Source organism: Mesocricetus auratus, unplaced genomic scaffold (genome assembly GCF_017639785.1).
Source record: "Mesocricetus auratus isolate SY011 unplaced genomic scaffold, BCM_Maur_2.0 Super-Scaffold_100676, whole genome shotgun sequence".
NCBI lineage: Eukaryota > Metazoa > Chordata > Mammalia > Rodentia > Cricetidae > Mesocricetus > Mesocricetus auratus.
Genome location: NW_024429266.1, coordinates 103,554,579 through 103,813,128, shown reverse-complemented (window position 1 = coordinate 103,813,128; position 258,550 = coordinate 103,554,579). Strand labels below are relative to the sequence as shown.

Genomic DNA, 258,550 nt, shown 5'->3' with positions numbered 1-258,550 from the left:
GTGTCCCCACCCCAGCTCTGCAGCCCCGTCCACACCCACCTGGGTCCCGTCTTGGGTGGGCTGCCCTGGGAGGGGAAGTTGGGTATTTTAGGGGCACTGGCCCCACAAAGGCCCCTCCTCCCCAACCACCCATCTTTGTCCCATCATGCCTACGTCCCTGCCCACCAAGGCACCAAGCCATCACGTAGCAGAGCCCTTGGAGCCAGGCCCCTCCACCCACTGTCCCCCTGGGGACCAGGGGGAGGCCACTTGAACATACCAAGCCCCCCAAGATGCTTACCCAGCCTTTGAGGCCTCGAACCCCACTCATCTGTCCATCTGTCCTCAGGGACCCTCCAACAGAGGGGACCATTGGGGACATCTCGGAGGTCACTGTCCAGGTGTAGGGCTGAGGCCGGTGGGTATGGGACAGGGTGGACCTGGCCAGACCCTCTTGACCCCTCCCAAGCCAGCCAGCTGGTCCCCCAGGGGTCAGGATAGAACCAACTATTTACCTAACTGCATGGTGCTTAAGGCCCCGCGACACCCGAGAGATCCCCCCCCGGGCTGCTGCGTGCATGACAGCTCTACCCGGTCTGCCCTGCCCGCGCCTCACCTCCTCTACTAAAAAAGGAAAAAAAAGGATACACAAAAAATATATATATCCTTACCAAAAAAAATTCATTATTTCCGAATTTGCACGAACTTTCTACCACGACATGTGCCTTGCTCTCCCGAGGACAAGTATTAACTTCAATAATATCTGCGCACACAGACGCATGCCCTGCACGCATAGTTACAAACAGACAAGCAACTACATGAAATAAAAAATAAAATCCAAAAGGGTGGTATTTCTATTTGTAAAAGAAAATCAAAAGAAGAAAAAAAAATTTTTTATAAAAGAAAAAAAAGACTGAGCATGGTAGCACATGCTTGTAATCCCAACCCTTTGGAAGCTGAGGCAGAAGGATTGCTGTGAGTTCCAGGTCCAGCCTGGGCTACAGAGTGAGCCACTGCCTCAAGTAAAAGAAAGGAAGGAAGAAACCAAAAACTACAAAGAAAAACTACTATTAAGGAAGTTACAATGTTGTTCATGGCTTGCAGATCCCAACTCAGCCCCGCCACCCTCACCCCTCGAAGTGGGGACAGGACTCTCCCTGGTGCTGATCCACCACCCCAGCTCTGAGGGGTCCCCGAGTCCCCTCCCCAGGGATATAGGGCTCTCAGGCCCTTCCTCACCACCCCTCCCATCCCAGGGAAAGCCTGGGAGGCCGTCCCTTCCTCCCTCCCTGTCTTCCAGCCAACCCACAAAGCTGAATATATGCAATATCTGTCTGTCTGTCAGTGGGTTGAGTTTAGCTGTGGGGCGTCCCAGCCAGGGCACTGGGGGCAGCAGGGACACGGTGGTCTCTGTCCTGCTGCTGGGAAGGCCATTGTCATGTCCATGATTTCAATTTTCTTTTCCTTTTTGGTTTTGTTGTTTGTGGTTGCCTTTGGATTTTTGTTTTTCTGTCTTGTGTTAACTCTGCTCTTAAAACTTCACCAAAGCTAAGACAATAGTCAGGGGCTAGCCGGGCAGACAGGAGTCCCGGCTCTAAGCCATTCCCCTGCCTCCTCTGACCCCCACTGGCAGCTGGTCCCCCACGCACCCATCTGAGTGTTGGGCAGTATCAGACGATCACAGGCCCACCTCACACCCACCCTGGCCTGGGCAGGGCCATCACCTGTCCCTGTGGCTGACCTCTGGCTTTTCTTTTATTCCTTCTCCACCCCCAGAAAGTGGGTCGTCCACGGGGCGGGGCGGTAGGAGGAACTAGCGGCACCACCCCTCAGGAGCTACCCACAGCAGCAGGGTAGGCTGGTGCACAGAAAGTGCCTGGAGGCAGGTTGGGAAGGATTGCTCAGATCCCATTTCTCAGAAAATCTCCAATTCCCACCCAGGTACCTGCGGACCCCACACTGGCCAGGACTCTCAGGTGGGACAGGTTGTTGGGATTTGGGCTTTATTTTCTGTGTGTCAAACTAGCATTTTTCAAACCAGCCCTCCTCAGACCACCATCCCTTGGCCATCCCCTAACCTGGCATCACGAGTTGGTGGAGCCCCCACAGCTTACTGCTTGGGGTCTAGCCTGTGACCCTGTTTTCCACTTGGGGACCAAAAGACATCTGGGTTCCTGAGCCCTGACGTCTTGAGCTTGATAATCAGGAATGCTCGGGGTGACAGGAATAACATCAGCTCCCCTCAAAGACAGAGTCACCTGACTGCCTCCCTCTGGTGCCTAACGTGTGTCCCCAGGGAAGACACGCCAGGCCTCCAGCAAATGTCCCGGGCTCCGGATGGCTGTGCTGTGTGTGTACACACACTTAGTAGGGATTAATCCCGCAGTGCCGGACACAGTGGCTTTGTCTCTTTGTTCCAGTTGTCCCCAGGACGCCCAGTGAGTTGTCCCTTCTTCCGGTGCTGGGTCCCAGGTTCAGCCACTTAATTCTCCCACTGATTATTTTGTTATCTTGAGACAGGAAAGCCTTGCCAGGTAGCCCAGGCTGGCCTCCAACTCATGGCAATCCTCCTGCCTCTGTGTTCCATTTGCTCTGACAACAGGCATGCACCGCCACTCCTGATGTCCTACCCTTGTCCTTTACAAACTGCCCAGGCCTCAGGCCCCGCTTGTCAGTGGTTGACCTCGCCCCTCGGTCCCCTTGTCCCCAGGCACAGGCAGGGGCGGGCGAGGTGGGAGGGGGGCTCACACGGAGTCGCCAGTGTTGTAGCCCGATAGCAGGCAGCCGTTTCCCAGTCAGTGCCTCACACGTCTGATGGAGCAGTTTCGGGGTCCTCCCCTGCTCCCCTCAGACAGCGGGTGTGCTGACAGAGGAAGGCACACGCCCCCAAGCCACCACCCCTCCCCCAGCACCCAGCCTCACTACCCCAGCTTGGGCGACCCAGCTGGACACCCCCAAAACCTCACACCCCATCCAGCATCAGACCCAGCCAGGCAGCAGCACCCCCAAACAAGTCCCACTAGTCTGAGGTTCGCAGTGTGAGCAGCGCCTGGATGAGCACTGGGTTTGAGAGCCTGGGCGGGGGAACGTGGGGCTGTTCCCTAAGTCACTCCCCGCACCCCCGTTTTCTTGGTGGTAAGGCTGGCCTTTTCATTTTCCTGCCGAAATCATTTGCGGTGATCTGAGATTTTCGTTCCAGTCAACCATTCTGTATTTTGCTCCTTGGTTGTTGCATCTCTGGCCTTGAGCTTTTCACAAACACACCTTTGAGGTCTGTGGTGACCTCTCCCCATCCCCCAGCAGTGGGGGTCTGATGGGGAGCAGAGGCAGCCCTGGTCCTTCACCCTCCGCCCACAGCATGCTCCATCACAGCTGCACATATTACAAACTCATCTTGGTTTCTGGTGTTTTGTTTTGTTTTGTGGACGCGCCTAAGCACCATTGACTGCCTGCTGTTGTGTTTCTCCCTATGCAAAAAAAAAAAACAAGAAAAAAAGAGACGGGGGTTCCATAAAAGATTCAACAAAAGGCAAAAAAAAATAAATAAAAGAAAGAAAAATGTATAAAAATTAAACAAGCTTAAGCTTCAACTCCCCGCGGTGTCTTGGGTCTTCCTTTCTGTGTGTCCATAAAGAGCTCGGGCTGACTCGGGAAGGGGAGGCTGCCCCAGGCCCCACATGTGGCCTCTCCCCAGCTCCCCAAGCTGCCTGCTGCTGGGGCCTGCTCACCAGGCTCAGGGGGAAGTGAGTCTTGGCTAGAAGACAAACGGCCAGCTCTGCTATAGACAGCCCCATAGGAACTGCAGGGTGGCTCAGGCTTGTCTGAAGGCGGGAGGATCAGGAGTTCAGGGTCATCCTTGGCTCATGGAAAATTTGAGGATAGCCTGGGCTACATGAGACCTTGTCTCAAAATAAGAAAGAACCTAATCCCTTTACCTAAAGCAAAGAGCTGAGGGTCCCCTGTGACCCTTAGGCTCCACTAGTTCTGCCAGAGGGGCTGGAAGGAAAATGTCCCAGGACCCTGCCTCCTGATCACTGCTGAGCAATGATTTCAGAGAGGTTGGACCACATTTCCAGGGCCACACAGCATCCCAGAATAGCCCAGGTGACTCTAAAACCTTCATGAGAACCTACTAGATGTCTCTGCCTACAGCTCACCCGCGCCCAGCTCCTTGGTGGCCTGGGACTCCTGCTCTGGGCTTTGGCGTCCTAAACCTACACAAAGGAACCAACAAGAGCATTCAGGGTATTTATTAAGTGAGAGTGCTGGAAGGTTCCTCCTGGTGGCCTTTGCTGGAAGTGTCCCCTGAAAACAGCCTCCCCTGGTCACACAATGAGCCAGGTGACCATGGGGGCCAGAGTCCAGAGAAGAGAGACCCTGGCTGAAAAGCACAGGGCGTCTCTCCTCCTAGAAACAATTCCACTAGAGGGTTAGAGGCCTTCCAGGAGCTGCACAGGGGCTCCGGCTCGGGCTCAGGGCCACTGGGGAAAAGCAAACGCTCAGACGGGTGACGCCAGGACCCTGCCTGGAGGGAGCTGGGTGGAGGTACCACAGGCTGGGGCTAGCAGAGGGCTGGGAGAGGACACCGGCTGACGGTGACTGCACGGATGGGGGAGGGGTGGATGGTAGACGCACACATGGCGTGCAGAGCTGGCCTCATTTGGAGACAGTTTTGAGATCCAGGTGTCACCAGTCTCGATTTCCATGACAGCTGCTCCTTGGTGTCAAAGGAGCCGCCACCCGACCCCACCCCCACGCAGGAGTTTCACAGGGCTGTTTTCTTGTCTCTCTCGTCATCTGAGGAACCCTTCTCCTCCAGTTCCAAGCCCTCGTTGCTGCGACCACTCTTCCTGTCCACCTGCTTTTTCTGATTCTTCTTCTTCTTCTCTGTTTTACTGTGGAGTTCAGGGACCACAGTGAGAATGTGTCACTGCTCACGGGGTGAAAGGGTCAGGCCCTGAAAGCACAGTCTCCAGGGCTGCAGTGACCTCAGGGTGGCCCAGCAGGAGAGGAACCAAGTACTTTGCAGAGACGGGATGGGTGGATGGGTGGATGGATGGATGGGTGGGTGGGTGGGTGGATGGATGGATGGGTGGATGGATGGATGGGTGGATGGGTGGGTGGATGGATGGATGGGTGGGTGGGTGGATGGATGGATGGATGGATGGATGTGTGGATGGATGGATGTGTGGATGGATGGATGGATGGGTGGATGGATGGATGGATGGGTGGATGGGTGGATGGATGTCGATGGATGGATGGGTGGATGGATGGATGGGTGGATGGGTGGATGGGTGGATGGATGGATGTGTGGATGGATGGATGTGTGGATGGATGGATGGATGGGTGGATGGATGGATGGGTGGATGGGTGGATGGATGTCGATGGATGGATGGATGGATGGATGGATGGGTGGATGGATGGATGGATGGATGTGTGGATGGATGGATGTGTGGATGGATGGATGGATGGGTGGATGGATGGATGGGTGGATGGGTGGATGGATGTCGATGGATGGATGGGTGGATGGATGGGTGGATGGATGGATGGATGGATGGGTGGATGGGTGGATGGATGGGAGGGTGGGTGGATGGGTGGATGGATGGGAGGGTGGGTGGATGGGTGGATGGATGGATTAGTGGATGGGTGGATGGATGGGAGGGTAGGTGGGTCAATGGTTAAATAGGTGGATACGTGGATTAATGGATGTGTGGATGGATGGATGGATGGGTGGATGGATGGATGGGTGGATGGGTGGATGGATGTCGATGGATGGATGGGTGGATGGATGGATGGGTGGATGGATGGATGGGTGGATGGATGGATGGGTGGATGGGTGGATGGATGGATGTGTGGATGGATGGATGTGTGGATGGATGGATGGATGGGTGGATGGATGGATGGGTGGATGGGTGGATGGATGTCGATGGATGGATGGGTGGATGGATGGATGGATGGGTGGATGGGTGGATGGATGGATGGGTGGATGGATGGATGGATGGGTGGGTGGCTGGATGGATGGGTGGATGGATGGATGGGTGGATGGATGGGTGGATGGATGGATGGGTGGATGGATGGATTAGTGGATGGGTGGATGGGTGGATGGATGGGTGGATGGATGGATGGGTGGATGGGTGGATGGATGGGTGGATGGATGGATGGATGGGTGGGTGGCTGGATGGATGGGTGGATGGGTGGATGGATGGGTGGATGGATGGATGGGTGGATGGATGGATGGGTGGATGGGTGGATGGATGGATGTGTGGATGGATGGATGTGTGGATGGATGGATGGATGGGTGGATGGATGGATGGGTGGATGGGTGGATGGATGTCGATGGATGGATGGGTGGATGGATGGATGGATGGGTGGATGGGTGGATGGATGGATGGGTGGATGGATGGATGGATGGGTGGGTGGCTGGATGGATGGGTGGATGGATGGATGGGTGGATGGATGGGTGGATGGATGGATGGGTGGATGGATGGATTAGTGGATGGGTGGATGGGTGGATGGATGGGTGGATGGATGGATGGGTGGATGGGTGGATGGATGGGTGGATGGATGGATGGATGGGTGGGTGGCTGGATGGATGGGTGGATGGGTGGATGGATGGGTGGATGGATGGATGGGTGGATGGGTGGATGGATGGGTGGATGGATGGATGGGTGGATGGGTGGATGGATGGGAGGGTGGGTGGATGGGTGGATGGATGGATTAGTGGATGGATGGATTAGTGGATGGGTGGATGGATGGGAGGGTAGGTGGGTCAATGGTTAAATAGGTGGATACGTGGATTAATGGATGTGTGGATGGATGGATGGATGGGTGGATGGATGGATGGGTGGATGGGTGGATGGATGTCGATGGATGGATGGGTGGATGGATGGATGGATGGGTGGATGGATGGATGGGTGGATGGGTGGATGGATGGGTGGATGGATGGATGGGTGGATGGATGGATGGGTGGCTGGATGGATAGGTGGATGGATGGATGGGTGGATGGGTGGATGGATGGATGGGTGGATGGATGGGTGGATGGGTGGATGGGTGGATGGATGGATGGGTGGATGGGTGGATGGGTGGATGGGTGGATGGATGGATGGATGGATGGGTGGATGGATGGGAGGGTGGGTGGATGGGTGGATGGATGGATTAGTGGATGGGTGGATGGATGGGAGGGTAGGTGGGTCAATGGTTAAATAGGTGGATACGTGGATTAATGGATGGGTGGATGGATGGATAAATTCATGGATGGGTGGACAGTTGGATGCCTGACTGGCTGGCAGTTTTGGTGGGTGGAGGGCTGGATGGAATTGGGGTGGATGGATGGGTGCAGAGATGGGTGGAATGATGGATGGCTGATTTTGTGGATGGGTGGATAGGTGCTTTGTTGGTGAGGTATATGGTGGATGGTTGAATGGAGTGATGGAAACTGTGTTGTAGCGTGGGCTCACAGCTGTGTTCTTGGCACTGTCTGGGTTTTCTCCCCTCCCTTCCTCGGGAATCACTCAGGGTCACGGGGCTCATCTGCCTGTTCCCGCTGTTTCCCCCACTGCTTTCCCTCTCCTGGATCCAGAACTTGCATTATGGATTCCTGGACCAGAGCAGACTTGCTTGGCACTCTCCCCGCCACAGCTGGGCCTCCCCATGCTACTGGCTGGACGTGGCCCCCACAGGGTACCTTGGCTCCGTGTGCTCCTTCACACTGGCCTCCATTCTGACTGTGACCTCTTCATCGTTTGGTCTGCAGCGGTGAAAAGACAGGGTTATGTGAGCTGGAGGCTGCCTGTGCTCAGCTTAAGTCATGACCTCCATGAACCACGAGGGACCGGCAAGGGGCGGGAAGCAAGGCAACCTGCAGGGTGACCCTGGGACGGTACTGGTGCAGAGGCTACGAGCGAGCGGCCCGGGTGGGCAGGGTCGGGTCCTCACCTGGGTTTGGAACACCAGACACGGTTGGCCAGCATGAGGACGAAGACTATGAACAGGAAGCCCACTACAGCGGCCAGGCCCACCAGCCAGGGCTTCAGGCGGCGCTCTGAGGCTGTGGAGGGCGGGAGGGGTCAGCGAGAGAAAGGAGGGGCCCCGGGAAGAGAGGAACCTGCAGGGAGAGGCGGGGCCTGCGGAGAAGGGAGGGGCCTGGAGGTAGAGGCGGGGCCTGCGGGTATAGGCGGGGCTTGCGGGAATAGGCGGGGCTTGCGGGTATAGGCGGGGCCTGCGGAGAAGGGAGGGGCCTGCAGAGAGGGGAGGGTCCCGCAGGAAGAGGTGGGGCTGCGGAGAGGGGAGGGGCCTGCGGAGAAGGGAGGGGCCTGCGGAGAAGGGAGGGGCCTTAATGAAAGGGTTAGCTCCCAGAGGGTAGGGGTCTTGAGGAAGGCGGGGCACGCAGGGAGCCCAGGGGGCTTGGAGGGCGGGGCCCTCAGACGGGAGAGAAGGACGGAGATCGCAGGCCCAGGGGAGTGCTAGTCCCACGGGGGCCGCCCCTTCACACTTTCTCTTCTTCCTGTACCCTCTCCGCGCCTGTTTTTCCTCACGGGAAATGAGGCAGCGGAGAGCCCCAGCCCCAGCCCTCCGCCGACCCGCACCCCAGGGCTTGCCACCCCAGTCCTACCCTGTTGGGCCTCGGCGGGTGCCAGCAGCAGTGCAGCCAGGAGGAGCAGCCTGCCCAGGGTGTCCATGGCCAGCGCGCTGCAGACAGGTCGGCGTCCGGTGGCTGGTGTGAGCGGCCTGAGCCCCGGGTGGGGTTAAGACAGGGCGGGCACGGGGTGGTGTGGGGGGCGGGGGTGGTGGCCTGGCCTCCTGTGCTTACCTGGCTGGGCATCAGGCCCCTTCGGTCCTGGAGGGCAGAGTCTGCAGCTGGGTTAATATTAACCCGGACTGTCCCTTGTATCCTGCCCTGGAGACGAGCAGCCCTGGGCCAGCCACTGGTGACAGGTCCCCCGAATCTCCTGAGAGAGGTCAGGCTGCACAGACGAGACATCCCATGCCCTTACAAGTACACACAGCCGGGTGTCGCAGTCAGACTTGGTGGCTGGGACCAGCTTTGCAGCGCCAGGCCTGGGAAGTCAGCCCAGCAGGGCTGGTAGCTTGGCCAGCACCAGACTCTTAGGTCTGGGACCCTCAAGGTCATGGCAGAGCTGAGCACACAGGGATCGGAGTCTGGATAACGACACACTCATGCCCCTGCCCTCAACCTTGGGCCTCAGCCTGATTAGATAGTGAGCCCCACCTGGGCAAAGGGGGACCCCACCCAGGGGCCTCACGGGAGCAGCCACAGCCTGGGCACGTGAAAGAGACTGTTAAGACAGGGCTTTGTCATCATATGCCTGTCATCCCCACACGGGAAGCCTGAAGCAAAGGATGGCTAGATGCAGACCTGACCTGGGCTCCAGGTCAGAAAGCTGTGCTGCAGCCAGGTGGGCTGCCATAGGTCTGTCACCCCGCACTCAGGTGAAGGCAGGGGACACAGGACTTCAAGGGACAGCCCCAGAACACACCAAGTTCAAGGCCAGACTCCCACTGTCTGGACATTTTTGTTTGTTTTGTTTTGTTTGTGACAGGGTTTCTCTGTATTGTTTTGGAGGCTGTCCTGGAACTCGCTCTATAGACCAGGCTGGTCTTGAACTCAAGAGATCCTCCTGCCTCTGCCTCCCGAGTGCTGGGATTAAAGACACTACCATGCCTGGCTTGAAACATATGTAGAATAATTCTAAACTAAAAGATTTAAAACTGTTTTGAGAACGCTTATAGATGTCCCTCTGTATATCCAGTGACAGAAACTAGGATCCTTCAGATGAACACTGGGCATAGCCAGCCAGGCAGGCAGATATTAAACCCCTACTGTATACCCATCGTGTGCTGAGAACTCTCTGTCCAAGCAGTCCATTAGGAGCCCAGACAGGCAGGCCTGGAAGGTGCTGGGTGAAGCTTGAGGCCAGCCAGGTCTACAGAGCAAGTTCTAGGACAACCATGGCTACACAGAGAGATCCTGTCTCAAAACAAAACCAAAAGCAAACAAAAATGTATGTATTTTTTAATGTCATGTTCTGTCTACACATATGCCTGCAGGCCAGAAGAGGGCGCCAGATCTCATTACAGATGGCTGTGAGCCACCATGTGGTTGCTGGGAATTGAACTCAGGACCTCTGGAAGAGCAGTCAGTGCTCTCAACCTCTGAGCCATCTCTCCAGCCCAGGACTCACTTTAAATTTGTATCTAAATTTGGCCTCATTTTCTCCTCTCAGCAGATACTCCTAATGCAGAAGGAGTCTCTGGCATGAGTTATTCATGATGGAGAAAAAATATCAGGACCTGGGGCTGGCCCAGTGAGCACAGCCGGTGGTGACTGTCATCCCAGCACTGGGAGTGGAGACAGGAGGACCAGGGGTTATTCGAGGCTAGCTGGGCTCTGTGAGACGCTATCGGAGTGTCTTAACAAGGTAGGGTGGCGTCTGCGTTCTCAGCGACAGCTGAGGCAACGGTACTGTGAGTTTCAAGTCAGCAGACCCTGTCACACTGGACATGTTACACACAGGTGGCCCAACTTCGGCGGTGGGCTCAGTCCTCCGGGTCAGTCTGGCCTCCGACAGGCGGTTTGCACGGGCGGGTCCCGGAACGCGATGGAGGGTCGGCGAGGAGCCCGGGCAGGGTCTTCCTCCCCGCGCCAGGCCAGGGCCAGCTGAAGGTCCAGCTCCTCCAGGTCCTCTGCGGCCAGGCTCGCCCGCAGCTCCCGGGGGCCGTCCTCCTGGTCCGGCTTAGGACCAAAGGCCCAGTCTGCGGAGGAGCAGAGCGGTGAGGGCGTGGCCGGCCCCGCCCACCCTCGGGCCCCTGTGCCCACCCCGTGGCCCTGCTCGCCCCGGCCCCGCCCACCCTCGGGCCCCTGTGCCCACCCTCGGGCCCCTGTGCCCACCCTCGGGCCCCTGTGCCCACCCCGTGGCCCTGCTCGCCCCGGCCCCGCCCACCCTCGGGCCCCTGTGCCCACCCCGTGGCCCTGCTCGCCCCGGCCCCGCCCACCCTCGGGCCTGCCACCCTGACCCACCGCTGGCCCGGGGCCAGCGTCCGTCGCATGCCGGCGGCAGAGGGGAGCGTGGCTCACCCGCCAGGTCGTGAGCGAGGTCTTTGATGAGGTGGCCGACGATGGCGTAGGCCACGGCCACCACCAGGACGGCGGCCATCAGCAGGTACAGAGCATAGCGAGGCAGGCGGATGGCGTCCAGGGGGGGCGGCCGGTACTCCTCGTACATGGCCGGGGCCGGGCTCCAGCCCTCCGCCTCCCTCACGGCGGACCCCGCCATGGCCAGTGACACCCACCCCGCGAGCCCCAGGCAGATTAGGGGATCAGCTGAAAGGATTAGGACTGCTGCTCCCATCTGTCCGGCCCCTCCCTTGATGGCTTCACGTGTGACGAAGAACCGGGGACTTCACAGCTCAGCCCTGTGCCTCGCGCCCGCGCAAATGCCCTGGGGCAGCCGGAGCCTGCAGGAGGCCGCGGCTGAGGGAGAGGGACAAGGTGGCACCCCAAGGTAGACAGGGCCTGGGGAGCCTGGGGACAGCAAGCAGCCAGGGCTCTCACGCGCGCCCTCTGGTGGCTGCCGTGGGGAGGACGGGTGTAGGGTGGGTCCCCCAGTGGGCACAGCGGCTGTGGCTGGCTGTGGGGTGGAGCCCTGGGGGTCTAGAGGCGACAGGATGCCACCTGGGCGCTCCCGAGAGGCCTGGCTCAAATCCAGTTCTGAGAGCCGCTGCGCGCTGACTGCCCTAGGCTCCGGTAGGGTCCTGACCCTGGGACAAGGGGTTGGTGTCACCCCATGTGCCACCCTCTGGCTTCAAGGCTGCAGCTGAGGTGGATACAAGATGATGGGCTTTGTGGTCTGTAGATGAGCTTCGCCCCTCCCCCGACCAGGCAGGAGGGTGGCCGGGAGGAGGTCACCCATCCGCGGGCGAGGAGGCTGCTGTGAGGGCAGCCAGGAAGAGCACTGGAGCAAGCCAGGGCCACCATCTGCGACCCTGACACCCGGAGGCTGAGGCAGGAGGATTGCCATGAATTCCGCTCCAGCCTGGGCTATGCAGTGCACCCAGATTCAAGCAAGGCTGCCCACGGCGGTGCGTAGCTGCCATCACAGCCCTGGTGGAGGCAGGGAGACCAGGGTCAGCCATCCTGTGCTACCTACGGGTTGGAGTTCAGGGACAGCCTGGGCTACAAGATACCCAGCCTGGAAAAGAGCAGGCGAGGCCGAGGGATGGCGCGGGGCTCCCGCTCAGGTACCACATGCTAAGGGCTAAAGCCCGCTTCACGGGGCATGGCTGCCACCCGGCTGAGACCGACGATGAGTGCGCGGGCCCAGCTGACCCACAGGAGTGCGGCAGACGTTCCGGGTGTCACCGGCGACACGGCGTCCTGGACATCTGTCCACACCTGCCCAGCAGCGGCAGTTTCACAGCGACCTCCTTGTGCACAACACAACGCCAAGCCCTGCATGGCACACGCGCCGACCAACTTATTTATTTATGCAGTGCCTGGATGTGAGCGCCCCATGTGCTGCCCCGTGAAGTCAGAAGTGGTCGCCAACCCCGGGTCCCCACATCTCAAGCCTCATTCCCTGACATCCGGAAGCTTCCACACTGGGTGCCAGGCTGCAGCGCGCGCGGGTGACAAGGTCACGGGTGGACAGCACCAGGAGGACGCACTGTGCCAGCGCCCAGCGAGGCAGGAAACAAAGCCGCTAAGTCCGGGCCGTGGGCGCCGCTGGAGCCACAGAAGGAAGGCACGTGACCGTGACAGTGGCATCCTGGGCGCCGTCCCTGGTGCGGCTGTCACTGCGGGGGCCGCAGGCGCTCCAGTCCGTCTGCATACTGGAAGTCCAGGCGGCGCTCATGCTCGTACACGTCCAACGCCACCTCGCAGCTCTCCCGCACCACGCGCTCCGTGTCGGTGACGTGAGCCCGCAGCGCTGTCAGGCAAGCGGGCCTGGCGATGGCACCCAGGGCCTCCGCGCACTCGTGCCGCACCATGGCGCTCTCGGAGGTCCGCGCCAGGGTGGCCGCCAGCTCGCCCACGGCTGCCTCGTGCTGCAGCTGGCCCAGCACGTAGCCCACCTCGTGGCGGAAGAGCGCGCTGCCACAGCGCAGGCCTGCAGGGAGCGCGGACCGTGGGTCAGGACAGCTGGGTGGGAACCTGCGCGACCACCCGGGGCTTCCCTCCCCAGGTCCCCGCCTCACCTTCAGCCAGGGCCAAGGCCGCCTCCGCGCCACCAACGTTGCGCAGGGCGAACATGGCACGGTACCGCTCAAAGAGCGGCTGCGACTCGTCCAGCAGCGTCTCCCGCAGCCGCCCCACGTCCCGCTCTGTCGCAGGGGGTGCCGGGTCCACGGAGAGGTAGGGTCCTGAACTTGCGGCCTCGCCGGGGTGCTGCTGCAGCCACTCCAGACGCCCAACGGCCAACTGGCATGTTTCAGCCACCTACGAGGGAGGACACCGGGAGCATGGGCACGGCTGGCCCGTCCCCTCTCCCGGACCTGCGGCGGCGCAAGGCTGGTGGCTTCGGGCTGGACGTGAGTAGGCGCTCGGCTGCGTCCAGAGGCCCCCGGAATGGAGGCGGCCGGGGACAGACACATGCTCGGGTGCCCACGAGGACCCACAGCCGCGGCCAGTAGACAGACACATGGCGCGCAGCGCGGCCTCCACAACTGGACGCGGCAGGGGCCATAGGGCTGCAGGCTCGCTCGTACGAGCCTGGGCGCCCGCAGAGGACAGAACGGGCCGGGGACGGAGCTGTGGGGTCGGCTTAGGGGTGGCGCTGCCCCCCTTACACGCCCCCATTCCTACACCTTTCCAGGTTGTCCTGGCAACCAGGCCGGGGCCACTCAGGGTCCTCACCTCTACCACCGGGTCGGAAGAATACTGCTTCAGGAGGTCTAGGACTTCCGGGTTACCGATGGCCCCTAGGGCTTCCCCTGGGGACACAAGGCAGTAGGCGCGGGTTTTCCTCCCTGCCGGAGCTAGAGCCCCCACCCCGCTCTCACCGGGGGCGCCACAAGCGTGGGGCGCGGGGCAGAGTGCGCCAAGGACCGGGTCAGCGCTGGCACGGGGTGGCCGCCACTCACCGGCCTCATGGCGCACCATGGGCTCCTGGCTGGTGTCGCACAGAACCTCCACCAGCACCGGGATGGCGCGAGAGTCCTGCATCTGGCCCAGGCAGTAGGCCAGCTCGTGCTTCAGCAGGGCAGAGCTGTCCTGGAAGCCTCGGCTGATCCAGTCGATGGCGTGCGGGCCCCCGAGCCCCCGCAGAGTGAACAGCGCCCGGAAGCGGGCCTGCAGGGGCTCCTGGGGGTCCACCAGGGTCTTCCCTATGGCCTCCACTTCCTGCTCCGTCACCATGGCGACCGTCTCCCCGCTAGCGCCAGCCACGGCGGGCTCCCGTAACCTGCAGCAGAAACCCGAGAGGTGACGGGGTGCCGCGGGTCGGGGCGCCCCCCAAGCCTGAATATCCACCACGCGATCCCCGAGGAAGAAAAGGGCGCCCAGCGTGGACTCATGGCCGCCTCGGCCCCACGGACGTCACACCGAGACTGCTCCCCGGGCTGACCCACGCAGCCGGCGCCGCCCCGCCCCCTCCCCGACGCCCCGCCCCCGACGCCCCGCCCCGACGCCACAGGCCCCGCCCCCAACGCCCCCTGCCCAGCCCCGGCCCCGACGCCCCCGCCCCGGCCCCGGCGCCCCCGCCCCGGCCCCGGCGCCCCCGCCCCGGCCCCGGCGCCCCCGCCCCGGCCCCGGCGCCCCCGCCCCGCCGCGCAGGCGGCGGCGGGCGTCCGGAGCGTTCTCGGCGAGGCGGGGGCGCCCTCACCGTGCCCTCGCTGCGCTCCTCACGCACGAAGCGGATCGCGGGGGCAGTGCCACGGACGCCGAGGACGCTCAGCAGCCGCGGCTCGCACAGCGCATCCTGGGCGCCGCCATTTTAGTGGCCACGTGACCAGGCCGAAGCGACTTCCGGTCTTCCTCCGAAAGAAGTCTCTCCGACTACCTCCCTGGTAGAGAAAAAGACAATGGTTCCTCCTGAATCAAAGGTGAACAGCGACCGATACCGACGGAGCATGCGCAAGACTTCAGGGCGTGGCCATACCGCAGGAGGCGGGACTCACGGTCCCTGGGACCACGAGAATTGGGAAGTGGAAAGGAGGCCGCTCACCGTTTGAGGGCGCTCGCAGCCAAAACTGTCGATCTCGGAGCCCACACGCTAGATGGCGAGCACTGTCATGTTTGCAGTGACACACGCATGAAATCAATACTTAACGAATTTAAATACGGGGCTGGGAAGCCGGGCGTTGGTGGCGCACGCCTTTAATCCCAGCACTCGGGAGGCAGAGGCAGGTGGATCTCTGTGAGTTCGAGGCCAGCCTGGACTACCAAGCGAGTTCCAGGACAGCCTCCAAAGCCACAGAGAAACCCTGTCTCGAAAAACCAAATAAATAAATAAATAAATAAATAAATAAATAAATAAATACGGGGCTGGGGACGTGTCTCAGCACACACATGATGGCTCGCGACTGTCTGGAACTCCAGTTCCAGGGGATCTGACACCCTCACACCAACACACATAAAAGTAAAAAAAAAAAAAAGAAAGAAAGAAATGAAATTTATCTGGACAGTGGTGGAGCACAGATTTCTGTGGTTCGTGGCCAGGCAGAGTGAGTTCTAGGACAGCCAGGGTCACACAGAGAAACCTTGTCTCGAAAACAAAACAAACCTAAATAATAAAATGAAAACAGGTGAAAGCGACTTCTGCTGTCTATGGAGACCTGTACTCATCCGTCAGTCCTCTGTGGGTACAAGCGGCCTGTGCGGGAAACGGGGGGGGGGGGGGAGCTGGCACCGTTTGGTTTCATTTCCTCTCAAGATGATGGTTTTTGAGACCAGCATCTTACCCCGCAGCCTGGGGCTGATCTCCTGAGCGCTGGCATCACAGATCAGAGCTATCACACCTACTTCCTGAGGACTCTGAAAGTTCCTCGGGTGACATGCTGTGTGAGGAGGCAGAGACGGGGATGCCAGAACTCACGCGCTGCCAGCCTGGTCTAATGGGTGAGCCCCAGACGGAGTGAAAGACCCTACCTCCAAATACAAGATGGAGGGCAGTTGGGGGACACACCTGATGTTGACCTCACTTGACACACACGGGAAATAAATTACAAACATAAGGACGGACAGCGCTGTCACCCTGGCTCGCTAGCCGGGGACACCGCTGCAGCTCTTGTTTACATGAGACTTCCGGAAGCCGGTCACAGGGTGGGGCAATGCCAGGTGTGATCTGGCCCTCAGATCAGCAGAGGGGAAGCGAGGCCCAGGGGTGCAGGAAGCAGATACGGCTTCAGAGGGAGGTTGGTGCTCCGGCTACGGCTTGGCATGCTGCCCGGGCCACCCTGGGAGGAACTGATACCAGGAGAAGCCGCACAGGGCCCAGCAGCCATGACTTCCTTCAGAGTTTCTGCACCCGAGTCCATGATGGCCAGAGTCCAGTGTCCATGAGGTGACAGGGCCCACCTGCCTCTACAGGCATTTTCCTGCTTCACCAAATGTGTGGGCTAGGCCGCAGACATTGGCTTGTGGCCCCATTACTCCAGTCTCTGAGGAGTGGGTTTTAGCTGGGCAGAGGTAGCTCACGCCTTTAATCCGGGCATTCGGGAGGCAGAGGCAGGCGGATCTCTGTGAGTTCCAGGCCAGCCTGGTCTACAGAGCGAGTTCCGGGACAGCCAAGGCTACACAGAGAAACCCTGTCTCAAAAAACAAAAGTGGGTTTTGTTGTTGTTGATAAATTGAGCTGCTCCTGCTTCAGCTCCCTAGCTGTTGGATAACAAACCTGTGTCACTGTCCCTGACTAGTTTGGTGGTGGTATTTCATTGCGTTTGTTTGGTTATTTTTTGGGTGGACACATGTGCCCATGTGGTAAGAGGACAGCCTAGAGGAGTCAGCTTCTCCTACCATGTGCCTCTGACAGTCAAACTCAGGTCCCTTTCCCTGCTGAGTCGCCTCACCGGCCCAGGACTAGGACTCTGACTCCTGGTATGTGGCTGTGGGTTTATCACCAAGAAATAACGACAGCAGCAGCAAAGGTATAAATTACCAATTTTTGACACATCATCAAAATATTTTTCAACCACCTTGAAAAACCAAATATATGCCAGGCATTGGTGGCGCATGCCTTTAATCCCAGCACTCAGGAGGCAGAGGCAGGTGGATCTCTGTGAGTTCAAGACCAGCCTGGACTACCAAGCGAGTTCCAGGACAGCCTCCAAAGCCATAGGGAAACCCTGTCTCGAAAAACCAAAAAAAGAAAAAGAAAAAACCAAATATATATTTATGTATTTGTATGTATCTTTTTCGAGGCAGAATTTCTCTCTGTAGCTTTGGAGCCTGTATTGTAACTCGATATGTACACCAGGCTGATCTCGAACTCACAGAGATGCACCTGCCTCTGCCTCCCAAGTACTGGGATTAAAGGCGTGAGACACCACTGCCCAGCCAAAAATATATTTTTAAACATGTATGTATATGCCGGGCGGTGGTGGCACACGCCTTTAAACCCAGCACTTGGGAGGCAGAGGCAGGCAGATCTCTGTGAGTTCGAGGCCAGGCTGGACCGATAGCCTCCAAAACAATACAGAGAAACCCTGTCTCGTAAAAACAAACAAACAAAAAATATATATATATATAACATATATTAGGGTTTCTTCCTTTTTGCTTTATTTTTTGTTTTTTGTTTTTTTGTTTTTGTTTTTTCGAGACAGGGTTTCTCTGCATTGTTTTGGAGGCTGTCCTGGAACTGGCTCTGTAGACCAGGCTGGCCTCGAACTCACAGAGATCCGCCTGCCTCCTCTGCCTCCCGAGTGCTGGGATTAAAGGCGTGCGCCACCAACGCCCAGCTTTTTTGCTTTATTTTTAATTTTAAAGAATTGTTTATGAGCCGGGCGGTGGTGGCGCATGCCTTTAATCCCAGCACTCGGGAGGCAGAGGAGGCAGGCAGATCTCTGTGAGTTTGAGGCCAGGCTGGACCTGACAGCCTCCAAAACAATACAGAGAAACCCTGTCTCGTAAAACCAAAAAAAAAAAGAATTGTTTATGGGGCTGGAGAGACGGCTCAAAGGCTAAGAACACCAGGTGGTCTTCCAGAGGTCCTGAGTTCAATTCCCAGCAACCACATGGTGACTCACAACCATCTATAGTGAGATCTGGTGCCCTCCTCTGGCCTGCAGGAATACATGGAGGCAGAACACTGTGTACATAATCAATAAATTAAAAAAAAAAAGAGTTGTTTATCTTGTATGTATGTGTCCCCGTGAGATTCTGTGACTCAAGCATGCAGTAACTGAAGGTTCCCGGGATTGTACCTGGTGGGTGCAGTACCCGCGGGGGCTGGAAGGGGGCGTCGGATCCCCAGAACTGGAGTCACAGGCGGTTGTGGCCTTCCCAGCCCTCCCCCCCGTGGGTGATGGGAACCGAACCCGGATCCTCTGCAGGAGCAGCCGGCACTCTAACCGCTGAGCGCCTCTCCAGCCCCTGCCTTGAAGTCCTGGTCCTCCTGCCTCTACTCTCCCAGTGCTGCTGGGGTGACGGATGCGCTTTGCCATGTCTGGTTTGTGTAGAGCTGGTGTGTGTGTTGGCCAGGCAAGGTCTCTTCCAAAAATGTCCAAAAGTGCGTTTTAGTTCTTTTTTTTTTTTTTGGTGGGTTCTATGCATAGGACCTTGTTCATGTTGGCAAAACATGCCCACCAAGCTGTGTTTCTGGTTTTATTTATTTATTTATTTTTTTAAGATTTATTTATTTATTACATATACATTGTTCTGCCTACATGCCAGAAGAGGACACCAGATTGAATTGTAGATGGCTGTGAGCCACCATGTGGTTGCTGGGAATTGAACTCAGGACCTCTAGAAGAGGAGTCAGTGCTCTTAACCTCTGAGCCATCTCTCCAGCCCTGTATTTATTTATTCTACATTTGAAATCTCTAAATATTCATGCTGGTGTGTGTGTGTGTGTGTGTGTGTGTGTGTGTGTGTGTGTGTGTGTGTGTGTGCTTGCCACAGCGCTCCTGTGGAGGTCAGCGGATGAAAAGCCAATTATCTTGGGCATGGCCACAGGCACGTTACTGGCTCCTTCACCATTTATTTTGAGCCTGGCTCTCCCTGACACCAGGAACCCATTTCCCATCTCTGGACATTCACTGTCATGGAGTCCACACTGTTGCCCTTTGCCACTGGGTCTGTCGCTGAAACTGTGTCCTTTGGGTCCCTCTGTTTGACAACCTGTCCGAGCCCCAGTCTTTTTCACGACTGCGTGATGCTCTGCTGCGTGAATGGGCTTGCTTCCTTCTCCATGGGGTGGACCCTGGGCTGTTGGCCGTAGGAGGCCGAGGGTGGGTGGCTGAGCTGTCCCGTGGCGTGGCTGTTCCCTTTCCGTTTCTGAACAGCTGCCAGCCCCTCTCCTGCGGGGTTTCACAGCCTCCCCAAAGCCTGGCAGGGCGACTTTGCCCACTGAGCTCAGCCCCTGGCTCACCTGTGCCCCACGTCCTTTCTTTTTTTTTCTTTTCTTTTTTTGGTTTTACCAGACAGGGTTTCTCTGTATTGTTTTGGAGGCTGTCGGTCCAGCCTGGCCTTGAACTCACAGAGATCCGCCTGCCTCTGCCTCGTCCCACGTCCCTTCTAACTTGTTGACTGTGTGTCGTTTCGCCAGGAGGCAGCGGTACAGGTGTGTGTGTGTGAGTTCGTGTGTGTACGTGTGTATGTGCGTGCAGTGTGTATGTATGTGTGTGTAAGTGTGTGCGCGCGTGTGTGGTGTGTGTGCGTGTGTGGTGTGCATGTGTATGGTGTGTAGGGTGTGTGTGTGTGTGCATGCAGTGTGTATATGCATGTGTGCGTGTGGCGTGTGTGTGTGGTGTGTGTGTGCGTATGGTGTGTATGTGTGTGTGCGCGCGTGTGTGTATGGTGTGTGGTGTGTGTGCGTGTGTAGGAGCCGTGTGTCTGGGCTGCAGAATCGCTAGTCTTTCTGAAGCAGGACCTTCTTGAGGTCTGCTCTGAGCTGTCAATCATTAGGGCTTCTGGGGTGCTGTCACCGCACGTCATGCTTTCAGTTCTGAAGCCGAGGCTGGAGGATTGCCATCAGTTCGAGGCCAGCCTGGCTAGAAATGAGCTCCCTCAAAAACTCAAAGCAAAGCGCGAACGTTCAGCGAGTGCACTGTTCCGGGGTGACGCGTCCCCGGCCTTCCCCAAACAGGAGCCACGCCTTCCTCAGCGCCGAGTCATCCGCATTATTTTCCCCACTCCAGTCTTCCTGGACCTCATTTCCGACAGCGGTTGCCCCCGGCAACGCGTGCCGCCGCGCTTCCTGTATTGATTTGAATCCTGAAGGAACGCCCATACTCCCGAGCTGCCTCGCGCAGCGGCGCGCAGGCGCGATTGGACGCGGTGGGCGGGAGCCCTGCGAAGAGAGGGCGTGCCTGAAGGGCGTGACTTCCAGACGCAGCGTGGTGTCGGTTAGGGGCGTGACCCGAGGGGGCGTGGTTTCGGCTGAGAGCGCAGGGGATTGGCGGGTGCTCCGCGCGAGGCGCGGGATGGGCGTGACTGAGGGCGTGGCTTCTTCAGGAAGACCCCGACGGCGTTAGTGGGCGGGTCGAAGGGGCGTAGCCTGTCGAGACTCAGCGCGCCTGCGCGTGGGGCGTGGCCTGGGCGCGGGGATGCGCTCGGCGGCGGGGCCGGTCGCGGGTGCGCGCGCGCCCTGCGGGACGGACGGAGGGAGGGAGCCGGGTTGCTGCCGAGTGCCGCCATATTAGCGGCCGCGGAGGCCGGGGCATTCCCGTGAGCTGCGGCGGCGGGGCCTGGTGCGGCGGCGGGGCCTCGAGTGGGCGCGGCGTGTTCCTGGGACCGGCGGGAACCGGCTGGCGACGGGAGCGAGGCAGGTGAGGACTCGGGTGACCGGGGACCCGCCCCCCAGGCCGACCCCTTCCGCTTGACTCTGAGCCCCACGTCGCAGCGACCCCCGCCCCGGCCCCCCTCGCCGCGTCCGTCAGAGCCCGCCATCCCCAGAGCCCGCTCCCCGCCGTGCTGCCCCGCAGACCCCGGGTGCGAGCGCACCCTGACCCCAGGCCCTGCGCCACCCCAGCCCCGGGTCGCCTGCAGCCCGCGGCCTCGCCCCGTCCAGCACAGCCCTGCTTCCCCAGAGCCCCGGTCAGGGCACCCCGCGTGTTGCTGCTCTAGGTCAGGTCTGTGTTACCCCGCTCCTAGCTCCGTGCACCCCCAAACCCGGGTCTCCCGCTTACTGCTCTCACCAAAGCCACGCAGCTAGGATGAGGCCCTTCACCCGGAGCCGTCTGTCTGCCAGGCTCTCATGCTTTTGCGCTGTATTACCCCGAATTTAGGGCACTCTCCGCTTGCTCGCTCAGAACTCTGCAGCTACAGCCATTCATCCCTCTACACCCCGTTGACTTCCAAGTCCAAATCCCCCTGCCTCGGACACTCCCTACATCCAAACTGAACTCCCAGATTTGAGTCAAAGCCCAGAAGTCGCAGATAGGGCCTTGTGCTGGGGGTGGGGTGTCGCCGAGTGGATGGGATTGTGGTACAGTTAAAGTTGTCACACAGCACTCAGTGGGTCACCCCACATCCAGGTGTCTCACCTCAGGGGAGACTCGGCCAGAACCCCCAGACAGCCTGTGTCCCCCAAACCACCGCATGCCTCTCAGGTCTGGACCTCCTGTCTGTGTTTCCAAATGCAAGCCCAGGCCCCTCTGTCCCTAACAAAAAGCCATTGTCCCCTACAAGCCCCCACGTCACCCCGCCCACCTGTCTCCTCATAAGCCGGACACCAACCCCAAGCCCTTCCTCCCATGCTCCCCACCTTCACGCCCAGTCTGGGGCATCTGGCGGGGAGCAGGCCCCATACCTGTCCTGTGCAGTGATGACCTCGATCCTTCGACTGCTGAACCCCACTCCCAGCCCCTGCCTGCAGCGGAGTGAGTGTGATTCCCAGGTGAAGACACCGCAGCCGGGCCTGAGACAGGCTTGGAGACAAAGCGCGTCTGGTGGCTCAGGCTGGCACAGGCTGGGATGGCAGGTGTTACAAATATTAGTTTGCGTGGTTGGTTGTTTGAGACAGGGTTTCTCCATGTAGCCCTCGCTGCCTTGGAGCTCACTGTGTGGACCAGGCCGGCCTTGAACTCAGAGCTGCTGCCCCTGCCTCCTGAGTGTTGGGATTAAAGGGGTGCCCACCACCCCCACCAGGTGCTGTGAATGTTAGTGACTATCTCCAGGGTGTGTTTGGTGCTTGAGGAATTAACCCATGTGGGTCATGGTCTTGGGGCTTGTGTCAAGGGAGTATTCTCTTTGCCAATACTCGCCCTCTGCTTCCTTGTACTGGAGGGTCAGGAGCTAACTGCAGGGATCCTGGTACTGAGCCAATAACTCATCAGTCAGCCCCGCCCCAGCTGCTCTTTCAGACTGTGGTGCCCACAGCCTGGTTTTTTTTCAAAGATGTTTTTGTTTGTTATTTTAATTTTTCTTGTGTGGGCTTTTTCCTATATGTATATCTGGGCCGCACGTTTGTGCCCTGGAACTGAAGTTGTAGACTATTGTAAGTCACCTTGTGGGTGCTGAGAACTGAACCCAGGTCCTCTGGAAGAGCAGCCAGGTTTTTTTACCGCCAAGCCATCTCGTCGATCCTAAGCTATGTTTATTTTTATTTTGAGTGTGTGTGTGTGTGTGTGCATGTGCGTGTCTATAGGAACCATGTGTGCATTCAGTACCCATAGAGGCCTCCTGTCCTAAAACTGGAGTTGTTACAGGTGCCTCACCTGGGCTCTGGGAACCAGACCTGGGTTCTTGCTGGTGGTCCTCGCCTTGTAGGATCTCTCCTCCCCTGTTATTTCCTTAACCGTGAGAGAGAGAGAGTGTGTGTGTGTGTGTGTGTGTGTGTGTACATGCATGTTTGTGCAGGTACACACACGAGACCAGAGAGGATGTCATTTGCCCCGCCCTACCACTGTCCACCTCATTCCCCTGAGACAAGTCCTATTACCTGGCGTCAGGCTGACAGCCAGGCCACCGCAGCCATCCTGCCTTGCCGGCAGCACTGGAGTCTCCTTGACAGCTCTGGGATCTGAGCTCTGGTCCTCATGGCGTCACCCCACAGCCCTCGACTTTATTTTGAGACAGGACCTCAGTAAGTTGTCCAGACTGGCTTGGAACTGGCAATCCTCTTGTCTCAGCTGTCACAGCAGCTGGATTACAGTCCTGTGTTTTCAGGGGCTTGCAAGGACCCAGGCTGCCCCTCTGCTCTGCTCTTTCCTTCTTAGAAGTCCAGAGGCGCCCTGCTGGGACAGGGATGGGCAGGAGGCCACAAGCCTTAGGAACCTGAGGCTGCAGTGTTCAAGGTCAGTCTGGGCTGTAGCAACAGGAGCCGTGGGGGGGGACTGGTCTGTCATCAGGGGCCATGTCCATGTCCAGGCTTGCCATGTACTTCCTGGATCCTCACGCGTAGGGTCTAATTCCCAGGCTTCTGGATTGCCAAGACTTTGTGTCATGTCGGGGAGCAGGATTCAAAGTCTTCTGAGGACCCCTGAGTAGAGTGTCAAGTCCCAGGAGCACCCCATGACTCCTGCACTTCCTGCAGTGAGCCCTGAACCCACCACCCTGCCCAGTGGCCCTGAGAACTCGGGTGGGGGACCCCTGTCCAGCAGGCTGTGCAGGCTGTCCAAGCCTCTTCTGCCCCCTAGTGGTGGGTTCCTGCCCCAAGACTAATCCAGGACAGGATTCCCCTGCCTCAGCCTCCTCCTTGGCATTTGACCAAGGTAGAGGCACAACACCACCAAAGCTGTAGTTTCGTTCTTTTTAAGATTTATTTATACAGTGCTCTGCCTACACATATGCCTGCATGCCGGAAGAGGGCACCAGATCTCATCACAGATGGCTGTGAGCCACCATGTGGTTGCTGGAAAGTGGTTGCTGGAAATTGAACTCAGGACCTCTGGAAGAGCAGCCAGTGCTCTTAACCTCTGAGCCATCTCTCCAGCCCCCGTTGTTTTTTCTTAAAGAATTCCTTTTTTTTTTTTTTTTTTTTTTTTTTGGTTTTTTTCAAGACAGGGTTTCTCTGTGGCTTTGGAGGCTGTCCTGGAACTCGCTTGGTAGTCCAGGCTGGTCTCAAACTCACAGAGACCCACCTGCCTCTGCCTCCCGAGTGCTGGGATTAAAGGCGTGCGCCACCAGCGCCCGGCAAAGAATTCCTTTTTTTTCCAAGACAGGGTTTCTATATATTTTGGAGGCTATCCTGGAACTCGCTCTGTAGACCAGGCTGGTCTCAAACTCACAGAGATCCACCTGCCTCTGCCTTCCCGAGTGCTGGGATTAAAGGCTGTGCCACCAGCACCCGGCTAAAGATTTGCTCTTTATTTCTGATGTGTCTGCTGGGGTTGTGCACGTGTGTGAGAGAGAGCCCAAGGCCTGGGAGGGTGTCGGACGCTCTGTAACTGAACTTAGAGTTGGTCAGGATCCAACGCGGGTCTTCCTACACCTCAGTAAGCACTGACTCAGGAGCCGTGTGTGTGCGTGTGTCTCTGTGCTCATGTATCTGAAGGTCAGAGGTGAATTTGTGCAGGGGTGAGTTGTCTCTGCCTACCATGTGGGTCCAGGGGTACAAGCTCTACAGCAGCCCCCTGTCCGTCTGTCCCAGCCCTCTTGCCAGCCCACTTTTCTGAGGCTTGTTTTTTACCAGTCTCACTCTAGCTCAGGAGGCCTCAAACATGCAGCAATCCTCCTGCCTTGGCCTCCCAAGTGCCAGGATGGCAGGTGTGCACCACCACGTCTGGCCCCAAAGAGGCTTTTGGGGGATGAGCTTAATCCCTTGCCATGTTAACCAGCCTTTGCTTTAGAAAAGTTGGTTTTTTTCTTTGTGTTTTGTTTGTTTGTTTTGGTTTTGTTTTTCAAGACAGAGTTTCTGTGTCTAACAGTCCTGACTGTCCTGGAACTCGCTCTTGTAGACCAGGCTGGTCTCAAACTCACAGAGCTCCTCCTGCCTCTGCCTCCTGAGTGTTGGGATTAAAGACGTGCGCCACCACCACACAGTTTGAAAAGTTTGTTTTCATTAATTTTTTTCAGATTTTTATGTACTTTATGCAAGTAATATTCTTACATCTCACGTCTTATTAAATGGTTGTGGTATGGCCATCATGTGTATATATTCTAGAATGTTCCATCATCCCAAAGGCCACCCCATTCTCATAAGGTGTCATTCCAGCCTCCAGCCAATGCTCTGCTCTGAAAGCTTCCTGCTGTGGCGTGTGTGAACAAGTGCTTCCCTCATCTCTGCTGGGGATGGGGTACACGTGCCTGCTTGGACCATCTGTCCTGAGCCACCGCTGGGTGTGTCCTCAACTGCCATGCTGTGAGCCCTGACAGTTGTTCCTCTCCTGTGCCTAGAGTCATTGTGAAGGACATGCATGGTAACTGCAGGCCACGGACTAGGAGAGAGCTTGGTGGGGTCCTTGCCCTGGGGAAAGAACCCAGGGCCCCACAGGAGGCACACCTGGCTACAGTGGCAGGTGCTTCTCTCCTCAGACCAGGGCACCAGAGCCCTATTGAGGCAGCTCTGAAGGCTGTGGCGGCCTCCCAGGTTGCCTGCTGGTCAGGGTGGCTGAGAGCAGCAGGCCACCAGACAAGCAGATGCAAATGACTGGGGTGTTCTCGCAGGCTGTGAGGCGGCTCACTCAGACCCCAGGCGTTCAGGGCAGCTGCAGTACCCCGGGGTCTTTGGCTGACAAGAGTTGTCAAGACCTCCTGCTCTGCTTCCCCCTGTGGCGGGAAGGCCAGCCTGTGTCTGCCTCTGTCACACCAGCCACCGCTTACTGACTGGTGCTCTGTCCGTTCGGGCTGGTGGTGCCCAGACCTTCTGTGCTGGGCCAGCTCTACAGGAGTCCCCTCCCACACGCCCGAGAGCCCAGGGTCCTGGTGGGGAAGCTACCTGGGTCTCCCAGGCACCTACTAAAGGGCTGCTGGGCATAGGTACTCTTGGAGACCCTAACCAGAGCTGCATGTCTGCACAGAGGCAAGCAAGACAGGCGTGTGTGTGTGTGTGTGTGTGTGTCTGTGTCTGTCTCACAGGGCCTCTGACAGGCGTGTGTGTGTGTGTGTGTGTGTCTCACAGGGCCTCTGACAGGCGTGTGTGTGCGTGTGTCTCACAAGGCCTCTGACAGGCGTGTGTGTGTGTGTGTGTGTGTCTCACAGGGCCTCTGACAGGCGTGTGTGTGTGTGTGTGTGTCTCACAGGGCCTCTGACAGGCGTGTGTGTGTGTGTGTGTGCGCATGTGTCTCACAAGGCCTCTGACAGGCGTGTGTGTGTGTGTGTCTGTCTGTCTGTCTCACAGGGCCTCTGACAGGCGTGTGTGTGTGTGTGTGTGTGCGCGTGTGTCTCACAGGGCCTCTGACAGGCGCGCGCGCGCGTGTGTGTGTGTGTGTGTCTCACAGGGCCTCTGACAGGTGTGTGTGTGTGTGTCTGTGTCTGTCTCACAGGGCCTCTGACAGGCGTGTGTGTGTGTGTGTGTGTGTGTGTGTCTCACAGGGCCTCTGACAGGCGTGTGTGTGTGTGTGCGCGTGTGTCTCACAAGGCCTCTGACAGGCGTGTGTGTGTGTGTGTGTGTGTGTGTGTCTCACAGGGCCTCTGACAGGCGTGTGTGTGTGTGTGTGTGTGTGTGTGTCTCACAGGGCCTCTGACAGGCGTGTGTGTGCATGTGTCTCACAGGGCCTCTGACAGGTGTGTGTGTGTGTGTGTGTGTGTGTGTCTCACAGGGCCTCTGACAGGCGTGTGTGTGTGTGTGTCTGTCTCACAGGGCCTCTGACAGGTGTGTGTGTGTGTGTGTGTGTGTGTGTCTCACAGGGCCTCTGACAGGCGTGTGTGTGCGTGTGTCTCACAGGGCCTCTGACAGGTGTGTGTGTGTGTGCGTGTGTCTCACAGGGCCTCTGACAGGTGTGTGTGTGTGTGTGTGTCTCACAGGGCCTCTGACAGGCGTGTGTGTGTGTGTGTGTTTGTGTCTCACAGGGCCTCTGACAGGCGTGTGTGTGTGTCTCACAGGGCCTCTGACAGGCGTGTGTGTGTGTGTGCGCGCGCGTGTGTGTGTGTCTCACAGTGAGAACCAAGCGGGCGAGCAGGGAACTGGATGAGGCCTGTTTGTAGCCTGTGTCCTCGGGAACTCCCTACCCTTGCTCCTAAGGGAGTGTGGGGAGCACAGGCCCTGGTCAGACCTGCGCTCTGCGACCGTCTGATTAAGGCCACCACACACGAGGAGCCCTGTGACCAGGCGCCCCCCAAATGGGCACTGCTACAGGCCGACCGCAGGAGCCACTGCCATGCCCAGCTCTCCAGGCACCCTGTCCCCATGTGTGTCTAGGGCAGGCGACACTCCTGCCCTGACTTGAGTTGTGGCAGAGGGGAGAGTGGGGTGAAGAGGTCTGGTGGGCAGGGTGGAGCCCGGGCCTTGGGTGCAGCTGGTCGCCAGCCTCCATCTCTTGCCTGCTCCACACTGGGTTGCCTTGAGCCGTCTCTGTTACCCCAACTGGGAGCATGGGGGTCCCTGATTCTGGGGACATATGTATCTGTAGAGACTTGGGGAGCTCAGACATGGAGTGGGTGGAGACCAGGGATGTGGTTCGTTACCCTGCAGGCCCCACCGTGGTCATAGTGCATGTGGCTGCGGATGGGCTCTCCTTGGGCTCCTTGACACAAGATGTGAGGGCCAGATAACTCAGCTTCCCTCCTTGGGAGGTAGCTTCCTGGTGGCAGGTGCCCAAGGGCCTTCCTGTGCCCAGTGCCAAGCAAGAGGACAGGTGTGCAGCAGGGTAGGCGGCTGGTGCCACCCTGACTCCCGCTGGCATTGGCTGGGCCCCACTCGCTCACCTGTGCTGTCGGCCCAGAAGCTCCCGTCCACAGCATCCTGGACAGGGCCAGAGGAGACGGCCCACAGCAGAGGCACGGCCTTGAGTTTGTCTGTATTCAGTGTGCTCAAGCTTGAGTGCAAGGGACGCTCAGGGTTCCGGCCAGGGGGCCCTGGGCGTCTGGGGCCGGAGCAGGGGACATGGGGAAGTTGGCAGCCTTGAAGCTCTCTGTACTGGCTGCTGTCTGTGTCTCTGCCATGGAATACAGGAGCCACGTGGTGAATAGGCCAAGGGCCTGTGTTACAGCAGGAGCCTGCCTTCCCTGTTGTGTTCGCCAGGGCCTGGGCTGCCCGGTCCTTACCTTCTGTCTGCCCTGCAGGCTGCCCTCAGCTGCGGGCCCCGCCCGCCCGCCATGGACCAGGACTATGAGCGCAGGCTCCTGCGACAGATCATCATCCAGAATGAGAACACAGTGCCATGTGTGAGTGACAGAGGCTGCCCCTCTCCCCCCCCGTGGGGTCCCCCAAGGGGTCACCGCAGCTGACCCCTCACCCCTCTTCTAGGTCTCAGAGATTCGGAGGACCCTGACACCAGCCAACTCCCCAGTATCCTCGCCCAGCAAGCACGGTGACCGCTTCATCCCCTCTCGGGCCGGGGCCAACTGGAGTGTGAACTTCCACAGGATCAATGTGAGGGCAGGGCAGGGCCTGTCACCCTGAGGTGGGCACAGCCCCTCCTCGACGTGTTCACTCATAAGCTCCTCGCCCATAGGAGAACGAGAAGTCCCCCAGCCAGAACCGCAAGGCCAAAGATGCCACCTCAGACAACGGCAAAGGTGAGGGTCGGCCCCGCCACAGGCCCTGCCCAGCACGGGCCCTGCCCGGCTAGTCTGGCCTCCCTGTGTGCCCCGCCTCCACGGCGCCTCCCTCCCGGGGCTCTGCCCCCAGAGACACATCCAGCCCCGCCTCTGCCCTGTGCCCGCAGATGGCCTGGCCTACTCTGCGCTGCTGAAGAATGAGCTGCTGGGCGCGGGCATCGAGAAGGTGCAGGACCCGCAGACGGAGGATCGGCGGCTGCAGCCGTCCACGCCCGAGCACAAGGGCCTCTTCACGGTGAGCCGGGGCAGCCAGGAGCCCTTGCGGGGAGGGGCCGGCAGGGGACCTGTTCTGTCTGTCTGCACCTCCAGCTCCTTCGGTGCCAGCCTTGGGGGTGCTGGGGTTCTCAAGTCGCGAGGCCACGGCAGCCACTCAGCACGGTGTCTCTGCCGGCAGTATTCCCTCAGCAGCAAGCGCTCAAGTCCTGATGACGGCAATGACGTGTCCCCATACTCCTTGTCCCCTGTTAGCAACAAGAGGTGAGCCAGGCTGGTCCCCGGTGCCTGGGTGGTGATAAGGACATGGGGTCAGGGCAGCAGCGAATGACACCCTGCTGTTCCTGCAGTCAAAAGCTGCTGCGCTCACCGCGGAAGCCCACGCGCAAGATCTCCAAGATTCCCTTCAAGGTGCTGGATGCGCCGGAGCTTCAGGACGACTTCTACCTCAACCTGGTGGACTGGTCCTCTCTGAACGTGCTCAGCGTGGGGCTGGGCACCTGCGTGTACCTGTGGAGCGCGTGCACCAGCCAGGTGAACGCCCAGGAACTGTGACCACAGGCGAGGGGACAAGAAGGAGGGGGCGTCCTGTACAGAGCCACCAAGTTAGCTCTTCCCCCAAACACACAGCACCTCGCCCTGAGGCAGGGACCACTGTGGCCGCAGGACACTGGTGAACTTGCCAGCCTCTGATGCCATCTGTGCCGTTTGGTCCCACGGACTGAGTGGTGACTGGAAAGGTACAAGCAGCCCATCTGTCCCCTCACTCTAACCCCCTGCCCTGCCCACAGGTGACCCGGCTCTGTGACCTCTCCGTGGAAGGGGACTCAGTGACTTCCGTGGGCTGGTCTGAGCGGGTGAGTGCGGAGGGCAGCGCCCAGGGTCACCTGTGTGTCCCATAGAAGCAGGAAGGGCAGAACTCACCTGACCCTTTGATCAGGCTGCTGCTCACCCAAGACGGGAGTGCCGGGGTCGCAGAGGCCCAGCACAGGCTGGAGCCTGACGGCTGAACGGTGCCGTTGCCGGGAAAGCCCCGAGGGGCTAAGCAAAGCAGTTTGTAGTGGGTGTCGTGGTTCCCTGTATAACCAGCACGCCAGAGGATTGCCCTGAGTTTGAGGTCAGCCTGGGCTACATTTTGAGTGTATGGCTAGCCTGTGCTACAGAGTTATCCCGTGTTTTAAAAAGGGAAACAAAAGAAATGAGCTTTCAGAGACCACCTGCATCTGGTGGAGGACAGGAAAAGGGTAGACCTTGTCCCCACACCCCCCTGAAGGCCCCCTGGCCACTGTGTCCCCCTAGGGGAACCTGGTCGCAGTGGGCACACACAAAGGCTTCGTGCAGATCTGGGATGCCGCTGCAGGGAAGAAGCTGTCGGTGCTGGAAGGCCACACAGCGAGAGTGGGTGAGCGCCCGGCCAGCCCAGCCACGCCCTCAGCCCACAGCCCTGGGTCAGGCCTAGGCTGACCCTCCTGTCACCTCCTAGGGGCACTAGCCTGGAACGCGGACCAGTTGTCATCCGGTAGCCGTGACCGAATGATCTTGCAGCGGGACATCCGCACACCACCCTTACAGTCAGAGCGGCGGCTGCAGGGCCACCGGCAGGAGGTGTGTGGCCTCAAGTGGTCCACAGACCACCAGCTGCTCGCCTCAGGGGGCAATGACAACAAGGTACGGCCACTGTCACCCCTGCCCCGCCTGCCCCAGGAGGCCACCTGCCTGTCCCTGCTGCTGTTCAGCTAGGTCCACAATAGAGCCTGGGACAAGGGTGTGGCCTGAGGCCACCAAGGGAGGGGGTGCACAGGTCATGGCCTGGGTGTTCCCGGCCCATGGGATCCTGGTGACCAGGGCTGTGCTTGCCTCGCGCCCGGGGCAGCCTGCGGTCACAGCTCGGCCTTCCTTCCTCCCGTCAGCTGCTGGTGTGGAACCACTCCACTGTGAGCCCCGTGCAGCAGTACACAGAGCACCTGGCCGCCGTGAAGGCCATTGCCTGGTCCCCACACCAGCATGGACTGCTGGCGTCCGGTGGTGGCACAGCCGACCGCTGCATCCGCTTCTGGAACACCCTGACAGGCCAGCCGCTACAGTGCATTGACACCGGCTCCCAAGTGTGCAATCTGGCCTGGTCCAAACATGCGAACGAGCTGGTGAGCGCCCACGGTGGGCATGGGGGGATGCGAACGAGCTGGTGAGCGCCCACGGTGGGCATGGGGGGATGCGAACGAGCTGGTGAGCGCCCACGGTGGGCGTGGGGGGATGCGAACGAGCTGGTGAGCGCCCACGGTGGGCATGGGGGGATGCGAACGAGCTGGTGAGCGCCCACGGTGGGCATGTGGGGTGCAGACGGTTCCCCCAAAGCAGCACCAAGCCCTGCAGCTCTAACACCCAGTGTCTGCGCTAGGTGAGCACGCATGGCTACTCCCAGAACCAGATCCTCGTATGGAAATACCCGTCCCTAACGCAGGTGGCCAAGCTCACTGGCCACTCATACCGTGTGCTCTACTTGGTGAGTGTCAGCCCCTGGGGCTCCGTGTGTCTCTGGCTGGCTGGGGGCCCCAGCCTTCCTCCTGTCCGCTCCTAGTCCCCGGAGCAAAACTCCCACTAACCCGTGTCCCCCAAGTGGGATGCAGGATGTGGAGGAACTTTCCCCGCCAGACCTCTGTCCCAACAAAAGTGTCAGTGTCCCTGGCTGCCCCGTACACTCAGCTGTGTCTGGCCCAGCTTGGGAACCCAGGGATCAGACCCACTGCTGTAGGGGCCTTGCGTGGCCAACGTCTGTGTCCCGTGGCACCTGCCTGGCTTCTGCCTGGATCTCCAAGCTGCCTGCTGCAGCTGGAGAACAACCAGGGTCCTTCTGTCCTCTTTGTAGGCAATGTCTCCTGACGGGGAGGCCATTGTCACCGGGGCCGGAGACGAGACCCTGCGGTTCTGGAATGTTTTCAGCAAAACACGCTCTACAAAGGTAACATGGGTGTCCACGTATGCTGTCACGCCCCTTGGGTTCTCCGAGCACCCTGGCACATAGTCACTCATGTTCCCTGTTCCCAGGAATCCGTGTCTGTGCTCAACCTCTTCACTCGGATCCGATAGACCCGCGGGCCGGCAGATGCGCAGCCCCACAGGGCAGAGATGGAGTAGTCGGCAAGCATGGCCCTGCTGTCCCGCAGTCCCCAGAGACATCTGGCGGGCGGGAGCCGGGCCGGAGACCCCAGAGTCTCATTAAATGCCTCGTTGTGAGCTGTGGAGCCAGTGTCTGGGACAGGGACATGGGGACCCTCAGCCACCAGCTGCATCCCCTTCTTGCTGACCGCCAGCGCCCACATGGACACTTGAGACCTCCCAGTCACCACTGCCCGAGCCATGTTGGACACAGCTGAGCAGGAGACCTGAGATCCCTTCCAGTCCCCAAACCCAGTGTCACTTGGGGACCTGTGGACCAGAGCCATTGTGCCCCTCCCTGCGGCCACCGCGGCCACCCAAGCCGGAACACCCTGGGAGGCGCTGGTGGGGGCCTGCGTCTCCCGCCTATGACACCCCGATTGCATTGCCACAGTGTCTCGTGTGCGCCTCCTGTAACCCCTGCGTGTCTCCTCGCCCTCTCCCCAGCCAGCTGCCTCGTCTGCCTTGTCCACTTCCTCTCCTCTTGGCCTCCTGGAAGCTTCCCAGGCCTTCCTGACCTCAGACCCCATCTCTGCCGTTCCTCCTAACCCAGGGACACTGCAGATCCCTGGTGTGGTGGCTGCGGCCTGTCATGTGTGCACGTGTGTATATATGTATTTGTGATGCCTTGGGGTCTGTTGTGTGTTTTGTTGCCATGTTCCAACACTGATGGCTGGAGAAGCCGCTGGCCATTGGGACATGGGTCACTGTGGGGTCTGCTGCCCGCAGGGCTGGGGTGTGGCCTGCAGTCAGGTGCTGCTGGCCGCGGCAGGCACTATGCTCCCCAGCAAGAGGTGCTGCTCACAGTCTGGTCTTTGCCCTGTCACCTAAAGCAGAGTGCCCAAGTGGGCCCTCAGCTGTGTGCTGGTACAAAGGGCCACTTGTTGCCTGCTGCTGGTGGGATCCCTGCTGGCCACATGCAGTTTGCATTCTGATTTCTGATGTCACCTGCCCTGCATACCCCAACAGCACACTTGTAACAGAGGCTGGTCCCCAGCGGACAGACAGCCGTGTAAAGGGTGAGGGTCAGCAGGGAGCCTGGGCAGGGCACAGCAAGGTCCTATCGCCTTGCCTAGCCGAGTTGTGAAGGGACAGACCTGGAGCATCATGGGTAGAGGAGGAAGCCCAGAGCCCAGCCCCACAGAGCCCTCCAGAACTGCAAGCAGGTGGTGGTGGTCCAGGCTCTCGCCATCACATGACTTGCAGTGCTGTCCCTGGGAAAAAGCCTACCAGGGTCATTAGTCAGGGGACCCAGAGGCCGTCTTGCTGTGTGCCCCAGTCCTGAGTGGAGGGTAGTGCTGTGCTCGTCTACAGCCTGGGCTGGACACACTGCACAAAGCCTTTCAGCATCAGAGACCAGAGAGGACCCGGCAGGTGACCAGAGGGAGTCAGTTGCTGTCTGTGCTGTGGAAACAGGATCCAGGTGGACCCTAGTCCCCAGATGCAGGCACTGCCTCTGCCCAGTGGACTGTGCACCAAGAACTCTTGAGTTTGGTCGTGTTGACGTTTGTTTATTGTAGTAAAATACACAAAACATACAATGTACTATCAATGTACTGCTGGACTCAGTTATGGAAGTCAGTTATATAACAATCACCCCTAACTCAAGAACATTCTAGGTCCAAAGAGGCAGGCCCCAACCACAGCTCCCGCAAATCCATTTCCTGTCCTGGAGCCCACACTATGTGGCCATTGTCTCTGGGTCTCATGCCCTCAGGGTCCCCGGAGTACACCCATCACCAGCAGGGTCCCACCGGCTCACGCCGCCCTGCTGAGCACGGTTCCGTCCTCTGGGTGTCCAGCGTGGGGTGAGGGCAGGCTGTCGCCACCTTGGCACAAGGAGGGCATGGCTTGGCAGTGGGACGGGAAGAGCTGAGGGACATTTGGATGTCCCCATGTAGGGAGCTGGCAGGAGCCCCAGGCCCACACTAGGACGTGTGTGGGAGTCATGGGGACTGTGGCTGCCCACTTCCCTGTTGCCGGGACACCTTTGTCCCTGTCAACAATGGTCCTAGGGCCTTGGTCATCTGAGCCTCTGGGAGCACAGAGGCAGACATGGAAAACCTGAGGCGGGAGGCGGCCCGGCCCTATGTCCCCTCGGGCACCCTGGAACGCTACTTCCCTGCCCCTCTACACAGGTGGGTCCCTGCATCCGGCGCCCCCCTCTGCCTGAGCACCAGCTTCCCTCCCCCCAACCTCAGTCAGGGTGGCTGCGCCACAGACACCAGGAGGCTGGGATTCAGGCATATGCACACCCCCACTCCCAAGAAGGGAAGCCCCCAGCCTCAGATCACCCAGCTTGGAAGCTACCAGGCTCAACAATGGAACTCCCTCCACCTCCCCGTGGTATGTGTGACAGGTCTGTGCGTGTGAGCAGCGTGGTGGGGAGATTGAGGTCTCATGTAGCACAGGCTGGCCTCAGCCTCACCATGTAGCCAAGGATGACCTTGAGCTTGTGGCCTTCCTGCCCTTTCTCCACGACTTCGGGAATGTGCCATCGCGCTGCACAGGATATTTCTGTGTGGTCAAAACTATTCTAAATTCACAATGATCTTCCTGCCTTGGCATGCTGAGCGAGGGAATGTGCCACCCAGGAAGAAAATCCCATTTCGCAGGCCTGTTCATACCCCAGCCTTTTGTGGAGCTGGTGACAGTCCCAACTGTAGGCCACAACCTCTTCTCCACTGCATTTCCTTAACCCTGTCACTGCCGGGCCTCGGCAAGCGCCCCTGCCACCCTGCTCTGGGCACCATCTATGGGAAGCATGAGCCGGGCTAAGTCCCCTCCAGTCCCCAGAAGCCAGGCTCATGCCTGCCATACAAGTACTTGGGAGGCTGAGTCAGGGGGATTGCTGCCAGGTCCACACTGACAATGAGCGCTGCCTCAGAAACAAGCAGGGCCATCCTCGGCTACATGAGATAGCGCTGCAGGCGGGCAAGTGCACGGAGACGCTGGGCAGAGGCAGAGTGACCATCGCCCCGCAGACACCCTAGAGAGTCCGCGAGACGGGCTGGGGCAGCAGGGCGTCCGCCCGCGTTCAGTCCCTGTCCTCCCCCAGCAATGACTACCTGTCCATGGAGGGCGCCCGCTGGGCACCAGCCATCCAGCAAGCCGTGCGCTGGAAGTTCGCACCCATGGGACGGGACGCAGCTGGCCAGGTGTGGTACACCGGCCTGACCAACTCGGAACCACGCGAGGCCTGGTACATGCTGCCCAGCGCGCTCGACAGCCCGTACCGCGAGGCCCACGCGCGCTGGCACGGCTGCTTCAAGAGTCGCCAGCGCAGCCTGCCGACCGGTGAGTGTGGCGCCCCCGGCCGTGCGCACCAGCGGGTCCCACTCTGACGGGAGCCCTCGCCTCCCCACAGCCTACACGCAGCACCTGCGGGAGACGGCCTTTTGGGACCCCACGCTGCCCGCGCAGTACCTCAGCCCCGGCACGCGCTGGGGGTGCGTGCCCTGGAGGGACAGGCACATCCGCGGCAAGGAGTTCGGTGAGCTTCGGGGTGAGGGGGGGAGTCGGGGCGCAGGTGCAGCAGAGGCAGGAGGATATCCGCGAGTCCCGGGGGCAGCCTGGGCTACACGGTGTCAAACTTGAAGAGGCCCTGTGTCATACAACAGGGGAAGGGAAAAAACTGCAGCCTGGCGGCAGGTGGAGGGGGCGGCTGAGTGGGGACGAGGCCAGCATACAGAGGGTCCCTCGGCGTCAGCCTCTGAGCCACTCCCTGTCCCCAGCGGTCAACAGGAACCAGTTCGGGGCAGAGCTGCCTTGGCGGTCCGACTACGTGCCCTACCTGTCGCCGCCGCAGCGGCCGCGCTACACCTCGCAGGACTTCAGGCACCTGGGTGGCGATCGCCCCTGCCCGGCCACGGGCCAGCCACCCCCGGCCTTCACGCCCTCGCTCTGATAAAGCCCTGCTGCCAACCCGAGCCTCCGCGTCCCCGTCGGCCGGCGACCGTCCCCACGCACACAGCCCGGGGCGTCTGTCCTTAGCCTCCGCGGCCGCGCTTTATTCCCCACCCCCCGGCCCCCGGTCCCCGCGGGCTGACCCAGGTCGCAGCCTCCGTCCCTGCTCCGGGGCCCGCCCACCCACGGGGCCCGCACACCCGCACACCGTGCCCTCCGGCCCCGAGCAGGTGGGGGCAGGGGGACCAGGGTGGGTGTCTGTCTGGTCCTTCCTCGCGTTGCCCCGGGGAGCCGGGTCAGGGCCGGTCTCTGGGGTCCCCTGAAAATGAGAAGTAGGGTGGCGTTGGGAAGGGCGGGTCCTGGGTCGCACCCCACCCCACCCCAGCCTGGAGCCCGTCCCCAACACCCAAGCTGCAGCAATGGAGGCAGACTCACGGGTACGGGCGCGAATGCGAATGGGCCAGACGAGGAGGCTGCACAGAGCGAGGGCCGCGGCCACACCCACGCCGCCGGTCACCGTCACCATCACCCAGTGGTAGAAGCCCACACAGGCCCTACAGCACAGCTCGGAGCTAGGGGACAGAAGGCGCTCTGATGCTGCTCTGCAGCAGCCCTCCCTCTCAAGTCCAGGGGACCCTGGGCCTACACAGACCACACAGACACACACACAGACAGACACACACACACACAGAGACACACACACACAGACACAAACACACAGACACAAACACACACAGACACAGAGACACAAACACACACATACACAGACACACACACACACAGAGACACACACACAGAGACAAACACACACACAGACACAAACACACAGACACACACACTCACACAGACACAGACACACAGACATACACACTCACACAGACACAAACACACACATACACACACACAGACAGACAGACAGACACACACACAGACACACACACACAGAGACACAAACACACAGACACAAACACACACAGACACAGAGACACAAACACACACAGGTACACACTCAGACACACACAAACACACAGACACAAACACACACACACACAGACACAAACACACAGACACACACACTGACACAGACAGACACACACACAGACAGACACACACACAGAGACACACACACAGACACACACACACTCACACAGACACACACACAGACACAGGTACACACACAGACACACACACTCACACAGACACACACACACAACACACAGACACAAACACACACATACACACACAGAGACACGAACACACAGACACAAACACACACACACACAGACACACACACACAGACACACACACAGACACACACACACACAGACACACACAGGCACACACACAAGCAAACAGACACACACACACAGACACACACACAAGCAAACAGACACACACACACAGACACACACACACAAACACACAGACACAAACACACACAGAGACACAAACACACAGACACACACACACAGACACACACACTAAGACACACACAGACACACACACAGACACACACACACAAGCAAACATACACACACAGGCACACACACACAGACACACACAGACACACACACAGGCACACACACAGACACACACACACAGACACACACACAGGCACACACACAGACACACACACAGCTCCCGGCAGCCGTGGCCCTCAGCCGTGTACCATACTCCTGAACAGCTCAGGCTCTCAGAAACCCTCCGTGCCCCGGCCCGACCTTGAACCCCTGAAACTGCACCTCCCTTGCCCGCACGCAGCCCACTCCTGCGTCAGCCCTGAGCGGCACAGCTGCCATTGTCCCCGGCCAGTAGGGCGGCTGGGTGGCTCAGGAAGCCCACTGTGAGGGGCCCAGGCGGCTCAGGGTGCTGCAGCCCGGCCCTTCCCGCCCAGCTCGGGAGAACCCGGCGCTCGTTGACTGAACAAGCGTGGAAGAAAGGGTGTGCCTTTTCCAGTCTGAGGAAGGGGACTCACGGGCAGGGATGCAGGCTCTGCACAGCCATGACTGCCAGTCCGTTGGCCACCTTGTCCGAGAAGCTCATAGCACCATACACGAAGGCTCCACTGTGCTGAGGACACACACGGGTCAGCGCCCAGGCCCAGGATCCCCGCCACAGCCTGCAGAGGCTCCTCCCGCCAGCCCTACCGTGTGTGGGCCGATGAGGTCAGCCGTCATGGCCAGGGAGGTGACGAGGATGGTGGCGCAGCCCGCACCCAGTAGCACAGCTGCCCCGTACACGGCCACGCCCAGCTTATCCACCAGGGCCACCCAGGCTGCGAAGGCCAGGATCACCAGCAGCCCGGCGAAGTAGGTCATCTAGGAAGAGACACGGCCTCCATCAGGCCTGCACGGCTGGGCACTGCCGGCCCTCTGGTCCTCAGCCCGGGGAAAGGCCCACCAAAGTGCGTCCTGTTCCACACCCAAGACGGGCATCGGTGCTTCAAGCCCAGGGCAGACGTTACTAGTCAACCTTCCGTTTGCTAACCAGTTTTCCATTCCACATGCGGGTGGGCAGTCCTGACCACAGCCAACCAGGCTGCAACAGCCTGGAAGGTTCCAGAGCTGCGGCCTGAGGCTGCCCAGAAGCCTGGATTGTGGGATTCAGGCCGCGGTCTGACTCCCGGGGTGTGGGTCCGCCCCGGGGTGTCCTCACCCCGCCCACCGCCAGCAGCACCCGCCACTCACATTCCTCCCTATGCGCCTGTTGACCGGCTTCATGAGGAAGGAGGAGAAGAATCCGCTCAAGTACATCACCAGGGGGATGGTGGCGATGAACTTCTGTGGAGGGAGAGGCGCAGAGGTCCAGCGGCGCCTCCCAGGTGGGGCCGCCCATCTCCACCCCGGCCGCCACCCTACCGCACCTTGGGTAGGCTGAGAGAGTAGGTCAGGTACATGGCAATGTAGGTCTGAGACAGGTTCACAATGAGCCTCGTGGTCATGTACAGCACGCCCACCTGCGGGCGGATCAGCAGGGGGACAAGCCAGGGGTCAGTGGGAGACCCAGTGCACCCCACAGCCAGGGATTTGGAGAACAAGCTGAGGGCTTCCACAGTGGGCACTGACTCATTACAGCTGACTGCCCAGAAGCCCAGGGGGAAGAAATCCGTGATTAGTAATGCCTGCCCTGGGTATAAAATACAAGGTTGATTAGTAATGCCTGCCCTGGGTATAAAATACAAGGTTGATTAGTAATGCCTGCCCTGGGTATAAAATACAAGGTTGATTAGTAATGCCTGCCCTGGGTATAAAATACAAGGTTGATTAGTAATGCCTGCCGTGGGCATGGGCTGTGACATCCACTAGTAACGTCCCCTCTGGTGGCTCTGGTGTCTTCTCACCTGATAGAAAGCTGGCTCCCGAAGCCAGTGTTTCCAGAGCAGCAGTGGCCTGGCCGTGGGGGCCACCAGGGGGCTCTGCTCATCAGGTTCCGTCCCCCGGGGCCAGGGCCGCCGCCCCTCCTTGGTACCCAAGTGGAAGAGCAGGGAGAACACGGCTCCCACGCCTACCACCATCAGGGCCAGGTTCTGAAAAGGACAGCAGGGGTCAGCCGTGGCTCCCACGGGCTTGGGGACCCTGGGGTGACCACGCAGCCCCAACTTACTCGAAACACCGACACATCCTGGACGCCCAGCTGGTCGCCCACGCTGACGTCCTGCCCAGCGTGCGAGGAGCCCTGCAGATGCAGCAGCAGCCAGGCGGCGCCGTACACCGTGATGTTGGCCACCACAGTGAACGCGTACCTGCGGGGGAGGGGCCGCCCCAGCACAAGCGGGGTCCACAGAAACCGTGTCTGGTACACAGCAAGTGCTCAATAAATGCCTCTGCCTACCAGAGATGCAGAGCACCATCTCCTAACTTTCCAAGCTGCTGGGGATGGTCACCACGCCCCCAGCGTCCCACACCGCCAGTGTCCTGAAGGACGGGCCACAGACCCCCTAAAGAATTAAGGGCTCCGAGGGGACAGTCAGGCCCTTGATGCTCTGGGGCTCCTTTGGGGGGCGTGTCCCCAGAGGGCCTGGCCTAATCGGGTGACCTGAGGACATTGGCCTTAGGTCACAGACCATTCTGCCAGCCTCAGAGAGCCATCAAGCCAATGCCTCAAATTCTATAGCCATGCTCCAGGCTGGTGCACATCTGCCATCCTAGCTACTCTGGATCACAAGTTCAAGGTCAGCCTGACAACTTAGTAAGAAACTCAAATTTTTTATTTAAAAAAAAAAATGAGTCAGGTGGTGGCACACACCTTTAGTCCCAGCATGCAAGAGGCAGAGGCAGGCAGATCTCTTGAATTTGAGGCCAGCCTGGTCTACAGAGCAAGTTCCAGGCTACACAGAGAAACCCTGTCTCGAAAAACAAAAAAAAAAGGAAAAGAATGTGAAGTCAAGAGGACACTGTGTTCCTCTGTGGCTCACTTGGCGCTCAGCTGTTACACAGCTGTAGCTGACAGATACACGATTTCCCAAGGAACCTAGCGAGACGACCATCCCTAACCCCGGAGTACCTGAGGGCTGTGAGCTCCACCTTCTCATGGTCACTGGTCACCAGCTCTGGGATGAGACTCAGGTGGGCGATCTGAGTGGCGGCCCAGCCAAACTGGAAGATGACGATGAAGGGTCCATAATAGAGCAAGGCAGCCCACTCGGGGGTGGTCTCCCCGCAGCCGAGGCACGGGCTGAAGATGAATGGGAAGGACAGCAGGACACAGACGGTGCCTAGGACGGCAGAGGGGACATGTGGAGACGTTAGGGGGCAAGAGAGGCAGGCAAACCAAACAGACGGGCCCCGGCCTCCCCTCTCCGCTCACATGGAAAACTGGGGAACACAGCAAGAGCCAGGGATCTCCCTGATGCAGTGAGGGGCCTGTGACTAGAGCGGAGAAAGGGCAGGAGGAGCCTGCCACTGCCCAGAACACACTGGGCACCCCATCCGGCTCCATGCCCTCAGAAAAGGACGCTCTAAGGAATGCAAGATCCTCCCCTTGCTACCCATCCCGACCAGGTCCTGCCCCTGCTCCAGCCGCAACACGGGGCCTCCTGTGCTGGACCCAGGCCCCAGCTGCCCCCTCACACCCACCACTGTCGGCCCTGCGGGGTCTGCAGACCCGGGGTGGTCACACCTACACCCAGGGACTCCTGCTCTCCAACCAGACCACAGGCTCCCTGGGGCTGGCACACATGCCCCAAGTCCCAGGTGGGTTAATAACAGGGGTCTCTCTACAGTCCACAGAGAGACATCATCAGTCTGTCTGGAGGAGCGAAAAGGTATCACATAGCCTAGGCTGGCCTTGAACCCCTGATCCTCCTGTCTCAGCCTCCAGAGTGCTGGGATTAAAGGGGTGCACCACCAGAAATGACTCTTGAGCCTCGTTCTCTGCCTGGCACTGGGTTTCCAACTTCCCCTTCCTACCCGGAGATGACCTCACCACCCCACATGTCTTGGATTGAGAAATGAAACCAACCCTCGGGAGGGGACCAGGGCAGATTCCTAGGGGCTGCCCCAGGGGGGCTGTGTGGCCTCTGGACTCTCCCCCATGACCACACCACACCCTGCTCTCTCAGGGGCCTGGTTAACCATTGGCCCAGCCAGGGTTGGGCTGGTCAGCTGCAGGGGGGAGCTTGGCCTCTCAAGCTAAGAGTTCTGGGACCCAAAGCGGGAGAAAGCTCAGGTTTAAGGAGCTCATCTGCCAGGCGCGGTGGTGCGCACTGTACTGTTACTGAGTCTGAGGCCAGCCTGAGCTGCAGAGGGAGCTCAGGCCAGCCAGAGAGTGGAGGCATCGAGAAGCGGTTAGCTTTGGGAGCTTGGGGGTGTCCACCTGCCTCACCCGGTTGGGCGCCTCTCCAGTCTGCCCCAATGTGATGGGGTCCTGGGGACCCCAGGCACGGGCTCAGGTAAACATGAGCCCTTGTGAGTATTTCTTTTCTCTTTTGGAAACCAGAGTAGCCATCCCCCTGCCTCAGCTTCTGAATACCATGGGAGGTGGCCAGGCTGTGCCTTGAGAGCCCACACCAGGCTACCACCGCCTTCCTCTTCTTGCCCTGGAATCTTTTTGGGTCTACAGCCTAGAACAATCCTGAGAAACTAGAAAATCCAGCCTCCTGGCAGGAGCGGCTTCTGTCTCACAAAAGTGTCGCCAAGGGGCAGGGCTGTGGCTCCACGACCACCACCCCAGGGGCAGGGCTGGAGCCTTCGGGACGGCTGGCCGGGATGGTAGGGATGGACACACCAAAGTAACGGCAGAGGGGACCGCAGGCTGGGCCACCCCGGACGGGACACGAGGGGTGAAGGGCAGGCGGCTGCGGGATGGACGGGAGGCGGGGAGGCAGGGGGAGGAGGTTAGACCCCGGACAGCCCTGGAAGAAAGGAGCGCGGCCAGGATGACAGTCTGGGAGAGCCGAACCCGGGACAGTGAGAGGGAGACAGCGAGGCGACAGTCTGGGTGGGAGCGGGAGTCCCGAGGAGACACCGGGGTCCCGGGGTGACAGCGGGGCGGGGCCGGGGCGGAGGGGGACGGCTCACCCGCCAGGTGCCAGGCCTTGCGGGGCCCGCAGCGCGCGCAGGCGGCGCGGTCGGCCTCGTAGCCCACGAGCGGCGTGCAGAGCCCGTCGGCCGCCTGGCCGAGCAGCAGCAGCAGCCCGGCGCCGCGCGAGCTGTAGCCGCGCACCGAGTGCAGGAACAGCAGCAGGTAGGTGAACCACATGCCGGCGCACAGGTCGTTCAGGAAGTGGCCGACCGCGAAGCTCAGCCGCGCGGCGAGGGACAGCGTCCGCGGCGGACCCGGGCCCGCGTCGCCCGGCGGCGGCGGCGACATCGCGACCGCAGACCCCGCGCACCGCACAGCCGCCCCGCCGCGAGCCTCGGCGGCCGCCGCTCCCCGAAGCCGCCCCCGACGAGGCGGAGCCGCGGAGCGACGGCCGCGCTCGCCAATCGGGGACGCGCGCCTCGGCAGGTCGCCCAATCAGCACGCGGGGGCGTGGCCTCGGAGCCGCAGTCCCGCGGCCCTAACGCCGCACTGTGTGTGTCCAGCTTTCTTCACCGCAGTTTCTCCTTTTCTCTTCTCTTCTCTTTCTCTTATTCTCTTTTCTTTTCTCTTCCCTTCTTTTCTTCTCTTTGTGTTTTTATTTATTTCTTTTTTTTTTTTTGGTTTTTCGAGACAGGGTTTCTCTGTGGCTTTGGAGGCTGTCCTGGAACTCACTCTGTAGACCAGGCTGGTCTCGAACTCACAGAGATCCGCCTGCCTCTGCCTTCCGAGTGCTGGGATTAAAGGCGTGCGCCACCAACGCCCGGCAGTGTTTTTATTTATTTGACTAAAAAATATTTTGTTTCTTTTTCTAGCACAGGGTCTCCCGTAGCCCAGGCTGGCCTTGACATCCCTGTGTAATAGACGGTGCCTTTGCTCTCCGTACCTCCTGCTTCCCTCCACCTCCAGAGCGCTGGGAGTAACCAAACTCATCCTTTCAAACTGAAAATTTTTTGTTTTGAGACACGGTCTCGTGTAGCCCAGGCTAGCCCCAAACTCATCGTGCAGCTGAGGATGGTGCCTCCCTTCCTGGTCGTGGGGCGTGTACCCCCACGCTGGACTTTTCCTATCTTTCTGTTTTGAGACAGGGTCCCATTACTTGCCCAGGCTAGCCCTGAAGTTCCTGTACAACCTAGGCTGGCCTTCAGCTCTCAGTCCTCCAACCTCAGCCTCATGGTTGAGGGATTTCAGGCCTAGCTTCGGGAACAGAGCTTGCGCCCTGTCGTCCGTCCGCCACCCGCCCACGCCTCGGGCCCCAGCCAGTTTGCAACTGGAAGCCGGGGCTCGGAGAACACAGCTGGGTGATCCCATAACCCTCCAGAGATACAGTGAGGCGCGCGTACTAATTAATTATTAATTACAGGTAATAGTTGGGCGGAACACTGTAACACGGGCTCGGCTTTAACGAGGGCTGCTGGTGCCAGGCGCCCCACGTGGCAGATGCCAGGGTTTCACTCCTACTTACTGGGCGGTTCTGAGAAGCACTCTAAGAAAAGGGAAGCCAGGCCTCTGGTGACTCAGGGACAGGTGCTGCACACTCCCACACCCTTCAGGCCCAGACCACGGGTCAGTGGGACAAGTGTCTTCCGCCGCCTCCTCGGGACATTTTATTCCTTTTTTTCCTTTCCCCAGGCTGGCCTCAAGCTCGCCCTCTCCTCAGGCTGGAAACCAGGCTTTCCACTCCACACACTGAACTGCCCAACACGTTTATTTTAAGTGAACGGCCTGGACCTCAGCTCCCGAGGCTGGGATGATGTGAGCCTTCCTTCAGGGCATTTAGAGACATACACCCTGGTTCTGAACCCCTAAGTCCCAAACGAGACTGCTCCCTCCTTTGCCCAAGAGCCTCTGTGCTCCCAACAATATATGTCAAAAGTGATCACTATTTTAATCCCAGCACTCGGGAGTCAGAGGCAGTCGGATCTCTGAGTTTGGGGCCAGCCTGGTCTACAGAGCGAGTTCCAAGACACCACGAGGGCTACACAGAGAAAACCTGTCTCAAATAAACAGATATATAAAGACTTCCATTCCAGTTCTACAGAAGTGGAGGGGCTGTTCCAGGCTCCTCTGGACCTGGCCTGGGTTGGACAGCAGATTACAGGCAGCGCCTCAGCTCCTGCCCTGAGGGGATTAAAAGATAGACAGGGAGAGATAAAGACGCATAGCTAGCAATAGGAGTGACTCTTTTCACTCCACAGGCCAGCCTCTCACAGAGAACGTCTGCCTCAGGCTGGTATGTAATTCTCAGCTCTTACCCAGACTTCACAGATAATGGCAGCTGAGGCTCGTCCAGGTCACTGACTGAAGGCCAGGAACCTGGGTATAGACCACAGGACTGACAACGCTGAGTGACTGTAACTACTGATACCTGGGTTTAATTTCTATTCCTGTCTTTTCATTAACCAAGTCCTCAGACATCCTCTATTTACTGACAAGGTTTCCTGTGGTAACCTGGGTTGGCCTCCCTGGAACTTCTGACCTCCAGAACGCTGGGGTGAAGGCTCAGCCACCACGTCCCATTTATTTAGATGCTGGAGACAGAACTTGGCTTAAGCTGGGACAACTGTCGCTACTGAGCCATGGCCCAGCCTCAGGATGGCCTGTTACTCCCTTCATACCCAAGACAGACCTTGAACCCCTGCCCCTCCTGCCCCTCCTGCCCCTCCATCGAGTGTGGGGCAGCAGGCCTGGGCCAGCGCACTCAGCCCCAGCAGCGTCCTGGAGCTGACTCAGCAGCAATGAGGTGTCTCTGGGTTTCTTGGCATTTTGAATTCAGCTCAGATCTCCCTGCCCCAACTCTCTATCCCACCTCCCCTGAGCCTCCCTGGTTGGAGAAGTCATCAGGAAACTGGTGACTTCAACCAGGGACAGGTTGAAAGCTGAGTGTCACAGTGAGGATGTTTGAGAGCAGGGCCTTCCGGGTCAGACAGGATCAAAGCTGGACTACCCCCAGGATGTGGGATCTCTCCATCCAGGAGATAAAGAGCCCAGCAGAGGGGATGGGTTCCACTTAAATTCTTCATGAATGGGAAGGCTTTGGAATTGGGCAAAGGTCAAAAAAAAAAAGTTAACAGGAAGGTTAACAGGAAGGACTCATTGCCTGGACCCTCGGGGTGGGGCACATGGGCTGGGAGTCCAAACAGATCCTGATGGCCTTTGATGTCCTTCCAGCGTCCAGCAGCCCTGAACGCCAAGCCCACGCTTCCATCCATCCGCTGGATATCAGATGTCCTGGGGGGGCAGCTTTGATACACTGGGGGCCAGATCTGCTGACCAGTGGGGAGGGGGGATTTCCGAGTCTGTGTATAAGGTTCTGAGATCTGAGTGTGACTGGATCAGGTGTCAGGGCCACCAGCAGGCCTCAGTTTCCTTTGATGTTCCACAAGGAAGAGAGCAGCCTCGTGGGACAAAGAGTGCTGGGGGCTTGGTATGGCAAAATGTGTCTTTAAATTTTAACTTCATTTATTTAGTTTTCTTTTTGGTTTTTCAAAGACAGGGTTTCTCTGTAGCTTTGGACCCTGTCCTAGAACTCACCCTATAGATCAGGGTGGCCTCGAACTCAGAGATCCACCTGCTTCTACGTCCCGAGTGCTGGGATTAAAGGCATGTGCCACCATGGCTTTTTTGAGACAGGGTTTCCCTATGTAGCCCTGGCTGTCTTGAAACTCACTCTGTAGACCAGGCTGGACTCGAACTCAGAGATCTCGAACTCAGAGATCTGCCTGCTTCTACCTCCTAAGTGCTGTGACTGGTGTAGCCCTCTTCCAAGTTTTTTTTTAATATTTTATTTATTTATTGTGTATATAGTCTTCTGTCTGCATGCCAGCGGAGGGAACCAGATCTCATTCAAGGTGGTTGTGAGCCACCATGTGGTCACCGGGAATTGAACTCAGGACCTCTGGAAGAACAGTCAGTGCTCTTAACCTCTGAGCCATCTCTCCAGCCCCCTCTTCCAAGGTTTTTTTTTTTGTTGTTGTTGTTGTTTTGTTTTGTTTTTTTTTTGTTGTTGTTGTTTTGTTTTTTCGAGACAGGGTTTCTCTGTATTGTTTTGGTGGCTGTCCTGGAACTCTCTCTGTAGACCAGGCTGGCCTCGAACTCACAGAGATCCGCCTGCCTCTGCCTCCCAAGTGCGCGTGCGCCACCAACGCCCGGCCCTCTTCCAAGTTTTAAGAAACCGTTATTTGTTTGGTTTGATAAACTAGTAGGACTGGAACCTCCGCTTGCAAAGAGAATGTCCCACCGCTGAGCTCTGTCTCCAGACCTCACGTTAAGTTTACCGGGAGGGTGGGGCAGGAGGAGGCAAGTTCAGAGGCGCCCAGGCTGTCAGATGTTCAGGGTTACATGGGTTACATGGGTTACATGGGTTACATGTCAGGGTTACATGGGTTGGTCAGACAAAGATGGTCACTCAAGAACGACTTTTAGACTCTCTGGCATCAGGGAGAAACAGTTTCTGTGAATTGAACATCGAACCTCTGTTCAGAAACATATTTGTTGGTTGTGCACAAAGCTTTGGGGACAACAAGTCCCTGATGCCAAGGCGCCTTTGATCTATGTGTTCTCTGTAGGAGACCCTCACCACCCCACAGGCTTTAGTCATTATGCACCGTGTGCAGTACCCAATAATTCAAGGCCTCCAAGTGTGCCTGGATGGCTGTGAGATCACAGTCATGCAACAGACGGAAAACCTCCTAAGAAAACAACTCTAGAAATCACAGAAAAATGCCAGGTGGTGCTGGCGCACGCCTTTAATCCCAGCACTCGGGAGGCAGAGGCAGGCGGATCTCTGTGAGTTCGAGGCCATCCTGATCTATAGGGTGAGTTCCAGGACAGGCTCCAAAGGTACATGGAAAAACCCTATCTCGAAAAACAAAACCAAAAATATTATAGAAAACAATCACAGTTATCTATCATGATTTCTTCAAAGTCTAGGTACCTTCAACAAACACTAATACATTTAACTGTTACCCTATACAGTGAGAAACAACTGTAACATTCTAATGTTTACCTTAGATACAATGTCTACTAGATTCCTACTACACTGGGTAATTTAGTGAGACCCTGAACCAAAAATTTTTTTTTTTTTTTTTGGTTTTTCGAGACAGGGTTTCTCTGTATTGTTTTGGAGGCTGTCCTGGAACTCACTCGGTAGACCAGGCTTGGTCTCGAACTCACAGAGATCCACCTGCCTCTGCCTCCCGAGTGCTGGGATTAAAGGCATGCGCCACCACCGCCCGGCCTGAACCAAAATTTTTAGAAAAAGAGCGGGGTCAGGGTCCAGTGGAGAGTGGAGTACACCAGTTAATTCCAGCACCCTAGGAGAGGCAGGTGGATTTCAATGAGTTCCAGGACAACCAGGTCTACAAAGTGAAACCCTATCTAAAAAAGGGTTTAAAGTTTAAAAGCAACCAAAAAGAGAGGTTTGATATGGCTCAGAATCCCCCAGCATGGGGGGGGGCGGGGCCAGGGTGCAGCCCTGCCTAGAATCCTCAGTGGCTTGTGGATAGAAAGCCTGCCTAATCTCAGCAAGGTCCTGGGTTCCATCACCCCCCACAAAAAAAAAAGAAAATGTAGAATAGACATGCAGACACATTTGCTACATGAGCATCAAGGGAGCATGATGGCACATTCTGTGAGTTGCACACGACCTCTGTTTGAAAAGACATCCGCTTCAGGGACAACTTCCCACACCCACAGCTGGTGTCTGAGCTTCACGTGCGACTTAGAAACACCATAGACTCACTCCTGAGTCTGGGTTATCTTTGTTTTTATTATTATTATGCTTGAGAGGTTCTCACTATTGTCACAGAGACTCCGCCTCCCTCCAGAGTGCTGGGGTTGAAGACAGGAACAACCTGGGGAAACCAAGCTCACACCAGCTCTGAAGGCAGGGTGATGGCCAGGCTGGCTCCTCCCTTCCTGACACAGAGCCCAAGTGATCCCTGGCAGGGGAAGCCTGCTCTGCCCTGTGCTCCGACCTCATAGCCACCTGCCGGTGTCTCCAAGAGATGCTGTGGCAGGAAGCCCAAATACGATCAAGCCCAACCTTACCTTAGGGACGACAATCTGCTTCCCCTTCCTGGGCAGGGGTGGGGGTGGGGACGACAGTGACGACTCAGAATTCTCCAACCTGTGAGTTTGGGGGAGTCACTGGCACCTGCCATTGAGGCAGAAGTATAAACAACATGCCTGTATCTGTGCAAGTCTGTGTGGTCTCAAAGAAACATGCCATGAGCATTGTGATTGGTCTAATGTCACACCATGACAGGGTTTGTGGTTCAGTTTACTGCAGTACGGGAGGAGGGCGCTCAAGACCCAGGGCATGATGGAAACATCGTAACCACACCCCAGCTCATCACAGGGGTGGGGAGTGGTGGGGGGTGTTCTGGACAGACCCCAACCCTCAGTGTGGATACCAGGTGTCAAACTGGCAGAGCAGTACAAGATTTACGCCTTTCTTTTCTTTTTTCCCAAAGACAGGGTTTCTCTGAGTAGCTCTGGCTGTCCTGGAACTCGCTCTGTAGACCAGGCTGGCCTCGAACTCACAGAGATCCTCCTGCCTCTGCCTCCCGAGTGCTGGGATTAAAGGTGTGTGCCACCAACGCCCGGCCTGTCTTTTTATTTTTTTAAGATTGATTTATTGGGCTGGAGAGATGGCTTAGAGGTTAAGAGCACTGACTGCTCTTCCAGGGGTCCTGAGTTCAATTCTCAGCAAGCACATGGTGGCTCACAACCATCTCTAATGGGATCTATTGTTCTCTTCTGGCTTGCAGGCATACATGCAGACAGAACATTGTATACATAATAAATAAATAAATCTTAAAAAAATTTTGACTTATTATTTTGTGTTTGAGTATTTTTCCCGTGTGTTTGTCTGTGTACCTCATGTCCAGGAAGGTCAAAAGAAAGACACCCTGGGACTGGAGTTACAGATGGCGTTTTAGCAGACAAGTGGTGCTGGGAATCGAACCCTGGTCCCACTCTGAGCCAACTCTCCAATCCTCTTCAGTTTGCCTTTGGCTGTGGAAGTTACAGAAGACTAGGGTGAAAATCACATCTGGCAACCGAGGTGTATAACGTCCTCTGTCTTTTCTAATAAAATAACGGAGATCAAATTCAAATTCGTTGGTTCCTCCTCCGGAAGCCCCTTTGCCCGCCAAGTCCTCTCAACAGGCCACCACTGTCCTGCAAAACTGGTGTTTCTGCAAATGCTCCCAATGCAGTCTCCGTCCCAGACCCAGGTGTCCGTTGAGTAGCCTTCCAGCCTGCTAGTCCTGCTGTGGTTCAATGTACCCCTGCTGAGAGCGTAAAATCAGTGACCTAAGGGCAGGGAACACAGATCATCACCCAGTCTCCTTTGTTTTATCATATGGGGCGGGGCTGCACTTGTCACAGGATAGATACCGTGGAGCTCAGAGGACAACTTGAGAGAGTTGGTTCTTTCCCGCTCTCTTTTTAAATGTTTTTTTTTTTTCAAAACAGGGTTTCTCTGTAGCTTTGGAGGCTGTCCTGGAACTCACTCGGTAGACCAGGCTTGGTCTCGAACTCACAGAGATCCGCCTGCCTCTGCCTCCCGAGTGCTGGGATTAAAGGCGTGCGCCACCAACGCCCGGCTGGCGTGCGCTTTTTTAAGAATAATTTATTTTGGGCTAGAGAGATGGCTCCGAGGTTAAAAGCACTGGACTGGCCTTCCAGAGGTCCCGAGTTCAATTCCCAGCAACCACATGGTGGCTCACAACCATCTATAATGAGATCTGGTACCTTCTTCTGGTGTGCAGGCAAATATGCAGACAAAACACTATATATGTAATAAAAATAAGTAAATAAGTTTAAAAACAAAAGAATAACTTATTTTATGTGCATTGGTGTTTTGTCTGCGCGTATGTCTGGTGAGGTTATCAGAACCCCTGAAACTGGAGTTACAGACAGTTGTGAGTTGCCGTATGGTTGCTGGGAATTGAACTCAGGTCCTCTGGAAGAGCAGTCAGTGCTTTTAACCTCCGAGCCATCTCTCCCCCTTATTATTTTATTTATTTATCTGCCCCCTCTCCCGTTCCCACTTTGCACCTTGAGTTCCAAACTCACGTTGTCCACTAGGTGGCCAGCTCCTTCAAGTACTGTGCCGTCGCACCAGCCTCTTTTTTTTCAATGTGGTAAGAAAAAGTGCACTGTGCCCTACTGCAGAGCAGAGGGCTGCCTCTTTGGGACTTAACTCCTTCCTCGGAAACCTACTAGGAACGTCTCCTCTGTCGAGGGCTCTGGTCCTCATCTCCACATCCGAGCTCCCTCGTCAGCATGGGGACCACTGGCCCTTTAAGAAGCTCCGCCCCACAGCTGGTAGTCAATCGCCTCCGATTGGTCCCGAGCGCGTCCGAGCGCAGCCGAACTTGACGCACCCGCCCGCAACCTGCCGGACGCGCCTCCCACGCGGCTCCGCAGCTTTTTAGCCAATCGCCGCCGGGCGCGCCGAGTTAATCTGCATGACCTCGCCCCTCGTGGAGTCCTTGGCCAATTGGAGCGCGTGTTCTGCCCTTGTTAGCATATGGGCGGGGCGGCCGCGCGCGCTTGGTTGGAGCGTCGGCGCATCCCAGGTCCCGGGAAAGTTTTTTCGGAGGTGAAAAGAGCCGGGAAGTCGGGGCCTGCGCGGGGCGGGGGCTGCGGGGCGCGGGGCGCGGCCTCCGGACTCGATCTCGCAACAAAGGATCTCGGGGCAGCTCGCCCGAAGACCTCCCCGCCTCGGGGTCCGCCTCGGGGTCCGCCTCCCCCACCCGGGCGTCCTGGGCACCGGCCTGGGGCTCCCATCGGGGTGGCGGGCAGGACCCCCTGACCTCTGCCGGCCTCCGTTCCAGGTCCCGCCCAGAAAGGCCATGTCCCACGGCCCCCGGCAGCCAGGCGGGGCCACCGCGTGAGTGCGCCTCCCTCCCCCAGCCTGTCCCCTCCCTGGGCGCCCATGGACGTGCCCTGTCCCCACCCTTGGGTATCCATAGACAAGCGGTGTTCACCCTGGGTACCCCGGGCTGCACCCCCCAGGCCCGTGAACACACCCCATCCCCATCCCGGTGGGTACTCCTAGACCTGGACGTGCCCTGTCCCCACTCCCATGTGACTCTAGAAATGTCCTGTCCCCAACTCAGGGCACCCCAGACACGGCGCTCCTGGCCATGCGCTGTCCCCACCATCCCATTCCTTTGGGCACGCTCTCTGTTACCCTGGGCATCTTGTTGCGGGAACCCCTGGTGCGGTCCTGTCCCTGCCCCTGTTCCCACCCTGGGACCTCTGGCCATGCGCTGTCACTATTTGGAGATTCCTGGCTCTAGGATCTGTCTGTACTGCCCCCAGAATTGCTAGGGCACCCTGTGGTCTCCTCCCTCGTCCTGCTCCCAGACTCCAGGACGGCCCCACCGCACCCGGCTCCCAGCCTGAAATCCTCGGACTGTTCCCACGGTGGTCTGCCGTGACCTTGGGTCCCACTCCTCCCTTTTTCCGGGCTCGCTCGCGTGTGCTCCCACACACGTCTGTGATCCATCTTCAGCCACAGGATGGAGATGAGGCTTGCGGGAATGCTTCTGGCACAGAATGACCCTGGTTTCCCATGTCCCCAAGGCCTGCAGGAGGCAAGACCCCGGGCCAGCACGGGGCCTTCGTAGTGACTGTCAAGCAGGAGCGCAGCGAGGGTCCCCGTGTGGGAGAGAAGGGGTCCCAGGAGGAGGAGGTGAGTCACACCCCTGACAGGTCCAACCGTGAAGGATATTCCCGCCGGGGGCGACAGGTCCTGTCCTATCTGTCAGTGGCTTCAGCGCCACCCCCGGCAGGCTCAGCCTTGGCCCAGGACCCCTTCTTTTGACTCTCCAGAGTTCTGACCCTTGACCTGCCGCCCCGTCCCCGAGCTAGACCCCGCCCACACGGCCCAGGGCCCCTCCCAAGGACACAGCCCCCTCTTGTAGCCTGTGAAGAAGAGAGGCTGGCCCAAAGGCAAGAAGAGGAAGAAGGTTCTCCCCAACGGGCCCAAGGCCCCGGTCACCGGCTATGTCCGCTTTCTGAACGAGCGGCGGGAGCAGATTCGCACTCGCCACCCGGACCTGCCCTTTCCGGAGATCACCAAGATGCTGGGCGCCGAGTGGAGCAAGCTGCAGCCGGCAGAGAAGCAGGTGGGGACGGGGGAGATGGGGGAGGCGGACAGGAGGGTCCCAGGGCTCCTGGCCAGCTAGCCAGCTCCTGCGTGAGCGACCCTGCCCCAGAGCAAGGTGGAGAGCGATGGCGGGCAAGGGTTTGCGTGTGCACAGACACGCACCCATTCGCACCGCACAGATACTAAAGAAAGGTAGCACAAGCCACAGCAGCCAGAGAGCAGAAACGGCGAAGGAGAAAATGCCAGACGTCAGCTAGGCCCCCGGAAGGGATGTTGTCGAAGAGTTGGAGGGAGGGAAGGGAGGCGGGGCTACGGATGGCTCCGTGGGGGGCGGGGCGGGCCCTGGCTTTCTGCCTTTGTCCGGATGGCCCTAGCTTGCGGGTGCTGCCCCTCCCAGCGGTACCTGGACGAGGCAGAGAAGGAGAAGCAGCAGTACTTGAAGGAGCTGTGGGCATACCAGCAGTCGGAGGCCTATAAGGTGTGCGCGGAGAAGATCCAAGACAGCAAAATGAAAAAGGGTGCGTAGGCGTGGCACCCCAGACCCCGTAGGGTGCGTAGGCCGTGGCACCCCAGACCCACCCGACGGGTTGGGGGCATCAGGACAGAGTCACAGTCTTGACCCTGGCCTGGGAGGTTGGGAGACTCCCGGCACCCTGGCTGACCCGCCCTCCTCCCTCTCCAGAGGACTCCGGCTCTGGGCTCATGAACACGCTCCTGAACGGGCACAAGGTAAGGGTCCCTCTGGCCAGAAGCCCCCGGGGAGAAGACGGGTGTTTCAAGCTAGTGGGGGCCGTGTTCAGAGGAGGGAGTGACCATGGCCGCTTCTACCCAAGACGGACCCCGTCGTCAGAGGAAGGCCACTGTGGGGACACAGCAACCCTGGGGTGGGATGTGGCTTAGTGGTGAGATTGTGACCCGGCATGCAGAGGACCAACACCCAGACACACAGTCAGTTGAAGGTTTCTTTCACTTGAGAGAGAGCCTCATGTAGCCCAGGCTAGCTTCTGTGTGGCTGAGGATGGCCTTGAATTCCCAATCTGTCTGCCTCGATTTTTCCGGTTGGGGGGTGACAGGCGTGGCGGTGCATCCCAGAGCTTTGTGCTGGGCCAGTGCTCCATACTGGGCCCCAGCCTTGCTGCGGCTGACTGTTGCTGAGGTGCGCATGGTGGCTCACTCGGGAGCCTATGGTAGGAGGATCATGGCAGGTTTGACACCAGCCTGAATCAGAGCAAGACCCTGTGTCAAAGCAGGAGCCCAGCGGTGTTAGCGCACGCCTTTAACCCCGGAACTCGTGAGGCAGAGGCAGGCTATCTCTGTGAGTTCCGGGACAGCCAGGGCTACACAGAGAAACCTTGTCTCAAGAAACAAAAACTAACAAGAGAACCATAAACATGACAGGAAAAAAAAGCCAACCACGAGAATAAACCTACCATAGAGCACCTGCGTGGTATGTGGAGCCCTGGCTTCAGCCCTGAGAGGCTGGGCGGCTCTGCAGAAGCCTGGTGCTACGCCCCCAGCACCCGCATGGCCGATCACCGTCAGCTCCGGGTGTCTTCTGCCCTTGTCTGGCCACTGTGGGTACTGCACGCATATGGCAGACACACACAGAAATAAATAAAAGCAGTCTGCACTGCCAAGGAGGCCCAGGAGACCCTCCCAGGTTCCAGAGAAGCGGGTCCCCTCTAAACTCATTGCTATGTCCCAGGGTGTGGACTGTGATGGCTTCTCCACCTTCGATGTCCCCATCTTCACTGAAGAGTTTTTGGACCAAAACAAAGGTGAGATTTTGGCAGGTGCTGGTGCCTTGGCTGGAGGAGGTGGAGATGGATCAGGGCTGGAGCGGAGATGAGGGGGATGGGGTCAGAGGTGAGACCAGGGATGCCAGGGAATGGGGCCAGGGGTGGGGGATGGCGTCAGGAATGGAGTGGGTATGGCGCGCCCTCCGGGACAGCGCGGTGGTCCCCGGGACAGCCCTGGGCTCTGACTCCCGTCCCGTAGCACGTGAGGCGGAGTTGCGGCGTCTGCGGAAGATGAACGTGGCCTTCGAGGAGCAGAACGCGGTGCTGCAGCGCCACACGCAGAGTATGAGCTGCGCGCGCGAGCGTCTGGAGCAGGAGCTAGCGCTGGAGGAGCGGCGCATGCTAGCGCTGCAGCAGCAGCTGCAGGCAGTGAGGCAGGCGCTCACCTCCAGCTTCGCCTCGCTGCCGGTGCCGGGTGCGCGACCCCGCCCACAGCCCAGGCCCCGCCCACAGAGCCAGGCTCTGCACATCTATTTCCCTGGCCCCGCCCAGCACTCGCTCCACCCACGCATGCAGGGCCGCCCATCTGCCCCGATGCCCCGCCCACAGGGCCCGCCTTCTCTGCGCGTTCGGGCCCGCCCCTTCCTCTCCCAGCGCAGGCCTCGCCCCGCCTGCAGCGCCAGCTCCCTGGTCCCGCCCCTCGCTGACCCTGTGACCCGCAGGCACCGGAGAGACGCCCACTCTCGGGACGCTGGACTTTTACATGGCGCGGCTGCACGGAGCCATCGAGCGCGACCCCGCGCAGCATGAGAGGCTGATTGCGCGTGTCAAGGAGATCCTGGCGCGGGTGGCCAGGTGCGGGCGTGGGCGGGGCGGGGCGGGGTGTTGGAGTGCGGGCGCTCTGCCTCACTGTCGCCTTCACCCCCTTCTGTCTCACAGCGAGCACCTGTGACAAACAGGCCTCTGGAACGCGAGGCGACCCTTCCCACCCACCCAGCCAGGAAGAAGCTGGTCCCGATGGGGCCACTCCCGGTGCTGCACCTTGGGGTCTCCAGACGCTACCCCTCCCGTGAAATGTCATCCTCATCCCTTTAGCTTCGAACCCTAGGCTCCCAGGTTGCAGAACCTACCTCCCTTGCAGGAAGGGTCACACAGCAGTGGGAGGGGACGGGAGCCACAGCCACTCGACTTGGACACACCCCACTCCTGGTGCAGAGCGTCACCTCGGGGGCTCTCTGCGGGACCACGACCCACTGCACAGGCGCTGGCCGACGTGGCCCATCCAGGGGGGCTGCAGTACACCCCTCCAGCGCCTTCCGTCACTCAGTCCGGACTTTTGAATAAGTGTCAAATAAAGCAAGTGGGGTTTGCACTCAGGTTAATTGTGCGGCTTCGAGAGAGTGGGCTCCGCCCAGTCACCGTGGGTGTTCAGCTGTGGTGGTCCCACCTGGCCTCCTACCTCAGGCAGAGGGTGTCAGATCCTCCCCACTCTGGTATCGGGTGGGGAAACTGAGGCAGAATGGGGCTGAGGTCTCCTGAGTGTCTTGGGGGGGGCTGGCCACTCAGTTCATCCAGCCCAGTCCACTTCCTCAGGAATTTTACTGCTTTGGCCTTTAGAAAACTGCACTTGACAGGGCCCTCCAGCTGTCAGCTCTATCTCCCGGACTGCAGCCTCCTGCACCCGCCGTCCATGCCCATTTCCTGTCACAGAGGTTACACTGCCTGGCTTGCTCACTGAGCACGGTAACACCGTCGGGTACTGCAGGGCATGCCCTCTTCATGGTTGAGTAATACTCCAGTGTCCCTGGACTGTCCCTGAGCCCCAGCTTGGTGAGTCACCGGTGAGGCCAGCCTGTGTCTGCTTCCTGCTAGACCATCCGTTTGGATGGCAGATGACTTTGTCTCAGATAGCTCTAGCTCATATGTGAAGTTCCCTGCCAGGGAACTGTTTAATTAATTAATGAGATAGTGAGGATATCTCTTAGAACTTGCACAATTTGACACACATATTTGGTGCTGAGGAATTGTATCCCTCCACCCCTGTGTCCCAGCCCTCACCCCAGAACCTCCAGGCATGACCTTATTAGGAATTAGGGTGCTGGCTGGTGTAATTAACTCTGATGAGGTCATGTCGGGGCGGTGGGCACTGTGCCAAAGAGAGAGTCCTTTCGAGAAAGGGACCGTTGACACAGACCTAGGACTCCACTGCTTGATGATGGTGACAGAGGCTGAGACTGAACAACAGGCCAAGGACACACACGGAGGCCTCCCAGAGCGTGGGAGGAGGGGACACTGATGCCAGACCTCCTTTTACCAGGAGAACCCTGGTGGTGGTGGCGCAGCCTTTAATCCCAGCACTCGGGAGGCAGAGGCAGGCAGAACTGTGAGTTTGAGGCCCGCCTGGGCTACAGATCAAGTTCCAGGACAGTCTCCAAAACAATACAGAGAAACCCTGTCTCGAAAAAAACCAAAACAACAACAACAAAAAAAACAAAGAACAAAAGAACAGTCAGGTGCGGTGGAAGATGGAGGCAGGAGGACCAGGGCCAGGCTCTCTCTGCTGTGTATCAAGTTTGAAGTCAGCCTGGGCTACATGGGACCTGCCTTGAACACAAGGGTGGCTGGGTGTGGTGAGCTCCCCCTTAGTCCCAGCTCTTGGGAGGCAGAGGCGGGAGGATCCCTGTGAGCTCTAGGTCAGCCTGGGCTACATAGTTGAGACCTGTAACAAAAGAAGAAAGTGGGGTGGTGACTGGGGTCAGTAGAAAGCCTGGCAGCATTCAGGAGGCTGCGGCAAGGGGATCAGGAGTTCAAGGCCAGCCTGGTTACAGAGTGAAGTCCAGGACAGCCAGGGCTACTCAGAGAAGTTCTGTCTCAAAAAACAGACAGACAGAAGAACTGGGGGAGAATTAATTCATTTTGGGTTTTGTTTTGTGACAAGGTCTCATGTAGACCAGGCTAGCCTGGTACCTTAATCTCCTGATCCTCCTGCCTCCACCTCCCTTGTGGTGGTGTCGCCATACCTAGACCCCCCCCTCTCACACACACACACACACACACACACTCTCACACACACTCTCACACACACACACACCTTTCAAACACCTCCTTTTGGCACTGTGGGGACCCAGGCATCTCCTCACCTGGCTCAGGTCTATTCCACCATATACCTGGGTCTCCATCCCAGCACTTGGGGAGGCTGAGGCAGGAGGATTAGGAGGCGTTCCGGGTCATCCTTGACTACATAGTGAGTTCCATGCCAGCCTGGGCTACAGTGAGACTCTTTCGCAAAAAGGAAACTTATTAGGGGAGAGATTGGAGGTACCGGGCAGCAGGAGGTCCTTGGGATAAACAGGTGAGCAAAACTCACTGGAAGCCCCGGGGACTGAGCCCCAGAGGCGGTCTCAGCTTGTGCGCGGGCCCTGGGGCAGGGGGAGGAGGGAGACTCCTGGCTGAGCAGAGGGAGGGAGGAAGGGGCAGGGTGCCGGGGCTGCAGGGGTGGCGGTGGGCTGTGCGCGCAAGGGGTAGGGCGGGGCGGGGCTCCCGGGACGCCAGGACGGCGCACAGCACCCGGAGCCCGGGGGGCCTCCCCCTGTTGTTCCCGGGTCCCCGGGGAGCTGCGCGGCTGGTCCCGGCGGTTTCACCTTCCCCCAGGCAGATCGGGTTCCCGGATCTGCTTACGCCCCCCTCCGCTGTCGCTGGCCAGGGGCGGGAGGCGCTGGATGCGGCGGACCCTGCGCGCCATGGACAGCGCTGCGCCCCGCGAGCCCGGGGCCACTGAGACCCCCGCCCGCGCGCGCCCGCGCCTGGTGTTCCGCACGCAGCTGGCGCACGGCAGCCCCACGGGCAGGATCGAGGGCTTCACCAACGTCCGCGAGCTCTACGCCAAGATCGCCGAGGCCTTCGGGATAGCGCCCACAGAGGTGAGGGCGGACTCCGGGACCCGTCTGCACGCCCCGCGAAAAATCGTACCAGACCTTAGGGGTGGGGTCTCTAGGGGTGGGGTCTCCACATCCGCCGAGGACCCGACCCAGGCTTCAGGAAGCCGGTGTAGCTGATGGGTTGGAATCAGCGCACTGGGTAGCGTGCTTGCGGCTCAGTGGGTAATGCTCAAAAAGCCAAGTTACCCCCCACACACACACGTAAACCAGGTGTCGGGTGCAAGGCCTGTCATCCCAGGTGGAGGCAGGGGTGGGAATTCAAAGGTCTGTCATCCTCAGCGACATGGTGACTGCGGTCAGCCTGGGATATGTGAGACCTGTCAAAACACCACTTTCAGTTTCTTGAATGTAATTCTTGTATTACATTTCTCTTTGTTGTTTCTCTAATTCTTTTTTTTTTAATTGTGTTTACGAGACAGGATCTCACCATGTAGCCCTGGCTGTCCTGGAACTCGCTCTGTAGACCAGGCTGGCCTTGAACTCACAGAGACCCACCTGCCTCTGCCTCCCAGTGCTGGGATGAGAGGCTGCGCCTCCTCTCAGCATATTTTAATTTTGTCATGTGTGGGGCAGCGCCTGTCTTCCACCGCGTAGGTCTGGGAGAGCAAGCAGGCTGTAAGTCTGGCAGCCATCTTTCCCGCTCCCGTTCCTTTGTTTAATTGAGATAAGATCTCACTTTGTAGCCCAGGCTGGCCTGGAACTCGCTCTGTGACCCAAACTGGCTTCTAGTTTGCAGCCACCCCCTTGCCCCAGCTTCTCAGCTTCTGAGGTTACGTTGGTAAACCATGATGCTCAGACTCTTATTTTGGGGAATCTGAGACTCTCGGTTGTCCTCCTGCCTCAGAAGGCACCAAGCCCACAGTCAGGCCTGCCCCCCTGGTCACCGGGGGCCACTGCTGTCCCACGAGGGGCACAGGTGCCTCTGGCCTCTAGGAGGCGTCCACAGTGCCCGTCTACCACAGAAAGGTATGCACAGGTTGGTCCGTGCATGACTGATTCTGGGTCCCCGTCTTGTTGGGACAGATCCTATTCTGCACCCTCAATAGTCACAAAGTGGACATGCAGAAGTTGCTTGGGGGACAGATCGGGCTGGAAGACTTCATCTTCGCGCATGTGCGCGGAGAGACCAAAGAAGTGGAGGTCACCAAAACAGAGGATGCCCTAGGGCTGACCATCACCGACAACGGGGCCGGCTACGCCTTCATCAAGGTGCCTGTGGGTGTGTGTGGTGCCCTGGGGACCGGTGGCCCGCCCGGGACCAAGGGCACTCGGGACCCCAGGAAGACCCCTGGCGGCCCCACAAGTGACCAATTCCCCACAGAGAATCAAGGAAGGCAGCATCATCAACAGGATTGAGGCGGTGTGTGTGGGGGACAGCATCGAGGCCATCAATGACCACTCGATCGTGGGCTGCCGGCACTACGAGGTGGCCAGGATGCTTCGGGAGCTGCCCAAGTCTCAGCCCTTCACCCTGCGCCTGGTGCAGCCCCGGAGAGCCTTTGGTGAGGACAGCTGCGCCCCGGCCGCTGAGAGGCAGGAAAGGGTTTTCTGAAACTTAGTCCCATAGCCCAGGCCACCCTCAAACTCAATGTGTAGCCAAGGATGACCTAGAACTCCTCATCCTGGCCCGGTTCGCGATGACTCCTGCCCAGTGTGCCAGAGGGCGGTTTCCACCGGAAGTTCTCTGACTGGAGACTGAGCACGGTCCCAGGCTCTTGAGGGCTCTGAGCAGTGGCTTTGGCCAACACTCACTCCTTGTCAGGAGCTCCTCAAGAGGGGACAGCCACAAGTGTCCCCAGACACTACTCAGGGTCTCCCAGGGGGAGAATAACACACTGGGTTATTCCAGGCAGGGCTCCACCCTGACCACGCCCCCAGCACCAAAGTCTTTCAACAGCCTCCAGGAGACTGAGGCTCGCAAATCCTGAGTTCGAGGTCGGCCTGTTTGCCAAAAGGAGAGCAATCATGAAAAAGAGTCCACACGAAACGGAACCCATCTGTCCCCGCTCTGTGCCCTCCAGACATGATTGGCCAGAGGAGCAGGAGCAAGTGTTCCGTGGAAGGCAAAGTGAGCAGCGGGAGGGAGACGCTGCGGCTGCGGTCTGGGGGCGGCGCCACCGTGGAGGAAGCGGTGAGTGACTTCAGGCTCCACGAGGAGGAGTCCCAAACCTGGAGCTGTGCTACTGATGGTGGAGCCACAGTTACAGTCTTGCAGAGCTTGGCGTGGGACAGTGGTCCAGGACTCGGCACTCGGGAGGGTGTGACAGGAGGATCGTCATAGTTCAAGGCCAGCATGAGCTTCACACTAGAACCCTGTGTCCCAAAGATAAGGACCCTGTTCTCAGAGCCCCGTTTCCCAGCTCATGCAACGGGTACCGGGTTCCAGGGGTGCCACCTGTTGCTGACCAGAGAGGCAGGAGGGACCAGTGTGACCCCAACTCATTAGTTCTTTTCTTTTCTTTCTTTTTTTTTTTTTGTACTTGTGTGAGGGCAAAGATTAGTGTATGTGTATTCCTTTCTCCCCACCTTTAAGTTTTTTTGGTTTTTAGAGACAGGGTTTCTATGTATAGTCAGGCTGACCAGGCTGGCCTCGAACTCACAGAGATCCTCCTGCCTCTGCCTCCTGAATGCTGGGATTAAAGGCCATGCCATCACCTTCATTTAAATTGCATTATTACTTTATTATATTTTGCCTATGAAGCGCGCGCGCGCGTGTGTGTGTGTGTGTGTGTGTGTGTACATGCGTGTGGAGGTAATACTTGGTTCTCCCTCTACCTTTATGAGGGTTCTAGGAGTTGTAATTCTGTGAATTAACTGTATTAGATAATGGGTGTCCTTGCCTGAGATTTTTTCACGCGTGTCAAGTGTGTTTCATTTCACTCCCTCACTTCCTCATCGCCTCTCCCCCTCCCTCCCAGACCTCCTCCACCCCTCACCTCTTTTTAATGACCTATGATTTGCTTCAGGGTCCTCAGAACAGCAGCTACACCACTGAAGGAAGGATTGCCTAATAGTTAGCTGTCAATCACTCCTGGGGGCGGGCCGCCAGGCCCCTTCCCGTTAGCGGTCTATTCATCCCCTAGCCACCCCTAACCTGTCAATCCTTAGGGTCAGTTCGTGTCCTTGGTCCTTGCCCCAAGCAACCACAAAAAGTTTATCAATCCTGGGGGCAGGACCTCCCGCCTGCCACTCACCCGGCCGCCCTCCTGCCCGCAGCCCAGCGACGTGGAGGCCGAGGCTGCACGCAGGGTGGACGACCTGCTGGAGAGCTACATGGGCATCCGGGACCCCGAGCTGGGTAAGCCGCGCGGGTAAGCGCGGGGTCCCCGGCGCGGGCGGTCCTGTCCGTGCGTCTGTGTGCCCTTCACTGTCTAATCCACCCCTCTGCCTGCCCACCGCGTCCCTCTGTTGTCTGTCCACCCCGTCCCTCTGTCCCTCTGTTGTCTGTCCACCCCATCCCTCTGTTGTCTGTCCGATGCGCAGCAGCCGCAGTGGTGGAGACTGCGCGGAGCTCGGCTGGAACCCAAGCCTTCGCGCGCGGCCTGGACGCTGTTCTGGGCGAGTTCGCCTTCCCGGACGAGTTCGTGGTGGAGGTGTGGGCGGCCATCGGAGAGGCCCGCGACGCCTGTGGCTAGCATGTGCGGGACTCCGCAGTCCCGCGCCCAGCCCCCAGCCGCGGCGCTGCTCCAGAACCCAGGACAGCCCACAGACCCGGCCTGGCTCTAGAACCTGGCCCAGTTCTGGAACCCAGGCTCACTCCAAGGCCCACCCTGGCTCTAAAACTGGACCCAGCTCTGCAACCCAGGTCAGGCCCGAGGCTCAACCCAGCTCTAGGACCCAGGTCAGTTCTGAGATCCAGCTGGAATCCCACCTGGGTTCTGGAACCCAGTGCAGGCCCGAGGCCCAGTCCAGCTCTAGAACAAAAACTGAGACCCTACCCAGCTCTAGAATGGAGCCCAGTTCTGTAACCCAGGGCAGCTGTGAGACCCAGCCCAGTTCTGTAACCCAGGCCCACCCTGAGACCCAGCCCAGTTCTGTAACCCAGGCCCACCCTGAGACCCAGCCCAGTTCTGTAACCCAGGGCAGATGTGAGACCCAGCCAGAATCCCAGCCAGGGTCTGGAACACAGGTCATCTCTGAGATCCAGCCAGGCTGTAGAACCCAGTCTAGTCCTGGGGCACAGCCTGGCTCTGGAGCTCAGGGCGGCCCTGGAGCACAGTCGTGTTCTAGAACTCACCCTGAATCTCAAGTCCAGTCTGGCCCTAGAACCCAAGCCGGCTCTGAAGGCAGGCCTACTTCTAGAGCCAAGGGCAGTCCTGAAGACTGTACCAGACCACAGACCAAACCCAGACCTAGAACCCAGGGCAGCCCTCAGATCAAATTCCATTCTGAGACCAAGCCTGTGTCGAGAACACAAACAGGCTCTGAGGATGAGCTGTGTTCTAGAACTCAGACCCACTCAGATAGGAAACCCAGCTCTAGAGCCCAGCCAGCCCCTGATGCTGGAGCCCAGATCCCGGCTGCCCCTCAGCCACACTCCAGAACCCAGACAAAAGTTAAGACCCAGCTGGGCTCAGAGCAGGATCCCATTTCTGAATCCCAGCCAGGTTCTGAGACTCAGCCCAGCTATGAAACAGTCACCACCCCCATGACCCAGCCCTCTGGAGACATTAGGAGCAGCTCTGGAGGACCAGCTAGCTCGGGACTCCAGGCAAGGTCCACCAAGTCACTGGCTGAGAGACCCCAAGCCAGCTCCACTGGCCAGCAATCTCCCAGACCTCTGCCCCGAGCAGGCAGCCAGAGCCACACTGCCATGGGGTCCAGACTCAGACCCCAGCCCTGCTCCCTGGCCCTGCCCCCCAGTGCCTCCCAGTGTCCTGCACCCCAGGCTGGCTCCAGGGATGAATCTGATTCTGAGGCCCAGCCAGGGGATGGAAGGCAGTCTGCTGTGACAGCCAGGTCCCCCTCCCAAATACCCTCCACCTCAGAAGCCAGGTGCAGCAGCTCCAGGATGTCGCTGGCTGTCCAGCCCTCCTCATCCAGAAGGCATGCGGGTTCCAGGGCACAGTCCGACTCGGGGACCCAGACAGACTTCCACGCCTGGCCCAGCTCCAGAGCCCATGCAGGTTGGGCCAGCCACAGAGGGTCCCAGCCATGGCCACTGGCCAAGGAGCCCAGCTCCAGATTCGGCCCAGGCTCCCGTCAGCAGAACACAGGACTCAGCTCTGGAGCCCACTGGGCCTCCAGAACCCAGTTCGTACCTCAGGTCCCAGCACACGCTGCAGCACAAGCTGGCATTGCAGAGGCCCTAAGTGCTACAACCCAGCCAGGCCCCGGCCGCAGCAGTTCTGGAAGCCAGCCCAGCTGGGGAGTCTGTCTCCTCAGCTCTAGAGATGAAGGCTGCCCACAGACCCTGGGCCTCCAGCCTAAAACACAGCCTGTTCCCCTGGCCCGACCTCAGTCTCCAAGTCCACCAACCCCAAGAGCCTCCACCCCTGCTCCAAGCAAGGTTGCTGGGCCTCGGCCTCAAGATGGAAGCCAGGCCACAGCCTGCCCCAGGCCTCTTCCCCCAGCTGCCCCCCTGGGCCTCACCATTCCCCAGAAACCAGCCCTTTCTCCCAAGCCCCAGCTGGGATCCCAGGAGTCCACGGCCCCACCATGTGTCACGCCCCGCCCTTCCCCTGGTCCTGGTCCTCTCCCGCACCAGGGGTAGCTGGGCTAGGGCTATCTTCTGGGCTCTGATGACCTCATCCAGCAGGAGGACAAGATGGTGGACTGAGGCCTGGGCTCCAGGAGCCTGGCTGAGAGTAAGAGGATCTGACCACAGAAGGAATGGGGGTGGGGGGTGCCCTGGGGGTCTCGGTGGTGAATAAAGAGCCTGGTGTCCCCACAGCCATGAGTCTCACTTTGAGTGGTTTGCATGGAACGGTGGGGGGTTGTGTGAACGGATCCACGGGTGCTAAGCTGAGTGCCTGCTGTATACCTCAGACACTCCATTACTGGGCCATTGAACCATTTATTGAGCAAGGGTGTTGCAGCCGTGGGGGAGGGGCTCAGTAAACACTGGAGAGGTTGGTGACTCCAGACCTGACTGTGGGTATGGATGCCAAGGCTGATGACCCTGGAGCCCAGAGGAACCTGAAGCCGGTGTCTCAAACCCTGGTGTCTCAGGCTCTGGGTCTCAGCTGGTTCCCACAGCTCCCCCATGTGACCCAAGCACCCTGCCTGGGCTGGGGGGACTCTGGAGAGTCAGGCAGGACATCCTTAGCATCGAGGAGGCATCTTAGAGCTCACCAGAGTCAGCCCCGTGTCAGGGGCTCCCCTCCTCTGCCAAGCACTGGGCACCTAGGATGGGGTGCAGGCCTGCCGCAGTCCCTGAGGACCTGGGGGTTGGGCGACGCTGTTCTTCAGGGACCACTGGGTGTGGCTTGGGCTGGGGGCTGGCGCAAGGACAGAGCCCGGAACCGCGAGCTGAGCTGCGGGTGCAGGCGCCGCAGCACCGACCGGCGGAAGAGGATGTAGACCCAGGGGTCCAAGATCTGGTTCCACGTGGCTACGCGCAGGTAAATGAGCAGCTGGTGCTCCGTAGCCCGCAACAGCTGCCCAGAGGGGCTCATGACCGGGGGCGCCCGCAGCACGGTTTGTGCAATGAAGACCTGCGGGAGGGAGGAGTTGGGCTGTGTGACCTTGGGGGAGTGGGGCTCAGGCTTTGGTTCGTGTCCTAGCTGGACTGAGGTGGAGAAAGTAAACTTGGGGACCAAGGCAGCAATTTACCCTGAGCCTTCTCCCTGTGTTCTCCCTTTTAATAATGTTTCAAGACAGGTTTTCTCTGTGTAGCCCTGGCTGTCCCAGAACTTGCTCTGTAGACCAGGCTGGCCTCACACTGTCACAGAAATCCACCTGCCTCTGCCTCCCAGTGCTGGGATTAAAGGCTGCGCCACCATGTGTTACTTCTAGACAGAGTCTGGCCAAGTTTCCTGGGCTGGCCTGAGACTTAGGTCGGAGTGCCTGGGTCCCACACCTGCTCTCCAGGCCCAGGACTGGGTCTGCTTCGTGCTGGGGAAGCCTGTATACAGTGGCACATAATAAATATTTGCTGAAGGAATAAGGGGGAAGATGGCCTGTGCCCATATTAAAGCGGCCCTCCTCCCGGCTGCGCTCCATCCTCCAGGGGAGCACTCTGTACAGAGGTCCTGGGGCGCTGGGGACGTGGCAGACATCGAGTAGCCTAGCCGCGCTATCTAGAACGTGTTCCCCAGCACCCCTAACAGGGGACCCCTATTAGCCCTCGAAAGTCCTACTCCAGGACGCCCAAACCCAGAAACGTTTCCCTGACGCCTGCAGACCTGGAAGCCCCAAGGGTGTGACCCCGGGACACAGTGGAGCGTGAGCGGGTGTCCGCCGGTGGCCGGGCCGGGGCTGCGGAGTGGGGACTCACCAGCAGGGGCATCCAGCACGCGGTGGCCACCACCATGATGCCTACCAGCTGTACCATCATCTCCACCTCGCAGTCCCGCGGGCGCTGGCGCGCGGCCTCGCGGTCGTGGTAGACGCGGCAGAGGGTGACGACGCTCACGGTGTTGAGCAGGAGGGACAGACCGACGGACGCGCCGCCCAGGAGCGCGAACAGCAGGCCGAAGGCCACGTCGCCGCGCCGCGGCCCGAGCGTCAGGAAGCACCAGGAGCCCGGGTACTGCACGGTGTAGCGGCCGAGCCCCAGCAGCGGCAGCAGCCCCAGCGCCAGGGCCGCCAGCCACAGCAGCGCCACGGTGGCCCAGGCGCGGCGCCACGTGGCCGCCGGGCGCCAGAAGGGCCGCGTGATGCCCACGTAGCGCTCCGAGGCCATGGCGGCGCCCAGGAGCAGGGGGCAGAGCCCGAAGAACACCATGGCCGCCCCCATGAAGTGGCAGAGGCGGCAGCGGGGGTCGGCCGCCTGCCACGCGAAGAGCGCCGCGTGCTGCGCCACCACGATGGCCCCGGTGACCAGCAGCCCCAGGAAGTCGGTGAGCACCAGGCCACACAGCAGGGTGAGGAAGGACGAGCGGGGCGACGGGGCCCGCGCCAGCGCGCTCAGGGCCAGCAGGTTGGACCCCAGGCCCAGTATGCAGAAGGACGCGGCGAACCACGGCGACGCGATCATACTCCTCTCCTGCAGTGTGATGTTCATGGGCCGCAAGCAGGGCCCGGGGGAGCTGCCGTTGGGCCACATGGCGCCCAAGCCTGGTGCTACGAGGGGGTCACCACCCCATTGGGCGCAGGTGGCCAGCTGGCTGCAGCTCTCGCCTGCGGAGACAGGTGGCTGGTGGCGAACTCCTACGCGGCCTTCAGAGCCCCAGAACAAATACCCTCTCCTTGATCTAGCCTACCGTCTGATGTCTTCTGACCCGTGAAGTGGTCCAGAGCAGCCTGGAAATCTAAATCCTCCCGACTCAGCCTCCTGAGTAGCTGGAATGACAGAGGGGCAGCCCCGGGTTTGAGTTCTAGTGTGGCCTCAGTTTCCCTATCTGTCACCCCTCCATCGTTCTGGCCTGCTCACTGGAATGGCCCTCGCCGCTCCTCCCCTTCCCCTGCATCACTTTTATAATAAGAAACGAACCCAAAAGTTCGTGTTCCATTTTGGGAACAAGAAAAAAAAAGAAAAAGAAAAGAAAACCAGGGACACATCCCTGGGGATGGCTGCAGCCGGGAGGAGCAGGGGCGGCGGGGCCACCCCACAGAACTGAGGTTGCACGTGGTGTCTAGAGGTGAGGCTGCTCAACCACCGGGGAGCCTGAGGCAGGAGGACTGCTGTGAGTTTAAACTGCACAGAGAGGTAAACAAAAAAAGACCAGAGACCAGAGACAGGTAGGCATTTGCCTAATGTCACACAGTATTCTTGTGTAACCCAGGCTGGCAAGCAGCTCATGGGGATCCTCCTGCCTCACTCACATTTCTGGTGTGAACCATGTTTGGCCTCTGTTTCTTTTACACATTATTTGTTTACTCGTGCTGGTGTGCAAGGCACACTACAGCCCAGGGTGTGGCGGTCAGATCGAGTCTCACGGGAGTCAGCGCTCGCCTTTCGCCAAGCAGGTCTTGGGGATCAAACTCAAGGTCACTGAGATCCACCGAACGGCAACTCCAGCCCTTGGTGCGAACCCTCCCTCTCTCTCTCCCTCTCTCCCTCTCCCCCTCCCTCCCCGTCCCTCCCCCTCCCTCCCTGCCTCCCCCTTCCCCTCCCTCCCCCTCCCCCTCCCTCTTCCCCTCCTTCCCCCTCCCTCTCCCCCTCCCCACCCCGCCCCCACTGAGCTTTGGGTTTAACCTTTGGCCGTTCAGGGTTCAGGATGCACCCCTGCTCTTGTCCCCTCAGCTCAGCTTCCCGTCCTGTAAAGTCAGCTGATGCGGACAACAATGATCTATTCTGTCCATTCCTGGCACACAGTAGGTTTACGCAGCTCAGAAGGCTCCAGGCCACTACAAGCAGCTTTCCTGCCTCACTCCCACCTCAGCCTGGGGCCACCAACTGTTGGCACCATCCAGAGGAGAAACTGAGCCTCAGAGGGATGGGGCGGTCTTGAGGCGCCCCCTTGATGACGTCACCCTGCTCAGAGGCGCTGTGCACATGTTTGAGTTTCTGTGCTAGGTTCCTGGGACCCCAGCACGCCCCCCAGGCGGATTTGCAATGGGGGTACGCCCCCTTCCCCTTGGCCCAGCCTCAACACTGGGTCCCTCACAGCCGCTGTGGCCCTTTGCCCAGCTGGGGTCCTGCACCAGGGCTGCATGGCGGTTTCCAGTCTCCCTCCTCCCTCACCGCCTCCCCTGGGGTTCAGGTGATAATGGCAGGCTCAAGTTGCCCAGGCCAGACCAGAGGCAGGGCCTGGCAGTCCACAGTAGCCAGCAGCCAGGGCTGTGTGGTCCCAGGGAGACCTGTGCCTTGTCTACAGCCTCAGGGCAGGGAGCTCTGGGCCTGGGAGGTCCAGGGATTGAAAGTGTTTTTGTCTGTCTGTCATCTCTGACCAAGACTCTGGCTGCATAGACGGGGCTACACTGAAACTCGTCCATGAGATCCGTGCCTCCAGCCCCTGCTGGGACACCAGGCACAGCCATACCTGGGTTAGCATTCTAGAATTCTCCAGGCTCCCACCCTGACCCCAGAAGGCTTGAGGAGCTTAGAACCCTCCAGCCCCGAGTCCTGGGGTTAGGGCAGCTCTGCCTTCCTGAGCCATGTCCCTGCTTTGGGGGGGCAGCAGTGTTCTGTCTGCAGTGGGGGCCCCGTCCTTGTCACATGTGCACTCTGGGGCGCTGCTCCCCTGGTCCTTGGGGCCCGCAGCATTGGTGGCTGCATTCCAGCTTCCAGGAATGTGGGGCTGGGCTCTGAGCAGCAGGCCCCTCCTCCTCCTCTCAGCTCATCTGGAAAGCCTCCCTGCCAGGCCTCAGGGCAGCCTGGGCCCTCAGGCCTCCACCCCCACCAGCACCCTACACAGCCTCAGTTTCCCTCCCTTACAATGAGTTTGCATCCCCTAGTGCTTTCTGCTGACACCTGCCTGTCAGAGTGCTGGCCCCAGCTGTGCCCAGAGGCGACTCTGACCGCTGTCCACACCCCAGGCCCCTGGTGTGGACCCCCCACGGCCCCACAGCCCCTCAGGGCTCACCACCTGCTGCTCCTTCCCTTCTGCGGGGCCACTTCCTGTCTGTGCCACAGTCCCAGGATGCAGGTGTCATCTTTACTGATGTGCAGCCAGGCAGAGGCTCTGCCTGGGCCTCAGTTTCCTGGTGTGTTCAATGGACACCTCTCTTGGGGTAGGACGTGTGCCGTGGAGGTGAGGCCTGAGCTCTGAGCTGAGCCTATGCACGTACACGCACACACACACTCACACACACACCACACACACACACAGGCACACACACGCACACACACGCACGCACGTACACACAGGCACATGCACACATGTATACACACACATACACATAGACATACATGAATACATGTACACACATATACACACAACACACATGCCCACACACTCGCACACACATGTACACACACACACATACACACACACACATCAAGTCACATGCCCACAGCCCCCAGTCCCATCTCTGCCTGAGCATTTGGACCGGCCTGGCCCAGACACAGGAATACCCATGTGCAACCAAGGGAACTACACTTGTCCAGGCTAGACCACCGGAATAAAGGCCACACCCTGGAATTCTTTTCCGGGAACTTGGAGACCTGGTCACTGTCACCATTGGGGGGATGGATGTGGCCACAGCAGGGTGGTCGAGGAGTCTGGGCCCCCCAGGCACCATGCAGAGCACGGGCCACCTGAGGAGTCAGTGTGACATCTCACGGGGGGGGAGACTCACCCGAGGGTCAGAACGGGGTGTCGCTTGGTGTCCCAGGAGCCGAGCACACAGCACTGCTGGGCTTTCCCAGGCCAGGCCGAGAGAGCAGGGCGCCAAGACCCCTGGGGAGACCGAGGCCCCAGCAGCCGCCCTGGGGCTGTGGGTAGCGCTGGGGACCCCCAGGGGCACGGGGCTGGGGGATGTGACAGTGAGGCTGCCTCCCGCCCCGCCCTGTCTCCATCTGTCTTTCTGCCTGTCGGTCTCTCGCCAGCCCCGCCCCCTGCGCTGGCCTCGCCCCTTAGCCGGGTGCCTGGCTGGGGTGGGAACCCGGCGGGGCACAGGGGTGACACAGACATCGGTTGCTGACAGGCCGGCGACCCGGAGGCCAGGCCCACGTGGGAAGAGATGCGCGGCCAGATGGGGCTGGTCCTGGCACGGCAGCCACGGACGAGGTGTCCAGGCCGCACCGCGGGGGCCACAGGGCTGGGGTGGGCGGGGAGGGAGGCCAGGCCTGGGGACCCCTCCCCGAGCCCTGCTGCAGGAACCCCGGGCTGGGGCAGGGAAGACCTGTGAGCTGTGGCCCGGGAGGCGGCCTCGGTTCGCACACTCCAACAGGATGGGTCCTTGAGGGGAGCAGGATGCCCGGCCTGGCCGTGACCCCAACCCGCCCAGTTCCAGTCTGTCCAGGGTCAACCAGACTCCTGTCAGCAGCCGGAAGCCCCTTCCCTGCTGCCCCGCCCCGCCCCCTTCCGGTCTCACTCCTGGCGGCCTTCCCTCCGGTGCCCATCCCCTTATTCAGCCCTGAACCCTAACTTGCCTCTTCCCCGGGAGGCGCCGGCTTTCTGGGGCTCTCCTAGCTGACCGCCTCCATCCCTGGCCTCGATGGCCAGGGCTGCTGAGACAAAGCCTCCCTTCCTGCCTCCCTTCCAGAGTTGGGCTAGGAGTCCGTGCTGTGGCAAGGGTCTGAGGGCCGGGGTTTGTGGGGTGAATCGGCATCGCCCTGGTCTGGCACAAGGTGCTGGTGGGGTGTCTGGTGGTGGGAAGAGGCTCCTGAAGGGGTGAGGGCAGGGCTGAGGGTGGTGGTCGGGGACAGGGCTGGCTGTGGCCATCTGTCCCTCTGGACGTGTCCAGTCTAGGGCCAGACGATGTCAACACACATCCAGCTGTTTGTGTCACAGAGCTGGCAGAGCTCAGCATGCATGGGGAAACTGAGGCACACGAGGTCTGCTGCAGGCAGGAGCAGCTGGGTGGATGCGGGAGCCGCGGGCTCAGGATGTGCCTCCTGTGGCTGTGGCTTCCGCTGAGGCTGGGGGCGCTATTCTTAGCTCTGGACACAGGCAAAGGAAGGAAAAGGCTGCATGGGACACGAGGGCACCCTGGGGACGATCTGCATCCTTGCCAGGCTCACTCACCCTGTGTGGCTCCCCGGTGCCCCCGGGTCTGGGCTGGACTCCTGCCAAGTGTCTTCTGCAGGAAGGACCTGCTCTCGCGCCCTGGGCACCCCAGGCTCTTTGGGACCCCCTACATCCCCGTCTCCCAAGGCCAGGACCCTGCTGGGGCTACACATAGCCAAGGACCAGCAGGACAGAGGTCGCACGGGGTGGGTGGGAGGGAATGGACCCCTTCTGGCCAGGTAGAGAAACTGAGGCCCAACATGCATCCAAGTAACCCTCAAGCTCCAATGCCCCTGGCCCTGCGTGGGACCTTCGGGGACCGAGTGTCCTCTGGGAGAGGCTGCCTGGAGGACCTCGAGACCTCGGCTGTCACAGCTCCAGGGGGTGGCAGGGCCGAGTGCTGCTGCCCTGCGTGGCTGGTTTGGACAGACTCCTGTCCTGCTGATTCCCAGGCCCCAGTCAGAGGCCACTGGGCCAGGGCTGGGGTGGTGCTGGCGGCAGATCTGGGGTGCAGAGCAGCACCTCTAGCCTCCACGGGGTAAACCAGGACCCGAGTGGAGAAAGTTGCACATCCCAGGCCGCGGTGGTCCTGGGCTCAGGTGGGCAGAGCAGACCCCGTCCTGACCCCTCCCAGAGCCACTCGGGTGTGGTGTCTGTGCTGTGGCCTCAGAGTCATGACTCAGACACGAAACAATTCTAGAATAAGCTTTCTATTAAGCGTATCAAAACCACATGGCGTCCCGTAAGAACAAGTCTGTGGAAACAAGATACCCCTCCCGCCGAAAGCAGTCCTTTCAGAGAAACAGCTGCAACCCTTTCCAGATGCGCTGGGATCCCAGGGGGCCGTGGTTCCTGCCGCTGAGGAAGGTGCCCCATCCCTCGGGGTCCCCTCAGACCCGCCCGCCGGGAGCTGTCCTGGTCCTGGGCCAGCCCTGAAGGGCCAGCGTCACCGGCGGTAGCGGTAGCGCTTGAAGTGGAACCACAGCTGGAAGATGCCGTTGGCGAACTGGCAGCGGAAGCCGTGGCGGTGCGAGTACTCCCACTCGCGGCTGACGATCTTGAAGGCGATGTCCTCGTAGGGCGGCCCGGCGTGGAAGCGCAGGATGGCGAAGTCGCGGTTGTCGGCGCAGGCTTCCAGGAAGTACTCGGGCGTGGCGCGCTTGCGGATGAGGTCGGGGTAGAAGATGTTGAACTTGTAGCCCTGCACGATCTTGGGCGGCGGGTTGTCGAAGTCGTAGTGCGTCTGGTTGTACTTGTTCCACTCGAAGCCGGTGTGCACGCGGTTGAAGAAGCGCGGCTTGCGCGGCCGGTACTTGTCGGCCCACAGGTAGGCGCGGCCGCCCAGCGGCATCTCCACGCTGAACTGCGCCTCGTCCTGCCCCATGCCCTCGCGCGCGCGCCGGAAGAAGATGTCCTCGGCGCTCTCGCTCGCATCGCCTGCGGGGGGAGGGGATCAGCTGCGGGGCTCCCACGCCCCTCCTGCCCCCGCCCCTCCTAGTCCCGCCCCCACCTGTGGCCTGGAGCTGCTGGCGCGACAACTGCAGGCGCTGCAGGTCCTCGTGCGGCTCCAGCACGTGCGCGTCCAGGGGCAGCTCGTGCGCCGTGAGCAGCCGCGGGCTGTAGCGGCCGGCGTCATAGTCCGCCAGGCTCTGCTGGATCAGATCCTCCTCCATCAGCACCGCCTCGCCGTCCGCCTCCGCCTCCGCCTCCGCGGCTGCCGGGGCGCCCTCAGCCTCCGCAGCGGGGTCCGCCGAGGGCCCGGGGCTGCATGGCGCAGGCTCTTCAGGCTCGGGGCTGCGCGGGACAGTGGAGGAAGGGGTGAGGCCCAGGGGTAGGGCGCGGGCCGTCCCTGCCAGGCCTACAGCGGTGTCCACCCTGCTGCCAGGTCCCCCGGCGGGCGGCCCTCACCTGTGCGTGGCCGCGGGCTCGGACTTGAGGATGGGGAAGAGCGGCTCACTCTCCACGCCCTGCTCCTGCTTCAGTTTGAACAGCTTCTGCCGCAGGACGTCCTGGTGGCGCTCACGCAGCCTGCAGGACAGGACGGGTCACCATCCAAGTTCCCAAGCCTGGCCCTCCGGGGGACCTGGCCCACTCAGACTGGGGACATCGGAGTAACCAAGACAAACGCAGTCCCGTGTCCACACCACGGTGCTGACGCTGGAATCCATACACGTTCTCAAGCTGGCCAGGGAGCGGGCGGAGAGGGGGCAGGGGAAACGGGGAAGGGCAGGGAGGGGATGGACAGACAGAGGGGACAGGCTCCCGGTTTCTCATGATGCTGGTGACCAGTGGAAAGCCTGGTGGTCAGAGGCCGGGGAGGGCCTAGGGGCTGGGCCGCGGGCGGAGCCTCACCTGGCCCTGGCCATGTGTGCGCGCAGCAGCTGCAGCAGGCTCTCCCAGTAGCCCATGTCCAGGTTGGGGCCGCCTGCGCGGATTTTGCCCTCGATGCCCTGGAAGATGACCTGCAGCTGGCTGTATGTCTTCCCCTTGAACACCGACTGCACATCGGAGCTGACAGAGGCGTTGACGCCCTCACGGCGCTCACCTGCACACAGGGGGTTCAGAGTGGGCCCCAGTTCCCTCCTGCCGCACCCTGCCGGGCGAGGGGTGGCAGGAGCTCAGAGCCTCAGGCCGCTCACCTGGGCCCCTGCCCGAGGCCTCCAGCTTGCGAAGCTTGGCGATCTCGTCCTCTGTGACGGTGGTCATGTCCCGCCAGAAGTCCACGTTCTTGCCCTGCTCCAGCTCCATGTACACCTGTGGGGGGAGAGGGGCGGTGAGGCAGTGCAGGCAGACCGCCGGGCACAGCTGCAGGCTGAGGTACGGGTGGCACCTGGATGTCCTCCAGCAGGTCTTCCATGTCTGCCACCGTGAGGCCGTTGAGGAAGGTGTAGGGCTCGTGCATCTCCACGGCCAGGTCGTCGTCCTCCGCGCTGATGTATTTGGCCAGCAGGTCGATGGGCTTAGCCCGCCCATCTCGGATGCGGATCTTGGAGCTGTGGGGAGACGGTGGTGGGGTCAGGGCCAGCGCTCAGCATGACCGAAGCTGAGCCCAGGGCCCCCCGGGGCCCCAGCCAGGCAGGGTGGGACGGCAGGGCGATGCTGGGGTCCCCAACACACGTGACCAGGCCTGCACTCAGCCGCCTTCCCTGCGGCCTCAGGATCCTGGTGTCTTAGTAGGCCCGCTAAATCCTGCAGTGAGTGAGTCTGCGCCCACTGGCAGAACCGGGGGCGGGGCCACGCACCGCAGCTTGGCCTGGCGCAGGTGGAAGCTGTCCTCCTGCTCCTCCCAGGTCTTGAAGTGCTCCGCCTCCTTCTCGCGCTGCAGCAGCTCCAGCTCCTGCTCGCGCATGGCCTTCTCCCGCTCCCGCTCCAGCCGCAGCTGCTTCACCTGGGCAGCACAGGGGGGGGAGTCACCACCGGGAGAGGCCCGCGGCCTCCACCAGCCGTGGGAGCCCCAGGCCCCGCCCACCTTCTGGAGCTCCAGCCGGTTGTCCTCCTGGATCCTCTTGTTGCGCTCCTTCAGCTCCTTCTCCTCCAGGTGGCTGATGCCCTTCTTCTCCAGCGCCTGCGCAGGCAGCCACACCCACTCAGCGCCCACAGTGCCCCACCCCGCTGGCAGGGGAAGGGACTGGACTCAGACCGGCGCCGCCAGGGACCCCATGGTAGGAAGCGGCCTGGCTGGGGCGAGCTCCCCCCCAGCTCTGTGCATCCCTCCAGCCCCGCGGTAACCGTGTGCGTTCTGAGGCCTCAAAGGGGCCAGGAGCCTCGGGGCCGCCAGGTGGCTGGCAGCACGAGACACAAGCTGAGAGACGGTGGGGCCTAGGCTGCAGGGTCAGCACGGCCTCCCTGACGGGCTGGGAGCCCGGGAACCCTGGGACACCGCAGCACCCGGCTGCTCTGGGGCGGCACCTACCTTGTTCCAGATGAAGGTGCCCAGGAGGTTGTTGTCCCCAAAGGGGTTGTCGGTGTTGGTGTACCCCATGTACTCCTCGCCCCAGCCCATCTTCTCCCGCTTCCTGCGCTCCTTGGCTTCCTTCTTGGCCAGGCGCCGCGCGCGCTTCTCCTCAGGCGTCTCGAAGGCCTTGAGCAGCTCTTCCTGCTGCCTCCGCTCCTCGCGAAGTCGCAGCCGCTCCTGCAGGCTCTGCTGCTGGCTCAGGGCCAGGGCAGTCGTCCCAGGGCTCCGAGAGCGTCTTGGGGATTCTGAGCCAGATGCCGATGACCCAGGGGACCAGGAGCGCCGGTGAGTCTGCCGGACCCAGGAGCCCCGTGCCCGCTCCTCACCCGAGTCAGACCGTGAGGACTGGTCCTGTGAGTGCCATCGGGGCGGCCGAGGGCTCCGGCTGCGCCTCGCAGACCTCTGCTTCCGGTCTCCTTCTGAATCTGACCTGCAGAGAGGACATACGGAGGCCAGCTGTCAGGGTCGCAAAGACAACGTTGGGAGAGCACACGCCTTTACAGTCCCAGCAACCTGCAAGTCACACCGGTCCCCACGTAAACTAGGTCATCCTACACAGTGCAACCGCACAAGCCTCAGGCCCAAGACAGACGCTTCGAGGGAGCGCTGAGGGTGAGCTGTGCGTCTTTACGTTTCCCAGCCTCGGCTGTCCTAAGCCCTGCTCCCTACACCCGCCTGACCCCCAGCTCACGCAGAGTCCGCCTGTGCTGAGATTAAATGCGGGTGCCGCCTCTGAGCGGGCCGGGGTGGGGGTTCTTAGAGGAGTCAGGTGTCGGCCAGAGGAAATGGGGGGAGAAAGCTGGGCCAGATGGACAGCAAGAACAGCGTGATCAAAGCCCTGGGCAGGGACAGACCCGGGAGCCAGCGGGGTGGGGACACGCGGAGCTGACCGCCGCCAGCACCCAGGGTGGGCACGCAAGGTGGGGTGTTTGTCAGCCCTACGAGCTAAGAGGGAGGCAGAGGTTGTTCTCCTTTTACATGGGATCTTTACGTTGCTCTGTCTAATGGGATCTCCTCCCTCTACAGCCCAGACTGGCCACCAACGTCCAGAAGCGCCCTGTGTGTCTCCTAGGCGCTGGGTCACCGGTGTGTACCGTACCATCAAGTCCTGCTGAGATGACGGGTCGTAGGGATGAGGCCCAGTGCATGGATTCTCTGATATCCCGGGAACCATGAAAGAGGAAAACGCACCACCAGGTAATATTTGGAGGACACGCGTTCAAAACCCCAGCACCCGCAACAAAAGTTGGGCGCGGCCGTTGAGAGCCTGTAACCCGGTGTCGTGCGGCGGTGTCGGGCTGCTCTCCTGACAACTTGCGGCACTGAACTAAACTACGGGGGGCTCCGGGTCCCCTGGGGCGGGGCGGGGCGGGGCAGGGTTCCTCACTGTGGCACTGGCTGGCCTCGAGCTCACAGATCCATCCCCCGGCCGCAGCCCCCGCGCCGGCTCTCCCGCCCCCCCCCGCCGCCCGGGACGCTCACCCGCGCTCCCGGCTGCGCCGCCTGCGCTCGCGCCGCCCCTCGCGCTCGCGGCGCCGCCGGCTGCTGCGCCCATGGCTCCCGCTGCGGCTGCGGCTCCGCCGCCTCCGACTCCTGCGCCCGGGGGACCGCGAGCGCGACCGGGTGTCGCGACCCATTTGTCGGTACGCGCGGCGCACGCGCGGACGTAAACAACCGGGGGGGGGCTTGGCGCCGGGGGCCTTCCTTCGCCGCGGCGCGCTCGGGGCTGCCCAAAGTGCGCCTTGTCCCGGAGAGAAACTAAATCCCTGTGCCCCGGACTCCGGGGACGCCACAGCCCGCGGCATCTCTGGGGTTCTCAAGTTGGACTCGCATGACGGACTCCGACCAGGTCGCCGTCAGACTGAGCGGAGCCAATCTCCATTCAGGCAGTGAGAGAGACTGACTCGGGCGGGTCCTCGCGCCCTAGGGGGCCTGGGAAATCAGGGCGGAGCGCGCCGGGGCTCGAGGAGGCGGTTACAGGGCGGAAAAGGCAGCGCGGTGGGCGGGGCCGAGGAAATCGGGCCCTGCGTGGGCGGGGCTGGGGAGTGAGAACGAATAAGAGGTTAGAGCCTGGTGGGCGGGGCTCACGGAGATTGACAGTCGTGCTTCTTGGAACCCCGGCTGGCGAGGGCGGGACATGAGGCCTAGCGGGGCGGGTCCTGGGAAGGACCCGAAGAGTGGCGGGTGTAGGAGCGGGGATGGGCGGGGTCTGGAAGGCTGGAGTGACAGGCGTAGATAGTGGGCGGGACGGACCAGGCAGGACCCGAGAGGGCCGGAGAGCGGAGGCGGAGCCGAAGCCGAGGCCAGATTGACAGCCGTGGATTTCAGGGCTCGTCCGGCTGCCAGCAAAGGGCGGGAACAGGAGCTGCGTTGCGCAGAGTTTAGGAGCGGGAAGACGCGGAGCCTTGATGGATGGGGCCTAGGACTCCAGACAGACAGATGCGGAGCCGAGGGCAGGACAAGGAACCCAGAAACTGCGGTTGGGGCGGTGCTCCGCCCGGAAGGAGGACCCGGAGGGCGTGGCTAAATCGGGTGGGGCCTGTGTTAGTCTCAAAACTGAAATCCCGAAGCTCGGGGGCCCCACGGAGGCCTTTGGGTTCGAAGCCGACTCGGGAACGTGGCGGGCTCGCGCCAATAAAACCCAGCTCTGCAGGACGAGATTGTTCGCGGACTTCCAGATACCGGTCTGGGGCTTATTCTCGGTCACTACGTGCCCGAGCTGTAGATAATCGATAGGGAAACTGAGGCTTGAGGAAGGGAAGTCGTCTGGATGCTCGCCCTGTTTCCAGTTGGGACGCATTGCTTGGGAGCCCAACAGCCCCGGGAGGGTTTGGAGCGGGGAGTCGAGCCTCGTGCTGTCCACCCACAGGCACCGAGTGCATCACACCCAACCCCAGACTGCGGCTCACGCTGAAGGCATCAGAAGCGAGCTGTTTAATACCCGATTTATTAGAGATTTTAACTGAAAAATAAGGGCTGTTGTGGGAACCTGGGCTGCGTACAGAGCACTGCAGGGACAGGGCCCCCTGGCTGGCTGGTGCAGAGGGACACCATGCTTGGATTGTCACACACCAGACCGCAGGGGCTGAGGACCCGGGACTCCCTCGCCCTGATGAGTAAGACACACGAGGTTTTGAACTTTTCCGAATGGATTCAGCAATAAAAACAGAACTGGGGTGAAGGTGTGCGATGCGATTTTAACCACCGGAGAGGAGGTGGGGACGGAGGACTGCGGAGACAGTACCATGCCAAGGGACCCCACGGGGAGGGCATATTGCACTGAGGTTGCTGTGGGGCTGAACAGGGGACTCGCTGGGATGGCCAGGGCAGGACAGAGCGGACCGGGGACACCTCAGGCTTGGAGGTGCCTCTGACCCTTACAGTACAGTTCACACCGTCCACGGTGGGGCGATAGCGGCCGTTGGAGAGAACAGGGTGGGGGTACAGGATGGGGAATCACAAATATTTACAGATTCTTTTTTGAGAGGGTCTCTTGTAGCCCAGGCTGGCTTCCGACTGGATATCTAGACAAGTATGACCTTGACCTCCTCCTGTCTCCACCTTCCAACCGCTGGAATGACAGATGTTTCACCCCATCTGGCTTGTGAGTGCTAGGATGGAAGCCGGCGCTCAGGCTGCTGGGTGAGCTTTACCCACCCAACAGTAGCGCTAGCTCTGCGATTTTTTCCTTTACAGAGATTCACTCTGTAGCTCAGCCTAACCTGGAACTTGCCCGAGTCCTCCTGCTTTAAAGTGTTGGGATGACACACGACACAGTGCCTTCCTGGAGGGGTCTATGCAAGACTGAACACTGACTCTGCAGCCCCTGAATCAACTCGGTCAGCAGCTCAGCACACGGGGTCACTTGCCAGCCCCCAAACAGACAAGGCAGACCTCTGCAGGGGGCTCTGAGACTTAACACAAACAGGGCCTGTGGTGAGGTCTGGGGCAGGCATCTGTCAACACACCAGCTAGGGTCTGCTCCCAGTCATGCCCCTGGTCCCATGATGTTAACGGGAGCCTGCAGGAAGGGCTTCATCATGGCCCTCACTGCCTCTGCAGCCTGCTGTGGCCCCTGTAAGTCCCTGAAGATGCAACCCAGGGGCCCATGGGGCTGACCCGAAGGCTGTGTACCGGGAGTGCAGCCTGGCTTTCAGGCTGCACTTGTCGAGAACACCGAGGGTAGACAGGGACACGATGGGACTGTACCCAACACACTCCTTCCCAGGAGTCCCACACGGGTGGGGAGGAGTCTGCCCAGCGGAAGGGACAGCTCCCTCTCCCCAGAGTCCCAGTGCGGTTGGCTCTGGCGGTTCATCTTCAGCTAGGGTGTTTGAGGGCCCAGCTGTCACTCTGCAGCCTGGAGCCTGGCCTCACTCTTCTCCAGCAGGGTCTGCTCTGAAGGGGAGTTCCCTGGACGTGGCGAGAAACCACGGCTCCAACTCAGGGCTTCCCAGGCATGGGAGGCAGACTGGATGGCTGCTCCGTCTGCGCCAGGTGTGATTGTAACCGCAGGACACACGTGCTTGGGGACATCCTTCTGGTGGTGGTAAGAAGATGCAGAAAGTACACAGGGCACGGCTATTCCTGGCAGTCTGCTTGGGTCCCAAACCTGAGGTGACGGAGGGGCTCTGCTGAGGCAGCGACAGGGGCCTCATCCAACTCAGGAGCACAGATCTGGATGGCACGTGGAGGCTCCAGGGCATGTCCCCTCTGCAGGCCGCCATGAGAGAGGCCTGCAGAGAGTGGGCTGCTGGGCAGGTCCCCAAAGTAGGAGGACATGTAGACCCTGATCCGTCAGGGCCAGTGGCGGCAGCCTCATCCTGGGTTTTCTGTGTCTTTGTCTTTGTCCTAAAAAATCACTCCTGTGCTCCCTCTCCGTGCAAAAAAGGACCCAAAATAAATACAGGATCGGGCACTCCGAATGCTGCCGGCCCAACAGGCATGGGTAGCGGCAGATGGTGGCCCAAGCGATCCTGGGGACAGGCCTGGCCGGTGGCATCCGTCGATGGGGAGGGAGAGGATGAGGTCGGGCCAGGGCCTTTGGGGTGATGTTACTGAGCTCTGGGCCCCAGTGAGGGGCATCGCCTCCAGGAGGTTACTGGGGTGGCAGGACACTGGGCTCCAGATTGGGGACTGCATAGAAGTTACTGCAAAGAACAGAGGGGCAGGTGAGGGAGGGCAGTGCCCCGATGCAACCCCAGCCGCCCGCGAAGCCTCCAGGTGCAGCCTCTGGGCTGCAAATGTGGGTGGCATGGTTTCCCTGAGCCATCTGGCTGGCACACCTGGAGAAGCCTGTGCCTAGAGCAGGGGGGTAGGAGTCGAAGCAAGAAGAGCCAGAATTGAGGAGTCAAGGGGAGGAGGGGCTGGAGAAAGGGGCGGGGCCGCCAGGGGAGGGGGAGGAACTCCGGCCTGTCCTCCCACCCTGCCTGGGGACTTACGGTGTCGCTCTCGCCGTCGGAGGCGGGCCGCGTGCTATAGTGAAGCGGGGAGTACACCCAGCTCCTCTCGTCGGTGGGCTGCGCAGCGCGTGCGGGAGGGGTGCAGAAGAGCAGGGGGCGAGGAGCAGACAGGCAGAAGGAAGAGACAGAGAGTAAAAGAGGGGGACCCCAACCCTGGGGAGCAGCTGCAACCCCGGTTCCCTCGAAGAGGGGCACCTGTCCCCCAACCCTTGGCCCTGGGGAAGCAGCGGTGGCAGCAGAAGCCGTTAGTGAAGCCGGGGAGCAGGCGGGATGGGGGACGGGGTCTCCTCCTCTCCGTGTGTACCCCATCTGTCGCCCGCTCTGGTCAGACCCCTGGTCGCTGGGTACCGCACAGGCTCGGCCGAGCACTGTGGGTTCAGGGACAGGACATGGCCACGGCACCAACTCCACTGAAGCTGAGCGAGCCTCGGGGCTCCGCGGGACCAGAGCCGCAGCCAGCCTGGGCTGCCACCCCTCCTGTTGCTGGGCTGCCTTCCAAGGGGAAAGCAGAAGTCCTGGGTGGGACCAGTGACACAGACTAGAAGCAAGGGGCCACAGCCATGTGGCCCTGTCCCCGGGAGTGGTGTCCCAGCACAGGAGGGCCTCAGGCAGCAAGGCTGGTGGATAAAGGCTGCGGGCGGGCGTCCACCAGACCTCCCTGCTGTGCACCCTCTAGCAGTCCCTGGATCAACCAAATCCTCAAACTTCCTGTCTCCACCTCTCTACCCTGGGGTGACAGGTGTGTCACGGCTGAGCTCTGTTTGTACTCTGCCAATGCTGTGCATCTCTGGGCATGTCACTCAGCCAATCTGGGCCTGGCACTCATTGTTGATAATGGGGACAGCGGGCTAGCTACAAGGTCCATGCTGTAGCCCAGTCACGTGCCAGGAGCTGACCTAGTTGTGGCAGGGGAATATGAGGCCGTGGATGCCTTATGGCCTGAGCCTCGGTTTCTCCTGTATGCTACAGAGGGAGCGGCAGGACCAAGATGGCTAGAAGCATCTAGCCTGGTGAGACAGGTGGGCGGGGTCTTTCGGACCCCACTACAGACACAGGGACAGCTGCTGTGGCCGCGTCTGGCCCCGGTGCGTCCAGTCAGGTTGGGGCTCAGCTGACCTCCACTAGGCTGTGATTTTCCACAGTCATTTGAGGAGAGATGGGGTGTGGGGTGCTGTGTTCCGGGAGCCCATCTCCGCGTGTGACGGTCTGAGGTCACTTACAGTGCCTGTGAGGCTCGGTGTCGCGGCCCGCAGTTGGTGACGACGGGGAGAGAAAAGCCAGTATCTCCCGTGTGCGAACTGGCCACACCGCGGGCCGGGCGGGAGGAAGGAAGAGAGGAGAGGGCAGAGGATGAGGCGGGAACCAGGCAGGGACAGGCGGGTGGCCGAGCAGGGTGGGCGCAAGCGACCGAAGCTGGATGTGTATGCGGGGCGCGGGGCGGGGCTGAGGGCCCCAGTAGGCCAGAGCCTCATCCAGGGAGCAGCTCTGGGCGCTGCTGGGCCAAAACCAGCAGACGGGCACCCTCAGCCCAGCACGGATGGGGTGACCGCAGGTGGGGTGCGGGCCTCAGTGGATAAGTTAGCTGGGATGCAGTGAGGGCCTCAGGTAGGTGTGGGGACAAGAGGTGACACTGGATTAGGCCCAGCTGACCCCAAGGGCTGCTGTGGCCCTGACCTCTTTATAGGGGAGACCCGTACTGGGCCCGCAGCGCCGGTAATATTTCTCCCTAGGGTGGAATGACTCAGCCTTGTCCACGAGGAGCCAAGCCCCCCCCACAGAGCAGACAGCATGGGGCCTGTCACTCACTGGGGCCCCAGGCCCCACCATCACGAACAGAACCTACCCCCAGAAGGATGAGGAATTCCCATGGGTCCCCAGCTTGCCTAAGACACAGGGCCTCGTCTCTGCTCAGGTCTCCCCACAGCCAGGAAGGCGCAGCGCCCCTGCCACCCAGGGCAATGACACGAGACAGAAGCAGGTGTGACCGTCCACAGGCGCCTTGGGGGCTGGGAGGCTTAGGGGAACTTACAAAATAGATGTCTGTGGAAGGGGCGTCCTCCTCATCCGAGGCCTGGCTGGCCGGCTCTGAGGCCTGGCTGGCAGAGTCTACTTCCACAGTGGCTGCAGCCGACGCCCCCGACAGGGGGACCTCCACTCTGGGGACACAGGACAGTGATGGGGTCCTAGATGGTTCCTTGCACAGCCCGCTCTCCCAACACTAACTGGGTCTACCAGCTCCCTCTCCATCTCGGGGAACACTACTACTTTGGTTTTGGGTCTAGCCTGTAGCCATCTGAGCTGCCCAGTTTTGTCAACAAGACACAAGTAGAGTCGTCCTTGAAGAGGGACCATGAATGAGGAAAATGCCTTGTCTGCAAGTCTGTGGGGTATTTTCTTTCTTTTATTGACTTATATATTTATTTTAAGACAGTCTTTCTACCCAGCCCAGCTGTCCTGGAACCTGCTCTGTAGAGCAGGCAGGCCTGGAACTCTGAGATCCTCCTGTGTCTAAAGCTGTTCTTGGGGGCATTTTCTTGATTTATTTCTGTGGGAAAGGGATGTAGGAAAGCAGGCCGAGGTTCCCAGGTAGCAGTGTGAGCTGAGGTGAGCCCTGTCCTCTCAGGCAGCTTCTATCCATGGTGGCCATCACAGTGACAGAAGCCCTAACCAAGACACCACCCTGCCTCAGCCCCCCTGCTGGGTGACAAGGTGTGCATACACTTCCGTCACAAACAGCCTGGTGACCCCTCTGTCTGATGAGCAGCCAGGCCTGAGCGGGCCATCTTCCGTGGCAACGGTGATAAGCCACACATGTCCCTAGGTACAGCCTGGCCTGGTGAAAACCCAGGTAAAGTCACCTTCCCTGAACAGGGAAGGCACTCACCCTGCACCCTGCTCCTTGGGGACCACGATCCCCACGTCACACACTGGCTCCACCTGTACTGTGATCTTCTGCAGGTCCTCCGCGTGGGGCTCCTCCCGGGACCTGCAGGGCATGGCCCAGCCTCAGTTTCCTCCCTGGCCCCAGAGCTGCCTGTAATTCCTGGTCCCGGGGTCCTAGCCTGGGGCTCTGAGGGAGCAGGCACAGCCTGGGTCCTGCTGTGCATGGGGGATGGGTTATTCACAGCACAAGAGGTGGCCAGCGGCCTCCACGCTGGGGAGCTGGGTCCTGCTGGGTGTCTGGACCTGAGATGCAGGAGGGTCGGAAGGTTCTGGAAGCCGGCCAGGCCTGCTGTGTCTGTGGGGTGAAGCCTGGAGCTCAATGCCAAACGCTGCTGCCCTTGAAGGTGGATGGGGACACGGGGAAAGAGGGGGCTCACCGGCCATCCTGGCCTGAAGACTGCGTGCGCCGCCTGTGGGGAGGCACAGAGGGGTGTGTGCCGGCTGTCAGGGCTGTGCTGACACAGGGCTGTGCCCGCCTGCTCCCGCGCCTGCTCCCGCCCCACCCACCTGTACCGGGGCTGCTCTGACGTCTCGGAAGGGGAGCGCTCTGGGATGGAGAGGGAGGTGGAGGACAGGGTGGTGGCAATGGAGGCTGTGGTGGCTTCTTCAAAGGACGGCGGGGTGCAGGGCAGGAGGTCGGGCCGGCCTGCAGGGAGCAGCGAGCCTTAGCGACCTCAGGAGCTGGCCTTCTCACCCGCCTCCCAGATTCTCCCATCAGCCACCTGTCCACAGGAGCCCTGCTGCCCTCCCCACCACCTCACGCTGCCCCAGGGCGCCCCAGGGTCTTCGCACAATGTCATCCCCGGCCCACGTGTCCAGGTCCCTTCAAGGTCTGGTTTCCTGGGTGCCCAGACCCCAGGCAGGCAGGTCACCTTCATCTTCCAGCGTGGGGTAGCTGCGGGCCCCTCGAAGGTCATACTGTGCGTCTTCTCTCTCACTGGGGATCTGGCTCGCTGAGAAAGCGGCTGTGGGCCCCAGGGGTTTGACAGCCAACAGGGCGCCACGCCCTTTCTTGGACGGAGAGGACTTCAGGGCTGCAGGGGGAGGAGGCAGGGGCTCGGTGGGTGCTGTGGTAGCCTCAGATCCCATGCTGCCTGGAGGGGACGTCTCCCCTCACGGTGGGCCCGCCCCCAGACACCTTGCTGTCAGGTGGGACTGCCAGGCTGCCCCCAAACCCAGGTGGGGACTCTCTGGCCCTGCGTCCCCTCCCACAGCGGCCGCTCACAGGAGCTCTTCCGGAAGACCGTGCTACTCATGAACTTGAAGAAGCGCTCCGCATAGAAGCTGGGCCGGTGGACTGAGACAGTGTCCTAGGAAGGCACAGAGGGGTAGGGACGGGTCACCAGAGCATATGCCCACCAGCATTTTATTTGCAGACACAGGGTCACTATGCAGCCCGAGCTGACCTCTAACCCCTGGGGGCTCCCACCTGCACCCTCTGACGGCCCTTAGCGGGCCTCCTCTCCTGGAGCCTGGAATCCACAGGCTCTTGAATACACGTAGGGGTCAGAGGCAGGGGCTGGGGGAGCGAGGCCCCAGCAGTTTGTCACATAAAGAAACCCTTCCATCACTCCCTTGGAAACCAGCCCAAAGCCCAGCTGTCCCAGCTGTGGGACACCTGTATGTCCCCTGCCCCTCTTGGCCTGGGCAGTCTGAGCTGCTCGGTGGTGGGCAGGTACACGCAGTGAATGAATGAATGAACAAATGAGTGAATGCAAATGACCTCACCCCATCGTGGACGAGGGCCTTCCAGGTATGTTCTAGCTTCTTGATGAACCTGGGGGCAGACAGAAGCACCCAGAAGGTCAGCCCACTGATCCAGCACGGGCATGAGGCAGGGCGGGGAGGGGCGTGGCCAGGACGGGCGAGGTCACCAGGATGGCCTGAAGGTTCTGGGTAGACACCAGGGTTGCATGGGATGAGGTCAAGGGAGGGTGGGCGTGTGGGCGTGACCAAGCAGCCTGAGTGGACGTGGTCGGGTAGGGAGAGGTGAGTGTGGCTAATGTTTTGGGCGTGGTCTGTGTACCTGTAGGACTGCAGAATGTCAATGATTCCGATGTGCAGCAACAGCCGCTCCCCGCGCCCATTTACAGCCGGGATCCCACCCATCCTGTGGAGAGAGACTCGTATCAGCTGAACACAGGAAGGCCGGGTCCACAAGTCTGGGACCTCTGCCCGGGGGGAGTAGGTGGCTGAAGGCTAAGCAGACACAACAATCTCCATGCACGCATGTGCACTGCACCCAGGGCACGGCTGCCGCGCGTCCTAAGCTGCTAACCACCCCACAGCAGCTGCACAAGGCCCAGCCCAGGTAGTGGTGCCCCGCAGCTCGCTCACTCCACACGGCGCACGGGCTCACACGGGCTCACCTGGTTCCCGAGGGGCCCCGCACAGACCCTACAAAAGCCAAGGTGGTTTGAGCAGGACGGCCTCACAGGGCCTCTGCTCTCTTCTCCCTCCACGGGGACAGAGCTGAGGCCAACAGTCCTCAGGAGTCACTGGCCTCACCCCAAGGCTGTGACTGAGGTCGCCCTCCCAACACTAGAGACTCTGTACCCATAGTTGGAGCTCTGAGGGGTGGTACGCCTGTCTTTCAGGGCCGTGGGGTAGTAGATGAAGAAGGGAGGGTCAGGTTGTCCCCACAGGGCCACGACAAAGCCACTGCCCGTCTGTTATTAGACGGGTCTCACTAGGCAGCCCTGACTGACCCAGCTCCACTCCCCTGGGGCCGGGCCGTAGCTGGGAAGGAGCTTGCAGGCTAGGAGCACAGGAGAACAGCCATGAGCCGGGGGGTGGGGGTGGGGGTGGGGGGGCACAGCCGAGGACCCCCGTCACCCCACGTACGTGTCATCCGTCTCGATGGCTTCCCCGCGGGCAGCACCACCCTGGATGGACTCCATGGCTGTGGAGTACAGGGCCTTCTGAGCCACGGGTCGCTTCTCATCCGCCGTGCTGCGGGCACCTTCGGCCTGGCGCTCTCGCTCCTGTTGGTCGATGTTGTGCACGCCCAGCAGGAGGCTGTAGTCCATGATCTTGAAGCTTTCTAGAACCTGGCGCCAGGGACAGGTCAGGGGACAGGTGACCCAGCTGCCGACCCAAACCTAATGGGGACCCGCTGCACACTGGACACGGGTATCTAAGCGCCTTCTGGACAGACCTGAAGGTCTGGGGTTCTGGAAGGACCAGATCTGTCACTACTCGCAGATCTAGGGCTCAGATCGGGGGGCACTCAGTCCTCCTGGGGTCTCCCACGGCTGGAAGCCTTAGAGCTATGGACGGTGACTTCAACAGGACAGTGCTGATGACGAATGTGGCCTTCACAGTCTCCACAAGACACAGGGGTTCAGGGACTGCACCTAGGTAGGCCTTGTGAGCACACCTTTAATCCCACGTGAGATGGAGGCAGGTGGATTTCTGTGAGTTTGAGTCCAGCCTTGTCTACATAGCAAATTTCAGGGCAGCCTGGGCTACATAGTGAGACCCTGCCTCAAAAAACAAAGATGTAAACAAACAAAAGGTGCAGCCTTTAATCCCAGCACTCAGGAGGCAGAGGCAGGTGGATCTCTGTGAGTTCGAGGCCAGCCTGGTCTACAGAGCGAGTTCCAGGACAGTCAGAGTTATACAGAGGAACCCTGTCTCAAAAAAACACAATTAGCCGGGCGTTGGTGGCGCACGCCTTTAATCCCAGCACTCGGGAGGCAGAGGCAGGCGGATCTCTGTGAGTTCGAGACCAGCCTGGACTACCAAGCAAGTTCCAGGACAGCCTCCAAAGCCACAGAGAACCCCTGTCTTGAAAAACCAAAAAGAAAAAAGAAAAAAACCCCACAATTATTTTGCCTTATTTTTCAGAAAAGGTTTCATGTAGCCCAGGCTGGACCTCAAACTCACTATGTAGCTGAGTCTGACCCTCCTGAGTAAAGCCTGTGCCACCACACTTGATTTCTGTGCCACTGGAATGGAACCCAGGGCCAAGCATGTTGCGCAGGGGCCCTACCCACTGTGCCCTGTTCCCTGCTAAGTGCCCGTTTCTTAGTGTGTGAAGCTGGGGACAGAGGCCAGCCCTATGCTACCTAAGCGCTAACCACTGATAAACCCTCAGCCCTGTCTTCATTTTTAAGAGGGTCTGTTTAGCCTCCACAGGCTTTCACTAACTCACTAGCCTGGGCGATCCTCCTGCCTGCCTCAGCCCCCGGTGCTGGACCAGAGTCACCAAAGCAAACGCAGCTCCAGCGTGAGGACGCACGCTTACCAGGCAGTCGCGCTGCAGTGTCTTGACCAGGGCGCCGAAGGTGTCGGCGTCCAGCAGCAGCCCCTCGGGCATGTCCTGCATGAAATCCAGGTCCTTGTAGGTGGGCAGGCTCTTTTCCTTCTCCTTCTTGCTCGCCCTGCGCTTGTACGTGGAGCCCTTGAGGTCGAACTTGAGATGCATCTTGACGACCCGGGGCAGCACGTTGTTCATGACCACCACGCGGATGTTCTTACCGCCAGACTGCACACAGTACAGCCCGTAGAACTTGGGCAGCAGCGTGCGTGGGTTCTGGTTGAGGTTCTACAGGGCAAGGGAGCGAGGGGCCGTCAGATGGCTGGGCCTCAGCCTCAGCCCCGGGTATCTGAGGAGCAGGGGTCATGCGCCACGATCTCCCAACTGCCCACTTGCCATGCTCCCAGGTGGGGGGCTCTAGGTGGGGCCACCCACCCTGACCATGTCCATAGGCCCTCCCCCACTGGGGGTTCTAGGCGGGCCCCACCCTGACCTCACTCCCAGGCCTCTCATCGAGCTTTGAGACAGGGTTTCTATGTGTAGTCCCGCCTGTCCTGGAACCCACAGACACACTTTGCTGGCTGAGTGTTGGGATTAAAGGCGTGCACCACCACCATCCGGCTCTCCTCCAGTTTGAAATTTTTTTTCCGAGACAGGGTTTCTCTGTATTGTTTTGGCGGCTGTCCTGGAACTCGCTCTGTAGACTAGGCTGGCCTCGAACTCACAGAGATCCACCTGCCTCTGCCTCCCGAGTGCTGGGATTAAAGGTGTGTGCCACCAACACCCGGCCCAGTTTGAATTTTTATGTACATGAGTGTGCATGCATGTTGTGTGTGCCTGGGGTCCACAAAGGCCACCCGTGGCTATGAGCTGCCACGTGGATGCTAAGAACTGAGACCCTGCCCTCCTGCAAGAGAAGCTGGTGCCCTTGACACCGGGGCCACCTCTCTCATCCCCATCACCTCTTTTTTGCTGATTTCTTGATTCTCACTGTGGTCCTGGCTAGCCTGCACTCACTTGTAGTCCAGGCTGGCTTTTAGCTAAGAGGTCTGCCTGCCTCTGCCTCCTGTTCCTGAGAGGTGGGATTAGAGGTGTGGGTACTTTTTGAGACAGATCCCACCCTACAGTCATCCTGTCTCAGTCTCCATGGCAGGGTGACCGTCTGCATTGGATCCGTGCACTAGCACGCACGTGGAGGTCAGGGGCCTTTTCCCCGAGCTGCCCGCGGCCCCTGATCCTGCACAGTCTCCCAAGGCTCTTAAGGTCAGAGCTCCCACCCTGTCCCATCTTAGGGACAACACAGTGGCTGGATCAAGATCAGAACGCGTGGGGTCCCACTCTGAGTATCATTCGTAAGAAAGATGCCCCAGAGGAGAAACTGAGTCAAAGTCTCTGCTGGTGGGCTACTCAGGGTGGTTACAATCAGGCCTGTGAAGTCACTAATGAGGTGCCTGACCTGGGCTGAGAGTCTGGGGAGTCTGGGGTGAGGGGAAAAGGGGGAGCCAGCCCCTGACCCTGGTAGCGCCTTTTATGAGGGGCCTTCTCATTTGTTCCCCTGACTGAGTGTCCCCAGAGAGAGAGAGAGACAGACAGACAGACAGACAGAGACAGGGACAGAGAGACAGAGGGGGCGGACAGAGGGAGACAGACAGAGACAGAGAAAGACAGAGAGACAGAAAGGGACAGACAGAGACAGAGAGAGAGACAGAGAGAGACAGAGAGACAGAAAGGGACAGACAGAGACAGAGAGGGACAGACAGAGACAGAGAGGGACAGAGAGTGGGAGACACTGCTGTGGGCCTGAAGTATGCATAGCAGACTGGGAGCGGGGAGACACCCACATCCGTCTCCCTGCTTGGAGCCTGCAGAGACGGTTCTGGAAGGTCCCGCACCACCCATGCCCACACGCACGCACCATGTAGTAGCCGGGTAGCAGCTTCTGCAGGAATTCGGCCTCCTTGTGCATGACGGTCTTGATGATAAACTCGTCGTCGCTGGTGACGTAGAAGACAGAGCCGCTGGCACCAGGGTTGGACAGCTCGATGAGCGGCTCATTGCACAGCGAGTACTGGAGGGCGGGGCGGGAGGCGTGAGCAGCTGGGGGCTTGGTGTCCCGTGTGACTTCGTACGTAGTCCCCCCTGGCCATTACACAGCCGGGCCATCCGTCTGTCCTTCCTCCACCCACTGCCATGAGCCCCCAGTGTCCTGGGAAGGCAGGGACGCCCACACCTGGCAGCATTCCCCTCCCCACACAGCTGCCCCAGAGTGTCGTGGTGCGGGACACACGAGAATCCAGAGCCGCCCTGTGCCCCTGTCCAATGTACACATCTTCCCAAGTTCACGTCCTGCAAGGTCCCTCAACCAGGGCTGGGCTGCCCGGCCTGAAGCCCCGGCGGCTCCAGATGAACCCACCCGCTCCAGGAGACCAGCTCAACAGGAGCCGGCAAACAGGGACCACAAAAGGCACATGGGGCAGACAGACCGCCATGGGGCAGACAGACCGCCATGGGGACAGACAGACCGCCATGAGGACAGACAGACCGCCATGGGGACAGACAGACCGCCATGGGGACAGACAGACCGCCATGGGGACAGACAGACCGCCATGAGGAGGCCCATGGGTGGTGCTGGAGCTCAGGAGAGGGTGAGGCTGTGAGGAGGTATTTTCTTTCTTTCCTTTTCTTTTTTTTTTTTTTTTAGGAGGTATTTTCTAAAAGGGCTGCGGGACACCCAGAGGAGCTGCACGCAGCAGCTGTTGTCCGGCAGCAGCCTTGGTGACGCTAACTGATAGGCTTACCAAGTAATCGTCTGGCCGGATGCCGAAGAGCTCCCGGAAGTAACGGAAGGCAACAGGTGCGTAGGTCTTGAAGCGGAAATCCTGGAAGTGGTGGGCAGGGGTGAGGTTGCTCCCTTCACTGCAGAGGAGGATGCGGGGACGGTTGTGAGGGTGGTGGCTTTTTGTGGAGCCTCTGCCCATTCATCCCACACACAACCCAATGACCGACTTGGGGCCCCTGCTTAGAGAGGGCGTGGTTACTGGACAGACCCTTCTTCCCTCCCTCCATGTGCTCAGATGGAGGTCAAAGGCCAACCCCCTGAGATGCAGAACCCAGAGGTCACCGATTTGGCTATGAAGTCCCTGCCTGCCCCACACTAAGGTGACAGATGCCCACCAGGCCTGGCTTGAGTGGTTTTGGGACCAAAACACTGAAAGGCACACCCAGATGACAGCCATGTCACCCCCAGCTCCTCCTGCAGTCAGAACAAGGCAGGGCAGGCCAGCCTCCCTTGCAGCTATGGTCATGTGACCACCCCTGGCCAATGAGTGCAAGCAGGGCAGCCGCCACGTGTGCCTCCTTCCCACTGCTAGAGTGCAGATGCCAAGGAGCGCAGCTGGCTCTCGAGGAGACCTCCTGCCCGGCCACCGGAGGGCAGCGTGGCGGGCCAGGGCATACCTGGGGAAGAAGATACTCTCTACCACATAGAAGTCCTGCATGAGCACGTCCCGCTCCGGCTTAGAGCTGAGGTTGCCCACTGTGTACCCGATCCCCAGCTGGATGGCGCCCTTCAATGTGGACGAGGTGGTCTGCGGAGAGGGCCGACGGCGTCAGGACCCTCGAGGTCTGTGCAGCACCCCCCTCCCCAGTGTGCTACAGCAAGACCCAAGCACCATCCAACCTACAGCCCCCGCACTGCAGGGCCCCACCACGCTACAAGGGTCCGCCAGTACAGGAAGTGGATTTGTGGGTACGGGCTCAGAGGGGCAGCTGCTTCTCACGGGGATGGGCGGGTTTTCTTTGGGAGTCACACAATGTTCCAGGATGGGCCAGCAGGGACAGTTTTGTATCTCTGATGGCTGCACACTGTGTGCTGACTATGTCACTCAACTGTGTGTATGGCAGCAGTCCCCTTCCCCCCAGCTACCTTCTTATATGTGGTCTCTCCAGATGCATCCACGCCTCGATGGCCCAGCTTCTTCCCATGGCCAGGGCCAGGCTGCCCTGTCACCAAAGGGGCCTGGGGAGCAAAAGCAGGTTAGGAATGCTGCCAAAGGCCCTGCGAGTGCAGAAGAAGGGGGCTTGGGAGGCAGGTGTCTGGAGCTGTGGGGACAGAGGCCAAGTCTGCAGTTCTAGGCACCTGCCACTAGGGGGTGCACTGCTCCCAAGCAACCAGATGGCTGCCCCCCCCCCCCCACCCACTCCCAAAGTTCTGCGTCTCTGGGTGTCCCTCCCATCTGAAGACTTGAGGGAAAACCATCTACAGTCATGGGGACAAGGTCCTCAATTCCTCACCATGGACTCAGGACTCTCAGGCCCAGAAGCAGGTGGGATCCCATCAGGGCCCCAGCCTCTTACAGTATGGATAATGGGAACACACACACACACACACACACACACACTCACACTCACACATACACACTCACTCACACACTCACACATACTCTCACACACGCACACTCACACACACATACACACTCACACACTCTCACACACATACACACACACTCACACACACTCTCACACACATACTCACACACACACACTACTGCTCTCCCTGTCCACAGAAGTGCTGTGCACAGTTGGAGGACACGCATCGGATGCTCAGGCCCTGCCTCCTCGGAGAGGCGGGTTGGGACTCACCTCTGCAAGGACTGCTTTCTTCTGGGTCATACCTGCAGAGGGAGGGCACGTTTAGCATGTGTCTTCCGTGTTTCAGCTTGCGGCACACATGGAGGACAGAGGCCCAGGGTGCCTCCCTCAATTGCTCTCCACCTTGGTTTGCTTTTTTTTTTTTTTTTTTTTTTTGTTCGAGACAGGGTTTCTCTGTGGCTTTGGAGGCTGTCCTGGAACTCACTTTGTAGACCAGGCTGGCCTCGAACTCACAGAGATCCGCCTGCCTCTGCCTCCCGAGTGCTGGGATTAAAGGCTGTGCCACCACCGCCCGGCTGGTTTGCTTTGTTTGTTTGAGACAGGGTTTCTCTGTGTAGCTCTGGCTGTCCTGGAACTCACTCTGTAGACCAGGCTGGCCTCTTGGCTTTTGAGATGGGGTCTCTCACTGAACCTGGCACTCACCATTACACTGCGTGGTCTCTCAGGGGCTCGTCAGCCCCCCTGTCTCCATTTCCCCAAGGCACCCAGCTTTTACCTATGTGCTAGGGATTCAAACTTGCTCCCCCAGCTTGCACAGTAAGCCTTTACCACCAAGCCTGCCCTGGTCCATGAGGGGTGTCTGGTGTGTATGTGTGTCTGTGTGTCATTGTGTATGTATGTGTGTCTAGTGTGTGTATGTGTGTGTCTGTGTGTCATTGTGTATGTATATGTGTGTCTGTGTGTGTGTGTCATTGTGTATGTATGTGTGTGTCTGGTGTGTGTGTGTCTGTGTGTGTGTCTCTTTCTCTCTACCCCAGACTCCCTGGGGTCCCTGAGAGATGGGGACGAGGTGACTGTGCTATGTGTGTTTCACAGCCAGGGTTGTGTGGACTGCAGAGCTGGTAAAGAAGGCACCAGGGACTTGGAGGCTGTGGGGTCCTAGAGTGGGTGGAGGCCACGGGACTCACAGGAGGCGCTGGAGGCTGGCCCATGCTTGCCTTGGTGTCTCTACAGAGGGACACTCTGTGGTCTCGAGTCTGGGGCACAGACAGTGTTCACAGCATGGAGCTGCTGGGGCCACAGACCACAGTCGCTGGGTGAAGAAGGCGGGGGTGGGGGTTGGGGGGGTGAGGGGTGGGTTTGGATTGGTGGTGATTCTGCCTCCTAGAACCCAGTGTCACTGCAGGGTCCTGGGAGACAAGGAGGCTGCGAGGCAAGGGATGCAAGCACCAGATACTTGGCACAGCTGGGTTCAGGGAAAACACCCTGACCCCGACCCTGACTGGGACTGGGGACCACGGGCAGCCCCATGCGGTTGAGAATGGGTAGCCATCAGCCGGTCACCTGGAAGCCAGTGGAAGGTTCTACAAGCTGATCTGGCATTTGCCTTGATAGTGGAGCAATGTGTGGATTCGGCAGGGGGCCCAGAGAGGAGGAAGGAGGAGAGGTGGGGGGGGGGCTGGGTGAACCAAGGCAGAATAGAATGTTCTGGAACTTGTAGGAGGCCCCTGGGGTTGCAAGCGAGAACTCAGCAGCTCCCAGGGTTATAGATGACATTCCGAAGTCCCAAATCCCAGCCCCTCCCACAGCCACGCTGAGACCCCAGTGTGACCCATGGGTGCTCTGATCTCACTTGAGGTCTTACCTGTCTCCCCTCCTGCCTGGAACGTGGGAGCCAAGACAGACCCTGGGGACACGGTTGGGAGGGGGACAGCGTCCGTCACTCCAAGGCCCTGCCTTCTCCTCCCAGCTAATTATCTTCTGAGCGAACAGCCCCGTTTTCCAGGAAATTATGTTTAAAAATAGTCAGGGGGGAGGGAGGCAGGGGCAGCAGCTGGCTGCGGGTGTGGTGCGTGAGTCCCGGTCAGCCCACGTGTGCCCGCAGCCCCCAGGCAGGTGCGTGACTCCTCCTATGTGGGGTCATGCAATGACCCCTTGACCTTCAGGCCACCGTCTGCTCCCCCAATGCTGTGTTACCCCTGGTAAGTCTACAAATCTCCCTGGGCAGGTTGGGAGCTGTGACCCACCCCTGAGGGTGTCACCCCGGCCACACCCTCCATTTCTGAAGACGAGGCTGTGCCCATCACCTACAGACTCCTCACCAGGTGTCTCCTGGCCAGCCATCCTCGGCCTCACCAGTTCTGAGGACCCCGTCTGCTTCCGCTCGGCAGCGTCTGCAGATTGACTGTGGGATGCACCCCAGTTCTCTGCCCCCACACACTGTGTGCTGTGACGCTGAGGCAGGGAACACGGAAACTGGGGCCATCCCAGCTGCAGATCCCAATGACACCAACACAGGACAAACAGAGAGACCCAGAGTACAGGAAGGAAGGAAGGAAGGAAGGAAGGGGCTGAAACGCACAGAAACAGAAACTGCAGCCAGGGAGATCCCTGACCCCTGACCCAGCCTTCGCTGCTCAGAGCGGGGACTGGACAGGTCAGGGGGAAGCATGGCTGGGGGAGGAGTCAGCCCACAGGTTGGGTCCCGCCACGCGCTTCCTGTCCAGACGCCTCCCCGCTTCCCTGCCCCATCCTGCTGCCCTCGGCACGGCTGTGCCCCTCAGCCAGATTCCGACAAAGCTTGCCTGTGACTGAGAAAGACCCTCAGACAGTCCTCACGCGCAGCTGCTAAGGGCCTGGTGGCTGACAGCGCCACGCCACACTACACGTGACCTGCTGTGGCCCTGGGAAGAGCATGTCAGAGAAAGAGACGCCTGAAAGCTGGCACGAGGTGCTGGCACCACTCACGCACAGGAGCTGCTCCAACTAACCACGACCACGAGACCCACAAAAGAGCAGCAACCCCAGGCACAGCGACAGGGCTGCCGGCACAAGTCATGCAGGGCTCCGTCGTGCAGGCCGCCAGAACAGCAGCCGGCCACACTCAGACGCGGGGCTGTGCCGCGACCTGGAGGAGGACCGCGGCCCCGCGGGATTCCTGCCCTGTTCATCCACACAATGGAGTACTACACAGCCAAGAACAGGAACAACCCTGAGGTCTCGTGCTCAGAGAGACTCAGACAAGCCAGCCACAGAGTGGACACCGACAGGACACGCCCAGGAGAGGAGACCACAGGGAGAGAAGTGTTTGTGGGCCACGGGCTGCCTTAGGGCAGTAAAGCTTCCTTTGAGAGACCCGTGTTGAGGAAAAGGTAGATTTGCGGGCTGCACAGCCAGGGAACACTCAACACCATGCAGGCTACACCATAAGAAAGTGATGCCTACAGTTTACCAATTGGGGCTCAAAAGCCCCAAGTTGAAGCCCAGAAGCGAGTGCCGTGGCTGTGAGCACTCCGCGGCCGCCTAGCCTCATGGGACCTGCAGAGCCCAGCTGCCACAGAGCTGCAGCCCTGACCTCCAAGTCGCCAGGGTCAGGACACTGTGTCCAGACTTTGCAGCCAAACCTTTCGCAGAGAACCGCCCGCCAACTTCCCTCAGCAGCGGCACACCTTGCTCTCGGCACGCTGTCCCTCAGTGTATGAGGCACAGGCCAGTGGTTCTCTGAGGAGAGACAGCTCAGCTTCCTGAGAAACAGGCAGGCCAGAAGGCCGAGGCCACAGCCGAATCAGGAGTCTGACCACGTGCAGCTGGGAAAACCGTGGACACTCAGTGCGCCAGCGCGGTTTAACGGTCTCTGCGACAGCCATTTTAGGGGACTTTACAGACTTCAGAGTAATCTTATCCTACAGGAAGAGCCACCTGACCCAGAGAAGGTCTACGAGGGAGGGACGGGGCCATGCCGCTCAGAGACACTGCAGGGCACCCACAAGGCCCTGGCCGCGAACCCACAACAGCAGACACAGAAAATAAAAGGAGAGATGGTGAGGCAGACGGAGAAGGAGAAAGAGTATCTCAGGCAAGGAAGTGATCAGAACTGACATCCACCTTTCCAAGACTCCAGAGGCTGAGGCAGGGGGACAGTGGTGAGTTGGGTGTCACCATGGCAACGGTGGCTGCTGAGGTGGTGGGCCAAATCTGTCATCTCTGCACAGGGAGGTAGAGGCAGGAGGCCCAGAACTCATCTACTTGGCTACTGTTCAGGATCAGAAGGGTCATCCTTGGTTACATGGTGACCTTAGGCCAGCCTGGGCCACATGAGACTTTCTCTCATACAAGAAAAGCTGTAGTGTCTCCTGTGGGCGACCATCTTTCCCTGGTGAGCAAGTCACCACAGTCCTGGTATGTCCTGTCACCCACACACTGAGAGACTGGGCCCTGGGAGCTGCTGTGGAGCAGGAAGGGTCCAGGGTCCCAAAGAAAGAAAATTCACCAAACCCTGCAGGAGCCACCACCTGGGTCCTGGTGCAGTGGCTTTCCCGCTAATCTATCCCACACTGAAGACACCACTGACGCCAGGCACTGTGCCCCACGCCCACCCAGGAGACTGAGGCAGGGGGTGACACGTCTCAGGCTAGCCTGGGCTACAGAGCAAGATGGTATCTACTGTGGTGTGTGGCAAGAAGAGGAAGTTAAGACGTCTCACTGTGTAGACCAAGCTGGCCTTGAACCCACAGAGATGCCTCTACCTCTGTCCCCCAATGCTGGGCTGGGGCAGTGCTGGGCAAGCGCCCCGTCTCCCTCAGATCGCACCTGAGGGCTGGCGGAGGCTGGGGACCCTGCGGTAATGGCCTCACGGTGGCAATGGGGAGCTGAGCGTTGAGGCCTGGAAGCCAGACGGCACCTGTGTCGCGGGATGGGTAGAGGCACAGGACAAGGGTCTGCTGCTGCCAGTCCCCAGAGTGATTATCCGGGTAATCATAACCTCCGGGGGCCCGAGCCTTCACACCAGGGCGCTCTGCTTCTGGCTTAGGAAGAACACATGCTGAACGCGCCCTGTCCCGGGTGCCTGCTGCTCAGCTCGTCATGTGCGGTCCCCGTCACTGCCCCAGCCAGCGGCTCGTCCAGGCGCCTTGGCTCAGCTGACACCACTGCTGTTGCTCAGCTCTCAGGGACGGCCTTCCTGCCCAGCTGCCTCTCAATACCCTCAGAGTGAACCGAGGCCGTGCTCACAGCCCCCTCCCGGCTGAGCCTACGGGTTATCTCAGGACACTCGCAGGTGCTGGACCATTTGAGGATTAAATAAAAACCCTCTGCAGAGGGGACCAACTCCACCCAAAGATGACGCTGACTCACAGGCCATTTAGGGTACAGCTCACCCAGCATGTACAACATCCAGGCCCCCCACTCCACAGAGGGTGTGGCAGCCCCGCCTGTCACTCTGCTCTCGAGAGGCTGAGACGGGATGGCCCCAGGGGCTGACACGGGATGTCCTCTATGCACTTCACCTTGGTTTTAGAGAGGGTTTCTCACTGAGCTGGAGCTGGACTCACCAGTGGGCGAGGACAGGGAGTTTGAGGCCACCCTGGGTTACCTGATGAGGACTCTGTGTAAAACACAGAGAAGATACACAGCGACAGGAGAGCCAAGAGACCAGGGAGACAGCTCAGGGGGGGAAGGGGCCAAGCTGCAGAGTCTGAGTTCCATACCCAGACCACATGGTAGAGAGAGAAAAGAGATACCTGCGAGCTGACCTCTGACCTCAGCACCCATGGGGCAGCACATACGGTAAGTACATGGATAATATTAAAATTAAAATCCGTGACTGTAGGTGGAGCTGGTCACGGGAAGCCACCTGCAGCAGCAGGGAGGAAGGAGGCCGTGGCGGCCGTGGGTCAGCCTGACCGTCCTCAGTTGGACACAGTTTCTCAGTGACTCAGCAAATCCACCTCCAGCAGCCAGCAATGGGAAGTGAAAAGCTTGGTCCACCCAGACCCTTGTGCACACGCTCCCTGTGGGCTCCAACAACAGCCATGGCGGGGGAGTGATGGACATCGGCCCACGTGGGGCACCAGCGTGGCTTATTTATCCCCAGAAGGAGCATTACTCAGCTGTGAACAGGAGCAACGCTCTGATGCCCAGTGTGGAGGGCAGACTCCGGGCTGCTTTCCTCTCTCTCCCTGGGCGGCTCCTGCTTCCTGTCTACCGCCAGAGTTGACCTACAGTTTGTCTTGTGTGGTGGGACCAGGGCTGTGGGGTCCCAGTGTCCACCCGGGGTTACCATACCCCTGCTCTGAGGGTCCCCCATGGCCCCCAGAACAGCTGCTGAGCTGTCTGAGGGGAGGGAGTGTGGCCCAGGCCCTCCAGGCCTGCAGGCCGCATGCCTGTCCCCACCAGGACATGTGGCCAGCTGGTTGTGTCCCCCACAGGCAGGAGTCCTGGTCATCGTTCCTGCTGTCTCCAGCCTGGGCTTCAAGACACCCCCCACTCCCTCCCAAAAAAATGGGGCGGGAGCTCAGTGGGCAGGGCGCTCTCCCAGCATGCATCTGGCTCTGTGCTCCGTCCTCAGCATCAGGTAAACAAGGTGAGGTGGTCTGTCACCCCAGAACTGCAAGTTTAAGATGATCACTCTCTGGGGGGCTGGAGAGATGGCTCAGAGGTTAAGAGCACTGGCTGCTCTTCCAGAGTCCTGAGTTCAATTCCCAGCAACCACATGGTGGCTTACAGCCATCTGTAATGAGATCTGGCGCCCTCTTCTGTTGTGCAGACATATAGAACACTGTATACATAATAAATGTAAAAAGAAATCATTCTCTGCTAAATAGTGAGTTTGAGGCTAGCCTGGGCTACGTCAAACAAAAACAAAAACAAAACACAAGGAGGGAACTGAGAAGAGTAAGAAACTGGGTTAAAACATCAGAATAGAAAATTTCTATTCATGATGTCAAACTGGGAACAGACAGACTTGATAACAGAAAATTAAAACTTGCTGGTAGTCAGTAGCTGCCAAAAGAGCAATGTAATGCACCCTGGCGTCACAGAAGAAAGAGAAGGGTCCACAATATACAAAGAGCTCCTGCAGACCAACAAAGTGTCACACAACTGGAAGCGGAAAAGATGCAGTTTCCAGAAAACGAGGCCACAGTTGTGACTGGCGCAGGACCCAGAGGCAGGCGTATCTGAGGTGAGCCAGGAAAATGGCCAGTGAGGGTGACTGGACCACTGTGGCAAACCCTCCAGACAAAACACAAAACCAGCTCATGGGGTTAGGCTGGGTGGCCACGGCTGGGCCCCTGCACGCACCCAGCCCACGAGCCCTCCTCACCGCAGGCCCGGCTCTCTGAGCTGGGTTAACAACCATGTGCTGAACCCCCGGGACCCCAGCACCCTCAGGACCAGGCTAGTGGCCAGATCCAAAGCTTGCTCAGCCCGCATGCCGAGCCTCGCCTCCACGCTGTGCCCTGCCGCTGCAGGCTGGGGATTGCATGCGCCCTGCATCCCACTCCCCTGCACCGACACGGATGGACACACAGCCACCAGGTACAGGGGTGCCGCTTGCCCCAACACCACAAGAGCAGGAACCCAGCAACTGACTGCTGGTCCACGCAAGCCCACCCGAGCCCTCGACCGTCTTTGTACTCCTGTGCACCCACCACACTGCTCTCAAAGGACGCAGCTGCCATGACCAACGCTGGTGTGGCCACAATGGAGCCCAGGTTGCCAAATCCCGGACCCCAGACCTGCAGCTCAGGCAGCTCGGAGCTCTGGGCCAGCTGGTCCCAAATCCTCTGGGGCCCTGTGTCCTCCTATATGCAAGAGTTCCAGGCCAGTCCCAGCCATTGGAGGCCCAGCGAGGACCCTGGTCACCACTGCAGCCCCAGTCAACCTGGCACAAAGTGCGCTCCTCAAGACAGGTCAGTACTGGGCCAGCAAGGTGGCTCGTGGTGAGGGAGCTTGCTGCCAAGCCTGACGACCAACAAGGTAGGAGGAGAGGACTCACTGCTGCGAGCACGTAGCCCAGGCTGGCCTTCATTCCTGACCCTCCGGCCTCCGCCTCCCTAGTGCTGGGATGACAGGTGAGCTCCTCCACACCTGGTTTATGCGGCGCTGCAGAGGAACCGGCGGCTCTGCTCACCAGTGCCTTCCTGGGCAGCTGCTTCTCCTTCAGGTCCTGCCTTGATGGACTGCCTGCCCCTCTCTACCTGCTTCCAGAGTCTCAGCAGACTCTTCCCGGGATCTCTACCTGCTTCCAGAGTCTCAGCAGACTCTTCCCGGGATCTCTACCTGCTTCCAGAGTCTCAGCAGACTCTTCCCAGGAAGCCCTGGGATCTGTGCAGCCAGCAGCCCCAACTGCGGCTGCTGGGCCCTGCAACTGCACAGGGAGGGAGGCAGCCTGTGGGGAGATGAGCATGCTCACATGCTGACAAAACTTTATCGACAAAAGCTAGCATGGGGGCCGCAACTAGTCCAGTCCGGGCCCCTGGCCTCATCCTGGCCCTGTGACATCAGCATGCTGATCCCAGCAGCCTAATCAAGGAAGGGCCCCAGAGTCTCTCTCCATCAGGCGGATGGAGGCAGCAGCCATCCAACTGCAGGACCTCACAGGACACCTAGGGCCAGAGCTGACTGAACCTTTTGTCTCCAAGGTCATCAATCCCCATCCTGACGTCAAGGTCGGCCCCTTCCCGCCACACCTGGCAGCCGCAGTGACCTGTTGAATGCCGCCACCCTGTCCTGGTGCTGTGCTGCCAAGGGGCAGGGGGAGCACTGAGTGAGGGGCGGGGCGGGGAGGCGGTCTGGGCAGGGCTGTGGGCAGGGGGAGGGCATTGAGCCAGTTTCTGTGGGGCTTCTTCTGGACCCACGAAGCTGGACCGGGTGGAGGCGGAGCGTGGGAGAGCCTCGGGCAGACTCGGGTGATTTTAGAAGCAATGCTGACATAATCCACCGCCTGTTTAGAGGGGGATGAGGCAGTGGCAGGTTGGGAAGGATGAAGTTTAGGAACAGGCTCACGCCACAGCCCAGGCAGGTCACCAGCCTAGGTGTCCTAAGTACTCAGCCTTCCCCAGCCATTCCACGTGCCCACAAACCACACAGGGCCCCGGCAGCCACAGGGAGAGGTGAGGCAGGCCAGTTTGGGGCCAGACCTCTGCAGCAAGGAGTCCTTAATATAACTGGGTTCTAAACAGCACAGAGATAGCAACATCCCACCAGATTGACGGAAATTACTAGAGCAGATAGCAGGCTGGCTGGCCAGGCAACAGGGGAGGCAGGCACCGGGGCACCCAGCCTTTCCAGGAAGAACACTGGGACGCCCACGTGTTCACGCACTTCATAGACAGAAGCCACCAGAACGGTCACAGCACAGGGCTGTGGTACTTGTGCAGGCAGGTATGCAGTTGGTGATCAATAAATGCTAACACAACCAGCAACACCGACTCCTTTAGGGAGGTCAGGGTGCAGTGCTCCCCGCCTTACAGCTGAACCGGAGGGAGGGACCCACACACAGCTGCCACGGGATTCTGTGTGGATGATTAACTGAACAGAACTCCAGGCGGGGAGAAGGGCTTCCAGGAGGACAGCCCGAGGGTCTGGAGTCAGGTGTGTTCAGAGTTCAGTGACAGACTGGTCGAAGCTCCAGCCAGCTCATCAGTCCCCGGGCAGGATGACCAAGGCTCCGTGGGGAGGAATGTCTGTCCTGAGGGTACCGCACCGACCTCAAGGTGGACGGAGAGGAAGGGAGAGGAAGGGACCCTGCGGTCCCCGCGCAGCTCCTGGCAAGGGACACCAGGTGCCGGCGGGGAAGGGGGGGGGCAGGTTCCCTGCCACCAGGTTCCAGATGGCACAGAGGAAGGTGTGGAGAGCCTGGCTTTCTGGCTCCTCCCCCACCGCTGGTGTCCAATAAGGGCAGCTGAGAAGACCCTTGGATGGCGTGGGGCCACAGGGCCCTAACTGCAGCGGTCAGCCCTGGGATACGGCTGGAGGAGCCTCGGGCTCCGTGAACCCTGCAAGTTCCCATGACCTCGATGGGGAAGAGAGCGCTCGGTTCTCTCAGCTGTGCATACGGCCCCGCCTGCCGAGTGCACACCCGGAGAGGCTGCTCGTGACAGAAAGGGGACTCAGGAAGCTGGGTGGCAGACAGGGCCCAGGGAGCAGAGTCGGGGAGCTTGGGGGTTGACAGGACATTGGCTCACACAGCCGGAATGGAGAAATCGTCTCAACATCATTCCTTTGCTCCCCACCCGTTTTTGAGAGAGGGAAACTGAGGCCCACAAACGGGTGACTGGTGGTGTGTAGCAGGGAGGCACCAGAAGGTGACACTTGCAACATTGACAGCCCAGCATGGTGGGCCCAGTAAGGGGTCGCACGGAGGACATTCTCGCCCTTCCTAGCCTGGCTGGGCCCGCAGGTGGGGTCCCCTCTCTAGAATAGGGTGCCCCAGCGTCCCACGCACTGTGGAGAAAACACTCTGCACACACCCGAAGACGTGGGTGCGCTTGGTCTGTCTCCATCACCTGCAGCAAGAGGGCTCCCCCAAACGGGTCGGTCCCCTTTACCTCCCAACCCGAGGACCCCCAGGCTCGCTACCGCATGCATCTAAACGGGACTCGCACCCTCCACAGGCCGCCAAGAAAAAGAGCCGCACCCACGCCCGCCTGCGAATCGACCGTGCTGCCCGAGGACCCTGAAAGGGGCAGAGCGCTGAGAGCCCGGTACTCCCGGGCGGGGCAGTACAGCCTCCCCGGCCTGAGCGCCGACTCCCCCCGCACACGGGGTGGGAGGGCGCGCGCACCCCCGCGCCGCGCGTGCGAATGGCACAGCCTGCGGGCCGCAGCGCCGCGCAGAGCGGGCGGGCGGGCGAGACCACTGCGCCGCGGCGGGGGGGCCGGGCGAGCCCATCGCGCCCACGGGGGTGCCGGACTCACCTGCCTCCGCCCCGCTCTCGGAAGACCAGGCCGCCTCCGCCGTCACGGCCCCCGCTTCGGCGCTCTCCGCCTCGTCCGGCACCTCCAGCTCCATGGCCAAGCGCTCCGGCGGCGGCGGCGGGCCCGAGGATGCACCCGAGCTCGGCCGCCGCCGCTGAACAACAAGCGCCGCCGGCACCACAGGGCGGAGGGAGGGGCGCCGGCGCGGGGGCGGGGTCTGGGCGGGGCCTTGGCGTTGACGCGGACAGCCTAGCCAATCAGAAACAGGGACGGGGCTTAGAGCCGAGCCCACTCGGCAGAGTCGCGAGCGCCCTCAGGCGTCCGGAGCCGGAAGGACTCGTGTTCACGTGCAATTCCGAGGGCAGAAGGAGAAACGTCAGTGGGCGGGATCTGACCAATCAGAGATCAGGGGCGAGGCTAAGACGAAGTACGACTCACTAGCGCTCCCAAGTGTCCATAGAAGGAAGAACAGGGGGCTGGAGAGACGGCTCAGAGGTTAAGAGCACTGGCTGCTCTTCCAGAGGTCCTGAGTTTAATTCCCAGCAACCATATGGTGGCTCACAACCATCTGTAATGAGATCTGCTGTCCTCTTCTGATATGCAGGCAGAACACTGAATACATAATAAGTAAATCTTTAAAGAAAAAAAAGAACAGAGCAGCTCGCAAAGATATGGACGAATCCTTGGGACATCACAGGAAGGAATTAGGTCATGAGTGATCAATCAAGTGGAAGCATTTGCAAATTAAAAAAGAAAACAAACCTGGGGCTGGATAAGCGGCTCAGAGGTTAAGAGCACTGGCTGCTCTTCCAGAGGACCAGGACCACATGGAGCTCATAACTGCCTGTAACTCCATCCAGTTCCAGAGGATCCGACATGACCACACAGACATATATGAAGGGAAAAAACCAATTCATATAAATAAATTATTATTATTATTATTTTGGGTTTTCTCTGCGTACCTTTGAAGCCTGCCCTGGAACTAGTTCTGTAGATCAGGCTGGCTCGAACTCACAGAAATCTACCTGTCTCTGCCTCTGGAGTGCTGGGATTAAAGGTGTGTGCCACCACCGCCTGGCAAATTCATATAAATAAATTATTTTTTAAAAAACCTGAAACTGGAAAGTCACAAGGGGACAGAGAGACACGATCTAGAGATAGGGAAGTAAATACTTATATAATGATAAAGTCTCAGGTATGGCTCAGGGTGGAGCCCTTCCTAGACTGCCCCAGTGAGGGGTTGGGGGTGTGGTCAGGGTGGAGCCCCACCTAGAATCCCCAGTGAGGGGTTGGGGGTGTGGTCAGGGTGGAGCCCCGCCTAGAATCCCCAGTGAGGGGTTGGGGGTGTGGTCAGGGTGGAGCCCCGCCTAGAGTCCCCAGTGAGGGGTTGGGGGTGTGGTCAGGGTGGAGCCCCGCCTAGAGTCCCCAGTGAGGGGTTGGGGGTGGGTCAGGGTGCAGCTCCTCCTAGAGTCCCCAGTGAGGGGCTGTGGGCGTGGCTCAGCTGTGAGTCCCTGATGTGTCCGGTGTCACCCCCTGCAATGACAGCAGGAAGTCTGACAGCGGGTGGGTTGCACTAGGAGCACTGTCCGTCCATCCATCCCTAGGTGCGCCCAGTGTTCTCTCATCACCTACTCTGTGGCCCCGTGGGTGCTGTGGGGCGCACGCCTGGGTAGGCCTCTGGGTGCTCAGGGGTTAAGTCCTGTCCTGCCACGTGAGAGTACCTTGCGACAGAGCCGCTGGCCTCTCACCTGTGGGCCGGGCTCTGGGACTCACTCACCATTGCGCAGAGTCTTGCGGGTTCCACCCGGCGAAGGGGCGCGCCCGCGTCGTCTCCATTGCACCAGGGCGCCGCGGAGAGCACGGGTCGTCTGGCCTGAGCTTGGGTCTGGTCCCCACCACCCATGCCAGACGGGCACCCAGGACCCAGCTGCCACCGCCCGCCCTGCCTCCACTGAGCCTTCCAGACGGGTAGGTCTCCAGCTGAGCTCCCCCGAGGGTGCTGTGCATCCAAGTGGCCCAGTCTCGGGCTCCCTCCCGGGACCCCCAAGGTGGTTCTGCGTGCTCCCCGGGGAGCCGGAAGCCGCCGTCCTGCGTGGGCATCTGACACAGTTTCTGCGCTGGCACGGTGCCCGGGACGCCGCAGCCAAGCCTTCAAAGGGTCATTGTGAGCGCAGGTGCTCCCGCCGCTCCCCAGCCTGGTCCCCACGGGCAGCCGCTGACCGTGTGGGGAGATGGTGGGGAACAGCTAGGCTAAGTCTCAGTTCGTCCAGAGCGCGCCCAAAGAGCCACCCCGACTTCCTAAGGCAAAGGCGCACGCCTTGCCAGGGCCTGCGTTGGGGGACGCAGACCCGAGAGGGTGAGGCGCAGGGCAGCCGGGGAAAGAAGGGGGCGCCAGGAACTGCTTCTGGGTCATTTGCCCCTAAACAAGGAAGAAGCAAGACAACTCCCCAAGGAAGGTGTGTCCAGCCACCAGAGGCGCAGGCTGGGCCGCAGGGTGGACTTGGCGTTCGGACTTGAAGCTGTCAGCCCTTGCGATGTTAGCCCAGCCTCAGTTTCTCACTGTGCCACAGACCAGCCGAGGCCGCAGTAACCCACGCTGGGGCAGGCAGGTCACCGGGTGGCAGACAAAGAACCGAGGCCAGAGAGGGTCGCCACTTTCCGGGTGATGCGCAGCTGAGTAAGACCGCCCAGAGCCAGGCCTCTGAGTGACCCCAAGACATCTGAAAAGTCCCTGCCCGTCGGGGCTGGAACTTCCGTGTGGCCCGCCGCTGGGGAAAGTCCGTGCGGAGATTTGGGCTCGGCCTGCCTCTGGGGCCTGGCGGGGCGCCAGTGTTTGCTCAGGGTAGGACCCGGCCCCTTGGCGTGGCCGAGGCCAGTGGGGCGCACGGGTCGGGCGCCGGCCTTGTCACTTTCTCGGAGCCAGGCTCAGGAACTCGTTTGTCTTCCGTGTATTTATTTGGGAGCAAAGACTCGTTTGTCTTCCGTGTAGTCTTGGCCTCACGCGGCTGCTGCGTCTCCACAAGCAGCCAAGGATAACCTTGAACTCCTGGCTCTGCCTCCTCCACTCTGAGCGCTGGAATGAGGGGTGTGCAGGGCGCGTTGTGGGCGCGGGAGGAGTTGCCCCCAGTGAGGTCCCGGCGGCGACAGGCGGGGCAGGGGAGGAGGGGGCGGTGGGGACTGGCTAGCCACTGGGGCTTGGGTCCCAGGCAGGTGGGAGCCATGAAGGACTCCTCAAAGGGGGGCTGGCGCCCCCTGGTGGCCGGCGAGGGCGTGGCTGTGGCGCCCCCTGGTGGCCGGCGAGGGCGTGGCTGTGGCGCCCCCTGGTGGCCGGCGAGGGCGTGGCTGTGGCGCCCCCTGGTGGCCGGCGAGGGCGTGGCTGTGGGGAAGGAGCAGGTGGCGGTGTCGCACTGACAGGGGCAGGGCAGGCGGGGCGGGAAAGTTGGCAGGACATTACGGGCAGAGACCCTGCCCAGAGGTTGAATGTTGCTCGGGTCCGTAAGCTGGGGACTCCGCGGCTCAGGTGCTCGCTCCCGGGTCCCCTGTCCCCAAGGGGCTTTCGTCCTGCGCCCCAAGCACGCGCTCTTTGGAATGAGACTCGGCAAACAGTAGGCACTCCATAGGTGCACACACAGCCCCTGGAGGGCACCACAGGCTTTCGACGCAGGGGGTGGCGCAAGGTGTGATGGCACAGACTGAGTGACCCCCACCCCCAGGTCTACACGGTGAGCTCTGGGCCAGCCTGGTCTACACGGTGAGCCCAGAAGCTGTGTGGAGCCCCAGGCACTGTTTGATGACTCTCTTGGGAGGGGACAGGGACACCAGACACCACTCCAGTCCCAGATGCAGGAGACCAGGCCGCTCGGGCTAGCCTAGTCAGAACCGGAGCCTTGCTTTACAGAAGGGAAACTGAGGCGACGGAGGCCCAGGCTCGCAGCCGGAAGCTCGCAGGGTCCCTGGGGACTCCCCTGGGTGCTTGGCTGCCTTGGGCCCGCACCGGCTCCTGGGTCGCCCAGCGCCCTCGGCAGGGGCGTGCCGCCAGCTCTGAGCGGGCGCCATGACGGCGGTGTAGACCGGTGTAGACGGCGACCCGGCCTCGCGCCCCCCAGCCCCTCCCCCGCTCTCCGCGAGCACACGCCCAGGTCAGGGGGCGGGCCTTCCGAGGCACGGGGACCTCTGCGAGCTCCAGGGCAGCCTGGGCTACAGTGGCACCCTGTCCGGAAGCCACAGAATCCGCTCCCAGGGACCCAGCGTCGGAAACAGGGGCAGCTGTCGCCGCATTTCCAGACAGGGAAACCGAGGCACAGGCCACTCGGGCCCCTTAGCACAGGATGAAGCTCGGGCCGGAGGCTTCGGTGTAGCCCAGGCTGCCCCAGAGAAGGGTTTCCCGAGGCCACAGCTCCCTCAGCCGGGCGTGTCGGAAGGAATGCCCCGTTTGCCCCTTGCCCCCGGGCCGGCTAGGGTGGGGCTCAGGCTCCTAGCAGGTGAGAACTGCATGGGGGAGCCGGCGCTAGCCCCGCCCACCGGCGTGCCGCGTGCTTGCCTGACCGGTCCTTCCTGCAGCTAACCCTCAGTCCCAGGCCCCTGAGGATGGGGGGGGGGGAACCCGGCCGGGCCAGGAATCCGAGGAGGTTCTCTTGGGGAGCTTTTTTCTGAGTGTGTGTGTCACTGTAGACCAGGCTAGCCCGGGTTCACTCTGTAACCCAGGCTGCACCAGTCTCCACCTGTCAGGCGTCGTGCAATTCCCACAGAGGCCGGGAGGGAGTGGCGTTCCAGAGCCGCCGAGTGGACAGTAAATGCACCAAGCAGGTTGGGAGAGCGTCCCTGCAAACTCTTTTTTTTTAAGATTTATTTATTTATTATGTACACAGTGTTCTGCCTCCATGTATCTCTGCAGGCCACAAGAGGGCACCAGATCTCATTACAGAAGGTTGTGAGCCATCATGTGGTTGCTGGGAATTGAACTCAGGACCTCTGGAAGAGCAGCCAGTGCTCTCAACCTCTGAGCCATCTCTCCAGCCCCCCTGCAAACTCTTTTTGTTGTTGTTTCTCTATGTAGTCCTGGTTGTCCTGGAACTCGCTCTGTAGACCAGGCTGGCCTCGAACTCACAGAGATCCTCCTGCCTCTGCCTCCCGACATCTGGGATTGGAGGTTTGCACCACCAACGCCAGGCTTTTCTTTTCTTTCTTTTTTTTTTTTTTTGCTTTCCCCCCTCAAACCCTTAACCCACCCTCCACGCCCCTGCCGCCGCACGCAGGCCTCTTCGCCTCCTCCTTACCCCTCGCGAAGCTCCCCCACCACGGGCCTCCCGGGTGGACAGCGACCACGGGTGGGAAACATCGGTGCGGAGCCGTCCCGGGCCTGAGTCCCGCCCGCGTTTTCCGGGCAGCCCCGCCCGTCCGCTCAGCCCCGGCCAGGGATTCAGCCGAGCTGCGAAGAAAGCGGGTACCGAGGGCGCGTGCGGGAGCGGGGCGGAGGGCGGAGCTCGCCGGGGCGTGGCCGGGCTCGCCGGGGCGGGGAGTGACTCGCCTGGGCGTGGCGGGGCTCGCCGGGGCGGGGAGTGGCTCGCCGGGGCGGGGAGTGGCTCGCCGGGGGCGTGGCGGGGCTCGCCGGGCGTGGCCGGGCTCGGGGCGGGGAGTGGCTCGCCGGGGCGGGGAGTGACTCGCCGGGGCGTGGCCGGGCTCGCCGGGGCGGGGAGTGGCTCGCTGGGGCGGGGCCGGGCTCGCCTGGGCGTGGCGGGGCTCGCCGGGGGCGTGGCGGGGCTCGCCGGGGCGTGGCCGGGCTCGGGGCGGGGAGTGGCTCGCCGGGGCGGGGAGTGGCTCGCCGGGGCGTGGCCGGGCTCGCCGCCCGCCCGCCCGCCCGCCCGGACGAGGAAGAGCAGGTGCCCGGAGCGCGGCCCCGACCCCGCGGCGACCCCGCTCACCCCGCGTGCGGGCGGACGGGCTCCCGGCGGGGCCGCGGGCTGACGGCTGCCGGACCCCGCGCTGGGACCATGGCGGTGAGATTCCAGGCGAGTAGCCGGGAGCGCGGGGCGGGCGGGCGGGCGACCCAGGCTTCCCGACCGCGTCTGCCTGGGGCCGCACGGACAGTCAGTCTGGGGTCTCGTCCCCAAGAGCCCGAGTTCGAATCCCAGCGCGCCACAGACCCGCTCGTGCGCGATCTGCTTAGTTCTCATCTTGACCGCGGGCGTTTACGGAGCGCCTACTGTGTGCAAAGGCTGTTAGGAGCCTGGCGGATGCGGCGGACGACGCTGCGGAACTTTCCCTCCACACCCCAGAGGGGTAAACTGAGGCTGTGGCTTTGCGTTTGCCTAGGAGGAATGACTTCCCCAGGCCCCGCCCCGGCCCCGGCCTCACCGCCCCCCCCCCGGACGCCTCGGCCCTCCGGGTCCCCTCGGGCTGCGGTCCCCTCGGGCTGTTCGCGTCTGCAGGTGGCAGGGGCGGGGCCGGGCGCTCACCCGCGGGGCGGGGCTGAGGGTCCGGGAGCGAGCGGGTTCAGACCGCTCTGCTCTGGTTTTCAAGCACTCCCGCCCTAAGCCTGCGAACCCTGAGCGCCCGGAGTCGGGGATCCGTGGAGGAGACGAGATTGGGTTGTGACACCCCAGACCCCAGGGAAGCAGAGGACAAGCCCGTAGCCTGGGGCTCTGCAGGCCGAATAGGAGTTTGCCAATGGCTGTAGTTTGCCGAGGCTTCGCGACGGCTAGGTCCCGGGTTCCCAGGCCCTGCGGAGAAACGGGAGGAGCGGGATCAGGTTAATCCGCGGCCCTGGGGGCCCGGGAGGGTTTTAGACCAGCCCGCCCCAGCGGGGACGAGCTGGGCAGGTCGGGGCAGGCCCGGCCGCCTGCGTCCCCTCCCCCAGGGGCCCTGGCTCCCCCGGCGCCTTTTATCTCAGAGGAGGGAGAAGAAATGAAATTCCACAGTGGGGGCGGCTACGGGAAGTCTCTGCCCGGGTGAGCGGCGCCGCCGCCACCTCGGGTTTGGCGCTGACCGAGACGCCCCGCCCCCAGAGCAAACCTAGGCCCGCGGGAACTGGGGGTCACACCGCGGCGGGGAGGGCGGGGCAGCTGGGGTCTCGCTAGGAGAAGCCCCGAGGGCGTCGGCCCGGGAGGGTCAGGGCGAGGCTGCGCGGCGAGCGCCGCCCCCTGCGGCGTGCGAGCCTGCTGTCCCCGCAGGTGGCGGGCATGGAGGAGCTGACCGTCTGGGAGCAGCGCACCGCCACGCTGTGCAAGGTGAGCCGCGGGCTGCCCCGAGGGCGGAGCCCCGAGGGCCGAGCCCCTGCCGCCGTGTGACCCCGCGCCGCCCCCTGCTCCCGTGCCCTCAGGACCCGCGCCGCGGCTTCGGCATCGCCGTTTCTGGAGGCCGCAACCGCGCCGGCGGATCTGTGCTCGTGTCGGACGTGATTCCCGGAGGCCCCGCCGAGGGCAGGCTCCAGTGAGGCGCGGGCCGCCGCGGGGCGGGCGGGGGGCGGCGCGGGGGACGCACGGCGCCTGGCACCCTCGGCTTGGCCGTCGGGGCCTGGCTTCCCCGGCCCGGTGTCCCCGACGCCTCCTGGTCCCGGAGGCGGGGCAGAGCCCCGGGCAGAGGCGGCCTGGAGAGGACACCCGCAGGGCACCGCACAAAAACCAAATACCTACCGAGACCCGCGCCGGGCGCGCAGCCTGAGCGTCCTCCCTGGCCCTTAGGACCGGGGACCACATCGTCATGGTGAACGGGGTCTCCGTGGAGAACGTCACCTCTGCCTTCGCCATCCAGATTCTGAAGACCTGCGCCAAGACGGCCAACATCGTGAGTGCGCGCAGGGTGGGAACTAAGTCCCGGCCTAAGTCCTGATGCTGCAGGCGGGACTGCACAGACCTCATCAGTGTTTGTTTCCAGCGGTGCTGAGGATGGGGCGCAGGGCAGTGCGGGAGTCTGCGCTGCCCCGACCACGCCCCAGCCCCTCGCTGGGGCAGTCTACAGATCTTTTCTTTCTTCTTTCTTTTTGAGATGCATCTATTTTATGTATATGGGTGTTTTACTGCATGGATATCCCTCTGCACAGCCGAGGAGGTTATGTGACCCATGACACTACAGTCCCCACCTGTGGGTGCTGGGAACCCAAACCGGGTTCTCTGTGCTCCTTTGCCATCTCTCCAGACCCGGATCTTTAATTCTTGATCCCCCTGCCTCAGTCCCTGTGAAGTCCAAGTGACCGGCCGTCCTAGGCAGAGTCGAGGACCTCTGGCTTTGCGCTGGGCCGGGGGTGGTGCCCCTTCTCCTGACCACACGCTGACCACACGCTGACCACACACTGACTTCCCCTGACCACACACTGACCACACGCTGACCACACACTGATCACACACTGACCACACACTGACCACACGCTGACCACACGCTGACCACACACTGACCACACACTGACTTCCCCTGACCACACGCTGACCACACACTGACCACACACTGACTTCCCCTGACCACACTGACCACACGCTGACCACACGCCGACCACACACTGACCACACACTGACCACACACTGACTTCCCCTGACCACACGCTGACCACACACTGACCACACGCCGACCACACGCTGACCACACGCCGACCACACACTGACCACACACTGACCACACACTGACTTCCCCTGACCACACACTGACCACACACTGACCACACGCCGACCACACGCTGACCACACGCCGACCACACACTGACCACACACTGACCACACACTGACTTCCCCTCACCACACGCCGACCACACGCTGACCACACACTGACTTCCTCTGACCACACTGACCACACGCTGACATCTCTCCCCCTTAGACGGTAAAGCGCCCCCGCAGGGTGCAGCTGCCGGCCAAGGCCAGTGCGTCGCCAGACCGCCAGCTCTCAGACCGGGAGGAAGCTGACCATGGCCGTGGCTACGAGGGCGACTCCTCCAGTGGCTCGGGCCGATCTTGGGGCAAGCGTTCTCGAAGGACCAGGGCAGGACGCCGCAGCCGCATGGGCAGCCACGGGCGCTGGGGCTCAGGTGGCGGATCTGAGCCCAACGGACTGGACCTGGTGTCCGGCTACAAGCGCCTGCCGAAGCAAGACGTGCTCCTGAGGCCGCACAAGTCCGTGCTGGTGAAGCGGAGGAACAGCGAAGGTGAGTGGCCTGGAGGCACCCCAAAACAAAAGTCCTCGGGGCTGGGGGCGTGGCCAGCGTGGAGCTCCGCCTAGACTCCCAGTGAGGGGCTGGGGGCGTGGTCAGGGTGGAGCCCCGCCTAGAATCTCCAGTGGGGTTGGGGGCGTGGCCAGGATGGAGCCCAGCCTAGAATCCCCAGCGGGGGTTGGGGGCGTGGCCAGGGTGGAACCTCGCCTAGAATCCCAGTGGGGGGCTAGGGGCGTGGTCAGGGTGGAGCCCCGCCTAGAGTCCCCAGCGGGGGTTGGGGGCGTGGTCAGGGTGGAGCCCCGCCTAGAATCCCCAGCGGGGGTTGGGGGCGTGGTCAGGGTGGAGCCCCGCCTAGAATCCCCAGCGGGGGTTGGGGCGTGGTCAGGGTGGAGCCCCGCCTAGAATCCCCAGCGGGGGTCTGGGGGCGTGGTCAGGGTGGAGCCCGGCTGCTTTGGAGGCTGAAGCAGGGTTACAGGTTACTTGAAAGCCAGCTTAAGGATGTGGGCCTCCCGGCTGGAGTTCCTCTCGCTTTCCCTGCTCTCCCCTCCAGAGTTTGGAGTGAAGCTGGGCAGTCAGATCTTCATAAAACATATCACAGACTCTGGTCTCGCCGCCCGGAACCGCGGGCTGCAGGAAGGAGACCTTATCTTGCAGGTGAGCCCAGGCTTCAGGTGGGGAGACTGAGGCCAAGGCGGGCGGGGCCATGCATGCTCGCAGCTTCAGGAGTTGTTTCCCGTCCTACTGTTTCCACCTGGCCCCTTCAGATCAACGGGGTGTCCAGTGCGAATATGTCCCTGAGCGACACCCGGCGGCTCATTGAGAAGTCGGAGGGGGAGCTGACGCTGCTGGTGCTGAGGGACAGCAGCCAGTTCCTGGTGAACATCCCTCCCGCAGTGAGCGACAGCGACAGCTCCCCTATGGACGGTGAGGGGCCTCAGGGCGGAGTGGGGACTCAGCCCAGGCCTCCGTGAGGCTCCGGGGCCACGGGGTGGCCCCACGGGGACGTGAGTGACCCTCCCCGACGGCTCCTGCCCTGCAGACATCTCAGACCTGACCTCGGAGCTGTCCCAGGCGCCCCCGCCCCACGTCCCTCCACCCCCTCTGCGGGACCAACAGAGCCCTGAGGACAGCCCGGCCGACTCCCCGGCGTGAGTGCAGGGTGGTGGCCACACCTGCGGCTGTGCGCCCGCTCTCTGCCCACATGCAGAGGTGGCCGTGCGTCAGAGGGGGCCCTGCAGATGCACCCCTACTCACTAGACTTTCCTCCCTCCCAGGGAGAGCCCGCGGCGCCGGAGGAGGGAGCAGTCAGGGGCCTCAAGGGCCGTTGCTGAGCCAGGTGAGCTGGGCTCGCCGGGCGGGCGAGGATTTGGGCAACTGTTGGGTGGAGCCCAAACCTAAGGGTCAAAGGCACGGCCAAGCCTCTTATATCTTACAATGGGGGCCTGGGGGCGTGGTCAGATGCGGAGCCCCTCCTGGATACCCCGTGAGGTCCTGGGGGCGTGGTCAGGGTGGAGTCTCCATCAAGAAGCCCCCAGCTATGCGGGCTCTTTTGCTCTGTGTTTCTGGGTTTCTGGAGGAGCGAAGGCTCCCGGTTTCTCGGTTTCTCGTTGTAGACAGTCCTGGAGAAAGCTGCTGTGACATTTACAGGGTCCCCAGCCGGCAGAGCCTGGAGGACCGTGGGTGGGTACCTCAGATGAGCATGTGGTTCCAGAGACCCCACCCTTGGAGCCCATGCAGCCCCAGCTTCCTGCTGGTGAAACGCCAGCGAATATGCTCTGGGCTGTTTGGAGCCCAAGGCCCGCAGGGGCGCGGGAGGCCTTTAGGGGCGCGGGAGGCCCGCAGCGGTGTGGGAGGCTTGTAGGGGTGTAGGGGTGCAGGCACCCTCCGCTACCACGGCCTGACTGCCTTTCTCTCTGCTAGCTACAGCCCCGACACCCGCGTTGTGCGCTTCCCCAAGGGTGCTAGCATCGGCCTGCGCCTGGCCGGTGGCAACGACGTGGGCATCTTTGTGTCCGGGGTGCAGGCGGGCAGCCCAGCCGACGGGCAGGGCATCCAGGAAGGGGACGAGATCTTGCAGGTGACACAGGGACCCGGGGATGTGGCCCTGGGCCCCTGGTGCCCCCTCTCACGCGTCATCCTGGGGCCTCATCCTGTTCGTAGCCCTGGCTGACCTGGAACTCGATACCCCCCCCCCCCCACTTCAGCCTCTTGAATGTGGGGACACGGCCTGCGTCCCACGCCGGGCTCTTCCCAGGGCGCCAAGCATTCAAACTGAGGCCCTCGCGTCTGCACAGCAAACTCTTTCCCTCTGGGCTCTCATGAGCCCTGCAGTTTTTCCTGGTGCTGCCGCGGGGCTGGTCCCCTCAGCACCGCCCGAGGCTTCTGCCTTGGCTGCGTGACTCAGCCTGGCTGCTCCCGGGTCTGGTGACACTCAGCCAAAGGGTGCAGTCTCAGAGGCCAGACACCTTGGGGAGGCCGAGTTTGGGGTGTGACATGCGGTGACTTGGTCACCAGCCGCACCGGCTCACCAGGCCTCTCCTGGCAGGTGAATGGCATGCCGTTCCGGAACTTGACCCGGGAAGAGGCTGTGCAGTTTCTGTTGGAGCTGCCACCGGGGGAGGACATGGAGCTGGTGGCTCAGAGCAAGCAGGACAGTGAGTGTCCCTGAGGCCCCGTGAAAAACAGGCGCCAGGGGCTGGGCCAGCTCGGGGGTGTGGGGACAGGAGCATCCCTGGGGTCTGATGCCGACCTCCGGCCGCCGCTGGCTGGCATGGTGGCACACGCTTCTAATCCCAGCAGAGGCAGGGGTCTCTGCATTCCAGGCCAGCCTGCTCTATAGCTTGAGGTCCAGGACAACCTGTTACACAGAGAAACCCTGTCTCCATTAATAAAAGACCCTACGCTACTGGGTTGTTGAGCCCGACCCCGGGTTCTCCCAGGCGCTACAGGGACAGCGCCCTGTGTCTGCCCCGAGTCGAGCGATGAGCCCCGGAGGAGCTCACGCAGCCCCCTCTCCTCAGTCTTCAGGAAGATGGTCCAGTCCCGCGTGGGTGACTCCTTCTACATCCGCACACACTTCGAGCTGGAACCGAGCCCGCCTTATGGGCTGGGCTTCACCCGGGGCGATGTCTTCCACGTGGTGGACACGTTGTACCCGGGCTCGGGGCTGGGCCACGGTGGCCGTGGGGGCCTCTGGCTGGCAGCCCGCATGGGCAGAGACCTCCAAGAGCAAGAGCGCGGTGTGATCCCCAATCAGAGCAGGTGGGGGCTCCCCGGGGTGAGTCATGGGCAGGGAGTGCTGCAGCCACTGCAATGACTGAGCACAGGCATGGCTCATTCACTCACTCACTCATTCATTCATTCAATTCTGAGGCAGGGTCCCTCCTAGTACCCAACCCATCCCAAGTGCCAGCGTCCAGAGTCCCCATGTCCCTTGGCTTGTGGTCCCATCTTCAGACCCAGCAGCACAGCACGTCCCTCTCCTGCCTCCCCTGAGAACCTTATGGTGTCGCTGGGCCCCCAGTTTGGGTCCCCGGTTTGATTCTGCCCTGTCCGGGAGGCGACAAGTCCCCTGGGTCAGGCCTTGTTCTACTTCTCGTGTCCCCTGGACTCCCCAGGGCGGAGCAGCTGGCCAGCTTGGAGGCTGCACAGCGGGCTGCGGGCGTGGGTCCTGGTGCCTCCTCGGCCTCCAATCCACGGGCCGAGTTCTGGCGACTCAGGGGCCTCCGCCGAGGGGCCAAGAAGACACAACGGAGCCGCGAGGACCTGTCTGCACTGACCAGGCAGGGGCACTACCCGCCCTATGAACGTGTGGTGCTTCGAGAAGGTGAGTGGCCATGAGGTACCCTCTGCAGAGCCTGCCATCCATGGTGGCATGGTGGGTGGCACGAGCCTGTCACCCCAGCCCTCGGGAGGCTGAAGCGGTGGGATTTCTGTGGGCTTGAGGCCAGCGTGGGCTACACAGAGAACCCCGTCTCGAAGTAAATTACTAAAAAGAAAAGTCCTTTTTTTTTTTTTTTTTGGTTTTTCGAGACAGGGTTTCTCTGTGGCTTTGGAGGCTGTCCTGGAACTCATTCTGTACACCAGGCTGGTCTCGAACTTACAGAGATCCGCCTGCCTCTGCCTCCCGAGTGCTGGGATTAGAGGCGTGCGCCACCAACGCCCGGCAGAAAAGTCCTTTTTAATGGTGAATAGACTCAGGTGTGTTTGGCTCTCAGCCCAGCTTCATTCAGTTGGCTGCAGCCCTGGCCTGACAGACAGCAGGCATCTCAATAAAACTTTATTGAAAACATTAAGCCACTAGGCACTGCATGGCCGTAGTCTCAGGCTAGTCTGTTCCATGTCTAATAGTCTCAAATAGGGTCAGAAGCAACACAGAACTTCCTTCTTTTGCCGGCCTTGAACTTGAAGCAGTCCTCCTGCCTCAGCTCCCTGGGCTTCAGGTTTGAGCACCAGGACTCCGGAGCCTGACCGTTCCACTCTCTGCACTTCCCAGCCAGCTTCAAGCGCCCCCGTGGTGATCCTGGGGCCGGTGGCCGACATTGCCATGAAGAGGCTGACAGCAGAGATGCCGGACCAGTTCGAAATTGCGGGTGAGCATGGCACCCTGGCAGCGAGCATGGCACCCTGGCAGCGAGCATGGCACCCTGGCAGCTGGGGGAGGGGCAGGGGCAGGGCAGTGGAGAGGGGTGCCCACCCCACCCCACCCACTGCGCCCAGGCCAGACAGCCTCAATCAGCGTCCGCTCCCCCCTCACCCACCCACGCAGCGGCGGGCGCAGCCCCCGTCAGTCCGAGCTCACATCAACCGCTGCGCTCAATGCCGGCCAGGGTCGGACATTTTCAGTCACTGCGCGCGATCCGTCCGCCCCCGGAAAAGGAGGCAAACACCTTTTCGTTTGCTGAAGAGCTGATCAGTTTTTTCTTTATTTTTATTCTTTATTTTTTGTTTTTCTGAGACAGGGTTTCTCAGTGTAGCCCTGGCTGTCCTGGAACTCGCTCTGTAGACCAGGCTGGCCTCGGACTCACAGAGATCCACCTGCCTCTGCCTCCCGAGTGCTGGGCCCGGCTATTTATACATTTTTGTTTCACTTTTAATCATGTGTGCACACATATGTCGTCCCACCTATGATCCCTGCCGCTTCAAGGCTGAGGCAGGAGGATAACAGAGAACCAGATATGACAGGTTTCAGGGTGCTCAGAGAGGAGGCCCCTGGAGGAGGCTGGGTGGGGCTCAGAGGGCAAAGTCACCTGCCCTCATTAGTCATCAGCAGTGGCTGAGGCTGACTGCGGGTGGATGGGAAGTTGAGCCCAGGCCCAGCTGCACCGGAAGCCTCACGGTGGAATATTACTCACCCCGGAAAAAGGAACGAAGCTCCGCGGAGAGGACCGCAGGGACAGGAAGTGGGAGGGTTGGGAGGGGCTGGAGTCAGTGTGCAGCCGTGGTAGGGGAGAGGCTCCGCTAGGGTCCCGGTGGGGAGGGGACCACCGTGGACGGCGCCTGTGGTGTCTCCCTGCTCCTCAGAAAGCGTGTCCCGGGCCGACAACCCATCCAAGATCATCAAGCTGGACACTGTGCGGGTGATCGCGGAGAGGGTGAGCGCGGGGATGGGGAAACTGAGGCCCTGCATGGGGGTTCCGTGCCTCGCGGCCCGCGCGCGCGCGTCACGCCGCCCGTGACCCCTGCAGGACAGGCACGCGCTGCTGGACGTCACCCCGTCGGCCATCGAGCGCCTCAACTACGTGCAGTACTACCCCATCGTGGTCTTCTGCGCCCCCGAGAGCCGCCCCGCGCTCAAGGCCCTGCGCGAGTGGCTGGCGCCCGCCTCGCGCCGCAGCAGCCGCCGCCTGTACGCGCAGGCGCAGCGGCTGCAGAAGCACAGCGGCCACCTCTTCACAGGTGCGGGGCGGGGGCGGGGGCGGGGGCGGGGCGAGGTCGCGGGGGGGGCGGGGAGGGGCGGGACCGAGATCGCGGGGCGGGGCGACGCGCGGGCCGGGCGGGGGCGGGGCCGAGCCGGGGGCGGGGCCAGGGCTGAGGTCCCGCGTCCTCCTCGCAGCCACTGTGCCCCTGCGCGGAACCGGTGACTCCTGGTACCAGGAGGTGAAGGCCGTGGTGCAGCAGCAGCAGGCGCGGCCCATCTGGACGGCGGAGGACCAGGTGTGGGGGCCGGGGAGCCGGGGGCGGAGCCTGGGTGAGCCCCGTAAGAAGCCGGGCCGTGGCCTCCCAGGGCCCAGGCGGAGGAAGCGCCTCCCGCTCAGGGAAGGAGAGGGCCTGAAGGCCTGGGCTTTGGAGGCTGGGACTCCGTGGGTCGCATAGGAGTTGCTCAGAGTTGAGCCACGGCCAGGCGTCCCGGGGTGCGAGGCTAGACCCTCCCGGGACGCCGGGCGGCGGAGACTGGCGTCCGGGTCGGGCTCAGCACCCTCGTCCCCGCAGCTGGACGGCTCATCCGAGGACCTCGAGCTGCCGGGCCGCAGCCTGGACGCCAGCTCCGGGGACCTGAGCTGCGACAGCCGGGCCAGCAGCGACGGTGAGGACACGGACGGCGTCTACACCGACGGCGTCTACACGGACGGCGAGGGCAGCGGGCCCCAGCACGCGGGCGAGCAGCCCCGACGCCCAGCTCTGGCCCGTTCCTCGGAGCCCGCGAGGGACGGGATCGCCGCCGAGTGGGACTCGCTGGTGCGCACGGCCCCGAGGGGTGGGGACGGGGGACCCCGCCCTCTGCGCATGTCAGCGGGGTCACCGCCCTTCCCTTCCCCGCAGCCCGACAGCCGCCGCCCCCAGGGCCAGTGGCGCCAGGACAGCGTGCGGTAAGCACCGTGAGGGAGGGATGCAGGGCCCGAGATGGCCCCTGGGGCCGCCCCGCCCGCCCCACTCTACCCCGCCCCGCCGCACTCCGCTCCGCCCCGCCCCGCCCCACTCTACCCCGCCCCGCCGCACTCCACTCCGCCCCGCCCCGCCCCACTCTACCCCGCCCCGCCGCACTCCACTCCGCCCCGCTCCGCCCCGCCCCACTCCACCCCGCCCCACTCTACCCCGCCCCGCCCCACTCCACCCCACGCTCCACGTAGTCGGGGCTTAAGAACAGAGTCCCCAGGGATGAAGACTTTTTGAAGGACCGGGCACTGGGGCTGGGGCTTTGAGGGACGTATAGGAGGCAGCTCCCCAGGTCCCACCCAGCTCAGGGCCTGGGCTTGCTAACCCTTGTGCCCGCCCACACTGCCTGGCGTCAGCGCGGGCCTGGTCAGCTGCGCACCCCACAGCACACACCTCCGTCCCCAGGACCTACGAGCGCGAAGCCCTGAGGAAGAAGTTCACGAGAGCCCGGGACGCCGAGTCCTCCGACGACGACGGCTATGACTGGGGCCCAGCCACCGACCTGTGACCGAGGGGTCACAGGGAGAGATCACAGCCACAGAGAGAGGTCACAGGGAGAGGTCGCCGCCCGCCCTCCCTGCAGCCTCGCTTACCCAGGAGGACTCGGGGCCTTTGACCATTTAATAAACCTTTAATTTCTTTAACGTTAGAAAACAATACGAGGCCGAGGATTCTGGGCTCCCCGTCGTGGTGGCGGGGACGAAGGCACGCACGGGCGGGGCGGTCACAGGTACACCGGCTGCTCCTGCCCCGTGAGCAGCCGGTAGGTGGCAGCGGGCATGGTCTTGATGTGAATCTAGGGGTCGGGGTGACAGGGTCAGGGGTGGGGGTCGGGGCGGCGGGGTCAGGGGTCGGGGTCGCCGTGGGGGGCGGGGTCACCTCTTGCGCCTCCGTGAGCAGCTGGATGATGCGCGCGTGGGGCATGGCCACCACGCTCTGCCCGTTGACCTCGATGATGCGGTGCCCCACGCGGACGCCCCCGCGCTCGGCCGCGCCCCCGCGCAGCAGGCTGCAGATCTGGGGGAGACACTGCTCAGGACCTGCCTGTGTGCTGCGCGGTGGCCTCCACCCCGTGCCCAGCCCAGGCCCCGGCTCACGATGCCGTCCTCCACGCAGAAGCCCAGCTGCTCGTGCTGGCGGGGCCGGCGGATGATGGCTGTAGTGACGGGCGGGCAGTGGATGATACTCAGCGTCACCGATGCGTGCCGCCGCGCCTCCTGAGGGACCGGGCCCGCCGAGCTGCTCAGGCCTCAGCCGCGCCTCCGGGCACCGCACACCCCCTCCTGGGCACCGCACACCCCCTCCGGGCACCGCACACCCCCTCCAGGGCACCGCACACCCCCTCCTGGGCACCGCACACCCCCTCCTGGGCACCGCACACCCCCTCCGGGCACCGCACGCCCCCTCCTGGGCATCGCACACCCCCTCCAGGGCACCGCACATCCCCTCCGGGCACCGCACACCCCCTCCAGGGCACCGCACATCCCCTCCGGGCACCGCACACCCCCTCCTGGGCACCGCACATCCCCTCCGGGCACCGCACACCCCCTCCTGGGCATCGCACACCCCCTCCAGGGCACCGCACATCCCCTCCGGGCACCGCACACCCCCTCCAGGGCACCGCACATCCCCTCCGGGCACCGCACATCCCCTCCTGGGCACCGCACACCCCCTCCTGGGCACCGCACACCCCCTCCTGGGCACCGCACACCCCCTCCTGGGCACCGCACATCCCCTCCTGGGCACCGCACACCCCCTCCAGGGCACCACACACCCCCTCCTGGGCACCGCACACCCCCTCCTGGGCACCGCACACCCCCTCCGGGCACCGCACGCCCTCTCCAGGGCACCGCACACCCCCTCCGGGCACCGCACACCCCCTCCTGGGACCCCCTCCAGGGCACCGCACACCCCCTCCTGGGCATCGCACACCCCCTCCGGGCACCGCACACCCCCTCCTGGGCATCGCACACCCCCTCCAGGGCACCGCACATCCCCTCCGGGCACCGCACACCCCCTCCAGGGCACCGCACATCCCCTCCGGGCACCGCACACCCCCTCCGGGCACCGCACACACACACCCCGGGCCGGCCCGGTCCCCACGGAGCCCCGACTCACGCGCACAGCGGCCTGGCAGGCGTCGAGGGGCAGCCCCACCAGGCTGGTCCCGTTGATGGCGGTAACGCGGTCCCCGATGCTGAGGGCTCCGGAGCGCTCGGCAGGGCCCCCGTGGAGCAGGTTGGCGATGACGGCGGTGGGCAGCAGCGAGCCCCAGCCCGACTCCACCAGGGCAACGCCCAGGCCCTCGCCAGGCCGCTTCTGGATGCAGACCTGGGGGCGGGGCTCAGTGAGGGGCGGGCTGCGCCCAGGGGGAGCAGGGGTGGAGCCTCGTCGGGGTGGGGCCCAGGCGGAGGCCGCGCTCAGCGAGTACTCTAGCAGACAGGGAGGCGTGCGGGGGCGGGGCACCGGCGGGGCCTCGGTGGGGTCGGTTCCGGCAGGGCTGTGCCTGGGCGGAGCCCCCTCGCTCACCTCCCTGCAGTTCTGGCTGTTGCAGAAGTGGTCCAGGTCTCCGTTGTGCGGGTGGCTGGCGGCCGAGGGCTGCGTGCCCACTTGGCTGGGGTCGATCCCGTTCTCCTGCAGGAACTGGATGTAGGCGATGCTGAAGGCCTGGCCGATGGCCTGTGCAATGAGCTGGGCCTGTGGGGACAGCAAGCTCCTTCACATCCCACAGAGCCCTGGTTCCAAGGCCCACACCTCCAAGAAACCTCAAGGTTTCTGAGTCAGACTCAGAAGGGGGCAGGGCTCACATCCTCTGAGTGGAAGACATGGCACAGCATTTTGTAGAGACGCTGCTTGTGGTCCTGGGGCGTGGTCCTCCTAGCCAGCCGTCTCCGAGCCATCACAACCAGCACAGGCCCAATGTCCGCGATGTAGGAGATGGTCTGCAGGGCGTGGTCCATCAGGGCATCCTGTGGGCACGCGCTGGGTGGGCTAGGGGGCCTCTTGGGGACCCCGAGTGTCCACAACAGCCAAGGCCTGGCCCTCCAGGTACCTGGGAGTCCGCGGCTAGCACCTTGATCCTCTTGGTGGAGATAAAGATGTCCACCTCCACCATGGGCTGAGTCTCACCCTCGGGGGCCTGCGGGGGAGGAGGGGAGGGGGACACAGCGGCTCGGAGCTGTCCACGACGCTGTGCCTTGCAGAACCGGGAACACCGTCCTGGCTCACCTTGACGCGGTCCATGGCCTCCTGTGCCTGCGCCATGCGCATGCTGGGCGGCGGGCTGCGCTCTGACAGCAACTGGGTGGAGCCCAGGTATTTCGCCGTGAAAATGACACCGTCCACGAGCTCCTCATGGCCACAGGGACCTGGAACTGTGAGTGACAGCGAGAGGTCGGCCAGGCCCATCCATCACAGGGTCCCAAGGGCTCTGGGAGGCGGCAAATTCTGAGCTGTTGCTCAAGAAACTCACGGCTCTGTCCCAGGGCTTAGCACAGACTAGACCCGCCCGCCGTGCTCCATCACCTGTTCTAGAAGAATCCACAGGGTTTGGGACTCAGTGTACGGTCACCAGCTGTATATGCCACTGCCAGAACTCCTGTGAAGTTTCACCCTCAGGGGGACCCAGGGCTCACGGACCACTCTTCTAGAACCTTCTGAACGGGCTGGAAGCTCATGGCCTTACTGTGGTGTCTCAAACCCCTAACATACCAGAATCCAGCAGGGGCCAACAAGAGGGCTCAGTGGGTAAAGGTGCTTGCGGCCAAGCCTGATGACCTGAGTTTGATCCCTGGGACCCCACAGGGTGGGGGAGAACCAACTCCCACAAGGTGTCCTCTAACCCCCTTCCCTGCCACATTCAATAAATAAATGCAAAAAAAGAAAGAAAGAAAAAGAAGAGGATCCAGGCCATTTCCATAGTGACCCAGAATTCTCTCCAGTCAGCCAGGGAGTAGAGTTTCAATTCTGCCCAGGATTCTAGAACCTGTCCCCCCTCATCTCAATGCAGCTGGCCTCTTCACTTTTCTGTCCTGTGCTGTGGGGCTCAGGCTGCTACGGAACCTGCCATCCTCCTGCTTCAACACCCCCTGCTATCACACCCAGCGGCTATATTGCGACTTCCAGGTACCCCAAAGCTGACAGCGGGGGCTCTAATTTTCCTTCTGTGGTTCTAGAACATTCAGGCCTAAGCAATCCCAGGCAAATTAACTGTGATTCTAGAACCTTCTGTGACACAGGGCCACATGGGCTCCCCTCATCCCCACAGCCTTCAGGGAGGGATCGGGGTACCCAGGACTCTTCAGTGTCCACCTCCAGAGCACGGGAACCACAGGCTGCCACCTCCCTGGCTCCTTGAGCAGGTGACAGGGATTCAAACCCAGGTCCTTGCGCTTGAGTACTGTGCCCACTGAGATGTCTCCCCAGCCCTCAAAAATTTGCATGAAACTGTAAATGCCTAGTTGGGTGTTGGTGGCACACACACACCTTTAATCCCAACACTTGGGAGGCAGAGGCAGGAGGATCTCTGATTTCAAGACCAGCAAGTTCCAGGAAAATCAAGGTTACACAGAAAAACCCTCTCTCAAAACAAAACAAAACCCTGTAAATGCCATCTTTAGGTGACAAGACCCCCGCCTCCCCTCCGCCGCAGACTGGTGCTGGCCTTTACTGTGGACAGCCCTCTGCCAACCTGTGCTGTAAACCCCATGTGGCTTCTAGGGAATTCTCCAGTTTGCATGGCCTCTCTGGCCATCTAGGATCTGCTCCAACGCAAGCATCCTCTTTAGAACTCGTTACTTGCAAACGCTGTGTGTCAAAAAACCATTCTGGTCCCGTGAGAGAATGGACACTCACCCTCAGAGACGGCAGGGCATGAGGCGAGGGTCTCGGGGCTCTGGAAGACAGAAGAGGGACAGGGCTGAGTCCCCAGGCCCGCTGCACGCAGGGGTCCGACGTCGGGCAGGGTTACCTGAGAACTTGCAGATGACTCCGGCTGGGTCACCAGCGGTGCGGTCTCCAGCCAGGGCTCCGGGGAGCTGCTGGAACTCCTGCTGTCTGCTGGCTCCCCCGACAACGTCCCCTCCATCCACCCTGGCAAGCCCCGGTCCCCATCAGGGTCCTCGGGTGGCTGCAGCAAGCGGGGTGCAGTCTGGGGGGGGTCCGCAGGCCCTGGCTGAGCAGGCGAAGTCGACTCAAACCTCAGCAGACCCAGAAAGTCTTCCCTGCCCGCCTCAGCAGACAGGAGCCCTCCGGCGTCCACACTCTCCGGGGCGGTCAGGCCTTGGCCGGTGGCGATGTGCAGGGGACAGGGCTCTCCTTCTGGGAACGGGCCACCCAGGTCACCGGGAAGGGCTTCCAGCTGCTGGACCAGTTCCTGCACACCGGAGGCGCCCAGCTCCATGGCATTCGGCGTGACGGGCCCCCCGGGCCCCGAGGCCCACTGGGTGCTCGAGGGCTGTCCATCAGAGCGCAGCGCGGGGCTTTTGGGCTCCTTCAAGTCCATGGCTGGGGACCCTGGTGGGTGCCGGGGATCTGACAGGAACTCCATGCCCAGGACCCTGGTTCAGGCTGGCATCGTCCCCAGGCCGCAGGACAAGGGCTGCGGGTGCAGATCTCCCAGGCAAACCACGGTGGTAGAAGTGACAGGCTCAGTCCCCATGGGGCCTGCACGGGAGGAAAAGTCCCCGTTTTACACAGGACCCAACCGAGAACCAAGGCTCCGGAATCGGAACTCGGACTCCGGCCCCAGAACTCAGGCGCCGGTTTCGGCTCGCCCCGCGGGAGCCGTCCTGTCCCGCGCAGGCCGCAGTACCTGTGCCTCAGGCCCGGGCCAAGACGGTCAAGTCCGTCTGTCCTTCCAGGAGACTCAGCAGCTCCCAGCGCTCCCAGCTTTGGATCCGGATCGGCAGGCTGTGCCCCTCCTAGGACTATTGCGCATGCGCCCTTCCGATGCCTGCTGGGAAATGTAGTTCCCTCAGTCGCTCTGGCCATACCGGGTGCTCTAGGGTTGCAGCGTGGATATCAGAACATAGGTTCGAATCCCGAGACTCCAAGCACGGAGAGGAGGCCCAAAGTGACTTTTCTATTCTAAAACTGGGGTTCAGATAACTTCCAGATGCAAACAGCTGCGGTGGGACGCGGGAAGACACCAGACAGGAATATAGAAACGGGAATGTGACTTGAAGAGTTGGGGGGGAAAGCATGGGTGTGGGCAGACGCCGGTGAGGACAGACTTCGGGTTGGGTCCCAGGAGGCATATATTTCAGCGTAATCTAGATATTTTTGTTTGTTTGTTCGAGACAGGGTTTCGCTGTGGCTTTGGAGGCTGTCCTGGAACTCGCTCTGTAGACCAGGCTGGCCTCGAACTCACAGAGCTCCGCCTGCCTCTGCCTCCCGAGTGCTGGGGTTAAAGGCTGCGCCACTCCGCCCGGCACAGGCTAGACTGGGGTGGACACAGACCGCACATCACGGCCCCCAGCAGCAGTCCTAAGCTTAGCGGAAGGACGGCAGCCGTTGCGGTTGTAGTAATGAGTCTGCCGGGTGCGGGGAGACCCAGGTGTGCTGGAGACAACGTCGCCTAGGCTGGCCTCGAACTCCTGATCCTCCTGCCTCAGCCCCGATGCCGCCAGCCTTGATCGCCGCGGGGCTGGCAATGGGCCCAGGACTTCTGAGCACCAGCCGCCACCCCACTTTCCGCCTCCATTACAGCCCAGGCTGGCCCAGAACTCGCTACGCAGCCCAGGCTGGCCTAGAGCTCACAGGGATCCTCCCGCCGCCGCCTCCCGGGTGCTGGGACTAAGGGGAGCTCACCGCCCCCAGCCAGGCTGACCTCAAACCCGATAGACAGCAGAGAGAGCCGACCCTGACATTTTACGGTGATAAGGATCTGAGAACGAGAATTGCTTGAAATGGTCTTTGAACGGGTGAGAACTACGCGAGTTCAACCTAGGCGCGGGGCTGCAAAGACTACATTTCCCAGCAGGCTGCGGGCGCCTCCAACGCCCTAAGGCGGCCCTGGAGCGCTGACGTAGCACGGAAGCTTGCACGTGCGAGCCGGCGAGCATTATGGCGGCCACCCGTCTCCTTGGGGCTTCTCGGATGTGGACCTACTGTCAGCGCCGGGCTCTCCCGGTTCCCGGAGGACCTGGAAGACCCTTTGTCAGGGACTACGCCAAGAAGCCAGGTGAGGCGGCTCCGGAGGAACCAACGCGGGCACGGTGGGAAGCCGAGAGAGGCCGTAGTGCTCAGGCGCGAAGCCTGGGGAGGCGGGGCTCCGGGAACTACGGCGCGCCGCACGGAGGCCGAGCGGGGCGAGCGAGCACTGAGGCCGCAGTGCGCAGGCGCGGGGAGTAAGACGCCAAACACCGCCGCAACGATTGTTGCTGCTGTTGCTACTGTTTTAATTAAAAAGAAATAATGTGGGTGGGGAAGATGGCTCAGTGTGTGAAGCGCTTTCCGCTGGTCTACAGAGCGAGTTCCAGGACAGCCAGGGCTACACAGAGAAACCGCGTCTGTCAGTCTGTCAGTCTATCTATCTATCTATCTAGATATTTATTTTTGTTTTCCAGACAGGGTTTCTCTGTGTAGCCCTGGCTGTCCTGGAACTGGCTCTGTAGACCAGGCTGGTCTCGAACTCACAGAGATCCGCCTGCCTCTGCCTCCCGAGTGCTGGGGTTAAAGGCTGCGCCACCAACGCCCGGCTGAAACCCTGTCTTGAAAAAGAAAAGTTTTCTTTTTTGATGTTGTCCAGGAGAGCTGCGTGGTGACATCCTGTCTCAAGACTAAAGCCGTTGTTTGCATTTTGGCACAGGGTGCCGTGTATGCCGGGCCGGCCTACACTGAGCCGTCTCTAGTCTCAGTGTTTTATTGTTTTGAGACCGGGTCTTATAATCCCCAGCCTCAGGTCCATGGTTCTGGGGTGACAGGGGCCATTGCTGAATGGGAGAGGGGCTCTGCGGCGCGCGCCTGGCTTTTAGATCACACAGCCTTGGGGCAGAGAGGTGCCCCGTGTGGGTGCCTGGGGTTCTCGGCACCAGGAGGCCTCATGGACGGCACAGGGGCAGCGCTGGGCCGCGTGAAGTGACCCAGATTCTCACCCTGCAGTCAGCAAGGGCAGCAAGGGCAGCATGGCCACTGAGGCCCTGAAGGACCCCGAGGTGTGCACAGACCCCGCCCGGCTAACCACACACGCCATGGGGGTCAACATCTACAAGGAAGGCCAGGACGTGGCCCTGAAGCCAGACTCGGAGTACCCCGAGTGGTGAGTCCCACCCTAACCACCTGGCCACCTGGCCTCCAGGTACACAGCACTCAGGGGCAGCTCTGGGCCACCCCAGGGCCCACCGGTCCCGCCTGCCCTGGTCCGGGAATCTTCTGAATGTCAACCTTGGTGTTCCTTCTTGCAAATGGGGACCCCGTGCACAGGGCCATGTGTCCCTGAGGGTGGAGCGGGCAGGCAAAGATTTATGGCTGATACCTGGCTATCCACACCTGGGTCCCAGGGAAGCAGAGTTCTCCTTCCTGGAGCCAGCTGGGGCCCAGGCAGCTAGCTGAGCAGGCAGGCATGGGGACACACTCCAGGACATTGGGAGAAGCAGGGACAGCGGGGAGACAGTTTGGGTCTCCACTGGGGGCTGGGCCAAGTGGGTGAAGGTGTGGCCTGTGCACAGGTCCTGGGGCAGACAGAGCCTGGTCTGCGGGGGCAGGGAGGAAGCCTGAGGCTGGATGTGAGGACCAGAGGGGGCAGGGTTCAAAGCCCACAGCACCCACACCCCAGTGCTGTGGTCATGTAGTGACGACTCTCCCCCCAGGCTATTCCAGATGAACCTGGGTCCCCCCAAAAAGCTGGAGGAGCTGGAGCCCGAATCCCGAGAGTACTGGCGACTGTTGCGCAAACAGAACATCTGGCGTCACAACCGGCTGAGCAAGAACAAGAAGCTGTAGTTCAGGGATGGAGCCTCTCACGGGAAGCTGCCCCTCGCGGGCCAGCACAGGGCTCAGCGGGGAAAGGGGCTTGCCACCCAGCTCAAGACCTGAGTCCAGTCCCCAGAGCTGGAGCACGGTGGAAGGGGGGAGCCGACTCTGTCAGGTGTCCTCCAGCCTCCCATGTACACCTTTGCGAGTGCCAGCCGTACGCATGGACGCACACTAAATGAACAAACGTGAAAATAAACGTGAAAAAGGCAGCAGGCAGCGGGCTCATTGCTGCCCCGGGGTCACCTGGGAGCATGCTGGGCGCCTGGACATGGCACACCCTGACTGCTCCGCAGCTGGCTGTGGCCTCGCGCCTGGACACGGCACACCCTGACTGCTCCGCAGCTGGCTGTGGCCTCGCGCCTGGACACGGCACACCCTGACTGCTCCGCAGCTGGCTGTGGCCTCGAGCCTGGACATGGCACACCCTGACTGCTCCGCAGCTGGCTGTGGCCTCTTCCTAGGGTGTGGCATCATCTCCAGACCTTGATGGGCGAGTGGGCCAGTCCTGGCTTCAGCTAAGACTAAATCCAAGGGCTCCAACTAAGGTCTGAGGCTCTACCTGGTCTGGGTGGTGCTTGTGCAAAGGGGGTGACGTCGGCCTCCCACGAGCTGCATAACCCTGCTCACCGAAGGCACAGGACAGACTGCCTTTCCCTTGCGTCTGGGTAAGGGTGTAGCTCCCTTGTCCCTCATTGGACCCCAGGGCCCCACCTGTCTTTGCCGATTAGGTCATGAGCCAGCCTGACCCGGGTGGGTACCCCAAGCCCCTCCTGCCTCCCCTATGGCCACCTGAGCCGAGAGAAGGGGTGGGATTGTGGTACTTGGAAAGTCCCCGGACAGGACAGTGCAGCGGGCCATGTCAACACCAAGACAACAGGGAAACGTCCCTCTCCAGGCTTGTGGGGCCCATTGCGTTGTCTTCGTGTCCTGTGCCTCACTGGAGGGATTTCAGGCCCTGCGATGCCTGGCAGGGAGAGGGACAGGCCACAGCCGTCATACTCCACATAGCTTGTGGCTGCATGCGGCTCTGGGCCCTCAGCCACGGCTGCACGGCCTCCACCACTGGGGACACAGCCTGGCGGGGACTTTCACATAGGCTGTGCCCTCTGCCGCCGCTGCCTCCCACAGTCGGGGTTTGCCATGGTGTTGACATAGCAACTGTGCCACAGTGAGCACCGCCCAGCTCCCCTGTAGTCCTCGAGCTGCATGAAGGTTACTGAGTTCACGAGAAATCGCGTCTTCACTGCGTACTCCCAACGCCCAGTGTGGCCATAGATGATGGGTCGATGGGGGGGGCGGGTGGGTTCGTGGTTTTGTGAGTGATCTAAGGGTTGAGTAGGTGAACAGTGGGGCAGGTGGCTGGGTGTGGCTGGCCGGATGAGAGGGAGAGCAGGCGGACGGGAGTCTGCATGGGGGCTGGGTCAGTGATGGGGTGTGAGCTGTCTGCTTTTCTCTGCTGTCACAGCCTTTGACGCCCAGCTTGTCTCTGCTTTGGGGCCTGGGACTCCATGGAAGAGAAGCACCTTAGCCTTGCACCCAGAGATGTCTGGGTCCCCCTCTCAGGTCTCTGTTCCTCATGTGCCCTTGCACACCCCGAGATGGCATGTGATCTGAGCACCCCAGGCTAGCGCCCCTCATGCATGGGGCGACCTGTTGCCTCGCTTTCGCTTTCGTAAGGGACACAGGGGCTCCGGCTCCCCAGCAGGTGGCACACGAGGGGACGAGGGAAGCAGGGCCCGGGTGCTGATGACAAGTGGGTCCCCGCGGCTGTTAAGTGTGTGGGCAGGGACTTTGGGCAACACCACAGGCATCAATAATCACATGGACTTCAAGGACCCAACGCAGGGAGCTGGCTGTGCCCAGAGCAGTGGTGGCGGACACACGGGCATCACAGACACACAGACGTACGCAGTCCTTCCGATTGCTCTTTATGGGGTGTCCTGGATGTGGGGGCCCAGGGGCTGCGGAGCCTGTGTGCTGGCCAGTCCTAGCCCTACAGCCCTGCATCTGTGTCCTCCTGCTCCCTGCTGCAGGGGTCAGGGTTCCTGGCTCCGTGGCAGAGCTGAGCCCTCCGCTTCCTGTCCCCCAAGGGGGGCTGTGGCACCCGCACTGCGGAGCTCGCGGCCCAGCTTCTCCGCTATTTTTCGGAAGGGAGGTCTGCGTGCAGGTTCTGCCTCCCAGCAACTACCCATGAGGGTGTGCACGGGGCCGGGGCAGCCGTCAGGGGGCTCCATGCGGTAGCCCTTCTCCACAGCCTCTGAAACCTCCTTCAGCGACTGCAGACACAGGGCATGTAGCGTGGGTGGGGGGGTCAGCAGCACAGGGTGCACAGGCTGCCCCTCCCCAGGGGACGGCTCACCATCTTGGGGTACGGAGCTCTTCCATATGAGAAAACTTCCCACAGCAGCACCCCAAAACTCCAGACGTCTGATTTGCTGGAAAACCGCTGTGGGGACGGAAGTCAGGGTGATCAGGTTCACTGTGGCCTCCCTGGACACAGTCCCAGGCTGCTCTTCCCCATCCATGCTAAGCCCATGGACGCTTGCGAGATGGGGAATCAGAGCTGAGGGGGGCTCCGGGGGAATGCTGTGGGCGCTGGCTCACTGGAGAGGCGGCTATTTTCCCTCGAAGCTCAGAGAGGTCAAGGGATGTGAGTGGAGTCACACAGCACAATCGCAACATCAAACCCCCTTTGAGGACCCCCAAAACCCCAGAGAGGAGCGGGACACTGCTCACCCCATTCTTGAGAGCTTCGGGTGCCGACCACTTGACTGGCAGCCGGCTTGAGTCCAGCCCCTTCCGCTCGGCCTTCGCTAGGCCAAAGTCACTGACCTTGGCCACCAGGTCCTCAGAGACCAGGATGTTGCGAGCAGCCAGGTCCCGGTGCACCAGCTTCTTGCTCTCCAGATACTCCATGCCCTCAGCAACGTGTCTGGGGATAGGCAAGGCCCGGTCGCCCTGCAGTCAGACCTCAGTTTCCCCTTCCACTTTGGGACCTACCTTCCTGGAAGGAATGTCACTTACAGAGAAAACTGCAGGAGCTGAGGTGCGCTCACGAGCGCGCGGCCCCGCGTGCGCAGGAAGTTCACCAGGTTGCCCTGTTTGGGGGGGAGGGGCCTGGGGGTCTCAAGGCTGTCGAGCCTCCCTTGGCCCATCCGCCCGCCCCCACCTTGCTCCCGCCCCCCCACACCTTGCTCACGGCCCCCCCGCCCCCCCACACCTTGCTCACGTGCTCCATGACAATGTACAGGCCATGATGCAGGATCACGCCCAGGAGTCGCACCAGGTTCCTGTGCTGCAGCTTCCTGGGAGAGTGCGGTGGGGTGCAGGGCGGGAAGTGAGTACACACCTGGGACCCCAGCCCAGGGACCCGCCCCGCCCCGCCACTCACGTCATTACTGCTGTCTCATCCAGGAAGGCCTGGGCTGTCACGTCACACTTGATATTCTTCACGGCCACTTTCTGCCCCAGGTACTCACCCTGCAGGACGGCTGTGGGGACGGAGAGAGCTCAGGACCCACCAGCAAGACAGACCTACAAATGGACCTGCTGACATCCCTGCCTAGAATCCCCCAGTGAGGGGCTGGGGTGTGGTCTGGGTAGAGTATTGGCTCTGACTTCAGGAGGCCTAGCTCCATCCCTGGTCCCAAAGAGAGAGATAAATAATGCAAATACAATGGCTATCTCATTATTCAGAATTCAAATTTCTGTTCCATGAAAAAGCCCACCGGTCCTGCCCATGTTTGCATAGTTTCCAGCTGCTCGGGATGGACAAGGCTGCGTACTGACTCGGGCAGTTCACCACCCTCTGATCTCAGTCCCGGGTGGATTCCAGGGAGGCATTCTGAGCAGATCCTGGGAGGGTCCTGGGCGGTGAGGGGGGGCTGCTGTCCTGCACCGCCCAGCCCAGAGAGACAGCACTGCATTCTGTGGCCTCCTCACCTCCAAACTCCCCCTCTCCAATCTGTGCTCCCAGAGTGAGGTGCTGCAGGTCGAGTAGCCAGCCAGCTGCAGGGACAGAGCCCGGGTCAGAGCAGGACAGGAGCCTCCCTGCCGGCTCACACGCAGTGAGGTGTGGAAAGCCAGCATCCTCACAGCTTGCATGCCTGTGCCCGTGCCCACCCCCCAGCAGTTGCCCCAAGGGTTATGAGGTAGACACAATCCTGCCAGCTGCAGGCTGTCCCAGGAGATCATCAGAGCTCAATCCCACCGGGTTCCCCAGACTTCAGTTGTGGCCTCAGGACCTCCCTCTATGGACAGGGACTGTGACTGCTCTGTGCCCCTCCAAGCCTGGTCTTCCCATTACTGATCTCCCCAGGATACATGCAGATCAAGAGGTACAGAAACATGGAGACGCACAAGTTCTGGAATATTCCCGATCTTGTCTGTGGCAGACTTTTTTTTTTTTTTTTTTTTTTTTTGGTTTTTCGAGACAGGGTTTCTCTGTGGCTTTGGAGGCTGTCCTGGAACTCGCTTGGTAGTCCAGGCTGGTCTCGAACTTACAGAGATCTGCCTGCCTCTGCCTCCCAAGTGCTGGGATTAAAGGCATGCGCCACCAACGCCTGGTGTGTGGCAGACTTGCCTGCTGGGCAAACCCTGCAGCTGCTTCTGAAAGCCCCCCCTTTTCCCCCAGAGCCCTCTAACTCCAGGCTCTGAAGAGTCAAGCAGGACAGACACCATCATGGGCTTGTCTCTGGGGCTCCAGACAGATGCCGATTTGGCTTGGAAGACTCAGGGGCTTAACCTAGACAAGGCTGGGGTGGGAGGCGGGAGAGGCTGAGTCTGGGCAGCTGTGTATGAGATGATCTGTGCTTGGTGGCTGGCGTACCCTTTGCAAGCTCCTCCTCGGCCGACTTGGTGCCCTGCTTCCTCTTTGGCTTCACCAGCTTGGTGCAGATGGCACCCTTGTCCTTGGTGTAATGCTGTGAGGACCAGGAGTGATGAGCCTCTGGCTCCAGGGACCCCTGTTCCCTGCCCCTCTCCCTACAATCCACTTAGTGGGGTAGGCAGAATCCCTCAGGTACCAGGCCAAGATAGATGAGTGCGTTTCCATGGCAACAGTGGGAGTGTAGAATGGAGGGTGAGGGGCTCCCTGGAGAAATGACCCCAGTTCTAGAAACAAGTGAGGCTCCTGGGGACCCCTCCACCCCCGCTGCCCCAGCCACAGGTCACCTCCACCATGTCCATCAGATTACAGAAGCACACGGCCTCATCAATGGTCAGGTGGCCATCGCGATGCAGGACTCGGTAGTGGATGACGTCTCGGCCGAAACTGACACACAGGACGTAGTCTCCGGGGTGACGAGCCGATTCCCGCACGAGAAACAGCCCGTCCTCGGGTGGCTGCAGCTGCTGCACAGCTTCCTGGCCTGAAATCTTGCCATGGAACCATCTGCGGGGACCACGGGGAGAGGGTGCCACATGGGGCAGGGATGGCTGCGTCCCTGACGCCACCCCCCAGGGCGCCACTCACGGCATGAGACTGAGCTTGGGGTCTGTGGACAGGGCCTCCCGCTGTCGAAGAGCAGCGGCTGCCAGGAGCCCCTCCTGCCCGCTGCTGTGGTGCTTGGCGCGGTACCAACTCTTGTCCTACACAGGGAGGGGACGGAGGGAGGGAAGGAGCAGGTCGGCGTCTGGCCTGGCAACCCTAAGTGCACCCCAACTACCTCAGTCCCCTCACCTCACAGGCCTCCAAGATGGTCACCACGTCACCCTTTCGGAAGGCCAGCTCACCCGGCTTGGGCCGTGAGTTCTCACACTTGGTCATGCACTGAGTCCCAGGGGCCCAGCGTCTCTAGGGATGAGATGGAGGCAGGGGGATGTCAGGGACAGGAGGAAGAAGTGGACTTGGGAGAAACTGTGGCTTTGTGGGGACAGAGAACAGGACAAGAGAGCAGAGAAGACAGGGGCCTGTGGCCTCGCACTCAGGCGGCTAAGACAGGATTCCAGACCAGTTAAAGTCAGCCTGGGCTACAGCTGAGGCTTTTCTCAAAAACTAATAAATAATGCTGGGCGGTAGCTCACGCCTGTAATCCCAGCACTCGGGAGGCAGAGGCAGGCGGATCTCTGTGAGTTTGAGACCAGTCTGGTCTACAGAGTGAGTTCCAAGCTAGGCATATATATATAGTGAGATTCTGTCTCCAAAGCAAAATAAAATAAAAAAATAATAAAAGCCTGGGAATGCCTAATGGAGAGAAAAGGGGGAGGGTGGAAGGGAAACTGAGTGAGAGAGACCAGAACCATAGGCACATGGACAGGTCTGGGTGGCCTCTGGCCCAGTCCCTGGGGACTGGGTGGGAGCTTGCCTCGGGGAGCACGCCCCCACCCCAGGAGGACAGCAGAGGAAGGTCCCCACACTCACGGTTGGCATCCTAGCTGCGGCAGGCGAGGGGTGCCAGGCTCGGAGGAAGCGAGGGCTCACCTGTGGAGGAGGCAGTGTCATGCTTGGGGTTGTCCCAAGGTCCAGCTCCTTCCTCTGGGTCTGGCAGGGTAGAAGCAGCAGCCCAGAGGCCAAGAGCCCCCCTCAATCATCCCTCAGGTGGCTTAGGTCCTGATCCCCTCTGTAGCCCTTGGTTTGGGAAGTTATGGTTACCCGAGGAAGGTCCTTAGACTCCCAGCCATCAAAGGCCAGCCAGGAGACCCCGGAGCCTCTCCCTCGACCTGCCATTGCTCGTGAAGGGAAACTGAGGCCCAGAGGCAGGAGTGGAGGGATCCGATGGATCTGGTGGCAGCGAGGGCTGTGTGTAGAGGTTGGGGAGGATGGTGCCAGGAGCTGGGTCTGCCGCTTCCTCTTTCCTGGGCCTTGGGCAGGGGCGGTGACTCAAGGTCATTCCTGGGAATCTGACCCTGGGTGGAGCCTGGGGAGGCCGGGCTCCTGTGCCGCTCCTCGGGTCACCAGGGGTCACCAAGGAAGCATCTGGAAGGACCCACACCACCCCAGCGCAGGCACTGCAAGGCAGTGGCTGCCGGGGTCCCCAGCTGGTGGCTGGCAGGGCGGGAGGTTGGGGTGCGCCTCTGGTCTCGGGCTCAGTGGGGTTTTCACGGCTACTGCGCACAAACAGAGGCGCACGTGCATCTGGGCACAAGTGCCACCCGGACACCCGCGTGTGCGCGACACGGGCGCCGGCTAGACGTGGGCACCTGTGCGTGTGCCTGCGGCGCACACGGGCCCTGCAGTGACCACCAGGGCGCGCGCACTCAGAGACGCGCACGCCGCACCCAGAAAAAGAAAAAAAAAATAGCTGTGGTATCTGACGCCCCCGGGCTAGGACCGTTTTGGGGCTCGTACCCTCTCCACCCGCTCGCACGCGCTCACCTGCTCAGGGCGCGACCCCGGGAGGGTCCCCGCCAACGGGTCGTACGCCCCAAGGCTCAACTCGGAGCAACTTGCTCCGCTTCCTCATTTTGGGGCGAGGATGGAGGGGACCCGGCTCGGAGCCCCCGCGGGTCCTAGCGCCGGCCGCACTGCCGGCCGCGCTGCGGTCTCCTCTCTCTCCGTCTCCCGCGCAGCCCGGATGGGATGCTGGGTGCTGGGTGCTGGGTGCCCGGTGTTCCCTGGGGCCCCGCTGAGCCTCGGCCTTCCGTAGCCCACCCCTGGCAGGCTGGGAATGCGGAATGTCTCGCGCACGCGCAAGTGCAAGGAATAGGTAGGAGCTCCCTGTCTGGGGAGGCGATCAAGGCAAGCAGCTCACAGCGGGCCTCCACGCTGCAGCCTCCATACCCAGCCTCACTGCGAGCCTGGCCACTCACAGATGCATACTTCCAGAAAGGCCAGGCACGCCCTACTTTGGGGCCCTCAAATATTCTCCCAGAACTCGGGAGGCAGAGGAAAAAGAGACCCTGCCTCAAAAATAAATAAATAAATAAATAAATAAATAAATATAACCTATTTAATTAATTAAAAAGCGAGCAGGGAGCTCAGTATCAGAGAACAAGTTGACACAGACGTGCCCTGCACTGATGGACGTGACACTTCCGGAAGGCACAAGTGTTTAATCACTAGTCCCCAGCCAGGTGTGGGTACCCACTTAGGAAGCACTGGCCAGGTAGGTCCAAAGACTGCAAACTAACTTCTGCTCCTGGGTGATCCTGTTGCTGACGACACTCCATGTCTGAGTCTCAGGAACCGGCCTGGGGACTCCCTCCCTGCTGTCACTGTCACACAAGAGATGCCCGCCGGTGCAGTAGTGGCCCGACAGTCGTGCTGTTTCCTGACCGGATCTGGCCGGTCCTACCCGGGTACCAGGCCAGAGCAGGAGGCTGGAGCACCCACCCTGTCTTGGCAGACCTCCTACTGCTGCTGTGCCAAATGGACAGAAGTTTATTCTGCTCCCTACAGTTAGAAACCATCCGAGACAGGCCTGGGACTGGGGCTCAGTGGATGGCACACTGTGGTGTCACAGGTCTGTCATCCCAGCACTGGGGAGGTAGAAGCAACAGGGTCAGGAGTTGAGGTCAGCTTCAGCTACAGAGTAAACCTGAGGCCAACCTGGGCTACTGAGACCCTATTGCAAAAAAAAAAGTTTGAAAAGCTTATGTGCCAAAATGCCACTGTCCCCATGGGTTGATGGGTGTGCCATGCAATTCCAAGCTTTTGGAGAGGCTGAGGCAGGAGGATGGAAAGACCAGGACACACAGGGCACTGCCTAAAACCAACCCCATAAACTGTCGCTGTGTGCTCCGGTCTTGGTGGAACTGGGTGCAGGCATCTGAGGTGTGGTTCTCCTTATCGGGGCCTGTGGTTATCCCAGGGACACTAAAGGCCCATCTTTGCTGTAAGCTCTCACAGCTGCCTGGGGTAGATGTGCTGAGCCGTAACCGAGCAGAGGAAATCTCACTTCCAGGAAGTTCTCGCCCAAACCTGACACTGCTGACCTGTTTACTGGAGCTTGGTTTCCTGACACGAGACTTGAGCGTGTTAAGTGGGTTTGTGATGTCACAGGAGGCTGGGGCCGGGCTCGGTGGGCACGGCACTCGTCTGGCATGCACGAAGCCCTGGGCTCTACGCCAGCACCGTATATAGCAGGTGTAGCGGTATGTGCCTGCCATCCCAGCAATGAGGAGTCTGAGGCACGAGGGTCAGGAGTTCAAGGTCAGCCTCAGCAACCTGGGCTGACTATGTGAGACTCTAAAGAATGAATATATAATGTGCTAACCTTTCTCTTTAACACAGTTTCACTCATAACTGAGGTTAGCCTAGAACTCGTCATGCTCCTGCCTCAACATTCTGAGTGCTGGGATGACAGCTCTCCATATTTTTATAGTCACTACCTACAGCAGCGTCAGGGGCCATTTGCTTCCCTGTACGGGGAGGAGGCATTGTCCCTACCTTGCAGACGGAGAAACTGAGGCCCTGGGATTCACTACCATCAATCAAGGCACTGGGACACCTAAGAGTCTTGGTTTCCATGGAGATGCAGCCTGCATCCCTGGCCAGATCCTCCTGCCCCAATTAGCATGCCTTTAAATTTAGCTCTGCTTGGTGCTTCTCATGCTGGGGGACTCCCAGACTCAGGGAAGGACAAAGCTCTTTTCAAGACCCAGTTGCTGTCAACCTTCACCCTCCTTCTTAGATTTTCTGACACTGTGTAGTTTAGGCTGACCCAGGACTCCTGGTCATACTATACAAAGAACAAGGACTGTCGATAAGAGTTGGCTTCCTGTCATGACTGCCAAAGAAAAATGGGGACCAAAACGTGCTTACAGCCTGCGCACACCTATGTCGTATCAAAAAACCAGGACGAGGAGCAGGAGGAAGGGCCCAGAGGCTGTCCCATGCCTACACACTCTCTCTGTGACACACGCGGTGAAGAGAACCCCCACTCCTGGGGTTGGTGTCTAACCCCCACACCAGCGCAGTGAACACCTTGTTGTTGCTTTGATTTTTTGACACAGGGTGTCTCTGTGTAGCCCTGGCTGTCCTGGAACTCACTCTGTAGACCAGGCTGGCCTCCAACTCACAGAGATCCGGCTGCCTCTGCCTCCCGAGTGCTGCAGTTAAAGGCTGCGCCACCGTTATAAAATTTTAACAAATGCCTGACATAAAAGTCACCGTTGCATCCCGCCTCAGTTCCACAGCCCAGATCACTCACTCCCACTGCAGTCCAGAACTGAAACTCCGTCCCCAACACACGCTCACTCCACCCCTCCCCTGTCCAGGGCCCTCACTGAACCACTTCCTGTCTCTCTGGGTCTGATGACGCCAACCCTGTGGTGTGTAGCCCATGTCACTGGGCATCCTGTCCTCAAGGGCGTTGGAGCAGGGCTCAGAATGCCCTTCATGGCTGTATAATATTCCAGCGAGTGGCTGGGCCACAACATGTGTGCCCATTTGTTCCTTGGAGAAGTCTTTGGTGTCTCTTTGACCAGTGACAATCATGCAGCATTTTATTTTCAAAATGTCAGTGAACACGGGGTGGGGGAGGTGGGGACTGTATTACTGCTCCCGAGGAACACCAGCCTCTGGCTGGCTCTTACTTGGAGCCTCGGTGGTCATCACCTTTCCTGTGGTCAGCAGTGACCTTGTGCTCACAGCTCATCGTCATGACCGCTCCTGCCAGGACCATGGTCCCGCCCACACGCGTGCACGCGTCATCTGCCCACACTCACCTTGTCTCCTAGCAACGCTCCCCTGCATCCACAGCGCTGGCTCAGTCTGAGTTCTCCCTCAACACCCTGGCGCTCGGTTTTCTGCCTTGTCTGGGGTCCAGTCTTGTGCCGCTGGCCCTCCGCTGGCCTGCTGAGGTGTCCCCTGCTCCGCAGGGACAGGACTTGGGGCGGGAGGGTCAGTTGCTACAGCTCTTCGTGGCTTCAGGGAGCTGCGTGGCCCAGACGAGGCTCCATCTGGACTGAACTCACTAAATGTGGATTTTGCTGCAGCAGAAGCTCCGTAGTTTGGGGTTGCTAGGCGGGTCCGACTTAACTCTTTGCCACCTGGGGTGGACTCATCTGTCTTCCCAGGGAGATAGGGGTGGGCTTGGTGGAGCGGCTCAGTGCAGAGCGGCGGGGCACGGTGCTTTTTGCGTTCACTGAACCTGGCCTCCATGGTAGTGGCCACCAGTCCCCTCTACCTGTGAGCTGGCCCAGCTGTCAAGCACTGCCACAAAGATGCGGGCTCTGGGTGCCGCCAGGAAGAGGCTTGCTCCTCTGGTCCCCCAGGTGTGCCTGATCTAGCTAGATCCAGCCCTCGGCAAATACTTTTTCTTGGGGGGGGCGGGCGGGCAGAGGTGCTTATCGGATTTATCTGGTATGGATGCTGGGCAGGGGTGGAGGCTGAGAGGGAGGATTGCAGGCTCTGATGGAGGTTGAGCTCAGAGTCCGGGTTCCACTGGGAGGAGAAGGAAACTGGAAGGCAGTCTTTCCCAAGACCTGGGGCCTGAGCTTCTCCTCACACTCCCAGGCAACTCCTCCAGGAAGCCCTAGCAGAGTCCCAGGACCTTCCCAGGCTGGAGCTGCCATGAGTCTGTGTGGGACTGTGTAGGGGGCTGCCACCAGGCAGCTCAGCACTTGGAGTTCCGCCCATGCTCATGATGTAACCTCGTATGGGGAGGCTGAGACCTGTGGGCACCCCCCCCCCCCCCAGCCCAGAGTGAAGGAAACGAAGGCAACACCTCACACGAACAGATCTGCTTTATTCCCCACCCCGGCCGAATTCTGTATGATTCTACAGACTGGCCATTGTGCCATGTGTGGGCTGGCCTTTAAAAGCCACAGCAAAATGGAGCAGGGTCGAAGCCTTGGGTGGTACCAGGGGGTTCGGGGCGGCTTAATGGGGCAAGCTGTTCCCTGGCCCACAGGATGACCTGGGGTGGAGGGGGCTCTGTCTGCAGAAGGCACTCAGTGGCTGGGGCTGGGGTTCCACTGTGGGGTGACAGCGTCCCAGGGGCCATCTGTGCCCTCACAGCCGAGGTGGAGTAAGGTGTCCGTGTGAAGAATATGGTTGGGTCTGGGGTCTGGGGAATCCCATTCTGTGCTCTCTGCCCCTCCACCCCCCCACTCTGTGACTTCTACAATCTTGCAGGCATTTCAAGAAAGCGATTCAGATCCTACCTGCTTCTTATGACATCGGGGAGTTTCAAAATGTAATTAGTACCAAGAAATGGAGATCACTGCTATGTGGCTGGGGGGTGACAGATGGGCATGGGGGTCACCACAGTGGGACCCCCAGCACTGTGGATAAAATCTACAGACCCAGTGGCAAAGGTGTCCACATCGGAGGAAGCTCACACCAGTTCAGGTCTGTGGTGATGACTGGCTCACAGCAGCCCAGCTGCGCCCTGCCGGCCCCGCTTGCTGTCCCCGGCGCCCACGTGGGCCTGACTAGCCTCCCTCATCCTCTTCCGGGCCCGGGCCCCAAATCTGGTCCGTGGGGGTAACTGTTCCATGTGAAGGACCTTGTGTATTTGTCGGAAGGCCACAAGACGCAGGGCACGCTGTGGACAGCGGGGTCCTGTTAGTGCGAGCCAGCCGGGCCTGCGGTGTGCAGGGACCAGGGAGCAGGGCTGTACTGTTTGCTACGATTTCTGGCGCCAGGCATGTGGCCTGGGGAATTCCCCCTCTGGCTGCTGGCACAGGCTGGCATGGAGCCCTTGGGATCCCACCTGTACTTCCTGGCTAGAAGGACCCCGAATTCCATGTAAGACACCTGACTCCTGTGAAAGTGGCAGTGCGTGGAACTGAGTATGTGTGGCTGGGATACTTCCTTTGAGACTGGAGCTCGTGTAGCCCAGGCTAGCCTCAAACTCTCTATGTAACCAAGGATAGCCTTGAACTTCTGATGTCCACTTCCACTGCTGGGGTGGAGTCTGGGACCTGTATATGATGGGGGGTCACGGTGGCTGCTGTGGCCAGTCTGTTTGTCACCCCCAGTCACGCTCCTGGGCCCAGACTCTGGGAGGAGGGTGGGAGCCCATGTACCTGCGCACTGGCTGTTAGGTCTTCTCGCTGCTGTGGGGTCATGGGCTCCAGGGCATCCTGCGGGCCTTTCTCACAGGGGTCCTGTAGCCCGGGGCCATCTGAGCCAGTGAGAAGGTGGACACCCTTGTGAGGGACTGTTGGGTCACAGCGGGCCACCCTGCCATGGCAGGTGACTGTGCATGCAGCCCATGCGGTGTCTACACACTAGGCGAGGCCTGCCTGGGGTGCACTGCATGGGTCCCCCTGGCCTCTGGTACCCGTGCGTGTGCCCATGCCCCAGTCTGTGTGACGGCCCACTCGACAGGCCTGACCTTTGACCTCCTTTCCTACTCAGAATCCCCGTGTCTCAGGGACCCCTATCGTCCACCCTCCAGGACCCTGCAGAAGGCCTGTGACACTTGTGCTCCTCAAACTCCTTATGCAGCGGAGGCTGACACTGAACCCCTGGCCCTCCTGCCCCAGCCTCCCAAGTGCTGCCAGGGCAGGTGCGTGCCGGATCATGAAGCACTGGGGTGGCCCGGCGAGTGCCCAGCCCCATGTCGCTACTGCATGGTCCTGTGGCTTCCCTGGACCTCAGGCGTGGCGCAGATGGCACCGGGTGCCCCAGCCATGGACGACGATGCAGCCAGTGGTGTGGCGGCTGCACAGGGTGGCGCCTGGGCAGACAGACTCCTGCCCGTGTCACCCTTTGTGTCCCTGGAGGACGGTGGCATGCCTCTGCCCTTGGCGCCGTGTGTCCAGTGTGTGGGGGTGACCCTGTCCTGTGCCCACGTCCTGGACTCCCCACCCGTTCCTGTCGCCATCACTGACCTGTCAGGAGCGCACCTGTGGCCACGTACTCCAGGACCCGCCGCACAGCGTCCCCCGGGCTCAGGGGCCGGGCGGCACTGCTCAGCACCTTTTCCACCAGCAACTCCATGGCCTGAAGGGGACACAGGGACGGGGGGGGGGGCATGATGGGACACAGTGTGGCTTGGATGGGGGCAGTACATTTCTGTGACCAGGACAGGTCAGGTCCTATGATGTGGGGTGAGTCCCGGGGATGCCCTGGCCCCTCACCCTGATGCTGACAGGTCTGTGTGACAAGAGCACATTTCCCTGGGACATCTACATTTGCAAAGGGTCTGGACTTCACCCCCCAGCTTGGCGTTTAAGGTCACTGCCAAACGTGAAAGTTTTGAGGGACCTGGTGACACGTGTCTCGTTAAAGCTCCCGCCTGCCCATTCTGGGTTAGCCGGGTGTTGAGCAGAGGCCTAGCTGGTCCCCCTTGTGGTTCCCTGCTGTCCCCTGCAGCCTCACCCAGGCAGGCAGAGCCCCCCACGGGGGCAGGCAGCGGCACAGTTCCCGCAAAATCCTGATGACAATCACACATGGCTGCAGGCCACTGGCTCGAGCCTTGGGGAGGACACACAGTTATCAGTGGGACTCTGGACAGACTGTGGATGGTGACTGTCCCCACGTCAGCACCCCTTGCTGACCTGGAACCACTTGGCATGACGGAGGGCTGCCAGGGTCTCAAGGCATCTCTCCCGGTCCAGGACATCCTCTGGGTCGGACACAGAGTCTTGCAATCCTAGAAGGGACAGGACACCGAGTCTCTTCCTGCTGAGCCTCAGCCTCACAGCGTGGCCCTGTCCCTCTGCCTTGCCCACAATGGCCTCAAACGAAGAGCCCGCCCACTCAGTTCCTGAGCGCTGGGATGAAGGTGACACTGTGCCCAGCACCTACAATATGTGTGTCTGATAGCAGACGCTGCTGCCTATACTGTCTGATTTTAGGCAACAGACTATCAAAGTAGGAGGCCGCCCTGCAGGCCTCAGGCCTGGTCACAGGGAGGGGCGCTGTTCCTAATATACATGCTGGGGCGTGGCTCAGTGGCAGAGGACTTTCCAAGCACATACATCAGCCCTTAGCTCCGCCGCACCAGATCCCACCCCACATGACCTCCACGTGACCCACAGGTACCGAGGCCATTGGGCCTTCCTGCCCAGAGCAGGGTGTGTCTTCTGCACCCGGGAGACTCAGGACAGCAAGTTGGGGCATACCTCGTTTTACGGAGGGGTCCTCACGCATCAGAGGTGAGGTGGCAGACACAGTGACCTTCACCCCCGGCCCCACGCAGGCTGAGATAACAATGTTGGCATCCCGGTCAGATGAGACTTCATACTTGTCTTCTGCCACTATCTGGGTGTAAACATGACATGACTCCAGCAGAGAGTCCAGTGTAGACAAGTCGGGAATGCTACTCACACACGCACCCATCTGTTCACTCTTGTGTGCCCGTGGCTACAGGACCCGGCCCTGTGTTGGGAGTTTGTATGTGACTTAAGACCCACAGCGGGAGCAAACCTGGAAACACTGAGGAGCCTTTGTATGTAAAGAGTACCTGTTGCTCAATAAGACAAGCACCTTGGTAGAAAAACAGCTGGGGATGAACAAAATGCCAGCAGAAAAGGAAGGAAAACAAATGGCCCTTTTCACCCGTCAGTCACCCTGTGGTCAGACAGAAGGGAACTGTCAAGGTGCCCCGGAACTGCGAGTACAAAGTCCCAGGGGCGTGTGCATGTGTGTGTGCACGTGTGTGCGTGTGTCTGTGTGCACGTGTGTGCACACGTGTGTGTGCGTGTAACAATTGAGACCAGGGGCCAGCACCTGCAAGTGCTCACCACTGGACTCCAGGCCCCACCCTGGCTGAAGCCATGCTTCTCCCTCAGTCCCTGGGACAACAGGTGCACAGTGGTTCCTTTCTTGTGCGTGTCAAGGCCAGAGACTGAAGTCAGGTTGTTTCTCAGTTGCTGCCTAACCCTTGTTGTTTGTTTGTTTGTTCGAGACAGGGTTTCTCTGTGGCTTTGGAGGCTGTCCTGGAACTCACTCTGTAGACCAGGCTGGTCTCGAACTCACAGAGATCCGCCTGCCTCTGCCTCCCGAGTGCTGGGACTAAAGACGTGGCCACCACCACCCAGACTATGATTGGCTTTTACATGGGTTCTAGAGATTCCAACTCAGATCCCAGTACGTATGAGGGAAGCGATAGAGCGCCCCCAGCCCTGCCGGTCTCTCCACACTCTGAGCCTGCGGGAGTCAGAGGCCCAGCCTCACTCTTACCGACAGCTCTCTCGGAAGCTCCTGCTTGATCCTCTGTAGAAGAGAGTGTGTGGGCTTCTTGGAACACAGTAGGGTCAGCTGCACACTGTGGTCCCCACGCAGGACCAGCCCCTTAGCCAGAATGCCAACCCGTACCACTCCCTTGAGCATCCTCGGTGGTGGAGGCACCAGGGTGCTGAGAAGACAGAGAGGCAGCGGGCATCAGCAGGAGTCACAGAAGGGTCCCGAGGATGCTATGCTCCTGAGCTCCAGGAACCAGGCCCCTCTGCAGGGGATGCTGGCTGATGGGAAATGAAACCTACCTTCCTCCCCAGTACCCACTCTGCAGTCCCATGCAAGCAATCCCACCACCGGAGAGGCCAGACACCTACCTATCTTCGATCGAGCTGTCTGTCTGTCTATGATCTATCGATCTATGATCTATCTCTTCTACTTATCTACATACCAACCTACCTACCTATGTCTGAAACAAGTGCTCACCATGTAGCCCAGGCTAGCCTCATACTCACAGCAATCCTCCTGTTTCAGCTTCCTGAGTCTTGGATTCACCAGCCCCTATACATGGGGTGGGAAATACTTTCTCCATGAGAAGCCTGGGGGGCTCGAGACAATGGGGTGGGACAGAGCTTGACCCCGTGGCACCGTGGCTTGTGGCACGGTACTAACCTATTAAGGCTGCTCTCCTCTGCCAGTGTGTCTGACACCAGTCTGAGGGCCCGTTCTGTGTGGGACACGGCTGTCTGGATGGCCTGCAGTTCCTCCTCGGTGGGGTAGATGGAAGCATGTTTGCACATGACATGCCGGTCGTCATTGCTCTCCGGCCGGCGCCCTGACTGTGGGGACAGCAGCCGTCATGAAGGGTGGGCTGGGGACAAGCCAGCCCCGTGGGACTGTGGGAGACGTGGACGGGCTAGGCAGCTTCGAGGAGACGCCTTGCCAGGCGGGAGGCGGCTGTGGCCAGCAGCTGCCGCAGCTCCACAAGGGAACATGTGCCAGGGCTTGGGACTGGGTGGAGCAGCTCTCCGCTGGCAGTGCCCATCCGTTTGCAGGCCAGAGGCCAGGCCCCCGGGGCATGTCCCCAAGTAAGAGGTCAGCCTTAGGTCCCTACTGAGCCTGAGGATAGACATTTGTGGAGGACTGGAGGGAGTCGCAGGTGACCTGAGGCCTGGCAGGTGTGAGCGCACTGAATGGCCTTCAGGGTCCTGTGCACTCTGAGCTGGCTCCTACATGATACAGCCGGCACCCACCTGGCGCCGGGTGGTGGCCATCCCTGGCTTGGCAGCGGGAGCGGGCAGGGCCCAGGTGGGTGATCCGGGTGGCTGTTCATCAACCTGGGGCTGTGAAGGCTCCTGGGGCTGCCTGCTCTGTTCTTCTTGATGTCTGCTGTGACCAGGTGGGGACACAGGGATGTGGTCACCAAATGACCCCACAGACACACTCCAGCCCCAGGGACCAGGTCACCACAGAGAGGTCAAAAGGGTGAAGTCAGGGGTGGCGAGCAGAGACTCCAGAGTCAGGGGCATCAGAGGTCAGGGGCATCAGAGGTCGATGGGGGCATCAGAGGTCAGGGGCATCAGAGGTCGATGGGGGCATCAGAGGTCAGGGGCATCAGAGGTCAGGGGCATCAGAGGTCAGGGGCATCAGAGGTCAGGGGCATCAGAGGTCAGGGGCATCAGAGATCAGAGGCATCAGAGGTCAGGGCATCAGAGGTCAGGGGCATCAGAGGTCGGGGGCATCAGAGGTCAGGGCATCAGAGGTCAGGGGCATCAGAGGTCAGGGGCATCAGAGGTCGGGGGCATCAGAGGTCAGGGCATCAGAGGTCAGGGGCATCAGAGGTTGGGGGCATCAGAGGTCGGGGGCATCAGAGGTCAGGGGCATCAGAGGTCAGGGCATCAGAGGTTGATGGGGGCGCCTGAGGCTGACGGGCCGTGAGGAGGGGACACCATGTCACCTCTGCTCAGAGCTCCAGCGCCGTGCACCCTCCAGTCTCGCCTGCGCCAGCTGCCGCTGCCTCTGCAGCTGCTTGGCCAGTGCCCTCTGCATGGGGCCGCTGGGTCGGGCAGCCACCGGAAGTGCAGGGTCCACTTTCTTCTGCAAAGGCAAAGCCAGATAGATGGTGATGCGGGGGGGGGGACAGACAGACGCAGCCACCTAACAGGCACAGAGGAGCCACAACTGGCCCCCAGCAGCTGTTCCCACAGACTCAGCTCTACCGGAGCAGCAATGCAGGGGTATGCTCAGGGGACAGCAGGCGACATGCAGCTCACAGCAGCCAAAATGGGGCACTTCGGGAAAGGTCCTGCCAAGGAGCTGGGGGCGTTTGTTAGGTGACCGAGACTGCTAAAAGTCACCCATGGGCCACTCACATTCACACTCTGTCCAGCTGACCAAGTACCAGGCGTGGTCACAGGTGCAGCTCCACAGAGACAGCCACCACGGGCATGCTCTGTCTGCCCAAGTTGAAGCCACACGTGCTCATACGGGGAGCCTGACGGCCAAGCACAAGGCTGGCACAAGGCTGGGTTCTCATGTGCCCTGGCCCTGAGTATCTGCAGACTCCCCTGCAGGACCGATGAGGAGCAAAGCTGCCCAGCCCCCACCTGTCCATGCACTGCCCGCACGCACACGCCCGCACAGCACACGCCCGCACAGCACACGCCTGTACAGCACACACCCGCACACAGCACACGCCTGCACAGCACACGCCCGCACAGCACACGCCCGCACAGCACACGCCCGCACACAGCACACACCCGCACAGCACACGCCTGCACAGCACACGCCTGCACAGCACACGCCTGCACAGCACACGCCTGCACAGCACACGCCCGCACGCACACGCCCGCACAGCACACGCCCGCACAGCACACGCCCGCACAGCACACGCCTGCACAGCACACGCCTGCACAGCACACGCCTGCACAGCACACGCCTGCACAGCACACACCCGCACACAGCACACACCCGCACAGCACACGCCTGCACAGCACACGCCCGCACAGCACACGCCCGCACAGCACACGCCCGCACAGCACACGCCTGCACAGCACACACCCGCACACAGCACATGCCTGTACAGCACACACCCGCACACAGCACACGCCTGCACAGCACACGCCTGCACAGCACACGCCTGCACAGCACACGCCTGCACAGCACACGCCCGCACAGCACACGCCTGCACAGCACACGCCTGCACAGCACACGCCTGCACAGCACACGCCCGCACAGCACACGCCCGCACAGCACACGCCTGCACAGCACACGCCCGCACAGCACACACCCGCACACAGCACACGCCTGCACAGCACACGCCTGCACAGCACACGCCTGCACAGCACACGCCTGCACAGCCACACGCCTGCACAGCACACGCTGCACAGCACACGCCTGCACAGCACACGCCTGCACAGCACACGCCTGCACAGCACACGCCCGCACAGCACACGCCTGCACAGCACACGCCCGCACAGCACACGCCTGCACAGCACACGCCTGTACAGCACACACCCGCACACAGCACACGCCTGCACAGCACACGCCTGCACAGCACACGCCTGCACAGCACACGCCCGCACAGCACACGCCCGCACAGCACACGCCCGCACAGCACACGCCTGCACAGCACACACCCGCACACAGCACATGCCTGTACAGCACACACCCGCACACAGCACACGCCTGCACAGCACACGCCTGCACAGCACACGCCTGCACAGCACACGCCTGCACAGCACACGCCCGCACAGCACACGCCTGCACAGCACACGCCTGCACAGCACACGCCTGCACAGCACACGCCCGCACAGCACACGCCCGCACAGCACACGCCTGCACAGCACACGCCCGCACAGCACACACCCGCACACAGCACACGCCTGCACAGCACACGCTGCACAGCACACGCCTGCACAGCACACGCCTGCACAGCACACGCCTGCACAGCACACGCCTGCACAGCACACGCCTGCACAGCACACGCCTGCACAGCACACGCTGCCAGCACACGCCGCACAGCACACGCCTGCACAGCACACGCCCGCACAGCACACGCCTGCACAGCACACGCCTGTACAGCACACACCCGCACACAGCACACGCCTGCACAGCACACGCCTGCACAGCACACGCCTGCACAGCACACGCCTGCACAGCACACGCCTGCACAGCACACGCCCGCACAGCACACGCCTGCACAGCACACGCCTGTACAGCACACACCCGCACACAGCACACGCCTGCACAGCACACGCCCGCACAGCACACGCCTGCACAGCACACGCCCGCACACAGCACACGCCTGCACAGCACACGCCTGCACAGCACACGCCTGTACAGCACACGCCCGCACAGCACACGCCTGCACAGCACACGCCCGCACACAGCACACGCCTGCACAGCACACGCCTGCACAGCACACGCCTGTACAGCACACGCCTGCACAGCACACGCCTCGCACAGCACACGCCTGCACAGCACACGCCTGCACAGCACACGCCCGCACAGCACACGCCCGCACAGCACACGCCTGCACAGCACACACCCGCACACAGCACATGCCTGTACAGCACACACCCGCACACAGCACACGCCTGTACAGCACACACCCGCACACAGCACACGCCTGCACAGCACACGCCTGTACAGCACACGCCTGCACAGCACACGCCCGCACAGCACACGCCTGCACAGCACACGCCCGCACACAGCACACGCCTGCACAGCACACGCCTGCACAGCACACGCCTGTACAGCACACGCCCGCACAGCACACGCCTGCACAGCACACGCCCGCACACAGCACACGCCTGCACAGCACACGCCTGCACAGCACACGCCTGCACAGCACACGCCTGCACAGCACACGCCTGCACAGCACACGCCTGCACAGCACACGCCCGCACAGCACACGCCCGCACAGCACACGCCCGCACAGCACACGCCTGCACAGCACACACCCGCACACAGCACATGCCTGTACAGCACACACCCGCACACAGCACACGCCTGTACAGCACACACCCGCACACAGCACACGCCTGCACAGCACACGCCTGTACAGCACACGCCTGCACAGCACACGCCCGCACAGCACATGCCTGTACAGCACACGCCTGCACAGCACACGCCCGCACAGCACACGCCTGCACAGCACACGCCTGCACAGCACACGCCTGCACAGCACACGCCCGCACAGCACACGCCTGCACAGCACACGCCCGCACAGCACACACCCGCACACAGCACATGCCTGTACAGCACACACCCGCACACAGCACACGCCTGTACAGCACACACCCGCACACAGCACACGCCTGCACAGCACACGCCCGCACAGCACACGCCCGCACAGCACACGCCTGCACAGCACACACCCGCACACAGCACATGCCTGTACAGCACACACCCGCACACAGCACACGCCTGTACAGCACACACCCGCACACAGCACACGCCCGCACAGCACACGCCTGCACAGCACACGCCCGCACAGCACACGCCCGCACACAGCACACGCCTGCACGCATGCCTGCAGCCCCTGCCCCCTTCTCCCTGCTCCTCTCCATTGCTAGGCTCACTTCTCTCCAAATACCTCACCAGTCATCTTCCCACACCCCGCCTCATGGTCCTTCTGGCCTTGGGTGCCCCTGCTGGACATACCCTGTACTGCAGCCGGTGCCGGCGTCCAGTCAGATGCATGTCTCTGGCGTTGCGGTCATTGAAGTTGCATTCACAGAGCCTGCATCGGAAGCGGATCACCTTCCCCTCATCACTGCGCACCTGGGACAGAACACAGCCCTGACGCGCTGGGCACCAAGTCGCCCAGGGTACTGAGCCTCCTGGGCGGGGTGGGAGGGGGCGCTGGCAGGGTGGTGTCATTCCAGAGAGCTGACATTGGAAGCCCAGATTCTGCCCCTCTGGTTCCTTCCTCCCCCAGTTCCACCACATCCCATGATGCCCTGCTGGCTGCCAGGCATTTCTTTGGTCCCCATGGCTTCTGTCTAATGCCCCCGACAAGTGGCAGAGTACCACGATTGGCTGTAGCTGGTGAGCCCTACACTGGACACGGTGAGAAGACCTGTTCACTGTCACTCCGCACAGACCCACACGACTGAAACCCTGGTGATGCTGGGGCAGGCGGGCAGGCAGGGGTCATGGAGTGGACTCTGAATGGAGAAGATTCTGCAAATGGCAGAAGCTCGTGAGGGAACTGTCCATCCTGGTGCCTGCATGATGGCCAGCAGGGACACTCCGTGGGCTGGCATTCAGAACCCAGGGTCTCAGGGTAGAAGGGAAAGGCTGGCCAGGGTGCGGAGGCCCCCTGAGATGGACTGGCGTAGCTCTCTGGTGTCCCAGCCTGGCCTCAGTGGGCCCCTCTGGCCAAGCAGGTGGTGGGGCTGGACAGGAGGGTGGTAGTGCCTGGCCGACCTCTCCCACCCCCTGGCCCGTCGGCACTCCCTGCGGGGAAGGCAGACATGGGAACCAGCAGGTCTGACAGCACCCGGGGAGCCACAGGGCCTTCACCTTCATAGCCACCACGGGCCGCTAATCTCAGCAGACCCTGGGACTCTGCTGTCCAGCAGCCTTGCTCACCTCCTCCACGTACTCTGTTCCCACTGGCTCAATGTCCCCACAGGTCCCCGAGGCTTCCCCAGGGCGTCCCTTGGTGGTCCCCGCCTTGGGGTGTGATGGTCGCCCTTCTCCAGGTCGGCTGTGCACTGTCTGGAGCTCAGGTGGCCCTGCCAGAGACCATGGCAAGCTGCAGCCTGGGCTCTCCCCATCCCTTTCCCATAATGCCATGGGAATCTGAGCCAGAGGGGCAGAGCCCCTCCCTCCTGTGGAAACTGCCATGGGCAGCATGGCGTCGCACAGCCATGGTAAGCTAGGCGCAGTGTCACAGGTCTATGTGGTACACAGCTCAGGGGGGAGAGCAGGCCACCGACCATCTGATGAAGACGGGTCACCTCGAGGGAGTGACCTTTGATTCAAACCAAGTTTCCACAGAGCTGGTGGCACATGCTCTGCTCGTAAGACTGAGGCAGGAGGATCACCATGGGCCATGCAGCGAGATTCTGTCTCAAAAACCAAGATATAGCTGGCCGGTAATGTAAATTCTTTTTTTTTTTTTTTGTTTTTTGTTTTTTGTTTTTTGTTTTTTGACACAGAGTTTCTCTGTATTGTTTTGGAGGCTATCCTGGAACTCGCTCTTATAGACCAGGCTGGTCTCGAACTCACAAAGATCCGCCTGCCTCTGCCTCCCGAGTGCTGGGATTAAAGGCATGCGCCACCAACGCCCGGCCGGTAATGTAAATTCTTAATCCCAGCACTTGGGAGGCAGAGGCAGGTGGAACTGAATTCAAGTCTACTCTGGGTTACAGAGCCGGAAAGAGCTCCATGATAGTCTGCCCACACAAAGAAACCCTGTCTAAATAAAACAAAAACCAAACAAAAATACCCCCCAAAATATCTAAAAGCTGGGGCGTGGTCAAGGGTGGGGCCCAACCTAGAATCCCCCAGTGAGGGGCCGTGGGTGTGGTCCACTGCTCACACGTACAGAACTGGAGAGACCGTACCCTTGGGTGAGGCTGTTGGTCCTTTGGCTGCTGCTAGCCGGCCTGAGGTGTGTGAGCTGTGACTGGTGTGAGCTTCACGCTTGCCTGAGGTCTCAGAGGTGCTGTCGGAGCCTCGGGTGTAGGTGACACTCCGTGGCGTGGGCTCGGAGGGGATGGGCTTCCCTAGCCTGGTGTGCAACTTGAAGACCTGCAATGGACCCCAGAGCCCTCAACCAAGGGCAAGTCTGGGAAACAAACTGAACAGGCTGCTGGAGGGAGTGTAGGGCTGCGCATTCTGTGGCATTCTGAGGAGCCACCCTGCCCCCCAAAACAAACAAACCCCCAAAAACAAAAACAAAAACCCCACCCGCCGGGAGCTGCCTGCAGTCCCATCCCTCAGACTTGGTTCCGCTTTCTCTCCAACACCCGCACGCGCTCCCACCGAATGTCTCCTACCTCTAGGCAGCTTCTTGGCTCCCAGGCTGTGGCCAGTCAGTGTGTGTGCATGGATGTGATTTGGGGACCCTAACTCCGAGGTCTCAACCTCCAGCCACATGAGAGCTCACTCACAGCCACCGCCTCTCCCCCACCCTCCACCTGCTCCGAGCTCACAGCTGGCCTGAGAGGCGCATACCTTCTGGTGCCTGGCTCCCCTCATGTGGGCAGCATAGGCGTCCGCCCCGGTGCAGGACACGGCACACAGGCCGCAGTGCAGGCTCTGGGACCCTCTGGGCCCTCCGCTGGGCGGTGTGCCCGTCCTCTGAGCTGCCTGTTTCTTCCGGTGCTTCTGCCCTTCCAGGTGGTCCCGATAGGTCTGGGACAGAGTGAGGTGGCCTGAGAGGGGGTGGCCTGAGAGGGAGGTCCCACCAGGAGCCGCACAGCCACCATCTCAGAGCTCAGAGGGCCACAGGGTCCCTGGCTTCCTCCACCCCTTGTGCCCAAGAAATAAGTGAAGGTGCTAAGTGGGAAGAGTCAGGGTAACACCCTCACCCTGCCCTGCCCTAAAGTCCAACCATGTTTCTCAAGAAAATAGTCACCAAAGGCTCACTGGGAACAGTCTGGGAACAGGGGGCTGCCACCAAACAGGACCTGGCTTTTCCAGTCTGGGGATGACGTTCAGGACAAAGACCTAAGTTTTATCCCCAGGAGTCAGATGTGGGCTTGCAGGCCTGCCCTTTGAGGACTCGGGAGTATGTGTGTGTCTGTGTGTGGTGTGTATCTGTGTGTGGTGTGTGTCTGTGTGTGGTGTGTGTCTGTGTGTGTGGTGTGTATCTATGTGTGGTGTGTATCTGTGTGTGGTGTGTATCTGTGTGTGGTGTGTGTCTGTGTGTGTGTGGTGTGTGTCTGTGTGTGGTGTGTATCTGTGTGTGGTGTGTATCTGTGTGTGGTGTGTGTCTGTGTGTGTGTGGTGTGTGTCTGTGTGTGGTGTGTATCTGTGTGTGTGTGGTGTGTATCTGTGTGTGGTGTGTGTCTGTGTGTGTGGTGTGTATCTGTGTGTGGTGTGTGTCTGTGTGTGGTGTGTGTCTGTGTGTGGTGTGAGTCTGTGTGTGTGGTGTGTGTCTGTGTGTGGTGTGAGTCTGTGTGTGTGGTGTGTGTCTGTGTGTGTGGTGTGAGTCTGTGTGTGTGGTGTGTGTCTGTGTGTGTGGTGTGTGTCTGTGTGTGGTGTGTGTCTGTCTATGTGTGTGGTGTGTGTCTGTGTGTGGTGTGTGTCTGTTTATGTGTGTGGTGTATATCTGTGTGTGGTGTGTGTCTGTCTATGTGTGTGGTGTGTATCTGTGTGTGGTGAGTGTCTATGTGTGTGGTGTGTATCTGTGTGTGGTGTGTATCTGTGTGTGGTGTGAGTCTGTGTGTGTGTGTGGTGTGTGTCTGTCTATGTGTGTGGTGTGTGTCTGTGTGTGTGGTGTGTGTCTGTGTGTGGTGTGTGTCTGTGTGTGGTGTGTATCTGTGTGTGTGGTGTGTGTCTGTGTGTGGTGTGTATCTGTGTGTGTGGTGTGTGTCTGTGTGTGGTGTGTGTCTGTCTATGTGTGTGGTGTGTGTCTGTGTGTGGTGTGTGTCTGTCTATGTGTGTGGTGTGTGTCTGTGTGTGGTGTGTATCTGTGTGTGGTGTGTGTCTGTGTGTGGTGTGTGTCTGTGTGTGGTGTGTATCTGTGTGTGTGGTGTGTGTCTGTGTGTGGTGTGTGTCTGTCTATGTGTGTGGTGTGTGTCTGTGTGTGTGGTGTGTATCTGTGTGTGGTGTGTGTCTGTGTGTGGTGTGTGTCTGTGTGTGGTGTGTATCTGTGTGTGTGGTGTGTGTCTGTGTGTGGTGTGTGTCTGTCTATGTGTGTGGTGTGTATCTGTGTGTGGTGTGTGTCTGTGTGTGGTGTGTGTCTGTGTGTGTGGTGTGTATCTGTGTGTGGTGTGTGTCTGTGTGTGGTGCGTGTCTGTGTGTGGTGTGTATCTGTGTGTGGTGTGTGTCTGTGTGTGGTGTGTGTCTGTGTGTGTGGTGTGTATCTGTGTGTGGTGTGTGTCTGTGTGTGGTGTGTGTCTGTGTGTGGTGTGAGTCTGTGTGTGTGGTGTGTGTCTGTGTGTGGTATGTGTCTGTGTGTGGTGTGAGTCTGTGTGTGTGGTGTGTGTCTGTGTGTGGTGTGTGTCTGTTTATGTGTGTGGTGTATATCTGTGTGTGGTGTGTGTCTGTCTATGTGTGTGGTGTGTATCTGTGTGTGGTGAGTGTCTATGTGTGTGGTGTGTATCTGTGTGTGGTGTGTATCTGTGTGTGGTGTGAGTCTGTGTGTGTGTGTGGTGTGTGTCTGTCTATGTGTGTGGTGTGTGTCTGTGTGTGTGGTGTGTGTCTGTGTGTGGTGTGTGTCTGTGTGTGGTGTGTATCTGTGTGTGTGGTGTGTATCTGTGTGTGGTGTGTGTCTGTGTGTGTGGTGTGTACCTGTGTGTGTGGTGTGTGTCTGTGTGTGTGGTGTGTGTCTGTGTGTGGTGTGTATCTGTGTGTGTGGTGTGTGTCTGTGTGTGGTGTGTATCTGTGTGTGTGGTGTGTGTCTGTGTGTGGTGTGTGTGTGTGGTGTGTATCTGTGTGTGTGGTGTGTATCTGTGTGTGGTGTGTGTCTGTGTGTGTGGTGTGTATCTGTGTGTGTGGTGTGTGTCTGTGTGTGGTGTGTATCTGTGTGTGTGGTGTGTGTCTGTGTGTGGTGTGTATCTGTGTGTGTGGTGTGTGTCTGTGTGTGTGGTGTGTGTCTGTGTGTGGTGTGTGTCTGTGTGTGGTGTGTATCTGTGTGTGTGGTGTGTGTCTGTGTGTGGTGTGTGTCTGTCTATGTGTGTGATGTATATCTGTGTGTGTGGTGTGTGTCTGTGTATCTGTGTGAGTCTTTGTGTGTGGTGTGTATCTGTGTGTGTGGTGTGTGTATCTGTGTGTGATATATTGTGTGTGTGTATCTGTGTGTGGCGTGTATCTGTGTGTGATATGTCGTGTGTGTGTGTGTGTGTGTGTGTGTGTGTGTGTTGTCAGACAGACATATGACATGAAGCGTCTCTGGATGCGAGCCCATCATTCTGACAGGTTATCTCATTGTTTTCTTTTCCACCACGTTGTTAGTAAATTTAATTGAATTCTTCCTGGGGTGTGTTGCCTGCGTGTGACTGTGCTCTGCATGGCCAGCAGGGGGCACTTGTCCCAGGAACCATGGTTACAGGGTATGGGACACACCCATGGGGGCTGGGAATACCCTGGGGCCTGTAGAGGGCTGGCTGAAACAGGGCTCACGTAGCCCAGGTTGGCCTCAACCTGACCATGTAGCTGAGGATGACCTGAATTCCTGATCCCCCCTCTCCTATCCCTTTCCACCCCACCCCTGCCTTCACTGCGGATGTGACAGGCTACACCACACCTGCCACTGTTTTTGACAGACGGAGACACTGAGCCACCCACTGCCAGTCCTGACCTGTGGCCCCGCGCAGCTGACCCTGCAGACCTCACAGTAGTGCATGGAGGATGGCCTCGGGCCTGCCGTGGGCTTCGGCAGCCTGTCTAGGAATGGCAGCGTGTCACTGGTAAAGCTGGGGTCCCAAGGCCCGAGGCCTGGGCCACCCCAGGGGTCCGAGCCCACAGGAGTGGCTGGGGAGGCCTGCTGCTTCTGGGGGACCCGCTGGGACTTCAGTGGGCGGTTGCAGCGCTGGGAGCTGGGGCCTAGGAGGGAGAGAGACAGAACTTAGCCAGGCTTACCCAGAGCAGATCCACTGCAGGGAGCAGATGCCTCACTGGGGACAGAGTGGACCCAGGTGGGGACAGCAGCCCGGGCTGGGCACTTATGGCCACTGCGGCACCAGGACAAGTCATGCTGGTGGGTCGGCCTTCTCTGAGTGGCCCTGTTTGCAATGGCCTCTGCAAGCCTGTGCCCGCCCATGGCCCAGGGAGAGCTTCTGGCCGGGCTGCAGCTCAGTTCAGAACTCAGTGGAATTTAAAACCTGAGATTGGAGCTGACAAGATGGCTCAGTGGATAGGGGCTGCTGTCTAAGCTCGACCTCTGGGACCCACACAATAGAAGAACTGCCTGAAAGTTGTCCTCTGCCCTCTACACGTGCCGAGACAAACACCGTCGAAAGTAAATGGCATAAAAACAAACAGATAAAGACATAAGACTGACTGGGCATTGGTGGCGCATGCCTTTAATCCCAGCACTCGGGAGGCAGAGGCAGGTGGATCTCTGTGAGTTCGAGGCCAGCCTGGTCTACAGAGAGAGTTCCAGGACAGCCTCCAAAACAATACAGAGAGACCCTGTCTTGAAAAACCAAAAAGCAAGCAAACAAACAGAAATCCAGCACAAACACAAACACACAAGCACGCATACACATGTGCACACACACAAAGACACATGCACATACATACATATGCACAAACACACATGCGCACACACAAACACACATATACATATGTATGCACGCACACGCACACACACACATGCACACACACGCACACACACATACATATGCACACACACACACAAAGACGGGAGTCTAGCCAGAAGGTGTCCTGCTTGCCCTTGTACAGTGTGCTCCATGCTGAATCAGAGTGGCCCCTGTGAGGTCCATGGCCATCCCCGCCCCACAGAGACCTGACACCCACCTGGTCGGCAGAGAGAAGCCGTGGCTGGCTGCTCTGAGGCGTCCTCACAGCTCCTGGTCCCCTTTGACATTCTGCAGCTGTGACCATCCTGCTGCAGAGTTCCATGGGACACAGAAAAAAGGAAGCAGCTCAGTGAGGTGGGTGGGACACTGGGGACAGTGAGGTGGACACTGGGGACACTGGGGTGAACACTGGGACAGTGGGGTGGACACTGGGGACACTGGGGTGAACACTGGGACAGTGGGGTGGACACTGGGGACACTGGGGTGAACACTGGGACAGTGGGGTGGACACTGGGGACAGTGGGGGGGACACTGGGGACAGTGGGGGGGACACTGGGGACAGTGGGGTGGACACTGGGACAGTGGGGGGACACTGGGGACAGTGGGGTGGACACTGGGACAGTGGGGGGACAGTGGGGTGGACACTGGGGACAGTGGGGTGGACACTGGGGACAGTGGGGTGGACACTGGGACAGTGGGGGGACACTGGGGACAGTGGGGGGACACTGGGGACAGGGGGGGGACCCTGGGGACAGTGGGGTGGACACTGGGGACAGTGGGGGGACACTGGGGACACTGGGGGGACACTGGGGACACTGGGGGGACACTGGGGACACTGGGGGGGACACTGGGGACACTGGGGGGGACACTGGGGACAGTGGGGGGGACACTGGGGACAGTGGGGGGGACACTGGGGACAGTGGGGTGGACACTGGGGACAGTGGGGGGGACACTGGGGTGGACACTGGGACAGTAGGGGGACAGTGGGGACAGTGGGGTGGACACTGGGGACAGTGGGGGGACACTGGGGACAGTGGGGGGACACTGGGGACAGTGGGGGGACACTGGGGACAGTGGGGGGACACTGGGGACAGTGGGGGGACACTGGGGACAGTGGGGGGACAGTGGGGACAGTGGGGGGACACTGGGGACAGTGGGGTGGACACTGGGGACAGTGGGGGGACAGTGGGGACAGTGGGGTGGACACTGGGGACAGTGGGGGGACACTGGGGACAGTGGGGTGGACACTGGGGACAGTGGGGTGGACACTGGGGACAGTGGGGGGACACTGGGGACAGTGGGGGGACACTGGGGACAGTGGGGGGACACTGGGGACAGTGGGGGGACACTGGGGACAGTGGGGGGACACTGGGGACAGTGGGGACAGTGGGGGGACACTGGGGACAGTGGGGGGACACGGGGGTCTGTGTGGTTAAACATGGGACGTCAGTGCTCTATGGTCTGGACTCTGTTCACGCAATGTGTTTTGATGGGAAAAGTCGTTCTCATAGCCCATACTGCCGGGGACTCCCACATAGCCATGGGTGACCTTGAACTCCTGACTCTCAGGAGCTGCCCCTCAGCCAGCTTATGTAGTGTAGGCTGTGGACTCAACAACTTAGGGTGGTGGGCTAGTGTAGCCATTAGAAACAAACTTCATGTGTGTGTTAATTTACTGTGTGCATGCACATCCATGAGTCAGCATGGGGTCACAGTGCATGAGGTCTGAGGACAAATCGTGACAGCCAGCTCTCTCCTTCTACCATGTGGGTCCCAGGGATCAAATGCCAACCCTCAAATTCAGCAACAAGTGCCTTTTCCTACTGGCCATCTTGCCACACCCTTTTTTTTTCACTTATTTATTTTTTTTCAAGACAGGCTTCTCTGTCCTGGAACTCGCTCTGTGGACCAGGCTGGCCTCGAACTCACAGAGATCCGCCTGCCTCTGCCTCCCGAGTGCTGGGATTAAAGGCGTGTGACCCTGATGCACGACAGAAAGAAGGGGTCCCCCTCGCCATGGACGGCGGGCCTCCTGTGATGCACACCCCAGCACTACAGGGCACCCACAGCAGGTGCCCTTGTCTCCCTGTGACCTTCAACCCTGCTGCCCTTCAAAGGCCACCAAAGCCTCCGAGACTACCTAGAAAGCCAGAGCTGGGTGTGACCCACTTCCTCCTGCGCCCCCATCTCAACCCTCCTGTCCCCCCATTAAATGCTCATGAATGAAAGCGCCAATTCCGATACACGTCCACCCAGCCCCGAAATTCTTCTTGGGGTGGAAGCCAGGCGTCCGGGTGTGGCCTGATCCAAGTGTTGGCAGTGCAAGTCAGGGGTGACAGCAGAGGGGGCTGTGGTGGGGAGGTGACACAGCAGACACCATGTCCTGGTACCCCATCATCACTGCCTGCCAGAGGGGAGTCTCTCGGAGCCATGCAGGCTCCTCCTGGGGCCACCACCCCTCTGGACCACAGCTCTGTACTCAGTGTCTCCAGAAATCCCTCAGGGCTCCCTGGGAGGTGTCATCGTGGTGGCTCCTGTTACCCTAGAGCAGGGACCTAGAAATGCAGCTCTGACATAGCTGATGTCAGAGACACCATGCACGTCCCCATGTGATACATTTTTCCTTGTGGGGGCCTGGGGATACCAGGTGGCCAGAGCACAGGCTGCTCCCCCATGTGGGCGGGGCTGGGGATACCCAGTGGCTGGAGCACAGGCTGCTCCCACAGAGGACCCAGTTCGGTTCCCAGCACCCTCAGGGCAGCTCACAACCTCCTGCAGCTCCAGCTCCGGGGTCGGAGGCCCTCTTCCAGTCTTCGTGGACACTGAACACACATGGAATGCAGACACACGCAGGCAACACACTCATGTAAACCAAAGGAAAGTCTTGCTGCACGAGGCGGCGCTGCGGTACCTGGTGGGTGGGTGCGGCAGTGGCCACGGGGACAGGATCCTGGGGACGGCTGCTTGCTATGGAGTCCTGGCTGGAGCGGGGCCGGGAGCAGCCACACCCCACTGGGACTCCTCCTCCAGGTGCAGGTGGCTGGGTGGCAGGGGCCAGGGCCCGGCTGGCAGTGCTCTCCATCCCAGGGGTGGACTGCATGGCAGGGGTGGCCCCAGGAGCCGGGAGAGGGAAAGCGGAGAACGGCGGGGTGCTGGAGTCACCAGAACACAAAGGCAGAGTGGGTTAGCTGGGTCTGAGGTACGTGACCCCCAGAGCAAGCGCTTGGCCAGGCCAGCCACGTAGGCCACACTCTGTCCCTGGAGCTCACACTAACTGGATGGCGTCATCAACAGGCCCTAGAGATCCTCTTGTGTCTGCCTCCCCAACACCAGGTACACAGGAGGGTGGCATCTTGCCTGACATTGTAGACGGGTGCTGGGGATTCGAACCGGGGTCCTCACACTTGTGCAGCAGCCAAGAAACTCAGGGAGGTGAGCACACCTGCAACCAGGCATGGAGGTGCAGGCCTGACTACCCAGACATTCTGGAGGCTGAGGCTGCAAGACTGTGAGTTCTAGGCTAGCCTGGGCTATGGTGAGCTGTTGTGTTTTGTTTTGTTTTGTTTTTGAGGCAGGGTTTCTCTGTATTGTTTTAGAGGCTGTCTTGGAACTCGCTCTGTAGACCAAGCTGGTCATGAACTCACAGAGATCCATACCTGCCTCTGCCTCCCGAGTGCTGGGATTACAGGCGTGCGCCACCAACGCCTGGCTTGAGCTGGTGGTTTTTTTTGTTTTTGTTTTTGTTTTTTTAAATAAGTTACTCCTGGGCGTGATGGCACACGCCTTTTTTTTTTTTTTTAAGATTTTTACTTATTATGTACTCAGTGTTCTGCCTCCATGTACCCCTGAGGGCACCAGATCTCATTACGGATGGTTGTGAGCCACCATGTGGTTGCTGGGAATTGAACTCAGGACCCCTGGAGGAACAGTCAGTGCTCTTAACCTCTGAGCCATCTCTCCAGCCCCCGAGCTGTTGAGTTGTTGTGTTTTTATCTGTATTTTACACATGTGGGTTTTTGTTAGTGGTACCACTTGTGTGGCTGGTGTCCACAGGGGCCAGCAGAGGGCGCTGGGATCCTTCACTGAAGGCAGAGACTGCGAAGCATCTTGGGTGCTGAGAGTCAGCCCAGCTCTGTCCCTGCAAGTGCAGTGCTGAACTTCAGCAAGGCCTCCAGTGCCCTGACCGCCGGGAAGACAGCACCAACAGCCAGGCACAGGGAAGACAGGGCCGTCCAGACCAGGGAGGACCAGGGAGCCCTTCGGGGACACTGAGGATGGGATTTCCCTGTTACTCTGCTAGGGACCCCAAAGCCACCTGCATGCTAATGTGTGCTCTACCCACCTGTGGTCACCAGGGACCCTGAGCTCAGAGAGCCCGGTGGGAGCAGGAGACACAGCAGGCCCCTGACACCAACGTCCCACGGTGTTGTGAGTTCTGAATCAGTAAAAATGGGGGTCACAGCTGAGGAGTCCCAGGCTGAGAAGTCAGAGGTTTCCACCGTGGCAGGTGACAGCTAGCAGGCAGAGGCCTTTGGAGTGGCTCCAAGGGACAGGCAGCGGCCACCACTTTTCCTGGGCAGCTTCAGACTCAGGTCAACTGGACACAAGCTGAAGTCATCAGAGAGGAGGAAGCCTGGGGGGCATTTTCTTAGTGAGTGATGGGGAGGGTTCCGCCTACTGTGGGCGGGGCCACTCCTGGGGGCTGGAGCTGGGTTCTATAAGAAAGCAGGTGAGCAAGCCATGGGAGCAGGGCAGTGAGCAGCGGCCCCCTCCCTGGCCTCTGCGTCAGCTTCTGCCTCCAGAGCCCCTGGCACTCTCCATGAGGGTCAGTGATGGGACACCCGACCGCTTTCGGTCAGCGCTCCATCACTTAGTAACCCTGACCAGGATAGAAACTGGTGCCGAGATCATGGGGTTTGCTGAGACAGGCCTGGTTATGTCCTGGGAGGGCTGGGAAGCCACAGAGTGCTCACCACCCCAGAGAAGAGCTAGGCGGATGCTCTAACAGACAGCGGGGTGTGGCCGGTGGAGGCCTGGCTTGTGAAGTTCAGAGGGAAGATGCTGTGGGGCCATTTGCAGTTCTGAATTAAGAATCTGTGGCTCTGCAATGGAGTACCAGCCTAGAGTCCACACCCACAGAGAAGCTAGGAAACAAGGAGCACCCTAAGAGAGACATACACGGTCCCTGGAGAAGGGAAAAGGGACAAGGTCTCCTGAGAAAATTGGGAGAGGGAGTTAGGAGATAGAGAAAGGGAGAAGAGGAGGGGAGAGGAGGACAGGAGAGAGCAGGAAGGTTGAGTCAGGGGAAGAATAGAGAACAAGAAAAGAGAGACCACAATAGAGAGAGCCATTATAGGTCTAAAGAGAAATCTGGCACTAGGGAAATGTCCAGAGATCCACAAGGATGACCCCAACTAACAATCTAAGCAATAGTGGAGAGGCTACCTTATAGATGCCCTTCCCCTATAATGAGATTGATTACTACTTATATGCCATCCTAGAGCCTTCATCCAGTAGCTGATGGAAGCAGAAGCAGACACCCATAGCTGGGCACTGAGCTGAACTCCTGGAAACCAGTAGCAGAGAGGAAGGAGTGATCAGAAAAGGGGTCAAGAGCAGGCTGGAGAAACCCACAGAAACAGCTGACCTGAACAAGGGGGAGCTCATGGACCCCAGACTGATGGCTGAGAGGCCAGCATAGGACTGATCCAGACCTCCTGAATGTGGGTGTCATTTGGGAGGCCTGGGCAGTGGATCAGTATTTATACCCAGTATAGGAATGGACTTTGGAAATCCATTCCATATAGAGATACTCTTTCAGCCTAGATACACAGGGGAGGCTCTAGGTCCTGCTCCAAAGGATGTGACAGACTTTGAAGATCCCCCATGGAAGGCCTCACTCTCCCTGGGAGGCAGAAAGGGGATGGGATAGGGGGTTGGTTAGTGGGGAGCAGGGGAGGAGGGGAGGGAGAGGGAATTGGGATTGACATGTAAAACAAGTTTGTTTCTAATTTAAATTTTATAAAGGAAAAAAATCTGTGGCTCTGATCAGCTGAATAAAAGACTCAGCTGTGATGAGCAAGTTAGCCAGCAGCACCAGGGTGAAGCGTCCTGGGCGTCTCCTGGGAGCCAGCACACAAGGTCAAAGTTGACACCTGCACAGGTAGCCAACCTTGGTAGTGTGTAAATGTCACCCGGGTGGCGGTGGTTAGGAAGGCATGGAGGGCTTGGCACTGGGAGAGGCCAGGGGAAGCCACGGGTGCAGGCACAGCCGGAAAAGAGGGGACTGAGGGGCGCCTACGGGAGGAGATGCCGGCACCATGGGCGTGGCCGGAGAAGCGACATCGAGTTGTTTACACTGCTGGAGTCTGGTTTTCCCTTGTTCCAACGGGGACTGTGCCCTGGTTCTTCCCTCTTGTAGTAGAGAGTTAATTGTTTGATTTTACGGGAGCACACAGTTGAGAGACTTTGAAATTTAAAGAGATCCTGGAGTTTCACAAAGGCTTCAGATTTCATTAATTATTGTTATTACTATTGTTGCTGTTGTTATTTTGTTTTGTTGAGGCAGGGTTTCTCTGTGTAGCCCTGGCTGTCCTGGAACTCGCTTTGTAGACCAGGCTGGCCTTGAACTCACAGAGATCTGCCTGCATCTACCCCTCTGTTCTGGGATTAAAGGAATGTGCCACCACTGTCTGGCTCAGAGACTGAATTTTATTGTATAATTTAAAAGGTTTGTTTTTACTCTGTGTGTACATGGTCTTTGCCTGAGGGAAATTTGTGCACCACATACGTGCCTTACCTGCAGAGGCCACAGGGGACGACAGAGGGTTAAGAGCCACCATGTGGGTGCTGGGAGCCAAACCCAGGTCCCCTGTAAGGGCAGCTGTGCTGTGGCCACTAGGTCATCTCTCCAGCCCCAGAGGGGACTGGATTTTACACTGATTGGAAAAGAAGTCTGCAACATGTTTTATATTGTGATATTTATTGATATGAGATCTTGGGGACGAACAAAACAGAATTTATTGCTAAATAATGTCGTGTCAGTGTGTCAGGATGACAAGGGATCAATTGTGCAGGATACTTTCGTCAATCTGACATTTTAGAGTCATCAGAGAGGAAACCTCCCTGAGATGCAGCTGTGAGGCGTTTTCTCAGAGATCAGTGCGGGAGGGCCCAGCCCATGGTGGGTGGGGCGGTCCCTGGGCTGCTGGTTCTGGGTTCTAGAAGAGGGCAGGTTGAGCAAGTCAATAAGCGCCCCCCCGCCACAGCCTCCGCAGTCGCTCCCGCCTCCGGGCCCCCGAGTTCCTGTCCTGACCCCTTCAGTGATGAAGTATTATGGAAGTGTGAGCTGAATAAACCGTTTCCTCCCCAACCTGCTGTTGACTGTGGTCTTTTCCTTTCTTTTCTAAACAGTCCATCTGACCTCAGGCCAAGTCACCAGGTTTGGCGGTGGTGTGTCAACACACAGTAACCCGAATAAGACACCTGCTAATGGGGGCTGTCACAGCCCTCAACTCCCGATACACGTCCAAGTTCCTTTTCCCCTACTAACTTGGCAGTGACTGACTTGTTTAGAGACAGGGTCTGTAGCTCAGGCTAGCCTTGAACTCCAGACTTCCACCTACCCCAGCCTCTCACCCTAGGAGCTGGCGTTGGAGGCCTCTACCATCTGGTCCATACTTTTACTGACTTCCAAAGACTAGAGCTCACTTTACCAGAACCCCAATGATACCCACCTGGAGGGTCCCATCCATCATAAACCTGAACCCCATCCACCCCTGTGTGGAGGGTCCCCATTTATCATAAACCTGAACCCCCAATCCATCATAAACCTGAACCCCCAATCCATCATAAACCTGAACCCCCAATCCATCATAAACCTGAACCCCCAATCCATCATAAACCTGAACCCCCAATCCATCATAAACCTGAACCCCCAATCCATCATAAACCTGAACCCCCAATCCATCATAAACCTGAACCCCCAATCCATCATAAATCTGAACCCCATCCATCATAAACCTGAACCCCATCCATCATAAACCTGAACCCCCAATCCATCATAAACCTGAACCCCATCCATCATAAACCTGAACCCCATCCATCATAAACCTGAACCCCATCCACCCCTGTGTGGAGGGTCCCATCTACTGGGCACCAGGCCTTCTACTGCTTCCCCACCCTGGAAGTCCCTCATCCCTCAGGACCAGAACTCCCCCTCCTCCCCATCTGGAGGATTTTCCCATCCGTTAGACATCAAAGCCCCAGGCTCCATCCCCGTCAGGAGTGTCCCCAGCCATCAGACCCCAGAGCCTCTGCCTCGGTCCCAGTGGAGGCCCCACCCATTAAACGCGGAGAACGCCAATTCCGTCCATCAGGCTCCAGACCCCCACCCACCCATGCGCGCGTGGCAGGTTCCCCAAGGTCTCAGGCCCTCTCCGAGGTCAGCCCCCTCCCCAGCCCCGTCTTCCAGGCCCCACCCTCCGCAACCCAAGTCGCTCGCTCCTAGGCGGGCTCGGTCCCCACGGGTCCCCGCCCCCACCCAGCCCGCCGTTCCTCGCTACCCCGCCCCGCCTCCCGCGGACCCCAGGGACCGTCGCCCCGCCCCGGGCCCGCCCCGCTCCCCGCGGCTCCCGACCGCAGCCCGCGGGGTTGGGGCGCCGCGCCGCCCGCGGGGCTCGTTACCTGGACGACGGGCCGGCGCCCTGCGCGAGGCCGGAAGAGCCGCTGGCCGCCATGTCCGCGTCCTCCCGGAGCCCGCGGGAGTGACGTCACGGCCCTGCCCCCCAGGACCCGCCCCCGCCGCCCGGGACCCGCCCATGTCCCCCCACCCACGGAGGGCCTCGCGTAGCCACGCCCACCGGCCAACGCTCCGCCCCCGGGGTCGGCGTCTTCCTAGGAGGCGGGGCGGCCGCGGCAATTTCCCGGGGTCACACGCGGCCTTTGCTCCTATTGTGCCCTTGGTTTCGGCCCCCGGGCGTCCCCGACAGGGTCGGGCGCGCGCGGCTGGCACCGAGGGAAACACGCAGAGTGGAGTATTGCTCAGCCCAGAGGAAGGGAGGGAACGTCGCCGCACTGACACACGGACGGACTCCGCGCTCACCGAGAAGAGCTCCGTGTGGGAGCTGCCCGCGCGAACCAGCCCCGAGCGAGGCCGCGGCGCCGAGCACGCGCTCGCCCATGCTGTGGGGGCCGCTCTCACCTTCCGGAGACGCTGACAGCTCTCAGCCGGAAACCCGCTCTTCCCAGGGCCCCGCCCCTCGCTGGGATCCTAGGCGGGGCTGCACCCTGGCCACGCCCCCACGCTTGCACAGCGAGCGCTCTACCCACTGGGCCATCCCCACGAGCTCCTCTTCTCACTCCCGAGACCTTGGCCTCACGGCGCAGTCTGCCGGGCCTCGAGCTGCCATTACCCGTGCCTCAGCGCCCGGGGTGCAAACTGAGCCCTCTCGCCATCCCTGTGCGCCCAGAATCCCTCGGGAAACCTGCAGGGGGCGCCGTTCCCGCGGCAGCGCAGATCCAATCAGCCAGGCCCGTGCACCCCAGCATCCTGCCGCGTCCTGGCTCGGAGACCTTTTGGCTCACCCTTGAAAGGGAATCTGAAAACCTCCACTTCCCTGCCCTCAAAGACGGTTTCAAGGGCGCCTCTTCTCCCCGCCACAGAGCCCTGCAGGCTCCCCGCCCCCGCTCCTAAGGAACCAGGCCGCCGCTGTTTTCCGTTTCTCGTGATTTCGCATACGTGCAATGCACCATCCCAGAGGTTCTTTTGTTTTTTGTTTTTTCTTGCACCTGCTTAGGACGCGGCTGGGAGATTTGCTTTCCCCTCAGCCAATGGGGAAAGGAGGATGCGAGCAGGGGGAGCTGGAACTGTCTGTCAGGCCTGGGCCCGCCCCCTGCACACAAAAGCAGCTTCCCTCACTATCTGGGGGCAGGCAGAGCCTCAGCCGTCCGGGAAGGTCGGGGCTGCGATGGCGGGGGACATGGAGACGGCGGGGGGCCAGGGGCGCCGCCTCTGACCCGGGCGCCCCCTTCTGCAGCCGGGTCGGGGAGCCACGGTGCCGCTGGCCACGTCGCCCTAGGTGACCTTCCTCGGATGTGGACTTGCATCCTTCCGCCAGGCCCTAGGCTGGGTACCACCCGCGAGATGCCAGCCTGCATCCGGGCCCGGCCCGCCTTTGTGTTTCTGTGACAGCGCGGAACCGCCGCCGGGGTGAGTGGGCCGTTTGCAAACTGGAAATAAAAATTGTCATTTTTTTTCTCCGCTCGCTGCCCAGCAAGGGGAAAGGTTTATCCGAGAAGCACTAGGGGCTCTCGGCGTGGATGCTGCGATGGGGCGAACAGCTGGGGCGAGCGGCCTGGGCTCGATCCTGGGTGGAGAATGCAGACCACAAGGATTACAGCCCCGGATCCGAGCCTGAGCACCCTGGGGGCGGTAAACCTCCCATGCGGTGTCGGGTGTTTTCTATTTATAACCCTGACTGCGGGCTTGGAGACGTCAAAATTACATATACATTGAAAAGGACAGATTCTTAGCAGCGGCCCCGGGGCCAGGCACCGCGCTGTTTTTCCTGGACTTGCGGGGATTCCTGGTCCCTCATTGTAGCCGGTGCCCCGAGACCCACCACACCCAGTGTTTGGCAGTGTGTAGATGGGGATGAGGGACCCGTGTCCCCTCCCTGCACAGACACAATGCACTGGGCTCGGCTCCGAGCAAGGCCTGGAGCAAACGGGGACTCGTTTCTCGCTGTCTCTCGTTGTCGCTCCCCATGAATGGGTGACGACAGTCAAGTCGGTCCCGCCCCCCCTCGGGCTCCTTAATCTGCCAGGCTTGGTCAACACCTGCAGGCCAGTCCTCCTGGCTGCGGGAGACACGCCCCAGCCACCAGCAGATGGCCTGGTGGGCAGTGACATCCGGGACAAGCAAGTGGCCCTTGCCTCCCGACCAGGGAACCGGCTAGGGTGGCATCCCATGACTGGGCCCTGGAATCCTGTTGTCAATAAGGAATTAGGAGAAAAATCACGATTTCACAGACGTGGCCCAGTTGGTACCAGAGTTTGGTTTGGGGGCGTCTTTAGTTGTGTGTGGGGGGAGGTTGTCTGTGTCGAAACACTGGCCTCCAACACGATGCGCTTCCCTCAGTCTGGTGAGTCCACACAGCATCCCAGGGGGGCTCAGGAGGCAGTTTAGGGAGTAGCGCGCTGGCGGTAAAACCATGAGGACTCAGTTCAATCCCTGGCACCTACAGAAAAAGCCACATGCTTCTGGGAACTCAGAACTGTTGCCATGCCAACCACCTGACTTTGCTCCCTGGGACCCTAGTGGGGGAGTGAGGGGGCTGACTCCAAACTGTCCTCTGACCCCCCTGAAACTCCGCAGTGTGCACACACACCCCACAGACAAAACAGGCAACTAATTAAAAAGGTGATCAAAACTAGCAAGGTATAGCATAGCTTTAATCCCCGCGCTCAGAGGCTGAGGTGGGGCTACACAGACCGAGACTCCCTCCCTCCCCCCCCAACTGTAATCACAGCCTGGGCTGGGGAGATTGCTCGATGGTTAGAGCACTGGCTGCTATCAGAAGACCCGAGTTCTGTCTGTAACCCAGCTCCAAGGGGTCTTTTTTTTCTCGTAGAGGGAGTTCAACATGGGGTTTCCCTGTGTAGCCCTAGCTATCCTAAAACTCAATCTGTAGCCCAGGCTGGCCTCGAACTCAGAGATCCTCCTGTCTCTGCCTCCCGAGTGCTGGGACTAAAGTCTGCGCCACCACGCCCCAGTTTTGACGACCAGAGCACTAGGCAGATGTGCAGATATACATGCAGACAACACACACACACCACACACATGCACACACACCACACACACATGCACACACACCACACACACATGCACACACACCACACACATGCACACACACCACACACACATGCACACACACCACACACACATGCACACACACCACACACACACCACACACATGCACACACACCACACACACATGCACACACACATGCACACACACCACACACACATGCACACACACCACACACATGCACACACACCACACACACACCACACACACATGCACACACACCACACACATGCACACACACACCACACACACATGCACACACACATCACACACACCACACACACATCACACACACACACACCACACACACACACACACCATACACACACACACAATAAAGCTGGAGGACAAAAACGTAACCCCATCCCTGGAGAGGCCGAGACTGTGGGTCGAGGGCTCTGTGCTTAGGTTCAGGTGGAGACAGACCCTCCTCAAAATGTAAGTGAGGCAGAGGGACTTCCAGAGCCAGAGCTGCACAAACAGACACAGTGACGGAGGGGGACCCTGTTGTTGACCTCTGACCTGCGCCGGCATAGGCATACCTGCAAATAAAATGATTTTTATAGAGTGATGGAGCCAGGGGTGATAGGCTTGGAGGACAGCCCAAGAAGCCATGACTCACTCAGGCCATTCGGCGCTGGCAGGTAGAGCATGAGGCAGGTGCAGCCCGCGAGCCGGTTCTCTTGGCTTGCCTCCGCAGGTGAGCTCCGAGGAGAAGCGGGAGGACGAGTCAGTTTGGGTCCGGGGTTGCTCTGGGGAAGGTGGACTTGAGAGGTTCCAATGGAGGGGGCGTACCTGGGGGCTCAACTCCTCGCCTGCGTTCCGGCCGGGTGTCCCTTGCGTGTGCTCCTCAGGAGACAGGAATCCTCCCGCTGTGGGCTGGCTCAATCATGCACGCAGACTCAGGCAGAGGTGGGGGCTGTAGTCACGGCTGTCTACACCAGTCTGTCCCTTCCGCAGATCCTTCTCCGTGTCACCCAGGCTTCCAGCCGGCCTCTCTTTCCAGCTCCCATGGGGACCACCGAAGCCACGCTGAGGATGGAAAATGTGGATGTCAGGGATGAGTGGCAGGATGAGGATCTGCCCAGGTGAGGGCGCCAGTGTCCTGGGATCTCTCTGGCTCCTGGAAGCGTCAGCAGATGTTACTGATGGTGACAGAACCTTCGGGAACCTCTTCTTCCAAGACTCCCAGACAGTGAATTCCTATAGCCAGGCTTGGAGTGATGACTGAGCCTTGTAGCTCAGCTTCCACAGAAGGAACCAGAGAAAGAGTTCGAGTCAACTCGGTGTGCAGAGCAAGACCTTGTATCAAAAAGTTAATGAAGAAACGTGGTCAGGGGTGGAGCCCGGCCTAGAATCCCCAGTGAGGGGCTGGGGGCGTGGTCAGGGTGGAGCCCAGCCTAGAATCCCCAGTGAGGGGCTAAGGGCATTACTCTCCTGGAAGGCCTCTTTCTATACTGGTGCTACCTGAGCCAACAGTTCCAAGGAAGAGCAGAGTCTGGGGCATTACTGTTTCTTCTTGATCTGAGTGCATTTTCTTCCTCTTCTTTTCTCTAACCCTCGGCTGGATCTGTCATCTGCATTCCTACTGCTGTGTTTTTTGACACTGGTTCCTGCACAGACCGCTTCCTGAAGACACCGGGGCGGAGCTGCTGGGCGGCGCAATGGAAGACTCCTCCTGTAAGCTTACAGAGTGCGCAGAAACGCGAGCTAGGTTTCAGGGTGCGGATGGTTGTCTGGAGTTGCGTGCAGGGTGGAAAGTCTAGCAGGGGGGCCGTGGTGCACCTGGTCAGAGGGGTACGAGAACACCTGAACGAAGACGGCACCATGTCTCCTGTGTGTGCCTATCTGGTTTCCCGATGTCTCCGTGCCTGCATCCCCCTCAAGGACTAGAAGCAGGAGCTGTAGCACGCGTTCTAGTTGGTCTTACTAGAAACCCCAGAGTCAGGTACAGCGGTAAATTCTGAAAGATCAGAGAGACAAAAGAGCAAGCCATAGCCACCTCGTCACCTTTTCAGCCGAAAAAGGGCCAAGCTCCTGTCTCCATCCGCCTTATCACTTCCTGTCTGTCTGTACAGACCTCCAGACCTCTATGGTTAACTAATGGCTAGCTCCACCCTCTGATCTCCAGGTAAGCTTTATTTGTTAGGGCACAAACAAAATATCACTACACGTGGCAGATGAAATGGGGAGGTGGCTCCGTGAGCAGTGTGACTGCTGTTCTTCTGGAAGAGCCTGAGTCAGGTCGACAGAGCCTCAGGGCAACGGTCCAGGGGTCAGGCATGTGCAGCTCTTTTGTGAGTTAGTACTGAACGCAGGAGGGTGCCTGGAACTCACCTTCCCGCTGGGCCTCCTTAGTCAGCAATCCCAGGTTCAGGGAGAGTCCCTGTCACAAAAACCAAGGTGGAGAGCAACTGAAGGAAAGTGTAAGGGAGGCGGGGCTCTCTGTGTCCGCACACACACCTGTGCACACGCAGTTTTTTCAGCGAGGAAACATATGCATTTAAATTCATGTCTGGACATGGAGGAACATGCCAGGAGCCCAAATCAGGAGACCAGGGCGGCAGGGGATTGTCAGAAGTTCCAGGACAGCCTCAGGTGTGGAGACAGACCGTATTACCAGGTCAAGATATAGGATGATGAGCTCCTACAGACAAGGAAGAATTCTCCACAAGACACTTGCCAACCTTGACCGCCAAGGTCCTGGGTGTGGCCTGCTTATACAAGCAGACCCAAGGGTGTGCCCATGTCACAGGGTAATGTGTACCCGGGCGTCTTCTTCCAAATCTCCCCTCCTCTTTGTTGTGTAGTTCTTGGGCCAGAATCCAGAACCTAACACCGAACCACTAGGGTATTCTAAAGAGAGGCTCCACACCAGCCCATTTTACACTTCATTCACGCAGGGTCTTGCCGAGTGTCCGAGGGCATACTGCACTCATTCTGTACTCTGGTTGGCCTGAATCCATGGCAGCCCTCTTCATAAGCCTCCCACCATGCTCAGCTAAACAGAGTGATTCTGAGGTCACCCTGGGCGACTCAAGCTCCAGTCAGGGTTCCTACCACATCCCATCCATCTCATATTCCATCCCAGCACCAAAGGGGAGACTCGGGCGTAAGTCCAGTGTTCTGTGTCTGAGGCGATGATGCCAGCATGAACTGTGATCACAGCAGAGTGATCTGCAGTAGGGGCCAGCATGGTCCACCTCAGAAGGGAGGACGTGGGGCAAGATGGGGGTCACTTGGAACATGGAGACCTGTTGTTGGAATTTTGGGGGCCACCAGCCAGCTCACACATAAAGAGATGGAGACTTAGTATCAATTGTGAATGCTTGGCCTAGCTTAGGCTTGTCCCGCCAGCTCTTCTAACTGACTTTAACCGGTTTCTCTTCGCCTGCACTTTGCCTTGGGACTTTTACCTTTCTTTCACTGTGTACGTCCTGCTTTCCTGCTTCTTCTGCATCTGGATGGCTGGCCCCTGGTGTTTCGTCTCTGTTTCTCCTCCTACCCAGCCTAAATTCCCCCTCTTACTTACTCCCTCGGTATTGACTCTTCAGCTTTTTATTAGACCAATTGGGTACCTTGTAAAGAGAAGCCTTTTCCTTGAGAGAAGCCTTCCCACCAGCCTGGTTCCAGAGCCGCATCAGTCCCAAATGAACACACAGGAGGCTATATTAATTATGAAGCTGTTGGCCTTGCTTGTTTCTTACTGGCTAGCTCTGACTTAAGTATTTATCCCATAATTGCTAATCTAAGTATTTCTCTTACTGGAGAGGTTTCCGGGCTTCCTACTCCATGGCATTACATCTTGACTCTCTGTTTTTCTCCTACCCAGAGTCCTCCTCGACTCCTAGTCCCACCTATATTGGTTCCCTATTGGCCAACAGTGCTTTATTGACATATACACAGAACTTCTCCCATCATCTCCTCTTTTGTGTCTAAACAAAAAGAAAGGTCTTTAACATAGTCAAATTATATACAACAGAACAGTTATCAAGTAAGAACACAGTTACAATATTTTGTCTATCAACATTTAGCAAGATTTAAAGAAAATATCATCTATCCCATTCTTGTGAGTCCAAAGTCCTATATGTAGCTTATCTTTTATTATAACTAAGGAAAACTATAACTATAACTATCTGCCTTCAACTCTATCAAAGACCACAGAAGGATAATATATAAACACTAGGATTGACAGAGACATCTTGCTACCTGGACAGTCACCCAAAGTTCCTCTGTAACGTTGGGGCATCCATCTTCAGCCCATAGGCCACAATGTATCCAGAAGATTTCTCAGCAAAGCAGGAAATTTCAAAATTGTCCATCTGCATTGGCAGTCTGTCAGTCATTTCTCTGTGTCCTGCAGAAAGTCTCGTAGACTCTTCCATGAAGCAGGAACCCTGTAAGACTGAGTTCAGCAGTCACTTTACTGTGGGTCCTGCATGTCCAGTTTATACAGCAACAGTCAAACAGTCTAGGCAAGAGCAGTTTCTTGCCCAAATGGCTAATATTGCCATGTTGAAAGCAAACTCCATAACAAGTTTCTTCGATGCCCATCTTCCTCTCAGACGTAATTGGTTCTGCCAGGAGCAGATGTTTCTCATTGTCAAGAAAAACCCCAAACCATTTTAAATGCCATTTTCTGAAGGTCTTTGAGAGGTTTGAAGACTGTATATCTATCTCAAATATATGTCTGTATATCTAGAAAACCTAACTTACCTAACTATAAATTCTGACTATTATAAGTAACTATCTATAATCTATATTTAATTATGCATTATGTTTTAAAAGATTAGTATAAACACAATATTTAATCAAGAGGCAAAATATACATATCACAAAATTGACCTTGAATTTGTATCAAAAAGTGAAAAACCATATCCATACCATAATTCTGCTTTTTACCATTAAAAAGAGATTGGCTGTGATCATTAACCAATTATAAACAACCCCATTTAAATGAAAACAAAGATTTATAAACAAGATGGGAATTAGGACGTCGCTCATTCCAAACTGCTTCGTGCTGGAAGGGGGCGCTGTTCATACCATGGGGATCATGGCAAAACTCAGAAACCTGTATAAGTCCTTATTTTCGTGGTCTGTAAAGCTCCATCATCTTAGCTATCTCAATTGTTGAAACGCCTGGCCCACTGCTTCCGGGGGTCTTGGTTCATCAAACCACAGAAGCCTGGAAGGAATCCTCAACCTTTCTTTCTTTCTTTTTTTTTTTTTTTTTTTTTTTGGTTTTTCGAGACAAGGTTTCTTTGTGGCTTTGGAGGCTGTCCTGGAACTCACTCTGTAGACCAGGCTGGCCTTGAACTCACAGAGATCCACCTGCCTCTGCCTCCCGAGTGCTGGGATTAAAGGTGTGTGCCACCAACGCCCAGCAATCCTCAACTTTTCATTTTCTGTAGAAACATAAACATAATCTCCTTTCCCAAGTAACATATCCTTATACTTAAAATTTGAAGTCAAGGCATTTTCAAAAGATATAAGTTGAATTAATTCAGCAGTATTTATAATCAAGTGTACTTTAGCAGTTGTTCCTTCCTGAGCAATCAAAAAACTGAAAAACACAATAGTGTACAGTATCCAGACTCTCTGTGTATTTTCCATCTTTACGTGGCTTATTTATTTATCTATTATTACTCTATTTCTTTTACTTTTATTTCTTTTTCGCTGAGACAGGGTTTCTCTTTGGAAATCTGCCTGCCTCTGCCTCTGCAGCAATTCCTACCGGCGTGCGCCACCACAGCCGGCTTCTCTATTTATTTATCACTTTGCCGTTTCTTTTTGTCTCTCAATCTTACGTATATTTTTAAACACACTGTAAACCTTTAGAGGTTTTGTTCATCCAATCTGACTTTACTATAAATCTTTATGTTTTTCTGGCCACGTGTCTTATCTGTTAAAACCGTAGCTGTTTAAACTGCAGTTTTTCCAAGATGGTGGGCGTAAGCGTGACTCCAGCTGCCAGCTTGGAGATGTGGTCACTGCCACTTCCAGCTGTGCTTACACACCTTTCATTGTTAGCAGAGCCTCTTAAAAGAACCTTGCTTTTTTTTATGCTGAGGAAGACTCCCTTAAGCGCGCCGAGTGAATCTCTGCTTGTTGCTAGCAAAACAGAGCCCACCTGAGAAAATGCTGCTACCAAAAAGCCGTGCTTCTCTCTGTTCTTTTGTTTCTAAAATTCCTTTAAAGCTTTTGTTATTTTACGTGGAAATTCATCATCCCACTCCTGATCACCATTATGTAAAGAGAAGCCTTTTCCTTGAGAGAAGCCTTCCTGCCAGCCTGGTTCCAGAGCCGCATCAGTCCCAAATAAACACACAGGAGGCTATATTAATTATGAAGCTGTTGGCCTTGCTTGTTTCTTACTGGCTAGCTCTGACTTAAGTATTTATCCCATAATTGCTAATCTAAGTATTTCTCTTACCTGAGAATAGTTCCGGGCTTCCTACTCCATGGCGTTACATCTTGACTCTCTGTGTTTCTCCTTCCCAGAGTCCTCCTGGACTCCTAGTCCTACCTATCTTGGTTCCCTATTGGCCAACAGTGCTTTATTGAAATATACACAGGACTTCCCCCATCAGTACCTTAGTCAGGCAAGGTAAACAGCAACACATCTTTACATAGTTAAACAATTGTAACACATCTTTGCACAGTTAAACAAATATTTTGCAACATTTTCCCCTTTTGTTTAAATAAAAAGAAAGGTTTTAGCTCTAACATAGTAAGCCAATAAGAACAATTATCAGGCAAGAATTACATTCACAATGTCTAGTCCATTTGTATTTGGCAAATTCAGAAAAAAAACTCTATTATCGATCCTATATTAGTGAATCCAAAGCTGTATACCTAGTCTACTTCCTACTCTAACCTGTATTATCAACCCACCACCATCTTTTTAGACCTCAAGCCATTTTCCTAAACAATCCAAGCTCTTATGTCTCTCAGCCCCATAAACTTTACATCTCTTATGTAAGTTTCCTTTCTGAATTTGGTAACAAAGAAAACTATCTATAACTGCCTTATCTTCACCTCCATCAGAGACCCAAGAAGGATACAATATTACCTGAGCAAACAGGAAGTACAAGCAAGCAGCATCCAAAACTATAGACACAGCTGGCTGCCTGGATGGTCACCCAAGGCTCCTCTGCACGGCTGGGGCATCCATCTCCAGCCTACAGGTCTAGACATCTGGCAAACATTTTTTGTGAATTAGGAACTTTGAAGGACTGTCCTACCTTGTCTTGGCAAAGTTTGACAGTCTTTTTCCTTTGTGTCCAGTTTGTATAGTAAGCAGTTGAGGCAAGGGCAGTTTCCTGACAAACAGCTAGCCTTGCCACAGTGAAAGCAAACTCTTCAATGCCCATCATCCTTTTATGAAGCAGATTGTGCTGCCAGGAGCAGATGTGTCTTAGTTATTAAAGCCTTAGTTATTGAAGCATCTTAAAGGCTATGTTCAGCCGGGTGTTGATGGTACACACCTTTAATTCCAGCACTCAGGAGGCAGAGGCAGGCAGATCTCTGTGATTTCGAGACTAGCCTGTTCTACAGGAACTAGTTCCAGGACAGCCTTCAAAGCCACAGAGAAACCCTGTCCCAGCAAACAAACAAACAAACAAAAAAGGCCATGCTGTGTGGATCTCTGAAGTGTTTGAAGACCACCTGTGTATCTAAAATATCTCTGACCCTGAAAACATACCTAACATGACTACAAGTTTGGTTGTTATAGATTACAATATACAAAAATCCATACCATTGTAAAATATTTGAAGTGAATAGTTGTCTTATTATCCTTTATTACTATATGCCCACTAAATGAGGATGACCATCCAGAAACTACTGAATGAGCAAAACCACCCACCCCATCTCCTGGAAATGTGGGTATTGTGTTCTCTAGACTGTTTCTTGTCCTCTGGGTGGCACTGACATCTCCAGGGGATCCTAAGAAATTTGAGACAATGGTAAAGCCCTGGGGAAACTAGCTATAATGTTTGTTGTCCAGTCTCTGTACAGTGGGAAAGCACAAGGCGTCTTCCAGCCCTGGCCGGAAGAGTGTGAGCTGAGCCATCCCAGCCAGCAGCCTTGAGGCTGCTCTGGATGCAGAGCTCTGAGGAAACTGCAGAAGAGACACTCTCAGAGGCTGGGTCACCTGGGCCACCATATTTACTGGCTAGCTCTGTCTTAATTACTAACCCATAATTATTAATCTTTGTATTTCTATATGACTTTATCTTACCGGAGAATGCCTGGCATGTCCTATCTTCCCAGTCTCTACATGGCATCCCCCCCCCAGGTCTCCCTCTCTCTCCTTCCTCCTTCCTCTTATAGTCCTGTCTCTGCTTTCTGCCTGGCTATTGGCCAAACAGTATTTTATTGGTCAACCAATAAGAGAAACATATATACAGAAGGACATCCCCCATCAGTGTCTGATTCCCTTGTTCTGAAAACACACAAACTTTCAAGGTTACATACATAACTGTATTAACAAATGTATGGACTGCGGATGGTACACATGCCAGCCAAGGATGGTTCTTTGGTTTTATGTTTGATGAGGTAAAAGACATCTATTAACTTTTATGAGTCCTTTTCTATGTAACCAAACTTCTATCCCTGCCATATGAAAGGATGGCATGTAATAATAAGTCATGAGGACTCAGTAGCCAACAAGATTTATCATGTCTCATTACAGGCTTAGAGATGTTCCCATGTCAAGTGATCAGCATATATGTCACCTGTCTTGTAGTTTTCTAGGTTTATTTCTTTATTTCTATAGCCAAGATTTTCAGGGGATCTTTCCCAATCAAATCTGGTCTCTATTAATTTCGAAGGGATTCACAGCCCTCATTTGCTGTGGAAACAAAAGCATAACCTCTCTCCTAACTCAATACATTTTCTGAATTCCGTTTTAAAGTTAAGGCATTCCTAAACTATCCAGACTGGTTTGATGAAACAGTCCTTTTACAATCTCGTGTCTCTCAGCAGCTGCCATTCACTCATCAGCATTTAAACAATTCAGTCAACACAACACCATACAGGATCCAGACTCCCTGTGCAGTTCCCATCTTTACACGGCTTATAATTTTTATATTACTTTGAACTTTCTTTAATGGATTTACTTAATTTTTCTTTATTTGAGTTTTTCAAGATAGGGTTTCTCTGTGTAGCGTTGTAGACCAGGCTGGCCTCGAACTCAAAGAGATTTGCCTGCCTCTGCCTTGTGAATGCTGGGATTAAGTTGTGCATCATCACTGCCTGGCTTAATTATTTTTTTTTTTCGAGACAGGGTTTCTCTGTATTGTTTTGGAGGCTGTCCTGGAACTCACTCGGTAGACCAGGCTGGCCTCGAACTCACAGAGATCCTCCTGCCTCTGCCTCCCGAGTTCTGGGATTAAAGGCATGCGCCACCAATGCCCGGCCTAAATATTTGGTTAAGCCGGGCGTTGGTGGCGCACGCCTTTAATCCCAGAACTTGGGAGGCAGAGGCAGGTGGATCTCTGTGAGTTCGAGGCCAGCCTGGGCTACAGAGAGAGTTCCAGGACAGCCAGGGCTACACAGAGAAACTCTGTCTCAGAAAAGGAAAAACAACAACTTTACTTTCTTGTAGTATGAATGTCCTTTCATGTATATTTAATACATTTGGATCATAATCCCCCAACCCTGGGCCTCTCCCCCAGTGCAGAAAAAAATCCAGAGACAGATTTTGGGGTTCAGTTTCAAGCTGAAGATCAGAGAAGCAAAGCAGCCAAGCCAGTAGGTGTTACCTCTACCTCAGGCTGAAAGGGCTGTCCTGTCTCCACCAGTCCTGTCACTCCTGTCTCCACCTCCCTAGTGCTGGGATCAAAGGTGAGTGATCCTGAGGCTGGGATCAAAGGCATGAGCTCTGCTGCTCTTCACTCTAGTGTAGGCCGGGGTGGCCTGACTCCTGTGTCCTGGGATGAAGGGTGTGTGCCGCCACTGCCTGGCTCTACCGCTTGCTAGTGTGGCTGCCGAGATTAAGGTGTGTCTCACCAACTGCCTGACCTCTATGGCTCGTGGCTAGCTTTGCTTTCTACCTTCAGGTACGCTTCAATATGTCATAAATAATACGTCACCACAAGCCTGACTATTTGTGGCATTTGGAACAGAGCGTCCCAGCATGGCGAAGTCCATGAAGTTCAGAGGCTGGGAGGGGTTTCCTGGCTAGTTCCCGCTGAGTTCCTCTATGTCCTGCCGTTATGCATGGTGTCTTACAGGTCAGGTGGGCAGCCAAGAACGAGCCAATAGTCTGTGTCATTTGGAGACCTGACAATTGAGGTCACAGGGCCATAGACCTTTTTTCCTCTCTATTTTTTGTTTGTGTTTTTTTTTTTGAGACAGGGTCTCATGGAGCCCAGGCTAGCTCAGATTTATTATGTAGATGAAAATGACCCAGGATTCCTGATCCTCCTGCCTCTACATCCCAAGTGCTGAGTGACAGGCATGTATTCTAGGGCCTTTTAAGCTTTCCTTTGTAGAATAAAGTCTTCTTTTCTATGTGTATGTGGGGGGGGGTGGAACCATTTTATTTGAGGCAGGGTTTCTCTGTTCAGGGCTGGGCTGGAATTTGTTCTGTAGTCTAGGATGGCCACCAACTCACAGAGATCCTCCAGCCTCTGCCTCTGGATTGCTGTGGTTAAAGGCATTCACCACCACACCTGGCTTGGCCATTTTTGAAGGCAAATTCCGTATAACATGTTTATTTTTATGCAAATTCAAATTTGTTATTCCTTTCTCTGTCAATGCTATTTAATGTTAAAGCTTGACAATAATCTCCTTTACCTCAAATACCTATCCTTTCGCTCTGTTGCGCTGTTGGTGACGAGTGTCATCTCCAAATGTGATCTTGGGCCATGATTTCGATGTTGCCCCGTGGGAAGAGTCAGTAGCATTTGAACCTACCCACTTCTGGGAAGGCAGCAGAGAGGGTCGCAGCCCTGACTTCCCGCTGCACCCTGAGGTTCCCAACGGAAACACGGACATACTGCCGCTGCAGGGTCCCATGGGCCCTAAAAACGAAACCTTCCTGCGTGGGTGACACCGGTGGGATCTAGTTTAGGATTTTCTTGGGAAGCTTACGTTTATTTCCAACTCCTGAACTGCGCAGAGACTAGGGAGCTAAAGGGAGAGACAGGGGAGAAACCGTGAGGAGTCTTACAGGTTTTCCTTGGCACAGGGACTGGAACCCAGAGCCATTGCAATGAGTATGAGGGCGCTCCACCCTGACCACGCCCCAGCCCCTCACTGGGGAGTCTGGGCAGGGCTCCACCCCGACTACGCCCCAGCCCCTCACTGGGGAGTCTAGGCGGGGCTCCACCCCGACCACGCCCCCAGCCATCACTAGGGGGTTCTAGATGGTGCTCCACCCCGACCACGCCCCAGCCCCTCACTGGGGATTCTAGGCGGGGCTGCACCCTGGCCACGCCCCCAGCCATCATTGGGGTTGTGCTGATCGGTGTCACATGCGCGCTTCGAAGGACAGCTGGTGGGAGGCAGTCACGCCCACCATTAGATCTCTGAGGGTAAAGTGACCAAAACCCGCTTGGGGAGGGCAGTGTCTGTCTGGCTGATGTCACAGTCCGTCTTGAGGGAGGCCTCAGAAGCCTCTCAGGGCGCGGTTTCCAGGTGCTCCCCCAGCTGCTCGGCCTGTTTTCCAATTCCTCCCTCATACATTACATCCTGACCACAGCTTCCCCGCCTCCTCTCTGCACCAGATCCACTCCTCCTGTTTCCCAGGATTGCAAACAGACAAAATGTAACAAGTGAGGCGAGACACAAAGTTAACCTTGGGAGGCAGCTCAGTGTGCGAGAAGGGTCCCGAAAGCCAGTGAGAGTCAGAGACAGCCTCTGCTCCCTGTTAGGAGGCCCACACGCTACAGCTGTGACATGTACGCAGAGGGACTAGGTCTGCCCCGAGCAGGCTCCCTGGTTGTCGGTCCGGCCTCTGTGAGTTCCTCTGATCCCAGGTTAGCTGACTCTGGTTGTTTTCTTGTGGTGTCCTCCACCCCTCTGGCTCCCACAGCCCCTCCTCCCCCTCCTCCTTGGTGCGCCAGAGCTCCACCCAGTGCTCGGCTGTGGGTCCGCGTCTGTCTCCAGCTGCTGGATGGCGCCTCTCGGCTGGCTGGCTGGCTTCTCAAAGATTGATTCATTTATTATGTATACTACATTCTGCCTCCATCTCGTGACGGATGGCTGTGAGCCACCATGTGGCTGCTGGGAACTGAACTCAGCACCTCTGGAAGAGCAACCAGTGCTCGTAGCCTCTGAGCCGTCTCTCCTGCCTCAGCCAGCTTTCTTCCAGCACCCAGGACCCTGCCCGGGCGCCCCGCCCACAGTGGGCTCAGCCTTCCCCTGTGAATCACCATCGAGACAGCGACCCGCAGGCTGGCCTGGCGGCTTCTCTCCCAGGTCCCCTCGGAAGACCCGGCCACATTGAGCTTGTTCCCACCCCCAGGTGGACCTGGATTTGGGGACAACGAGCGGGGTTGGGAGTGAGTGAGGGGCGGAGAAGGAAATCACATCTGTGGGGGCTGAGCTCACCCAACATGGGGGCGGGGCCACGGGAGGAGCAGGAGTTCAGGGCCATCCTGCACTACTCGGTGACTCTGAGGCCAGTCTGGGCTACCCGAGAGCCTGAGTGGGGTGGGGCTAGCGATCTTCCCCCTCGTGCATCCTGGCAGCCCCTCCCTCCGCCCTGAACCTGAGTGGAGCTCATCGGAAGAGAAAGACCCTGGTGGCCCCCGAGATCAACATCTCCCTGGACCAGAGTGAGGGCTCCCTGCTGTCCGACGACTTCCTGGACACCCCAGATGACCTGGACATCAACGTGGATGACATCGAGACGCCGGACGAGACCGACTCACTGGAGTTCCTGGGGAACGGCAATGACCTTGAGTGGGAAGGTAATGGTGTTGGTCCCTGCCCTGCCCCGGCTTGCGTCTCCCGGGCCTGCCTCCTCGCCAGCCCCGGCCTTATGACTCTGGGAGCCGCGTCAGCCGGGACCCACGGTGTCTGGTGCCCGCATCAGTGTGGGGACTCCGCTGTCACATGGATCGAGGTCCAGATGAGCCCTACCCACGGGGTTGCTGGGGGTGGGGGGCGGCCTGAGGAAACTACACATCCATAGGAGGTTCTAGAATAGAACCTGGCCTGGGGTCGGCTGGTGTCAGCGGCTATCTTGGGTGCAGTCACTGAGGGCTTCCTGCAGGAGGCAGCAGTGTGGCCACGGACACGAGCAGCTAGTGGGGCACGGGTTTGTTCTTGCTGAGTTGGAGGCCGCCGCGGGGGAGCTGGGAGGAGGGGAGGCCTCCGCCCCTGGGACGGGAAAGGGCCGGTACCCGGGCTGGCTCACCCCAGGTATCCCCAGAGCTGTGTGTCCCAGGGTTTCGGGTCCTGCCGCGCTCACAGACTCACCCCACCCCACCCCCCGCAGACGACACTCCTGTGGCCACTGCCAAGAACATGCCCGGGGACAGCGCGGATCTGTTCGGGGACGGGGCGGAGGACGGCAGCGCGGCCAACGGTCGCCTGTGGCGGACTGTCATCATCGGGGAGCAGGAGCACCGCATCGACCTGCACATGATCCGGCCGTACATGAAGGTGGTTACCCACGGAGGTGCGTGCGCCCCGCGTTGCTGGGGCCGGGGCTCACCGCGGGCAGCGCTTCTCCTGACTGGGGCGGGGGCGTCCAGCTGCGGTGTGCGCGTCCAGCTGCGGTGTGCGCGTCCAGCTGCGGTGTGCGCGTCCAGCTGGGGCGGGGGCGTCCAGCTGGGGTGTGCGCGTCCAGCTGCGGTGTGCGCGTCCAGCTGGGGCGGGGGCGTCCAGCTGGGGTGTGCGCGTCCAGCTGCGGTGTGCGCGTCCAGCTGCGGTGTGCGCGTCCAGCTGCGGTGTACGCGTCCAGCTGGGGTGTGCGGGCGGGAGGCCACGGGGTGTCACCTCCCCAGCGGGTGCTGCTGCTCGGGGAGCGGGCGGCCACGGCCCAGCCTGGGCTACCGTGAGCCTCACGGGACGCCGCTCCCCAGGCTACTACGGGGAAGGCCTCAACGCCATCATCGTCTTTGCCGCCTGCTTCCTCCCAGACAGCAGCTCCCCCGACTACCACTACATCATGGAGAATCTCTTCCTGTAAGTCTGAGCCCCTGCGGGGACGGCGAGGCAGCTGAGCTCTGGGCGTCAGAGCCAGCCTGGTCCCCAGCGCAAGGCCTAACTCCAAGCCCCAGGAGTTCAGAGAGCGCATTTGGAGCTCTCTGCTGCTTGGGGGTGGTGCTGGCGATGGAGACCACGGCCCTGGGTGGGGGCTCAGCTCCCTCGCAGAATGTTCCGGAACCCACCAGCATGGGCGTGTGCACACCCGCTCGGGTGTGGCTGGCCCAGCAGGGCTGGCCTGCAGCCCCGGTGCCCCCACATGGGAACCCCGCGTCCCTCCCCACCACAGGTACGTCATCAGCAGTCTGGAACTGCTTGTCGCCGAGGACTACATGATTGTGTACCTGAACGGGGCCACGCCCCGGCGGAGGATGCCCGGCATTGGCTGGCTGAAGAAGTGTTACCACATGATTGACAGGAGGTGAGAGTGAAGACAGGGCCCCGAGGTTGGACCCTTGGTGCCCTTCCCCATCTGCCCGGGAGGCAGAAGCCCAGCCAAGGGCAAGGAGCAGGAGGCTTTAAAGGAAGGCCACCCTAGAGGCCGGCCAGTACCTGCTGGTGACTGACTGCAGGGACCCCTGGAGAGAGAGGCACCATGGGGTGTGTCCTTCTGTCTCTGACCCCATGGCTCAGAGCACTGAGTACTCAAGGGCCGTCCTCAGAGAGGCGTCAGAAAGACGGCCTTTCTTTTTCATGGCTGAGTAATATTCCAGCTGTGACCAAACTGCATCGTTTCTGTCTGTCCGTCTGTGAGTAAACATTGGGTTGTTTCCACTTTGGGGGTTTTATGAATAGCTTCAAACAGATTTTTAAACCCCCTAGCACTTCCTAGAATTCAGGACAGTGTGTGTGTGTGTGTGTGTGTGTGTGTGTAAGAGTCACGCTACTGTCTGGTGTTGAGGTGTCCCAGGGCCTGTAAATCTGCACGCTGTGAGGGTGCAGTTGGCTAAAAGGACTTGGGGCATCAGGCCGGGGAGACACCATGGGTGAGTGGTCCACCTCCTCCCCTCCGGCCCCTGTACCCCAAGCCTGAGCCTGCTTTGTCCTCACCCCCCCCCCCACAGGCTGCGGAAGAACCTGAAGTCTCTGATCATCGTGCATCCCTCCTGGTTCATCCGAACTGTGCTGGCCATCTCCCGGCCCTTCATCAGGTGCGGCTCAGGCGCTGTCCTGAGTTTCCACTGACCGCCACCTTCTCCTGGAGACCTGAGACTCGATGGCCCGACCAGACCCAGTGATCCTCCTGTCTCAGCCTCCCCAGCTCCGGGGTTATGGCTGCTGGTGTTTTCTGCACATGCTGTGGATTTGAACTCATGTCCTGACATTCTTCTTACTTTATTTTTTTATTAATTTGCTTTTTTACATTCCAATCCCAGTTCCCCCTCTCCTCCCATCTGCTCCACAGAGAGGGCAAGGCCTCCCCTAGGAAGTCTACTGAGTCTGTCCCATCACCTCATTGAGGCAGGACCAAGGCAGCTCCCCACCCCCACGCCCCTGTGAGCAAGGCGTCTCTCCATACGGAATGGGCTCCACTAAGTGGGTTTGTGCACTGGAGTTAGATCTCGGGCCCACTGCCAGTGCTGGCCCTTGTTTTTAAAGCCACGTCTCCCTGTGTAATATAAGTCAGTGCTGAAGTGGCAATCCTCCTGCCTCAGATCCTTGACATGCACCATCAGGCTAGGCAGAGAATTCTGCTTTTTATTTGTAAGAACACATTTGGAGGGCTGGCGAGCAGGCTGTGTGGGGAGAGGAGCTTACCGCCAAGCCCGACAACCTGGGTTCAGTCCCCGAGACTGCATGTTGAATGGAGGGAGCCTCAGCTGTCATAGTGTTCCATCAGTGCAGGCACAGTGAATAGCTGGGAAAACGTTTCTAGAAAGCACGTCTGAGGTGTCTGAGCTCCATCACAGTCGTGCGGGGCAGGGGCCCAGCACTCGATTTGGTGAGCTGGGGGTGGTGTGGCCAGCTCTGCCTGGTGACCCCTCACCTGCTCTCTGCCTGTCAGTGTCAAGTTCATCAGCAAGATCCAGTACGTGCACAGCCTGGAGGAGCTGGAGCGACTCATCCCCATGGAGCACGTGCAGCTGCCCGCGTGTGTTCTGCAGTGAGTGCCCCCACACCGGCCCTCAGCGGCTTCCTTTCCATGGTGAACACGGCGGGGTAGGACAGGCTGCTCAGCGGTTAGCGCAGCAGCTGCTCCTGCAGAGGACCTGGGTTCAGTTCCCAGCACCCACACGGGGATCACAACCTCCTGTGACTCTAGTTCTGGGACCTGGCGCCCCCATCCGGCCTCTGTGGGTACTGCACGCACTCACAGGCACACCCAACGCTGAATCCATACCTCAGCACACAACTCAGTTGCTGTCACACTGTAGCTCTGTCCCAAGCCCTGGCACCCACCCTCCCCCTTCTCTCCATGGCCCTGACGCTCCTGGGAGTGGCCCCGCCGTCTCCTTATCTGACTCCCTTCGTGTGGTTTTCTTTCCCTCAGGTATGAAGAACAGAGACTCAGAGCCAAGGGAGAGAGGTCAGTGTGGCACGCTTGTTGAGTGGCCCTGAGGGGCAATTTGATGGTCTCTGCTTGCTGGAGACCAAATGATGTCCCCACTGGCTCGGTTCTGCCTTTGGATGTGGGAAAACTGATAGGGGCAAACCTGAAGGCCTGAGTTCAAATCCCTAGCACCCATGTAATCCTAGAACTGGGGAAACAGAGAAGGGGTCCTGGGTCTCACAGGCCTGCAGCCTACCTGAACCAGTGAGACACACACACACTCACACACAGAGACACTCACACACTCACACACATAGAGACACACACTCACACACACATAGAGACACACACTCACACACTTTCTCTCTCACACACACATACACACACACACACACGAGGTGCACACACACCTCTCACACACAAAGACCGGCCTCTCACAGGAGGCCTCTGGAGTTAGCCATGAGTTCAAACCCAGCCTTGATCATCTGTTGCATGGTATTCATCTGTTCCGGGAGTGGGATTGCAAACCACCGCTCACACGGAAAGGGGTCAGCTCCCTTTCCATCAAACAGGGATCAGACTTGGGTTGTCAGGCTTGGCCACAAGTGCCTTTACCTGCTGAGCCATCTTGCCGGCCCCTGCCTCCCTCACTTAGATTGAGGACCTTACTCAACAGAGCCCAAAAGGGGTGACATTTGCACAAATGCCAACCCAGACTGGCTCTGCCCACATGACCCATACACAGTCACACAACGCCTGAGCTCAGGCCTGGACGAGGCCCTGAAAGTTTCTCTGTTTCATTTATTTGTTTATTTGGTTTTTCGAGACAAGATTTCTCTGTATTGTTTTGGAGCCTGTCCTGGAACTTACTCTGTAGACCAGGCTGGCCTCGAACTCACAGAGATCCGCCTGCTTCTGCCTTCCGAGTGCTGGGATTAAAGGCGTGTGTATCTTTAAAGTTTCTGTACAATTAACACTCAGCGTTCAATCCTCACTGTACTTGTCCCCGTCACAGGGCTGTGCGCCCCCACCCACCTCTCAGAACTTTCCAGATCATGCAGAGATACTCTCCCCCATCGCACGCTAACTCCCTCCCCAACATGCTCTTGATGCCCCCACCCCTCAACCCCCAGTCTCTGTGAGTCTTGGGAGTGATCCTGCTGAGTTCCCTGTCCTCACATCATCCGTGTTGGCAGAGCTGCACCCTTTTTCCTGACTGGGTAATAGTCCGTTGGTCCGTGGGAAAGGCTCTTCAGCAGTGGGTGGGGTCCAGTGGTCCTCTGCCCCATCACCCCTGCCTTGCACACTTCCTCACTACAGAAGCCCAGTATTTTTCTTTTTTGAGACAAAGTGTTTAGAGGCCAAGGCTGGCCCCAGAAGCCATGCCTCAGTGTTCCCATGCTGGGCTGGGAGGTGCCCGTGAGCCTGGCTGTTTCTGCTCCCGCCACCCAGGCCTTCCAAGCCTGCGCATGGGGCCGCAGCTCGGCAGGTAGAGTACTGGCCTTGCTGGGCCCTTCCCCTGGGTCTCAAATGTTTTTTACTCTTGTGGCTTCTTGAGGGACCCATGACCCAGCTCCCAAATAAGTCACACGCACACTGAGGCTCATTCTTGCTTATGAGTGCCCAGCCTTGGCCTGGCTTGTTTCTACCCAGCTTTTCTTATCTTTTTTTTTTCTTTTGGTTTTTTTTTTTTTTTGAGACAGGGTTTCTCGGCTTTGGAGGCTGTCCTGGAACTCCCTCTGTAGACCAGGCTGGCCTCTAACTCACAGAGATCCGCCTGCCTCTGCCTCCCAAGTGCTGGGATTAAAGGCCTGTGCCACCAACGCCCGGCCTGCTTTTCTTATCTTAAATTAACCCAGCTACCTTTCTCCTCCGGGGCTTTTACTTTTCTCACTTCTGCTCCTTCTCTCCTTGCTCCGTGTCTGGCCAGGTGACCCCTAGTTCTCTCAGAGTTTCTCACTCCTCCTTCTGTCACTCTGTCTGCCGCCAGCCCCGCCTGTCCTTGCTCCTCCTCGCTATTGGCCGTTCAGATCTTTATTAGGACCACCAAGTGTTTTAGACAGGCAAGGAATCACAGCTTCACAGAGATAAATAAATTCAGCACAGACAAAAGACACATCCTAAAATAATAGCCCAACGGTCCCCATCCCCACGTAAGCCATCGGGCAGCACAGAGCCAACATCTCTGCCCTCAGCACGAGGAGGCAGGAGGATCAGGGTTGTATGGCCATCCTCAGCTACACGGGAAGTTACAGGCTAGCCTGGACTACAAGAGGGCGGGGCAGGGCTCCTGCCCACCCCCACTCACCTCCCTGCGTTATGGGTCACACTTATCCCATCCTGGGCCACCAGCTCCCTCTGGCACACCAGGAACAACAAAACCCTAACCCCAGCCCATGCTTGTCACCTGGTTCTGTCACAGTGCACGGCCGCCAACACAGCCCGAGTTCCTCATTCCCAGACCCGACGGGAAACCAGAGACAGCGGAAGAAGGGGACGGGTAAGCACAGGGCGCGGGGACCGTGGGCCAAGGCAGGGAGGGGACACTGGGAGGAAGACAGGGTGTGGTCGATGGCTTCTCAAGCTTGGTGACACCTGGGCAGCTGCACCAGACCTCTGGTCCCCTCATTGTGTCTGCTCAGGTCTGCCCCTTGCACAGCAGGTAAAACAAAACCTTCCTGGGGAGGCTGCCAGCCCCAACCAATGAATGGGAATTGCCCAGGGTCCCAAATAGGCAAATAACACCCTCTCCTCCCCACCCGCAGCTCAGTGGAAGTGACAGAAGACCAGGAAACGAGGTGGGTGTAGCACGGGAGTTAGCGGTTTCTCTTGGAATGTTCCAAGTGCATTTCTGAACATATGCTGCCCCAGAAGGTGGCACAGCAGACTGGGGTGTGCATTCATTTCCTGCCTGTGGGACATGGTGGCCATGAGCATGACACCCATGACAGCCAGGCTCAGATGCAACCCAGAGAAAGGAGGGATGGATGGATGGGTGGATGAGTGGATGGATGGATGGATGGGTGGATGGATGGATGGGTGGATGGATGGGTGGGTGGATGGGTGGATGGTTGGGTGGATGGATGGATGGGTGGATGGATGGGTGGGTGGATGGGTGGGTGGATGGGTGGATGGTTGGGTGGATGGATGGATGGGTGGATGGATGGGTGGGTGGATGGGTGGGTGGATGGGTGGATGGTTGGGTGGATGGATGGATGGGTGGATGGATGGATGGATGGGTGGATGGTTGGGTGGATGGATGGATGGGTGGATGGATGGGTGGGTGGATGGGTGGGTGGATGGGTGGATGGTTGGGTGGATGGATGGATGGGTGGATGGATGGATGGATGGGTGGATGGGTGGATGGGTGGATGGGTGGATGGATGGATGGATGGGTGGATGGATGGATGGGTGGATGGATGGATGGATGAATGGGTGGATGGGTGGATGGATGGATGGATGGATGGATGGGTGGATGGATGGGTGGGTGGATGGGTGGTTGGGTGGATGGGTGGTTGGGTGGATGGGTGGGTGGGTGGATGGATGGGTGGGTGGATGGATGGATGGGTGGATGGGTGGATGGATGGGTGGATGGGTGGATGGATGGATGGATGGGTGGATGAGTGGATGGATGGATGGATGGATGGGTGGATGGATGGATGGGTGGATGGATGGGTGGGTGGGTGGATGGGTGGGTGGATGGGTGGATGGTTGGGTGGATGGATGGATGGGTGGATGGATGGGTGGGTGGATGGGTGGGTGGATGGGTGGATGGTTGGGTGGATGGATGGATGGGTGGATGGATGGATGGATGGGTGGATGGATGGATGGGTGGATGGGTGGATGGATGGATGGATGGATGAATGGGTGGATGGATGGATGGGTGGATGGGTGGATGGATGGATGGATGGATGAATGGGTGGATGGATGGATGGGTGGATGGGTGGATGGATGGATGGGTGGATGGATGGATGGATGGATGGATGGATGGGTGGATGGATGGATGGGTGGATGGATGGATGGATGGGTGGGTGGATGGGTGGGTGGATGGGTGGATGGTTGGGTGGATGGATGGGTGGATGGGTGGATGGATGGATGGGTGGATGGATGGATGGATGGGTGGATGGATGGATGGATGGGTGGGTGGGTGGATGGGTAGGCCTTGTTGGATAGAGTCATGGTTTGGTGAGTTTGTGGGTGTGCAGGGGTCCACAGGTCTTTATTGCTATTGTCCTGGGAGGGAGGGAGTTCTCTGGTCTACATTAGAAATGTTGGTGGCAGTCATTGCTCTTTGGCCAGAGTCCTCCACAGCCGGTTATCTGACTCAGTTTTCCTGTGGAAGCTCACCTGCACCTCAGGCACTGACCCCCTCCCTAATTATCCTGCACCCTTCAGCATGTCCTGATTTAACCAGGACCTAGAGATGGACGGAGATGATTCTAGACACCATGTAACCTCCATCAGAGGCCTGTGGGCCGGACTTCATCCTGCCTCATACTGCGCCCATCATCCAAGGACACCTGGCTCCTTAGTCCTCTCTGAACCCCAGGTCCTTTCTCAATGCTTGAGTACATTTCACTGTTTCTACTTTAAGAAGGCGCTGGGAGCACATTCTGGAATGGACTGGGTCCTGAGCTTCTGGTTGGCAGAGCTGGACACGGGCAGTGTCACCCACATATCCTATGTGACCTGGGCCTCCAGACCTCCAAAGCCCCAGGAAGTCTCTAACTGTCCCTGCTGGGATGGCACAAATGTGCATTTTGGACTGACTCAGTTAAAGCCCCTTTGCTTACCTGTCGACGTCCCTAGCTGGAGCCTCGGATGCCCAGTGGCCCTGGCTTTGACTTTCCTGTGGAATGTGACCCAGTGTCCCCGTCCCTGTCACCCCAAGCAGGACTGTGACCTCCGACCTCACACCCACATTGACGTCCTATTCCGCATTTGACTGTCTTCAGGGGTCTTCAGGCTGGTTGCACACACTGGTCAGACTCATGGTTCCTCCCCCACAATCTAGAACATTTTAGAGCCCTTTAAGGTAGCTGTGACTCCGGGGATTTTAACTGACATCTCATTTCAAGGCAGGGATCTGTGTCTAGCTTTCTGTTCCCTGCCTGGACCACACTCAGGCTTTGTGTCACCAAGCAGGGGTCACTCTAGCCCAGTGAATGAGGACATACAGGACTGTGGGTGCCAGGAGATCTGGGGGATCCCCTAGGGAAACGTGTCCCACTGTGGGCACCTGACCTCCAAGCTGGGATGGGAGAACAGTTTGGCCTGATGATTGGACTGTCAGGACTGTGTCCAGACACCACAGGAGTGTGAGGAAGAAGCCTCCTGTCTCCAGAGGCACTGAAGACCCGATGACATTTGTAAGGAAGGGTTCCCTATGGTTCCCTCAAGTCCTGGCGGCGCACGCCTTTAATCCCAGCACTTGGGATGCAGAGGCAGGAGGATTTCTGAGTTCAAGGACAGACTGAGACCCTGTCTGCGAAAAAAGAACACACAGGATCATTGGGCCTCACCGTCTCCAAGGAATGGAACCCATTCTGTCCACCACCACCCCCATGAGGCATTTGGCATCTGTGACAATGCCGCTTGTTCCTGAGCTTCTGGTGGCCCCGGGAGGTCAGCTTCTACCAGGAGAGTCAGTGTCTCTGAGCTCTGCTGACCATATCAAAGCCTCTACTCTGTGGCCCTGCAGGAGGAGTTGTTGTTCCGGGCACTGGCCTCAATCTCCAGATCCTCCTGCCTCAGCCTCCTGGGAGCTGGTCTGTCTGTATGTGTCCTCAAGCCAGGTGAAGGCTTTGTAAGTTGTGTTTATCCAACATAAGATAGAAGAGGGGAGCCCGGCAGTGGTGGTGCAGTCTTTAACCCCAGCACTAGGGAGGCAGAGGCAGGCGGATCTCTGTGAGTTCGAGGTCACCCTGGTCTACAGAGTGAGTTCCAGGACAGCCTCCAAAGCCACAGAGAAACCCTGCCTGGAACACCCCCAAAAAAGACAGAAAGGGGAACCAAGATAGCACCCCCAGATCATGATCTGTGGATGGTCTCTCTTGGCTTTTGGAAACAGAATCCTAGAGGCTTTTCCTGCCAGGTGGCTTCTGGTGACACCCAAGGCCTATGACACGAGGACAGCTGTGGCAAGGATAGACAGGTGGACACACTCCTGCTGGCCCTCAAGGGTCTGGGAAACTCTAATGGGGGTCGCCTGCTACACCGCCACCCCTCTGAGATCACCAGCACCTAGCAGCCACAGGGAGGCAGGACCCAGAACCATGACCACAGAGGACCTGAGACAGGAGGGAGACCCTGCACGGTTAATGTCCCAGTCCACACAGGGCCAACACTTCAGGCACCCAGGGGACAGTCTGAGGCAAGGCGCAGAGCCCCAGGGCCTCGAGGTAAGGCCCGGGATTTCTTTACGGAGATGCCCAGGAGCTGTTTGAAAACTTGCCCCAGAGCAACAGTGCCCCAAACCCCCCAGTGACCTGTACAGTTATAAACATGGAGACAGCGGGGACGGTTGCTGTGATGACATGAGGGCCGACGGACGGGGAGGGGGGAGTTTTATGTTAAATAAAGAAATTATAATGCAGAGGGAGAAGTGGTCCCTTTGTGTGCTTCAAGGGGCAGGGGGTGAGGAGTGCGGGGCAGGTGACCGGGACCAGTGGGGGGCGGGTGAACGGGGAAGGGTCATCAAACCTCCAAGGACTTTGGCTCCACAGCCTGAACCTTGGAACACAGAGTGGCAGGGAGACCAGAGGCACGTGACACAGCTATGTTTAGTGTCACCAGCGAGATGTGATGGGGACCTGCGTGTGGTGACCCATGCCTGATATCCCAGCCCCCAGGAGGCTGCTGAGGCAGGAGGATTACAGAGAATTCCAGACCAACCTGGGATCTGGATGGAGACTCTGTCTCCAGTAAACCAAGCAGAGGCAGGGGTCAGCCAGAGTACGGAGACCCGGATGTGCCAGGTCCCTCCTGGTGACAGGCCCTAGGGAGGAAGGGGCTGAGCAAGGGGGGTAAAGGCTGGGCAGATTCACATTACACCCATTCATTCCCTAACCCATTCATTCATTCCCTAACCCATTCATTCATTCATTCCCTAACCCATTCATTCACACACTCACTCCTTCCCCACACCATGGCTCTAGGGTTCAGCCACCTATGTCTTTCCCATCTCAGCCACATGCTCAGGTCCCTGGGGACCAAAGGGAAAAGCCAGACATTGTCCTTGGGGGGAGAGTTCTCTCCCAGCGACAGTGGGACAGTGTGAGCCTCAGCAGTGGGGGCCAGCAGGGAGGACGGAGCTGAACAACCCCAGCAGGACAGGTGAGTGAGTCTGGGGTTTTGGAACTCGGTGGGTAAGGTGCTGTCCACAGGGGCTGGGAGACCCCTCTTCAGATGGCCCAAACTACATAAAAGAGAGGTGCAGTGGGGGCACCTGGGTCCCTGGGGCTCACTGGCCAGACACCCCAGCTCAGCCAGAGAGCCACCTCAAAAATCCCTGGGCAGGGGCTCTGTAATTACAGCACTGGCTGCTCTCGAGGAGGACCTGGGTTCGATTCCCAGCACCCACATGGTGGCTCGCAGCTCCTGTGACTCCAGCTCCAGGGGACCCCAAGCCCCTGCTTCCTGTGCACCAAGCACACATGTGTTACCCAGACAGACAACATGCATACACACAAGAATAAAAGAAAGTAAATCTGCAGGTGGTGGTGCGCGCCTTTAATCCCAGCCAGCACTCAAGAGGCAGAGGCAGGCTAGCCTGGTCTACAGAGCAAGCTTAAGGCCAGCCAGGGCTACATAGGAAGAGGCCAGAAGACACCTGACGTGGACCTCCTGCCTCGCGCGCGCTGCACACAGACGAGGAGGATTTCTTCTCCTTTACAAGAGTGGAGGGCGGACAAAGCCCCACCCTGGCTCCCCTGAGTCTGCCCTGGTCACATGGTTGGATCACAGTGACAGTCACACTGCAGGGATCAGAGCACAGCAGTCCTGTGATTCACCAGCCACAGGCCTAAGCCACCCTAGCTGGGGTCAAGGGAGGAGGAGGAGGGAGGACAGGGAGGAGGAGGGAGGACAGGGAGGAGGAGGAGTCCCTTTTCTTGGCCCCGTGAGAGCCAGTCTTGATGTCAGGGTCAAGCCAGGGGACACAAACTTAGGTAGATATTTTTAGGGATAGAAAGGTGTGACTGGGGAGGAGGGGGAGGGGGGAGGCACAGGGACACAGGATGAAAGTTGGCTGCTGTCCCTCTGCCCTCTGGCTCCTAATTTAGGCAAAAGGCTACTGAAGCTATTTGCAGCCTGTGGAACAGGTGCTCCCCCGACACCCCCAGTGCTTAGGGGGCCTCCTCCCTCGGGGCGGCCTCCAGGCTGCCCAAACCTATAAAGACCCACAGCTTCCTCAATGAGACCGGAACCCCGGGAGCGGCACACTGCAGGCCACAAGCAGCCGGGCTGCGTGGCCACCTCAGGACCAGTCCCCACTGCCCAGCCCCAGCATGAAGCTCATCGTGGGCATTGGAGGGTGAGCCCCAGGGGCCTGGAGTGTGACTGGGGGGGAGGCCCAGCCCGCGGCCCTGGGAAGGCAGCTGCTGCTGCCCGCAGTGGGTCAGTCTGCTTAGTGCTGTGATCACACAGGGCACCTGCGCCAGTGGTTTCAGAAGTCAGCAGGCAGAGATGGGGAGACCTGCTGGAAACTTGGGGATCAGCCTGTGGGGATGGGGGACAGATGCACGGAGAGGGCTACCAAAATGCCACTGAGCAAGATGAACACCTGGGTTTGTTTTATTTTACTTTGGAAGCAAGAGGGTAGATCCGTCCCTCAGGCATACAGAGCAAGCCCTCAGCACTGGGCTACTGGCACTTTTTACTTTTTATTTCAAGACGGAGTAACACTTGGTTGCGCAGGCTGGCTCAGAACTGAAGATCCTCCTGTCCCATTAACCACAGCCCTCCTTCCCCACGACTTCCATCAAGGCGGCCAACAACTCAGGGCAGAGTCTCCAGAATGGTTGAGGGTGTCCTGAGTGTCCACCTCAGTCACCCTAAGAGCCACGATACCATGACCTACTGCCATGGTGTCGCTAAGACAGGGTCTTCTACCCCTGACCATGCCCCAGCCCCTCACTAGGAGACTCTAGGAGGGGCTCCACCTTGACCACGCCCCCAGTCCTCCAGAGGATGCTGGAGAGGCCCTTTCCCTGACCACGCCCAGTTTGCTGTTTCAGACAGGGCTTCACCCGGCAAGTTGCTTGGGCTGCCTTTGAACTCATGTCCTTTCTGCCTTCTCAACGCTGCGGGTGTAGATAGATATTTACACCAAGTCTAGTTTGTTGGGCTAACTAAGGAATACGTTACTTGGGCAGCAAGATGGCTCAGTGGGTGAAGGTGATTGCTGCTAATCCTGGTGGCTCAAGTTCAGTTCCTGGACCTGATCCCCGTAAATTGTCTTCACCCGCGCACGCACGCACGCACGCACGCACGCACGCACGCAGGCATGCACGCCACCCATCTAGGCTGGTGCAGCCCAGTGGGAGCTCCTGCTCAGGTCACAGGGCCCTGGCATCTCCCCCTGGCGCGGTGGCCGGAGGCCTCCCGTCACGCTGCGCACGCGCGTTCCCTGCAGGATGACTAACGGCGGGAAGAGCACCCTGACCAGCAGTCTTCACAAGGCGCTGTCCAACTGCTGCGTGATCCACCAGGATGACTTCTTCAAGGTGGGGCGGGCTGGAGGGACGCGGAGCAGGGCGCTCTCCCTGGCCTGCATGTCCCCAAGGGAGTCAATCCCCGGTGCCAGGGAACCTGCTAGGCCCATGGCTTCCGCACTACTGCATGCTGCGCTTTTCGTTTGTCGGCCCATGACCCTTTGTGCCTCTGCTTTCCTTTCTACGCAATGGGCTCAGAAGGGCGAAGTGACAGGCGATGGGCAGGTAGAGTCTGCAGCCTCCACCCGATCCCTCCACCTCCAGCTCCCCCAGGCTCCCTGCAGGGCAGCCCCAGGGCCCCCCGGAGGGCTGAGGAGGGCTCGGCAGGCTCAGGAGGCCTAAGCCTTGGGGTCCTGTGTTTCAGCCCCAGGACCAAATAGCAGTTGGGGAGGACGGCTTTAAGCAATGGGACGGTAAGCGGCCCCCACCCCGTGCGCCCCAGCACGCCCCGGGGTGCGGGCCCGTGTGAACCCCGCCGTCTGCCCACCAGCGCTGGAGTCCCTGGACATGGAGGCCATGCTCAGCACCGTGCGCGCCTGGGCGAGGGACCCGCGCAAGTTCGCACGCGCTCACGGCGTCAGCCTGCAGCCCGGCGCCTCGGACACCCACATTCTCCTCCTGGACGGCTTCCTGCTGTACAGCTACAAGTAAGGCCCTCGCCCGCCCAGGCTGCACCGCCGCTGTGTGACCCCGAGCCCCGACCCCCTCTCTGCGCCAGTGTGGGCCGAGTCCGCGCTCTGAGGAGACGCGGAGGGTGGGGTGTGCAGGGAGGCCAGCTGACCGTGCCCCTGTCCCCGGCCAGACCCCTGCTGGACATGTACAGCCATCGCTACTTCCTGACTGTCCCATACGAGGAGTGCAAGCGGAGGAGGAGGTAGGCCAGGGCAACAGGGGTGTCCGTGGGGCACGGGCCTCGCAGTGACCCCGCCTCTGCCCCAGGAGCCCAGGGCCACAGGCCTGGACACCGCCCACACCCACCTTTCCCCACATCTCGGGCTCAACAGTGGGAAGTGCGGAGGCCGGGGGTCCCCAGCCACAGCCTTGACCTAAGGGTGTGGCCCCCCGACCCAGGGGGTCTGTGAGCGCCAGCCTTCCATGGCAGACCTGACGCTTCCTTCTGTCTCCAGTAAACGTAGCTACGCGGTCCCTGATCCCCCGGGCCTCTTTGACGGTCACGTGTGGCCCATGTACCAGAAGTATAAGCGGGAGATGGAACAGAACGGAGTGGAAGTGGGTAAGCCGCAGGCCCCACCCCCGCTGGGGAACCGGGACCGTTGGAGTCGAACCCCAGTCTCTTGCGGGCCCTGAGAGTCCGCATGCCGCTCCCCACCTACGGGCCAGCCCTGACCGGGCCTTTTCCGGTTCCAGTGTATTTAGATGGCATGAAGTCCCGTGAGGAACTGCTCAGGCAGGTCCTGGAGGATGTTCAAAACAGACTGCTAAACCGGTCCTAGGCGGCCGCCGGGCGCCGGGCGCCACCCCACACATCACCGGGTATGAGGGGCAAACAGGACTGGAAGCTGCGGCTGTCCCCCTCGGGGACCTGCACATGGGGGTGGGGGTGCCGACACACTGGGCGGGGCCACCCTTGAGACCTTGTAGCAACTCAGCATTAAAGTGGGTTGTGACTTTTAAGCCCTGGTGCCCTGTGTGGTCTGAGTGGCCGAGCACGACACTGTCAGCCTCCACCTGTCCACAGCCTTGTCAGTGTACCTCAGCTTCCCCAAAGGAGACACCTCCTAGGAACTCGGCTGCGGAGGGGAACCATCTCCCCTAATCTAGACAGGCAGAGGTTGCCCGTTGTACCCAAGACCATACAGTAAGGCGGTGTGCCTGAGAAGGCCTAGATTCTAGAGTTCTTGGGGGAGTCCCAAGACCGGTGCTCTCTCCCCCAAGTCTCCCTCTACCCCCTTGTAGGACCAAAGTCAATCTCAAGGTTACCCCAAATCTCCCATGGTAGCCACAAAAAATAACCTACTGGTCTGGAACCTAGCACATCCTCTCTCACACACAACCAGATGCCTCCTGAGCCACGGTGGCAGCCTCGATGTGACATTTTATTACTTGTGTTCACTTCATGAGAAGGGGAACTGAGGTCCAGAGCATTTTAGTGATGCTGGGATGTGAATCTGGGAGAGGGGGCTGCAGAGTCTATTCTTTGGCCTGAGTGTGACACCTCATGGCCATCTGTGGAATTGCAATGACAGAATCCCAGTCACATATAGTAAAAATGTTATGGATGGATGGGTGGATGGATGGATGGATGGATGGGTGGATGGATGGATGGATGGGTGGGTGGGTGAATAATAATGTTCTATTAAACAGCAAGTCCAAGGCCTCTTTGGCCACATGAAACTGTCTGAAAATAAAAAAGTAATAAAATAAATATGAATTCCGTTTTCTTTGGGTGTGAGGGTTCTAGGTAGGGTTCTCTGTGTAGCCCTGGCTGTCCTGGAACTCACTCTGAAGACCAGGCTGGCCTTGAAGTCACAGAGATCCATCCGCCTGCCTCTGCCTCCCGAGTGCTGGGTTAAAGGTGTGTGCCACTGCGGCCAGCTTTTGAATTCTGCTTTCTAACCCATTTTACTTTGTTGGCACGCTTCTTTTCCCTGGTTCACACTATCCCAGGACTTACGAGACGAGTGTCCTGCTGAGACAGGAAGCCTCACACTTGCCAGAGGCACTGGAGATCCCCCTCTGCAGAGGTCGTATGACCACACCGGGCAGGAAGGACCATGGGCCACATTTTCAGGGACGGGGATAAGCTGAAGTCCCCGTGACTTCAGTCCTGGGGCAGCTCCCTGCACTTGCCAGCCCTCGGCCGCCGTCCCAGACACGCTCTGTGGTGAGGCTCATCTGCAGGTCACTACCCAGACTAGCTCAGCAGAAGACAGGGACGCAGGAGAGGTAGCTTCAGGGCAGCCTGGCCCCTCGGACCCCGGAACATGATTCGTAGAGTGAACCAGGGGGCTGGGGCGTCGCCCAGTGGTAAGGGCACCTGCCACTCCTGCACAGGACCTGGGTTCAGTCCCCAGCACCCATGTGGCCGCTCACACATCTGTAACTGCAGGGGACCCGACACCCCTTCTGGCCTCTGTGAAGACTGCACACGCGTGGTGCACAGGATGAAAACGGATCATAAACACACACCCGCACAGCACACGCACACACACGTGTACACAAAGGTTACAAGAACGCTGTTATATGCTGACAGTAGCTTGCCCGGTCTCCCCAGAACATTCCTCATTTTAACCCTGGAGTTCCAGTGTCCTGTGGACCTCTCCCTTGCCCTCAGCACAAGGGGAGGGGTGGTCCCATGTCTTTTTTGTTTTTGAGACAGGGTTTCTCTGTGGCTTTGGAGGCTGTCCTGGAACTCTTGTACACCAGACTCACCTTAAACTCACAGGGATCCTCCTGCCTCTGCCTCCCGAGTGCTGGGATTAAAGGCTGCGCCACCACCGCCCGGCTGTCCCATGTTTTCTATTGGTGAATTGCATGCCCCATATCTGCTGAGCCCAGGGAGGGAAAGATGCTTGCTCAGGGTAACTCAGCAGTCAGAATTTGAACCCAGGTCTGTGGCCATCCCAACTGGGCAAGCAGGGCCTCATTGCACCATGCTGGAAAGTCACTCGCAGCCTTTTCAGATGACACCCACTGACCCCACCCTTATCCTGGCAGAGCTGGCCAGCCGCCCAAGGCCTTCCGTGTCGTCTGTCAGAACGACGCAGATGTCTACCACCTCTTCAGACACAAGCTCCATGGCAGCACTCCAGACGTCATCAGCACCCTTAACCGAGGGATGGGACGGTCTGGACAGACACAGGACACCCTGACATTGCAGCACAGAGCCCCGCTTTGTGGCCGAGGATGCTGTGGTTGGGGGAGGCAGAGTCCCTTGGTCTGGTATAGAAAGACAGGCTCGGGCTGGACGTTTTGACACTGTCTATCACCCTAGCACTCACTTAGAGGCTGAAGCAGGAGCATGAGGAGTTCAAGGTCATCCTTGGCTACACAGTGAGTTGGAGGCCAGCCTGAGCTACATAGGACCCTGTCTCAAAAAGAAATCTCAGGCCGGGCGTTGGTGGCGCACACCTTTAATCCCAGCACTCAGGAGGCAGAGGCAGGAGGATCTCTGTGAGTTCAAGACCAGCGTGGTCTACAAGAGCGAGTTCCAGGACAGCTTCCAAAATCACAGAGAAACCCTGCCTCAAAATACAAAAAAAAAAAAAAATCGATAAAGAAATCTCAGGTTGGTGGCTGTCTTCGTGAGGGTCACATGAGGGGACCTCCAGGCACAGAGTGGATGGAGTCAGGGACACTGCTCAGTACCCTTCAGGGCCCAGGACACCCCACATAGAACACCCAGCCAGACCTCACCACAAAATGAGCTCAAGGTACCCCTACCTCTAGCATGGGTCACTGCTGGCCCAGACACTCACAGCCCCGGAGCCAAGAGCAGAGCCTCGTGGCTGACACCTTAGCTAAGTCATCCCCAGGCCCCGAGGAACCTGGCCCATGTGTAAGGGGCCCTGCCTGGGCTCCCCCGTCTCCACCTGCCATCTGACCTGCCCGACTTTGAGCGCTATGGATTCAAACCCAGGACCTCACACACAAGGCCGGCTTCGAGGTCTGAAGGACCCAAGCACTGGGCCCACCACCCATCCCTGGGGCTGGCCCCCACCCAACCACACACACCCCAAGCCCAAACAGCCATGCACTGAGCCTGAGGAGACAGTTTGGCCAGGACGCGGAGGCGGGTGTCAGCGAGGCCATGTGTCACTGACATCCGCTCACACCTAGCGGGTTCCCAGTCAGCACTTACACCCCAGGGCCCCCCCTGGGCCAACACTGTCCCCGGCAAAGGGCACTACACTGCAGACATCAGGTCCCCGAAGGCCACAGAAGGGGGGCGTCCCTGGAGCTGAGTGGAGGCAAGCCAGGCCAGAGAGGAGGGGCTGACAGGAGGCAGAAGCTACCAGCTGCTGATGTCCCCATGTCACCCATCCTGCCCCCCCCCATCCACCCAACCAACTCTAGAGACTGAGTGGTCTGGGAAATGAACATCGCCCAGCCTCTCCAGCCAGCAGGCCTGAGGCAACGGGGACAGAGGCTGAACCTGGGGCCATCTGCAGGTCCCATCTATACACATGGGACAGCCACAAATGTCTTTAGTCGGGAGGCAGAGACAGGAGGATCTCTGTGAGTTCGAGACCAGCCTGGTCTACAGAGCGAGTTCCAGGACAGCCAGGGCTACACAGAGAGACCCTGTCTCAGAAAGCAAACAAAGATGCCTTTAAACTTTAAAATGCAGACGTCCAGGGCCTCTGGCCCCGAGAGCTGGGCGGGGGACATGCCCTCTCTGGCACCCCAGCTGCTGGCCACCCACCAGGACACACATGCACTCTTGGGGTCACTTGGGTGGGTGGGGTGTCTCCTCCCCTTCCACCCGTTGTCCCGGAAGCCACAGGGACCGTCAGGGTGTGTTTCACTCCTTCATTTCAACACAATTCTTTCACGTTTCGGGGTCACCACGGATGCATGAGGTCTGGGGGCCAGGAGGTGGTTGGGTACTTACTTTTAAGATCTCAGGGGTTGAAGGAACCGCTGGGAGCTTGCAGCCATGGCTTTATAGCTGCGCCGCCGGCTCCGGGCCAGACTATTAATAGAGACGTGGTGTCTTGCCCAAGTATGGTCAAGAGCTGAGGACCGAGAACTTGGCGGCGACACCTGGGCTCCGAGCACCTGCTCAGGGCTGTGACTGGAGGGGGGGGCGCAGTGCCTCTGACCTACATGAGGCTAAAGCCGTACGGGGTTCCCCAAGCCACAAACAGAGCTAGCTGTGGCGACACCGGCCTGTCACCTCGTCTTCTGAAGGTGGAGGCAGGATCCGGGCGGGGTACACTCATCCTAGGCTACACACGCAGTTCTAGGCCAGCCTGGGCTAGCTCCAAGGCGACAGAGTGAGACCGTCTCACGCACACAACCCGGGGCCGCTGCTACCAAGGCCCCCACAAACTTGGGAGGCTCGCACAGGGGGAAGGAGGTCACAGCAGCTGGGGGGAGCTGCAGGGACTTGTCAGTGGCACCGGCAGGCACAGCCAGGACATGCCACTCCCTGGGCTGTCTGTCAGCACCACTCTGCCACGAGCCCGCCCTGACTAACAGGGATGAAGCCCGGACACCGGAACAGGAGCTGCACTCACTGGAGGCTGGCACCACCCCCCAATTCCAGGAAAGCTTCGTTGTTCTAGAACATTCCACGTCTGCTTGAAGCTCAGCCCAGCCTTCTCTGAACTTAGCTAACATAACAAGGAAATCAGGTCTGCTCAAATAAGGCTCCAGTTAGCCCACCTTCACAACTTGGGTAAAACCAGGGCTTACTAGGAGAACCTGTGAAGGGGACTACCGCAACCACTTTAATATTTATTATTATTTTTTATTTTTTGAGTCAGGTTTTCCCTGTAGCACTGGCTGTCCTCGAACTCACTTTGTAGACCAGGCTGCCCTTGAACTCAAGAGGTCCGCCTGCCTCTGCCTCCCCAGGCCTGCACCACCGCGCCTACTTTTTAAACATTTAGAAAATCTTATTTGTGTGTGAGCTTCACGCGTGCGCCCCGTACGCGTAGACCGCAGCGGGCATCGGACCCCAAATCTGGAACTACAGGTGGCTGCGCTGCCTTGGGGTGTGGTACTCGGACCCAGTTCCTGGAGGGAAACCAGAGCTGCCGCCCGCCCCTCGGCTCTCTGCTGCCGCCCCGCGGCGGCTTTACACATGACGCCCCGGGAACCCGCGTGAGCAGGGGCGCGGGTGGGGTCCGGGCGCCGGAGAGCCACAGCCCGCGCTCGTCCACGCCTGCGGTACAGCGCAGAGCTAGACTGGAGGGGGGACTGGGCGGGCCGAGCGAGCGCCTCCACTGTCGGGAGTCGCCCCGATCCCCAGGGACAGCAGGCAGGCTCAGCTCGCAGCTGCGGCCTTGGCTGTCCCTGGGGCAGGGCGATGTGGCCGCCTGCCTCAGTGTCCCGGGATGACAGGCGCGTGCCGCCCTGAGCACCCTCACCGAGCGCGCCCCGCCCCGCCCCGCCCTTCGGGGCTGTGTGTGTGACACTCTGCGGCCGGGGTCCGCGCACCGTGTGGACGTGAGACACGCGGCGGCAGCGTGGAAAGCGCTTTATTCCTCCCGCGGCCGCGGCCTAGCGCACACCGCACTCGGCCTGCAGCCGCTCCTGCTCCAGCGCGCGCACCAGGTCGCGCACGAACTGCACCTCGGCGGCCACCTGCGCGGCCAGCGCGTCGTAGCGGTTCTCCAGGCGACCCAGCCGCCGCTTCAGACCCCCGGCGCCCAGCAGCGCCGCCCGCGCTTCCTCCTGCGCGCGCGTGCGCAGAGCCTCGGTACGGCCCAGCTCGGTGCGCAGGCGCCGCAGGTCGCGGCCCAGCCCCGCGCTCCCGTCGCGGCAGCGAGTCTCCCGCTGCTCGGCGGTGGCGCGCAGCGCGGACACGCGCTCCCGGCACTGGCGCCGGCCCCGCTGCAGCTCGCGCAGCCCCTGCTCCGCCGCCGCCACGTCCTCCAGCACGCGCGAGAAGCGCTCGAAGCTGGCGTAGCTCGTGTTGCGCGGCATGCTCGAGTGCGACTTGAGGCTGTATTCGCGCAGGCGCGCCGCACGCAGCCGCCTCCGCTCCGGCTTCCGGGCGCCGTCTTCGCGCCTGCGCACCTGTGGGGAGCGGAGCTGAGGCGGGGGCCGTGGCGCGCAGCCAGCCCGTTCCCGGGGCCCCGAGGCCTCACCTTGATCCAAGAGTGCTCCAGGCTCTGCGCGATGGTCATCCTCCTCCTGCGGGGCGGGATGGCGCTTGTGGACTCACCTCGGGGCGCACCGCCCACGGGACCCCACTTTCAGCCGTGTGGGCGGACCCGCCCTGTCCCCCCAGGTCCCCTTGCCCCACCCGGAAGGTTGGCTTTAGTGAGCTGTGGACTCTGCTGTCGGGAGGGGGCCACAGTTCAAGGTCAGCTCGGGCACAGGAGACCCTCCCTCTCAACCCGCAGTCAGTCGGTCGCTGAGGGCAGCAGCTCCGTACTTGGGGTCCTTGACCAGCAGCCTGCGGATGAAGTCCTTGGCCAGCTCGCTGGTGCTGCTGAAGTACTCCTCATCGAAGTCGTAGTTCACCGCCGAGATGTTTGTGAGCGTCTCCTGCTTGGTCTCCCCCAGGAACGGGGACGCCCCGCTCAGGCTGCAAGGAGACAGGGTGGAGGCGAGCGGGGCTCAGCGGACGCCCCTCCCCTCCCCTCGACAGGGCTAGGGTCGTCTGAGACGTCTGCGGGCGGCGTCACGGCTGATGACTGATGTGCCCGATGCCAGCCCTGAGCAGGTGTCCCTGCACACCAGCAGGCTGCGCAGGCCACCTGGGCCAGCCAGTGGGCAGCCTCGCCACATTTCTGGGGTGACTCCGCCGGTGACTGATCGGGCTGTGGACACAGCAAGCCCTCGGTCCCCGGGGCCCGTCTGGTCAGTGTTTGGTCAACCCCGAACACTGGCCTGCCCCGGAGAAGCATGAGACACGTCTCCACGAAAGACCCTAAAACACGGCCAGCAAAACTCAGCGAGGGGTTGGGGCGTGGTCAAGGCGCCCGTCCCCCCCCCCGTGAGGGCTGGGACAACAGTCGGTGCAGTGGTCGCAGAGTGCGCAGCTGCTTCCCCGGCCCGGCCCGGCTTCCAGCAGGTGCACTGTCCTCGCAGCACTCACAGGATGTAGGTGATGACGCCGATGCTCCTGCAGGGGGCACGAGACACGCGTCAGCCTTGCCAGGGCAGCCCCATGCCTGGCACACAGGGCTCCCCGCCAGGACCTAGAGTGTGCTGTCACTCAGAGTCGCCCCGGCCCCGAGGCTACGCCGGGCTGACCCCGCATGCCAGGGTCGGGGCAGCTGTGCGTGCCCACAGCCTCCCTCGCTAGCGGTGTCCAGCCTGCAGCTGGGGAGGATGGAGGGGGGGGGAGCACGGAGAGGACAGAGCGGCCAGGGCTCACCCCCCACTCACCACATGTCAGCCTCCAGCCCCAGCGGCTCGTAGTTGACGATCTCGGGAGCTGTGGAGAAGGGTCACGGGGGCAGGTCAGGCCGATGACCCGCAGCCCCCCCACCCGGCGGGGCCTGCGCGCGCCCCTCACCCACGAACTCGGGCGTGCCGAAGATGTTCTTGAACTCGCTGCCCGCCTCGATCCTGTGTGCGATGCCGAAGTCGATGAGCTTGATGCGCGGGCTGGCGGCATGCTTGTCCAGCAGCATGATGTTCTCGGGCTGCAGGGGGACAGGGGCGGTGTGACCCCAGGGACCCCGCCCCGCCCCGCCCCGCCCTCACGCGCGTGCACCACCTTCAGGTCGAAGTGCGCTATGCGCTTGGAGTGCAGGTAGTGGACTCCGTCCAGGATCTGTTTGAGGAACTGCGTGGCCTCGTCCTCGGTCAGCGACTCCTTCTCGGCCAGGAAGTCAAAGAGCTCGCCGCCGGACACCAGCTCCAGGATGAGCACCACGTCCGTCCTGTTCTCGAACACATCGTGCAGCGTGATGATGTTGGGGTGGCGCACCTCGCGCAGGATGCTCACCTCGCGCTCAATCTCCTCGCGGCTCACGCCACGTCGGCTGGATGGCAGGCGCCGCTTCTTGATGAACTTGGCCGCGTACTCCACGCCCGTGCCCTTCTGCTGGCACTTGCGCACGATGGCGAACTGGCCACTGTAGGAGAGGAGACAGCTGAGCGCCACCAACCCAGAGGAAGCCAGGGCATACTGTCCCCGGAGCTCCCACAGCAGCAGGTCCGCCCAAAGGGGCAGAAGATGGAGGCTGGGGGGGGCTCAGGGGAGACAGCACAGGGCGGAGAAACACTGGGACGGAGAAAAGTCAGCTGTGGTCAACCCCGACTCGGGGAGCTCCAGGTTTGTTTAGTGAGACACCCTGTCTCAAACCCGCTCCCCCCCCAAAACAAACCAGGTTTCTCAGACAGCCATGGTGACCACGCCTTGAACCCCAGCGTTCAGGAGGCAGAGGCAGGCCAGCCTGGTCTATAGTGAAACACACCAACCAACCCAGGACGAGACGATGCAGGGTGTCAACCTCCGGTCCACACGCGCCTATGCACACTCTAAATTCAGCCAGGCTCCCACCCGTCACCCCAGTACTCAGGAGGCTGAGTCAGGGAGAATCTCAAGTCCAGCCTCTGCCTCCAAGATGAAAACCTTCACAGATAGAGCAAAGTCCCTGAGGACAGGAAGCCAACACCTCAGCCATTTCAGGAAGTCCCAGAGGCTGACCAGATGCACCGACCCCCCCCCATTTATGTAAGCAGTGAGGACTCCGAGCCCTGCTGCCTGGCGAGGCTCAGAAAACAGCCACCCTGGGAAGGCGCTGCCCACTTTGTGAGACTTCCTGCAGCTGCGCGGTGCATCCCAGGCCCCGACTTCCTACACTGTCACCCATGTCAGGGCGCTGGAAACAGCCGGCTTTGAGTCGTTCTCACCCCGTCTGCCACCCTGTGCTGCTGGTTTTTATTTTTTTATGGACTAGACAACGCTACACCTATCTGGGAAGAGGGACCTTGTTCTGGAAGATTAACTATGTGGAGATGGGTCGCATTTGTTTCTGCTGCGTTTGTTTAATAACGTAAAGAAAGATGTGTTGCTTTGCCTGCCCACGGCACCTGACGGCAGTAGAGGGATGGGCGGGACTGGCGGGCAGAGAGACTAAGTAGGAGGAATCTGGGAACGTGATAACAAGTGAGAAAGAAAGGTAGAAAGTCCCGAGACAAGACATAGATGAGGAGAAACAGGTTACCAAGAAATGAGCCTAAGTTAAGGCCGAGTACCCATAACTAATATTAAGTCTCCATGTCATGATTTGGGAACTGGTTGGCGGCCCCAGAAAAATCTGCTACAGGACATTTTCTGATATCCTGGATTCCATAAGAAAATAGCTGAGCCGGGCGTTGGTGGCGCACGCCTTTAATCCCAGCACTCGGGAGGCAGAGGCAGGCGGATCTCTGTGAGTTCGAGGCCAGCCTGGTCTACAGAGTGAGTTCCAGGACAGCCTCCAAAGCCACAGAGAAACCCTGTCTCGAGAAAAAAAAAAAAAAAGTAGCTGAGCCAGCCAGTCAGCAGCACCTCCATGGCCTCTGCATCGGGTCCGGACACCCCAACTTCCCCCTGGTGGGCTCTGAGCTGGAAGAACCCTCCCTCCCCAAGTGCTTTCACACCCCTGCAAGCGTAGCTCATGGTTCACCAACTGGGGCTTTTGTGCTGTCCACACTTTGGTCTGTCACTGGCTCTGCCTGGGGTGAGACGCTTGTTCATCAGGAAGTGTGCCACAGCTCAGCGAGCACCACAGCTGAGTTTGGGGGACCTCGGCAGTGGCGGCAACTGAAGCTGTGTCAGGAGCCCGCCCACCAGGGGGCTCTGTAGGGCTGCCTTCCCTGCGTGGTAGTGGACGGTGTACCCTGCTGGTCCACAGTGGTTAGGGGCTCAGGCAGCCATGGCTGAGTCTGGGTGGGGCTGGGGTCCAGTGAGTATGGGGCGCCCTGCGGAGGGGTGGGTGTGTTCTCTGAGAAGCACGAAAGGAGAGTGTGAACAGCTTCCATGGAGGCTGTGTGTGGTCAAACAGGGTTCAGGCTGAGGGTGCAGAAGAGACCACGAGAGACGCCACCGCTGTTTCTTACGGTTGGGGACACGGGGACAAAGTGTGATCTGTGTCCAGAGCCCCTGGGAGGAGACGAGCAGTGTGTGTCAGGTGGAGTGACAGGAAGGAGGATGAGAAGCGATGTTTGACGCTCAGTTCCCCCTGATGTGCTGCTCACTCTAGAGCTGAAGGCAAGGCCATTTGTGAGGGGTCTCAGACCTGGGCGGGGCGTCAGCAGATTAGGTGTGTCCCTTGGTGAGGCATGACCTCTGTGATGTCAGAGAGCCTTTGTCTGACTTAGACTAGCATGTGACTATAGACACAACTAAAAACAGAAAGGAAAAAACCAACCAAAGGGATCTGCCCATGCTGCCCAGCGGCAAACGTGTGGATTCACGCTGAGCCGGGTCCTCGGGAAAATAAGAGACCAAACGCACTGCTTCTGAGACTTTGGGGTGTCGGGAGCCTGGCCAGTGCTTCAGCACGGTAACAACCGAGGACAGGTGATCCCAGCAACAGGAAGGAGGTCTCCAGGCCCGGGAGCCTCCCTAGTTCCTTCCCTGAAGGAGCGGCGAGGTGCCTGTGTTCAGTGGTGGAGTGACCTGTGTTCTGTTGAGGCTGATACCTGGGCTAGGAGCCTCAGTTCTTGGGGGCCATGGGTACCAGACACACAGCAGGAGGAAAAGGGAGTAGGCCCGGCCAACTGGAGGGCAGCTGCTCCCCAAAGCCTGACACACGCACACACACATACTCTCACAGACATGTACAATCAGATACACACACTCAGACAGATACACACACTCACAGACACATATACACATACACACACAACACACGCACAGACACATATACACATACACACACAACACACGCACAGACACATATACACATACACACAACACATGCAGACACATACACACCGACACACGCACGCACACTCACAGACACTCATACACTCACAGACACATACACACACACACGCATGCACACTCACAGACACGCATGCACACACGAGAAGGTGGCTTCAAGCATGGCCTGGGAGGTATGACTCTTCTCCCATGGACCCTGACTGAGCAGGTAGCTCGAGCCCCAGAGCAGTGAGGAGAGTGCTCGTGGCTTCTAGACGTCCCCAGGATGAGTCACGGGGCTGCTATGAAGGACAACATCCTTCCTGCTGTCTTGCCATCTTAGGGGCGAGTCTCGGAGTCCCCTGACACCGCTCCCAGTAGATGGCCTAGGCTCTCCCCGCCTTGGGCTATGGGACTACAGGACTCTGCATGCATTGTCCTGGCTGTCACCTACATGTAACACAAACACTCATGGATATGTATGAATGTCACTAACAAATGACAGCATAAACATTAAAAGTCCTTCAAGCCGGGCAGTGGTGGCGCAGCCTTTAATCCCAGCACTCGGGAGGCAGAGGCAGGCGGATCTCTGTGAGTTTGAGGCCAGCCTGGGCTACAGAGCGAGTTCCAGGACAGCCTGGAGAGACTGGCTCAGTGCTTAGCACACTGGCTGCCCATGCAGAGGACCCGGGTTCTGTTCCCAGCACCCACACAGCAGCTTAGAACCTCCTGTGGCTCCAGTTCTGGGGACCCAACGCCCCCTTCCTGCCTCTGCAGGTACTGCACACATGTGGTATGCAGACAATACATCCACACACATGAAATGAGCGATTACGATTTCAGGAAAAAGGCCCTACTGCCAAGGCCATCACATGCAAGGCCTTGGTGATGCGGCCATCTTCCAGCCATTTCTGCTCCTGTTAGGACCCCCCACCCCCGGAAGTGCCCTATAAAACTCATGGCTTGCACACCAGGCTATGGTGGTATCCATGCCTTCTGTGGTGAGTCGAGACACTTCTCCTCTGCCTAGGAAGAGAGCCGCGCAAACCACCATGTAAGCCACGAGACTCTTTGTCTCAACAACAGAACAACAGTCAAACATTACTATGTAGCCCAGGCTGGCCTTGAACTCAGTGACCCCTGTTCTCAGCCTCCTAAGGCCTGGGAAGATGGGGAGACTGCCTCGACACCCCAATTTTTTTGATAAATTATCTTTGGCTGTTGGATCTTCTTTGGCTTTTAGAATAAGAGATGGAGTCTGGTCATGTAGCCTAGGCTGGCCCTCAGCTCCTGAGCCCAAGGATTGCCCTGCCTTGTTCCCACAGAAGACTCCCTGCACATTTCAGAGGACCTCCAAACAGGTATGTCCCGGGGCAACTTGTCATCCTAGCACTGGGGAGGGGGAGGAGTTCAAGGCCATCCTTGGCTATGCCCTGAGTTTGAAGCCGGCCTGGGTTACACGAGACCCTCTTTCAGCATGGAACTGGTGAGAAGGCTCAGCGTGGCAAGGCGCCCACCCTGACAACCAGAGCTCTATTTCCAAGCCAACTCCTGCAAGTTATTCTCTGACCAGGCTGGAAGGCGGTGGCGCAGCCTTTAATCCCAGCAGAGGCAGGAGGACCTCTGTGAGTTTTGAGGCCAGCCTGGTCTACAGTGAGAGTTCTGGGACAGCCTAGGCTACACAGAGTCACCCTGTCTCAAAACAACAAAAACACGGGGCTGTTCTGAAAAGGACCAGGCAGCGCACAGCCGGCCACAGAGGGTGGGCCCAGCGCGCCTGGGGGAAGAGGCCCGCCGGGAAGGCAACCTTGTTCGTGTCCACTGTGACGTCCCAACACTTTGTCCCCTGATGGAGCTGGGGGAAGGGACTGTGACAGTCCCAGGACGTAGGCACCAATGGCTCACTTTCCAGACACAGACACAGCTGAGTCACCACCCCCAACGCCACGCGACCCCAGCAGTGCATTCCAGAGGCCCCAGGGTGCTGACCTAGCTGCATGCAGTGCTGGTGTCGTCTATGTGGTGGCCTGTGAGGCCACCGCCACCACCAGCCCCAACTCACAGCCGAGGACAGCGTAGCCAGGGCTACACAGTCCGCTGGGGCTTCCGAGATCCTGGGTGCAGAAGCAGCACGGCCCATCCCAGCCATGGGCTCCATCTGTGTGTGCTGCTCCTGTGGACCTGGCCCATGACAGTAAACTCAGGGGCAGGCCCGTCCTGGCCTTGTTTTAGATCATGAAAGGCAAGTCTTTGCTCTAGGCAGTTAGAGACGCGGGGGCTGGCGGCCAGCTGGGCAGGAAAGGCTTGCCCTGTAAGCATGGGACTGGAGTTCAGTCCCAGAGCAGACATGAAAAGCCAGGGGGACGGGGGACGGAGCTCCTTGCTCAGCTCGGCCCAATCGACGGGCTCCGCCACTGAGACACGTTTCTACAAACCAGGTGTAGAGGCACTGGGAAACTGTGCAGCTGTGAACACTGTCTGCTCTCACCAAGTACCTGGCTTCGATTCCCAGCACCCACAGGGCAGCGCACAACCTGCTGTGACTCCAGGCATGGGGATCTGATGCCCTCTTCTGGCCCCTGTGGGAACTGCACAGGAAACAGAACTAAGTGTTCCCAGAGGCAGGCACAGAAGGAGACAAAAAAATCCACGTCACACGCACGCCACAGCCACCCCTTAAACACTAAAACAACTGTGGGTCCCGGCCAGCCCGGTCTACAGAGCCGCTTCCAGGACAGCCAGGGCCACACAGAGAAGATAAGAACGCAAGAGCGGGGCTGCCAGGCCTGGGGATGCCACGCCTCACACCACGAGCGCCGCACACCGCGGACACAGGATGACATGCACGGAGAGGCTCAGTACATCCTCCCTTGCCAGAAGGGGCACAGGCATCAAAGCCCGTGACATCAGGGCTGCAACCATCCAAGGTGTGGCCATCTAAGGCTCCATTTTCGGAATCTTCTGGGGAAGGGCGGGTGTGGCACAGGTGTAGGCCCAAGAATGGCCCTGGCGGCTCTGAACTCGGCTCCATGTTTATTCCCATGCGAGCTCGGCACCGAGGGCATCGGATAGTTGTGAGCCGCTGAGTGAGTGCTGAGAATTGAACCCCGGTCAGGGAGGGACCGGGCCGTGCGCTAACCACTGAACCATCCCTCCAGCTCCATCTCTTACTCGGGGTCTGCACGTCCCCAGCGCTGGGCTGACAGGTGTAGTCACCTGTGGCTCCTCGCGTGGGTGCTCCCGTTAGGTGCCCAGAGTTTAGTCCTCAGTGGGGTGTGGCTGGGAAGGAAGTGGTCGGGGGACTCTGCCCGCCAGCCGTCCTCCAGGCTACATTCCATGCAGATGACATCATGTGGCCGGCCTCAAGGTCCCCACAAAGCTGGCCAGGCCAACCCTGCCTTATAAGGTCTGAGGCCCCTTGCTTAGAGGGTGGCCTGGTGGGCCCCGGGCGAAGGGCGGGTGGGGGGAGAAGAGGCCAGCACACCAGCACAGCTGGAGCCAGGCCTAACCCTGAACGGCACACGCAGCGGGGAGTGGCGGCCACCACCTAGCACTCTGGGGGGCGAGGTAGGTAAGTCCAACACCCAGGCCTTCAGGACCCGAGTTCGGGCCCCGGGACCTACATGGTAAAGAGCAGGTTCCAGGCAGTTGTGCTGTGACCTCTAGGGACATCTGTGGCACAGACACAAACACGGTAATTACATGAAAGAAGTGTGGGCTGGGGAGATTGCCCAGTGGTTAGCGCACGGACTGCTCTTCCAAGACCCAGGTTCAATTCCCAGAAACCACATGGCCACGCTCACCACTGTCCGACTCCAAGATCTGACACTCTCAGAGACATGCGTACAGGCAAAAAATAGATAAATAAAAAAACGCTCATAAAATAAGAATAAGGGAAAGGCAGGGACCCGAGTGAGCAGCTGACAATGCTCTCGGGCCTCACCCTGCCTCGGGGCAGGGACTTGATGTCCCCACAGCTCCCTCGCCAGGACGCCAGAGGAACGCAGTCCGCGCTCGGACGAGGGCAGCGCCCAGGGCCACTCACCTGCCCAGCTCCTCTCCCATCTCGTAGTGCTCCTCCACGTCCTCTTGCCTGAATGCGGACATGGCCGCCGCCTGCTAAGAGCGCTCGTGACGGGCGCTGGGGAGACAAAGGCGGGGAGTCCTCACCGTCCCGGCACTCGGTCAGGACCGAGCACCCTCGGGGCCTCCCTCGGCGAGCTGCGCGGGCGAGCGCGGGGTGCTCGGGGACGCGCACTCGCAAACGCCACTCAAGCCGGCGCAGACGAAACTGACACGCAGCGACACTCAACGGGACACGCGGCCTGCGGGGCCGTCGCCCGCACGAAGCGGGGTGCACACCGTGTCTACTCTCAGCAGCCTGTCCCTTCCTGTCAATCAGCTCGCTGCACCCCGGAAATCAGGGGCGTCGCCGGAGGGCTGGCGCATGCGCCGTCCCGGCGGCCCCCGCTCCAGCGTCCGGAAACTGCCATGTCCCTCACGGGCACCCACCCTCCCTGCTCCCGCCCGCCCTCGCCGCGTGTCCCCTGGGTGCCCAACCCGCCGCCCGGCCGTCCGTACCGTCCGCAGTCCGCGAGTCCCCGCCCGGCGCCTGCGTAGCCCCCACCACCTCCTGCGCAAGCCCTGCGGCGGCATGTGCGCATGTGCCAGACGCCGACACACCCCCGCAACGACCGGAAACCCGGAACAATTGGTCCGCGTCCACCAGGAAAAAGGAAGTCTCCGCTCATTGGCTAGCATACCACCGGAAGGCAAAGTCTGTAGGTGGCATCGCCTGCGGGCTAAGCCGGTAGACAGCTCTCATTGGCCAGCAGCACCAGATCAGCACCTGCGCATGCACAGCCAGAAGCAATGCGATTGGCGGACTGAGGTTCCACCCCCCCAAGCCGATTCGCTAACGCGATGGGTGACGTGGGGCTGATTCCCGCGGCCCAGCGTGCGGCATCCTGGACTTCGCTCTCTGGCACCCAGGGACAGCTCACCAGGAGCGGGGTGACGTGGAGCAAAGTCCGCCGCCGCGACCGGGGCCATTGTGGTGCCAGGAAGCCTGCCCTGCCCTGCCCAGTTTTATTTCACTCCAAAGGGCCAGACAGGGCCGGGGCGGACCACGCACCTCCGCTCTGGACAACGCCACTCCACGAATACGCCCGTAAACCTCTGAATGCATTTATTTGATATCTGGGCATTTCCCTCTGAAAATGATAAGAATTGTGTCTGCCCACCCCATGGCCCGCCAGTCCAGCCTGCAGAGGGCGACTCCACTGCCTTGGAATCCCGAAATAAATAGAATCGGCATCAAGGTTAGCGCTCAGCAATGGCAGGGTGGCCCCAGCCACCTCCAGAGCAGCAGTATGGGGACAGTCCCAAGGTGTCTTCTGGTGGGGACACGGTGCGGCGGCCGTGCCTACAGCTTGTCCAGGAAGTTGTCCAGCGCAGGTATGCCCTCCTTTAGGCCTTTGCGCTTGCGGGTCTCAGCCACCACCTGGCTGGGACGGCTGCTGTTGTCGAAGGGGTCCCCGGGCAGGATCTGCCAGTGGTCGAACACACACTGGGGGAAGGCCTGGCCACCCGTGTTGGAGCGCAGGTCAGCTGTGAAACCTGCAGGGAGCAGGGGCTCAGCAAGGGTGGACCTAGGGTCTGGGAGCCCCTGATCCTGCTGTGGGCATTTCCCCACCGGGCTTTCCCACCCAGGAAGAGCTTCAAAGTTTCCTGACTCCATAGAGGGCCAGGAACCCCGAGGAAAGGCCATGGCACTCACCAAAGGACTCATTGACCGGAAGGTAGGCCTTGACCACAAACATGGGGGTGCCGGCCACCTGCGACTCCTCAAACACATGACCGCGCTTCCTGTTCAGGACACCATAGATGCCACCCACGACTTGCTCAGGACACTGCGGGAGAGAGAGCACCAGTGAGCGCTGGCGTGCACAGGACAGGTGCCACAGTGCCACAGCTAGCTGTACAGGCGCATTCACCTACCTGAATCTCCACCAGGTAAATGGGCTCCATCAGGCGGGGCTGAGCAGTCAGGACACTGGCGTACAGACAGCGGCGAGCTGTGGGGATGATCTGGCCCCCGCCCCGGTGGATGGCGTCGGCATGGAGGGTCACATCGTGAACATCGAAGCGCACTCCACGCATGTTCTCCTCGCAGAGAGCACCCTAAGGAAGCGGTCAGTCAGTCAGAGCCACACCCGGTGCAGCCCCCTTCTCGTCCAGAGGACCCCAGGCCCAGCCACTCACCTCCTTGGTGGCCCACTGGAAGCCAGCCACCACGCTGTCCTTGATCTCATTCAGGTACTGCACACCCTTGGTGATGTCGGTGAGAATGTTGGGGCCAGTGCCGTCAGGCCCAAAGCACCAGATCTTGCGGGCCTCCGCCACGTCCCACTCATACTTCTCAGCCAGGTAGCGTGCGCGTGCCTTGAGCTCCTGGCGAGCTGACACCTCACCCTTGTCGATGTCCTCAGCCAAGCCGTCAGGGAAGGGCCGGGCCTTCATATACAGGCGGTTGTGCTTGTTGGGGGACTTGGACAGGCACAGCACGTTTGACTCCTCGCTCACCGTCTCCCGGTATGAGACTACGGGGTCGGATTTCTGCAGGAGGGAACCAGACAGTCAGGCGGGAAACACCTTCTTGCAGCAGCAGGGGTGCAATGGCCGCTCGTGGAGGGCCGGGAGGGTGGCCCACCTTGATGGGGATGCAGGCGTGATCCTCCTCCAGGTCCTTGAGGCAGATCTCCAGGTGCAGCTCACCTGCTCCGGCGATGATGTGCTCTCCAGACTCCTCGATGATGCACTACGGGACAGGCCAGCACCCAGCGTCAGCCCTGGTGCTGCCCTCCTCACCCAGGCTCCCCCAGCCACAGCACACACCTAGAAAGCCCCCACTCCCCCGGGGCACACCTGCACCATAGGGTCAGACTTAGCCAGTCTCTTGAGGCCCTCCACCAGTTTGGGCAGGTCAGCCGGGTTCTTGGCCTCGACAGCCACTCTGACGACAGGGCTGACGCTGAACTTCATCACTCGCATGTTATGTGCGTGCTCGAACGTGGTGATAGTCCCAGTCTTCACCAGGAACTGGTCCACACCAACCAGCCCCACGATGTTCCCACAGGGCACATCCTCAATTGGCTCCACGTACCGGCCCATCATAAGGATGGTTCTATAAGGAGACAGGAGTGTCACCAGGGCCATCACGGGGAGCAGCCGGGGCTCAGGCAGAAGGCGCAGGGGGCCCAGGACTGCGCCCACCTCTGGATGGGCTTCAGGTACAGGTCCTCCTTCTTCCCAGGCGTGTAGTTGGGGCCCATGATGCGGACCTTGAGTCCCGTCGACACTACCCCGGAGAAGACTCTACCAAAGGCATAGAAGCGGCCCTTGTCGGAGGTCGGCACCATCTTGGAAATGTACATCATGAGAGGACCCTTGGGATCGCAGCTTTTAATTCCTGGAAGGGGAGGACTTCAGTCACCCTGGTTGCTGAGGTGGGGAGACCCAGCAGCTGGCATGGATGGACCTGACACGTACCCATGGCGGCCTCATCATCAGGCGGTCCCTCGTACAGCAGCTCACAGCGATACTTCTGAGCCGTGACAGGGGACGGCAGGTGGATGGTTATCATCTGCAGCAGGGCGTCCCCTGCAGGCAGCCATCGACGCATCACAGCCTTGAGCAGAGGCTTGCCCTCCTTGTCCTTGTCCTCACTGTCCAGCTTGATGTCCAGCTTCTCGATGAGCTTGGCGGTCTCCTCCTTTCTGAAGTTCATGATGGCGTCAAACACCTGTACCAGAGGCAAGGGGGCTCAGGCAGGAATGGGAGGCTGCTCGCCAGGCTGGGCAGGGGCTCGCTGAAAGCCTGTGCCAGACAGGCCAGGGCCGCAGCTCACCCACCTTGAAGATGGGGTCCAGGATGAGCTGGCAGAAGGTGCGGGGCAGCTTCTTCCCGTCAGGGCTGTTAGCCGACTTGCTGAATTTGCCATTGGCGGGATCAAAATACCTGGCAAAGGGAGAGATGAGGTCACACCCCCTGCCACAGGGTTCCTGAGGGAGAGGTGTGAGCCAGGGACACGGGAACTTACCGGTCTCCCCACAGCTTCTTCATCATGTCCTCCACTTTCTTGGCCCGCTCGGCTGGCCCCAGCTGGCCCTCGCCCTTGGCTGCAAACTTAGCCACGTACATCTCTGCGAACTGCTTCAGAGTGAAGGCCCAGCCGTGCAGGCCAGAGCCAAAGCCCACGGTGCCCAGGACGGGATCGATCTGCGGCAGGAGAACAGCACTGAGCCAAGAATATGGTGAGAAGCCCACCCACCCAAGGTCCCCAAGGCTCAGACACAGAGTTTCTTCAACAGACATCAGGTCAAAGTGAAGAATTTCAGTCATCACGTGTGGGCTGCCCAAGGGTTCCCCGAGCGCGGTCACTGAACCCCCAAGGTGGGCGGCGCACCATGATGTTGCCCATGGGGCCACTCTCGCCCTCGCCATAGGTGGAGATGATGACGTTGACGTTCTCCACGATGCGCTGGAAGGTCTGGTACAGTTCCTCAGGCTCCAGCTGCAGCTCGAGCAGGGCACGGTCCATCTTATTCATCATCAGCACAGGCTTGATGCGCTCCGCAATGGCCTGACGCAGCACTGTCTCCGTCTGCACGCACACGCCTGCGGGCGAGTGAGGGCCTTCTGTTTAGTGGTTTCCCGAGACATCTTCTGTGTAGCCCTGGCTGTCCTGAAACTCGCTCTGTAGACCAGCCTGGCCTTGAACTCACAGAGATCCTCCTGCCTCTGCCTCCCCAATGCTGGGATTAAAGTGAGCCACCAATGCCCAGCTGATAAAACACTTTTCATGAAGGCCTAGGTTCAATTTCCCGATCCCACATGAAATAAGCTAGGCCTAGTGGCTCACGCTGGCTTTTTGTTTTTTGTCTTGTTGCTGTTGTTTTAGACAGAGTCTATTCAGCCCTGACTGTTTTGGAACCCTGTAGACCAGGCTGGCCTTAAATGCAGGGATTAAAGGCTGCACCTCCACCGCCCTAAGTGGATGGATGTGTGTGAGCTCATAGATGCTAGCAGAAAACCTCAGGAAACGAACACTACCACCCTAAAAAAGCCGCAAACACCTGACCCTGTGATCTCTTGTGTTTATTAAGTCCCTGGGTGGCAATGTGTACAGGTGGCCGCTGTTTCAAGAAGGTGTCAGTCAGATCCCCAGAGGCACAGTTACAGGTAGCTCAAGTGTCACAACACAGCAGTGCACTGGGCTCAAAAGCAGACAGCCTTCCCGTCCCTACGTGTGGACTTTTAGGCTATACAGCCCTTGCTGTCCTTAAGCTGGCAACCCCACCCTGCGCCACCTCTGCTTCCCCTCATGCTCTTCCCCAGAAGCTCACGACTACACACGCCTATCCTCCCTCACGCCACACACACACACACACACACACACACACACACGCACGCACGCACGCACGCACGCGCACACACACACACTGTCACAACCCGTCCTGCGTGACCCAGGTGACCATCCTCACAATGCCTCCTGCTTACCCGACACGCAGTCCACCACCACCAGGGCTCCGTCAGTGACACGAAGGGCAGCGGTGACCTCGGAGGAGAAGTCCACATGGCCTGGGGAGTCTATGAGGTTGATGAGGAAGCCAGACCCGTCCTTGCTCTGTTTGATGAAGTTCAGGTCGTTCTCGGAGAGCTCGTAGAAGAGGGAGATGGCGCTGGGGGAGGAGACTGGCGTCATCCACTGGGACGGGCGCCCCACGGGCCACCGGGCGACCCCTCGCGCCCGCGGCGCGCCCACTTACGTGGACTTGATGGTGATGCAGCGCTCCTGCTCGTCCTTGCGGGTGTCGGTGAAGCGGGTCTCCCCGGCCCTGGCCGACGCGATAATGCCGGCCTTGCACACCAGGGAGTCCGTCAGCGTGGACTTGCCGTGGTCCACGTGAGCGATGACGGACATGTTCCGGATGTTGGCCTTCTTGTCCATGATGGCACGGATCTGGTCCACCGTGAAGTTCACCTGGACGGGAGGGGGGGCCGCAGGGTGAGGGTCCGAGCGGCTCTGCAGAGGGCGCATTCGCCACCACTGCGCCCCGAGGCCGCCCGGGCCGCGCGGGCGGCGGCGCACACGGGTGACAGCGCGTCCGCGGACACGGGCAGGGCGCCGCGCTCTGCGCCACCAGGATCAAGCCGCCCGGGGGGGCGCGGGAGGCCGCCCGGGCTGCCTACGCCGCCACCGGCGCGGGGCGGGGGGCTCCGCCGGCTGTCACGACGCGCAGCGGCGCCGGCGCTCCGGGAACCAGGCTCGCGCGCCCGGGCAGCCGCAGCCCAGCCGTGCCCGCCGCGTCCCCGCAGCCATGGCGCCGCCCGCCCGCGTCCCGCCGCCCCGGCGGCCATGTCTGCCCGGCGCCCGCCCGCCCGCCCGCCCGCAGCCCCGCGGCCCCGGCTCCGTCCGCCAGCGCCGCGCTGCGCCCGGGCCGCTTACCATGGTGGCGGATGGCGTCGGATTCTCACGGACACCGGAGAAGAACGAGGGACGCCGGCGATGGCGGCGGCCGCGGCGGAAGAGACCGCTGACGTCAACGCCCGCGCCTTTATACGGCGACGCCGGTTGGGCGTGTCACGTGACGGCGCGCGCCGCGGCCCGGGCGGCGGGGGCTCGCCCGCGGGGCGATCTGCGCGTGCGCGGCGCCTGCGCCCGCGACTAAACCCTCGTGGCGCCGCGGGCGGGGCGGCGGGGTGCGGTCCCGCGTGGGCCGGGGGCCCCGCGCCACGGTCCCCGCGCCGGGCGCTAAGGCGGGGGCGGCTCGGGACGCCGTCGTCTCCCACGTGACTCGCCCAAGGCCTCGTCGGCCAATGAAAGCCGCGCTCGGCGCTGCGGGCGGCGTCGGCGGGTGGGGCCGAGGTCCGCGTCCCGGGTTCGAGCGTGTTATGTAACGTGACACCGGGGCTCCCTGCGCCGCGCCTGCGAGCGTGGGACCCCGGCCCCGCCGCCGTCCACGCGGGCCCCACACCGGCCCCGGGCGCCTGCCGGTGCCTTCCGGACTGGGTTTCGGGTGCGGCTGGCGGCCCTCGGCCCCGCAGCCATCCCTCTGCCTCCGCCGTCCCTCGCTGCTGCTGTACCGCACGCGGCCGGCAGGAGGCGCCGCAGGACCGCGCGGCTCGCTGTCCCCACCTGACCCTGGGCGCGCGGCCGCCGCACACAATAGACGCCCATTGTCTTGGGTCCCCGCAGATAGACCGCAGGCTCGCTGGCTGAACCGCGGGGACGCACCTTGCCCTCGTGGCTGGGACGGAGGGAGGGGAAGGGAGGCGTCCCAGCCTAGAACACGTAAATAAAGCGATGCGGCTGCCGGGTCCTGGCTCTAAAATAGAGCGGCGCTCGCCTGGCCCGCTGCCCTCTCTGTTTGCTTCATCAGACCCTGACCTCTGCTTGCCCAGAGGGGACACGGGGACGGTAGCAGCACTCAGTGAGGGGCAGGGACGGAGAGCTGCCCAAGCAGTGCCACGCACCAGGATTCAGCGCTCGGGTCCAGTCTCCCGCGGCCAGGCGGCCGGTGCACGCGCCTTCTGGTCGGCCGCGGCGGGAAGCTGGACTTTCCCTCCGCAGACAGTGACCCTGCCGCATTGAGTCAGAGACTTTTCCCAGCCCTATCTCAGGAGGTCATTTTGCAAATGATCTCATTCAAGGAGGAGATTCTCGGGGTGGGGCCACTCCCCGGCACAGGTGCATCCCTGGCTACCACCAGCCAGCCCCACAAGCTGGCTTTGGCCGCTCAGGCCTGTCATTCCAGCAGCAGGAGCAAAACTACACTCGGGTCATTAGTTCAAGGCCAGCCTCGGCTACGCTGAGACTGCTTCAAAGACAAAAGAGGAGGCTGGGCATGAGACTTGGAATGATGGGCCACTCATCCAAAAGCTGTTTTCGAGACAGGGTTTCTCTGTATTGTTTTGGAAACTGTCCTGGAACTCGCTGTGTAGACCAGGCTGGCCTCAAACTCAGAGATCCGCCTGCCTCTGCCTCCCGAGTGCTGGGACTAAAGGCGTGCGCCACCAACGCCCCGCCATCCCAAAGCTTTCTAAGATGAAACAGAGAATTGTGGGAAATCCCTAGCCAATTTGGGCTTCGCAGCTATCTATACCCAATTCCAGAAATAAATCCAGATGTTGATATCGCTGAGGGAAAGGACTTGTCGCGAACTGATGATCTAAGATTGATCCGAAGCCATGGTGGAAAGAGAAAGCCGCCCCGCGAAGTTCGCTGAGCATTGCAACCCGGACATCATGATAATAAATAAAAAGGGATCGGGCTGGGCTCTGTGAGGGCAGTGCTCTCCTAACATGAGTGAAGTGCTGAGCTCCATTTCAGATACCACAGAGGTCAGCAGCTCAAGCTCAGCCTGGGCTGTAGGAGAACCCGGCTCAAAGTATAAGTCACTTGATTTTGGTGTTTGCTTTTTGAAGTGGGGTCCCTGTACACAGCTCTGGACAGCCTGAAACCCACTAAGTAGGCCAGGCTGGCCTGGAAAGAACAGAGGTACTCCTCCCTCTACCTCCCGCGTGCTGGGATCAAGGTGGGTGCCACCACCTCTAGGTCAAAACGGAATTTAACGACAGAACTCTGAGGCAGGGTCTCACCATGTAACCTAGGCTGGCACGGAGCCACAGACTGCTCCTGCCTCTGGGTCGCTAGTGTTGGGGTTCAAGGACTGCGCCGGAATAAAGAATTAAATGTGCTCCCCGGGATGGGCGAATTATAAGATGCATGATGAGGGGAGACGGGGCAATGCTCAGGATGAGGAGCGGGAGGAGGCGCATGGACGGGGTACTGCAGGGATGCGGCCAGACGAACAGCATCTGCAGCGCCCGTGGCGAGAGGAGCCACGTTCGCATGCAGATCTGCGGCCAGCAGGTCAGGCACCAGTCGGGAGAGGACAGGGAGGGGTAGGGAGCGGGCTACTCCGCAGGGAGGGGCTACTGCGCGTGCGCGCCGCGGGCGACGGGTGCGGCAGCGGCGCCTGCTGGACAGACGTTGAAACTGCACGGCGCTCGGATCTGCCTTTCCAGTGTGTAGCAAAAAATCAGATTTAAGAATTGGTTAGACGCTGTGTGAGTTTAAATCCTCGTTCCGCTTTAATGTGCTGTGTGGCCTTGGGTGAGCTATTGGATGTCTCTGGTCCTTACAGCGAATAATAAACTATATTTTCTTTTGTTTTTGTCTTTCCAAGGCAGGCTTTCTCTGTATTGCTTTGGAGACTGTCCCGGAACTCGCTCTGTAGACCAGGCTGGCATCGAACTCACAGAGATCCGCCCGCCTCTGCCTCCTGAGTGCTGGGATTAAAGGCATCATGCGCCACTGCCGCCCGGCTTCCTATCTATATTTTAAGGTCCCTGGATCGTGGTCTCCAACTGCGAGGTCCGGTAATTGGTGCATCATCCCGGCTTGGGCCCAGGAAGAAAGAGGAAAAGAGAAAAGATGCATCACTTCCGCTATTGGCCGGGTTATGGTCATGTGACCACAGGTCGCTGCAGGATCCTGGGAAATGTAGTTCACCCTGAAACGGAAATTGGCTGAGGTCGCTGTAGTGGGGAAGCATTTGCTGCACACGCCGGCGGGTCTGAATTTAGACCCGGTCATTGCTGCCTGAGGAAGTTGAAACGTGAGGGTCCCTGAGGCTCAGTGGCCGCCAACCTAGCTCAGCCAGGGAATGACAGGTTCAGTGAGGAAATCTGCCCGAAAAACAAAGTAGAGCAGGACAGTGGTGGCGCAGCCTTTAATCCCAGCAACTCGGGAGGCAGAGGCAGGCGGATCTCTGTGAGTTCGAGGCCAGCATGGTCTATAAAATTAGTTCCAGAAAAGGCTCTAAAGATACACAGAGAAACCCTGTCTCCAAAATCAAAACAAAAACAAACAAAACTAAAGTGGAACCAACGATTGGCGGCTACACCCTTAATTCCACAAGGTGTGAAGCCAGAGGCAGCTGGATCTCTGATTTTGAGGCTAGCCTGACTACAGAGAGAATTCTAGCACACCCGGGGCTACAGAGACCTTGGATAGTGACTGAGGAAACTGCTCCTCCACCCCAGCTATTTTGACAGTCGCTGTGGCACAGTGTACCTATTTCTGAGAGGCACACAGACCACGGAGTTCCGGGCTCTGTCCTGTCTCCGTCCCCTAACGACATGGGAGCCACATTTTCACATCACTTGGTGGCAAAATGCAGAAACCACTGAGAGTAAAACGTTGGGCTTCCCACCATGTGTGAGCCATCTCTTGGCGCGGACCACAGCCCACGCTTTTTGTTTGTTTATTTCTCTACCCTTTGGTGTAGGAGCACACCTTTAATCTAAGCACTCTGCCGGCAGAGGCAAGCAGATCTCTGGTGTGAGGCCAGCCTGGCCTACACAGCCAAGGAGAGACAGTGAGACCCTGTTTAAAAAACTAAAAGGAGCCGGGCGTTGGTGGTGCACGCCTTTAATCCCAGCACTCGGGAGGCAGAGGCAGGAGGATCTCTGTGAGTTCGAGACCAGCCTGGACTACCAAGCGAGTTCCAGGACAGCCTCCAAAGCCACAGAGAAACCCTGTCTCGAAAAACCAAAAAAAAAAAAAATTCAATTCTGGTTTCTTCTAAGTAGCCCAAGATATGTCCCCACTGAGACTTGGTGATAGGAAGGGGAGGAAAAAAGAACCAAAGCCCACAAAAGCAGTAAACAGTTGCGTTGGCACTCGTGAGAACACCCTCCCCCCCCCCTTTACCATGTAAAAAGTGACTGTGTCTTCTTTTTTCAAGACAGGGTTTCTCTGTATTACTTTGGAATCTGTCCTGAACTCACTCTGTAGACCAGGCTGGCCTTGAACTCACAGAGATCCACCTGTCTCTGCTTTCCCAGTGCTGGGATTAAAGGTGTGCGCCACCACGCCCTGGGCAGACGCTGTGTCTTTACAGGAGCAAGATACTTGTAGCCCACACCAACATCTTGGTACTTGGGAACCTAAGGCAGGTGAGTTGCTGACAATTCAAGACCAGTCGACTGTAACTAAGGAGTGTCATGCCAAGCCAATGAGAGAGAGACAGAGAGAGACAGAGACACAGAGAGAGAGACAGAGAGAGAGAGAGAGAGAGAGAGAGAGAGAGAGAGAGAGAGAGAGAGAGAGAGAGAGAAATCCTGCCTTAGGGAGTACATTGTAGGCTGGGCAGTGCACAGCTTTAATTCCAGCACTTGAGAGGCAGAAGTAGGTAGATCTCTGAATTCAAGGCCACCCAGGTCTACAGAGGGAGTTCCAGGGTGACCACGGAAAAACAAACAAACAAAATGAACAACGAATAGAGTACAACCATGTATGGCAGAGAGCTGGCTTGATGCTTAAGAACACTGGCTGCTCTTGCATGGGACCCAGGTTCAGTTCCCAGCACCTACCTGGTGGTTTACAACCATCTGACCTTTGTAGGTACCAAGTACACTTGTGAACAAACAAAAGACACCTACACATAAAATTTAAACATCTTTTTTTGTTTGTTTGTGTTTTTCGAGACAGGGTTTCTCTGTATTGCTTTGGAGGCTGTCCTGGAACTCGCTCTGTAGACCGGGCTGGCCTCGAACTCACAGAGATCCAGCTGCCTCTGCCTCCGGAGTGCTGGGATTAAAGGCTGGGCCACCACCGCCTGGCAAAATTTAAAGATCTTAAACATTTAAACAAGTGGACAAGCAGGGCTGGGTTCAGTTAGTGGAGTCCCTGCCTGGCCTGGCATTCATAGACACCTGGTGATCCTGGGTACCCCATAATAAGGTGTGGTGGTCCATGCCTGTTATTCCAGCACTTGGAGAATCAGAAACTCAGGGCCACATTGGGAGTTACACAGGGAATTTCCAGGTCAGCCTGGGTTCCGTGAGACCTGATTTTAAAAAAGTTCGTACTCTGTATCTGCAGAGCCTAAGGGGCTTTTGAGACTGAGAGGTATTTTTTTAATTAGTTAGGACAAAAGGAGGGATTGAGTGGCTTGCAGAAAAGGTACCTGGATGGACACACGCACACGCGCACACACACACACGGAGAAGTAAAGGAAAACTATCTTCCTTTGGCACAAGTGTTTATTGCCTAGGCTGGCCTCAAACTCGCCATCCTCCCGACTCCTCCCAGGCCAGCCATGTGCACACAGAACCCGGATGTGCACCGGTTGAGTGCACACCCCAGTACCACACAGCCAAGCAAGCCTCTCGTGCGGAACAGCGACACCTGCCGGCCGCGTTCTGTTCACCCCCAACTCCTCCTCCCAGCAAAAGACCCGCGGCAAGCAAAAGGGCCTTGGAGCGCACCGCGGCGGGGAGAGCACACGCCTTTAGGGACCCCACCCCACGGACGGCAGCGCGGGGCGGTGCTAGCTCGCTCCTAAAGGCAGAGCTCGCGGTGGTGGCGCTCCCTCCAATCCCAGAAGTCTGGAGGCAGAGGCAGGTGGATCTCTGTGAGTTCGAGGCCAGCCCGGGCTACAGAGCGAGTTCCAGAACAGCCTGCAAAGATGCAGAGAAATCCGGTCTGGGAAAAAACAACAACAAAGAGCTCCGCCGGGAGTGGGCGTGGCCGCAGCGCAGGCACTAGTGGGGTGGGGGCGGGGCTTGTGGGCATCTGCGGGGTCGGGGAGGGGCCTAGGAGAAGGCTCCCCTGGCGTGGGAGCTTGCGCGCAGCCTGGCACATTCCAGCAAACTCTCCTACGCGGGAGACGTGGGACGGGCGCACTCGAGTTCGATTCCTTGAACCCATATGGGGAAAAGATTTAAAACCAACTCCTAAATGTTGTCTTTTGGCGCCCACGAACCCATGTGCGTCTCCTGAACATGTGAGAGACGACGTAAGAGTGGACGTGGCCTGGAGCCAGCAGAAATAGGCGCTGGAGGGGCTTCTACACCCCTAGGAAACTGGACCGCGCCAGCGCTCCGGAGGCAGGGGCAGGTGCGTCTCTGAGGTTGAGGCCAGCCTCGTCCTTATAAGGAGTGCAAGGACAGCCAGGCTGCATGAAGACCTTGTCTCAAAGGAAATAAAGAGAAGACAAAAAGACTAGTTGCCCCCAGGAGTCCAGATCAAGAGAGGCAGGGAGCCGGGCAGTGGTGGCTGAGGCAGGAGGATCTCGGTGAGCTCGAGGCCAGGCTGGTCTAGAGTTCCTGGACAGGCTCCACAGCCACACAGAGAAACACTGTCTGGAAAACCAAAGGGAGAGAGACAGACAGGGGCAGGGCACCCGCCAAGTTCTCTGATTAGAGACGATGGGGCCAGTGAGGGGCACCGAGCCTGATGACCGCATCCCTGAGACCTACAAGGTGGAAGGAGAAAACCTACTTCCCTGGACTGTTCTCTGAGACATGTACACACCAGATGAATAAGTAAAATGTAATTTTTTTTAAGGCCAGAGAGTAGGCACGCACTCGACAGCAGCACCGAAAATGAGGGGCTCCTGCGCCTTTAAGAAGTTAGACTCCTCCCCTCGGGGCGGGGCTCGGGCCAGCGCCTTGAAAAGTGAGCGCGGAGGCGGGGACCGCTCACATTATTCCTCGTAATAGGTGAGGTCCTCGGGCGGCGGCGCCGGGCGCGCGTGCGCACCACGCATCCTCCCGCCGCTCAGACTCGGGGGCGCGGGGGCGGAGCCAGCAGCCGCGTCCATTGGCTCTCGCGCAGGCCCCGCCCCCAGTCGAAGGACGTCACGTGACGCGACGGCTGGGGCCTCCCGGCGCGGGGGACGCTAGTGGCCAAGATGGCGGCAGAGCTGGTGGAGGCCAAAGTGAGTGAGCGGCGGTGGCGCGGGCCGGGCCGGCGGGTGGCGCGGTGCGGACGGCGCCTCGCAGCTGGCGAGGGGGGCGCGGTGCGGGGTGTGGCGGTGTGGGCCAGCGAGGGCGCGGCCGAGACGAGGGCTGCGGCTGCGGGCGGGGGGGCGGGGAGACCGGGGGCGGGGTCGCCGGCTCCTCTGCGAGCGTCCCCGCCGCCTCCTGTCACTCCTCTCCCGACCGGCGCCGCCGGCCCCTGCGCGGCTCCCCGGCGCAGGCACTGTCTCTTCCGTCGGGACAGCCCCGTGGGGCGGACCTGGGAGGGCCCCCGAGGTCCGTCTCCCGAGGCCGAGGGACAGGCGGGGACTTCTCCATCCTGTCTGTCCGCGTCCCCGTCTCCCCTCCCCACGGGACGGCGTGCGGACCGTCTGCACTGATTCTCAGGGTCCCCCTGACGCCGCCGCCTCCCGAACAGGTCAGACTTCAGGCTCGGCCCACCTGTGCGTGCCCGGGCTCACTATCGCGTCCCCGAGACGCTTGCCTGGTTACACACTGGCCAGCCCCCCTGCGTACCAGCACTCCCTGCTTCCCTTCCGGGTCAGCTATGGGGACCCCATTCTCCAGTGGTCCTACCACACTCTGTCCCTGGAGAGTCATCTTGTGGGGTCTCGCTGCTCCCTGGCAAGGCCCATAGGACCCTATGTCGCTCCCCAGATTGGTCTTCATAGGATCCGTTGACTCGTCCAAGGGAGGACTTAGGTCTGTTCCCAGCATTTCTGCTTTGAGGCACGAGGGCCCTGTGCCTCCATCCAGTAAGTCCCCACTAAGCCACCTTGAGGCGTGGCCCAGCAACGACGCTGCCCAACGGTGCTGTCCTGTCTCCCACACAAGGATCCAGCACACTCGTCCCTCCCAAGTTACAGCTGGGCCTCAGGCCCCCCTCAGGCACCTTCCCACTTTCCTGGTTCTCTTGTTAAGGACTCTTCCCTCCTCACTTGGACCTTTAGGGATATTCTAGAGGCTCTGATTAAAAAGTGTGCCCCTCCTCCCCCCCCCCATTCACTCACCCGAAATTTACACTGTATACATAGTCAGGATTTTGGAACTCTCAAGATGGGAACATGTAAACTATGCAGGTCCCAAGCATGGCCTTACTGCTGGAAGCTCCCCTTGTAGCATCCTGGAGCACTGGGGGGGGGGGCTGAGCCTCTGTGCTCTTCCCTCATTGGCAGGGGCTGTTGAACTTGGCCCTTCTTTGACGTTCTAACAGTGAACTAACGCAGGTCCAGGGAATCCCCTGTTATAACCCCTCACAGCTCCTTGAGTGTGCTGGAGACACCTACATTCTTCCAGGAGCTTTCCTCTGTCGCTGCGGGCTGGAGATTCTGTCTTTCGGGTGCAGAGGGCTTATGGGAGGCAATCATGGTGTTTGTGGATGAACACACCACTCAGAATTCCCTGCCTCAGGCTTCTGGGCTGCCCTCATCCTTTGCTCCCTGTGTCAGGGGTCTCAGCTTTCTGAAGATCCTGGGCTAGTGACACAGCTGAATGCAGCCACTTCTGTCTGTCTGGGCTGTAGCTCTCATCGAGCCCCAAACTGAAGGGGCTGGGACTGTTTATCAACCCAGCCCTGGTATCTGGTGCCAGGATGGGAAGTGCACTCTGGGCCATGGATGGAGGCCTCTTCCTGTGCTCCTGTCCTGGTGACCTGCTGTCCCTAGCAGGCTGCTCAGGGCATAGCAGCTGCTGAGAAACCCGACCCAGACCATATGGCAGCGACCTGGCCACTGGGATGCTTGCCATCCGTCCTGGGTGACAGGATGCCTGGACATCTGCCTGGGGCACAAAGCCCCCTGGCTCTGGCTGGATCGTTGCGGCCAGCTCCCACCTTAATGTAGCCCTCTCCTCTGGAGTTTGTTCTAGTACAAACTTGCTAACTACATGCTGTGTGTGCTGCATGGCCCTGTATGGAGTAGGAACTCAAGGCCACATGCTGGAATCCCTGGAGAGTCAGGGCTCCCCAGCAAGAGGTCTGAGAAGCCTGGTAGCCACTGGGCCAAACTCCAGCTCAGCCCATTGTACCTGGAGTCTTAGGTCATGCTGTAGTACCTGGTACCCCAAGTCTCAGGTGATTTTGGGGGCTCCCTGGGACACTGCTCTTGCTTTCAAGGGCCAAATGCCCCAAGTGGCCAAGCGGGCACCAACTGGGATGGATCTCTGGGTCTGGGACCTCTGGACTGGTTGGGTGGGCTTTCTGTGTCTTGCAGGCTTCTTTGGGGCTCATGGCCTGAGGCAGCTGCCTGTGTCTCCACCTGCCACTTGGGCCATCAGCCAGTCCCATGGAAGTCCCTTTCTACCTCCAGTTTTGTATTTAGTTCAGGCCAGCAGCAGGACTTAACACAGGAAGCCCCAGGGCCTGGCTGGCCTATCTTCCAGGGACGCTTGGGCCTTCTATCTGTGGGGACCTGCCATGCCCATGTGTCAGCTGCTGTGAGTGCAGGCCACTTGCCCAAGGGCCTAGGTCCCACTCTGCAGTCGCCTGCTCTAGTTGGTGTCATTTCACCTGAGGGACCCTGATAGATCTGTCCATGGTCCTTTTCATGCTCTGATACTATGTCACCAGCTTGGACACTGGCCTGTGCATCTGCTTGGTTTCAGGGACCAGCTGTTCTCATGTAGACCCATTCTGCTCCTGGGCACCCTGGGTGGTTCCTGGGGGACTCCTGGCATGGCTCGGTAGAGACCAGGGACAGGGTCCAGGACACCTCACTGTAAGTCTTGGCCTGGGGCCTGGCCTGAGACAAGCCAGCCATCCCTAGTCTGAGTCAGCGCACATGGAAGTGGGTTAAGGAGGGGCCTTGCCAGGCCTCAGTCCTGACACCTCCTCCCTGGTAACGTGGAGCTGCGTGCACCTGCCATGGCTAGGGCGGGCATTGCTCCTGTTTTACGTATGCCTCCCACCAGAAGAGGAGAGGTGAGGTCAGGGAGGAGGCTGTGTGTGTGGTGGGGGTTTTGGTTAGAGGTCACCCGCTGAGAGCCGCTGTGATTGCCGTCCCGCAGAACATGGTGATGAGCTTCCGAGTGTCGGACCTGCAGATGCTGCTGGGCTTCGTGGGCCGCAGCAAGAGTGGGCTGAAGCATGAGCTGGTGACCAGGGCCTTGCAGCTGGTGCAGTTCGACTGCAGCCCCGAGCTCTTCAAGAAGATCAAAGAGCTGTACGAGACACGCTATGCCAAGAAGAGTGCGGAACCCAGCCCACAGGTGCCACGGCCCCTGGACCCCCTGGCTCTGCACCCCATGCCCAGGACTCCCCTGTCGGGACCCACCGTGGACTACCCCGTGATGTACGGGAAATACTTGAATGGACTGGGACGCCTGCCCGCCAAGGCCCTCAAGCCAGAGGTGCGCCTGGTGAAGTTGCCGTTCTTTAACATGCTGGACGAGTTGCTGAAGCCCACTGAGCTGGGTGAGTGGTGGGTATCGGCTGGGGGATCCCCACAGTAGGCTCAGCCACTCAGGTGTGCCACGTGACCAGTCACCCCAAACCTAGTGCTTAACATCCGTGCCATGGGGAGGCATGGCAGCTCACACTGGCCATCTCGCGCTTGGCAGAGCGAGTTCCAGGACAGTTAGGGCCACACAGAGAAACCCTGTCTCAAAAAATAAAACCTAATCTGGGCATAGTGGGGAAGTCCAGTTATCCCACCACTTGGGAGGTGGAGCAAAGAGTGAGGAGTTCAAGATCATCCTTAGCTATTCCCCGAGTGAGTGAGGCCAGCCTGGGCCACAGGAGACCCTGGCTCAGAGAAGGAACACCAGGTGAATGGAGCTCATCCCAGGCTGTCAGGTGTCAGGTGGCGCAGACCTTCAGACCCCATCTGTGGGGCGGAAGTGGTAGAGGGTGTGGGGTCTGCCCTGAGCTGCCCTGGCAGGAGCTGCTGGCCTTCAGTGGGCCCCCATCTAGGGCCCCAGTGTCCCTCCCAGGAGACGCTCCCTGCCCCCATTGTCTCCTGCCTGCCTCTGTCCGGAGTACAGAAGTTGGGCCCCAATACTTGGCAGGCTCCAAGATGGGCAGTTGCCTCTGTCACCCCCACTGGGTGCTCAGAGACCTGCCTGCTGTGCCTGCTCTCGGGACTTCCAATCCACCCCTGCCCATCTTCCTGGGTGGCGCACTTCTGCAGGCCAATGCCCCCTCTGTCCTGGGACTTGCCAGCACGGTGGGGGTTAAAGTGGGCTGCTGCCTGCGGAAGGGTGGCACATAGCCGCGGCTCTGTCCTCCTTAACACCCATGGAGCTGAAGGGGGTCGTGGGAGACCCTGTGGCCTGGCCACCTTCCCTTCCTGCCATGCTTCAAGTGTTACAACCCTGCCTTGGGATCTGGGCAGCCGACTGGGTGTCTTCTCATGGACGACCCAGTGCCAGGAGATTGGCCCCCAGGCCTCCCAGCATTACTGGCTTCCTTCCTGCAGAGCAAGCCAGCCCTCACTCTGTCCCACAATGCATCACTGTGCCCTGAGCCCCCAGGGACCCTGGTCACCTGATCTCCGGGAGTGCATGCTCCCCCCGTCTACACCAGCAGCTTGAACAAAGAGGAGTAGCCTGCTCTGCCTGCAACCCCACCCGGGCACCCCCTTCCCTGGGTCCTGTACCCTAAGAGGCTGCTGGAGGCTGGGCCTAAGGCCCCAGGATTTCACATGCCTGCCCCGCCCTGGCCTGGGCCCTCCCCAGCCTGTGATGACAGTTCACAGTGGCCAGCCCTTTGCCCAGGCCAGAAGGAGCCCGTGCTCCTGTAGGAATCCTCCGGAAAAGCCGACTGCTCAGCAGCACCCCCAGGCAGACAGAACCCGTAAATCATCTGAGCACTCAGAAGTGGAGAGGGGAGGCCACAGAGCAGCTGCAGACCAGGGCACTTAAAGAGGACTGGTGACCAGAGAGGGCAAGGGGCTCGTGCGAGGACACACAGCAGCCTGAGCTGTCCCCCAGGCCACCCTCTGTACGCTTGTCTGCAGGGGCCCAGGGCAGAAGTGAGGATGACGCAGGTGTATGGAGAAAGATGTGCCTGTCCCCTGTCCCCTGTCCCCCGTCCCCTAACCCAGGGCTGTGAGGCTGGGGGCTTCTTGGGAGAGGAGGTTTCAGTTGGGGCTCTTGAGACTCATCTGGGCTGAATGAAGTTCTGTTGGGGAGAGCCGTGGTGCCTAGACCAGAGGAGGTCTAGGGCTGGTGGCCTGTGACCCCAGGTCCCTGGGGCGTGATCCCCTTCACCCCATCACCTCCCCTTGCTGTCCACCTGAGTCTGTGCCCCCTGGCTACCAGGGAAGCCACTGTCGTTATTGGTTTGTTGATTTCGTTTTTTTTTTTTTTTTTTTTTTTTGGTTTTTCGAGACAGGGTTTCTCTGTGGCTTTGGAGGCTGTCCTGGAACTCACTTTGTAGACCAGGCTGGCCTCGAACTCACAGAGATCCGCCTGCCTCTGCCTCCCGAGTGCTGGGATTAAAGGCGTGCACCACCAACGCCCGGCTGATTTCGTTTTTTTAAGGCAGGGCTAACTAACAATGTAGCTCAGGCTGGCCTGGAACCAGTGGTTCTCAGCCTTCCTAACATAAAATATCTTGTTTCTACTTCATGGCTGTAATTTTGCTGCTGTCACAAATCTGTGTTTCCTGGTGGTCTTATGTAACCCCATGAAAGGGTCGAAAGACCCCCCGGTGAGAACCGCTGCTCTGGCCTCATTCCTTGCAGTGCTAGGGTCAGAGGTCACCCCTCTGATGGCCCTTGCTGACTGTGGGAAGACCTGTCCAGTCTGTCTGCCCCAGGCCACGCTGTGCCCCACCCCCACCCCGCCCTTATGACATCTCTGTGATAGCTCCCTTCCCAAATTGCCTTTGTTTTTGTCTTTTGCATGATATTTTTGTGTGCCGTGTTTTGAGGCAGGTAGCTCAGGCAGGCCCAACTTGTTCTGCAGCCAAGCCTGGCCTTGAACCTCTGGCCCAGCTGTTTGTGCTTCCCCGGTGTTGGGCTGACAGGTGTGCACCACTGTGCCTGGCCTTACCCTTGTTCTCTGGTGCCCAGTTCCGGTCACTGGTTTGCAGCAGCACAGGTGGGGGCAGCCCTTACTCTGTTCCTGCCCACTCCAGTGGCATGGGCTACATCCCCACCCAGTCACCGAGCCCTGAGTGGTACCCTGTCACCCGTGCTGGTCTCCATGCTGTCCCGAGTCAGGACCCTACATGGCAGGCGTGTTATCCTGAGACAGCTCCCCTGAAGCATGCGGGGCCCCCACCGTTTGCCTTGGGCCTCCTGGTGCAAGCAGCTAGGCCTGAGTTAAGCACCCATCACTGTAGCCCAGGCAGGGACAGTGCTGCTGTGGTGCTGAGGGCACCCAAAGCGCCTCTGGGCTGCCCTGTGTCTCCGCTGCATCGCCAATGCCCACCTCGGGTCCTGGAGTGTACAAGGCTGAGAGGCACCACGGGAAGGGCCTGGGGTTGTCTCCCTGGCCTTGAGTGCCCTGTCCTGGTTCCAAGCTGCCCTTTGGGTCTTCCTGATGACCTGGTGTTTGCCCCCACCTCAGGCGTGCTGAGGGTGGTGGCTGCAGGAGCTCCACCCACAGCCCAGAGAAACTGGCTGACTGGGGGCGGGGAGCAGGGCTGCTGTGGTGTAGCCCAGGCTGGCCTTCAGCTCACAACCAGCCCTGCCATTGTTTTGTGTTTTCCAGACAAGGCTTCTCTGTAGCTCTGACTGTCCTGGAACTCGCTCTGTAGACCAGGCTGGCCTTGAACTCACAGAGATCCACCTGCCTTTGTCTCCCAAGTGCTGGGATTAAAGGCGTGTGCCACCACCACCCAAAAGTCCTGTAGTTTTATCGGGTTCTCAGGAGGATTGCAGGTTCAAGGCCAGCCAGGTTATAACGTGGGGGAAATGGGCGGGGCAGGGTATAGAGGCCCTAAAACAAAGGGTTAGGAGTTCAGTCCCCAGCTGGTGCTGCTGAAGACAGCTGCTGAGACTCGGTGTCTCAGGTGGGCTGCCGGGCAAGGGGGAAGATGGCCAGGGCAGAGGCAATGGCTTGGGGAATAAATACCCTATGGCCCCTTTGAGCAGCAGAGTGGGACAAGCCTCAGTTGGCTGCTAGGGTGTGGGACTTGTCCCCACACTAGAGAAGCCTCCCTGGAGGGTAGATGGTTCCCAACTCATACCTAGCCTCTGCCAGCTCAGGTGCCTGCCATGGTACTGCTGGTCTCTTCCCTACTCCCTCAGGTGATTACCCCAGGCTAGACACATCTGAGTGTGCCCAGGTGGCCCTGAGTTCCAACTCCTACCGCAGGCTACACAGCCCTGGTCACCAAGGGACCCATGGGCTCTCTACATGATCCTGGGCTGAGCAGGTGTGACTGTCCCCTCATCCAAGTCACTCCACCTCCGTCTCCAGAGCCTGCCTACCCTCACTGTGACTGGTGCCACAGCCTGTGGTTCAGAAGGTTCCAGGCCAGTCTCACATAGCGTCAGCACATCTTGTAAACAGTGCCATAGGAACTTGGCTGCCAGGGTCCTCACCCGCTGGCAGTGCCTGTGGCAGACAGGGAATGAATGCCACCCCACAGGGACAGTGGTTGGTCCTGGACTGAACTAGGGCCTGCTCCCCACAGCCGTGTCCTTTTGCCTCAGATCGACAGGGTTTGAATCCAAAACCCTTCTGCTTCAGCCTCTGACATGCTAGGGTGGCTGGTGTGCACTCCCTGAGAGAGGCTGTGTCACGGCGTCCACGTGGGGTTGGAGCCCTTTGCTGAGGGAGCAATGGGGTCCTCGTGTACCCTGGGCCGGAAGTCTGTCGTGGAGCCACACTGAGTGATGGAGACTGCAGATGAAGTGGTGGCCTCAAAGGGACCCAGAGTGTGTGGGGGGGGCAGCGCACGTCCCCTGAAGCCCTGTGGCTGGGGAGCTGCAGTCGGGCGCCCTGACCCATGTGTGTTCAGTCCCGCAGAGCACGGAGAAGCTACAGGAGAGCCCGTGTGTCTTCGCGCTGACACCGAGGCAGGTGGAGATGATTCGCAGCTCCAGGTGTGTGTACACAACAGCTCCCACCCTTGTGTGCCCACCCGTGCTGGGCCACACCTCACCTGGGTCAGGACAGTGTGGGACCCGGGCAGCCTCAGGAGCGCCCACATCCACCCACTCCCTGCCGGGGCTCCCCAGCCACCGCACCTGCCGATGTCACCGGGGTCCCATGGGCAAGATGGGTGTGGGTGAACCTGTGAGGTGCCTAGTGAAGCTCTGACCCCCTTTGCCCCATTTGCCAGGACAGAGGGCAGGCTGGGTGTGGCCAGATCCTCTGCCACTCCCTTCCTCGCCCTTTTGATGGACAGATTCTTCCTGGTGTGGACCAGGAGCACTGCTGTCCTGTGCCCACTCACTCACCTGGTGACCGTGGGGAGGGCTCTCTGGGTGGTCTGCGCTGTCCGCTGACTGCCGCCTTGTGCCCCGCCCACAGAGAGCTGCAGCCTGGAGTGAAAGCCGTGCAGGTGGTGCTGAGGTAGGCGAGCAGGGCCGGCCCCCACCCCCACCCCCGTCAGCCATCGCTCTGCACATGCAGCCCCATGCTGTCCCCTGTGCCTCTACCGCCTGTTGTCACTGCTGGGACCTGCACATGCTCTTTCCTCTGCTGCTTGTCTTTACAGCCCCCCTGTGTCCCCGTGTGCCCCCACAGTCCCGTGTCCCACTGTCTCCCCAGGATCTGTTACTCTGACACCAGCTGCCCACAGGAGGATCAGTACCCACCCAACATCGCTGTGAAGGTTAACCACAGCTACTGCTCAGTGCCGGTGAGTGGGCCACGGCAGCCTGGGCAGAGGGTGACATGGACACGGGAGGAATGGGGACCTGGTGGGGCTGAGCACAGCTCTGTCCACAGGGCTACTACCCCTCCAACAAGCCTGGTGTGGAACCCAAGAGGCCCTGCAGGCCCATCAACCTCACCCATCTTATGTATCTTTCCTCGGCCACCAACCGCATCACTGTCACCTGGGGCAACTATGGCAAGGTGAGCACCGGTACCCATCCCCCTCTCCCCTCCCCCCTGTGCCCGGTACCCATCCCCCTCCACCCTGTGCCCGGTACCCATCCCCCTTCCCCCCTCCACCCTGTGCCCGGTACCCATCCCCCTTCCCCCCTCCACCCTGTGCCCGGTACCCATCCCCCTTCCCCCCTCCACCCTGTGCCCGGTACCCATCCCCCTTCCCCCCTCCACCCTGCGCCTAGTACCTCGTCATCCCACACACACACCCTGTCCACCCTGCATTCAGTCCCTGATGCTGCAGCTGCTCTGTCCACAGAGCTACTCTGTAGCGTTGTACCTGGTGCGGCAGCTGACCTCCTCAGACCTGCTGCAGAGGTTGAAGACAATTGGTTTGAAGCACCCAGAGCTCTGCAAGGCACTGGGTGAGCACAAGGGGCTCCAGGGCCTGGCTGTGCCTCGAGACACAGCACTCATGGTGTGTGCAAGGGTGGCTGAGGGGTTTGGGTCCAAGACACAGTGTCAGCCTGGGGGCGGGGTCTAGTCTAGGGACTCCCGGTCTGTCCTGTGGGCACCGAGCCTCATCTCATGGTTGACAGGCAAGCCTCTTGCCTTCCACAAACTGGGGAGCAGGAGCAGGTGGGCGCCCTGGGAGGAAGGTAATACGTGAGATTTTAAGGCCAGTTACTTCTGACGGGTGGATTGTTCTGTTTTTTGTTTTGTTTGTTTGTTTTTGTTTTTGATTGGCTTTTTCTAAGATGGTTTCTCTGTGTGGCCCTGGCTGTCCTGGAACTCTGTAGCCCAGGTTGGCCTCAAAATTCAGAGATCCGCCTGCCTCTGCCTCTACCTTCTGAGTGCTGGGATTAAAGGCTGGCTGTGACACCCGAGGCAGCCCACAGTGCCCACCCACACTTGGCGGGTGGCCTCATTGGCCCTGCCATTTCTTTGCAGGACAGGGCATCTAGGCCTGTTGTGCTCTCCCAGCTGGGGTGAACCAGCCTGCTCTGAGGAGAGATGGCCTCTGGCTGTGTGTCCCTGTGATGTGACACATCTTGGGGGCTAAGAACTCTGACCAGGAGGGGGTAGCCTGGCCAGCGGGGTTGCTCGTGCCTGCATAGGCAAAGGCATGCTTTGCAGACCAAGGCCACCAACTCTATTGTTTGGTAGCCAGGGTGGGAACAGCAGAGTCACAGGTTCACTGTGTCTATGCCTGACCTCAAGCTGTGGACCCTGGCGTCTCCATGGTGCTCACATCAGCTGCAGCATCACATCTCTACCCCCTCAGGGCAGGCTGTGCTGCCTGGAACTTTCCAGAAACACCCTGCAGGTCTCGGGGGCCTACAAGGCCCCTGTGTGGAGTGCATCAGGGTTTGTGGGGCTCAGGATGTTTGGAAGTGACACCTGGGAGCTGGAGGCAGAAGGATCTGGCTACAGGGAGATTCAGAGGCTAGCCTGGCCTGTGTGGTCCTGCAGCTGTGGAGCAACCGCCTCTGACCCTGCCTGTCCCTCTGTCACCTCACAGTCAAAGAGAAGCTCCGCCTAGACCCAGACAGTGAGATCGCCACTACTGGAGTACGAGTGTCCCTTATCTGCCCAGTGAGTCCCCGTCTGTCCCCGGCTCCATGGGTGGCCAGCCTCTCGTGGGACAGTGCTCACATGCTGTCCTTTCTCTCACAGCTGGTGAAGATGCGGCTGTCGGTCCCCTGCCGTGCAGAGACCTGCGCACACCTTCAGTGTTTCGACGCTGTCTTCTACCTGCAGATGAATGAGAAGAAGCCCACGTGGATGTGTCCTGTGTGTGACAAGCCGGCTGCCTATGACCAGCTTATCATAGATGGGTTAGTCAATGCTGTGGAGGCGGAGCCAGGCTCTGCCCTGGAGACACCAGCCGGAGCTGTCCCGCCGGTTGGGCCTGTGGCCTCCGTTGCAGGACTTGTACTTTACTGTGGGAAGGGTTGTTGTGTCTTAGCTTCACTCTGCCTGAAGTCCCCTCTGCCTGTGACCTTGAGGTCCCAGTCTTTGCAAGTGACCTCCCTATGGGAGGGACAGGACAGGCAGGAATCTGTCCCACATCACAGAGGGAGGGAGGGGTCGTGTTTCCCTTGGGACAGCTCAGCTCTCCACTCCAGACACTGGGTCTGCTGTCCAGGATACCTGAGGCTCCTGCCAGCTGCCAACCAGAGTGCTGTGTCTCCAGAGGCAGCCTAGGTGGCTGTGGCCCTCAGAGCACTTGCCTCCCCCGAGCACTTGCCTCCCCCCATGCCCTATACCCCTGCCATGCTCCCGATGAGGAAACCAGGGCTTGGAGGCAGCCAGCAGCCCAGCTCCTTGAGTTTGCAGATGGCTGGCTTTGCCTTGGGTCCTTGCTGGATGGGCCACTTCCCTGACGAGCTCTAGCATTGGGTGAAGTGAGTCCTGGCACGTGGGCTGGGCTCAATTGCCCTCTGTTCTGCCAGCTGTGGCCCTATACCCCAAGCCCTCCCTCCCCAGGGCTCTGGGCAGACGGTGGCATCAGTAGCTGGGGCTGCCAGGCTCAGCAGGTGCTTCTGCCCTTGGTAGAACCCTGTGTTACCACGCTGGTATGGTCAGGGGCTTCCTGGAAGACAGCTCCAGTTGGTGGCCAACAAGACCATTCCTCTTGTGACCCCAGCGCGGGCTGTGGGAAGTTAGTGAGAGTGTGTACTAGCTGTGCAGGCGCTGGGGCTGGCAGTGGACTCTGCTCGAGTCCAGCCTTGTCCGCCCCTGCTGTCCCAAAGGCTGCTGTCGAAGATCCTGAGTGAGTGTGAGGATGCAGATGAGATCGAGTTCCTTGCCGAAGGCTCCTGGCGTCCAATCCGTGCGGAGAAGGAACAGAGCTGCAGCCCCCAGGGCCCCATCCTGGTTCTCGGTGAGTCCCTGCACACTGCCCTGGCAGCCACACCGGCCAGCCCAGGCTGGTGGCTGAGCACTGTCTCTGTCCCCGCAGGCACCTCAGACACCAACGGCCTTCCACCGGCCTCCAGCACTCCTGGTGTGGGAGGCAGCGTGGGCAGCGCGCTGGGCGGCATAGGCAGCGGGACGGGGGTGGCGGGCGGCCCAGAGACCGGGAAGCCTGGCGCCGACGTGGTGGACCTCACACTGGACAGCTCATCATCCTCGGAGGACGACGAGGAGGAGGAGGATGAAGACGAGGATGACGATGAGGGCCCGCGGCCGAAGCGCCGCTGCCCATTCCAGAAGGGCCTGGTGCCCGCCTGCTGACGTGCCGGCCTCCCCTGCCCACCCCTCCCCAGCTCCTGGCTCCCGTACCTCTGGACTCTCCCCTTGGGGGACAAAAAAAAAAAAACCAGTAAAGTGACAAAAAAATGAGAAAAGTACAAAACGAGAAAAAACGAGCGAATCAACACTCACACAGGTCGGCAGCCCGCGCCACCTCCTGGAGCCATCCCAGGGGCCCACGGAGGGACCTCGGACACTGGATGGGACGGGCCGCGTGGCCGTTCTGCTTTTCCCTGCATTGAGGCCGAGCCCGGAGCACTGGCCCGGCCGCGAGCGAACGAGCGAGCGCGTTTAGTTGAGAAGCCATGGTGGGGTGGCGGGCCGGGGACAGCGGCCACAATGTGCAATAACGTGGTGTCGCGGACCCGCGTGGCGTGGGGGGTGTCGTTTCTAGCCAGCTACCTCGGTAACTCCAATTCATTCAGGTTCACTTCCCCACTGGGCGGCCCCGCGGCAGCTCGGGGCTCCCCTGGCCGCCTCCCTACGCTGGGAGCCTCGCTCTTCCACTGTCCGTCCCCCCCACCCACTGTCAGGAAGCAATACCGGGTCCGGTCGGACGCGGAGCGGACGGCCTGGCGGTGTCTCCGCATGAACTCGCCGGGAGGCCGCGGCCCTGGCCAGCCACGCGGCACTCTTTTCTAATATTTGTATTCTAATTTAATTGTTTTTTAAAAATGCAAATAAAAAAAACCAAGAGTAGCTGGTCCTCACCATCTGTGGTTTTCTGTAGCCCAGGCTACCCTACCCGACCCTGGAAGCTGAGGGCTGGGACGGGCAGGTCCCTGGGTGAGTGCCCGCCCACACAAGCTAGCACAGTGCAGGCACCTTGAGGGCTTTGTGCTCGGTGAGAGCCCGTGTCCGTGCCGTCAAGTCTGGGACGGTGGCCATCCAGCGTGGGTGGCGCTGGTGGGCCGCTCAAGGACACAGTGCGATCTTGATTCTGAGACCCAGCGTGCCAGGGCGAGTCCCGCGTGCAAGCACATGTGAGCATCGCCCCCCACCCCGCTCTGTGGCTCCAGCCCACAGGCCAGGAGGGTCCCAAGAGCGCTCATCTGGGAGTGGAGAGTGGCGCTCGGCAGGTAATCCGCCAGGCAGGAGGCCCCGCCCCTCAGAGCTGTGTCTGTCACCCGGGGGGAAGACAGGTGTCCAGGGTGCAGAACTCAGGCCCGCCTGGTGGGTTCCCCATGGCCAGGACCCAAGTGCACCTCACGCATCTATGTCTTCACTGCTCTGGAGGGACAGCTGGAGGCCCTCAGCAAGCCCGGAGACCCCACGCCCCCCCACCCCGTTTCCCGTGACAGGGCCCCGAGCCCCACTTCCTCCTGGGGACAGGAAGTTGTCCACAGCCAGCTGAGGTTTCCGGTCCCCTAGGCCTGATAAGGTCACTGGAGCCCAGATGGGGGACAGCACCCTGTGGGGGGCACCCTAATGTCCAGGCAGTCCACGCAGGGCTTGCAATGCCCGGGATTTTGAGGTCACCAGCACAGGTGGTCCAAGGGCCACGTCCTTTCCCAGGAATGGTCTGGAAAGACACCACCACCCACCATGGGACCCTCGGCCAGGCTCCACCCACAGGACATGTGAAACTGGGCAGAGACTGGGTGTCTGAGACATCCCCCCCCAAAACAAGACAGAACACAGAGACCAGGCAAGGAAACGTCGTAACAGGATGCATTTAGTGGTTGGGTTTTCTCTTTTATGTACAAGAAAAATGAATTCTATTTTTTCGGATTTTTCATAATCTTTGTTTGTTTTTTATTACTTTTAAAGCTTGTCCCCCCACCCCCGAAAAGTGCATTTTTTTAATCAATTGATTTGTTTTCGTTCTGCCTCCCACACTTTTTATAAAGATTCTTACATCCAGTCAGTGGAATGTCTGTGCTGTGCTCCGGACCCCTACGCACCAGGCCTGGGCCCCAAAAATCCAAGGCACCTCGTTCTGGGCCTAGGGCAGGACTCCCCTGGCCCTCTGTCTCCTGAAACCCCTCCCCCCACCAAGGGAAGTCATTATTTAGTGCGAGCTAGTTCTGAACTGAGATAATCGTTCCTGGGGTGAGGAGCCCCCCAAGACTCCTGACCCGTCCGGCGCCAGCCACCCGAACTCCGGGAAGGCTGTTCCTCAGCTTAAATAACTTTTTAAAATAAAATTGCAAATATAAATATCTTTCTTTCTCAAAAAATAGGATTTTGCTCTCTTTATTTTTTGTCGGTTTTTGTTCTTTTTATGTTTTTTTTTTCTATTTTTTCTTTCGACCTGTGTCCCCTGCAGTCCCTGCTACTTGCACCGAAGACACCCAGGACCCTGAACAGCCAGCCTGGGGTCCGCCCGCTGCAAGGCTGCTGCTGTGCCCGTCCCTGGCCGCCCACCCAGGGGATCCGCTGGAGCACCCTCAAGGAAGGTCAGCTGTGCGCAAAGAGGGAGACAGGGCGGGGGACGCCGGGGGCGTCCCCGAGTGACCGCTAGGGCACCCACTTTGGTTCTGCGCACTCGAGCCCAGCTTGGCGGGGCCGCGGCTGGGCCAACTCTGCCATTTACATTCATTGGTTTCTATATATATATATATATGTAGATATATATATAGAGTTTTCGTTTTTATTATTTTTTTGCCTTTTTATTTTTTTCTTAATCTCGAAAGGCCAGTAGGGGTAGGAAGGCAAAAGCGCAGCACTACTCGGCAGGGGTGGTCTATGCTCAGGTCACAGCTGGGGACAGCTGCAGGCCGCATGCCCTCCCAATCCTGGGGTCCCCGTACCCCCAGACTGGGCTCTCTCAGTCTCACACTCACACAACAGAAATTCACCATAATGGAAGTAACAAATTTGTTGTCTTTTTTCCCCAATTTCTTTTCTTTTTGTTGATGGTACCAGGCATTAAAAAAAGGAAAACAAAAAACAAAACAACCAAAAACCCAAACGCACACACGCAAACACACACACACACAAACACACACAGATAAACCCCCAAACAGCCAAACAAAAAAAAAAACCCCTTCCACAGCACCCTCCTCTCGAGCCCCTAGTGAATTCCACAATTCTCTTTGGCAACTTTTATCACGGCCTTAATTTAAAGAATAAAAATCTGTAAGAATCGATCCGCGTTCTATATACAGTGATTGCAGTACACGGGAGCAGGGAGCGGCCTTGGGGTCCCAGCGCTGGGTCCATGCGGTGGTTGCGGGCCCCAGGACGGGCTGAGGGTTAAGGCAAGGTGGGTGTGGAGGGCAGAAGCGAGCGCCGAGCGGGGGCGAGGGGGTAGTGCAATTCCCAGGGGGTTCGCGTTGTCGCTGGCGGGCTAGGGGGCACCCCCACCAGTCCCCAAGGGCCCCACCGGCCCAAGTCTGGTGGCCACTGGCCAGGATGACGTGACTAGTTGGTTTTATTGCGAGGATGCAGGAGTGGGGGCTGCTGGGCTCTGCTCGCCACAGCACGGCTCCCGGCACGCTCATGTGGGAGTGGGTGCGAGGGAGGCCAGCACCACCCCGCCCCTGGGCCGCCCCTTCTGCTGGCCCCAAGGGGGGATCCTGAGACATCTGGGGGAACTAGCAGGATGGGAGGGGATGAGAAGGAAACCCTCTCTGCTAGAGACTGGAAAGTGGCCTTCTTACGGGGCTTCCCTTTAAAACCAAGGAAAAGGTCGTTTTGTCAACAGACGGACACAGGGGCGCCTCCATGTGCGCTGGCACCCGGCAGCGACGCCCCTAACCCCGGCCGTCCGTGGCCTGTGGCTCGGTCACACCGGGCCTTTGGGGTAAAGCCGGAGTTTGGGGCGTACGGGGCCAGGTGCCAGCCCCTGGGTTACAGTCAGTGCCTTTGAGTAAAAAGAGGGGGTGCCTAGGGGGACCGTCACACGGGAAGGGGGCCGGGCAGGATCTGGCTGGCGTGAAGCCAGCCCTCTCTCGGGGACATCCCTGAGCTGGGAAGCAAACTGGCGAGCCGGAGGGGGCAGCAGCTGCCCGGGCCTGTGTCTCCAACGGAGACAGGAGAAAATCAGTGAGCTGGGGTCAGGGAGGGGGCCTGGCAGACTCGGGACCCTAGGTCCCTTCCCTCGGAGGATGCCTCCCGCCCTGAGCCTCGGGAACACACGTGGATTCTACCGGAGCAATGGGTTGGGTTTCTTTTATTTTATACAAAAATAAATTGACTTACTTTCCACTGCTTGCTCGCGCGCGCTCTCTCTCTCTCTCTCTCTCTCTCTTTCTCTCTCTCTCCAATTTTTCATAGAAGCTGGGTGCAACTTGTAAACATTTCTTAAGTAAGAATGAAAAGTACCCGTTCATTTACAAAGTGCCAAGATCCCCTCGTGGCTGTCGCCGCTTTTGCTCATTTTTTTTTTAAAGTTTTTATGTTCTGCCTTCGTGTTTACTAAAATCCTGGGGTTTTATTGCTGTTTTGTGATATTAAGCTGTGGCCTCTCTTGCCCCCTCCCCTGTCCCTGCCTGAGTTCTGGGGTTCCCTCAGATCTTGGCTACATTCCCCCAAACTGTTGCCGGCTCCTCTGAGAAAAAGGATATTTTATATATATCTCTCTCTATATCTCTATATAAACTGTCTTTAAGGAGGAAAAGGGGAAATAGATCTAAAAAGTGCTTTAAAAAGTGGGGCGCAGGGTGAAGAGGTCGGCTAGCGGAGACAGGAGGGTGGGGGGTCACCCTGAGCAGTGGCTCCGAGGACCCCGCCAGGTGTAAGTGCCGTGAAAGAGGGTGGCGGGGCCCCGGCGGCCCCCCAAACCCCAGCTCCGGCCACCCAGATAGGGAATAAATAGACTTGTGTATCAGTGGTGGCCAGGGTGTGTGCAGAGGTGCGAGGCCACGGCGGGGCGGGAGCGGGGAGGCCGAGGGGACACCCCCCTCTTTAGTAAGTGCCCTGAGGAAGGAGGGTGGGGAGCCGGGGACCATTTTAACGTCCACTCACTGTGGACAGAAAGCATTTAAGGTCTGTCTGAGACCCCTAAAACCAACCAGCAAGGAGCCGGGCGCCTGTCCTGGGGGTCCCCATCACCCTCACCTTAGCCAGGAGCAGGCAGGGAACCCCCGGGGTGGGACCCCACGCGGACGGGGCGAGGAGCATGGGAGCGGGTGGGGCCACGTCCTAAGAATCTGAGAGGCAGGCGTGCCCGCAACGGCCATGGATATATACACGCACACAGGTCCGCGCGTGGATGGATGGAGGGCGTCTGGACAGACAGCTGTGGTGCTGGGGGGGTGTGGTTTCTCTCTGTTCTCTCTTTGTTTTGTTTTTTGGTTTGTTTTGTTTTGAGTACAAGTCAGGTTGCAAAGTTACCCTCCGTGGCGGCCACCGCGGGGCCGCCTGCACCATCGCCACCGCCGCCGCCCACTACATTCAGGCGGCCCGAGCCGTCGGGGCTGGCCTCATCCTCGTCCTCATCCTCGTCCTTAAAGTGCTTTTCCTGGCCGTTGCGCGGGGTGTCAGGGAGCCCAGGGGGCGCAGCGGCCCCAGTGGGGACGTCGGGGGGCACACCCCGCACACGGGGCTTGCGGCCACGACGCGAGGGGACCCCGTTGCAGCCGTCCTTCTTGAGGTGTCTGTGCAGGTGGTCGGAGCGCACAAAGGTCTTGCAGCAGCTGTCACACTGGTACGGCCGCAGCCCCGTGTGCACGCGCATGTGGTTCTTCAGGTCATAGTTGTGCGCGAAGGCCGCGCCGCACTGCTGGCAGAGGTACGGCTTCTCCCCCGTGTGCTTCCGCATGTGCACCTTCAGCTTGTCCTGTCTGTGGGGGGCGGGCACAGTCAGCAGGTGCTGGGAGACCCCAGCCACCCCAACACCTCAGCCAAAGCCCGCACTTGACGTCACTGCAACCCCTGGAAAACACTAAACTAAATAAAGTGACCGTTTTCCTTGCCACAGCCGGCAGAGACCGGTAAGGGTGGGGGTGTGCCTCTTCGCACCAATGTTATTTACTGGGCACCTGCTGGGTGCCAGGCCGAGAATGCCACCAGGAAGAGGGGCCAGAGCTATAGCGGGCGTTCTGGCCCGTAAAGGGTTGTATACCTGGGCCACAGCTCAGGCACTAAGGCTCCGCTCACAACTGTACGAGTTGTGTCCTCAAGAGTGCGCGTCAACCCCAGCACTAGGGAGGCAGAGGCACGTGTGTGGGTTGGAGCCCAGCATGGGCTGCACAGCCAGTTCTGGGACAGCCTGGTCTATACACAGAGAGGCCTCCTCTCACACGAAAGTCCTACACCCCAAAGGCGTGCATGGAAAGACAGTCTTCCCACCCAAACCACCCTGAGGGGCCTCCTGAACCCCCGCAGCAAGCCAGCACCACTGCCCTCCACACCCCAAAGCCTCCCTCGGCGTGTCTGCTGACTCTCCCTCTGCCGCTCTGAGTAGTGAGTGTCCGCACCCCTGCACTCCTGAGAGAGCCTGGAAGGCACCGTCCTACTGTCTCAGCCTCCTGGGTGCTGGGAGATGGGCGTCAGTCACTACCCCGAAGACTACCCAAGTGTAAGGGTCTTCTCACGCAAAGAGGGCGAGCTCATCTGCCCGCTGAGCAGCTGACTTACTGCGTTAGTCCCTGTCTCCCACCTGTCTCCACTCTGTTCACCCTGTACCTGACTCGTGTGGCATTTCTTAGCTGTGTCTGTCCTTTCTGAGGCATGTGACCCAGGTTGGCCTCGGGTTCCCAGCCTTCCAGCACCCGACAGCTTCTTTGACGGCGAGGACTGGTAAACTCCTACTCAGTCCCCATGGCCCCACTCGGGATGCCCCTGCGCCTTTGCCAGGCCCCCGGGACCTGGCTCCTGCTGGGCTCTGTCTGTGGCACCGCCCAGGCCACCCTCCTGTGCCCTCCACTGCTCCCTACTGCGGTGAAGGACATGGCCAGCGGCCCTCTGCTCCAGACCTTGGTCTCTCCCTCAGTGGTACCAAGACAACATGGATGAGATGAACCACGCCTCACCCTGCATACTTCCCTCCCAAGGTACCACCCAGTATCGGAGTTTCGGCTGTGCCCCTGTATAGGCCCCTCCTGCCCAGCACCCCAGTGGTTAAAGTTTCTCTAGTGTACGGAGATTTCCCCGGGAGGCTCAGAGGGGAGAGCTGACTGACCGAGGGTTGCACAGCAGAGCAGGGGCCACACAGGGAGGGGGGGTGGGCGGGAGGCAGGACTCAGTTTCACCACCCCAAGCCCTGGCCTGGGTAATTATAGCCCCGGCTGCCACAGGACGGGCTTACTCAACGCTCACTGTGAGTCACAGGGGCCCCTGGGCTCCAGGCCTGGAGGGGGGCGGTTATGGGGTGGGGGTGAGGGGCGGGGGTGGGGGAGGCCCTGGAGAAGGGGCAAGCAGGCAGGCCTGGGAGAAAAGGCCTCACCAGGCACCCCCTTTTGGACCTCAAGTCTCTGAGAGGAAGGAGGAGCCTAGACGGGCCGGGGCTACACCTGGGGAGAAGGGGCCGCGCTGGGTGGCAGAGGGACGACCCACGACTTCCCCCGTGCGGGTTCCTCAGAGACTAGGATCCGAAGCAGGGCCCAGTACCCCAGGACACTCCCGGGGAGGAGCCTACCCACCCCGAGTCTCACCCACTAAAGCAACTGCCACTCATGGTGCTCTTTGTCCCCACCTGGCACTCCTGGGCACGGCAGCCCTGCCACACCCTCTGGGGAGGGGGCAAGGATGATGGGAGGGGCAAGGATGATGGGGGGCAAGGATGATGGGAGGGGCCGGGTGGGGCGCGGAAGTTAGGACAATGGCTTCTTTCTTCAGGCCGGGTAGGCGTGGCTGGGGAACCCCAGGGCAGGGGGTAACGCTGAGTCACCGCCCCGACTGCACCCTTGCCTGCCAGTCAACCCCCCAGTGCGCGCGCGCGCGCACACACACACACACACACGCACGCACGCACACACGCACGCACACGCGCGCGCACACACACGCACCACACCTGTCTAGCCTGCTGTGGGTCCACACAGCTCAGGAGCCACCTCTGGAAACCTCAGACCCAATCACAGCCCCTGGCCCATGAACTCTCATTTCCACACCTACAGCTTGAGCCCTGAGACTGCAAGCTAACTGACCTCAGGGCCTGGGCACAGCTTTCTCTGCCTTGAACTACCCCAGGAAGCCTCGCGGGAGTCTGGCATCTGTCCACGGCAGCATCCCACCCCACAACCGCTAGCTGGAGCCCTGCGTGGGCCCCACGCCCTCCCCAGCTCTTGGACCGCAGAGGCAGGAGGATCTCTGCCAGTTCCGGGTCCAGCGCGGCTCACCTGGTGAAGCGAACCTTGCAGATGTTGCACTCGTACGGCTTCTCGCCAGTGTGCGTGCGGATGTGGCGGGGCAACTTGCCGGCGCCCTGGATCACCTTCTCGCAGATGGGGCACTTCTGGAAGGCCTTGGCCCTGATCTTCTTCTCGCCCTTCTGCGACCAGGCTGGGTACACGTCGCCCTCGTGAGCACTGCTGAAGTACTTCAGGTAGTAGTCCATGACGCCCTTGTCGTCCGCGCGCGACTCCTCGTCGCTGTCCCCTGCCCGGCTCACCGACGACATCATCTGCTGCAGCAGCGTGCTGGCCGCCAGCCCGTCCACGTCGGCCGCGTCGCCGTCCTCGCCCTCGGCTGCGCCCGACAGGAAGCCTGGGGAGTCGCCGGGCTCGGGGGCCGCCTCGGACAGCGACGTCGCCTCCTCTTCCCCAGGCCCTGCACGGCCATAGTGGCCATTCTGTGTGGCAGCCGGTGGGGCCGCGGGCGGCGGGAAGAGGCCTCCGGCCTGGGTGTCCTCGTCCCGCTCGGGCCACAGCCCCGGGGTGCTGTCGCCCTCGTCCCCGTCGCCCGTGGGGGGACGCTCGGCCGGGGGCCCCGGGCCGTAGAAGTCCAAGCCATTGCAGTCACCCGCGGCCACGGCGGCCACGGCGGCGGCCACGGCGTCCTTGGTAGCATCCAGGTCGTCCTCAGGGGCCCCGAAGCCGGACCACGGAAAGGCAGCAGGAGGCAGGCTGTTCATGGGGTTGCTGCGGAAGAACTCCAGGTACTCCTTGGCACGCAGCAGGTTGCGCTGGTCCGTGGGTCCTGCCCCGTCGGGCTGGCCCGTGTCGCCGGCGTCGTCGGCAGCCAGGATCTGCCGCTCTAGCAGGTCTGCGCACACGTGGCTCACGGCCGGGATCTCCAGCAGCCGCGCTGCGCTCAGGATGTCGCCCACATTGGCCGTGCTGACCGTGAGCGTGGCCGTGTAGGCGAAGTCCATGAGTGCCGTCAGCGCCTCGGCGCTCACGAAGTCGATCTCGTACACGTTCTGCTGGTCCACAACAGCGCCCGACGTGAACAGCTTCTTGAAGTACTGGCTGCAGGCGGCCAGCACCGAGCGGTGCGTGGGGAACTCGCGGCCCTCCACCAGGATCACCACGTCACACAGCAGCCCCTGCGTCCGCTGCTCGTTCAGGCCGCTCAGGATGTCGCTGCTATGGTCCGGGAACGGGATCCCGATGGGGCCGTCCACGCCGCCAGCCATCTTCCGCGCCAACACCTGCAGGGAGGGGTGGCCATCAGGAGGGGACTCTCCCGGGTCTCCCCAGCCTCAGTTTCCCCAGGGGAACTCCCATACCTCCCTGCCCCGGGACGTGGTAGAGGAAGAGGCCAGAGAATGAATGGGGACTCCCTGTGCCTGCAGACCAGTCCTGGGCTCTGGGGAGGAAAGCCACCCGTCCACACCCCAGTGAGGCCAGGCCAGACCCAGCCAGTGAGTAACAGGGGACACCTAACTAGAGCCAGGCCACGCCCCACGGGACGGCACCCAGCACGCACCAGACCCCAGTCTCTCCTCCTAGCAAATGGGCAGCCATCCCTAGAGGAGCCTGGCAGGGGGTACCAGGCTGTCCCACCCGTCCCCACCCCCACGCTGTGACTCATCTGCCCACAGCCTTGTGCAACCCTCCGCCCTCTCCCGGGAACCAGGCTGCCCGCGCCACCCAACAAGGCCCACATTCCTCCGGGTCCTCCTACCTGCCACTGTAAGGCCCGGGCCACTGGACATTGTCCTCAGAAGGGACAGTGCCCAAGCCACACCCGCCTCAGCCTCCCGAGACTTCTGGGCTCCTCCTGTCCCCTGCCTGGCCTGGCCCTCACCCAGAAGTTCAAAAGGGAGGCACCGTCCATGGTGGGTCTCTCCCCATAGGAGTGGCCGTGACACAGAGTCCTTTGTGCCCCTCAGCCACCGCCCACCCTCTCCCCGCCCCACCAGCTGCCTGAGCAGAGCCCACCCCTCACCCCCGCACAGGGGAGGAGGCTCAGATGTGACTGCAGGGACCAGGGGCCAGAGGGGGAGCCCTACGCCGGCACAGCCCTGGGAAGCCTCGAGGAGCCCTCTGACACCATCTGCCGTCTGGCCCCGGGGAACATGTGGGCAGACGAGACCAGCCTGTTCCCTCCCGCCACTGCCTGCCACCGAGAGGGAGGGGCACATGACCCCAAAGACGTCCCCCAGCCAGGATGACCCAGGTCTCTTTGGGGATGGTTGAGAGGTGTCCCTCAGGGGCCCCCAGGGCCTGAAAAAGTCCAAGTGAGTCAGCCTGGCTGTCGCCTTGGGCACAGCCACCCTGGCTTTGCACCAGGCACGGAGCTCCAGGGCCAGGGGCTGCCGAAGCCCTATTTTAAGTGCGAAGGAACCCGGGCTCCAGCCTGCAGGTCGTGGCTGGGCCAGGCCCGGGAGACAGGATGACAGGAGCCAGCCCTGAATCACATCACATAGACCACCTGACAGAGAGCTGTCACCTCCTCAGCGTGCCTGGGTCCCAGGGCCCCTGCAGACAGGCGACCCCTGTTTCTCCAGGAACAAGAGCTCTAGGACCTCAGCACTGTCTGGAACTCCAGGGCCTCACTCAGGCAAGGAACAGGCCCTGAGACCCAGCCCCGCCTCCTGGAGCATAGCATACAGGGTGCCAGGAACCCACACCGGCTCAACCCTGAACGAGCGGAGGCTGCCCAGCTCCAGGGCTACGTCCCTCCTCAGGGAGACCTTCCCAACACTGGGGTCCCGCACGACAGCTCCCGCCTGCGCCTGCCTCCGGGAGATTTCTGGGGCAGGCCCTGGCAGGCCCCTTCTGGGTTGGAGAGGTGGGGCACCCTCTCCTGGGGCCAGGCCATATAGTAGGGTCACAGCAAAAGGTCAGATGAACCAAAGACCCGGGCCCACGCCCTGCTCCGCCCACCCGGCAGGCTGGCACACCCAGTATCAGGGGACCGCGGCTGGTCCACCTCTAACCCAGGGTTACCGGCTGCAACTTTGCAGACCGTCTGCCTCCCTTTCCTGAGGGTTAGGTTCAGGAACTGACCAGGCGTCCTCCTCCTAACCGTCTTTCTTCCACAGCCCTGACAGACCCAGAGACAGCGCGGAGAGCCAAGGTCACACAGCACCCAGGAAGGCGTGGGGACAGACCTGAGCCAGGGTGGAGGTGGGGTAGAAGTGGAAGGCTAGGTCTGGGGTCTCCCAAGGTCACACAGGTGAAGGCTGGCGCTGGCCTCCAGGTCCCCACCCTCAGGAAGGAAGAGGGGCTTCTGGGAAGGGGCTGGGCAGAAACCTTGCCACCCACCACCTTCCTGCACGGCCCAGGGGGCGGGGCCGGCTGATGAGAGGTCAGACTCCACCCCACCCACCTTCCACACTCCATTGCCAGGGTTCCTGGATGAGCTCCTGCCAGAGGCCCCGCCCTTCTGAGCCTCAGTTTCCTTGGGGAGTCTGGCCAGCAAGCGCCCAGCTGTGGCCTGAGCCCACACAGCATGCCCCTGCTGCGGTGCCCACCAACTGTTGGGGACACGGGGCTCCCCACAGTTGCCTCCACTGGGCCCAGAGAGGGTGCAGCAGCCCCAGGTCACACAGCAAGCCCGCTGCAGGTGCTGTGCCCGGCGCTCCCGCCCGCCCAGCCTATGTTGCAAGTTTGGTCCCCATGGGTTTCGGAGCATTGACCCGATGCCAGCGCCCGCCTGGCCTGGTCTAATGGGACAGGAATTTGGTGGGGGTGCACGGGAGGCCCCCGGACCGCCAGTCCAACTCAACCAGGCAGCAACAGAGGGTCAGGCAGGGCTCGAGCAGGCCCAGCCACTTACTGAGCATTTACTGCCATAATGGGGAGGGGCTTCCTGCCGGGGCCTTAAAGGGCCAGAGGCAGGAAGGCAGCCGGCCCAGTGGGAAGTGTGTGCGTGTGGGGGCGGGGACAGGCAGGCCTGTGGGGAGCCCAGCTCCAGGGTGGGGCCGAGGCCCACCCTGTTCCCACGCTCTGAGTGCCACTCATCCAGGAAGGCCACAAGCGAGGCCTAGGCCAGTTCCAAGTGGAAGCCAGGACCTTCCCCGCAGTGGAGGGAGTGAGGTTCCTGACGCTGGGGGCAACCAAGGCTGACCGGGCCGCCCTGTCCCCTCCTGCCGGAACCGAGCCTGGCTGTACCTGCCATCCAGGATGCCCACAAAAAGCAACCGAGGGAACCTACAGGACCCTCCTGCCACCTGGAGTCCCCTCCCAGGTCCCTGGCAGGACAGGCCACCTTCCCTTCAGACACATCATGGCTCAAGGTGGCCCCAGCCTGTTTCCCGTCAAACCAGAAAGGTGTGGGCGGGGACAGTCACCGAGTGGCCCAGCCCCAGCCTGCTGAGGGGACAGATGGAGGGGCCGGTCCCCAGGCCACACTCCCGATCCCGCATGGCAGATGCTTAGAGACGGGACCCCGAGGTGGCGGTGGAGAAGGCGCCGCATCCCACCCGAGAGCATGGGACACTCCCTGGACGGGGTCCCGACACACGGGGACCCAATCAGAGGGGAGGCAGCGGTGCAGGGCTACCGAGCCAGCTGGAATTTGAACCTGGCTGGTCTTGCCTAACTTGTTCCCAGGGCCTCTCCCCTCCCCCGACACAGCCCCTAGGGAGCTTAGGGCACAGGGGCCCTGGCCTCCGCCTAAGTCATGGGGCATCACCCAGGGACTGCCGGCGGCCCCTCCGCAAGTCCAGTAAGGCAGAGTCGCTCCAACCTGTTCCAGGTTGGCCTCGGGAAGTCCAGAAGAGGACGCGGTCAGGGAAACTGAGGCAGAGGAGGAAATATGGCCCCTCTGTGTGGGTGGCAGACCCCGCCTCAGCTTGCTCTCCTGCAGGGCCTATGATGGCCTTGCGTCGGGAGCCTGGGGCAAGGCCAAGGTGGCTCAGATGGCAGAGACCCACGCCCAACTCCCAGCAGACCCTGGGGTGCCCGGAGTTGGCCCCAGGGAACTTGAGAGGATGCAGAGGAAGCTCATGGGGGTGGACTGGGAGACAACACTCGAGGGCCAGCCCGGCCGAAGTCACCTGTGGACCCCTCCCCATGGCAGGCCCTGGGAAGGTGACTTCTGTCCCTTCTGGAATGGTCACAAGAAACCACAGCTCCCCCAGATCTGGGGACCAGGTATGGAGCTGTGGAACCGTGGCTCTGGGGTGAGACGCACAGCCCACCAGGTGCCCAGTCCACAGGGTGGCAGATGCATGGGGGGGAGGGCAGGGCTAGGGTTCCAACTGTGTGACCTTGGAGTCTCACTACCCCTCTCTGGGCTCAATGTCACGGGCAGAGTCCCGATAATGGTGACAGGTGTCAGTCACTGCATCCAGGCCCCAACACCGGCCTCTGGATCTCTTGGAAGAGATACCCCTGAAACATCCCAGGATTTCCGGGAAGACCCCCTACCCCCAGAGGGAGGACCACCAGGGAAGTGACCTTGAGTCCACCCCTCGGCCCCCCGCAAAGACCCTGGCTCACAGGGAACCTCCCCACTCCAAGCCTCGGTTTCCTTCTGTGACAAGGGCCGAGCCATAGGTCACGCAGCCTCAAGGAAGAGAACAGAATGCACCCAAAGGCACAAGGACGGGAACTCCTGCCCAACAGCCGTCCCCACAGGGCCACACGGGCCTGCCTCTCAGGCCTCAGTGTCCCCCAAACACTCCCGAGAGCAGCGGTGTGTGGCTGCCCGGGCCAGGCACTGACTCGCCTCCGCCACGGCCAGTCTCAACTAAATAATAAATACCCCCACCCCCAAAATGACCGGCAAATTAAAATTTCAGTGTCCCCATTGGATCCTGTTTCCTGCCTCTCTTCCAGCGCAGCGTGTCCCCTCCCTCCCTCCCCCAGGCCGTCTCCACAGCGATGCCTGCCGGTAAACAGAGCCCCGAGCCCAGCCCCGGAGAGGTGCCAGGGCCCAGCTGGGGGGGTCACTCGGGTCCCTCCGGGAAAGGGGTGGGGGAAGGCGACCCTGGGATGCGCAGATGTCCCCCGACTGGGGGAACCAGGGCCTAGCCTGAGGCGAGGGGGAGAGGGAGGGCCTTGGGGGACCTCTCCCACCGCAGCCCTGCCAATTGCAAGTAATCGTCCCGGTGGCCGGGGGGGGGGGCTCCCCCTCCTCAGCGTGGGAGCGGCCGCCCAGGGTGACGCCCTGGCCCAGGCTGGGGGAAGGCGGAGGGGTTGGCCGGCTGACACCGGAGGCCGGAGTCGCCCTCGCCGGGGGAAGCAGCTGTGGCAAGGAGGGGGAGACGGGGTTTCCGCCAGGTCTGTCACCCATGGGCGCGGGCTAAGGGTCTGCTCCGGGGGAGAGGGACGGGGCAGCCATCTGTCCCCGCTCACTTCCGCCACTCAAGGAGCACCCCGGGGTGCCAGGCGGGGAGAACGGGGCGCACGTGGTGGCGATGGCGACCGGGAGGGAGGGAGGGAGGGAAGGGACGGCGGCCCAGGCCGCGCGGCTCCTACCTCCTTCCCGGGCGGCGCGCGGGCCCCGGCGACCGTGACGATGCCTGCGGCGGGCTGGCGGCTCCGAGCCCCGGCGGGCGACGCTGAGCCCGGCCCCGCGCCACCCTCTGCCGCCGCCCGGCCAATCCCCACCCGGGCTGGGGGGAGGGCGATGCAAATTACCCCGGATCTGGGTCCGCCCGTCACCTCCCCCGCGCCCGGCCCGGCCCGCGCCAGGCCGCGCATCCCCGGCCTCGCCTGAAGCCCCGAGGCCCCGACACCACACCCTCCCCCGGGGAGGGAATGTCTTGTCTTGCGGAGGAACCTTTCTGCTCGTCCCGGAGCGTCCGGAACTAAACGGAAAGGGGGAAAAAATAAAATATCGAAACGGAGGGGGGGCTAGGGACGGTTACACAACAGGAGGGGAGGGGCGGCAGCCGGAAGCCGAGGCCGCCACCGGCCCCCGACGAGGGAGCCGCGGAAGCCCCGCCCCCTTCTCAGGAACCTGCCCCTCGACGCAGGCTCCGCCCCCATGCCGCGCCGCGCCGGACAGCTTGTCGCTTCTATTGGCCCTCTGGTCCGCCGCTCACCGCCCCTCCTCCGCAACGCCCCTCCCTGAGCCGTCGCTATCGCGGGTCATTCTGGGATTTGTAGTTCGGACTTCCCGACCACCTTCCAAGACGCCAATGAACTTACCAGAAAGAACTACAGCGCCCAGGAGAACCGCGAGAGGCCGCGCCCGCCCCCCCGGACACCCCACCCCTTCCCCCCGCCTCTCTCGCTCTTTTTTTTTTTTTTTTTGCAAAGCCCCCCTCCCTGCCTTTCAGCCCCCTCCCCCTCCCCCACAGCGCTCGGTCCTGGCCGACTCCGACCTTTGCGCGGAGTCCCGGATAGCCCCCCACCCCCGCCCCGCCTGCCCACGACCACTGGGGAAGGGGATCGGCGAGCGCCCCGGGCCCCAGTGCAAACTTAGCACGCGACGCGCCCCTCTGCCTCCGCCTCCGCCCTCGGTGCGGCCCGGCTCCCCTCCCCCGCAGCCCGCGCGCCGGGAGCCCCGAGGCCGTGCAGCGCGAACTGGGAGGGGGGAGCGGGCGCGGGCTCGTGCCCTTCGCCCCGGAGGGGCCCGGGCGGAGCGCCCCTCAGTGGCCTCCGGCTGCGGCCCGGCGCCTCCTGGCCTCCGGGACCCCCGAGCTGCGGGGGCGCCCCGACCCCGCTGGCAGCCCGGCTCCACTCCGTACGGGCGCTCGGGGTGCGCACTGCGCCCCCGGCCGCGTCCCCACCCCGCAGGGAAATTTAAATTAAGAGAAAACAGGGAAAGGAAGGACAACAAAGCCCACCTCGCGGAGAGGTGCCCGCGGCGCGGCCGCTTACCTCGCGGGGACCCGGGCCCGCAGGACGCGCGATCGGGGCTGCCCGCGGCCGGACCTCGCTCGGGCGGGCGGCGGCGGCGTCACTGCCCTACAGTAGCCGTACAGTACGCAAAGCCCCGTATGATGCTCGCGACTCCCTTCCTGGTTTGTCCGAGGGCAAGAGGGGTCCTCCCTCGTCTTAAAGGTGCCGCAGCGCTGGCACCCCACGCCCAGCCCGCCCCCCCGACCGCCGCGGCCAGAACAGGCTCTGCAGGTCGGCTCTTGCCACGTCCCGCGGGGCTGCGCCGCGAGAGCAGATCCGGCTGCGATTAGGGATTTGGGGGTGCCGAGCGGGCGGGGGGCGCAGCCCGGACCCACGGCCCCTCCCCTGCCAAGCCCGTGACCTCTCCGCCCCGCGCGCGGCGCCGTGCCAGGCTGCTGGCTTATCTGCGGCCCCGAGCACCCCGGGGTGCTGGGGGCGGGCGGCAGGGGCCCCTCGGGTGCAGGGGGTGGGGGCCCCAGATAAACAGCCCCCGCCTGTGCGCGCAGGGCGGGGTTCAGGGGGCGCGGGATGCGCCCCCGGCGCCCGGGGCGGGTTGGCAGCGGGGGCGGGAGCGCGGGTCGCACCCCTAGGACTCGCCGCTGGGGCGCGGGGGGCGCGCGGGCCCGGGGAACTGAGGGCAAGGCGAGGAAGTGACGGTCCCCCTGCCTCCGCACCTTTCTACCGGGCCGCCAGGGCTACCGCCCGGTTCCTCATCGCCCTCCCCCGGGTCTCAGTTTACCCAAGCGTTGCAAGGCACGAGAGGGAGAAGGAAGGGGCTGTTGCAAGCACCGCGAGGTTGCCTCGAAGATCCAGCTTTCGTTACGGTCACCCTGGGCCTCAGTTTACCCAAGAAGTGCGAGCAACCCAGGAGAGGAAGAGGCCGGAATTTGCAAGCACCAGGAGTCCGCATCTGAGCCCCGGGTCCCCCAGCCCCCGCCATAAGCCTCAGTTTACCCAAACTGCGAGGGACCCAGAGGAGGGGAAGCTGTTTGCAAGTGCAGCCAGCTGGCTTAGAGCGTCGGGTCTCCTCCTACCCCCATCTGAGCCTTGGTTTACCTAAAGCCGAGCCAGGGACCCCCCAGGGGAGGCTTCCAGGGCCTGGAGTGGCCGCTGAGCTGGGGGGGGTCCCTCCCTCTCCGTTGCCGCCAGCCAGCAAACCTGCCGCCCCGCGATTACATAAAACAGTCGCCTCCACCCGGCTGTGCCAGGGGCGTAGCGCGGGGAAGGGGTTGGCGAGGGGCGGGGAAGGTCGGTTGTTTTCCAGGCCTTGTAATTTTCCCCGCGGCCGAGCGGCTGGCCCGCCTGGGGAGGGGCGTGGACTCGGACCCTGCCGGGGCGCCCAGCGAGCCACCCGGGGGCAGGACGGAGGTGGGGTGGGGGCGCGGGTCCACCCAGCGTCGTCTCTGTTTTCCTCTTTCGCCCCCACGTCCTTTTCTCTCCACTTCCTCTCCGGTCGTGGGAGAGGGAGGGGAAGGGAGAGGAGGAACCAGCGACGTCCAGGGTCACTGGGCCTGCCGGGTCCGCGGCTTGCGGGAGGGGGCCGAGCGGGAATGAGAGCGAACCCAGGCCTCAGTTTACCCCTCTGCACCGCTTCTGGTGGAACGCATGGGATGTCGGCCTCCAAATGTCCGGGGTCTTACTTGAGGGTATTTTTCATTCATTGTTATTACTGTTAATCATGCATGCATCGATATTTCTCAGACTGTCCCAATGTGTTTGTTTTTTACATCAAGGCATCGACCCCTCCCGTCTCCAGCGCATGTTTACAAACCGAATTAGAGCACGGTTCGGCTGGGTGTGGTGTCGCCACTGATCCCGGCCCTGGAGAGGCAGAGGCAGGTGGATCTCGCTGTGTTCGAAGCCAGCCTGGGCTACAGAGCTCCAGGACAGCCGGGGCTAGGTAGTGACACTCCGTCTCCAGAATACAAATAAAAAGTACTTTTGAATACCCAAGCAGACTGGATTGGTCTTTTGTGTTAATAAGTTGCCCACTAAGGGGAAATCCAGGAGGTCCCCACAAGGGAAGTGGGAGCCCCGAGCCAGGCAGTGACACCAGCCAAGAAGGTGGGAAGGACTCTGGCGGCCACGTGAGCCAGGCGGGGGGTGGGGGACCAGGAGCCTGGGCGCGGGCCGCGGCACGGAGCCCTTCCTCAAGCACCCTGAGCGCAGCCTCTGTCCCGTTCTGATCGGGGACTGGGTCACCCTTGCTGCCAGCCCGGAATTCACCCGGGTCACTTTCCACGCCCACGGCTGAAGCTCCTCCCACCTACCTCGGTTTCTCCAGAGATTAATCAGTGCTGGTCCCAGAATAGTGGGGCTGGGAACTTAAAGGAACGGCTTGAATTCAGTCTTGCAATTCCAGCTGTCACCTCAGGTTGGACCCTCGCTGGGGTCCCAGACAGACCGGCATCTCCGGCAGAGCACACCAGACCTTATATCCTCAGTTTTCTGATGAGTGCTGAAGGGGCCCAGGCCCTGAACTTCACTCACACCACTGGGTGCTAGCCTGGGTGACCTACAAGACCTCCCGGCAGTCAACAGGACCACAAGCAAAGCCTGGTGGGTAGCACCGACTTTATTCTTAGGCAGTAGAGACAAGGGTCCGCAGAGTGCTGAGGCTAGCCTGGTCCACATAGCAAGTCCTAGGCCATATAGACTACACGTGGAGACCCGTCTGAAATAAAATTAGTGAATTACAATCGACCCAGCACTCAGGAGGCAGAGGCAGGTGGATCTCTGAGTTTGAGGCCAGCATGATCTACAGAGTGAGTTCCAGGACAGTCAGAGCTACACAGAGAAATCCTGTCTCAGAAAAAAAAAATCTAATCTAAATCTAAATCTAATCTAACAATCTGGGTGAGGTGACATACACCTATGATCCCTGGCAGTTAAGAGACCTGGAGAACCAGGAATTAGTTCAAAGTCATCCTCAGCTGCTTAAAAATTTGATCCTGCCTCAGTTACATGAGTCCCTAGCTCAAAAATAAACAAAACTAAACCAAAATGTCTAAGCTGAGTCTAATGGCTCATTCTGTAACCTGGTCACATCAGGAGGCTAAGCCGGGAGGACTGCCTCAGTGACTTCAAGGCAGCCTGGGCTTTAGTTCTATCTGTGAAGACATAGGGACAGGAGGACCAAGAGCCTGGAGCTACCCAGCACTCGGGAGGCAGAGGCAGCCGGATCTCTGTGAGTTCGAGGCCAGCCTAGTCTACACAGTGAGTTCCAGGACAGCCAGGGCTACACAGAGAAACCCTGTTGCAAAATAATAATAATAATAATAATGAAGCAGCAAATCATTAATGCAATTAAGACAAAAATTGGAGTGAGGACAGTGCTCAGGGTCTTGGAACATCTAACTCCTTACTTCATTATTCAAGAATTTTGAAGCACAGTAGACAGAGCATAGGGCCTGGGACATGCTATGCAAAAGTTCTAATTCTGTAGCGCAGGTTAGCCTCCTCTTTTTTTTGTTTTTCGAGACAGGGTTTCTCTGTAGCTTTGGAGGCTGTCCTGGAACTCACTCTGTAGACCAGGCTGGCCTCGAACTCACAGAGATCTGCCTGCCTCTGCCTCCGGAGTGCTGGGATTAAAGGCTGCGCCACCACCAACCGGCTAGCCCCCTCCTCCTTATAGGAAGATGACTCTGAACTCAGGAGCCTCCTGCCACCACTGCCTGGTTACACTCCTTTTTTAAGGAACAAACACAACTTGTGGATGTGCCAGGTGTGGAGGGAGGGGGACTAGGAGAGAAGCATTCTGGGAGCATCCTGGATGCACACAGGGGTTGTGAGAGGGTCTGGGGAGCTCGCCCCGGGGGATTCTGCAGCACCAATGGATTTCTCCACCAATGGGGAGATTGTGTCTGCCGTCAGCTGTGAAGTAGCTCTTACTTATATACATATACATATTTACATATACATATATATTTACATATATATTTACACATATACATACACATAAAACACAGAGAAGCTACAACTTCACACAGCACCCACCTTTGCTCTGGGGCAAGATTCACTTTTATATATTTTAGTTTTTTCAATACAGGGTTTTTCTGTGTAGCCCTGGCTGTCCTGGAACTCACTCTGTAGACCAGGCTGACCTCAAACTCACAGAGATCCGCCTGCTGCCTCTGCCTCCCGAGTGCTGGGATTAAAGGTGTCCGCCACCAACGCCCAGGTATTTATTTTTTTATTTTTTCTGAGTCAAGGTCTCACTATGTGGACCTATTTCTCCTGGAGCTCATGCTGTAGAGCAGGCAGATCTCAAAACCAAACGAAAGCGGTGTGGTAACACCTGCCTGCCATCTCAGTCCTGGGAGGTGGAGGCAGCAGGTCATCCTCAGCTACCTACTGAACTTGAGCTAGCCTTGGCAAGCACTATCACAGTGTTGGGCAGATGGTGGCTGTTTAACGCTGGCTGGTTCTGAACATACACTGGCAAATGGCCTCTCTTCCTTCTCTGCAATGGGGTGGGGCCTTCTGCCTAAGATCCTAGAGAACATCAGCCATGCCTGGGGACATGAGAGACCAGGAGCTCCAGGCAAGGTGTGTGCAGGCCAGAGGGACCCAAGAAGCATCAGAGCATATGTCCTGGCACGGCATCCACACTGCAAAGAAGCTGGCTGGAGTCTAACTTCAGTCTTGCATGCTGCAGTTGCTCTTTTCCTACTCAGGGTCTTCGGCTGCCCTCCCCCCATCCATGCCGGTCAGTCTGCAGCCTCACTGGAGGGGAGACCTGAATTCTCCCATCTGAGGTGACCAGTGGATACTGAAGAGGGCCCAACAATTATGAGGTCGATCCCCTTGCACCCTGATTATGCAACCGTCAGGAGCAACCCTGGGGCTGCCAGGCGGGTGGTGTGGGTGAGGACTTGGCGGCAGGGGCTGTTGTCCCCACCGGTTCCTAAAAAAAAAAAAAAAAAAAAACCACCGCAGTTTAGGCGGCACCCCCACCCCGCAGTGGCCTGCCACGTGGGCCGTGGGCCGGAGCCTGTGCTGCTGCCCCCTCCCGCGGGCCTGGGCTCTGGTTTCATTTCGCTACAGCGGTTTCAGTTTCAAGCCGTGGAGAGAGAGGGACCCTGAGGGAAATGGCTGGGACAGCAGAGTGGGCGACAGGTGCAGAGCGCCTGCCAGCGCCCCGGGCCCACCTGGTGGCTCTCAGCTCACCCAGCTCATGCCCCTCCCCAGCCTCAGCGCCAAGGTTAAGGGGTCAAGGTCAAGCTCTCCCCACGTGGCACTGAAGAGACTTGTCACCT

The 258,550-nt window shown here is 59.8% G+C and overlaps 21 protein-coding genes, 1 long non-coding RNA gene and 1 other non-coding gene across 57 annotated transcripts; 9 read left to right on the top strand and 14 right to left on the bottom strand.

Annotated features, from left to right (window-relative positions):
* Positions 1-4,214: 4,214 nt before the first annotated feature.
* Positions 4,215-8,725, bottom strand: Smim24 (small integral membrane protein 24). The gene is made up of 4 exons (XM_005083252.4): positions 8,591-8,725; positions 7,915-8,026; positions 7,664-7,726; positions 4,215-4,874 (listed from the first exon to the last, which is right to left on the bottom strand). Exons 1-4 carry the CDS (start codon positions 8,655-8,657, stop codon positions 4,745-4,747), a joined length of 372 nt encoding a protein of 123 aa, XP_005083309.1. The 5' UTR covers positions 8,658-8,725; the 3' UTR covers positions 4,215-4,744.
* A 3,724-nt stretch (positions 8,726-12,449) lies between these two features.
* On the bottom strand, positions 12,450-15,005 carry Dohh (deoxyhypusine hydroxylase). Of its 2 annotated transcripts, none has more exons than XM_040738319.1 (5): positions 14,847-15,005; positions 14,080-14,399; positions 13,853-13,929; positions 13,195-13,435; positions 12,450-13,106 (listed from the first exon to the last, which is right to left on the bottom strand). In XM_040738319.1, the coding sequence occupies exons 2-5, from the start codon at positions 14,351-14,353 to the stop codon at positions 12,790-12,792; spliced, it is 909 nt and encodes a 302-aa protein (XP_040594253.1). In that variant the 5' UTR covers positions 14,354-14,399; positions 14,847-15,005; the 3' UTR covers positions 12,450-12,789. The 2 variants fall into 2 exon arrangements, with proteins under 2 accessions (XP_040594253.1, XP_040594252.1); XM_040738318.1 differs by having other exon boundaries at positions 14,820-15,003.
* A 5,711-nt stretch (positions 15,006-20,716) lies between these two features.
* Positions 20,717-32,753, top strand: Fzr1 (fizzy and cell division cycle 20 related 1). Of its 2 annotated transcripts, XM_013123026.3 has the most exons (15): positions 20,717-20,922; positions 23,314-23,391; positions 28,259-28,360; positions 28,443-28,568; positions 28,651-28,714; positions 28,864-28,991; positions 29,151-29,233; positions 29,320-29,503; positions 29,761-29,826; positions 30,269-30,371; positions 30,453-30,637; positions 30,880-31,113; positions 31,368-31,472; positions 31,836-31,928; positions 32,015-32,753. In XM_013123026.3, the coding sequence occupies exons 3-15, from the start codon at positions 28,292-28,294 to the stop codon at positions 32,054-32,056; spliced, it is 1,482 nt and encodes a 493-aa protein (XP_012978480.1). In that variant the 5' UTR covers positions 20,717-20,922; positions 23,314-23,391; positions 28,259-28,291; the 3' UTR covers positions 32,057-32,753. The 2 variants fall into 2 exon arrangements, with proteins under 2 accessions (XP_012978480.1, XP_005083311.1); XM_005083254.4 differs by lacking the exon at positions 23,314-23,391.
* An 867-nt stretch (positions 32,754-33,620) lies between these two features.
* Positions 33,621-42,868, bottom strand: Mfsd12 (major facilitator superfamily domain containing 12). The gene is made up of 10 exons (XM_013123027.3): positions 42,550-42,868; positions 40,535-40,745; positions 39,635-39,773; positions 39,372-39,557; positions 38,895-38,987; positions 38,719-38,811; positions 38,179-38,349; positions 38,007-38,101; positions 36,467-36,603; positions 33,621-36,350 (listed from the first exon to the last, which is right to left on the bottom strand). The coding sequence occupies exons 1-10, from the start codon at positions 42,839-42,841 to the stop codon at positions 36,328-36,330; spliced, it is 1,440 nt and encodes a 479-aa protein (XP_012978481.1). The 5' UTR covers positions 42,842-42,868; the 3' UTR covers positions 33,621-36,327.
* CUNH19orf71 (chromosome unknown C19orf71 homolog) lies at positions 34,179-36,049 on the top strand. Its single transcript, XM_005083256.4, has 4 exons — positions 34,179-34,263; positions 35,184-35,422; positions 35,493-35,618; positions 35,860-36,049. The coding sequence occupies exons 1-4, from the start codon at positions 34,181-34,183 to the stop codon at positions 36,030-36,032; spliced, it is 621 nt and encodes a 206-aa protein (XP_005083313.1). The 5' UTR covers positions 34,179-34,180; the 3' UTR covers positions 36,033-36,049.
* Positions 42,869-51,076: 8,208 nt separating the features above from the next.
* Positions 51,077-55,794, top strand: Hmg20b (high mobility group 20B). Its single transcript, XM_005083258.4, has 10 exons — positions 51,077-51,164; positions 51,400-51,455; positions 52,154-52,262; positions 52,495-52,698; positions 53,077-53,197; positions 53,362-53,408; positions 54,385-54,457; positions 54,678-54,893; positions 55,141-55,273; positions 55,358-55,794. Exons 1-10 carry the CDS (start codon positions 51,093-51,095, stop codon positions 55,368-55,370), a joined length of 1,044 nt encoding a protein of 347 aa, XP_005083315.2. The 5' UTR covers positions 51,077-51,092; the 3' UTR covers positions 55,371-55,794.
* Positions 53,628-54,682, bottom strand: LOC121136872. Its single transcript, XR_005874046.1, has 2 exons — positions 54,110-54,682; positions 53,628-53,897 (listed from the first exon to the last, which is right to left on the bottom strand). It is a non-coding gene; the product is annotated as an uncharacterized LOC121136872 (long non-coding RNA).
* Positions 55,795-57,962: 2,168 nt separating the features above from the next.
* On the top strand, positions 57,963-64,235 carry Gipc3 (GIPC PDZ domain containing family member 3). 5 transcript variants are annotated; one of them, XM_013122887.3, is made up of 6 exons: positions 57,963-58,338; positions 59,380-59,565; positions 59,678-59,858; positions 60,378-60,487; positions 61,573-61,667; positions 61,840-64,235. In XM_013122887.3, exons 1-6 carry the CDS (start codon positions 58,138-58,140, stop codon positions 64,067-64,069), a joined length of 3,003 nt encoding a protein of 1,000 aa, XP_012978341.1. In that variant the 5' UTR covers positions 57,963-58,137; the 3' UTR covers positions 64,070-64,235. The 5 variants fall into 5 exon arrangements, with proteins under 5 accessions (XP_012978341.1, XP_021090474.1, XP_005083316.2 ...); XM_021234815.2 differs by having other exon boundaries at positions 61,573-61,654; positions 61,843-62,125; XM_005083259.4 differs by having other exon boundaries at positions 61,573-61,654; positions 61,840-62,125.
* A 117-nt stretch (positions 64,236-64,352) lies between these two features.
* Tbxa2r (thromboxane A2 receptor) lies at positions 64,353-70,373 on the bottom strand. 2 transcript variants are annotated; one of them, XM_013122916.3, is made up of 4 exons: positions 69,703-70,373; positions 66,723-66,801; positions 65,795-66,639; positions 64,353-65,012 (listed from the first exon to the last, which is right to left on the bottom strand). In XM_013122916.3, the coding sequence occupies exons 3-4, from the start codon at positions 66,563-66,565 to the stop codon at positions 64,764-64,766; spliced, it is 1,020 nt and encodes a 339-aa protein (XP_012978370.1). In that variant the 5' UTR covers positions 66,566-66,639; positions 66,723-66,801; positions 69,703-70,373; the 3' UTR covers positions 64,353-64,763. The 2 variants fall into 2 exon arrangements, with proteins under 2 accessions (XP_012978370.1, XP_021090476.1); XM_021234817.2 differs by lacking the exon at positions 69,703-70,373 and adding an exon at positions 67,658-69,246.
* A 1,396-nt stretch (positions 70,374-71,769) lies between these two features.
* Cactin (cactin, spliceosome C complex subunit) lies at positions 71,770-76,682 on the bottom strand. Its single transcript, XM_040738255.1, has 10 exons — positions 76,513-76,682; positions 74,989-75,460; positions 74,545-74,640; positions 74,318-74,463; positions 73,906-74,068; positions 73,715-73,829; positions 73,428-73,620; positions 72,984-73,103; positions 72,586-72,869; positions 71,770-72,512 (listed from the first exon to the last, which is right to left on the bottom strand). The coding sequence occupies exons 1-10, from the start codon at positions 76,665-76,667 to the stop codon at positions 72,022-72,024; spliced, it is 2,235 nt and encodes a 744-aa protein (XP_040594189.1). The 5' UTR covers positions 76,668-76,682; the 3' UTR covers positions 71,770-72,021.
* Positions 76,683-77,961: 1,279 nt separating this feature from the next.
* Pip5k1c (phosphatidylinositol-4-phosphate 5-kinase type 1 gamma) lies at positions 77,962-103,177 on the bottom strand. Of its 4 annotated transcripts, none has more exons than XM_040739081.1 (19): positions 102,987-103,177; positions 92,338-92,369; positions 91,622-91,714; positions 91,153-91,283; positions 90,495-90,612; positions 89,612-89,764; positions 87,685-87,984; positions 86,280-86,485; positions 85,462-85,545; positions 85,164-85,212; positions 84,661-84,745; positions 84,308-84,469; positions 83,949-84,081; positions 83,813-83,845; positions 83,377-83,478; positions 82,522-82,648; positions 81,713-81,790; positions 80,472-80,549; positions 77,962-80,180 (listed from the first exon to the last, which is right to left on the bottom strand). In XM_040739081.1, the coding sequence occupies exons 1-19, from the start codon at positions 103,078-103,080 to the stop codon at positions 80,178-80,180; spliced, it is 2,061 nt and encodes a 686-aa protein (XP_040595015.1). In that variant the 5' UTR covers positions 103,081-103,177; the 3' UTR covers positions 77,962-80,177. The 4 variants fall into 4 exon arrangements, with proteins under 4 accessions (XP_040595015.1, XP_040595014.1, XP_040595016.1 ...); XM_040739080.1 differs by having other exon boundaries at positions 83,943-84,081; positions 102,987-103,176; XM_040739082.1 differs by lacking the exon at positions 81,713-81,790 and having other exon boundaries at positions 83,943-84,081; positions 102,987-103,175.
* A 1,587-nt stretch (positions 103,178-104,764) lies between these two features.
* Tjp3 (tight junction protein 3) lies at positions 104,765-119,639 on the top strand. Of its 6 annotated transcripts, XM_040737483.1 has the most exons (21): positions 108,876-108,994; positions 110,156-110,212; positions 110,305-110,414; positions 110,666-110,768; positions 111,789-112,113; positions 112,670-112,773; positions 112,884-113,043; positions 113,159-113,267; positions 113,394-113,455; positions 113,733-113,799; positions 114,040-114,196; positions 114,665-114,773; positions 115,140-115,380; positions 115,737-115,945; positions 116,547-116,711; positions 117,643-117,713; positions 117,807-118,017; positions 118,175-118,275; positions 118,552-118,797; positions 118,882-118,928; positions 119,401-119,639. In XM_040737483.1, the coding sequence occupies exons 1-21, from the start codon at positions 108,977-108,979 to the stop codon at positions 119,501-119,503; spliced, it is 2,775 nt and encodes a 924-aa protein (XP_040593417.1). In that variant the 5' UTR covers positions 108,876-108,976; the 3' UTR covers positions 119,504-119,639. The 6 variants fall into 6 exon arrangements, 5 of the variants coding, with proteins under 5 accessions (XP_040593415.1, XP_040593414.1, XP_040593413.1 ...); XM_040737481.1 differs by lacking the exon at positions 108,876-108,994 and adding an exon at positions 104,765-104,954 and having other exon boundaries at positions 118,552-118,928; XM_040737480.1 differs by having other exon boundaries at positions 108,872-108,994; positions 114,046-114,196; positions 118,552-118,928.
* Apba3 (amyloid beta precursor protein binding family A member 3) lies at positions 119,512-124,946 on the bottom strand. Of its 2 annotated transcripts, none has more exons than XM_013123033.3 (11): positions 124,808-124,946; positions 123,965-124,659; positions 123,850-123,889; positions 122,224-122,369; positions 122,048-122,134; positions 121,803-121,964; positions 121,525-121,692; positions 121,114-121,326; positions 120,093-120,151; positions 119,875-120,012; positions 119,512-119,791 (listed from the first exon to the last, which is right to left on the bottom strand). In XM_013123033.3, exons 2-11 carry the CDS (start codon positions 124,541-124,543, stop codon positions 119,512-119,514), a joined length of 1,872 nt encoding a protein of 623 aa, XP_012978487.1. In that variant the 5' UTR covers positions 124,544-124,659; positions 124,808-124,946. The 2 variants fall into 2 exon arrangements, with proteins under 2 accessions (XP_012978487.1, XP_021090489.1); XM_021234830.2 differs by having other exon boundaries at positions 119,611-119,791; positions 120,093-120,212.
* Positions 124,947-126,017: 1,071 nt separating this feature from the next.
* Positions 126,018-128,180, top strand: Mrpl54 (mitochondrial ribosomal protein L54). Its single transcript, XM_005083262.4, has 3 exons — positions 126,018-126,178; positions 127,099-127,255; positions 127,806-128,180. The coding sequence occupies exons 1-3, from the start codon at positions 126,061-126,063 to the stop codon at positions 127,936-127,938; spliced, it is 408 nt and encodes a 135-aa protein (XP_005083319.1). The 5' UTR covers positions 126,018-126,060; the 3' UTR covers positions 127,939-128,180.
* Positions 128,181-129,882: 1,702 nt separating this feature from the next.
* Positions 129,883-138,830, bottom strand: Matk (megakaryocyte-associated tyrosine kinase). 3 transcript variants are annotated; one of them, XM_013123000.2, is made up of 13 exons: positions 138,580-138,830; positions 134,333-134,392; positions 133,652-133,765; positions 133,445-133,560; positions 133,144-133,363; positions 132,800-132,893; positions 131,914-131,979; positions 131,363-131,462; positions 131,192-131,276; positions 130,996-131,069; positions 130,708-130,903; positions 130,331-130,417; positions 129,883-130,247 (listed from the first exon to the last, which is right to left on the bottom strand). In XM_013123000.2, exons 2-13 carry the CDS (start codon positions 134,339-134,341, stop codon positions 130,008-130,010), a joined length of 1,401 nt encoding a protein of 466 aa, XP_012978454.1. In that variant the 5' UTR covers positions 134,342-134,392; positions 138,580-138,830; the 3' UTR covers positions 129,883-130,007. The 3 variants fall into 3 exon arrangements, with proteins under 3 accessions (XP_012978454.1, XP_005083322.1, XP_005083320.1); XM_005083265.4 differs by lacking the exon at positions 138,580-138,830 and adding an exon at positions 135,287-135,594; XM_005083263.4 differs by lacking the exon at positions 138,580-138,830 and adding an exon at positions 134,564-135,119.
* Positions 138,831-139,581: 751 nt separating this feature from the next.
* On the bottom strand, positions 139,582-165,661 carry Zfr2 (zinc finger RNA binding protein 2). 12 transcript variants are annotated; one of them, XM_040737486.1, is made up of 20 exons: positions 165,638-165,661; positions 160,778-161,068; positions 159,705-159,877; positions 159,347-159,587; positions 156,653-156,743; positions 155,472-155,716; positions 152,180-152,359; positions 151,567-151,753; positions 150,587-150,732; positions 149,654-149,773; positions 145,944-146,083; positions 145,240-145,375; positions 144,659-144,825; positions 143,993-144,167; positions 142,933-143,071; positions 142,366-142,460; positions 142,187-142,282; positions 141,697-141,808; positions 140,887-140,984; positions 139,582-140,402 (listed from the first exon to the last, which is right to left on the bottom strand). In XM_040737486.1, the coding sequence occupies exons 3-20, from the start codon at positions 159,797-159,799 to the stop codon at positions 140,226-140,228; spliced, it is 2,640 nt and encodes an 879-aa protein (XP_040593420.1). In that variant the 5' UTR covers positions 159,800-159,877; positions 160,778-161,068; positions 165,638-165,661; the 3' UTR covers positions 139,582-140,225. The 12 variants fall into 12 exon arrangements, with proteins under 12 accessions (XP_040593420.1, XP_040593423.1, XP_040593422.1 ...); XM_040737489.1 differs by lacking the exon at positions 165,638-165,661 and adding an exon at positions 165,539-165,610 and having other exon boundaries at positions 139,582-140,442; XM_040737488.1 differs by lacking the exon at positions 165,638-165,661 and adding an exon at positions 165,539-165,608 and having other exon boundaries at positions 156,653-156,740.
* Positions 165,662-166,337: 676 nt separating this feature from the next.
* On the top strand, positions 166,338-191,557 carry Atcay (ATCAY kinesin light chain interacting caytaxin). Its single transcript, XM_013123001.3, has 13 exons — positions 166,338-166,645; positions 169,266-169,393; positions 169,927-169,985; positions 181,007-181,228; positions 181,759-181,941; positions 182,348-182,450; positions 182,761-182,892; positions 183,536-183,622; positions 184,477-184,575; positions 184,963-184,998; positions 187,385-187,462; positions 187,728-187,760; positions 189,358-191,557. The coding sequence occupies exons 2-13, from the start codon at positions 169,317-169,319 to the stop codon at positions 189,365-189,367; spliced, it is 1,119 nt and encodes a 372-aa protein (XP_012978455.1). The 5' UTR covers positions 166,338-166,645; positions 169,266-169,316; the 3' UTR covers positions 189,368-191,557.
* A 1,772-nt stretch (positions 191,558-193,329) lies between these two features.
* Nmrk2 (nicotinamide riboside kinase 2) lies at positions 193,330-196,310 on the top strand. The gene is made up of 7 exons (XM_013122933.3): positions 193,330-193,495; positions 194,597-194,687; positions 195,040-195,088; positions 195,166-195,322; positions 195,478-195,549; positions 195,803-195,909; positions 196,044-196,310. Exons 1-7 carry the CDS (start codon positions 193,470-193,472, stop codon positions 196,127-196,129), a joined length of 588 nt encoding a protein of 195 aa, XP_012978387.2. The 5' UTR covers positions 193,330-193,469; the 3' UTR covers positions 196,130-196,310.
* Positions 196,311-201,826: 5,516 nt separating this feature from the next.
* On the bottom strand, positions 201,827-211,893 carry Dapk3 (death associated protein kinase 3). Of its 2 annotated transcripts, XM_005083266.4 has the most exons (9): positions 211,762-211,893; positions 211,226-211,321; positions 204,040-204,400; positions 203,836-203,965; positions 203,706-203,754; positions 203,413-203,439; positions 202,747-202,899; positions 202,457-202,502; positions 201,827-202,385 (listed from the first exon to the last, which is right to left on the bottom strand). In XM_005083266.4, the coding sequence occupies exons 2-9, from the start codon at positions 211,285-211,287 to the stop codon at positions 201,867-201,869; spliced, it is 1,347 nt and encodes a 448-aa protein (XP_005083323.1). In that variant the 5' UTR covers positions 211,288-211,321; positions 211,762-211,893; the 3' UTR covers positions 201,827-201,866. The 2 variants fall into 2 exon arrangements, with proteins under 2 accessions (XP_005083323.1, XP_021090487.1); XM_021234828.2 differs by lacking the exon at positions 211,762-211,893 and having other exon boundaries at positions 211,226-211,636.
* Positions 211,894-212,351: 458 nt separating this feature from the next.
* Positions 212,352-217,842, bottom strand: Eef2 (eukaryotic translation elongation factor 2). The gene is made up of 14 exons (XM_040737761.1): positions 217,691-217,842; positions 217,011-217,225; positions 216,742-216,923; positions 215,648-215,859; positions 215,282-215,460; positions 215,094-215,199; positions 214,732-214,984; positions 214,456-214,651; positions 214,108-214,366; positions 213,893-214,000; positions 213,445-213,798; positions 213,181-213,363; positions 212,960-213,092; positions 212,352-212,799 (listed from the first exon to the last, which is right to left on the bottom strand). Exons 1-14 carry the CDS (start codon positions 217,691-217,693, stop codon positions 212,606-212,608), a joined length of 2,577 nt encoding a protein of 858 aa, XP_040593695.1. The 5' UTR covers positions 217,694-217,842; the 3' UTR covers positions 212,352-212,605.
* Positions 215,527-215,590, bottom strand: LOC121137355. The gene has a single exon (XR_005874609.1). It is a non-coding gene; the product is annotated as a small nucleolar RNA SNORD37 (small nucleolar RNA).
* Positions 217,843-224,776: 6,934 nt separating the features above from the next.
* Positions 224,777-237,918, top strand: Pias4 (protein inhibitor of activated STAT 4). Of its 2 annotated transcripts, none has more exons than XM_021234909.2 (11): positions 224,777-224,975; positions 228,019-228,424; positions 232,925-233,009; positions 233,440-233,481; positions 233,680-233,770; positions 233,860-233,988; positions 234,251-234,386; positions 235,484-235,557; positions 235,639-235,799; positions 236,718-236,848; positions 236,927-237,918. In XM_021234909.2, exons 1-11 carry the CDS (start codon positions 224,949-224,951, stop codon positions 237,199-237,201), a joined length of 1,557 nt encoding a protein of 518 aa, XP_021090568.1. In that variant the 5' UTR covers positions 224,777-224,948; the 3' UTR covers positions 237,202-237,918. The 2 variants fall into 2 exon arrangements, with proteins under 2 accessions (XP_021090568.1, XP_005083324.1); XM_005083267.4 differs by having other exon boundaries at positions 224,780-224,975; positions 234,281-234,386.
* A 960-nt stretch (positions 237,919-238,878) lies between these two features.
* Zbtb7a (zinc finger and BTB domain containing 7A) lies at positions 238,879-254,723 on the bottom strand. 4 transcript variants are annotated; one of them, XM_013123019.3, is made up of 3 exons: positions 254,349-254,723; positions 245,445-246,697; positions 238,879-242,948 (listed from the first exon to the last, which is right to left on the bottom strand). In XM_013123019.3, the coding sequence occupies exons 2-3, from the start codon at positions 246,680-246,682 to the stop codon at positions 242,483-242,485; spliced, it is 1,704 nt and encodes a 567-aa protein (XP_012978473.1). In that variant the 5' UTR covers positions 246,683-246,697; positions 254,349-254,723; the 3' UTR covers positions 238,879-242,482. The 4 variants fall into 4 exon arrangements, with proteins under 4 accessions (XP_012978473.1, XP_005083325.1, XP_005083326.2 ...); XM_005083268.4 differs by lacking the exon at positions 254,349-254,723 and adding an exon at positions 253,272-253,407; XM_005083269.4 differs by lacking the exon at positions 254,349-254,723 and adding an exon at positions 251,922-252,372.
* Positions 254,724-258,550: the final 3,827 nt, after the last annotated feature.

Excerpts from the sequence above, each read along its gene's own strand:
- Smim24 (XM_005083252.4), bottom strand. The coding sequence starts at position 8,657 with ATGGACACCCTGGGCAGGCTGCTCCTCCTGGCTGCACTGCTGCTGGCA. Across the intron at positions 8,027-8,590 it reads ACCCGCCGAGGCCCAACAGG|CCTCAGAGCGCCGCCTGAAG; the intron begins GTAGGACTGGGG and ends CGCCCTCCACAG. Across the intron at positions 4,875-7,663 it reads AAGGAGCACACGGAGCCAAG|TAAAACAGAGAAGAAGAAGA; the intron begins GTACCCTGTGGG and ends TGAACTCCACAG.
- Dohh (XM_040738319.1), bottom strand. The coding sequence starts at position 14,353 with ATGGTGACGGAGCAGGAAGTGGAGGCCATAGGGAAGACCCTGGTGGAC. Across the intron at positions 13,930-14,079 it reads CATGGTGCGCCATGAGGCCG|GGGAAGCCCTAGGGGCCATC; the intron begins GTGAGTGGCGGC and ends TTGTGTCCCCAG. Across the intron at positions 13,107-13,194 it reads GGCCTTGGCCCTGGCTGAAG|GCCTGCGCTGTGGCAGCGCG; the intron begins GTGAGGCGGGGA and ends CGCTCCCTGCAG.
- Fzr1 (XM_005083254.4), top strand. The coding sequence starts at position 28,292 with ATGGACCAGGACTATGAGCGCAGGCTCCTGCGACAGATCATCATCCAG. Across the intron at positions 28,361-28,442 it reads ATGAGAACACAGTGCCATGT|GTCTCAGAGATTCGGAGGAC; the intron begins GTGAGTGACAGA and ends CCCCTCTTCTAG. Across the intron at positions 29,234-29,319 it reads TCCCCTGTTAGCAACAAGAG|TCAAAAGCTGCTGCGCTCAC; the intron begins GTGAGCCAGGCT and ends CTGTTCCTGCAG.
- CUNH19orf71 (XM_005083256.4), top strand. The coding sequence starts at position 34,181 with ATGGAAAACCTGAGGCGGGAGGCGGCCCGGCCCTATGTCCCCTCGGGC. Across the intron at positions 34,264-35,183 it reads TTCCCTGCCCCTCTACACAG|CAATGACTACCTGTCCATGG; the intron begins GTGGGTCCCTGC and ends GTCCTCCCCCAG. Across the intron at positions 35,423-35,492 it reads CCAGCGCAGCCTGCCGACCG|CCTACACGCAGCACCTGCGG; the intron begins GTGAGTGTGGCG and ends GCCTCCCCACAG.
- Mfsd12 (XM_013123027.3), bottom strand. The coding sequence starts at position 42,841 with ATGTCGCCGCCGCCGCCGGGCGACGCGGGCCCGGGTCCGCCGCGGACG. Across the intron at positions 38,812-38,894 it reads ACTCTCTCAGCCTACCCAAG|AAGTTCATCGCCACCATCCC; the intron begins GTGCGGTAGGGT and ends CTCCCTCCACAG. Across the intron at positions 38,350-38,718 it reads ACAGGCGCATAGGGAGGAAT|ATGACCTACTTCGCCGGGCT; the intron begins GTGAGTGGCGGG and ends GTCTCTTCCTAG.
- Hmg20b (XM_005083258.4), top strand. The coding sequence starts at position 51,093 with ATGGGCGGGGCGGCCGCGCGCGCTTGGTTGGAGCGTCGGCGCATCCCA. Across the intron at positions 52,263-52,494 it reads AGGGGTCCCAGGAGGAGGAG|CCTGTGAAGAAGAGAGGCTG; the intron begins GTGAGTCACACC and ends CCCCTCTTGTAG. Across the intron at positions 54,458-54,677 it reads GTTTTTGGACCAAAACAAAG|CACGTGAGGCGGAGTTGCGG; the intron begins GTGAGATTTTGG and ends CCCGTCCCGTAG.
- Gipc3 (XM_013122887.3), top strand. The coding sequence starts at position 58,138 with ATGCGGCGGACCCTGCGCGCCATGGACAGCGCTGCGCCCCGCGAGCCC. Across the intron at positions 58,339-59,379 it reads TCGGGATAGCGCCCACAGAG|ATCCTATTCTGCACCCTCAA; the intron begins GTGAGGGCGGAC and ends TTGTTGGGACAG. Across the intron at positions 60,488-61,572 it reads GCGCCACCGTGGAGGAAGCG|CCCAGCGACGTGGAGGCCGA; the intron begins GTGAGTGACTTC and ends TCCTGCCCGCAG.
- Tbxa2r (XM_013122916.3), bottom strand. The coding sequence starts at position 66,565 with ATGTGGCCCAACGGCAGCTCCCCCGGGCCCTGCTTGCGGCCCATGAAC. Across the intron at positions 65,013-65,794 it reads CGTGCTGGATGCCCCTGCTG|GTCTTCATTGCACAAACCGT; the intron begins GTGAGTCCCCAC and ends TCCCTCCCGCAG.
- Cactin (XM_040738255.1), bottom strand. The coding sequence starts at position 76,667 with ATGGGTCGCGACACCCGGTCGCGCTCGCGGTCCCCCGGGCGCAGGAGT. Across the intron at positions 74,464-74,544 it reads ACCGGCTGGAGCTCCAGAAG|GTGAAGCAGCTGCGGCTGGA; the intron begins GTGGGCGGGGCC and ends TGTGCTGCCCAG. Across the intron at positions 73,621-73,714 it reads GGCCTCGGGCAGGGGCCCAG|GTGAGCGCCGTGAGGGCGTC; the intron begins GTGAGCGGCCTG and ends CCCTGTGTGCAG.
- Pip5k1c (XM_040739080.1), bottom strand. The coding sequence starts at position 103,080 with ATGGAGCTGGAGGTGCCGGACGAGGCGGAGAGCGCCGAAGCGGGGGCC. Across the intron at positions 91,284-91,621 it reads GAGAGACCACATATAAGAAG|ACCACCTCGTCCACATTGAA; the intron begins GTAGCTGGGGGG and ends CCCTCTCCGCAG. Across the intron at positions 89,765-90,494 it reads TCCGGCCAGACGATTACTTG|TACTCGCTGTGCAATGAGCC; the intron begins GTAAGCCTATCA and ends CCCGCCCTCCAG.
- Tjp3 (XM_040737479.1), top strand. Across the intron at positions 114,197-114,664 it reads AAGGGGACGAGATCTTGCAG|GTGAATGGCATGCCGTTCCG; the intron begins GTGACACAGGGA and ends CTCTCCTGGCAG. Across the intron at positions 118,276-118,551 it reads TCTGGACGGCGGAGGACCAG|CTGGACGGCTCATCCGAGGA; the intron begins GTGTGGGGGCCG and ends TCGTCCCCGCAG.
- Apba3 (XM_013123033.3), bottom strand. The coding sequence starts at position 124,543 with ATGGAGTTCCTGTCAGATCCCCGGCACCCACCAGGGTCCCCAGCCATG. Across the intron at positions 122,370-123,849 it reads ATGCCCTGCCGTCTCTGAGG|TTCCAGGTCCCTGTGGCCAT; the intron begins GTGAGTGTCCAT and ends TGTCACTCACAG. Across the intron at positions 121,965-122,047 it reads TGCTAGCCGCGGACTCCCAG|GATGCCCTGATGGACCACGC; the intron begins GTACCTGGAGGG and ends GCGTGCCCACAG.
- Mrpl54 (XM_005083262.4), top strand. The coding sequence starts at position 126,061 with ATGGCGGCCACCCGTCTCCTTGGGGCTTCTCGGATGTGGACCTACTGT. Across the intron at positions 126,179-127,098 it reads GGACTACGCCAAGAAGCCAG|TCAGCAAGGGCAGCAAGGGC; the intron begins GTGAGGCGGCTC and ends CTCACCCTGCAG. Across the intron at positions 127,256-127,805 it reads GACTCGGAGTACCCCGAGTG|GCTATTCCAGATGAACCTGG; the intron begins GTGAGTCCCACC and ends CTCTCCCCCCAG.
- Matk (XM_005083263.4), bottom strand. The coding sequence starts at position 134,638 with ATGGCAGGTCGAGGGAGAGGCTCCGGGGTCTCCTGGCTGGCCTTTGAT. Across the intron at positions 133,561-133,651 it reads CCATCTTGGAGGCCTGTGAG|GACAAGAGTTGGTACCGCGC; the intron begins GTGAGGGGACTG and ends CTCCCTGTGTAG. Across the intron at positions 131,463-131,913 it reads TGGAGAGGGGGAGTTTGGAG|CCGTCCTGCAGGGTGAGTAC; the intron begins GTGAGGAGGCCA and ends CCGTCCCCACAG.
- Zfr2 (XM_040737486.1), bottom strand. The coding sequence starts at position 159,799 with ATGTCAGGCAAGATGCCACCCTCCTGTGTACCTGGTGTTGGGGAGGCA. Across the intron at positions 159,588-159,704 it reads GATGACGCCATCCAGTTAGT|CACCCCGCCGTTCTCCGCTT; the intron begins GTGAGCTCCAGG and ends TGGTGACTCCAG. Across the intron at positions 149,774-150,586 it reads GAACAGAGTACGTGGAGGAG|GTGCGCAGTGATGAGGGGAA; the intron begins GTGAGCAAGGCT and ends GTTCTGTCCCAG.
- Atcay (XM_013123001.3), top strand. The coding sequence starts at position 169,317 with ATGGGGACCACCGAAGCCACGCTGAGGATGGAAAATGTGGATGTCAGG. Across the intron at positions 181,942-182,347 it reads GAAGGTGGTTACCCACGGAG|GCTACTACGGGGAAGGCCTC; the intron begins GTGCGTGCGCCC and ends GCCGCTCCCCAG. Across the intron at positions 183,623-184,476 it reads ATCTCCCGGCCCTTCATCAG|TGTCAAGTTCATCAGCAAGA; the intron begins GTGCGGCTCAGG and ends TCTGCCTGTCAG.
- Nmrk2 (XM_013122933.3), top strand. The coding sequence starts at position 193,470 with ATGAAGCTCATCGTGGGCATTGGAGG. Across the intron at positions 193,496-194,596 it reads CTCATCGTGGGCATTGGAGG|GATGACTAACGGCGGGAAGA; the intron begins GTGAGCCCCAGG and ends CGTTCCCTGCAG. Across the intron at positions 195,910-196,043 it reads ACAGAACGGAGTGGAAGTGG|TGTATTTAGATGGCATGAAG; the intron begins GTAAGCCGCAGG and ends TTCCGGTTCCAG.
- Dapk3 (XM_005083266.4), bottom strand. The coding sequence starts at position 211,287 with ATGTCCGCATTCAGGCAAGAGGACGTGGAGGAGCACTACGAGATGGGA. Across the intron at positions 204,401-211,225 it reads ATGGGAGAGGAGCTGGGCAG|TGGCCAGTTCGCCATCGTGC; the intron begins GTGAGTGGCCCT and ends CCTCTCCTACAG. Across the intron at positions 202,503-202,746 it reads CTGCTGGTCAAGGACCCCAA|GAGGAGGATGACCATCGCGC; the intron begins GTACGGAGCTGC and ends CCCGCCCCGCAG.
- Eef2 (XM_040737761.1), bottom strand. Across the intron at positions 216,924-217,010 it reads TGCATCACCATCAAGTCCAC|CGCCATCTCCCTCTTCTACG; the intron begins GTAAGTGGGCGC and ends CTCCTCCCCCAG. Across the intron at positions 215,461-215,647 it reads GCCCCATGGGCAACATCATG|ATCGATCCCGTCCTGGGCAC; the intron begins GTGCGCCGCCCA and ends CTCCTGCCGCAG.
- Pias4 (XM_021234909.2), top strand. The coding sequence starts at position 224,949 with ATGGCGGCAGAGCTGGTGGAGGCCAAA. Across the intron at positions 228,425-232,924 it reads GCTGAAGCCCACTGAGCTGG|TCCCGCAGAGCACGGAGAAG; the intron begins GTGAGTGGTGGG and ends ATGTGTGTTCAG. Across the intron at positions 235,800-236,717 it reads GACCAGCTTATCATAGATGG|GCTGCTGTCGAAGATCCTGA; the intron begins GTTAGTCAATGC and ends GCTGTCCCAAAG.
- Zbtb7a (XM_005083269.4), bottom strand. The coding sequence starts at position 252,146 with ATGCGCGGCCTGGCGCGGGCCGGGCCGGGCGCGGGGGAGGTGACGGGC. Across the intron at positions 246,698-251,921 it reads GCGCGCCGCCCGGGAAGGAG|GTGTTGGCGCGGAAGATGGC; the intron begins GTAGGAGCCGCG and ends CCCTCCCTGCAG. Across the intron at positions 242,949-245,444 it reads TGCAAGGTTCGCTTCACCAG|ACAGGACAAGCTGAAGGTGC; the intron begins GTGAGCCGCGCT and ends CGCCCCCCACAG.